The sequence below is a fragment of the Emys orbicularis genome, chromosome 7, assembly GCF_028017835.1.
Source record: "Emys orbicularis isolate rEmyOrb1 chromosome 7, rEmyOrb1.hap1, whole genome shotgun sequence".
Lineage (NCBI taxonomy): Eukaryota > Metazoa > Chordata > Testudines > Emydidae > Emys > Emys orbicularis.
In genome coordinates, this window is record NC_088689.1 from 112,157,284 (window position 1) to 112,445,641 (window position 288,358).

The window sequence follows — 288,358 nt, forward strand, 5'->3', positions numbered from 1 at the left end:
TGCCAGAAGCCATTTGCATTGTATAACAAGTCTGATTAGTTCTACAAGATTCAGGATCTATGCTACATATTCCTGAGTGCCATCTACTGGCACCTTATCTATTAACTATTTACCTATATATCATTATAGAGCACTCCTGTAACATCCATCCAGTTCATCTTAAAGTAGCCAGAACTACTGGCAGTCTAGACCCTGCTGCTATACACGTGACTTCTAGATAGGATTTCTCCTTGATCTTCCTGATCAGGAGACATGTATCTGATGACCTCAGCAGCAGCAGTTTTGTTTGAATAGGGTTTCCTCCTTGGGAAACGGGAAACTAGATAGGACAAATCATTAGAGAATGTACTGTAATAATTTTTCATTGGTTTCTGTGAGATTGGGATGGATGACCTAATGAACAAATTTATTCTAATTCTAATTTCTCTGGGGCAAATTCTGAGATGCTTTGCTCAGTTTTAACTCAGTTCTTAAATCCCACTGGCTTCAAGATGTGGCTTGAAGATTGTTTCTGAGTAAAACAAAGAATGCAAATCAACAGCATCAACCCGCATATTAGAAGCAATTGCAGCAAGGGTAGGAATTTCAGAAAAACACTCCAGTCATGTCTCTGAAAATCCAATAAGCCAAATATACCTTTTATCTAATAACAATGTTTACTTATGCATGTGTTTTAAGAAACAGAAACTTGGTTGCAGAAATTGGGGAGATCTTACTTGTGAGCAAAACATTATTTTGTTGATTGGAGTTATCAGTGTATTCTGAGTTCGTAATTCATATGACTTTTGATTAAAAATGGGGCACCAAAGGCTATGGGATAAGGAGCCTTTCCGTTCTAGGCTGTTGGGTCAAATCCAGTCCAGGATGGTTGTGAGGTAAAGTTGTCACCATTTGTTGGCTATTCAGTGGCCCAGGTTGGGGTCTCAAGTCCAGTAGCAGTGGGCAGATATGTCTACATCACAGGCATGATGACCACCACCACACCTCGCACAGATTGACCACCTGATTGGCAGTCACCAGGGAGCAGTGGGGAGAATGGGCACAGATGCTCTCCTACCCTCTCCCTCATTGAGGTGGCTCCTCCATTACAGAAATGAGACATCTTGCCAGGGCTATATAGCAACTTGCACTAATGCTCTCCATGCTGAACCTGTTCCAGGGAGGAACAGGGCATCTGTAAATCTCTGGCTTGTGTTCCTGACATGTCCACATACTGGCGTGAATGATGTATCTGCTGTTCATTAACAGACTAGATCCCCCATCCTTGAGTCACTTTATTCTGGTGCTTACCTAGATGACCAGCGTAGTTAAACGCAAACCTAGAGAGTGCAAGAAACTGACATTTCACCTCAGAAGACTGCAGTGTGTGTGATACCCTGTAGAAAACTTCCCAAATCACATAGCTTGCCACAAATTGTATCAAAGAGACCTAACGCTTTGTAGCCCACTTAGGCCATTAACACTAATATAGAAAAAGTCTTGGTGAATCCAAAAAGTTGCAGGACAATATTTGACAATTTTAATATTGCAGCCCTGCAGTTTCGCTTCTGAATATCTTTGAGTTTGGTGGGAATCCCAATAGAAAGATGATTTTAATCAGGATGGTTTTCTTGGCTCTGATTAAGGTGTTTCAAAACAATGCTTTTAGCATTCTAAAAATCATCACCAAAAAATTGCATTTGGTAAAACTTCTTTTGTTACAAAATGTTGCAAGTGTCCATGAAATGCTAGAGGTGCAGGGTATTACAAAACTGCAGTTCATTGCTTACTTGCTGGGCAGTTCCACAAGGGAAGGCAGCTTTAAGCTGTGGTGCTAGGAAAAGGAATCAGTGCAACTGCTAGTCACACTGGCCATGAACCCTGGCATGGTCAATGGCACCCATTTGGGGGCTCTGATACCCAAATTCAGAGCCCCACCCCCCAAAAAAAGACTGGAAGTTGCAGATACCCTGAACCGCTCCAAACCCTCTCTGAATAAACTTTCTGTCACCAGGGATACATGGGCATATGCTGGGATGAATACAGCCTAACAATAGGCTTTTAAAGTACCAATAGGACCTTAGTACTGTACACATTTCCCCCCCACTCCCCCCAGATATGGAACTGGTAAATTAAATTGTTTGAGAAAGGTGATTGGATAGCTCATATGAATGGTGATGAGATATTGAGCCAGTGAGATATTCAACCTCACTGCTTCATGCCTTGCCCAGGTCATCTGATGGCTATTCTGTGGCCTGTGTGACCTGAACTGAGGGTCTCAGTCTAGTTTGTAATGGATGAGTCTCGACATCACAAAACTCACCACAAATTGGCATTCAATGGCTCTCTTGTTGGCAGTATACCACCTGAGGGCTGAATGTACATGGATAATTAAATACCACCTCACCCTATAGGTGGGTGGCCAGCAAGCCCAGGTTGACATACTGGCGTCAATATTGGTGGGCTGGAAAAAACTTGCAGTGTCCTATGCTCTTCTGCAGCTAAAACATAGTCTTCAGTTTCCAGGGCCATCCATGTTCAACTTTTATGAGCACCAAAATGTACTTTAAATAAAAGAGAATTGCTTACCAAGGGGGCTTGTCATTTACATTGTTGTTGTGTCTTCTGAACAGTGAAGCAACTGAAGAAGTTATACATGTTGAAAACTGAACTGAAGTTGACACCAATTACCTCTCCTCATTTTAGGGTACAAGGATTTCATTCAGTGTGTTGTAGCTCAGCTACATAATTAATGTAAAGACTTAACCAACCCTTCAGAAATTCTTTCGCCCTGGGTGAATACATTAGTTGACCAGCAAGTAACATATCATTCAGTTTTTCATTATCAGTCACCATAGTAAAGGTGGAAGAATAGATTTTGTGCTTTGGACTGGTAAACATTCATGTCAGTTTTACAAGTCTGAATTAACATTTAAATTGCTGGCAGAACAAACTGAGTGTGGATTTGTTTTGCAGTCTACAATACAGATAAAAGCATTGCTACAAATTGCTTGCACTGCATTTTTATGGATTAAAACTAGAACTGGTCAAAATGTTTCTGTTGAAAGACTGTTTTATGATGGAACTGGGTGTTCCAATAAAGATTTGTAAGTGTCTTCTTTCCACTGAAACTTTTGATTTTTAATTGAAAATCTGAACATCAAAAAACTGAAAACATTTGGTCAAAACCCCAACATTTCATTTTGGAAATATTGAAACATTGTTTCTACATTTCTGATTGAAATGAAAAATGTTGACATTCCTGTATTGATAGGTTTCTGTTTGGCTCAGTCTGATATTAAACTGTGTCCTCCTGAGTGGCCGCAGTGCTTCATGGGAGTTGTAGTCAGTGCTTCCTGCCACCATTTTCCTCTATGGACCAGCTGCACTACAATTCTAGTCAAAATTACTATAAACAAATAAAGTTAATTGGGGTGGATTCTCTGGTGGCTTCACTGCCACTATGTTTCTATTAAACCAGTGAATAGATATTTGTTGAAACCAGGATGGCAAACTGCTAACATGGCTTTTCTTTGTTTCTTTTCCAGACTTCACAAAACCACCACTAGCACCAAAACCAAAGATTATCAGTCATCTTTCTTCCGTGGCTGTCTCCAAATTTCCGCCTTCATTGTCAAGGCCTGATATTCTTCATAATCCAAACTCTATGTCTAGGGGTCCAAAACCACCCATTGCTCCCAAGCCAAAACTCTCAGCTGACACTGAGGGGAGGTCCAGTGTTTATACCAACAATAACTTAAATAAATTCACAAATGGAAAACTGATATGTCCCGATGGAGAGCTGTATGAAGGAAATCAATGCAACATTGAGTGCTCGGAATCTGAGGCTGGTGATGAATATATCGTAGTTCCTGAAGCTCAGCTGACTGATGACTTTGAACATGCGCATGACGAGTGTTTAGAGTCATCTGCAGAGAATGAGGTCTTAGAAACTCCAGAAGCATCAGGGGAGGAAGAGGATCATAGCATAGCTAATGACGAGGAGATTTGTAATCCAGAAATAACTGAAGCCGAGGACAATGACTCTTCAGATGCTGTGGAACCTGTGGAACCAGACTCAGATGGAGCAACGGAAATGAGAGGCTGTGACAGGTCTGAAGCACTTAGTCAAGTGTCTTCAGGAGCCCTTGAAGTAGAAGATGTTGCTTCTAAGAATATGGATGAAGAAGTGGACTGTGTAGATGACCCCCAAAACTACTTCAAAGGTGAGGCTGAGGAAACATTTAATAACCTCGATCTGGTAAAGGACAATAATGAGTATAACCTGGAAAACTGTAAGATTTTGAATGGAGATGAGGACTTGAAGGGCAATATCTGTGAAGACATTATTCTAACACATTTACCTGTAGATGATGAGCTAATACCAGAAGAGAATGATGAACTGCCCCAAACTTTAGAAGATGAGCTATCAAACAATGACACAGAAGTGAGTCCAGCAAACAATGGTGACCTGGATGATAATGCAGAGTTTGTACTGAGTACAGAAACGGAATTAGTAAATTATGGTTGTGCAAATCCTGATATAATTCCTGATGATGTTGATGAAGAAGAAACAGACATTGGGTTAGGACTGAAAGAAAATGAACCTGACGCAGAAGAGGATTTGGGAGGTTCTATCAATGAAGCTGCAGCTGAAGAAGAGGAAGTAAGTCCAGATAACGACAAAGAAACAAATGTGGAAAGGGAAGACTATATAGATGATGGGTACCAAACCATTGAGATGAAGAGTGAGGAGGAAACATCAAAGACAACATGTGAGGCTAGAGAAGACTCTGAAAAAGAGGAAGAAGTGGTGAAGGCAGAGAATATAGATGATAGTTGTCAAATTGTTCCGTTTGAGAGCGATTGCAATGAAGATGTCATTGACTCACCCCAAGAAAACTTAGATGATAATTTGCAACCGGAAAGGACTTTTTTGAGTAATGATAGCCAGCTCTCTAGTCCTCAAACTGTTAGTGAGCCAGAGCTGGAAGTGGAATCTAAACCAAATGTGTTTGTTGAAGATTGTGGTGACAATGAATGTGTCTTGGAAGAATCTGAATCAGATGAGCAAGTTCTTGAAGGCAACAAGGTCAGTCATAGTAGCTTTGAAGAAAGCTCCCCAAATCCACCTGAACAAGCATCAGTTGAGGATAAATACCATACAGCAGAAGAATTAGCTAGATGTGATCAAAGCAAATATAAAGCAGACTGTGCTAGTGAACATGAGTCTAGTGAGTATTTAGCAGTCCCTGAAGTGGTTGTTGTACCTGAGGAAGGAGAAACAACCAGTGATTCTCTAGATGATCCTTATGTGATGCCCTCAAAGAATGCAACCCCTCATGTTAGAGAAGTGGTGCAGACCGAATTAGAAGATATTCCATGTGATTACAGCATAAGAGAAGAACTAATTGTAGACACTGAAAACAACCTGCTATCCATTGATCGAAAAAGTATGGTCACTAGAACAAGGTCACTCTCTGGGAAAGTGCCTGGCTATGTGCCAGAAACTGTTCCAGAAGAAACTGGACCAGAAACGGATGTACAGTCCTCAAATGATGACTCTCTGACTGAATATTTAACCAATAACTTACCGCTATTGGAAGGAAAACCAATAGAAGTCAATAGGGCCTTACCAGCCACGTCAAGACGCTTTATTTTATACCCACGGTCTTACTCGGTAGAAGGGAGAGATATGCCAGTCTCTGTTTACAGAGAAACTGATGGCTCTACATTGGATGACAATAGAATAAAGAGGACAGAAGACAACCTCTTTTTGCCCTGTGTAATTGGTTCTTCAGGTAGCTTTTCACAGAGGAATCACCTTTCATCAAGTGGTGTGTCCACCCCATCCTCAGTTGTTGACATACCACCTCCTTTTGAACTAGCCTGTATCACCAAAAAGCCAATCACTAAAAGTTCCCCCTCACTTTTAATAGAGAATGAATCTCCTGATAAGTACACTAAGAAAAAGAAATCATCTTTTAAGAGGTTTCTCACCCTAAAATTTAAGAAGAAGACAGAAAATAAGGTCCATGTGGATGTTAATGTTTCCTCTTCAAGGTCCTCTTCAGAGTCTAGCTATCACGGGACTTCTAGGATTATGGAACTGGACAGAAGGAGCTTGAGTAGTTCACCTCAGCTAAAGTCCCATACTGGGAAGCTGCGAGCTTCTGAGTCTCCCTCTACTGTTCTTTTCTACAAGGATGGTAAAAGAAAGGGGATACCCAAAACCTTTAGCAGGAGTGTGTCGAGAGTGGAGTCCTTTGAGGATCGATCCAGACCTCCTTTCATGCCACTCCCCTTAACTAAACCTAGGTCTATTTCGTTCCCTAATGCTGATACTTCTGACTATGAAAACATTCCAGCTGTGAGCTCCGATTATGAAAATATACAAATTCCTCCTCGAAGACCAACCAGAGCAGGAACTTTTACAGAATTTTTTGAAGATCCCAGTAGGGCATTATCTGCTGCTAATGAGAATGACGGCTATGTGGATATGAGCAGCTTCACAGCCTTTGAGAACAAGCAGCAAACCACAGACCAGGAAACAGAAAGGTACTGTAGTAAATTATTATGTAAGACCTGCTAGCCTTGACCAATCAAGACTTCCTCTGTTAGGTGTCATAGGCAGATCCTCCGTTTTGCTTGGCTTATTCTCCTTGTTCAGGCAATGCTTTCAATAAAGAGTTTGGAAGAATACAAGATAAACCATTATCAGTGAAAAGAGACTAAATTAAGATGTATTGAAACTCTTTTTGTAAACACATACCTAACAAACCCAGTGGAATTGGATGATCATATCTGGGTAGAGAACATAAGTCAAACAAAGTTCATTTAAAAATAATCATTTTACTCTGGTGGATCTATTTTTTTATGAGCAATATTTCTGAGTTCTTGTTTGAATGGAATTTATTACAGATACAAACTGTCTTACTGGGTCCTGGAATCTCTGCTTTCATTTCATCATTCTTGCCAATTTCCATATGCAACATTGTGTACTTAATTTATCCTTCAAAGTACAGCAATTAAATATGGACCAAAAAATGCCAAGCAAATCAGGACCTAATCTGAACAGTCTATTAATTTATTAAATTGCTTTATAATCTTTCATTATGGAGTTTTGGCAGCTTCTGACTTCTGAATGAATTACATAAATGGTTTGTCTGAAACTGCATGTGTTGCATTTTGTGATTTTTCAGCTTCGCTTTAACTATTTGTTCTGGTGCAACTCTATTTGGGACCATCTGTCTTCTCCTTGATATTCCACCATAACTTCCCTATTATCATTTTATAATCATATTAGAGCTTGAAGCCAATGGGGTGAGACTAGCATAAAGGAGAAGAGAATTTAACCCACTGGCTCCAGTTAGAACAGGTAACAGAGAAAACAAAGGAAAAGCAATTGAATGAAAAATCTGGGGTGAATGAAATGAAAGTCTTCCAACCGCGTTTTAAATGTACCTTTTATTCTTCCCCCCCCCCCCCCGAGCTGTTTCACACTCATGTTTCACTTTTTCATGAAGTGTGTATTTTCAAATCTCCTCCTCCCACACATTTTGCATGGGGCAGGAAATCAAAATATTAACTGCATGGGGAAGCTCACGTTAGTCAGATCTCACTAATGATCCGCTAGTCATTTTCCTTTCAGCAGCTCCATTTCCATTGAGAAAACTGACATTTGCTTTGAAACTGGGCCATTTGTTTGTATCAGAGACATACCACCCATTTTGGGTTATTCTTTAAGGTAAAAATATTGAACTACGTAAATTGCTATGACTTAGACATATTTGTTGCCAGGGGAAAAGCCAATCAGAACTGGTTCAAGGAAGTCTCAAGGTCAAGGCTTGAACATGATATTTCATATTGTTTTTTGTGTATGCTGTTTCTGCTGCTAGCGGAGAAATGAAAATTGGGCATTCCTAAATAGCCCCTTTCTCAGTAGAAGGCCGTTTGGGAAGCAGAGATGTGCATGTTGCTAACAAGTTTTTATTGAGCCTCATTCATGTATTCAGTGCTGTACAAAATGGAAAAAGACCATGCCCAAAATGGATTATCAAAATGGATAAACAATATAGTTCAGTTACATAATGCCCTGGATTAGAACAGAATAGTCTAATCTCAAAACAGGGTAATTATACATATTGTGTGTGTGTGTGTGTGTGTGTATATATATATATATATATATATATATATATATATATATATAGTTAGTATATTTATTGTTAAAATGTTGCTTCTTAAAATGGACTTCAAGGGACCTAAACCTTAGAATATGGAATCATATGAGAAGTAACCCTGCCACAGAAAACCTCATGATGCTATTAATTTAGAATTCCTGGCCTACTTTTATTATGATGCTTATTTCACTCATCTTAGACCCTGACTTCTTTGACATAGCACATATGTAACACATGTGGCACTTCCTGTCCTCACTATATTCACCTACATGGTGTTGGTAGCTAGCATCTGTCGGTATATTGGTGAAGGGCTACGTATTTGATGAATGAATCAGTGCAAATCTTCATTAAAGTTTCAATTAACAGAATTTGAAGAGGATATAGAATTATAATGATCCAGAAACCACCACGTTCTGAATGTTTGTGATTGGGTGGGGGGCATTGAAACTGACAGATGAGAAGATTCACTTTTTAATTTTAATACGTAAAAGAAAAACCATATGGAATAGATTTAAACCAATAATTTTTAATTAAATGCAATCAAATTTCTAGAAAGAGCTCAATAATGCAAGTCTGCTAGAAATACATCTTATCTTACAATTACCATTGCGAGGCGAGTGTTTACAATATTGTCCCCTGATGGGCAGTTACTGTAGATCCCCCAAATTTCGCTATGTGGTATTAATAATTAAAATCCGATTCAGAAATGCAACAATACAGATGGTCATTAGCACGCTGCGCTGTGGGGAAAAGAGTTAGCCGTATGTGGAACCAGCCTTTAGGCCCCTCAAACCCCCTTACCCATGAACCCTTCCTGATTTGGGCAGCCAAGAAATGTAAATTTCAGCTTTCACTTCGTTTTTAGAAAGGAAGAGTCTCTCCCTTTTCTTTTGCAGAGATGGCCTTGAAAATGTAAACGGATGTAAAACGACAGCTAGCGTTGAAAGGAAAATACAGCTGGGCTCCGCATCTGCAGTAGGAAACTGCTCTTGCCACCTACACACACAGTTTGGGCTAGATCACTGGTGCTAATGGAGCTATGCCTATTTACAACTAGCTAAAGATATGGCCTGTTAAGGAAAACGAATGAATTACCTTTGGGGTGTATCCCAAAGAACCATTTCATTTGCCCTCCCCAGAACCCTTAGTCCGCCTGTACCATGTGATGTGATAATGGTCGAAAAGAAGCTGCTATTTTGGGGAAGGGAAACTGGCACAGCAAACACTTGTTTCATAGGAACAGAGGGTCCTGTGGCACCCTTGCATCTGAAGAAGTGAGGTTCTTACCCACGAAAGCTTATGCTCCCAATACTTCTGTTAGTCTTAAAGGTGCCACAGGACCCTCTGTTGCTTTTTACAGATTCAGACTAACACGGCTACCCCTCTGATACTTGTTTCATAGGCTGTCTCTAGTCACAAAACTTCAGGAGAAACAGAAGGGTGCCTTTGCCACAGTTCTGAGAGTGATGGCAGGGAAATGGTGCAGTTAAGCATCTGCCAGAACTGCATTTCCATCATAACCTTCCGGTTACCTTGGCGCCAAGAAATTTGCTAGGCCCAAATAGTCCCTTCTGCTTCTGCTTCTCTGCTCAAACAGTTAGAGGGAAGCAAAAGGAAGATATCAGCAGCCCCACACAGTGTGCTCTCACCTGGGAGTTCAGACTTCCTGGGAGGGGATGAGCTGGGAAGATGCTGCTGTCCCTCCTGGGCATTGTTCACCCAAAAGTCCACAGGGTTCCCATCCACAATGGCGATCCATTCTGCACACAGTGAGCCATAGTCAGAGGACTGGGGGTAGCCAGCAGCAGGGACTATATGGGACAGCAGTCCTGAAGTTGTGGTGCTAAGTGGTCCGAGGAGTGGTGTGGAGACCCTGTGTCTCTGTGCAGACGGCCCAAGACCCATGGCATTTCCCAGTAGGTCTCACGATATATGAGGGTTTAGAAGGCCAAGCACCAATCCTCTGATGGGACAGAAAAGGGAACTGGAACAGGTACAGAGAAGGGCTACTAGGATGATCCGAGGAATGGAAAACCTGCCTTATGAAAGGAGACTCAAAGAGCTTGGCTTGTTTAGCCTAACCAAAAGAAGGCTGAGGGGAGATATGATTGCTATTTATAAATATATCAGAGGGATAAATATCAGGGAGGGAGAGGAATTATTTAAGCTTAATACCAATGTGGACACAAGAACAAATGGATATAAACTGGACATTAGGAAGTTTAGACTTGAAATTAGACAAAGGTTTCTAACCATTAGAGGAGTGAAGTTCTGGAACAGCCTCCCAAGGGGAGCAGTGGGGGCAAAAGACATATCTGGCTTGAAAACTAAGCTTGATAATTTTATGGAGGGGATGGTATGATGGGATAGCAATTATTTGATCTTTCATTATTAGCAGGTAAATATGCCCAATGGTCTGTGATGGGATGTTAGATGGGGTGGGATCTGAGTTACTACAGATAATTCTTTCCGGGGTGCTGGCTGGTGAGTCTTGCCCACATGCTCAGGGTTTAAGTGATCGCCATATTTGGAGTCGGGAAGGAATTTTCCTCCAGGGCAGATTGGCAGAGGCCCTAGAGGTTTTTTGCCTTCCTCTGCAGCGTGGGGCCTGGGTCACTTGCTGGAGGATTCGCTGCACCTTGAGGTCTTTAAACCACGATTTGAGGACTTTAATAACTCAGACATTAGTTAGGGGTTTGTTACAGGAGTGGATGGGTGAGATTCTGTGGCCTGCGTTGTGCAGGAGGTCACACTAGATGATCATAATAGTCCTTTCCGACCTTAAAGTCTATAAGTCTATGAGACAGTTTGGAACAAAGTCCAGGTTCCTTTCCACAGATGTCTTTATGGAAGGGGACAATCTGGTCATCCATTTGCTCAGCTAGTGGCACATTCCTCTCTCAGTGAACACATGCATCCCTCTCACATACATGGTGTGGGGAGCCCACAGAGTTTGAGCCTGGGAGTAAATCTATCTACAGGTCTTTAGGAGAAAGATGGGGCCACAGGAGGGCATACATGAATAAGGCAAGCGGGATTTGGCCTTTGATTTGCCCGATCCAGACTGGGCATTTGCTCAGTGATCAGCGAGCAACGTGGCTCAGCTAAAATCTAAAACATTTAAACTGGATATGATATTTAACGTTGCAAAGCACCAACAGCCCACGTGCAGTCACTGCTCGGTAAAGAAATGTCACATGGATTTTCCCCACAAATACTGACTGCACATACATGCTGTACTTGTGCCACAATAAGTACATACGCAAGGGCTCTGTCAGCTCAAATAGATCCAAAAATCTAAAATTTATAAAGTGCCAGATTCCAGAGTTCCATGCTAGGTAGGGCTGTTATGGTCTACCCAGCACTTAAATTACATTTAAAATAAACCAGATCTTACGTTACATTTGAACAATTGGTTTTAACAGCTAAAAAGAACATGTCATTTTTAATTTCTTCAATACTTGTTCATTTCCATGGGAGATTCCCCCCCCACACACACACACACACACTTTTTTTTTTTTAATTATACAGTGGATTTAGTGACAGGTACAGGACTGATAGCCCTACAGAGAGAAGTCCTCTAGCAAGAGACATGGGGCACACGGGCAGTGGAAATGCACACTTGCCCCACTCCACCAAGATAGGAATAGGGATCAACAATGGGGTGAGAAGGTACTTTAATCTCCAGAATATGTTTATTCCTCTGCCTCCAGGATGAATCTACTGACAGAGGGTCTAACCAATTAATGCCACTGGTGATGGTGGCTTTGTGGTACAGACACTTGCCGCTAGGAAGTGGACTGAAACCATCATCTCCATTTCACGTAGGTCACCAAACAGCTATCAAATGGTACAAACGGTTAGTCACTGCTGTCTGGGGGCAGATTCAAATCTGCAAACTAGGGGTGATAGGCTCCAGATCTCATTGATGAGGCCCCAAACCATCCTATCACTTTTTCCCCCCTTTCCCTTTTGTGAGGAACACTAAAAAGGCTCACAGAAAAGTCACACAAAAATATACTTAGAAGGTGAAATTCACTCCATTGAAGAGGGCCTGGTTAACAGCCTGTGCACCTTAAAATGCATTTAAAAGAGGGGAGATTAATCTAAACCACGGTGGTGAATTTCACCCAACTAGCATTCAGAACCTAGTTTTGACCAATAATAAGGAAGCTGTATCCTCAGCTCTCCGTGTTGTTCCTTGAAATTGCCAGCACATATGTTATATGAAATAAAATCACTCTCACTTCGGAGACTGAGTCCAAGTGCAGTATGCTAAGGCTAAAGTGCAGGTAGAGAGATAATACATGCAATGGATAGTCCAGTATAAGTGATGTACATTTTGAAACAGCCAAACCAAGGAAAGGATGATCAGTGTTTGTGTATTGAAGTGGAGCAAGAAACATACTGGAATTCTATAGATCATTTGCCTAATAATAAATACAGTGAATCACTATTGTTGATATAGCAGAGAGGTGCACAATATGTTAATGTATGTAACTAGGGTGACCAGACAGCAAATGTGAAAAATCGGGACGGGGGTGGGGGGGTAATAGGAGCCTATATAAGAAAAAGGCCCAAAAATCGGGACTGTCCCTATAATATCGGGACATCTGGTCACCCTATATGTAACACACTAGCTAGCTTGTAAACAGAATGTTCTTAGAAAACATTTCAAAGGGACACTGTTGAGACTACCAGGCCAAAAATGTGCCATGCCAAATACTAGAGAGATGAGGACAGATGTGCAGATTATGGGAGGTAGGGTGACCAGACAGCAAGTGTGAAAAATCGGGACAGGGGGTAGGGGGTAATAGGAGGCTATATAAGAAACGGACCCAAAAATTGGGACCGTCCCTATAATATCGGGACATCTGGTCACCCTAATGGGAGGCAGCCATGAAAGTAACTGAAATGGACATCTCAATGCTTTTATTCACACTTTTACCATCAGCTCTTTATCTGATACATAGCCAGACCTCCAATTCAGCTCTACTCTCTGCAATTATTGTTAATCAAATTTATTACGGCAGTGCCTCAGGGCTAGCCAAGAATGAGGCTCCATTGAGCTAGGCACTGTACATAAGAACGGCCATACTGGGTCAGACCAAAGGTCCATCTAGCCCAGTATCTTGTCTACTGACAGTGGCCAATGGCAGGTGCCCCAGAGGGAATGAACAGAACAGGTAATCATCAAGTGATCCATCCCCTGTTGCCCATTCCCAGCTTCTGGCAAACAGAGGCTAGGGACACCATCCCTGTCCATTCTGACTAATAGCCATTGATGATCCTATCCTACATGAACTTATCTATTTCTTTTTTAAAACCTGTTATAGTCTTGGCCTTCACAACAGCCTTTGGCAAGGTTGACTGTGTGTTGTGTGAACAAACACTTCCTTTTGTTTGTTTTAAACCTGCTGCCTTTTAATTTCAGTTGGTGACCCCCAGTTCTTGTGTTATGTACAACCACAGTAGACAGTCCCTGCCCCCAAAGAGCTTGTAACATAAATAGACAAGTCAGACACAGGCAGGGGGGAAAGGTAGAACTCACAAGCAGCGTGAACAATGTGATAGCAGCAAATGTCATGTTAGTTCCACGGGGTTGTGGGGATTGGATGGGTTACTTATGAAGATTTCAGCTAAAAGGGAAGGGAAGGGAAGGGAAGGGAAGGGAGGGGAGCGGGGCAGATGTGGAATGAACTCTCAACTCAGACTAGTCAGATACTAAAAGTTAGACAAGTATATTGCCTAACTGGAGCCTCAGTAAAGTCCAAGTACGGATGAGAATTTTGCCTGGTGATCAGAGCAGGAGGGTCCCGCAAGAGGAAACGTTCAATGTATACCAGTACATATGCCCCCTGTGAATGTGCAGCACCATGCTTTGGTTTGTTACTGTAGGGTTGTTGAAATCCAGCAAAGAGTAGGCCACTTGCGTAAAGTGAGTAAAATGGAGCTAGACCCAGGGTCACTCTCTGGATTTTTTTTTTAATTAATCAAATAAACCAGATTTACAGCTGTAATTTTGTTACTTTCTTCTCTTTCTTTTTTCATTAGCAACACATTTGAAACAAATTCATTTAACTTTTAAAATAGATCAGAACCCCTTAACACAGATTTAATCCCCAAGCATGATAGACTGATGCTTTTGAACACGTGCACTACGTCTATAATATGCATGCTCTTTCCTCATTACTAGCATCTGAAATTTTGTCTATTTGGCAGCCTAATGTTTGTACATTCAGGCGGTCAGTCAAGTAAATGTAGCTCCAACAGTGGCCCATAAACAGCTTTCTTCCCTAGGAAAAGGGATGATAGCTGTTTACAGGAGTGAGGTCTGTTTTACTGCTTTTGTGAACAGACACAGTTCAGTTGAACTTCTTCCAAGAATATAACAGAACTGGAAGACAACTCCCACCTGTTCATGCTCTCTGTATGTGTGTATATATATCTCCTCAATATATGTTTCACTCTATATGCATCCGAAGAAGTGGGTTGTAGCCCACGAAAGCTTATGCTCTAATAAATTTGTTAGTCTCTAAGGTGCCACAAGTACTCCTGTTATTTTTGAGAACTGGAAAAGGTTTCCATGGAGTGTATTTTGGAAATGTTAGAAATCTCCTCTTTATAATTTGTAGGTTAAAGATCCCTCAGATTTAAACATTGTGGGGAAAATTCTGATCTTAGTATAAATCCACTCAAACAGCATTGATTTCAATGGAGTTTACATCAGCATCACAGAGCTCAGAATCTGTCCCTGTTTCTTCAGAAAGAGGCTCTCTCTTCTGATTATAAACAAAAGCACATTTTTTTACTTTAAAAATATAATTGCATTTTATTCTTTAAAAAGTTTTGTCTTTCAATAACATTTTAAGAACATAGGACTTCCCTCCACTCCTGTGCTTTCTGGCCAACCTCCTCCCCTGCTGCATTTGTTTTAACTGATTGGATCTGTCGTGGCAGGTGGATGGGTTTGTAAAAGCTGGCATAAGCAAGTGGGGCGGGAAGCAGAGTGGTTACACACTGCAACGCAGCAGATATTCCGTCTGGTGTGGGTTTAGCTGAGTTGCTCCCCAGACTTACTGGCTGCACTATGTAGCCTTAGAGGTCACTGACTTCAAAGGTGAGGGCTCTAAGCAAGTTGTTGTTATTAAAGGTGAATGTGGAGAGGAAGTCAAAGGCCCAAAGGGGCTCTACTACAGAGACAATTCATTGTTAATAATTGAGGCAGGTTGTTTATCATGGGGAAAAGAGAGGGGGGAATGGCTTGCAACCACAGATTTGTTGTCTTAAAAGCTTAATTATGCTGATCCTTCCTTGAGCATACAGGGTAAAGATATTAATCAAATGGGTTAGGGGGGATTTTTGCCCATGGTTCAGTTCCAGGAGCAGAGGTTATCTGTTAGCATTAAGTGAGCGTATCTTGGTTTCTCCTTACTGTTGCCCTGAGCATGAATATCCCACATCCACACGGTCTTTCTTTTCTTATTACAAGATGCAAACACAGAGTCCAAGGCCACACACAGCCGGTCCATGGCCCAGCTGGGACTTGAACCCCAGCCTCTGTATTTTAAAATGGAATTAGTGCTGGTGACAGGTGCAGGATTGGTAGCCCTGGAGAATGAAGCCCTGAGCTATAGAACAAGGGAACTTAACCTAGCTACTAGACCACGCTGCCTCCTCTCAGGTATGCATTTGCCAGATACTGCTATTGTCTTGGATGTAGTGCACAAATTAATTTTAAGGACAAAATTCTGGATCCCAGCACCAAGCCACGTGTCTGGGCTATTTCATAGGGGAGCTCCGCAGGGGTGGGAAGGAGAAAAGCCTTTCCCCACTATGACAGCAGCACAGCTGATATCCAGCCACCACTACTGCCAGATGATCCCACACCAAGGGAAGAATAGCTAGTGGATCTATATAGCTGTGTATTCAGTGGCACCAGCCACCCTTACCCCCACTGCAACCCTGTGTGGTGTGGTGTGGTGCAAGAATTCTCCAGGGAAGAGAGCTCTGTGGTACACAAAAGGTGTGGACTACCTAAGGCTAGCCCGGCTCCTGTCGCCAGTTTTCTGCAACAGTTTCACCGAGCAAGGGCTCTCTGTGGCTGTGGACGAGGGGCAGGATCTGGCCAAACAGAAATGATCACTAGTTGGTAATGTATTGCTGACCACAGAGGATCAAGCCAGGGTAGGCTCCTCAGTAAATTAGTAGCAGATGGACTAAGCAGGTAATGCAATCGTCTACCATTTGAAGGAGGCTTGTATGTGATTAGCAGAAGGAGAAAGTCCCATCAGCCACAGGTGGCTCAAAGGATTAATTCTGACTGAACAAAAGGGCTGTGGCTGTGCAACATGCTGCTGTTTCCTGCCTCATACTTAGATTATTTGTTCTGTAGTTGTACAGCACCTTGCACAGTGTGGTCCTGGGTCCATGACTAGGAGTCCTAGGTGCTAGAGCAATACAAATAACCACTACTACTATTACTACACAGGAGAACTGAGCTGGAGCATCCCTTGGGGCTTCTATTCCCTGGACTAGCAGAGAACAAGCAATCAGTGTGGGTGGAACATGATCTCTGTCACTGAAGGTGCAAACTGCCCAGCGTGGACTGGGCAGATAATGGAAGAGCAGAAACTCTGATCTTAAAGGAAACCACCTGCCTTTTTTGTTACTATGGTTCACAAATCTGGTGAGAGCAAAGAGGGCAGTAGTGGCAAATGAGAGGGGTAATATCAGAGCTCCATAGGGAGAAGTCAAAGTTCCAGCACAAAGGGCTGGGCCTGCTACACACTCAGGAGCCCAGGGCCAACCTTCCAGCAAAGAGAGAACTAGAGCTTGGGATTTGTGTTTATGAGTCACTTCCCCAGGAAGAGTCAACTCAGATAGAGCAGCTGGTTTCCAGGGTGGTCTCAGGTTTTCCAGCTGCTCAGGCTGAAACACAAGGGAGCCAAGTGACTTGCTAAAGTTACATAAGGAAACAGTGAGCCCAGCTAGAGCTTAAAGAAGGTTTGGTTGGTTTTTCCCTTCCTTATTTTCCTCTGGGCATTCTTTTCTGATTTGGGGAGGGGGGGCTGGACACATGATGCACCCTCAGCTCATGCTCACCCCATCTCCTCCCTTCACCACCATTTAAAATGTGAACAGAGAAATTAAGCAGCCATTTTTGGAGAAAAGTCTCCCATATTGTCCTCCCTTCTTTCTCGGGAGCAGCATTACCAGTAGGAAATTCTACCTATAAATAAGTATAAGCTAAGCCTATTTCTCTGCCTCTAGTCATCTGCTGTACCATCAAGCTAGCTACTGTGTGTCCATGAAGTGCTGAGAGAGAGCTTCCCAAGATGGAGGATGATTTTTTATAGGGTAAGCCCTGCCCATGGGTAGGGACTATGTTAATTAGGGAGTGGATTGCCTCTGAGAGGAATGGAGCTGGGATGCCCTAAGGAAGTTCCAGCCCTTAAATCAAAGTAGCTCATGTCAGGCTCTGCAGAAGGTTAAGCGAGGGAGAAGCAAGGCATATTAGGTTGCTCTAAGCTGTTTTTAAAAATATATATATATATGGAGCTTTTCCTGCATTCTTTCTTTCTGTGATTTTTATAGCATGCTGCACCTGTAGCACTGTGCTGTGGATATTCCAGTACCACACAGCCCAATGGGCTATTTTACGTTTGTCCAGCAGAGAAACCACCACCTCCAACAGGCTACAGGAAGACATTTTTAGGAGGTACTTTGTGGGGTGGCTGTGCAGCTCCTCAGTGGGTCAGCCAGGCTGTCCTTGTGCTGATCTTGGGACCATAGTTGTGCTCAAATCTCCCCCATTCTGTGCTCCATTGAGACTTCTCCAGGGACAGTGCTCACATTGCCTTCTGGGATGCCTTGGAGCAGGATGCTCCATACGGACAAGAGCACAAGGGCTGGTCATGTATAATGCAGGACATGCAAGGATCAATTTGGTGAACAGAAGGATAGTTAGAAGGGCAGGGTGCTACTCTAGGAGTTAGGAGACTTTGGTTTAATCCCTACCATATTACTGGCTCCCTCTGTGACCTTAGGCAAGTTTCTTACTCTCTCTGTGCTGCACTTCCCAGCTGTAAAATGGCGATAATGTTTCCGTAGCTCTCAGGGGTGTTGTCAGGCTAAATAAATTACAGTTTGGGAGGTGCCCAGATGCTAGGGTAATAGAAGACTAGTATCCTAGACAGACTTATTTCAGGTGCGATGTGGATAGTCTTATAGTTCAATTTCTGCCTCAACTCCAAACTTCCTATGTGACCTTAGACAAGTCATGAGATCTCTCTGTGCCTCAATTTCCCTTCTGTAAAACCTCCATTAAGATGGTGGGGATGGGACAAGTTCATTAGTGTTTGAAGTGCTCCGATACAGGGCCGGCTCCAGCATTTCTGCCACCCCAAGCAAAAAAAAAAAAGCCGCGATCGGCGGCGGCAGTTCAGCGGCAGGTCCTTCGCTCCTAGAGGGAGTGAGGGACCTGCCGCCCCCGAATTGCCGCAGGTGCCGCCCCTCTCCCTTGGCCGCCCCAAGCACCTGCTTGTTAAGCTGGTGCCTGGAGCCGGCCCTGCTCCGATACTAAGCTGATAGGGGTGCTATAAATACCTAGATAGATGCAAGGGTGATTCCTACTGAAGACACTTTTGTGCCATTTATATGTGATCCTTGCTATTTTGGAGCCCCAAGTAATAGAAAATATGGACAGGAAAACCAGCCTGGACCTTGCAAACCTGTTAGGACCCCAGGATGCAAATATCACCGAAGTTGGGCCTGTTGGGGGTCTGGGAATGGAAGAAAGCTCTGTAAACAGAGACTGTAGTTTATTGTACTTCAAGGAAGGGAAGCAGGGTTTGGGGTTAGGTCCAGAGTGGGGTGGAGAAAGAGACCGATTTCCATTTGGAATCAGTGGAGGGAGAGGACACAAAACAATGCAAGAAGGAGACCTCAGAAGACTTAGATCAGCTGCTAAACTTTTGGGGGTTCATCCAAACCAAACTTTTTGAGGTTCACCCATTGCAAATTAGAACCCAGGTTCCCAGTGCTTTACGCTGACCATCAGACCACACACAGCCTCCTATTTAAACCCCTGACAATAGATTTGGTCAGCTCAGAGATGAGTCACATTTTTCCTTCTGTTTACTTTAAAGTTGTTTGAAATGCCACTGGGAGTTAGAAGGTGATGGCATTAACACAGGATTTCCCGCTGCTCGACGTGGAGAGCAGTCTACAAGGAGAGAGAATCCTTCCATACTCCGAGATGGGCAGAAATTGTGCCTCTGCCTTGTCTTGGATGTAAAAAATTAGAGGGAACATTGCTATGTAGTGTAGCTATAGCCATAAACTTTGCAAATACAAACTATGTATGGGACTGTCGGTGAAATTTGTACCTACCCAATGTGATGGAGTGTCTTTGATTAATGTCATCAAAAAGCACCCCTTTCAGGGTGTTACTTCTCAAAACATGATGCCCTTTAAGATGTTATAAATTATTCTTTGCATAGGCCAGGAGACCACAAGTGGGAAATGCAAAACCCAGAGCCAGGTGAATTTGAAGCAACTATTTGGATGCAATAGCAGGTGAGCTTTGCAGATGAAATGCAAAACTGGCATATTGCATTGTTGTAATGCTTTAAAGGTGTAAAATCCAGCACAAGTCCCACACCCCACTTAAGTCTTCATTTGAGCCCTTAAGTGCTCATTAGCCCTTCAGAGAGCACCTTGAGCTTATCTATAAATGTACAATTTAATAGAAGGCACATTGGATTTATGTAAGCTGATTTCTTAGTGAGTGAAGCTTTGTTGTTTGGTACTTCTGCTCGTGGGTAACCCTGGTTCCTCATCCCTCACAGTACATCCTCCCAGCAATCTGATAAGTTGTAACACATTCTAATTTGATATCATTTTTCTTATAAATTGGACATGTTTCAGAGAGTGACTTTGTAATCAAAATCAGAGTACTGAAGGGTGTCTACCACATACTTGGGGCTCTTCATTTGGGGGGGTTTATTTTAATTTTTCCCTGGGATTTATCAGGGTTTATTACTCCAACAACAAAAACAGGTGAAAATTAGTGGAAAAAACTATTAATATTTTTTCTGGGTAAATATTGAGGTTTATTTTTTTGGATGGCAGGACAAGGGGGAAAACTATTCAGTAGATTCAGGCTTTGATGAATGGAATTCAGTGTGGTTTGTTGCAGACTTAAAACAGAACTCAAAACACAATGTCACCTCTAATCCCCAAATAAAACTTTTCATTTGAAAAGTTTACTGTTGTTGACTTAGAACTATTAGTCTGTAAATATTTACATTTAATAATTGGGCCATACCATTTGCAGAGCATACTCTCAACTTCATCCTTTTCTCCTGTTTTGGATTTTTTAAAAACTTTTGAATACTTCCTTGTGTTCTGAAACGTATTCTGCTAGAGATTTTCGTTTTCTTCCTGTAATGGGGTTCGCTCACCACTGTGGTGCCTCGTGCTGGCTGTCTTGAGAATTAGCTCTGCATGTGAGTGCGCCCTCTTTGGGTGGTGCCTCACCACCATCACTCCTGCTCTAGGACCCACGTGTCTCCAAGGACTGCGGCATCCTCTTCAGCGACACAGTCCTCCAGCCATACCACACATTGTGCTCCCCCCTTCCGGGGGACCTGCAGTCCGCTGTTCAACCACTTCCTTTAGTGGCAACTGCAGCAAATTGTCAGCCACTTCCTCCTGGCCCCTGCATCCTCTTTGCCCTCATCTCAGGGCCTCAGCCTGCAAACCCAAGCAGCCAGCCAGGAGCTGTCTCTCACTCCCCTGGTCCCTGCTAGCAGCACTGCTGTGTCCAGCATGCTGGCAGTTCTCTCAGCCCTCCAGAGACACAGCCCTTCCTCCCTGGGATCCCAGCAGAGAACTACCCTCCTCTGCCCTACAGCTCCCTTTTTATATGGGCCTGCTTGGCCCTGACTGGCTGCTCCCCTCAGCCCTTCTCTGATTGGCTGCCTCCTGCACAGCCTCCCTAGAGCTCTATTAATCCCTTAGAGCCCAGTGTGGGGCAGGCGCCCCATCACACTTCCCATTTTAGTGTGTCAGATCTTTAAACTGTTATCTACTAACAGCTTGAAATGTGTACCTGGTGGGTGTGAGATTCATCAGTACATTCAGATGCGCACGCATTTCAGAATTTGCATGCATGCCTGTTTGTTTATTGTGTGTATCTTCTAGACTAATACATAGTCTTACTTCAACAGGCAGTTTTGCACCTACGCACAGACTAATGTATTATCGTAATACATATATCTCATGCAATGTATTATATTTTCCTAATAAAACAAGTTATCGTTTATATATTTGAATGATACAAAAGTAGGGTGAAAATCAGGAAAAAAATGAATAATTCTTTTTGTAAAACCTAGGACTTGTTTGATAAAAGTTGGTTTAAACTGAAAACGAAGGGGCTTGCACATGCTGTATCGCCTGAAGCATGGATGTAAGAACCCATATGCCATTTATTCCACAAGGTACAATTCTTAATTTCCTGGAAGTAATGTTTCTGATTACGGTGACCGGCAGGGTTGAGTTTACAATTACTCCTTTATTTGGCACATGCCAGATTTCCTTGAACTAATCTGTTCACGATCATATGGGACAAAAGTCAACCCTCCATCAATTTCAAGGAGTTAAACCAGGGTTGAACTGGGCCTCTTGTCCATAGCAACAGATTTCCCTTGGATGGTGATTATAGGACATAGGAGGAAGTCAGTGAGACGTAATGGTACTCAACACCATGTGGAAGAAGCTCAGCTCCAAATAGAGGCAGGGAGATGAGATTTTAGAGACTGGCCAGTGCATGTACAGATTTCAAATGACCAGGTCCATCCTTATGGCAGAGTATCCCAGGCATGTGTTATCTCCCACACACACCCTGGTTGAGACTTATATTTATATTTGAGATTTATAGAGTGAGAGATTGGTATCACAATTCTGAGGCCATTCCAGAATCCTCTTTCCTTCACTGCTAAATAATACAGTGTATATATACCAGAGCATTAAAAATGCAATTGCTTTTTTGTTGTTGTTACAAATCTAATCCAATAGTTTATGGTTTGTTTTTCACTCCGACAAAGTTATTTATAGCTGATAGTACACTTTTAATTATCCTGCAAGAACTCTGCTTTCATGGGACCCATGGGGGTTTAATGTAAAGCGGCCTTAATATTGGCTTTTCAGTGGCACACAACAATTAATTTTATCTTAATGGACCAATTAGAGTTAATGGATGGGAGAACGTATTTAAGAGGCACTGTCTGTTTTGCCAGGACCCCCCTTTAAAGAGCTAATAAAAGGACCCTTTCACTTGGGTAATTGGTTGGCTTAATTAGATGGTATCTCTTCAAAGGCCTAAAGTAAGCAGATTGAGACCTATCAGCAGTGAACACCTTTCTGTGCTCTGTCATGCATATGCTAAACCTACTTCACCTTTGGTTTATGGGTAGCACCCAGGGGTTCTTCTGGCTTATCCTTTGTCTCAAAGGGAGCATAATTAGGCTACCAGTACCTGCCAGGCTGTTAATTTTTAGATCCTTATTTCTCTGGCAGTCTTCATCCATCTGCTCAACCATTCCTTCTTAGCCCTCTGATAATAAAGGCTTCTTCATTTATTCTTCATCAGCTAGCCAGTTTGGGACAGCAAATCATGTCTTAGCCCGCTGCATCTTCCTTGCCAACTTCACCTTGACTGACTGACTGACCTTCTGACCTCCCCACCCAGACTATCATTCCAGCTTCTGGAATGGAACTTGAATTCCATGAAATTAAAGCAAAGCTCTGGGTCAGAAGAGGACAGAAATTTCTTCCTCCTCAGTTAATTTTACTTTAGAAGCAATGGGTTGTAAATAGTATGACACCTCCTAAGGGCCAGATCTTGTAGTCCTTACATGGGTAAAACTCCGATTGAAACCAACAGGAATTATGCCTGAGTAAGTACTGTAGGATTGGCCACTATAAAATCTTTCCTATAAACTTGAACCCCAAATGCTTCACAGACTTAAATAATACAAGACAGTATATGGCAGTGATGTAAAGAAATTACAGGGTGAATAAACTCAGGCCAGTGACTGAAAATGAGATAGACGCATAATGAGACAAGGGAAGAAAAAGACATTTTAAGCTGACACTAAAAAGGGGGCTGGAGGACTGATGAGGTGAAGTGTTAGCAACGCTAGCCTGGGATTTCTGTGAATATTACGTAAGGTTGGGAGACTTAGGAAATGCGTATAGTGCCTTCAGAACTGACTGTGCAATCACTTTACTGTCCAGATTTCTTGCTTTCAGACATTACGGCAGATAATTGGAGGCCCAATTTCCTACACCACACACGTTAGCAAATCTGACTTCCAGAGACTGGGGGTTTAAGGGAAAGATGAGGGGATGGGAGGAAGTGTTCAGAGTCACACAGCTTCTTGGAGAGTCCCAGATGTTAAGCATTCATTTTGCTTCTCTGCTTTGGAGAATTTTTCAGCTCCTCCACTATTTCAGAGAAGGTTACTGCAATACAGGGAAATTAATGTTACTACATGTTGCCCCCTAGTCTTTGGGAGATATAAGCCAGAGAGTAAGGCCGCAATTATCTGCATTCATGTACTTGCAGAACAGACCAGTGAGCAGCTTCAACATTCCAGAAGCTCAATTTATTTTCACGGTAGCTGAGTCATTAAGTCTTAAATCTGCCATGTGCTTTCATATCCAAAGGGAATCCCTGCCAGAAGGACATCCATGAAGATAACAGCTTTCTGACTAGGGCCAGCAGTTTACTCCATTCCAATGTCCTCTCCTCCCTTTGAAGCTTGATAGGAAAGGCTGCCCCACCTTCCCCTTCTTCTGATATGTACGCACTCACATCACATGCAGGTAAAGTGGCCTAATAACACTGAAGCATAGGAGCCATGTCATGTTTTCCGTTTTTGGAGGAGCTAGTTGCAGACGGGTGCAAGGGAAATGGATGGCAATCTCATGAAAATCTCTACATTTTCTTGAGCTCATTTTCCCACCATGATGGAGTTCAGAAACCACTGTTATATATGGATGTCAGAATAAGACACTTAATAAACAATGAAAACATTCTCCTGCCTCATGCCCAAATATCAGGGCAACAACATGCTGGGCTGAGAACGACCTTGGGACTCACATTTGCTTGTGCTGCCCTGCAATCTAAACCTTCTAAGGTACCCTCTTGGTACCAAAAGGACATTGCCATTCAGTGGCCTAACTGCTCCCATTGAAATCAACGGTAAAACTCCCCATTAATTTCAATGGGAGCAGAGTTAGGCCTTGCTGAATGCTTACAAAAGCACCACTCACAAAGCATAGTAGACTTTCAGTCAAGAACAAGCAATATTGTGTAACCTGTACAGATCTTTTTTCATTGACAATGCAAACAGCTGGAAGGTTCATGCTGTGGGCTATGATAGATGCACTGCTTAATCTCTCACTCCAGTCACAAACTTTTTTTTTGTGTGTTTTTTTTTTTAACCAGGGGAAATACTTTTGTGATCTTTACAGGTTTCCATGTGAGCCCACCACAGTACATTTTCCTCTCCCTGTTCCGCCTGTTCCCAAGCTGGCTGCACAGAGTTAATAAAGTAGCTGTTAAGTCCATACTGCTCCGGGGAATGACAGTTCCTCTTCCATCTTAGAGTCCTCCAGAGCAGAATGGAGCTGATTATGTTGAACTTGTGGTGAGTGTTTTTCATGGAAAGTATGGAATAGAAAACTGGCAATAAAACCAAAATAAAATGTTAAGAGTCTTGTTCCAAGTTCTAGTTACTAAGTTATGGTGCCAAAAGTAAACAAAGGAAGATTAATCGTTTGGCTAAAAAAGGAAAGAAAGGGAGGAAAAGAATAATCAGGGCCATGCTCACAGTCCCAGATCTACAATATGTGCCATGTTATCAGTGAATTACTTTGTGTGATATGTTCTGTCTTCTTCCTAGTGAATCTAGAGCACAGAGTCAGAAAAACAGGGAGAAGCCTTTGTTATAGTCAGAAAAGGGACCACACAAATGAATCCAGATGAAAAAAGAATGGGCTAGATGCTCATTCCAAGTAAAGTAAATTGGTGTTGCATTATTGACTTAAATAGAGCTATGCCATTTTATACCACCTGAAGATCTGACCTGATATTTCTAATTGTCAGCTGTGCTAATTCAGTGTAGAACCTGCAAACTAAAGCTGGTCTGAACAGTTCTGACTATATGAAATTTTGACAATAGTAAATGTTGCTCAGAGTCAGATTGGTTTCGATATGTGATTCTCAGATGCTATAGCCTGGTGGTTGGTGCACTAGCCTGGTTCAAGTACCTGTTCTACTATGTCAGAGTGACCTGGGATGAAAAACTTTGCTCTAAATCAGACAGAGCAGAGCCTGGGTCTCTCATATCCCAGGGCAGTGCCCTAGCCGCCAAGCTATACACACACTCCTTCCCAAATCAAGAAGCTTAGGTTTCAGTCCAAACATGGCCATTTTGACACAATACCGTTTTCATGGAAACATTAAGGTTTTGGACATAACCAAATTTTGAAACCTTGAAAGTTCCTGCAAAATGGAATTGCCATCCTCTGGCCAGCTCTACTGAACACCACACTGGGTTCTTTCTGCCACTTATATGATCACTAGTAACAAAGATTCTGCAATCATAGTTTACCATTCTGCTGGTTATGCAAGAAGCAGAATAGAATGCAGCTTCCTCTCCCGTCACAGCATTGATTCTGCAGTGCTTACGGAAGTTAAATCTTACGCTGTCAACAAAGCAGGTATGTGACTGCGTACACATGGGGTTGCAGATCTGTTGAGTGAGAAAGTACATTTCTTAGACACTAACTTGAATGACCGAGGCCCTGGAGTTTTTGATTGTTGGCGGCGTGCAGGAGCTAAGACAGAGCTTGAAATGATTCTGTTAAAACAATTATCCTTCTCTTTTTTTTCCTGTTAATCTCTTCATGTGAATTTAAGGTGATATGGGGACTTCTTTTTACCCAGAGAAAAGCATGGGCACCAGGAGTATAAGTATCCCCAATTCAGCCCCAACAATAAGCCTCAACTCAGACATAAGAGGACACAGCTAGGTGTTAGAGGGTAGTTCCATCTCCATGGCCTCTTGGCCTCTTTACTAAGGCCTGGTTTACCCCTAAAATTTAGGTTGGCCTAGCTGTGTCACTCAGGGGTGTGGAAAATTCACACCATGTGAGACATAGTAAAACTGACCAAAACCCTGGTGTAAACACCGCTAGTCGGCAGAAGAATTTTTCCATTGACCTAGCTACTGCTTCTCGAAGGAGTGGATTTACCGCAGAGAAGAAATAAAAACCTTCCATCGCTGTAGCAAAAGTCTACACTACAGTGGTATAGCTGTCGTGCTTGTAGTATAGACATACCCTGAGATTGCCAACAAGGGGACCAATTAGACCCAACTGTGCTGATGGCTTTTGTGGTATAAACACTGAATCACTAGGAACTATACTGAGGAGCCACCAGTTCCTTTAACATAGGTAACAAGCACCCATCAAATAATAGTAACTCGCAGTCAGTTTTCCTTTTTGTAGGGTTTCCTCCCCTCTCTTCCAAGATTTTACAGGATCCACGCCATCATTGCCAGGTGACATTTTGTCAGTGACAACAATGTCACATCAGGCCACAAGCTGCAGCAGTACCTCTCAAGGCATGACACTTAATTGTGGGATACCTCATTGCCCCATTGTAACATGTTACAGAGGGTCCCATCTCATAGGGGAGCTACTCAGAGAAATAAGAGAATATCCAGGCTCGGCATGAGATGAAATGTCTCTGATGAAAAGTCAAGAGAATGGGATGATAACCCTCCACCTAGTGTGCTACAGGACTAAAGAGAAACAACAGGATGTTTGAGGGAGAGTCTGGAATGCATCTTCCACAGATGACGGTGGTATCACCTGAGCCATGGCAAAGACGTGTGGGTGGATTCTTTTGGAGGAGGGACTGAAGGAGAGTAGAAAAGAGAGTAGAAAAGAGGAAGCTTGTTAGGTAAGGAGTGATTTACTGGGAATTCGTTGAGTGGTCCCAGAAGAAAGATGCCTCTATTTGCGGTGTGTTTCATTTCAACAAATGATTAAACAGATTGTTTCTGATCTCCCACGATTTTGCTTCCCAGCTTCACCTCATGCGATCTGGTATGGAGCTGGGACAAGCTCTTTCTCTTGCTAGCTGGAGCTACCCCTTTGTCTGTTTGTAGCCTTTCTGCCAGTGTCTTCAGCATTGTGGTTTGTACCTGACTACATATACACAAAGATATTCTTGAATTGGGCAGCATTTTTCTTTTTTCAGGCATCTACTTTATATGTAGGACTAATTGGTATCTGTGAAGAGCAGAGATGGCTGAACTACTGATTATACTGGTATGCTTCCATCCCTGGAGAAAGAGAAAACAAAAAATTCACTATAATGCTCCCATAGGGTTTAGGGATAACTGTTATCAATCAGTGTAGAGTATTGCTGTAGAGAATCACAAAACAGAATTATAGCAGAGTATACTTGGACACTTTCCGAACCTGTGATGAGATTAGACAGCTTCAGTGCCTTTATCCAGGCTCTCACAGATTGCATATTCCAGGGCAAAATTCACCTTTCTGATTCACCCTATGGATCTGAGCTGAGGATGCCACACTTGTCAGTTTGCAGAGCTCTCAGTAAAGTCAGTGGACGTACCACTCACAAAATGATGGCAGAATACATTGCAGAGGCAGGTACGGTCACTCAAAGATGAGAATTTTGCCCCCGGCAGGTAAAACAATAAATACTGAGTTAAACCAAAATTAATCTGCATCCAGAGCATTTTGTTAAATAAGCAGAATCAAGTTTAAGAAATAGAAGAACCCCTGGCTCTTGCTAGCTCTTGTCTTTTGTTTTCCTGCCTAAAGTGGTTATAACTGGGCCATGGCTTCTGGCCATGTAACTACACAGGCTCCATGAACTGACACTTCTGATGCTGCTTGTATTGCTGGATCAGTTGTTTGTGGGTTGGAAGGATGATATGTGGTGTGGTAGAGCACTGCTGATCTCTTTCTTGGAGTTACTGTATTCAAAATTCTCCTTAGATTTGTTTCTCTGTCCCAGTAGCACTTCTTATTGCAGCAGGTTCTGTTTTATACCTCTGCTCATTTCCCCTCTGATCTTGTTCCTTTATAATGCAAGTATTTTTGTCTTTGAAACCTGTTGCTGTAAGCCCTTGGAAGGCTGCCACAAATCATCTATCTGTCTATCTATCTAGGCATTTATTCTAGCTCATCACTATATCATATACATCTGATGAGGGCTTTGGTCTCCATCGTAAGAAATGACCAGGCAGATTCCTGGTATTTCATCCTAACATAAATATGTCCATTAAGTTCTGTCTGTGTCTCCCGTTCTTCTCTCCTTCAACACTTTATGTCAACATTCCAGTTCTGGATCTGGGCAATAAAGATACAGATCAATGATGATGTATATGAGCAGCATCTCATGTATTAGAACTGCCCATCATCTGGATGTCATGAAAAGTTCTCAGTTCCATATCCCTACAGCAGCTGATGATATCAAACAATCACCTAAAATTAAGCAGTTAGCATTTTCCAGAAGTGCCCACTCTGCTTTAAGTGTTTTTAAGTGTCCTTATTTGTTGCATGGGAACCACAGAATCCTGGCCTTTGTAACTAAGTGGAGGGGACACTGAATTTAAATATTCCATCTTCAAATGTCACATGTAGATCTGGGCCTGAACCAAAACCCTGGATTTGAACCCCATGATACAGGGGTTGAAATCAGCATCTGAATGTTGCAGCTTATGTCTATCTCTAATAGCTACAGAGTTTTAAAACCAGTATTTGGGGTCTGCTAATAATTTGGGACCTTAAACACTTTGTTTAGTTGGGTTCTCTGAAGCCCATGGAAGCCCATGTGAGTTTTACTGTTGGTTTCAATGGAAGCAGAAGGGGGTTCCCTTCACACTCACACAAAGCCTGGGTGGTAGCTACCTATTCCTAGATTTCCTTCCTGCAGCATTCTTGTTGCTTTCGCCTTTAGGTCCAATTTGACTCTTCATCAGAGTCACATTCCTCTTGAACACCTCACCCGAATTTCACTTCTCCCTCGCGGTTCTGGAGGTGATTGTTTCCCATTCTCCAAAACATACTGGAAGTCATTGGTTTCTGCCTGGTTACTAGAAGGTTAACCCTTTGATGACTGGAATTGGATCTTCCAGATGTAATGCAACAATATGAAATGCACTGTGGGAGATCCCCACAAGCTAACTCCAAAGCTTAATAATTTTGAGAGGCACTCTCCACCTTCTCTCCCTTAGGGATAGCCCTTGGACCTTAGACATTGATGTTGTTACTGCAGTGAAGAAAATACCTTAACTAGCCTAACAGAGAGGTTGTCTCCACTCTAGAAGTGGTAAAAAACAGACTATGGATTTCTCCATATATGTAGTATTGCTTTTGAAATTCCAAATTCTGTTCTCCATTGTCTTTCCCTCTCTGCACATATCCAGCTGTTGACCTATTTTATGCATGGATGAAAGTGAACTGAAATCAATAATGCTGTAAATGTTTAGAGGTCATTCTCTGATTTGGGCTTAGTTACATGCAGGTTGTTTGTAATGCCAGTTCTAAGCAGGTTGATTCTTTTGAGGAATCTTCATATTCACTTGCGCTTGTTGACTCAGCCTTTGTGAAAATTCTGGCAGTGCATCATTTTCCCTTGATATACCCGGCAACCTTTCCTGATTTGAAAAAGATCATTCCTAGGTTACAGAACTCTTGAAAAAAGATGAAATATGGAAATTCATCATCTGCTATGGAAAGATCTCTGGCTCTATTATCATAAACACTTTAGGAGCACTAAATTTTATCCTCTCTCCTGGCATTATTCCCAACAGTTGTAGAAATTCAAGACCTTATCTCACTGTAAAATTGTGCCCTCCTTCTTCAGCCAACTCTGTTACCATCTCAGGCCTGTTGAGTTAGATGCCAAACATTTAGGGCTGTCTATTAATAAAGAGATTATTAAAAATGTTGGCTACAGCAAGCGGTGCTTGAATCTGGTACAGTGAGTTGTTTGCATCCCATTGAGTCCGTTTCTAAGGTGGCATCTTTCTTTTTTAGATTTCACTCTTCTTAACTCTAGGGGAATTGTGCCAAATGGTGTTTTCTGTGAGGACTATAATGTGTTGCCTTGCTCCATTCCCCTGTTTAATGATCAGATTTGCCTAATCTGTTAAACTGAGTTCCTCATATCAAACTCCAGAGTAGATGAATCAATGCAGGGCATATCAAGGCCTAGAGTTTTAGAATTGCATGTGCAAAGATACATGTGCAACTGCCATATTGTTTACACCGAAAGCCACCCAGAGAACAGAGTTTTGGAAAGTAACAGTTGATCCATGTATCTCTCACAAGGCTAAATTCTCTTTCCAACCCACAGGGCATTGGTGCATTGTACATTCTTTGAGAGTTAATTGCATGCATGGAGCAAGACAGCAGAATATCCGACTCAAGATCTATTGTGTGGATTTACTCTCCAAGCACTGAGCAGTTCATGCAAACTCCACTGTATGCCATTATTATGTCTCCACTCTGTCTAGCCTCATAGCCTTGTGAAACTTCCTCAGGATGACATGATTTTAATGTGCTCTGAGATGCTTTACTGCATTTTTCTTTAACTTGCAATTCTATGGGCAACAGCGGTAGATAAATCTTCCGTTGTTTGGCGCTCTTGTCCTCCGTGCGTATTTGTACAGAAAGCATCATGCCAACTGTCTGCTCGAAAGGAACTCAGAGCGCCCATAACTCAAGACAACCCCCAGCAAGAAATGACGAGATTAGCAAACACACATGCTAAATACTTCCAGATACATTTCTGCATCCCTGACTGACTACTGGAATGTTATCGTTAATCCACAAAACATTGAAATAAACATGGCTCTGCCACATCAGGATAGGGCCATGGGGGATGAATCCTTCTTACCCTGGAATAAATGGCAGTTTTGTTACTGGCTTCACTGGAGCAGGACTCTGCCCCCAAGGAGAGTGCCCCCAAGTTAAACAGCCAGTACAGTTCTGTAAGAGGGCCGGACTCACCCCTGCGGCGCCTCCTGCTGGTCGTCCAGGGAATTAGCTCACCAGCCTCTGGAGCGCCCTCTGCAGGCCGGTGATCCGCCTGTCCTCTTCTGGCGCCCGTGTCCCTCCCAGGACCCGGTGCCCCTATTACTGGGATGCTGCCCCCTGGCAGTACCCCACAGATCTGGGTCTCCCCTCCCTGGGGAACCCCCACCCACTATCCCCACCTTGCCTCAGCACTCGGCCACTGCCAGTCACCAACTAGCTCCCACTCCCTGGGGCAGACTGCAGTATAGGCCACTCATCACTGGCAAGGGGGGTTTGGACCTGCTGCCTTGGACTAGCCCTGGGCTGCCCTCTGCAACCCCCAGTACCTCTTGGCCTTCTCCTAGGCCGCAGCCTGGGGCTTTCCAGGCTGGCGCTCCCCAGCTCCTCAGCCTTTCCCCAGCCCTGCTCCACTACAGGTACCCTGTGTCTAGCTCCCTGCAGCCAGGCCCTTCTCTCCCTGAATGCAGAGAGAGACTCTTGGGCTAGGTCTACACTACCGGGGGGGGAGGGGGAGGGAGTGTCGACCTAAGATACGCAACTTCAGCTACGTGAATAGCGTAGCTGAAGTTGCGTATTTTAGGTCGACTTACCTGGCTGTGAGGACGGCGGCGAGTCGACCGCTGCCACGCCGCCGTCAACTCCGCTTCCGCCTCTTGCCGCAGTGGATTTCCGGAGTCGACGGCAGAGCCATCGGGGATCGATTTTATCGCGTCTTCACTAGACGCGATAAGTCGATCCCCAATAGATCGATTGCTACCCGCCGATCCGGCAGGTAGTGAAGACGTGCCCTTGGGCTCCTGGCTCCCAGCCTCTTTATACAGGCCATCTGAGTCTGTTTGGGGTGTGGCCCCAGCTGCAGCCACTTCCCCCAATCAGCCAGGGTTTTACCTTGCCCAGCCCCAGCCATCTGCAGGGCTTTTCCAACCCCTCAGGGCAGGAGCGGGTATCCACCCCGCTACAAGTTCTATGTTAGATACTGTAGTAGCTGAGCACTTCACAACACCCCTGTGAAGCAGGGCATTGCTATTATCCCCACGGGGAACTGAGGCAAAGAGGGGCTAAGTACCTTGCCCAAGGTCACACAGGATTTTGGTGGTGGAACAGGGACTTGAACCCAAGTCCTTGGCTAGTACCCTAACCATTGGGCCTTCCTTCCTCTCAAACATAAATATCCACCGAATGACAGGATGATGGCCAGATCTCCCAAAGGTGTAAATAACCCTTTTCTTTTTTCATGTAATATTATGCACTACTTTCTTTGCTGGGTAGCACTGTCAGGGTTTATGGGAGAAATGATTGGCAGAAGGATATGACCGGAGACAGAGGGGACCATATTCTGCTCTCAATTCACTAGTGTAAAGACCATAGAGTTACTCCAGATTTACATCAGTGTATCAGAGACCAGAATATGACCCAGAGTGGTCATCTGACACAGAAGAAAGGGAAGAAAATGCCATATGATTTCATTGTTGGTGGCAGTTTGTACTTGAGTTGAAGGTACAGGATCCATTCAGGCATGTCCTTCTGAATAGTGGGCATTTTCCCTATTTTCCTCTAGCTCTCTCTAGATGAGATAAGAGGAATATTCAGACATGATGCAGATAAATGGCCCATACTGTCTGAAGAAGGCAGAGGGGTTTCACATTAACAAAATGGAGATTCCTATTGTTACTAGCTTGTAAGATCTTCATTTTACTTACGCTACCTAAGACTTCCGAGTGGTACCGGGGGGCTTGTGCCTCAGCATTGTTCATGGTTAAATACTGGAGCTGTTCAAGTGTGAGACCCATCCACAAAGAAGGGGAGGAGAGAAAAGAGAAAACTGACAAAGTATAAATAGTTGTGTTGATCCCTTAGAAGAGGCTTTGCCAACTGTGTCCCTTGTTATTTTCTTTTGATAGAAAAAGCTCTTTATATGGAAAGCTAACAATTTAATGAAAGTAAAAGCTCTGCAATTGCTAACACTCAATGTAAATAATGCATGCTGAGGAGTCTATAAAGGGCACAGCAGATTTTAATAACCTATTATGTATTATCAGCCTCCCATTGTACCTTCTGGCACAGCAGGGCTTTGGGTGTGGTGCATCCTAACGTCAGCCATTGCTAGTTCATTGCCAGGTCATCTCTAGGGAGGAAGTGTTCCCTGTTTACAGGAAATGCAGGACAAGGGCCTGTGAGCCAGGCTGAGCTGTAGGCAGAGGTCTGAGGCGGCTGAAAGCCTTGTCAAAGTGCGTGGTGGAACCGTGGGTGTGTGCAGCTTGTCAGAATCCCAAGGACGCTGTGTATGTTTTCCAAAATTCCCTAAATTTCACTGGTGCTTTTGTTTTTCTCAGAAGCTTTAGGTTTCCCCTCCTTAACTAGGGGAGTGGGGGGGGGGGTCTCTTTTTAAATCAAGATCCAGATCATGTGCCAAGCCCAATAAATAGGTTTAGTACAGGGGTTCCTTCTGAAAACAGGCTTCTTCTCACAGGCCTCTGCAGCCATTGGAGCCTCAGGGCTACAGTAACTTTAGCAGCTGGTGTGCACCCCCTTCCTGTTACGTGTGGGGCTCTGGCTGGTGAATTCACACAGTCAGAGATCCAACAACTATGCCTTTATCTCTCCTCTACCCCCGTATCCCCTACAGGCTGGAGTAGAAGCAACACACAAATATGGAATGCAGACCTCCCCTGAGTGCTCCTTGCATCCTGCCCTACCTCAGAGAGTGGGAAACTGCCCAGCTGGCAGCATGTACACCTGGGATGGGCATGGGGGCAGGGGAGGAGAAGGGAAAGATTTTACCTCAACGTAGGTCACATGGGAGCATAGGCTTTGCCATATCTGATCAGACAATTCATCTGTCAAATCTTGTATTGCTCCACATCAGGATTAAAAAAAAAACCAAACAAAAATGAAATGTACCTAACCAGCTGCACAATTTTGTGATCTGGGAGAAACAATTCCTTCCTGACCCCTGCAAGCACAGAGTTAATACCCTGAAGCATGAACTTTGATTGTCCTCTCGTTACCTTGGCTTCCACAGCTGCAGGTATTATTAGCAATCATAAAATTATTTTGGCATCTTTCAGAACCCAGCTGCAATATTTGTCCTGATGATCTGCCTTAGCAGTGGGTTGGCTGGTGGAATACATGCTACATTAATAAGTATTTCCTTTGGTTGGCCTTTAATGTCCTCAGATAATGAATCATTGGGTTTTTTTCCTAGAAAATGTTCCAAACTAATTTACAAATTGGGTCAAAAAGAGAAAAGAAATATGCAGTTTTTCTAAAACAAGGAAATTCCATGGCTATTAATTTCTGTCAATTATCACTGGTACATTAAGTTGGTATCTATTTAAGATATTACAAAAGGGGAAGTCACTGTCTGAAAAAGATGGAATCTGAGATATTAATTGCTGGTCACGGGCCTTTAAAAAGAAGGCAGTGGATCTGCATTTACAACAAGAGGTGAATTAGTCCTTGTTCTCTTTGAATTTGTTGATAAAGGGCTAACTGAAAATTTCCCACCAGCTTTAATGAGATCTGGGCTCAGAACGTTTTATTTGTGTTGGCCCATATAGGTATAGGTGAGGGAGCTGGAGTTTATTTTGATGCATTGTCAGCTACATTCTGACTGGAGAATCTTGTGATGGAGGATGTAAAAAGGGCACAGCTGGGTTCTCGGACCCCAAGGAGAGTTTGTAGCAATGGCAGCTAGAAAAACTGCCTTTTGACTAGTGAATCAAACACATTTGATTTTAAACCAATGCATCAGAGCCATTCTTGGTACAACTCCTTTGGCTTCAGTGAAGCTGCATCCAAAGCCACTAAATTTGGCCCACTGAAAAAGAGAATAAATAGTTGCATCTGACAAGATAATTTCTACAGTCACTGCTGTCCAATCCCAATTCTAATGTGGTCTCTACTGATCTCAATGGGAGGGCTTCATAATTTCATTTTAACAGAGACTTGGACTTCCACTATTTGTTCAGAGCCCTGGCTTCTCTAATGGGCAAACAAAACATATATTAGATGAGGAAACATTATATTCCCTGAAAGGGGCAGCTCTATGTTTTTTGCCGCCCCAAGCACGGCAGTCAGGCGGCCTTCGCTGGTCACGCGGATTCAGCGGCGTTTCTGTGGGTGATCTGCCAGTCCCGCCGCTGCCGCATTGCCACCGAAGCCGCGGGACCGGCGGACCTCCCGCAGGCATGCCGCCAAAGGCTGCCTGACTGCCGTCTCTCACGGCGACCGGCACGCCGCCCCCGGCGGCTTGCCGCCCCAGGCACACGCTTGCTGCGCTGGTGCCTGGAGCTGCCCCTGTTCCCTGATGACAGCAGAGAATATACAGTGGTAGCCATTAAAAATCAACATTTATCAAAAGATACCTCACACAGAGCACAGTTACTTCCTATTCTAAGTACAGTGGAAATGTGAGTATCATATGTATATTGATAACTGTTGGCCAATAGCGACTTTTTAAAGGCAATTGTACTGTAGAAATGGGTCCATGGATGTGCATGCTTGCTTTCTTTCCTTCTTTCTTACATAACCAGATTCTGCCCTGATTTACACTTCTCCAAGCCCCTTTGAAGCCAGTTGTAATGCAAAGGAAATAAATCAGTGGATTATTTGGCCCTTTAAGTATTTTGATGATGGTGGGAATAATTAAATTGCATCATCCACTCTGCAGTTTGCTGTGAATACAAAAAGTGGGGGGGAATGAGGGATGGGAGAGAGAATATCTCTTGAAAATGTTGTTTGTGGTCTTTTGGGGGTGGGGGTTGTTGTTGTTTTTTGGGTTTTTTTAAGCATTCCTGTTAATAAACAATTGAAGACATTTCTCTCTTTTTTTCTGTCCTGGAAATGCCAACTGACTTTGGGTTTTGTTTTGGGTTTTTTTGTAATTAATTGAATACTGCCACAATATTAAAAACCAAGCATACGTTTTAGATCATGTTTCTGGGAAAAGTTACAGGCGGTATCCTTTGGCTGACCTCTGAACGTTGTTAGCTAGTGGTGTCCTTTTCACTGTATATAGGTCATAACAACAAGTTTGGTCCCAGTGTGAATGAAACAGAGATTCCTTAAGTGCTACACCTTTTTATACCCATAAGAAGGCATTCTAATCCACCTTCCAAAAGAACTGATTCAGTTACAGGAAGCTAACTTAACTTAGCTGATGTTGCTGTGTAATGTTCCTACATGTTCTTTGATTAGGAATACGGCATCAACAATCCATATCTGTTTCTCCAGACACGGCATTTTATAATACTTGTAAGGCAACTTCCAAGGGTCCAAATTTTAGAAACAGAAAACCAGGGCCCATCTGTCTCTGTGAGGTAGGTGCAAGAATGAGGGAGGGGTTTGGCAGCTGGAATGTGAGCAGTTCGGCTGTCTTTTTGGACTTCATCCTCTGGCCATGCCACGCCCCTCTGGTCCTGCAGACTGGAGGCATGGGACCAGAATGTGTAGACTCTATGGATCTAGTACAACCACAGAATTGTCCCATTGTTTTGTTCCCCTCCGCAGGGTTCATGCAGGAAGGGGCCCCAAGGCCAAAATGACAAAATATATAGATCCTGCAGAAACGATCACTAGATCCACCTTACACAGCTTCCTGGAGGTGCCAAATCACCTCTATTCACCTCCGGAAGATACTGAATCAGTCCTTACCTCCCGCCTGGCCAGACAATTTCTTTCACAGCTAGACTATCAGTGTACATTCCGCCGCAAGAGATAAATGCCTTGTAAATGTCTTCTGGTGTTCTGAGGTCATGCGCCTATGCACAGCCTGTAGACATTATTTCTTATGAAACTGCGGTGTTGGAGTTTGCAGGTACATTCACTGCGCTGAGCATCCTTTAACAGCCAACATTTAGATAACATAGGCTAATAGGTCTTTTCCATCTTGGTAGCCAGCTGCCTTCCAGGCTTCTAAGGAGCCACCTGATGGAGAGATGCATGCTTCAAATGTATCATAAAGCATAACTGAGAGCCCAAGGGGGACATTAATGCAGACACCTTATCAGACAGGCATGTTACCCCAGGAGCATCTGAGGAGCAAGAACCATGAAGCGGAAGGCAAACAAGATGAACTCTCTTTCTATCTGATCAGACATGTCATTGCTGTAAAAACTCATTTAAAGCAAATCACAGTGTGCCAATCCTGAGAGGTGCTGAGCACCCTCAAATCCCCCTGACACCAATGGGAGCTGCACCCCTCAGGTTTTGGCCCTATGTTTCCTTTTCCATTTTATCTTTGAGACAGCTGGTGATTCCAGAGCAAGACATCCCCAATGTCATGCATGTACGTGGCTAGACAGGTGTGCAGTTAGCCATGTGTGTGTGCAGTTATGGATTTGCATGCACACTTCCAATGTGTGAACACAAATGTGTGGCCTCCTTGGGCACTGAAATGTGGGCCCCTCATTACTGAAGTCCTCTTTGATTCCCTTCTTCCCTCTCAAAGCCCCCAGTCAAATTCATATTTCTCTCTAGTGTTGGGTGAATTAAAAAAATAAGTTTAAAGAATGTATTTGCTCATTGATGGGGCGAAAGTCTGCAAGCAAGTTATTTGATGAACCATATTTGGCCATCCATAGAAATGCTTGAACAACAAAAATATTTCTTTGGGAATCGTTTATTTGGGGATAGTTTATTTTGTCTATTTGTGAATAGCATTCGACCAGCTCTTCCCTCTGCTGTGTATACCAGTGCTCACTGCATTTTCTGTCCACTTATTGCATGTGTTCAGACACCTTGGCCAACCTGCTGTACAGACACAGAGACACACTATGCAGAGTCCACACTTGGCCCCTTCTGGGGTTTCACTTAGTAACAAAATAATCAATAATGTAATGATCAGCTCAGACCTTCTCCTGCTCCTATAGTTCCCCTCTTGCTTGGGATTGCTGAGGCCACATATTACATCCTTTCTCTCCTGAGAGCTACTCCCCTCTCCCTTATATCTAATGAGCAAGTTACTTTAACCCTTGTCCAGCAGCATCAATAGCTGCTAATGGAGTAAGATGTTTCAGGCAAAGACTGCCAGCCTGTTACGCTGCAGGTGTACAAGTTCTCCTATCCTGGATGTATCGACTCTTCAGCTACTTATGATGTAAGTGCTGCTGAACAAAATGACTTTTGTTGCAAAGCCTCCTTTTGTACTGATTCAGTCAGTTTAAGGTTAGCCTGTCCCAGTAGGCCCATTGCTTCCTCTGTTGTACTGGCTAACTCTTGGAATGATTACAGGCAATTGCTGGAGGAGCAGCAGATAATGTGTCTGCAATCTGCTCTCATTCAGCCATATCATTGCTACAAGCAAGAGAATTAGTTGGGGATTACAGTCTCTGTTGAGATATTGTCAGCCATGGAACTTTTTGTCCACCCACTTTTATTAGCATCTTTTGCTGCATTCAAGTTGATTGCTTACATTAAGTTTTACTTTGCAGTGATTTTAATGATCTAAAGAAGAGTATCATTTAGCTGACTTAAGAAATGTACATCTCCTGTTACAGAGGCTTTGAACATTTATGACTCTATAATGGTTAATTTTATAGAAAATCTTAGCCTCATTGCAGGGATAGTTTACGATAATAACTTGGGGGGGGAGGCACATTTCACATGCTGAAAGCATGTGCTATTTAAGTTACCCTAAGTACCAGAGTCCATTTGAACGCAATGTGAGAAAGGTAACACAACTAGAGTAGCTGATGAACATTAGTATCTTAATAGATAGCAGTCTCATCATGCAAATTCCTGATGGCTTTAGAGGTGCTGGGGTTTGAGCTGAAATAACAGGGAAAGTGAAGATAAATTTCCTATTGTAGCATATTTTCCCCTCCAATCCCACTAAAGGGACATTTATTTTGCAGGAGGCTGGCAAACAAACACAAACCCCATTGCTGTTCTTTTTGTCTGCACTGCAGCACAACTAAAGAGCTGGTTGCTTTCTAGAAAGAGATCCAAGTTCACCCAGCTGTGTATGCCCCAATTGGGGTAATCTGATGCTGATCATCTGCAAGGGTCAGGAAGGATTTTTTCCCCACCACGTAGAACATTGGCCAAGTGCATTATGAGGGATTTTTGCCTCCCTCTGAAATACTGGCCTTTTTTAGAGATAAGATTCTGAACGTGATGGACTTAAGGGCTGATCTAGTGTGGCAAGCCCTATATCCCTATGCTGTGGGGTGTTAGGGAAGGAATCAAGATCTTTTCTTAACGAGGTCCAAGGGAACACCAGATGGCAGTTGAGATGAGAAATGCCCTAGCAAAGATAGTTCAAACTACAGCATTTTAGTTGCGGCAGCTGCTACTAGATCTGAATAGGCTGCTTGGCAAAAGAGTGTAGCTAATAACAAGTTGCTAATCAGCTGTTAGGCAGCGATACTGTCCGTCTTGATCAAGATTCAAGGCAAAAGACAAAAGAAATAGGAAGCTGCCAGGGATAATGTGTAACTATCGTGGTGCCCCACTTTACTGGGAGCTTCTTAATTCAAAGCACTGAGACTGGATAGTGAGGTGCATAACTATGAGCTTTATTGATCATGTCTGCACCACTTGGGTATTCACGCTGCACTTGACTCACCAAACTCCCAAAGTCCTGTCTAAGCATGTCCTGGGCTCACTGTGAAACCTGGTATGGATTCCCTGGCAGTGTGGGGGGAAGGGGATGGGGGGTCTCATCTTCGCTGGTTCAAAAGACCCAGTCAGGGTCTATTATCTACTATTATCTTTTCAAAATAATTTCTAAACAGATTTGATATTGAAATATCAAGAGTAGCACCAGTTCCCTTATCAGCAGAGATTCAAACCCCCTTGCAATAGAAAATAAAGGCCAGGTTGCTTTTAAAATCTTCAGAGTGCCTATTGAATACTCAGCCTTACCCTGTCTTCCTAATGACACTGACCTTTGCAGAAGACGTTTGGCCATGAAGATATTAAAAGGGAGCTATCTCATGGGACCCACTCAAGGGGTTCAGTGAGAGAATCTCACAGTAAACTCAGCATTGATGCTTTTCCAGCAGCCTTCACTGTTCACTGTTCCAAGGGTGGAAGCCAGTGGAAAGGCATAAGCACGCATGAGCCTAAATACCTTTGGAAATCTGGGCCAGAGCGCTTTATTAAAAAAAATTGGATGCACATTCCACATGAAAAATGCACGTGTGATTTCATGCCCAGGCCATGTGTGCAATTGCCAAGACTGTGTGTGAAAAGTAGGTGCATGTTAATCCTGACTGTTTGGGTACTCAGTTACCCCATTTGCACACATAATATAGGGTTAGTTGCATGCACAAATAGAGCATGTAATTGCTCCAACATTTTATATACACTGTTGCATGCCTCCTTGCTTTAATAAACTATTCAGGCCCATTGAATAAAATTGGGGTGGATGATCTGAGGCGCTGAGAACATTTGAAGTGTGTGGTTTTATGGGCTACGCTCCCTGACAGAGGAAAAGTCAGCTCACTAGATGGGTTCTCCTGAGGTCCCACAGTTCAAATGGAGCACATGGTACCAGAGAAACTCCCGCTGAAGTAAAAGGAATGATCAGTTCTCAGATTCAGCATCTCAAGGAATTCTTTCTTACGCTGCTTTGCAAAAATCTCACATAGCATGGAGGAATCCCATTTCTCTCGACCAGATGTGCAGAAGAGATTGTATGCAGGGATATAAAACACAAGCTGAGTGCATTCCAACCCAGGTCCATTTCTTAATAGTTTGAAGCAGGCCTATTGCAGATCCCAGCTTCCCAGATTTGTGGATATCAGAGAGAGTGAAGCCCTGTATTGTGGTGCAGAGAAACCAGCATGAGAACCAAAACAAAAGGACCACAGTGCGCAGCAACCCCCAGTATGTTCTCAGAGATGATAGAATAAACATGTGCTCTTTCCATGCAGTTATTTAGGGCCAACATGTGAGTGGACTGGAAAGAAAATAATCACTGGAGAGTAAATGTTAATCAGCTTTGATTCTGGACTGCAACGTTTCCAATGTTGCCAAAGGACAGTAACAAAACAAAACATGTAATTAAGAAAAGCGGAGAGCCATTTGTATCCCCCAAAAAGGAGTTTACTCCATGCCCAGGGTCAGCTGAGTAGTTGGATGGATTTAACTTGAGCAGCTGCAACAGCCAGCTAGTTCTGTGTGAGTCCCTCGGGTTCCAGAGGCAAAGAGAAAAGTTTAAGGATGAGTTTTTCAGTGTCATCTGAGGGAGTTGAAATTCAATGGGAGTTGGGTGCCCCAGGCACCTTTGAAAATCCCAGCCACAAATTGGACGTTACCCATGAAATTGAAATTAATGCAAATCTGGGCTGAAGCAGCATTGCAATCTACTGCTCATGGCTCTTTTTCCTATTTACCTGTAATGAAAACAACACTTTCTTGTAATTGAACAAACCATGAGACTTCCAAAGCATAGTATGGGGGGCTGATGTGAAAGTAAAAAGGCAGCCCCAAGTCAGTCAATGATGAGGTCATTAGTAGGACAGAATAGTGTAGGTCACCAATCCTGGCCTCTCCTCAACATGGTTATTCTCCTATTTGGCAACCAAGATGGTCTGTGCTCCTCATTACATAGTAATTCCTTACACTTGTACAGCACACGTCATCCTAGATCTCAAAGTTCCTTCTAAAGGTGGACAAGCGTTATTATCCCCATTTTTCTGAATGCCTAAGAGAGGTTAATTGAGTTGCCCAAGATCACACAGTGAGTCAGTGTCAGGGATGGGATTAGACTTTAGCTGTCAAATTCCCTGCTGGCTTAACTGCACTGAACTCAGTGGAGTTATGCCATGAGAGAATTCAGCCCTAGCTCTCTTGATTTTCATGCTCAGTTCACTAGCCCATCACTCCCCTTCATTCATTTCTTTCCTGGGTAATAATAGTGTCTTACCTGTAATTCTGGAGGATCTTAGAGTACTTTAGAAGCTCATATGCAAGAAACACACACACCAATCTCTGAAATGTAGCCACTTCTTTAATATGACAGTTGTTTTTTTTATCTCCAGTTTGCTTCACCCCTTTAGCGAGACCCAGTCCCCATCAGAGTTTGTTTGAGTTTTTGATGTGTGTGTGTGTGTGTGTGTGTGTGTGTGTATATATGTAATGATGATGTAAAGTGCTGATTGACAGTCCTGGACAATTAAGTCCTTCATTTAGCTATAGAACAGGTATAGCTTGGTCAGCTGCAGTGAAAACTTCCCCCACACACTTGACAGGACCATATACAAGTGAGAAGTGAGTTCAGTCTCCATGGTCCATTCCATCCTTGGCCTCTCTCCAGAGACTATCAGCAAGGGGCCAATTAGCACCAGTTGTGATATGTACACCTGCCCTTTAGGACATGGACTGAGATCCACTAACCCATTTCACACAGCTCAGTGTTTTTGTCCTGGGCTGGATTTGACTGACACTTTAGAGGTGAAAGGCTCAAGGAACCTTAATTTGTTAGGCTGCAGAGCTTTACCCTAGCTTACTGTTGGGGTCCCTGGAACAAATTCTAGTCATAGTTTGTCTATTGTCACCAATATTCTACACCAGAATCCTTAACCAACACCTGGAAATGAAAATGTCAACGGGCCCAATAGAAACCAAGTTCCCCAAAGAACTGCAGTAGATGAAGTTGGCTGTGATTGTTTTCCAAAGCCCTAGAATTAGAGATGAGATTGTGTGTCATGATCACTGGAAACATCTCATGAATACAGACTGACTCACTTGTCTTGATTGGGCATGCTTATTTTTCCATGCTCAAATATCCAGACTGAGAAGATTCCCATAGCGGCAGAAATTTAACAAAATTCAAGGCAACTTATATAGCAGCTTATCATGTGCCAAGTCATGGCCAGGTGATTGTCAAAAGATATACATGAGATAAATGACTGACTGACTGTTCACATCTAAAAGGTCTAAGCACTGAGGGGAAGGTTCTGCCCTGCAATAAAGCTACTCTGCACACTCCTTGACACAAAACTGCCTTACACCTGGTGGATCTGGCCCTAAAAAGGCTCCCTCTTTCACAGGGGGATCTTCACATGGTGGAGCTGCCACACTGGATCTTAAATCGCCCCTGCAGCTGACACAGGCAGCATGACCAGGGGAAAGGGTGTGTGGGTTGGGCATCCCTGCACCCTGGTGATTATCCACCAGCGAAACAGCCCCATGTGCTCTTAGTCAATCAGCACAATTTATAGCACCCCACAGGCTGCTCTAAGCAGCCCCAGGCAACTGGACCCAGTGCAGAGACACCAAGAATGAGGGAGTGGAAAGATGACAAAGACACATTTGCACAACACATCCCTTGCCTAGTGTTCTCTCAGCTGCAGCTCAGGATCCACGCATCAGGAGGGAGAAACGTTTAGCATAGCATAAGAACATGGGCAGGGGTGAAAGTAAGTCCAGTGACTTACCGATACGCTAGGGCCAGTTCTGGCCCCCGGAAGGGGCGTGGATGTGGGAGTCAGAGCCATCCCCAGCCCACCCTGTAAGGTAAGTGCCACCCCCACCGGGGTAGCAGCAGCAGCCCAGGGCTCCGGGGGCTATTTAAAGGGCCCGGGGCTCCCCTGCTTCTACCGTCCCGGCCCTGTAAATAGCCGCGGGAGCCCTGGGGAAGCGGCAGGGCTCCCACGGCTATTTAAAGGACCGGGGCGGCAGAGGCAGCTGGAGCCCCGGGCCCTTTAAGTAGCCCCTGGAGCCCCCCACTACTCCTGAGTTCCGGGGGCTATTTAAAGGGCCTGGGGCTCCCCTGCTTCTACCGCCCCGGCCCTGTAAATAGCCACCGGAGCCCTGGAGTAGTGGCAGTGGGGCTCCGGCGGCTATTTAAAGGGCTGGGGCGGTAGAAGCAGCGGGAGCCCCGGACTTTTTAAATAGCCCCTAGAGCCCTGCAGCCAGGGCCAGTTCCAGGCACCAACCTGGCAAGCAGGTGCTTGGGGCGGCCGCTCTGGAGAGGGGCGGCATGTCCAGCTATTCGGCGGCAATTCGGCGGACGGTCCCTCACTCCAGCTCGGAGCGAAGGACCTCCCGCCGAATTGCTGCCGCAGATCGCGATCGCGGCTTTTTTTTTTTTTTTTTTTTGCTGCTTGGGGCGGCCAAAACCCTGGAGCCGGCCCTGCCCGCAGCCCTACCCCAGGGCTCCAGCAGTGGGGCTCTGGTGGCAATTTAAAGGGCCTGGGGCTCCAGCCCCTGCTGGGAGCCCCAGGCCCTTTAAATTGCTCCCTGGGGAAGCTAGGCCACCTCGGTACAGCAAACTGGTTCTTGCCGGTACGCTGTACCGGGGCGTACCGGCTTACTTGCACCTCTGATGGAAGCATAACTAGGGATAATGGTATGTAGTTAAGCAAAGGAAAATGGATGCTGAATGTCAGGAAAGACTTTCTGACACTGAGATCTATTAGACTATGGAATAGTCTCCCTAAATTGATGGAAGCTGCCCCAGGACCTCAGTCATAGTGGTCAGGAGAAGGTGCTGGAGGGATTGTAAGGAACAATCCTGCATTGGTTCTGGAACTGGACAGGAGGACCTACTAATTTCATAACAGTGCAATCCACTATCATCCCTTTAAAAATAAACCAGTGCTGCTGGAATGAAGTGCTCCTGTAAATGAGGTCCCGTGCCACAGGAAGGCAATATTGCAAGGTTTGCTAGTGTACTAGCCTTTAATAGCCTCATTCATAATGATTACCACAGTAATATACTCAGGCATTCTTACCAAATTATAATGTGCTCTTACATGAGCATAATGTAGTCATTTATCTTTGGGAGAGAGCGGGAAACTTAATTCTGCGTCTGCTGGGACAAACAATTACAAATTGCAGAAAGGCAGTTTCAGAGAGGCGGGAGAGAGAAACAGGCTAAGCCGTTAATAAGCCTCCCAATCTATTCCTCTATCTGCTTCACTGGTGCTTTGGCTTGTGCTGAGCTAGCAGCTCAGATCCATGCCAGGCCACACCGCAGCCTCTTTGCCACTTCATAGCTCATCTCTTTTGTGAGTTTTTAATAAAGAAAGATACAGGACCACTTAAATATCATCTGCAAGTTAACAAGACAATCTACCATAGGTTGCTCTCTGGCTTCACAGCTGTCATCATGCTATTAGGTACCCTTCTTTGGGAGCAGGTAGAACTGTCCCCCTACACAGCCAAGTATTCTTGTAAGCTGTATTCTGTTTCAATCATTCACCTATGAGAGAAGGGGACCATGACCCTGGAATTTCGCTGTTGGGATGTAGGAGAGCTGGTCTAAAAAAAAATGCCAATTGTTTTTCACTGGAAATATCAAAATGTTTTCATTTTTTAAAAATGTTCCTGCAAATTGTTTTTTTTTGTTGCAAAACCATAACCAAGAATGTTTAGGTTTTCAAAAACTGATGTTCGCTAAAAAAGAGTTTTACTGAAAATTTTAAATTTTCACTTTATTTTGAGGTTTTCATTAAAACCCCAGAATATGTCAGCCATAAGGGACATTTTCCATAAACATTTTTATTTTGATGGAAAAGCCATTTCTCATCAGAAATGTTTCAAACAATCAGCTCTCCATTGAAGAAAGAGGACAAGGAGGCACCCCCATCTCTTTACAAGTGAAGCTAGGTGAAATAATAGACTCAAACATGCTCCAAATCTGTTGGTGAACTTTGGGAACTAATGAAATAGATGGGGTACATTTTTCTTCTCTGATCTGAACTTCTGATCTCCATACCTTTGATGGAGCTTCTGCCTTCTGTATGGACTAGAAAAGAGAATTTTGCCCCACCCATTTCAGAGGTAGACTTTCACCACCCCCTGGGTAGCCCCAGGAAGCAGTCTGCCTCACATATACCCACTGAGTCACTATTCCTTGCCCCTTTCCTTTGCTCCAGGTAGTGCTAATTTTCCTCTGGGCTATATCAGCAGAGAATTACAACATTCAAACAAGAAGGGGGGTGAGGCTAAGGTTCTACCCTTTCCCCCACTCTCTCCTGATCCACCTGTTCCAGGATGGGAGTAAGTGGGTGTGGCGCAACTGGTTACTCCAACATGGATGCAGCCGATAGCCTGCACGGGGGCATAAAGGGGTTTTACTCTCCGTTACTCCCTGCATGGACATGTGGGGCAAGTCTAAGTATCTATCCCTTAAAACACCGAACAGAACACTTCAGAACAATCCACCAATCCGCAATGTATTTTTAAATGCATCTCTAATGAGCATGGAAACCTCATTGCAGGCAAGTCTTCATTCCCTCTAATAGGAGTTTTTGCCTAAAGAAAGTTTCCAGGATCAGGCCCCCATATCTAGGGAGAGGGGCACAGAATGAAAAGGAAATTCTGTCAGCTTTAGCAGTTGAGATTGGCACTTTTGTTACTGAAACTGCATTTCAGTTGTGCCTTCCCTCTGAGGCTTCACAGATTGCTCTCCTTTCCCAACGGCTGTTCTGTTCTCCTCCGTTGGATTCTGCTGACTTCTGCTCTGTGTTCCAGTGTTTCCTCTGGATGCTCATTCTCTCCGCGCTGAGTGTTGATTCCTCATGCTTAGCCCAGAGTTTGGGGGATGGGGGAGAAGCCAACAAAGCTATAAGTGGAATGGTCTTGAGTTTGCAGCACTGCTTGCCTCCCAGGATGGCTATAAAAGCAATCGTTCTGCAGTTACTCTTGGAATGAAGCAGTTGCACAACCAGAGTAGCTGGCAGAGTCCTTGGGCAAGTTTGCAGTTGACATAGTTCTGTCTCCTTTAGCATAAAGAGAACTTTGCAGAGTTAACCAGGCTTTGCACATTGAGTCTGAGAATCAAAAGAGCCTACTGATACTCAAACATCTTCTGTCCTAGATAGGTAAAGCTAAAGTAATGAGCTACTTACAAGTGATAATAAATGGTCCATTTGGGATGAAAAAAATGAGACGGAATCAGAGTTCAAGGTTGTGCATGTTCCTTTGTAATTTGGACAGAGATTGAGACGTGATCTGCTCAGCTCCTGCTTGGCAGGGAACACCCTATATCAGCATCCTGTGGTTCTCTGCACATGGGACAAGAGCAGTGGGATGAGTTGTAGAGAACCACGTCCATCCTTCTTTGGTTGGAGCAAGTGTCATTGTTATGCAGGACCTGTGGAGCGGGAAGGCGTAGATAGCAAGGGTGTGCAGTCGAGGAGACCAGGTTTGGGTTTTGCATATTTGGGTTCCAAGTTATCTGAACCACCTACATTCAGGGGGAAGGAGGGGTGTTGCCAGGTGAAGGGTCCAGTTACGCCCAGTCTCTATAATGGTTTGGGTTTTTCAAAAGCAGAATGAAAATGAGGTGTGATTCCAACCTGGGCTTCTTTTTATCTGGATCATTGAAGTTCAAGGGGCTGAAGCAAAAAGTTCTAGTTTTACTCCCTCTAGTAAATGGGAGAAGAAAATGGAGGGACTCCAGAACGGCTCACGTCCCCCCGCACTATACAGTGGAAAGGAGAAAGTTTGAGTTCTGAGACTCTTGTAGTTAATATGAGGAAACGAGGGCTATAATACACATTCAATAAAAAGTGACAGGTACAGCTCCCAACAGGTACAACTCCAGGGCTTGGATTGCAAACTCGAAACCATAAGCAGTAAATAGGATTAAAACATGATTAGCTTTCCCCTCCACATGTTCAATGGATGGATTACCTAACAGGCTAAGAAAAATATCATCCATCATTATTTTAGGTCTAAATCCACAGATGTTTTGTCTGAATGAAGGAACAGTTAGTTTCTTTAGCTTCTTTCCCACACGAGCACATAATTCTATCAGTGGTAATAGACAGCAGTTAAGGGGACCTGGGCATGAAGCAGAATAAAAACATTTGCTACTAGAACTGTGTGTAAAGTTTATGGAAAAACTAGACATAGTCCTAAGTCTCAAAGTTTGAATTCAGATTTGAATCCAAACTTGTCTAAAGATCAAGAGGGTTCAGATTTTGGGGGTTGGTGTGGGGGGGCAGTTTGGATTGGTTTGTTATCCAAACAAAGGGCCAGCTGCTAAATTAATATCTAATCTGATTTCCCCCCAAGTTTGTGGGGTTCTGAGATGCGGGGTTGATTGAATACCTTAAACTAGCGGAAATATAGAGGGCAGTTGTTGCCAGTCCAAAACCCACTCTAAAATGTACCCAGATCTAGGAACCTTTCGGCAAACCTGGAGCGGAGTTTCAAGCAAATTTGGAGTCAAATTTCAGGTGACTCCTAAGGATTTGAGGTTTTGGGGGTAAATGGCAAGAAAGCTGATTTTTTGCCTGGTACAAACTTAAAATCAGGCAAACCTCTTTTGTCTGAGTTTATCTTTGGATCTTGCCGTCAAATGCATATGAAGCAAAACTGGGGAGACAATGTACACAAAATCTCTGTGAACCAAACGCGGCTGAGTTTCACACACTCTGGTCACCTCTGTCCCCAAACATATAGGACATCTGTGATTTTCCTAGGACCTATATCTTGCCAGCCTAGCACTCCGACAGCAGTCAGATAATCTGGAATATTACAGTTTAACATTGCAATGCAGCTCCTAAATGAGATGAGATTGCACCTTCACACTGTGACTCCATCAGTACTTGACACCTTTGTACATCACCATGAAGCGACGGGGGGCCAGGGGAGGGGGCACTCTGGTGTATTTCATCTTGATGATATAAACTTCATAAGAACTGCCACACTGGATTAGACCAATGGTCCATCTAGTCCACTATCCTGCTTCCACCAGCGGCCAATACCGGCTTACTCTAGAGTTAGGAAGATTCAAGAAACCCTGCAATTATGGGTTAGCAGTTGTTGGGATATCATGGCACAACAGCATCCTGAGCAATTTCCCCCCTGAGCAAATATGAATATAAGACAATCCTTGGTGTGTGTGAGATGTATTTTAATTTCTAGACTCAATGATCCAAGACATTACTATCATAACAAGTCATTGCTCTTTATTTTACCATCAAGACTCTGCCGTGGCATGTGAAGCAAGGTGGCTTTGCAAGTTTGTTTATTTCTTTTATGGTGCCCCCCCCCGAGCAGTATCCAAGATCTATTAGGTAAACAGATAAGCTTGTCAGAAAGAGAGAATTCCCGATATCTCAAACCCATATACTTTCTGATCTCTGACATGGGACTAAGGGGGATTTTAGAAGCACTTATTTCTTTATTACTGGCCTATCGCCCCCTAGTTCATATCCCTGAGCAGGCAAGAACACTTAGCCAAGCTCCTCTGCCTTCTTCCACTGCCCTTTCTGAGATTCTTTCTGCTTAAAATTCTTACACTATAGAGAATAATAGCTTCTGAGAAGGAGAACATATTGCCCACCATAAATAATCAGGGTCGAATATGAATGGTTGCAGAAGGGATACATTTGTAATTGTGCAGTTTGTGTGCCCTGAATATCTATGGCACCAAAACCCATCTCTCATTCATATTTCTTTCCAGCCCCATTCAGAAGATAATGCCACTAAATCACTTGTCATTTTAAAAATGAATGATGGAATTAATGAGATATTATTAATTGTTGTTATAATCCTTTGGGAAGACGCTTTAGGTTACCGGGTCTTTCCTCATCCCCAAGATCTTGGATAACATGTCATGGTGGATCCTAAATGAAATAATCTTTAATCTTTTAAACAGGCAAATTTCAAACCAAAACTGGCAGAAGGAGATGGAATTCAAGAGCCTTTTTGTTCTTTCTGTTGAACTCCTGGACGTTTATAATGAGAGATGAGTGAACCAGTGCAGATAAAATATGACCTTTCAGCCAAACTCAAATTGCACGTTTTTTGGGGGGGAAGGGAGGTAGAGGAAGAGAGAGGAGTTCTTTTAACTTTTCTTTTTATCACAATTCACCTTTGCCTGGCCTCAGAACTTTCTGCCCTCCCCCCCAGGATCAGAAGTTGAAGTGCCAAAATATCAATCATCATCATGCATTGTCAGGACAACCATCCCCATAGTACATCGATACAACTTGCACAGCTTAGTTTCTCATCAAAAATATTTCCCAAGTATATGGAACTAGCACCCCATGACCTTAGCTTGCCCTCAGTACTGTGATTGTAAAGGGAGGAGGAAAATTTGTCCATAGAGTAAGTGTTGTCAGGAGAAAGATCTGGCAGTTGGTGAAAAGCTTGGAGAAAGATGTGAATATTTCAATACTTTCTGTGTCACCAGCTTCAGGTAACTGACACTGCACTGTAGTGAGTGCAAACTTTTGACTAGCACTCTAGCATAATTATCATCCAAGTTTATCGATGGTGCATTACAGAGAAAAGTAAATCTAGACAGGTCAGGAAGTGAAGGATTCAGAATCTACAAAGATCTTGAAGGGAATCCTGCCTTACAGCATATTACATTCCAGTACCCAGTATTTTCCTTGACTCATGGAATCAGGGGTCCTGAAAGGCTGGAGGATCTAGCCAGAACAATACTGCATTTTCCAGGCATCTTCATTACACATCATAAATAAAATTATGGAGATATCCTATCTCCTAGAACTGGAAGGGACCTTGAAAGGTCATTGAGTCCAGCCCCCTACCTTCACTAGCAGGACCAAGTACTGATTTTGCCCCAGATCCCTAAGTGGTCCCCTCAAGGATTGAACTCACAATCCCTGGGTTTAGCAGGCCAATGCTCAAACCACTGAGCTATCCCTCCCCCCCAAGGGATGTCCCATCATAGGACAATGTTAATTATCTTTGACCTTTCCACAGCTAATGAGGCAAAGTAACTTTTAAGAGGCTCTAATGGCCAAACTTCCTTCTCCTCTCACTTACAATAGTTTTCTATTGATTGCAGCAGGGTTACTCCCTCTGTACGCTGGTGTGAGTGAGATCAGACTTAAGCAGGCTTTGGCTCGAGCCATTTCTGTGGGTGATTGTGGCATGTTTTTATTTCTTGTACTTAGTCTTCTGTCACTGTTCACCTGAGGACTGGCCAGCGGTGATGGCCCAGGATCAGAATGTGCGGCTCTATCAGAGGGCAGAGTCACCGAGCGGGCTAGAGAAGTGAGGGAATCCTTGTCTATTCACAAGGGTGGGAAGAGGAATTGACAAATAAAAGCCTCACTCTTTTCACTAGTGACTCATGTGCCAACAATTAACAGAGGTTTTCAGCTACCTTGTGCTGTGATATCACACAAAAAGCCCACGCAGTCATTAGAGCAGTTATCACTTAGCACAACTCATTCACCAACCAACATGCTCTCTGCTCTTGGTAGTGTGTCCTGAGAATAAATAGATGTCATTACACAACAAAGAAGTGGATACTCTATTCCCAAACTGTATGTTATTTCAGGCTCTTTGGCCAGCATGGCCAATTTTTTCTTCCCAATGGCCATAGTCAGTTCCTTGCCTAGTGTGCCCACCTCAGTAGGGTATATTTGTCCACTGCAAAGAAGGCTTCCGTACATGGTGGCTCCATGGTCCCCTTTCCCTGTCCTTTCCCTATTGCAGGCAGGGTTGCCAGGTGTCCGGTTTTCGACCAGAACGCTTGGTTGAAAAGGGACCCTGGCAGCTCCAGTCAGCACCGCCGACCAGGCCATTAAAAGTCCAGTCAACGATGTTGCGGGTCTAAGGCAGGCTGGTCCCTAGGTGTCCTGGCATCGCACTGCGCCCCGGAAGCAGCCAGCAGCTCCGGCTCCTAGGCGGGGGGAGGCACAGGGCTCCACGTGCTATCCCCACCCCGAGCACCGGCTCCGCACTCCCATTGGCTGGGAACCGTGGCCCCTGCCCCCCCCCCCCACCTAGGAACCGTACCTGCTGGCCACTTCCAGGGTGCAGCGTGGAGCAGGACAGGCAAGGAGCTGCCTTAGTCCCGCTGCGTCGTTGACCGGGAGCCACCTAAGGTAAGCCTACGCCCCAACCCCCTGCCCCAGCCCTGACCCCCAGAATCCCAGAGTCCCCTCCTGCACCCCAAACCCCTCATCCCCAGCCCCACCCCAGAGCCCACACCCCCTCTCACATCCCAACCCCCTGCCTCAACCCGCAGCCCCCTCCCACATTCCGAATCCCTCAGCCCCATCCCAGAGCCTGGACCCCCAGCTGGAGCCTTCACCCCCCACACACACACTCCAACTCCCTGCCCCAACCCAGAGCCCCCTCCTGCACTCTGAACCCCTCATTTCTGGCCCCACCCCGGAGCCCACACCCCCAGTTCCAGCCCTCACCTCATCCTGCACCCCAACCTCCTGCCCCAGCCCAGTGAAAGTGAGTGACTGTGGGAGAGAGCAAGCCACGGAGGGAGGGGAATGTAATGAGCAGGAGCAGGGCCTTGGGGAAGGGGCGGGGCTAGGGTGTTCAGTTTTGTGAGATTAGAAAGTTGGAAACCCTAATTGCAGGCCTTCAGACTCCTCATGTTGGTCAATTGTCATGCCTGCATTCTCCACCAAACGGGGTCTACTCACCACTGGGCCTCCCCCTTGTAGCTGCATCTGCGGATTGGCTCTGCCTGGGCTGAGGCCCCGTTCTGTCACTCGCTGGTGCTGCAGCCCCTCTTGCTGTCTAGGAGTCGCAGTGCTTCCTCTCCGAGGCCTGGCTTTCTGGCCAGGACACTATACAGTTTTCCCCTCCTGGAGTAACAAAGTCTCATCAGATCCGCTGTCTGGTACTATTCCACACAGTCTTCCCAATCAAGGCTGTGCCACTTCCACAATAGCTGGTAGGGAAACCTGGGCCTGCCCACTACTCTGTGTTCCATCCCAGGGACCTTACAATCAGCAGCCAAATTCTGCACCATCTCAACCCTTGCTGCCATTTCCATGGGCTTCTTTCTACTCTGCCCTCTGCTGGCTTTCTTCTCCAACACCCTTCTGGGTAACTCCTTACCACAATGTATGGATCCCCTGGCATCTGCTGTACCCCTGGGTTTCCTCCTTCACTCCTCCTGAGACCCAGAGAAAGACTGCAGACCTCCACTCTATCCCCTCTTCTGCTCTGACTTCCTGGCTTTATTCAAGCCTCCAGCTACTCCTGCCCAGATGGGCTACATCTTCAATTAGTGCTTGTCATCAAGCCTTAATCTCCCCCAAGGTGCAGCCTACCCAGCTAATTAGCCCTTCTGAGCCACCTTAACCCCTCCATTGTAGTGTGGGGTGAGCACCCCATCACAGAGGACTTATGGCCATTAGGAACAACTGGGCTTGCAGAAGGATTTTGAAGGAAAAGAGATAGGGCATGAGGTTTATATGGGGTTGGGAGGCTGAGGCATATGTAGGTGAGGGAGAAAGGAGTGGACAGAAAAGTCAAAGAGAGCAATGAGGAGAGAAGCTCGGGGGGAGTGTAGGGAGTAGGACAGGGTGTAGGATGAAATGAGGCAGAGCTGGTGGAGCAGAGTTAATATGTGAGAAGGAGACCCTTGTATTTAGGGCCTGATCCAAAGCCCGCTGAAGTCAATGGAAAGCGTGCCATTGATTTTAATGAGTTTTGGATCTGGGTATTAGGATGGAAGAAGAGTTTAAGACAATCAGAGATTCAAGAAGAGAGTTACGCCTCGAAGCCTAACTAAACCTGAGGACAGACCATAGGTAACAGAACCAGAGGAGGATGGGACAAAAGTAGAAATATATCCCCCTAACACTAATAGAGTGTGTCTAGACACCCCTTTAAAATGATATGCTTTGGGAGCATCTGCCCCTAGCGTTCTGCTGCCAATGCCACCCACATACATCACTTTTAAAATAGCAACCTGTGATTCCACATTGTCAGACTCCCTGATGGATGAGAGGGTTAGTGAAGATAAGCTGGCCTTAGAGTTGTATATATTTCAAGCACTGGGAGTGAGGAAAGTAAAGTAATAAAGCAATTACCATCAATAAAAGCTTGGAAGTGAGGGGTGGAGCTGATCCACAGAGGCTCCTTTGTTGTTGCAGCTAGGCAGGGTTTAGGAAGTGCAGTGATGCCGCCCACACTGAAAAACCACAGACACTAATAATAAACAAGGGAAGACAATGCTTAGGCACAGAAGAGGCTCAACCTCTACCTACCACCATCCTCTTGCGGCAGAGTATGCAGAGCAACTCCCTGAAGCCTCTCTCCCCTCTGAGCCATTGGAGCGATCTCCGCTGCACTCCGGCAATGAGGATCTTGGAGGAGCTGTGGCAGAGCTGTCTAACTGTTTATAAATGAATGTAAAAATCAAATAATTTCTCCTCAGCAGGGAGCTGCATTCCTGAATGAAAAATCAGGCCTGGTCCAAAGCCTATTGAGTCTCCTCAGTCATTCTCTTCAGCAGGTTTTGGATTGGGCCCTCAGAAAATAAGGACTAAGGGCTAGATTCATACTCTACCTTGGCAAAAAAACTTTTTCTGTGTCAGTGGGTGTCCAGTCACTGTAGTGCTGATTCATATTGAGGAGAGGCAGGTGATGTTTCCACCAGCAGCCATTCCTCGGGGGATTATACCTTGGTAGGACAGCTTTAGTTTCCACTGGGAAATGCATAAAGCCCCCACCATAGATACTCCCCAGGAGATCAGTGATTTCCCTGGCCATGGCTTCTCCATAGCTTGTGCTCACCACATTTGGGGTTGTGGAGGCCTCTTCTGCCCCATTCACCTTTACCCCAGTGCCAGTGAAATTGCAGCCTATATGTACTGTTATAAACTCCCTTCGTAGTGGACTTTCTAGGTGAAATCCAGGGCAAATCCAGCACTTAGTCACACTAACTCACCCACGGCCACCTTCATAGTACTCTGTGACTGGCATTCAGGCTCATGATTCATCCACATTGGCAAAATGATTTGAGTTCCTCAGGTGGAAGGTGCTATGAAATACAGAGATGAGCCAGAGCTGCAGAATCTGGATCTGGGTTCAGATTCCACTGAAACAATTCACAAATATTTAGATCTGAGGATTTGGTTTGAGCCCATTGCTAGCACTTTATCTATGGTTATTGGTGTTACTATTGTGCTGTTTTACTGATCTGAAGTATCCCTAGAGAACCCAGCATCACAGTATCTACGCTCTATTATTAATTATCATTGTTAGTCATTATTATTTTATTATATTCATTTTGGGGTGGTTGTATCTAGCAAAGGGCAAACCAGTTCGAACTGTGGCCCTAAAATATGAACCCGGTCAAACTTCTGCCCCAAGCTTGGACTGAACCAAAACACCAAACTTTTTGGGAGGTTTAAAGAGTTTCGTTAACTTTCCTCCTATTATGTTTCACATTCATGGCAGCCTCTGAACTTACTATCAAAAAGCAGGAAGCTCCAGGAATCCTGCTTCCCAAGTTTAACAGACCTACTGGGTTTACCTGCCACTAGCTGTGTCTGGGCTGCCTATGGAATACTTATGTCTGAGTAACAGTGACGAGGCGTGCATGGTGAGAATGTGATGGGCTGATCTGTTCCTTTTGCTTACAGTGCCTATACCGAGCCTTACAAGGTGTGCCCTGTCTCTGTGGTACCCGTGGAGGACGTCACATCAGACGAGGAACAGAAGAGTTCAGAAGATGAGGAGAGTAGCCAGGGGGATCCCAGCCTCGTCCATAAAGTAAGAGCTCTGGAACAGTCTGGGGAATATAGGAAACACTCAAGGGGGAAGGGAAGAAAAACAAGGATGAAAACATCCTTGACGCTTGGATATGTTTACACAGTCCATGGCAGCGAGCCTCCCAACCCAGGTCGACAGACACGGGGTTGCGGGGCTCACAGTAGCACTCTAGAAATAGCTGTGTAGACAGTGCTTTGAAATTGCTGCTCAGGCTGGAGGTCAGGCTCTGACACCCACTCCCTCTCTAGTCTTCAGAGCCCGAGCTCTAGCCCACGCCGCAATGTCTCCACAGCTATTTTTAGCATGGTAGTGCAAGCACCACAAGTCAGTCCACCTGGTCTGGGAGGCACACTGGCGTGGGCTGTATAGGTGTACCCTCAAGTAGCCATCTCCTCCCGCTCTGTGCTTACAGCTAGCCCAGGAATATCAGAGCTATGATCATTGCATTTCTTCAGAACTATGGTAAGGAGTTACTTCTGTTGCATATGGCAGAGCCCACAGACCTAAGAAGGGAAGCTGCAGCAACCAGCCAGCAGGCTCAGGTAGGTCCTGATCCAATGCCCACTAAGGTCAATGGGAGACTTTCTATTGACATGAGTGGTTACGGCACCAGATCCACAGATCTGGAGTCTCTTGGAGGTTGAGGGATGACCCGTGTGATTGTTGCAATGAGATCTGATCTGAAAAGTTGTGAGCCTCTTTCTTAGTCCTGCACTCTGGGGATTGGAGGCGGGGAGAAATTGCTGACAGATGGCCAGAGAAGAGTCCATGCCATAGAACTTAATCTGCAGAAGGAAGAGAGGGGTCACAGCACTGAGCCCTCCACTTACGACGGAGAATTCCACCCTCCAGAATTTCAGGATTATGGAATTCTGCCGGTGGCCCTGCATACCCAGCTTTCCAGACTCCCCACAAAAACCTTGGGCCATTATTGGCTCATTGTGATTGATGGTGAATAGAATAAATTCCAACCCTCTGTTGTCCTTCCCTCAGAAAGTGCTGGTATAGTTAAAGAATACTGACAGTGGATTGTATTTCCTACCCTCAGCACTCCCGCCTCCTTTTGTTGTCTTCTCACGCAAATCTTCTGGGTGCATTAGCTGCCCTGTCAAAACACAGCCTTGCAATGATGAAGGGCAGAAAAATTGTCCAACTACCCAATGAAGTGATGTCTTCTCCCTCTTGTAGCAAAATCTTCAGACAACACAGAGCGGTTGTAAAACATGAAAGAGTTCAGAAGCACTGTCGCTTGGGGAGAGTTGGCAGAGGTACACATGTCTGGATGCCAAAAATAGTACCACGAATTTGGAAATGAGCTAATCTTGCTAAAACAACTGTTTTGGGCTGGCCTAGCAGAGCTGAATTTGGATTAAAATAAAAACTCCAACAACTGGAGTTTGTTTTTTTGGTTTATGGTTTCCCCCTCCCGAGGGAAAATTAGCCTGAATAAAGGCATGAAATCACCTAGCTGATAAGATCTTCTTGCTGTGTCCAGAACACGTGATTCTGACTGGTGTCTAGCTGGGATATACTTACTTCACTCCGCTGAAATGTGGATTGTCAATCCCCAAGTATTATGATTTGCTTTGCTCGCTTGCTTTTTGCCTGTTCATTGGAGATTTCCAAGGCTTCCAGTTTGGGGGTTGGGGTGGGGGAGGTGTTGTTTTCTGTTGTTTCTTTTTTTAAGGCTCATTTTCTGAAGAAGAAAAAAAAAAGTCAGATTTGTACACAGGTTTCCTGGAATTGTTTGAACAGCTGGCCCCGTTTGAATCCCTGCTCTCCTGGGGATGAGCTCTGTGTGAATACGAAGGAACCTTTAGGACTTGCCGGCACCTCCATTCTGCAAACAATTTAAATGATGGACAAAATGATACGTTTGGGGTGTTTTGGTGTATCCGTTTTATAAAAAAACCTAGGGCTTTGATTTCCACTGGGTTGCATAATTTTTACAGCAGTCTAACTCCATTGGACCGTGCTGGAATTGGACTGGCATAAAAATGATGTAAAGAAGTAGAAAAGCAAGCCTGTCTTCTCCAAGTTTTGTTTTGGTCAGGGTTCTATAAGTGCACCCTCAATCCAGAAACCCTGGGTAACATCTCTTGGTGCTTTTGATTATTCAAGTTAAAGCTGATTTTGAGAATGTGCTCTTTTGGGTTAATTGTGCACTTGAATCCCCTTCTTTAAATCTCTGGCAGATGGTATCAGGTTAGAAAACTCCCAGATGAGGATGCTGTAGTTTTTTTAACCTCTGTGATTCTACTTGGTTAAAACCACCAAAAGGGGTGCACTTCTCTTACATAACTGAGGGAGATTCTTTTTCCGCCCCCTGCTTAGCTAATTTACAGGAGCTCTGGAGTCATCCCCAGTGTGCGTGCCTGCTGCATATGCTTATTTACTTACATCCACCCAACTGGTAGGAAGGTGACACTTGACTTTTCTGTCGCAGACTCCGAAGGATGAACAATGGATTTTGGAGTCTTCTTTGCCTGCATAGAGGAAAGCATCAGAATTAGGAATGGCAATTGGCAAATCTGGGTTCCAGTTAGGTATAGGCATGTACAGGTTCAAGTGAAATAAGGGATCCTTTCATCTCCAAACCTTCACTCAGTACTAGAAAAACATCCAAACCAAATCATCCCACCCTTTGAACTTGATCCAGACCTAAAATTGGTGCTGGGTCTTTGTGCTACAATGAGATGAACTAACTGCATAGCTGTGAACTTTAGGAGTGCTCAGATCTGGATATGAACTTGCAGTTCAGACCCCACTAGCCCGCAAACTCAAACTGCCCTCTCACTTTGCCTATGCTAATACTTTTTGCAGCTTTCTCTGAAATTCCTACTTCCAGCCAGGACCAGAAATAGAAACAAGAAGATGCCTCCAGAAGGGCTGCTATTGTGAGATAACCAGCCCAGTGTTGTTCTCTAGAGATTCAGAGAAGGTTTGGAGAAGCACAAGCCTTTGGGATTCTCCCATGCTAGCTGTGCTTTGAATGCCTCAGAGCATCCCAAAAAGCTTGAGGAGGATCTTGCACTTAGAAGGTCTGAACCACAACCCAGGTTTAAATTTAACTACTCTTCCAGAGATAAGGCCTCAGACTTTAGTGTCAGGACTCTGGGAGTCCAAGCGGGAGTATTCAGCCAGATCATCCCTCCTAGCTGCCTCTTAAGACAAGCTGCCCTCCCTGACTTGACCCCATTCCCAGCTACACCTTTATCTCCTCAGCAGTCTTCACACTGAAACTGAACTGACTCCAAGGACAATTCCTTTGCTAGGCCTGACACTTTGCCCATGAAGACAAGAGCCTCTGTGTGGTAGGGAGTCACTTCCACACTGGATCATGAAAAGAGCAAGTGAGAGGATGCTGTAGACCAGGGGTCACATTTTAAGCTTTAATAGCTGGTGGCGAATTGGAAGGGGTGGTGGGGCCAAATGTTGGGGTTCATTTGGGGAACTTTAAATCCTATGGAGTTTGCTGGATGGTTTCAGTTCCCCGGCCCCTGAAACACCGCCATCCTTCTTCTGCGTTGTAGTGCCAGCATGTTGAGAGCTCTGTCAAGGACAAAAAGCCCAGTAAAGAAGAAGCACTTTTCGGAGGGTTCAGTGGGGATGCACGCATCAATGTATGCACCTCCAACACACCCACAACAATGTGTGCGCTCTCACTGCATCCACAAAACTCCAATATCAAGCAATATAAGGCCGTGAAGCAAAGGTTGCGGGGTGTGAGCTTGTGGGGGATGTAGTGGAGATGCAGCCCCTGAACTGGGAGTTAACTTCTCCAGCCTCCTTTGTTGGGAAGCCAGGCCAAGGGAAATGTGACAGCTGCAAGGCATGAGGGTGCCTCAGGCTGTGTTTTGTGATGTCTGGCTGCCTGACCCAGCCTGGGTGTCACACACATCGAAAAGGGTGTTGGTCACAAGAAAAGGCAATGGGCTTAAAAATAGCCCTAGTAGTCAATGGAAGGCATTTAGACTCAGACTGACAAGTTGCACCATTGCTGATAAGGAGCCAACCTTCCTATACAATGGCGGCTTTGGAAGGGTACAGTAGTAATAGGGTAAATATCAGCTCACTAGGGAATATTGTATCAGCATCAGCTATTTCAGTGTTCCTGTTATACTCAAGGGTGGTATACAGTGAATCCTACATTAAACCCCCACTCAGAGAAGGAGGATCTGTTAATAAACATGGCTGGGTGTTTGACATGAAGAATTGAAGGGATTCCCAGGAAAGATTCAATTAGCCTAGTTTGATACTGCAATAATGTGATTGTTTATAAAGCATCAGGATATAAATACTTAAGTGCTTTTATTGTAATACAAATAATAAAGCCATATTTTAAATGCAGAGAGAGCCACTTGCATCCACAACATGGATCTGTCTGCCAATTAACCTCAATATAGGGAAAATAAAATAGTAAAGTTGATCACATTTAACTACTGCTTAGTGTTTCAGAATAAAAATGTAAAGTGATGCATGGAACTATGCACAGAGCAGCACACAAATGGTCTGGTCTTCCCCTCACACTGGGGAAAATCAAGAGGCACTCCACTGAAGCCACTAGCCCTACAGCTGTGTACAAATGGTGTAAATGAGAGTAGAATCAGGCTGTGCCTTATGGCCCTAGACGTCCCAAATCATTTTAGCTGCTCACCTAGGACAGGGTGTTGTTATATGTGGATCCAATGCTGGTCATGCTGGAGAAGTGGTCACCTAATACAGGTAACTTATCTTTGTGTAATGCTAGTGGATACCTTGGCGTAGTGGAGACTTAATAAAGGAGTTTGGTAAATTATTTGATCCTGAGGGCAGCGTTGGAGATAAACGACCATGATCCTCTCTGAGGTGCCAGGAATGTAAGGCAGCAGTGGGACAAGGAAGGCCGTGAACCATCACAGCACACAGAGGCGACCTGTGTTGTGTGTAATGAAGGAAATATCAGGCTAGAATACAAAGGTTTTGCAAAGAGCAAGGCAGCAACCATCTCACTATTACTGCATGTCAAATTGCTTTTGCTGTTCCTTATCTTTCCACTGGGTGGGGTCGGTTTCCAGGCTCCATTAATCACTCTGTTTTTCAAACCTTTAACTTTCATATACTGAAACACACACTCCCACAAAACCCAAACATAAGCTGTACTTGGGAGCAATGGATTGGTGCCCCGTAAGGAAGCGACAAATTTAGACAGCTCTTCATGGGCCATGTTTGCCTTTTGTAATTGAACAGATTCCCCAGGACAGGTTGCAATCAAGCCCCGAGAGCAAGCCATTGGAAGACGACTCTCCCGGGTTCCATCTTCAACTGTGTCACTAATTCATTATGCAGTCTCAAACAAGGCCCCTGCTATTTCGGTGCCTCTGTTTATCTATCTACAAAATTATTAATAAGAATAAACCTACATGACAGCGGTGTTGTGAGGTTATTTAATATTTATAAATCACTTTAAAGTCCTCTGATCATTATGACAGCAGCATTGTGCTAGGTGCTGTACAGACACACAGTCCCTGCCGCAAAGAGTTTATAATCTAAAGCAGTTAGACAGACAAATGGTAGGAGGGGAAGCAGAGGGACAAAGCGACTTGGCTAGAGAGACGCAGCCGGCCGGTGGCATAGTTAAGAATGAAACCTTGCTTTCCTGACTGCCAGTCCGGTGTCTTATGCACTACGCCACGCTGCCTCTGATGAACCACAAAGCATTCTTATTACTCCTCTGTTTCCTGGAGCACTGAGAACTAGTGAACAAAGTGCTAATACTTCAAGCTACTTGGATCTCCCTATTCTTGTGTCATGTATGAAATGTGTGATCAGCTGTCCACCTCCATGCTATGCAGTGGCACTTGGGCAAGTGACATGTTAAGCACGCGGATGAGTGGTAGGCAATGGGTATTGACTGGTCCAGTAGCTGTCTTAGGGTTGGTATTGCCCAGCACAGGTGCAGAGTACATAAATACAGTCAAATGTGATGCTCTGGAGGGACAACCCCGTTCCTGCCTCAGTGAGTTTACTGCTTTGTCTCTGCCATGCCACTGCTGTCTAACTGGAGCAGTGAAGCCTAACAGGATGCTTAAGTGCTGTATTAGCATGCTGAGAATGGTACCTCCCCCTCCCTTCTCCTCAGACATGCTCACACTCTGGTCACCCCAGTCTCACCATCACCCTTTTTTTAGCCTGAACCCTTGATATTAAGGAAGTAGATGCAGAAGGGACATGAGACCTAAGACCGCTCAGTGCAGAGCACTAAGCCTAGCACTTAACCTCAGCTGGGCTCACACGTGACTCATAGACTCATAGACTCATAGACTTTAAGGTCAGAAGGGACCATTATGATCATCTAGAATGACCTCCCGCATGATGCAGGCCACAAAAGCTGACCCACCCACTCCTGGAATAATTCTCTCCCTTGACTCAGCTGTTGAAGTCCTCAAATCATGATTTAAAGACTTCAAGTCGCAGAGAATCCTCCAGCAAGCGACCCCTGCCCCATGCTGTGGAGGAAGGTGAAAAACCTCCAGGGCCTCTGCCAATCTACCCTGGAGGAAAATTCCTTCCCGACCCCAAATATGGCGATCAGCAGAACCCCGAGCATGCGGGCAAGATTCTCCAGCCAGACCCTCATTGACCATTGATACTAATTACCAGCCATGGCACATTATTGACCTATTGACTAAAATCACCCCTGCGCACGAGTGCCACAGTCTTGCGCTCCCTGCTTGTGCACTCCATGTAGATCTAGACCTGAGTCTGCAAAAGTGGAAGAACTGATTGGCCACCATTGAGCTGATCTCTAGACCTTTTCCAAAACACTGGTCACCTTTGGTTTGGCCCATTCCTAGTTTGTCTGTCTTGTAAGCAGGCAGCTGAGAGTCTCCTAACAATAACTGTCTCCTCAGAAACAGGACTTTAATCATCCAGTCTAGTTTACGACTACCTGGAAAGAGGTTATCCTGCAGGAAAACAGGGAGTATGGTGACTGGAAAGCAAAGACCCTACCGCCCCTGCCCCCATCAAGAGTAACACAATGGGATGGGAGGATGGGATCAATGTGACATACGCATGTTAACACCCCGTGAAAGTGCAGCTCTGTTGTGAAGCATTCATGGGCTCCTGCTGTGAATGGGCTTTTGATAGCCTGCAATGCTGAGCATCAGCCCACTGGCCTTCGTTTCCTCATTATTCATCATGTTCTTCAGCTCCCTGGCAGACAATGAAATAATATCAATGGCGGGGGACGGGTCCCCCTGAAAATTGCTGGTTTTAGCCAGGCTGTCTGTGACTTTTCCTGTCTTGATCTGTGTGATGCCACCTGAGCACGCATTGTCTCAATCAAGCTAATTGCACTCTGAGAGCCACGAAAGGGAAAATAACGATGTGGAGAATGTCAGGAGAGGACACAGTTAGGGTTGCCAACTTTGGCTGGACGTATTCCTGGAGCTTTCATCACATGACATAATCTTTCATTAAAGATTAATCTTTAATTCCTGGGGGACTCCCAGACAATCCTGAAGGGTTGGCAACCCTCGTTGGAGTCTCCAGTCTCAGCAGGCAAGGTCTACCTCTCCAGCACTCTTGTCACCCTCCTTTTACTGGTCTACTGAAGGCCATTAGAGCTTTGATGTGGAGTTCTACAGAAATTGTGAATCATGCTGTTTGCTAGAGTTTGCTGAGAGACAGAAACTGACCCTGGGCAAGTCACATAGCATCTCTGTGCCTTAGTTTTCCCATCTATAAAGTGCTTAGCCACATCGTGGGGGGGATTGTAAGGCATAGTCCATTAATCTTTGTAAAAGCAGTTTGAGATCCTTGATGAAAGCAGCCTTGTATGTTATGTGTTGTTATTTTTATTTGAGGTAATAAATACAGTAATTGTGTTAGAGTATGTTCAAAAGCATTAACACTTGACAGTCAATTCCTGAAGAAATAAGTTGATTTTAGTTTTCTTAATATTGTAATGAATCAGGGTTTGCGTGTGTGTGGCCATGTGTGTGCACACACCACTGCCCTCTTCAGGATGAAATCAGAATTGCTGAACTGTGTGTCATAAAACCTGTACTGCTAACAGCTGAGAGGAGAGTTCCCATTGATTCAAGGCCTATGCTTTTGGAGCGGGATGGAATCTGAATTCTGTATATTTTGTTGCTGTGAAGTTCTGGGTGGCCACGATATATAGCATAGTGACAAATGTGTTGTTCTAGGTGGCCAGTGTTTTGTTATAGTACAATATCTATTTTTCTTTTCTTTTTCTTTCCCTTTCATTTAATCCTTTTTATTATTTCATTTTATCTTGTTCCCATTTCATATTGTGAGACCTTGATTCTCAGTCAGGAGGACATTCCTCTGGAGCTGCTTTGTGACCCAGATCAGGGCACTGGGGTGCCATGAATTGAAAAGGGGTCATGTGGAGAATATCCAGGTCATCATCATTCCCCTTTGACCAGACCATGCTGCTGTAATCCTTGAGAGCTTGGAGACTGAGATGAGAAATGCAAGGAGGTGGAGGAGTTCTTAGAACAAGGCACTGAAGCACTAACAGAGCAGGGAGATCTGATAGAGATACACCAGAGCTAGCTGCTTTCTGGGTCAAGTAGTCTTTTTCCTGTCCAGCAAGACCTTCAATCTTTAAGAAATAATCCACTGATGTGGCTTTATACTTTTCTAAATGAAGGACAATGACTAGGCTGAGCAAACTCAACATTCCCAAGTCTGGTACAGTGAGCTCTCAGTTACACAAAGCTCTGTGTCTTACTGAAGTCGGTGGGAGTTCTGTATGCAAAAGGCTTGCAAAATCAGGGCCATTCAAGTTTTAGGTTCCCATCCTGCTTCCATTGACTGCTCTGGCAGAAGACTGGGCCCTAAATTTCAGGTTGATATCCCACCATGCAGAGTGTGTAACCAATTAATCTGCTGATTCTTTATCCTAATACAGAGTCTGTGTGTGTTAATTAGATGCTTCTGGTCATTTGAGGCACCACATCTGCCCCTTCTGTCTATTACGCCATCTATGAACAGGAATAGGTTATGTCAAGTGACTTGCAATCAGCTGTTAGTATCCATATATGATAGTTAAAGCACAGTATTTGATATGCAAACTAGAGACTGCCATTGAATGAGGACTATTGTGGCCGACTACTTGGGTACAATTTTGGAAGAGTCACAAAAGCATATTCTTTGGGTAGGTGTTGGATATCAGTTTTGTCTAGGACAGGGGTAGGCAACCTATGGCACGCGAGCTGATTTTCAGTGGCACTCACACTGCCCGGGTCCTGGCCACCAGTCTGGAGGGCTCTGCATTTTAATTTAATTTTAAATGAAGCTTCTTAAATATTTTAAAAATCTTATTTACTTTACATACAACAATAGTTTAGTTATATATTATAGACTTATAGAAAGAGACCTTCTAAAAACATTAAAATGTATTACTGGCACGCGAAACCTTAAATTAGAGTGAATAAATGAAGACTCGGTACACCACTTTGGAAAGGTTGCCGATCCCTGGTCTAGGAAAATGTGCAAGACAGCTTGATGATTAGATTTCCTGCTTTGCATTCTCTCTCAAGAGATGGTTCAAATCCAGAGAGTCTGGTTTTCTTCCCATAGGCCAATGGGAGTTGGAAGCAGCATGGAAATCACATGCTTAACAAACAGGGCACTACTTGGCCCTCCCCAGACCAATAAGAGTTCATAGTATTTAGAGATGGAAAAGGCCTTTAGAGAAGTTTGTCTAGTCAGTGCTCCCCAGCATATTCTCCAGTGCTCTGTTCAGTCCAGTTTTAAATGACCTAGCAAAGAGGCTTCCACCACATCCCTCAAGAGACCATTACCCAAAGTCAGAGATCTCACTGTCAGGAAGTTCTACCTGATATCCTGATATAGGAGCAGCTTCATTATCAGATGAAAACTCCATTGACTGTTGAGGGCAGGCAATCTGAGGGACCATTTTGCTTGTATATAGCATATATTTTAGATTGTGGGGCAGATGAGGCTAATAAGGACAAGACTCAGTTAGGCACAGAGCCAGAATCCTCTGTCTAGATCCATCTCTTCCATCTGCTGAGTACAGACAAACAGCAGGAATTGGAGTACACAGCTACTGAAGCAGCAGCCTGGGGAGGAAGCGTACAAGAGTGCTTACTGCTGGGCTGAAGAGTACACAGTAAAGATCACTACAAATGTGGTAGCTCAGTCATGTTTTAATAATCACTTGGGCTTTGTTTTAGAAAGTTGATAGTTGAGGGACCCGCACCCCCTACCTCCCGCTATTCCCAGAAGTCCGTCTCCGGACACTGTCGTCAATCTCAGAGTTCATTTCCTGGTTAAGCAAACAGTAATTAAATAACACAAGACGGGCAACGCCTAGAGACACTGTCTCAAAACTCGCCCTAGACTGGTCATGTGACACCAGGGGTCCCAGTGTTTTGTCTCTCGACTAAGACATATTAATCACAAGTAGAATTACAGACCGCGACAATCTGTATACATAAAAGGCGAATGGGTCCACACCAATGGTGAAATATACTTCGCTTCTTGGTCAAGCCTGTCAATAGAGGACGTGCAAACTGGCCAGTATTAGGTTTGGTAATCCAGAAATAAAATTCCCATTCAATTGATTTATGTCTGCAAGTCAAAAGGGCAAGGAAGAAAAAGAGCCCAGAATATCCTGATGCTGACCAGCGACATGTGGTAGCTCCTGTGTGCTGACACTAGTGTATGCCATGTATCGTCATTGGTGACAAAAAGAGAGAAACAGGGTAACCCTTTAGGAATGATTGTAAAGTGTAAACACAAATATATAGTGTAGTACAAGGAGTATACTACAAATAGTGGAATGAAATTAACGAAGGGAAAAGATGACTTTCAGGAAAAAATGCTTATACTAGATCTGTTCAACTGTAGTAGAACAGTGTCCCAAAGAAAAATGGGAGAAGCACCACTCTTTGGACCATTTAAACAAGAATCAACAAAGCACTGGGTAACATACTGTAGGCAACAATCTTGTATTGGCAGAGAGATGGATTAGATGACTGAATCTAACGAATGATTAGATCACTAATTTCTTTGAGTCTCTAAATCTTCCATTTGGCTCCCCATCAGATTACAGTGAAACAGATTATAGATGGAAAAGACAGGTTATTTCCTTCTTTTCTGAAGTCTTATTCACCTCACACAGTGGTTCATATCCTTTTCTATATAGCAACTGGATCTGGTCATTATCTTCCCCATTCTGGGATCACCACCCCCAGGTTGAGAACCCATGACCTAACAGAATGGGGTTCCTGATTACTTTCCTGGTGGAAAGTCATTCCTTTCCTTCACTCATTTGTACAGTAAAAAGAGATTTATTTGCAGTGTGTTTTGAATAACCCTCTGCTGCTCTGTTATAGACAGTTTTAGGACTCATTTGTTGCTGCTGAACATTTTTATATTAAAGGGGCACTGACAATATAAAATGCACTACTTTTTAAAAAAAAATCCTTACTTGTGTAGGGAACAGCACCTTAAAACTGAAAGAATTTTTAAAATGTAACTTTGCTTTTCATTACTTATTCCGATTATTTTCTTTTTGTGATTTAGTAATGATGGGCATGGAAACAAGATTGGTTGGTTTCATTTCAGTCAATTTTGCATCTGGGTTTTCATGGTCCAGCTATCATGCTGCTGGATTTCAGTTTCCAGCACTTCCAGGGAATGCTTAAATCTTCCCTAAACTGTTTTCAACCTTTCTTATTTCCAGCCTGAGTGGAAGCAGGAAGGAGCAGAAACACTGGGTAAAAAAAACCTGATGTCACAAGTTTACTTGTCCAGAGATGCAAAAGGCTTGGGGAATTACTGTTCAGATTTCTGTTACTAGTGTTTAAACACTGGAGATGAACTGCCAAGCTTGAATGTGCTCTAAACTTTAGCAAAGGTTGATGGAGTTTGAATCTGGGATTTTGGTCCGGGGCCCTACAAATGCTCTTCATTGAGGGGCTGAATTAAATGATTTCACCATGATCCCTAACAACCCAAGCAATTCTCATCCAGAATTGGTGGTGATAAAGGACACCATAAGCAATGGATTAATGACACACCTGGTCCCTTTAAACAATACACTTGATGCTGCCTCCTGCTTGTTAAGAATAAACGGCATGTTGCATGGCCTCTTGTTCATTGACGGCTGCTTCCTTGCTTTATTATCGCTGCTGTATAAGTCAAACTTACTTTAGTATAAGATTTCTTTCTCAATAAAGGTTTCAACGCTTTGTCCATTTCTTACCTTGGTAAAGAGGCTCATTCTGTAATATGGTAACAACCTGTTAAATAGAGGGATCTGCTGATTATATCACTATATAATGTTTCTCTAAACAAAAGCTCATTCTTGTAATGATTAGCATTTTGTCTCTGATATTTATACGGCAATGATTTGTAAACCTGTTAAAAACATCCTAAATAAATAAATAGACTAAATAAGTAAATAGATTAAAAACAAATGATTCATGAAACCAGAGCAAAGCATCATAATTAGCCTCTTGAGCCTTGAAGAACCACTGCCATTGCTTCTTTGGCAGGTTTCTGTGTCCTCTGAGATCTCTGCTGATTTAAATGCATTCCACTGTGATCTCAAAATGATGTTATTTGCTTTCACATTGCACTGTTTGCTTTCAGGATATAGTTACCACAGTTTAATTTCATCAAATGTGCTTAGCACGCAAGAAAGCCCTTTGAACTTGTTTGCTTCTGTAGCTTGCACTGCAGTGGGAACAGTTTGGAATATAACTATTTAAAAAACAAAAAACTTTTCCTTGCCCATGAGTGGCCTGAACAAACTGGATCAGCTTTGCCTCCTGCAGTCATGAAATTACCCTTCTAGAGTTAGAATCTGTCGGCCTTTCTTTCTGATGAATTTTTGCCCTATTGAAATCAATGGGAATTTTCTCTCTGACTTCAGTAAGGTCAGGAGTCAGTCCATAGCCACCAAAACAACTTCTTGAATCTTGAGAGCATGACCCCATTTCAGGCTGTATATTTTGGATTTATTTATTTGTGTTGTAGCAGAGGTGCAGTTGTGGATCAGGACCCCATTCTGCTAGGCAGTGTACAAACTCTGAATAGAAAGCCTCAAGGGGGTTTGAGCATTGGCCTGCTAAACCCAGGGTTGTGAGTTCAATCCTTGAGGGGGCCATTTAGGGATCTGGGGCAAAAATCTGTCTGGGGATTAGTCCTGCTTTGAGCAGGGGGTTGGACTAGATGAGGTCCATTCCAACCCTAAGATTCTGTGATTCAGATTCAAGGATCATGTAGATTGAGGGCATTCTCCAGCCCTTTCTGTTTTAGGATGGGAGATTTCTTAACACCTGTGGTTTCCTTTTCAACAGAAAGAAGGACAGTCCAGAGCTTACCTCATCGCCCAGGAGCTGGTGTCTTCGGAGAAAGTGTGAGTTCTCTGTTAAAATCTGGCTGTTCTCTTGCAAATAAAGCTGCACATTCCACCCTGATTCATTCAGCGCTAGCTTGATGGCAATTAATATAATTCTGTCTCTTTCTGCAGATATGTGGAGATGCTCCGGCTGTTACATGTGGTACGTAAATCATTTTAATTGTTGAAACCTAATTGCCCTCTTACTTAGCTGTAATTTAGGAGACAGAAAAAGCATTGAAGAGACTGAGGTGAATTCTATTAGGAGTGGCTTACAGTGGGGAGGTGCTCGCTGAGGCATTGCAAAGAAATCTGTCTTCTGATAAACTACTCTTTCTGTGTGTGCCAAACGTCTGGAGTTTCTCATCCATAAGAAAGAACTATGGGCAACAAACCTCACCAGGCTTTTATTTGTGGAGAGTATTTTTCTTTAGAGAATAACATGGCATGGAAGAAGAGAGAAGGAGAGTGAGTCAGAGAAGGAGATTGTGATTGAGATAGAGAGATGAGAATTCTATCTTGGGGAAAGAAATGTAGGTGAAGAAGACTTAGGGTCCATGCAAACTAGCTTTTGGTTCTTGTTTGAGTGGATTCATTTTGCTCCCATTCAGTTGTGTTTTCTGTTTGGGGTACAGACAATCATGCCGTGGCCAGGGCTAGGCCCACACCAAGCCAAAGACAGCTAGTGGAGAGCAGGCAGGGTAGGCAGTGCTTGAGGTTTGCTCACAGAATCATAGAAATTAGGGACAGAAAAGACCTAATAAATCATCCTGTTCATCTCCTGGCCCATGCAGGCCTGTTTCCTAGGTCCTCTAATGTTTTGTCCATACTGGTTCTAAGTGTCCCAATCCACATTGCTGCCCTAGAGACTGTGCCACAGCTTACTAGATCTCATTCCAAAGTCTTGCATGGCTGTGTTTGGGAGGCAGGAGGGGATAGCAAATGAACAGAGTTTACCCGCCACTGCTGAGGAATAAACTCTGTGACAATGCAAAAGATAGCACTGGGGTGTCCTTGGAAAATTCCCCAATCCTTAACAGGGGGGAGCGTCTTTCACAAAGAACAAAATAAGGAAAATAGGAAGTCAACAGGGCATTTCTGCCTCCTCCTTGTGCCTCTCTCGGGCCAGTTGCCAAAGCTGAAAAGCCTGCCCAAGCTTGGGTAGCAGGACAGCGGTCTCCAGTATGATGAACACCTTGCAGACAATTGCTTTTTAGAAAACCAACTGGAGATTACTGAGCCTGCCAACTGGCAGCCAGTCATTAAAAGAGACTTCACCAGTTAGTGGAGTCTCTCATCCCTTGGACAAGTTGGTAAAAACAGCACCTGCTGCCAGTTTTGTCTACACGGGCGCTCGCAGCAGTACTAACCCCAGTTCAGCCAAACTGGTGGTAGCACATTTTTTTATAGAATTCCCTACCTAGACATGGCTAGTGGGTGTGTAGCCGCCGTGCTACTGCAGCTGGGACTTGCATGAGGAGCTTCATGATCTGGAGGGAACGATTCTGTGAGGTAAGCCAAAGGGGAGCTTCCCACTGGCTGGAGTCATGCTAAAGTTCACCTCAACTGAAAGCTAGATAGCACCAAATCTTACAGGGTGTTTGATTCTGGGGTGGTGTGCAAGTTATAAGAGCATTTACTGCCTGGGAAAACCATTTGGAAAGAACAGGAAATGTCTTTTTGCTCTCACTTCCAAGCTGACAGCTATATCCAGGAGATGGGGCTTTTGTTTTATGCCTCTGCTTAGAAGGTTTTAGCTTAGAAACATTCATGTGAGAGAGTGCGTACCGCTCCGTTCCAGCTGGAAAGAATCCTAAACTGCTGGTAATCCATAATAGAAAGAACTCCCATAAAAATTACAGCTCGTAGGCTAGTTACGGGAAAACTCAGCTTTGACACTAATTTTATCTACTTAGCGCCACAAAGTTGGCTTGAATGTACAAGTGAATGAAAACAAAGAGGGCTTTCCTGGTCTGACCCCAAAATGTAAACCACTCACTGCTATCCCTTGGGGGAAGTAGTATAGTTTCCACACAGCCAATGTGTATTGCAGAAACTGGGTAGCATTAGCTGTAGGTTTGTTAGCCAATATTGAAATGCTGTTTTAAGACAGGAGGGAAATCAGCCCAGTTTTCATGATGATTAAAACATATGGCTTAGATCAGCCAGTTAGCCTCATTAGAGCAGGGAAAGGATACCTGTGATAGCTATGTTACTATGCTGGGTGATTTTCTGTGTTCTTGTTAGTCATCAATTTCATGCGGAACAGTTGGTGTTTTGCTTTCGGTGTAAGTGTTTGGGTCTGTAACTCAATGTTTCACTAAATTTAAATTTATGGAGATATCCTATTTCATAGAACTGGAAGGGACTTTGAAAGGTCATTGAGTCCAGCCCCCTGCCTTCACTAGCAGGACCAAATACTGATTTTGCCCCAGATTCCTAAGTGGCCCCCTCAAGGATTGAACTCACAGCCCTGGGTTTAGCAGGCCAATGCTCAAACCACTGAGCTATTCCTCCCCCCTAAATGAGCTTCAGCTAGGGATTTCATTCTCTTCCTTGCCATTCCTTCATTCACTCCTGGAGGAAGCAGCATAGTTGTTTCCCTTTGCGCTTTATTATATTAATTTTTTTAAATTTAGGGAAATAAAGGAAGAATTTTAAATGTAAAAGGAGAGTTGGAGCCATGCCAGTCCCTTGCATTTGAACACCTCAAACTCTGAAGGACTCCAGATCCATATTTCACAGCTCTTTCTCCCTGCACCCTTTCCATTTCCTTGATGAGCCAAACGTCAGGAGCCAAACAACCTCAAACTTTGGTCTTGAACCTTGCAGCTGGGGTTCATCTGTGGGGTGCTCAGAAGTTTCTGCTTCAAGTGGGTTTATTTTGTTCGCCGTATTTCATTTTAATATTATTACACACACAAAACCAATGTTACTCATGTTGAAAGAACGTTAAGGTTGCAAAGCCAGGCACTCAAAAGTACCACAATGAATATTGGCTGTGCACTCCTCTCCTAACCAGTCACAGTGTCTACACTTCCAGGTTCTTCATCCCAGTCAGACGCCATTTTTAAGATAAGGTTCCGCCTGTACAACTTTAGTTAGGTCATGTTTCCGTGCTGGAAATATGCCCCTCCATCGTCCCAAAAATACACAGTTGCTGAAAGAGCACAAAGACTCTGGATGACTGTTGTCCATAGAAATGATCAGCAAGTTTGTTTTTTTTTCAGATTAATCTTGATTGTTTCTATTCGTTAACTATCCCACTTGTTGTGAAGAGACAAGGTGTAAATGGTTCCTTGGAAATAACATCATGAGGAGGATGAATTCATCAGAAAACTGGAGAGGGGAGATTCTTTCACCTCTTGGTCACTGGTTCAAATCCACCTGAGGTTAGCAGGGATGGAAATCCTTGTGAAATGAGTTTGGTGGTCTCATTCACATCCTTAGTGCACAGGTGCCTACATCACAAGCAAACTTCATCACACGTGGCAGCAACTGGCACCCTTGCTGGCTACCGCAGCACAGTGGCACTCAAAAATAGCCAGGCAGTTGATATGCTGTGACTGCTGCTTGTTATACTAAACGTGATCATGTCATTATTACTGTGTCTTCTCCCACTGCCATTCATTTGTTGTATCCAATTATTGCCTCTCATCATATGCTGAAATTGTAAGCTCTTTGGAGATGGGACTGTCTTTTTTATTGCATGTGTGTGCTGTCCTCAGACCAATAGGTCCTTGACCCCAGATTGGAGCTTTGAGATGCTATTGTAATACAAATAAATAATAATAATTAATAAAGAGGTCGCTTTGTGCATTTGCGTAGTATTGGGGATGCCACTACACATACAAAATATTACTCCTCTTTGCACCCCGGGTTGGTGTAAGTAAGACATTGCATAACTGAAGCTGGCACAAATACCCCATTGTGCACCCCCAGACTCACACAAATGTCCCAAGAAAAGCAGTCACTCCTTATCCACAACAAAAGTGGCATTGAGGGTGCCCCTGAGGAAAACTGAGCTTGGACAAACAATTATTTTTGTTTTATTATCCTCTCTCTCAACAAAACCTTTTGAAAGTGCTATTTTTAATGTCTCGTCTTCTTTTACAAATCCACATCTCAATAATGAAGACTGAAAACTAAACCACACCCTGACTGGTTTGGGGGGGGGCGAGGAATTCTTTTCTTAAGACTGCAGCAGGAGCTGCATTTTCCATCTCATTTGCAGCCTCGTCCGGAGCAGCTATTTGTTCAGCATAACAGAATCTGTTTGGCCTTTCAGCAGAGACTTTAATAGTTTGATTGATTGCCAAAATGATGACATTTCCATACACCCACTCTGCTATTGAGCCGAAAGAGTGGAAACATTGTGTTAACTCAGAAACTCTGTATCAGTTGGCATGGTAGTTGTGATAATAATCTGGAGGGTTAGATGTTATTTGCCCTACTCTAAGGTAATGCAGTTCTCTGGGGTATGTTCTTTACAGGACTCAGACCAGGTGAACAAATCAGGCAGTCTGGACCTTGCATTACAAAGATTCCCCCAAACTCTTGGTAATGGGGCTGTCTTTCCCAGCATCTGATTTGGCTTCCTCACCCATTCCAGGGTTGCTTCTCCTGCATTTTTCATTTTTTAAAATTTAGGCCATAATTAGCCTCACTCCATTCTTCGCTCCAATGTGTGTGCGTAATTCCCGTTGAAATTATGATCACTTATGTTGTCAAGTCAAGGAGTGAATGAAATTATCCCAAGAGATTGGTCTGCACTGAAAAACTGACACCCTAAATTCCCCAAAGTTTAAGGAGATCTGATCTTCTATTCTGGTTCAGGTTCTTTTCATAAAGATGGGCCAGAACTTCTACACTCATATTAAGATACAAATATGAGTTTCATCAACATTCAAGGTGGTTTGGGTCTTCTGTTGCAGTGTGGCCTCACCTCTAATTTTAACATGTGGCCAAGGTTTGCTAAAGGCATCCCTCCAGCTTACACAAAGAATTTCTCCCTGGGTAGCAAAGAGTTGCACAGAATGGAGCAGATTGCACAAAGGGCAGTGTACTAATAGATGCAAAATATGCCAGGCTCTGCACAAGCTGGGAACCCAGACTTGGGCTGGACTCCATAGCTTCTCCAAGGCTAGTAATAGAGAAGTAACACTGAGGAAACAACTGAGCGCAAAAATATATCAATATGCTCTAGCTGTTTACTTGAAAATGTAGCAAACCTGAGTTTTCAAGGTCTAAATATGGCTTACCTTCAAAGTTTGTCTTGCTGATTGAGTTTAATTTCCAGAACTCCTCTGAGGTAGCACTATCTCACCAACATTCTTTCATGCACAAGAAAATAAGCAGCTCCTGATTTAATTTCTTGATACAAACAGAGCTGTGACTATACATTATCAAATATAGTGTGCAGTGCACTATATCTATTCAGTACTATTTAGCTGGACATCATGTAAAGACCTAGACAGGCATGCTAGATAACATAGCATGCAATCTTCTCTCTACTCTCAGCACACTTCTATGTTGGGACCAACTTTTACAGAAAAGTAACATTTTTGGCCCTAAAGCCTTGATAGACCAATGATAACTTAATCACTACTTAAATGGAAAAGGTTGGAAGAGATCACCTGGTGAGTGATTGGCTGAGGCATATTTTTGTTTCTGCTGTGGATTCCTTGGATACTGTTCAAAGTTTGGTTGGAGCAATCAAGTGATTATTTTCCTAATGAAATGCTTTAGTGAATGGGGAAGCCTGGCTAAAGGAAGAGCTTGTTTGGCTGTTACACTGTCTGAAATGCTTGACAAAAGCCTAAAGACAAATTGTGTCAGAGAACAATAGCCCATCCTCAATTTCATTAGGCTGAACTTATTTTCCTTATTTATTTATTCATTGTTCTCTTCATCTGCAGTGGGAAAATAACTTTGCATGGGCTAGAAGGATTTTACAGTGGGAACCCTGAGCCAAAATGGCTGTCAGACCATTTTGTACATCTCTTAAAAGGAAAAAAAATCACGCTTGGCGTCGGGTCAAGTTCCTTGTAACAAGCCCTATTGATACAGTATTCAAAACGTGCACACTACAGTTTGCCAGTTCTTAAACTCATTTGCAGTGTTTTGGATTTGTTTGTGTGTGTGTGTGCACGCTGAGGTCAGGGTCCCTGACCTAGATTGTACCCAGCAATAGCAGGATAAGAGACTAATTGTGTCTGCCGCGATAGTTAGAATTTCCTGCCGTTCATCTGGCATTGTTTCTGCTGGGCTCAGTAATGAGAAATTTGGGAAGATCACTGTTCAGTGTAGTGCGTGGGCCACTCACTCTGCCACCGTAGAGGTGCCACTTTTTAATTAGAGGTGCCACTTCCCCTTTCAAGACCAGGAGAGAGGTTGAAGGTGATAATGAGGAGGCCCCAAAGAGCAACACGCAAGGCAAACATGGCTCACAAAATATTAAAAGGCAGCCCATGGCTGCGTTCAGCTTTAATATGGAGGTGCAGAAATCAAAGACTACAGGTCCCCCTAGCATATAATGCTGGGACAGTCAAAGAAGACTGGAATATTGCATCCTGGGACATGTAGTCTCTACGGGCCACTCCACCATATTAGAGGAGAGGGTGGCTCTAGAAGTCTGCTCCATTTTATGCAAATTGTTATGTTCAATTAAGACTTTGATTGTACAAAGATTAGGGCTCCCCTATAATTATACTCCCCCACCATCCCTCATACCTCCCCAATGGGCTGACACTACTGGCCTCCCAGTATTGGTATACATCATATAGATTATCAGTTTGGTTTTTTAGACAATGAAAACTCTACATAGACACACAAGGCAATTTCCATTAATATGTAGGTCTTTATTGACTGAAAAGTGTAGAAGTCTGAGAACTGGACAGGAGTTTTGCTGGGATCAGGATAAACACTCTGTGTACAGACACGATTTCTCCAGCTGAAATATTAATGTCTCCACCTGGGAACAGAGTCCTGAAAAACAGCAGAGGTTTTTCATTAACATATCCGGTCAGTTCATTCCCACCCCCCAGTTTCTCTGTTATTGTTATTTTTCAAAAATTTCCTTCTTTATTTGAAAGCTCACAAATCTCATCCTAAACCAAAATAGTCCTTGAGACTTATTGAAATGCTCTAGGTGAAATTCTACTGGGCTTTCTTCCCTTAAAGTGTTTCTAGTCAACTCACTGAATCTACACGTCAACTAGGAATATAGGAGGAGGGAAGAGATATTGACCTGGCCATTATGGCTTACAGGGTCAGATCTTCACCCTAAGGGGATCTGCCGTGGCGAAGGTGCCCCTCAACAAGGCAGACAAGATCATCCAGAAACTGGTGAAGAAGTGGCTGTTCCTTCCCCAGAGAGCCAGCAGCGAGTTGGTCTACATCGCCCACAGGCACGGCGGCGCCAACGTCCCCCGCATGGGTGACCTGTGCGACGTCGCGGTGATCACCCACGCCTTCTGCCTGCTGACATGTCCCGACGCCACAGTGAGGAACATTGCGGCGAACGCCCTGCGTGATGCGACAGAGAAGTGGATCGGCAGAGCCCCCTCCAACCAAGACATCGCCACCTTTCTGAGCGGCTCCCTGGATGGGGAATTCGGACGGGACGGGCGCGACATCGCTTCACTGTGGTCCCGCACTCGCAACGCCACGCGCCGCCTGGGGAAGCACATCGGATGCCGCTGGGAGTGGTGCGAGGAGCGCCAGGAGCTGGGAGTCCGGGTGCCGCAGATCAGGTCCGACGACAACACCATCGTCACCCCGACGGCCAGGGGCTTGCTGGAGAGGACTCTGAAGGCCGCCATCCGCTCGCTGGACGTGGAAACCCTGAAGCGTAAACCGGACCAGGGTAAAGCCTTTGAGTTGACCAGCAAGTGGGACGCCAGCAACCACTTCCTCGCCGGGGGAGGCTTCACCCATTTCGCCGACTGGCGGTTCATCCACCGTGCCCGGCTCAACTGCGTCCCGCTCAACGGAGCCGTCCGCCACGGGAACCGAGACAAGCGTTGCAGGAAGTGTGGCTACTCCAACGAGACCCTGCCCCACGTCCTGTGCAGCTGCAAACCCCACTCCAGAGCCTGGCAGCTGCGCCACAACGCCATCCAGAACCGCCTGGTGAAAGCCATCGCGCCACACCTGGGGGAGATCGCTGTGAACTGCACCATCCCCGGTACCGACAGCCAGCTACGACCTGACGTGGTCGTCACCGACGAGGCCCAGAAAAAGATCATCCTCGTCGACGTCACAGTCTCCTTTGAGAACAGGACTCCGGCATTTCGCGAAGCCCAAGCTCGTAAGCTGGAAAAGTACGCCCCCTGGCTGACACCCTGAGAGCGAAGGGCTATGAGGTGCAGATGGATCCCCTGATTGTCGGAGCCCTGGGCGCCTGGGACCCCTGCAACGAGCCTGTGCTGTGGACCTGCGGGATCGGTCGACGCTACGCACGTCTCATGCGGCGCCTCATGGTCTCAGACGCCATCCGATGGTCCAGGGACATCTACATCGAGCACCTCACCGGCCACCGACAGTACCAGGAGGCGTGAGCCAGAGTGACATCGTTCTCCCACTATGAGAAAGGGACCAAGTGACCTTCTCCGTTGGATCATATGAACTGGAACCATAAACTCCCTAAACATTAAATCTCACCAAATGAGGGTCAGTCCATCCTCATCATCATATCCACTCATTATACTCCACACCGGAACACAACCACTCTATGAACTTCATACCCTCATACTTCAATGTCTGTACTTTGACCCATCAACCTTTTACCCCAATCGGGGATATTGCAGATTATGTATTCCTCATGCCACCTGACTTTAACCCAGACTTTGCACCCTCGATAATCTGTATGTTATTCCCTGATAACCAGAAACTTCTATGCTCAAACTCTGTTAACTATTTTTTTAACATGATCTTAATAAAATTTTTAAATCAGCATAGCTTCATTTTAATAGATATTACTAAAACTGTGTCTGTTTACACCAGCTAAGGATCTGGTGTGATCTGATTCATGTAGTTCCCTTGAAGTAAATGGGGTTACACTGATTTACCTCAACTGAGGGAGGATTTTAAGCCAAGATGTGTCATTACTTAAAGTGCTGTTCTACTCTGAAAAGTAACTCCGAAAAGTGGCATTGTGGCCACGTTTATTTTCTCTCAATACCTCCACATCAGATATGCTCTGTAGATAAGTAAGAAGATGTGTTTTTCCTCATAGCCAGCACCACAAACACATTCTGCGATCTGAAAGTCAAGTTGTTGTTTTTTCCTGGTTTGTGCATTACCACCAATAATAAGATTCCACAGGCCAAATTCTACCTTCAGTTACACTCATTATGGCAAGGATCACAACTTCCATTATGACTGAATAGTACTTTGACCATTGTGGGCTCTGCCAGAAGAAATAAATAATAATAATATGATGATGCATTAACTGATTGCTTATAGTTATCATCTATTTAGGAAGGATCAAGTGGGCAAAAGGGGAGGGGGAGTGGCACTCTGTCAGGCTAGGACGGCAAAGAAAAAAATTCTTCCGATCTTTAATGGTTTCACTATATTGGGCATAAAAAAGCCATGTGGCCAGGATAAAGAAAGGGCCTCTAGAAGGTACCAGAATCACAGCTCCTACTACTAACACTAATAATGCATTGCATATCTAGACTGCCTTTTCATCTGCAGAGCTCAGAAGGCTTTGTATATAAAGAGAGTCAACTTTTGATACTCTTCCTCTTCCTGAGTTGTACCTTTTCTCCCAAATCATCCCACTGAAGTCAATGGGACTACTCAAGGTGTAAAGTGCTACTCAGTGTGAGTAAGGATGTAAGAAACAGGCTCCAACTACTTAAGCTTCACAACAGATTTGTTGGCAAGGTAAAGAACACAGAGAACACCTCTCCTGCCACTGAAATGCAGCTTCCTTTAGGGTGGAACACATAGCATTTGTTCACAGGGCACAGAAACACTACACAATGGTCTGACAGGTTGTGAAGGAGAATAGAATATCCCTTTGAAAATGCAAGGGGAATTCAGGGAGGCAGAATAGAATTACCTGAGTACGAACATAGCCAGCACATGAGGGTTAACTATTCTGATGGAAAGAGCCATGGAATCTGTAATGGCCACAGGTGGTCAGGACCTCATTTTCAAGCCTCATCTGCCACATGCCACCCCTTGCAGAGTGTCCCTTAACATTGTGCTGGGTATTGGTTCAAAGTAAAGAGGGGACTCAAACCTGAACACCAGATCTGAACACCCCAGATTGTTAGGGTGTTTGAAATCCAAACACACTTCTGGCTCTGGATCAGAATTTTAACTAGAGCCGGTATTCACTTCAATGCTTACTCAGAGAGAAGAGTGCCACCTACTCAGATACCAGCACCACTTACTATGAACATTCATCTCACTGTCTATGTCTACACAGCAATTAAACACCTGCGGCTGGCCTGTGTCAGCTGACTTGGGCTCGCCGGGCTTAGGCTGTGGGGCTGTAAAATTGTAGTGTAGATGTTTGGGCTCGGGCTGGAGTCCAAGCTCTGGGACCCAGCAAGTGGGCAGGGTCCCAAAGCCCAGGCTCCACCCTGAGCCCAACAGTCTACATGGCAATTTTACAGCCCCGCAACCCGAGCCCTGTGAGCCCATGTCAGCTGACACAGGCCAGCCGCAGGTGTTTCATTGCTATGTAGACGTAGCTTTAGTCTCTCTGTGCTCCATGACTTTCGCAAGATCTCAGTTATACAAAGTGTAAGTTTCCAGTGGTGATTGAGGCTCAGAGATGCTGTTGGGTGCTTTCCCTAGGCAAATATATCATGAAAAGTAGCTGTGTGCACAAATGAAAAAGCAAAACATTTTCTTTGCTTTAATGATAGTTGTGAACATCTTTGTGCCTCCTTTGCCTCAACTTCCAAATCTATACAACTTAGTTTTCTAGGGCTTCCAGCTGTGTAGTATCTGAGCAATGCTGGGGGTAATAACACTAGAGCAGATTTTACAATGTAGTGTAGTACTGTGCGCCCACGTATCAGAGTGCAAGATTGAGTCCTTTTGGAGATCGGTTGCTATGAGCAGAGCCTGAAATGGATTGGTTTGGGTTCATGCCTCTATTTTAAGGAAATTTTGATCCAGCAGGAAATTATATGGACTCAATGTTTGGTACCTTCTGTGTTTGGCTGGGTTGTTCAGATGATGAATTTGGAGACCTTCAGGTGCCATAATGGATTGGAGTTGGACTGCACAAGCACTTTACCTTTGATTAATGGCTTCCCAGGAACTCAGCACTTTCAGCAATGGCATAATTTTTTGGAAATGGATGTTTATAGCTATTACTATTATATTTCAAGCTTTGGTACTAATCATTGTAAGGCTGGCTATCTGGGCAATTGGAATTCAATAATTTCTCAGAGAGTTAATTATAATCACAAGTCTGGGCAATTAATGATTAATTAAATTTGCTGAGATTGAGTGGAAAAGAGGTGCTAGGTTTTTTTCATTCCTTTATGGTATAAAATGGGGAGTTATTTGTTCTGTGGATGTTCATTTGGAATGGGCGGCAACTCCGTAACAGTTAGTTAAACAGATTTGGGATATGCTTGCTACAGCTGCTAAGCTTCTCTTTTCTAAACGCTGAATTAATTGCAATGACTGAGGAGCTTCAAAATGATTAGTAGATTCATTTCAATTAGGAGAGGCACCTAGAAGGGGGATTGGTTGCTACAAAGGATGGGAAAAAAGAATATGAAAGTCTTCCACCTCTGTATGAACAGTTTCAATCCATCTGGGGTCTTTAGTGTCTGAAATTGTAACCAGCGGGGCATGTTTAAACGAGGAAAACTTGGACCTGTAATGGGATAACAATGATAGAAGCATCGGTGGTGGAGTGATATAGATGTGGCACAGTCTTGACAACTAGAACTGGACAATTTTTGAAATTTTGATGGAAAAATGCAATGAAATTCTTTATGAACATTTTCATGAGACTTGCATCCTGCTCGGGGCCAGCCACAGAGTTGGTCAAAACATTTCAAAATTCAAAAATATGGGTGGAAATGTTCATGATTTTTGGTCCTCCTTTTTTACCAGCTGTAGTGACACAGTGGTAAAAACACCTGCCCCCGTCTATACTACAGCTTCTACTGTTCGTCCACCAGTGGAGAATTACAGATCCAAATGTTCCCAGTGTAGATACAGCTTCTGAGCACTGTTTGGTGGTTTAAATGAAATGAGTCCCATTCTGGTTCCCAGTGAACTAGCATGTTCACCACACCTGGCACTAATTGGCTGTTGCAAAAGAGAAGCCAAAGAATGAATGGACCATATTCACTCTTACCCATAGTCAGTTCTTCCAGGTAAGGTGGAGGATTACATTAGGACATAGGACTGGAAAGGACCTCCTGGATCATTGAATTCAGTCCCCCGCTATCACAGGCAACCCCATCATATAATTCTGTTCATAAGCTTATCAAGCTGCATCTTAAAACTAGTTAGGTTGTTTGCCCCCACTGCTCCTATTCGGAGGCTGTTCCAGAACCTCACTCCTCAGAGGGTTAGAAACCTTCAACTAATCTCCAGCCTAAATTTATTCATGGCCACTTTATACCCATTTCTTCTTGTGCCAGTGTTGTCCTTTTGCTCAGAATAGCTTTTTCCCCCAGTTCTGTCGCTGTCCGGGCTGTGCCTGTTCTGCAGAGAGAGAGCAGTTCAGACCCCGGTACTGTTAACCTAGCACCTTTCATCAGCACTAAAATCACACCTACATAGCCCTCAGCTGCGGTAAATCCAGATAGCACACTGAAGTCAATGGAGCTACCGTGATTTACATGAGCTGAAGGGCTGGCCTTCATAATTATTGGAGATGGGGCCCAAAGTAAAATTTGGATCCACATTAGAACAGCCTCAGAATTTGTGGGTGTCTGTACCTGGAGGTTACCAGGTTTCATGGAGGTTTGTACTTCCAATGGAAAGGGAATGAAAAAAAAAAAGGTAACTTTTCAATCCCTAAAAGTTTGACATGTTGGAAGGCTACTAGATCATGTCTACTAGATCTAGTGGGAAAAGATTCTTAGCTTCTCCAAACTGATTTACTCATCCTTGTTCAGGGCTGGATGGAAGAAGCAGTGCATCGTTGAATGAGATATATGACCTTAGCGGTTTCTTTTTATTGAGCCCTTGCTTCCTTTCTCAGCACATTCAACCACACTACATACAGTGCGGCAGGAGGCCAGGAAATTGTCTCTGAGTGGAAAAAACTTGCTGCCATTTCTATTAACTCACCCAGCAGAATCACCTTCCCATGGAGTGTTAAAACAGCTGCATTTTTTTTTCATCTGATGAATGAGCTTATTTGGGCAGACAGTGTATGTTTTTAATATATATATTTTTTTTAAAAGTGGAATGTTGTTTTTAATAATAACTTGCGGTTTGCACAGTAGCGTGTGAAGAAATACATTCACAGCATGGGTTCACCCAGACCATTAGGATACTGAATCTGGCTGTCTCAAGCCAGATTGTTCAGACTAAAGCAGAATTCAGCTTGTTTGAACCTGCTGGAAGAGTGACTCCTGATACTCTTTGGTCTTTTGGCTAAAGCCCTGGATTAGGAGAACGCTGATACCTATTCTGTAGACATCGAGTTTCAGTGACTGGGGCAACCAATCTGGTGTCTCATGATTCTAAGCCTCCCTTGGATCTCTCACACTGCAGTATTTCCTTGTGTGTTATATGCATGTTAAATTATGTGAAATAGACCTCCCCCCCCCCAACCTCACCTGGTAGGTGACAGCACATCATCACGGCCTACATAGACACATACACACAGAGAGTAAAATATTTCTACAAATGAAAACAATGCTGGAATGGGTGCAGGAGAGAAGGTGTAGATCATGAGAATCGTAATGAAAGAAACAGGCTATCCTGTGGTTAACTGCATTTTTTTCCAGGATCTGCTTATGTGACTGACCAGGCTATGTCCTTCCTGGTGCTGTCTTCAGACTCATGCAAGGATCTTTACCTTTAGCAAGAGTTAATGGAGCGCCCCCTTGCTTTATGGTTTCTCAGATAAGGACAGATCATCTTTTTATGAAACAGGAAGTTTTATAATCTCTACATCTGCCACTGCTGCTCTGTAAGTAGTCATTGGGAGCTTTCAAACCCTACAATTAATGGGCCTCGCTTTCAAACTGGCTTTGCAATTAATTGCGCTCCCTCTCTCTTTCTTTCCCTTTCTCTCTCTTCCCACCCACTTCTGCAATAAAACTCCAGACACTTCCTGGTTTATTGGGATGCAAAGGAAGCATTGGGAAAAGTTCTGTATGACTTTTTAAGTGATTCCGTATGGCTCTCCAGCGCCTGCCCTCATCACGAGCTGGAATGTGCTTCCAGTTTCCCAAATGCTCATTTATTTTCGTAGACAATGTGGGATCCAGTTATTTCACCTATAAAGCTCCGATTGGCAGAAAACAGGAAATTTGACCACAGGAGCCCTACCTGGTCCAGACTAAGGAACACCCAGCTGCCTGGCTCAGACTCATCTCCTAACATCCATTTCAGGGGAATAAAAAGGAGAATTTGTATCCATTAACAGTTCTGCTCTCCAGGCATATTTCTGGATTGGCTAATATCCTCTCTGTTCAGTCCAATAATGCTTTGTTGTTGTAGTGATACTGAAGAATTAGGTGATGGAGTGTTATGTGTCACAGCAATACCTCTAGTTTTGTTCTTTAGAATTTTCTTGAGCTTGGATTGCTACTCTCTAATAACACTGCTCTACAGCCAAAATGCTTCTGAAATAAATGTAGTCAAACTTTACTAATTCTGGGTCACTGAGAACGAAAATGATGCTTAAAATTGTTGATTGGCTCTAGTTTTCAAGATATGCTATTGGGTCAGTATATACGACCCTTGACTTGGGAATGGCGGAGGATAAGTGAGTTATAAAGGGAAGGGATCTCAATTTAAACCAGAAATGACTAAAATACATCTTTGACTGGATCTATGAATAAATCTATGACTGGGTTTGGACAGTACTTGCTTTTTAGGCAAAACAATGAATGATGCAATCTGAAGCTGGTATTGCATCATACATGATAGGAATTGCATCATGTTATTCCTAGAAGTCATGGATGATGCAATCATAACGAAGCTTACATCACTCTGCTGAACAAATTGCCCTATATCAGCTCTAGAAATCATACAGTGTCGTGCTCTCTTATTTGTCAGTGTTTGATTTTGCAAAGGGACACATTTCTGTTTAGCCAAAGTGAGCAGAGATGCCTCGTACTTGTGTGAACAGTGCAGATAACTTCTGCTATGTTTGTGGTGAAGTGACTTTTGCATCACAAAAGCACAGTAGAACCACTATGGTTAAGAAAGCCTATCACCTTTATTTTGGCTGCAAAATTGGAGATCAGGACAAGAGGTGGGCCCCACACATATGCTGCAACACTTGTGCAACAAATCTTCGCCAGTGGTTGAACAGGAAAAGGAAATCTATGCCTTTTGCAGTGCCAATGATTTGGAGAGAGCCAACAGATCATACCAGCAATTGTTACTTCTGCATGGTGCCTCCAGTTGGGAAAGGTGTATCAAAGAAGAAAAAGTGGACTGTGCATTATCCAAACATTCCATCAGCTATACGTCCAGTACCCCACGGAGAAGGACTGCCAGTTCCTGATGCACCAGAATCATTCTCACTTGAGTCAGACGAGGAAGAGGAAGAGGATGAAACTTCTGGTCCTGAACCATCAATGTCACAGGACCCACATTTTCTCCCATCCTCCTCCTCTGAACCACACCTCATAACACAAGGTGAACTCAATGACCTTGTCAGGGATTTGGAACTACCCAAGAGTAAGGCAGAGCTGTTGGGCTCCAGACTACAGCAGTGGAATCTCCTGGCAGGTGATGTTAGGGTTTCCATGTTCCGTGACCGTCAAAAGGATCTTGTCCCATTCTTCTTCATGGAAGTTGATCTTGTAGCCTGCAACAACATCGATGGTGTGATGGCAGCCCTCAACATCGTTCACGATCCAGATGAGTGGAGACTGTTCATTGATTCATCGAAGACGAGTCTTAAAACTGTTTTACTGCAGAATGGCAATGTTTTGCCATCAATTCCAGTTGGTCATGCAGTCCATATGAAGGAAACCTATGACAACATGAAACAACTTTTGAGGTGCATAAACTATGACCAACATCAATGGTAGCTTTGTGGCGATTTGAAGGTTGTTGCTCTCTTGCTTGGTCTGCAGACTGGATACACAAAGTACTGCTGTTTTCTCTGCGAATGGGATAGTCGTGCAAGAGATTCCCACTACATCAAGAAAGATTGGCCACTCCGACAGTCATTGGAGCCTGGGAGGAAAAGTGTTCAGTATCCACCACTTGTTGAATCAAGGAAGATTTTGTTACCACCCTTACACATCAAGCTGGGTCTGATGAAGAACTTTGTCAAGGCCATTGACAAAACACAAGCAGCTTTCAAGTACCTCCGTGGAAAATTTCCAAGGTTAAGTGAAGCTAAGATAAAGGAAGGTGTCTTTGTTGGTCCTCAGATTCGTGAACTTCTTCGAGATGATGCATTTGACCATGCACTGCGTGGCAAGGAAAAGACGGCATGGAAAGCCTTCCAGTTAGTGGCAATAAATTTTCTCGGAAACAACAAGGCAGACAACTACAGGTTGTTGGTGGAAAACCTCCTCAAGGCATACAAAAGCCTTGGTTGCAACATGTCACTAAAGATACATTTTTTGCGCTCTCATCTAGATTTTTTTCCACCGAACTGCGGAGCAGTGAGCGACGAGCACGGCGAGCGATTTCACCAGGACATTGCAACAATGGAGAAACGCTATCAGGGCAAATGGAGCCCATCAATGCTTGCAGACTATTGCTGGACAGTGACAAGAGATGCTCCATTTAATGAATACAAGAGACAAGCCAAGAAGCGCCGAGTAGACACTGAATAGGACTAAACTATGTACAGAATAGTTTTTTGCCTTTTGTTTCATAATCAATTTTATTTATATAACCCTTTGGCTGATTTTTAAAGTGTTACATAAACAGGACAGGTGAAATATTATCATGTAAAGCAACCATAAACACATGAAAAGACCTAGGTTTACAATTTATGATTAAAACTCTATCTACACAATATCCATAGACATAAAATGTAAAAACTTAAATATCTTAGAAACAGTAGCCAATCAGTTGTTTTAATTGTCATATTTGAATTCAGCACATCAAAATACATAATAAATAGCACACTTTAACTCTGAAGCAGACGACTTCTCAAAAATTGTAGACCAGTGTAATCTGTGCTACTGTGTAGGAGACCTGACGTCTAACCCCTGAGCTGGCAAGACACAACAGTAGCACTAGTTTAGGGTGAAGATTCACCCCACTCAACAACAAACTATTAACCTTTCTACTACAGAACATGATTTTGCTTCTGTGCATTCTTATAAGGACACACTGTTCCAATGGAATATCAGCATTTTAGTTCAGAAAGCTCATAACTGGATAGATTATCAGCTCTGAAGCCATTAAGATGGCTTCTGAAGGGAGTTCCATACAGTTGACCTTGAGCAAAAGAGATAATACGCTACATTTTTCCCTGATGTTCCTCGTTTCCACTGAGTCTAGTGGATGCCTTTAATCCAATACAACCACCTTTCATTTATATAGTACTTTGCATAACAATGTACTTCCAAAACTATATGCATTCACAATGGAATTACTTTCCCACAATGGAAAGGCAGTTACCTCTGATGTTGCGCACCACCCAGCAAAACAACCTTCAGGAGAGGTAGTGTAGAATATTATGTTTGTGAGACTTCAGGCTGAAAAAAAGGGTGGCTTCAAAGTGATATTAAAGTAAAGAAAAATTGGGGAAAGCATTAGGGATCTTTAATGGTCCCATGAGAAAATTAGTCACTTCATTAAAGCCTTGCCCCAAATGTACCCCTTGTGTAATTACATCATTCTACAGTTACAGTAGAATGATTTTGGACTATTATATTTTCTTTGATTTCCCATACCTTGTTTAGCAGGGCTTCATAAAATAATGATGTTTAGGTGCTTTACCTGCATTTTCAGCAGTTTTGGTGATTTACCTCCTATTTTTAGTCTCACGTAAATTCTCTAGAAATGGACCCTCTGATTATGCCCAATGCATTGCCCTGATATATGTGCAGTTAGATTCTTTGGGAATGCAAAAGAGATGAATAGATATCAACAAATTTCTGAATTAAAGAAGAAAGTAAAGAACATTGGGAATTTGATTTACAATACCAACAAAGAGATAAGAATTACTGTGTCCAAGACCTTTTCGAAGTTCTCCCTGGAAAACTCCCTAGTAAAGGGTTTTATTCTATTTTCTCATCCCACTTAAAATCCTGCTACCCATATGTTACATGTCCTGATGAGTTGCATGTAAATTGTATTTTTGTGAATGTAACATATGGAATCCCCCACCTTTCTTGAAAAATAAGAGCTCCCAGTACAATATGTTTCTTTCATCTAATTCATTCTTTTATCTCTTTTCATGTCATGACGGTATTTCAGGAATATATGTATTTTCTATCATGACGTTTGTATTAACTAGAATATGATCAAGCACCCTGATGTCAGTGTTAATTGGGAAGAGTGGGATGCCATAATGATACTGTAGTAATAGGTACCATTGTGATGCTGTAGTATTATATTTTCTTCATTTTCTAAACAGACTCTGACCTGGACATATTTTCAAGTCAATTTTTGCATGAAGGTAGTTCTAACTGATTCTGTGCCATATTTTGCAAGAATATAAGTTTGTTAGCACCACTGTTTTGACCATCTTCTAATCTGAACACCTACTGTAAATTCCCCCTGCCATTTTAGTTGGATGTGTGATTCTTCACTTCCAGTGCTAAACTATTGGATGATTTTGCAGTATGCTGTTAAACAGCTGTCACATACCACACTAGAATGGCTGCTTTTGACTTCTGGAGAAATTATTCCTATGTGTATATAGTATTTAAACCACATCGAGATTAAAGGTATTTTCCAAATATATTATCATTATTAATTATTATTATTGAAAAGTGGGTCTCAGTTATAGTGGATAAAGTGGATTTCATATAAGAAATGATTGGTTCTGTAGCTTAATTTATATCTCCGCCATCCTTCCCGCAGTAAATTAGGAATTGGATTCAGTGTTGCCAATTCTTGGAATTTTTATGACAAGCCTTGCAATATTTGATGTTTTCCATGAAGCCCCAGCTGCTGGACTCATGGGATTATGCAAGACTCACATCTTTTTTTTTTTTTCCTTTTTCTTTTAAAAAAAGGAAGTTTCTAGCTGAAAAATGCTTGAAAATGCGACCCCATTGCAACCTAAAGGCTCAAAACCCAGAAAGCAAAAAGTACCCAAATTTATTTTTTTAAATAATCTGATGGGATTGGGGGGAGGCAGAGCTAGCTTTTTTTTATTATTTTAAATATTTTGGGTAATCAATATGTGGACTTTAACCTGAAATTTACAGTAACCATGAAACTAAAGGGTGAAAGAAAATACATCCTATGTTCTCCTTCCTCTTTTGCCCATGATATGCTAGTATTTATGGTGTATCTTGTAATTCCCATAAAGTTTCCTGACTGTTTGTAAATGAATTTTGGAATTTAAAGGAAAAATAGTAATGGTTTAAGTGCCATAAAGAACCTCTGATCTGTTGCCTTAGCTGCTGTGTAACAGGTGATGTATTCACAGGATTTCCATGAAGCGGTCTTGAAAGTGCTGGGGGATGAGGATGAAAATGAGAGGGAGGAGGTGAAGCTCAAGCAGGGCTTGAGTGAGATCCCTGAAATCTACAGACTACACCAGGAGATACTGGGAGAACTGGAGGAAAGAGTCCTCAATTGGTAAGTGACAACTTAATGGCCTCATCTCATCCTCAATATATTCCTTTATTCCAAGAACCACTGGCAACAGGATTAAGATTCCAACAGAAGAAAGAAAAGATGCTAAACATCTTTAACAGGGTTTGTCCATAGGTTGCGGGAGGTAAATTTACAGGGACACCTTAAGGTTGGGAGACTGAATTTTCTTGCCTATGCCATGTTTCTATATTGTTATTTTTACCTCCCAAAAATTACAAATGTCTCAGTGCTCCTGCGCTACCCTAGAATGATAAACCATTGTATACAGCCCCATAAATCAGTGTGTGTGCAGCCCATCTCACGTGAACTGTCATTTGCTATCTGTTTGTACAGTGCCTAGCCCATTGGGGACCCAATCTGGTTGAGTCCCTTAGGTGATTGTCACAAAGCAGTCTAATGTGTATGAACCATGAGTCATAGACTCAAATACCAGGAAGGGGGAACAGGCAGAAAAAACCCCTCAGAGGCATTAAGAAATATAGGAAAATGTCTTTTTTAAAATTTTAGATCTCATAGAAATTGAAATAAATTAGAACAATTCCCATGGCAACTTCCTAATATTATAGCTCCCAGTCAAAGGAAACCCTCTCAGAGTTTGAACAAGCCTTTGCTGGGCTGAGTTTTCAGGCTAAACACAATCTTTCAGGGCTGCTGAGGGTCTCTGCCTAAACAAAACTAAATCTTACGTCTCTGTCTTGCCTAGACAAAGTCTATCAGTGCTAGAGGAAATCTTTTAAGCTGGATAGGCCCCTGTCTGAGCCACACTTCCAAACTAAAATGCATCAACTAGCTGGGACAAGCCTCTGACTAAGTCAGGCTAGCTTCAGTCCCAAACTGACTAAATCTATGAAATCCACAGAAGACATCTGTCTAAGCCAAACTCTCAGGCTAATCTGACTCTTTCAGAAGCTGGGGCAAGCTTTATAGCTCCTTAACTCCACCCCCACTGAACTCCAGCCAATCAGCAGTCACTTTCAGTGACAGACCACTCTATCCCAGGGCTTCCACAAAATAGATTATAAATAAATAACAGTAACAAGACTGTATGCACAGTGCAGGCAGCACTCCTGAACAGCTTTACAATAACAAATCAGAGTGCACAACAGAGGAAAAGTTAAGGGGATATTATATGTGGGTTTCCATCTTCCAAGGGAATTGTTGTAAACAACAGTGAGGTTGAAAACAATTCTGTAAATGGTTATGCTAAGTATGCTATTAAGAAATGTGGGTTCCCGATTCTTCTAGCTGCTGTAGATGTTCCAGGAACCTAAAATAAATGTGCAGTGAAAATCTGAAAATGTGCACTGGCTTTAGACTTTGAATACTAAACAGGCCCTTGAATCCCCAGTACCCCTCCCCACATCTGGCAGTGCATCCTCTGTTACTCCCAGGGCTGCTGGCCAGTCCCTCTGCTGTATTCTTGATCATTCTGTGATCATTCTTGATCATAAGTGATTGGGCAACAAAATGGCAAATGAAATGTAATGTGGATAAATGTAAAGTAATGCACATTGGAAAAAATAACCCCAACTATACATACAACATGATGGGGGCTAATTTAGCTACAACAAGTCAGGAAAAAGATCTTGGAGTCATCGTGGATAGTTCTCTGAAGGTGTCCGCGCAGTGTGCAGAGGCGGTCAAAAAAGCAAACAGGATGTTAGGGATCATTAAAAAGGGGATAGAGAATAAGACTGAGAATATATTATTGCCCTTATATAAATTGATGGTACGCCCACATCTTGAATACTGTGTACAGATGTGGTCTCCTCATCTAAAAAAAGATATACTGGCACTAGAAAAGGTTCAGAAAAGGGCAACTAAAATGATTAGGGGTTTGGAACGGGTCCCATATGAGGAGAGATTAAAGAGGCTAGGACTCTTCAGCTTGGAAAAGAGGAGACTAAGGGGGGATATGATAAAGGTATATAAAATCATGAGTGATGTGGAGAAAGTGGATAAGGAAAAGTTATTTACTTATTCCCATAATACAAGAACTAGGGGTCACCAAATGAAATTAATAGGCAGCAGGTTTAAAACAAATACAAGGAAGTTCTTCTTCACGCAGTGCACAGTCAACTTGTGGAACTCCTTACCTGAGGAGGTTGTGAAGGCTAGGACTATAACAGCATTTAAAAGAGAACTGGATAAATTCATGGTGGTTAAGTCCATTAATGGCTATTAGCCAGGATGGGTAAGGAATGGTGTCCCTAGCCTCTGTTTGTCAGAGGATGGAGATGGATGGCAGGAGAGAGATCACTTGATCATTGTCTGTTGGTCCACTCCCTCTGGAGCACCTGGCATTGGCCACTGTCGGTAGACAGGATACTGGGCTAGATGGTCTGACCCGGTACGGCCGTTCTTATGTTCTTATTCTGAAATTAACGAGGCTGCTGTTTAAAACCACAATCTCTGTTACCCTGACGTCTCCTTGGCTACTGCTCATTAGCAGCCCTGTATCCTCTGTTACTGCCCTTTTTGGCTGGCTCTCTCTCCTGTAGATAATTCACCTTCGGTAAATAATTAAATTGTGTGCCCAGATGAGGAACTGTAACATGGGTAAGAAGAGGGAGCTGTGAGTGAAGGGGATCTGAGGATGGAGTTATTCTCCCACTAACACCAGCACTCAGAGCAAAGGTTCTTGTTCACCCTGGTGGATTTGGAAAGCTTGCTTGGAGAAATGTGAGCTATGTGAGCCCATAAAGAGGACATTCTGCCCAGCATGTACATATATAGCTGTGGTAGGTAGGGTTACAGAAAGGGGACTGGCCCCAGACAAGGCCAATTCTTCCACAGCCCGTTCCATTGCCCAGCACTTCGGTGCAGTGTTGTCCACTTCCTGACAGTTAAACCCAGGCCTTAACTGAGATCTCCTAATGGCATTAGCAGGTATGGAGCTGATGAATAGAATTTGTGTAACCAGAATGAAGTGGGACATTTTTTGTTACTTATTGGCTTGTTCTTCTCTTTCTGTGGCTTTAGGGAGGAACACCAGAAAGTGGCCGATGTTTTTCTCTCAAGAGAATCAAGGTTCAATCACCACACAGCATATATTATGCAGTTTGATAGGAATTTGGCTTTGCTAGATGAAACCTGCCTTAAATCTTCCCAGCTGGCCACTGTCATCCGGGAGTTTGAGGTGAGGCCCCTCTCACTTCTCTACTTGCATTAATTTATGGTTGCACTGCATTGCTGTCTCAAAGATATTCCTGTCTGCAACTTCACCAGCCTTCAGACAGGGTGTGGAGGAAGAATCTTAATGATCACTTGCAGAACACACTCTGGAGAGACACATGGAGTGAAGAGAGAGAGAGAGAGAGAGAGAGAGAGAGAGAGAGAGAGAGTGTGTGTGTGTATATATGTGAGTATGTTTGCTCATGTGTGTATTGGGGGAATCCATCTCAGCCCTCTTTTTCTCTCCCCTTTCATTAATTAGCATATTTAAAGCCCTTTGAAGCTGTATAAATGTTATAATATATAATTGTATAATAAGATGTACATTATTATCATCATCATCATCATCATCCCTTCTCTTCTGTGCCCCTCCATCTCTCTTCTCCTTCTTCTCTTTAAAGCTGCATTTCATTACATTTTAAAAAGCCTCTTACTGCTCCTTCTGCTGCTACCCCTACTTATCTGTCTGTCCTGCTACCCTATGAAGCCAGCATGCCTCCATAATAACCAATAGGGCATGCTATGGTAGGGACGCAATAATAGGAAAAAAGGCATGCAAAAAATCCACTGACAAGACCAGAGAAATGTGGGAGTCAGAACTTCTAGGCTCTCTTCCCATCGCTTCCACCAACTCACTGTGTGGTCTTCGGTGAGTCAAGTAACCTCTCCTGGCCTTGTCCTGGTGGGCAAAAAGTGTGTTTTTCAATTATGTTTAGCTCATCTGGCTTCACACAATTAACATACTGTGATGATAATCGTGGTATAAGAACCTATACAGAACAGATTGAAAAGACCACCAAGACGCAGGCTAGTGCCTTTGAAGCCATAATGGCTGGCCCCCAGTTTAGACTAGCTACAACATAGCCAGCTGATGTGTTAGCCTGTGTGTTGATGGGGCTTTTCAATCAAGTTAAGCTAACCTGACTAAGTTAATACAATTGAAAAGGATGCCCTTTTTTGCCCATCAATATAAGGCCTCTCTCTCTCTCATTTTCGCCATCTGTAAAAAAGGGAATAAACAACATTTAGGTGACAGGGAGGCTGTGAAGATAAATAGGCTCTGATACTTTAAAGGTTATTTAGAATGTCAGTTCCATGAGGTATGGATCATGTCTTCCTCTGCAGCATGTCTGACATTTGAAAGTCAACATTTGCCAACAGATACCTTATGGTCACTGATGTAATTTCCTGTTCTAAGCAGAGGGGAGGGCTGGAATCTCACACTCCACTGGGCAGAAACTTGGCAAATGCAGGCTTTTTATTGACAACCACTGTGCTCCTTATATGCTCAGCCAACCTACCCTGCACCTTCTTGTCTTCCTGATACAAACTGAGGGCCAAATCCTACTTACAAAGAAGCCAGTGGGGCTGCTCCTATGAGTAAGATAAGCAGGATTTGAACAGAAGGCTCATCCAAGAAAAGGGGTAACATTCAGACCCTTCTCATCTCATTCTTAGAAATGGGAGCACCTAAGATTTATTACCCTTCTAGTCCATCAACTCAGAGCTTAGGGCCCCATGTTGATTCTGCTGCGGGCTTGGCTCCCCTTGACTTTAATGCTCGGGGTTGAGTGTGCTACACATCAACCAGGAGTTGGTCAGCACTTTGCAGGATTGGGCCCTTAATCCTCTTCATGTTGTCTAGGGCAGTGGTTCTCAAACTTTTATTTTCGTGGACCACTTGAAAATTGCAGACGGTCTCGGTGGACCACTTAATGATCTTTCCAAATGCTGTTTGTACTGTTAGCTAACTATTGTAAAGTGCTTTGGATAAAAGCGCTATATAAAAAAAACGTAATAAATGGTTTTTTTTCTAGAAATAAAAGCACACAACTCATGTTTTAATATCAGTAGTCTTACATTTCTAATGCCATGGATATGCCCTCTCTCCCTGCCACGGCAGTCCCCGAGCTGGGGCTGGAAAGGAGGGCCCATCTCTCCCTGGCAGCCACAGCTCTGGAGCTGGGGAAAGTCACCTCTTTCTCTGGCTGCCACAGCCCTGCACATCCCAAATTCCCCCCACCCCCTCTTCTCAGCCCACTGCCTCCTCCAACCTACCCCCCGTTCCCACCAAGGCCACCACCTCACCTTACATCTGCGTCTTCTCCAGGGTCCAGGCACCTAATTAGGGGAGCTACGCCTGCACAGCTCCACTAATTAGGTGGATGGCCCTTCATTCTCTCGTGTGTGGCCACCCAAGCACGCACCTTAGAGGGAGCTATCCGCGGACCACCTGAATGGTGCTCACGGACCACTGGTGGTCCACAGACCACAGTTTGAGAACCTCTGGTCTAAGGCATTAATCAGTTCAATTGTTTTCTTCTCAAACTGCCTTTGGAGTTTTCCAAATGATTCTGACTGTCCCCTTTGTCATCCACTCAATGCCCCTGGAGGCAGAGGCAGAGCAATCATAGAGGTGCACCTTGTACACAACAAAGGTTGTTGTACACAACAAAGGATAAGGGCTCTGGTGTTAATGCTTTTCATCAGGGTGTTGCTTTGAAGTTCAGCTACAATCAGAGTTAATAGGATTTTGATTTGAGTCATAAATCCAAGCTCAGGAGCTGTGCTTTTGCTATCCTGGGGCTTCTGTTCACTCACAACTGTGTAAAGAGAGGAATAAATAATCATAAAATCAATTGTGCATTTAAAAAAGAAAGGAAGAAAGGTGAGGGGGGTTTTCCCCCCTGATTTTTAAGCTGGCACAGCTGTTTGTAGTTTTCACTGCTTTAGGTGCTAAAGGACCAATTTTTCAAAAAACAGGATTGGGGTGGCAATTGCAAAATAGGTGCAGAAATATTTGCACCTCTGTGGTGGGTTTTAAGAGTGAAATTACATGGCAGGGACGGGGTGATCTTATTTCTGTAGTTCTAACCAGAACCAAGGCAGCCTAAGTTATCCCAAGCCATTAAACAGTCCTTCAATGCCAGATGATCCTTGTGAACCTTTAGAGTTGGCCTAGATACATCAGTGAACTTGACTAGGTTTCCTTGGTTGAAAGATTGCTGGGCCATTAATGTTGATTTTCAATAAGTCTTGGAGCACTGGGGAAGTTCCAGAAGACTGTGAAAAAGCTAATGTTGTGCCAATTTTTAAAAAGGGTAAATGGAATAACCTGGGTAATTATGAGCCTGGCAGTCTGACATAGATCTCAAGCAAGATGATGGAGCAGCTGATATGTAACTCAATTAATAAAGAATTAAAGGAGGGTAATGTAATTAATGCAAATCAACATGGATTTACAGAAAATAGATCCTGTCAAAGTAACTTGTTATCTTTGATGAGATTACAAGTTTGGTGGATAAAGGTAATAGTGTTGACGTAATAGACTTCTGTAAAGCATTTGATTCGGTAGCACGCAACATTTTGATTAAAATAACTAGAACAATATAAAATGAGCATGGCACACATTAAGTGGATTAAAAGCTGGCTAACTGATTGGTCTCAAAATGTAACTGTAAAAGGGGAATCATCATCGAGCGGGTGTGTTTCCAGTGGGGTCCCTCAGAGATCGGTTCTTGGTCCTATGCTTTTTAACATTTTTATCAATGACCTGGAAGAAAACATAAAATCCTCACTGATAAAGTTTGCAGATGATACAAAAATTAGGAGGAGTAGTAAATAATGAAGAGGACAGGTCACAGATTCAGAGGATAAACTGGGCATAAGCAAACAATGTGTGTTTTAATACAACTAAATGTAAACGTATTCAACTAAAAACAAAGAATGCAGACCATATTTACAGAATGGGGGACTCTAGCCTGGGAAGCAGTGACTCTGAGAAAGATTTGGGGGCATGGTGAGTAATTGGCTTTAATATGAGCTCCCAGTGGCCAAAAGAGCTAATGCAATCCTAGGAAGCATAAACAGGGGAATCTCAAGTTGGAGCACAGAGGTTATTTTACCTCTATTTGGCACTGGTGCAACTGCTGCTGGAATACTTTGTCCAGTTCTGGTGCCCACAATTCAAGCAGCATGCTGATAAATTGGAGAGGGTTCAGAGAAGAGCCACAAGAATGACTAAAGGATTAGAAAACATATTTTACAGTGATAGACTCAAAGAGCTCAATCTGTTTAGTTTAACAAAGAGAAGGTTAAGGGATGACTTGATTACAGTCTGTAAGTATCTACATGGGGAACAAATATTTAATAATGGGCTCTTCAATCTAACAGAGAAAGGTACAATGTGATTCAATAGCTGGAAGTAGAAGTTAGACTAATTCAGACTGGAAATAAGGTGAAATTTTTTGACAATGAGTGTAATTAGCAGTTGGAACAATTTACCAAGGGTCGTGGAGGTTTTTCCATCACGGACCATTTTAAAAGCAAGATTGGATAGTTTTCCTAAAAGATCTGCTCTAGGAATTCTTTTGGGAAAGTTCTAGGGCCTGTGTTATATAGGAGGGCAGACTAGATGATCACAGTGGTCCCTTCTAGCCTTGGAATCTATGAATCTGTGACATTTATTGCTCAATTTATATACTCCTCAGCTAAATCAGTCTGTATTTGTCCATCTCATTCACTGTCTTGGTGTAATTAGCCACTGGTTATTTTCACAGCTGCCATTATTTCAGTGAACAACATGCTCCCCTTTTGCTGATAGATGGAATGATTCTTAATTGCAGACAAAAATCATATCTTAAAGGTTGATTGCCTTCTGGGTGACCAATCCTATGTGCTGATCCTTTCCCATGTCTCCCCACAGTTAAGGGAAGGAAGGGTTGATCCCACATCTGTACAGGTCCATTCATCTAACTTGCTATAGCATGGGATGGTGGGCAGAGCTAGTGGACTGAACACAGCACTAGGTGCCAAGAACACAAAAGAGTTCTCATCCTGTCTTTCCCACTGGGTCAGCATGTAACCTTGGACAAGTCATGTATTAACCTGATTGCATTTCAGTTTCTGAAGATGCTAATAATTACCTCCTTCAGAGAGGTGTTGTGAGGGTCTGATAAGTTACTGTTTACACAGCATTTTGAATATATAAGACTGTCAGAAAGTGCCCACCATCTGCGGCACCCTCTGGCATCAGGCAGCAGCACAACCAGTGTGCCAGCCTCAGTTTCCTCTTGAATGGTCCCAGAAATAGTCCAAGCTGTCTTTGAGTATAAATAGCCCTTGCTGGGTTAATTTATTACAAAAGAAAGCCCCATGCATATAAGCTATAACAAGCCACGTCCCCAACAATCCACCAACATATGGCCCTGGTATTTCTCACCATGCTCAGGCTCTCTGCAGCTTCAGCATCTCTCACCACAAAGTCAGAGCCCTCACCCCAGCCTCCAGCCCTCTCTGATCCTCCAGATTCAGCTGTCTGGCTCACACAGCTAGCAGGCATCTCCCTCTGCTGCTCTCTGCCTTCAGTCCCCTCCAGCCTTCTCTGGCGAGAGCGCTCTGACTCAGGAAGGCCAGCAGGCAACTCTCTCTGCTAGCTACCTGGCAATTCTTTCCTCTTTCCAGTGAGGGCCTACGGAGATTTCTGATTGCTGTAGGTTTCCCCAAGCAACTCTCTACTGCTCCTTCTGTCTATCCTCTGTGCTCAGGGAGTTCTCACCTGCCCCTTCCTATCTTCCTTCAGGCACCTCCTCCCTCTAGAGCCCAGCTGCCCTCTTTTAAGCCTATCTGGGGGGTCAGGTGCACTGGCCTCTTAAAGGGCCAGTGTCACCCTGTGATGACAAAGACATTAAAGTGTCATATCTCTCTCTCCATCTACACTCCCATATTTCCAGAGTGCTCATCGCTAGCAGCTAAATATAGCAATAACAAAGCATCATTGCTGTCTGAAACTGTACCTTCTTCTGTCTGCCTTCTTTGATTAGATCATATTCCTATCACTATTAACATTGTCCCCCTTCCTCTCTTTCCACGTCACTGCTAGAGCTGTGCAAATATTGAACAATGAAAGCTGAAGCCATATGCAACTCAGCTAGTTTGGGGAGTTGGACATGGAAATCAAACCAACTGAGGGATTGTTGGGTTTGGTTTGGTTTGGTTTTTTGTTGGAGGACCTTGGCAAGGTGTTTGGAGGTTCCACTTCCCTAATTTAGTCTCATTGGGGTATTTTGCTGTATTTGGCCCACACAAGCCTGATTCTTAAAGTGAAACCCAATGGACATAAAATCTGAAAAATGGCAAAAAGGCCTATGGGAACCCAGCAAGCTGCATGCTGATTTGATTGCTTTGGCTCCTTGGATATCATTCTAAAATCTCTCTTCTGACCTTAGCTTCTGATTGGTTCTCTGCCTCTCTTTTTCTTATTTCCTCCACCTCGGCCTGAACTATTTTGTGATACTGAATATGAATGGTGCTATCAAATGCTAAATTTTCCTGTATTGGTTCTTTATAGAGATGAAGATTCAGCTCTAAGCTCTGAAATATATGCAGCTAGGCGGATAAATGGGAAACAGCTCAGTAGCACTTGTGTATGTAGTCACCATGGCAGATTCTCCAGGGGGTGCATTAGGCATGTGAGGTCATAATCCAGGACTCAGACTACAGAGCACTGACTGTTGTGTTTTTCCCCTTCTCTTGAGGACAGCAGGATCCTGGCGGCAGCCCCCTGAATGTGAAACACCAGTTTTTGAAAGTGGTGCAGCGCATATTCCAGTACCGCGTGCTACTCACAGGTCAGCAAGAAGAAAGCACTTCTAAACTTGCTATAACAGAGCCCCATCTTTCCTGCACCGTGCCAGGGCCAGATGTAGATGGCAGGCCAGGTTTGGGGAGGACAGAATGCGGTCAGAACAACGGGCTGGAATCCCCAGGGAGCAACGATCTGTTTAATATATAATAGAGAAATTATCATGTATTAATAGAGATAGGCCTGAGCTACAAATGTGTGATCTAGCTCTGGCGAATGATTGAATTGCACACTGGACAGGCCACTGGGGGTTAATGACAGCTATGGGCATAGTGAAGGGAGAAAGACCCCTGTTTAGTGAGATCATGCTGAAGTATAACTATAGGATTGGAGTGTGCAAAGTCAGACACTTGTAAGCCTCATTTTCCTGGACTTACCCATATTGGTATCCATGGGTAGGGAAGGAAGAGTGCCCAGACACTTGTTGTCAGCACATATGTTTGATTTTACTTATGATGCCATTTATAGTTTAGCCCATACCTGGGTCACTTAAAGCTAGAGATGATCCTGAACCAAAATCCTGGAGCCAACACCTCTGAACTCTGGAAAAACTCCCGTCTAAACTTTGCCACACCACAAAATCTCTCTTTATGCTCCCCCCTATCCCTGACATGTGTCACACTCTGTAGAATGCTCTTTTTCTCCTCAAGAATGTCCCCTGAAGTTCTGGCTCCTTGTGGCTGGTCCTCCTCATCCTGCCCACTGCTAATCCACTCCAGCCAAAGCTGCAGTTTGTGGGAGGAGCAGCCGTTCCAACAGGGATAGGACCCAGTATCATGTCATGAACACTCAGTGCACTGGTTTAGGATATTGAGGCTCCCTACAAGGGAACAGCAGGGAATTGGTTGGGGAGGGAAGTGGTGAAATGTAACAGCACAGCACAGCAGATGTGGTGGCAGGTCAGTGCATCAGATGGAATCACAGGAAACCAGAGATCATTAGATGTAAAGATAAAGAACCATATTGGGTGTATGTGTGTGGGTGGGTGGGGAAAGATGGGAGATAACCTAAGTGTGGGACAGTGAGAAGGAAGCAGTAAACCCCTCCCATACTCAACAGCTGATAAAAGGAAGAGCATATTAGAGGGGACTCCTATAAATGCAGCAGAACAAAGGGATTGTCTGAAATGTTATTCACAGCACAGATTAGCAGCAGTTTCATCTTGCTCCAAACACATTGATCAAGGATGCAACTCATTTTTCACAGCTGTTTCTGCTTTTTTAGTAACAGTGACTCAAGTGAGCACTACATACCAGTAGGAGGATATTTTGGACTGACTTGCTTCCCTCTCTGGGTATATCTACACTAGGCGATGGAGCCTTTCAAGGAACAGCAGTTGCATGTGACATTTAGCTGTCTTGCTTTGTCCTTATAGAGGTTACGTGCATCCATACAGCAACACTGTTCTGATAGAATGGATTTGGTGTGTCCACACACACAGTGCCCCTTATCACCACAGTATATTCTGGGACTTCAGGTGCACTTGATCCTATGGGAGCCAGCACTATTGCTGAGAGTTTTAGGGCGGTTACCAAACACGAGGAACTTCATTGTCAGACAAAGTTAGGAGAAGCAGTGCAGCTGCAATGCTTGTGGATTCCCATTCACACTCAGGAGAAACTATTGTAGATAGTATTGTAGATATCTATTGTAAATAGCACTGGTACACCCAGACATGAGATAGTCTTTGTTCTGGGCATTGCAGCCAACTGGTATAACCAATGCTTGTAAATCACCTAGGACAGCTGTTGCATGCAGATACAAGGTATTATATAGGCATTGCAAGACATTCTAAACTATGGGTGGCTGCAACAGTTCATCTAGGTTTAGAGAAGTCCATGGATGCTACCAGATGCCCTCAGATGATAGGACAGGCAGGGTTTGTTAAGGTACAGTCATTCAATTTCTCTGCACAGTGTGAAAAATAAAATACACCGGCTCTTATGTTCACAACTAGCTGTTTCTACCCAGATAAGGAAAGGTATTTAATCTCAACACTGGTTGCCAATTACTGTGCTACAGCCAAAAGGAGTTGCCCACATTAGTTAAATGTCTCTAGCCAAGTGCAGAGAATGCAGCTGGGAAAGGGAAACCTAAATACGGCATGCCAACACAGCACATTACCTCCCTGCCAGACTAGGCATTGAAAGGCACAATAGCAGACTCCTCTTAACCTTCCAGAATCCAGATGAGAGACCAGTACAGTTAAGAGGTGTGGGAGGGCCTGGAAGAAGTGAACTCACATGAGAGCGGGAGACTGAGGACGGGGGGTTCCATGATCCATGTTGCACTTTGGGATATAGACCTGATTCTCAGATGTGAAATTTGGGGGCTTGCATTAATCAAAGAGCTAATTTAAAAGAGTAAATATTTTCAGGATTGGGATTTAATAAATAAAAGCACCCAGATACTACAGTGATGAGGGTCACATAAGGAACTAGAGAGAGAGAAAAATACCCTGACTCACACGAGTAGCCCTCCCGAAGCCAATGGAACTGTTTGAGTGAGTAAAGGTTTGCAAGATTTAGCTCCTGTGATCATTACTGAAATTCTCTATGTCCAAAACACTGGAACACTGAGAAATATTGAATTATACTACTATGTCCATTTTCCTATAGGAAATCAGTAATTATATCTAGTACCATGCATTCAAATGGGAAAATAGAAAACGTTCATCAGAAGACCATTTATTAATCAAACTGTGTCACACTCAGCAGCTTCTCTTGTCTGAGAAACAGGGAAACATTTTAGTTAGTTCCAGTTAGTGAGGTTTTACACCAGACATTCTTTGCTTTGAATCTCAGATTTGAATGAGCCCAAAATATCAAAACAAAACTCATTTTTTTAAAAAAAAGCCAGGTTTAATTTTAGAAGGAAATTAAATCTGTCCAGACCTCCCTTTGTTTCCCATATAGGTGATTTTAAAAAGAGTAAAGGGTTATGGGTTATTACGGTTGTGTGTTTCAACTAGTCAAACCAAACTCTTTAATTATCTGGGAATTTACTGGATGTTCTATATCTGATTGTTTCCTGCAGATTACTTGAATAACCTTTGTCCTGATTCTGCAGAGTATGAAGACACACAAGGTAATTTCAAATGGGTAGAAGAGAAACTTTTATTTAGTATTATAAATAACTAGCAGTGCGATCTGTCCCAGGAATGTGTGAATGAAGCCCAGACTGCGATGGCATAGGTCTGATCTGAGGTCTCACTGCTAATTTAGGGGAGTTTGCCTCTCCAGTATAAACTCTTTGAGCAGAGACTGTACATTTTTAGGTTTGTACAGGGCCAAGTATATTAATTATTAATACAACAACTTATGGCATGACCTTCAACTCCCAATGGTATCAGAGCAGGCTGTGTCTGACCAGTCATACATTCAGAATGACCAAATCTGCTAAAAAAATCTGAAACTTCTGGATAAAAAATTAAGCGGTCTGATTTTTCTAATAGGAGAAAATATTGACCAGAGTGATGCTGTGTTCATTAGTATAGAGTGATCTCAGGTTGCATGGGTCTGACTGTTCTCTTACACAAGTGTAAATCCGGAGTAACTCCACTGGAGTGAATGGAGTTTGGAGCAGTGTATAAATGGTGTAAGTAAGATCAGACTCAGGCACAATGAGTGTGAAAGGCACAATGTAAAGCTGCATTCTGTCCTGTTTCCGTATTTCATGTGGAATGGCCTGAGGCAGGGTCTTCTCACTGAAATGGAAGTTCAAATTCAAATTCAGCTGCCGGTCGGTCGTTTCTGCTCAGCATCAGAGGCCTATGGTCACATTAACTTGGAAACTTGACCCACCTCCTAATACTGTGAGGAAGAAGGAGGAGGCAACCTTTCAAAGTAGGTTCGAGGTCATGTGCAGGGCAAGTAAGAGGGAAGTCAGACTGCTGTTGTCTGCCTCCTACCTTGCCTTCTCAGCCTGTGAATAAATAAAGGCAAGCATGAGCCACAGAACTGGGATCCAATCCCAGATTTCAAAAACTGATGAAGTTCTGAATTGTTTGGGCTCAGCACATTGGGCTAGCCAGAGAATTTTAATCCCGATCTGGATTTGGTTGATTAAGGATTGGTTCATATCCAGTTCTAGAACGGAGAGCAGAGCAAAGTCTCTGACAGTCCCTTGCTATTTCACAAGCACATGCAGTAAAGATCTGGAGGTTAAGATTTGGGGAATTCCTATAGCTCCGGCATGCAGAGCCGACAGAAAGAGAACTGAGTGCACTCACAAGCATAGCTCAAACTTTTTGGTTCATTCCCAGAGCTCAGCCACCAGCTAAATCCTAATCCAGTCTTGGCATACCCATGCTGGGTATGATACTTCTGAAGCAAAGTGGGATGGCCTGATGTGTTTATTGGCATGCCATTACCCAGAATGAACTTGCAGCTCACCATTGTTTTACACTGGTGCTGATGCTGCAGAGGTCTGGAATCAGCAAGAAGGCTTGGTCTACACTTGTTCCTTGAGCTCTGACCAGCACACATACACTTGAGAGACAACATATCAAAATCAGCTTGTTCAAAATAAAGAACTAATGAGGTGCTCAGCACCTATCAGGATAGGGCCTTTTAGTTGCCTTGGAATAATCTTTGTGGGTTACTCCCATTGAAGTCAGTATGAGGTCACAGGGGGATCAAGGCTAATGTTATATTAATCAAGCAAATACTGTTCTCGGCACATCCAATGTGAACCTGGAGTAACTCAGTTGAAATGAATTGGGTTACTCCTGATGACCCTATATATAACTGAAAGCAGAACTTGGCCCACCATTTAAAGCACTAGCCATAAGCTAAAGATAAACTGTCATGCTTACAAAAAACTGCTACTGGAAGATATGTCACAAGATGATTTGGTGAAATTCCTAAGCACCTAAAGATAGTCCCATGATCTTTCTTGTTTGGGGCAAGCTTGACTCATGGTATTATAGCAAGAGGGAGACAAAGGGAAGGAAAGAGGGGACCAGATGTGGAAAGCAAGTAGGACTGTTTGGGATCCTAGTTATTAAGGGCAGCTTGCCCCTGAAGGTGCCAATGCAGCTTAGCCAATGCATTTCTTTAAAAGATGTATTTATTAAAAGGTGGGATATAGGTTGCTTTTTCTAACCTCTCATGTGCTTTGTGCCTTTCTGTGTTGCTTCACCCATCAGCTGCCTTACTCATGGTCTCTGAAATTACGGACCGAGCCAACGACAGCATGCAGCAAGGGGTGAGTTGTGATTTGATGATTGGTACTGTCTTCTCTGTGAGTTTGCTGAGGAGTATGAGTCTACTATACTATCCCACTGTACTATCCCAGAAACCCAGATCCTTTAGCCTATGCAGCTGGCTCTCTAATGCCACCCCTCCCCCATTTCCTCCACTGGAGGGCACAGCAGAGAATCTGGGCCATAGTTTGCACAGCATTTGGAGATTCTTTGGGCTTTATAGAAGTGGTGGACTGTATAATTTTTGCTGATTAAGAGTTTATTTCAGAACCATTTCCTCTAAACTTCCATATTGACTTTTGCACTTTATTTTTATCATATTATTATCACAATAATAATATCATATTATTAAAGCAGTGACATGGAAGAGATTAAACACAATTTCCTCCTTCCCCAACCTCTGTAAATGCACTTTGTTTTCTTGAGGGGCAGGTTTCATGAGAGTCAAATTGCTGGTCTTGGAAGCTGTATTCCTGCTATCATAACCCATTCATATACAAGCGCACACAAATCCGCAGCTCCTTCTTCTCTTATTCATAAATTATCAATGCAAAGCAGTTAACAGCTGACTCTAATTACGGAACAGACTCAGAGTCATTCAGAATACAGTATTAATAACTCGACATGTACCTGGATGAATTCCTAGACTATAATTTAGACTTGGGATAGGAGGGAGAGTCCTGTAGCACCCTTACTAACACATCATACTACACTTCCAAATCTGACAGGAGCATTGAATTACAGCCTATGTTTTCTATGGAACACCAAGAATTAATTTATTAGCATTTTCTTTAATGGTAACAATACTCTAGCACAGTGCTTCTCAAAGTGGTGGTCCGCGGACCGGTGCCGGTCCGCGAGCCATCGGCTGCCGGTCCGCGGCGAGTTTCCTCATAAGAGCGTCGAATAGGATAATAATATGGCACCGGTCCCTGGCACATTGGGGGGGAAAATTGCCGGTCCCCCACATCAGATAGCTTGAGAAGCACTAGCACCTTTTCCCCTAGCAGCTTTTATCCCAGAATTTCAAAACATTTTACAAATATTAATTACCTCACATGAGTGCTGTGGGGCTAAGAAAATATTTGCATTTTACACATGCACAAGCAGAAGCTCAAAGTAGTATTAGAGGAACCTATTGCTCTAAGAAGCATTCACTACTCTGAGCTAAGAAAGGGCTGTATTACCCTTTAAACCTCTACAGTTTATTACAGGCAGCACAGTCCTAATTTTTAGATACCTGCCCTCAATGTATCCCAGTGAGGTCCCATTGCCACTGTTGGGCAGCTTCTTTTGGTCTCCTACTGCAATAGTAATCAGAAGAAATCCTAACTAAATCGCCTGAGCTTGTCATCCAGATCCCTTGGTATCCAAGATTTCAACAGTACCATCTGCCAAATAAAAAGGGACTGGGGAGGATGGAGTGTCACCCTATAGCAGAGAGGAAACCTGAGATGCTGATAGAGACTCTTTACCAAAGTTGTCAAAGTAATGACAATAATTAAAACCTCTTCCCTTCCCCCAGTATAAATAGGTGCCTTCTGATTGATACCGTTCCTTTAATGGGAGCATTGGTTTGGTTAGATTCATTTTACATACCATGCTGGGTGCTAAGTTGATACAACTTGCGGCACTCATGTATTGTGCCTGTGCCACTCAGGCCAGGTAAGCAGTTAACAGTATCAGACTTTGGTAATGAGCTTCCTGATCTTTGCAAGGCTTTTGAAAGGAAGAACTGTGCTCGCTAGTTAACCTTTCAGACCCCTGGTACAAATCTATTAATCCTGAATGTAAAACCCCAGATAATCCTAGCAATGGTTCTAAAGTGCTTTCAATTACCCGTGTCACCTCAGCAAGAGCAGCTATTTGGTAAAAGGAGACAGCAATGTGTGGGCCCTTAGGGGGTGTATTTACGGGGGAGGGGAGCAGCATACTTTGCCTCCAGCTCCTCGCTTCCTGGATCCTGGAGGAAGAATGTCACTACAGAGCCTAATATATCTATGTATCTATGGACTATAAGGTGGATAGAAAGCTGGCTAGATTGCTGGGCTCAACGGGTAGTGATCAATGGCTTGATGTCTAGTTGGCAGCCAGTATCAAGCAGAGTGCCCCAGGGGTCGGTCCTGGGGCTGGTTTTGTTCAACATCTTCATTAATTATCTGGATGATGGGATGGATTGCACCCTCAGCAAGTTCGCAGATGACACTAAGCTGGGGAGAGAGGTAGATACACTGGAGGTTAGGGATAGGGTCCAGAGTGACCTAGACAAATTGGAGGATTGAGCCAAAAGAAATCTGATGAGGTTCAACAAGGACAAGTGCAGAGTCCTGCACTTAGGAAGGAAGATTCCCATGCACTGCTAGAGGTTGGGGACTGACTGGCTAAGCGGCAGTTCTGCAGAAAAGGACCTGGGGATTACAGTGGACGAGAAGCTGGACATGAGTCAACAGTGTGCCCTTGCTGCCAAGAAGGCAAACGGCATATTGGGCTGCATTAGTAGGAGCATTGCCAGCAGTTTGAGGGAAGTGATTATTCCCCTCTATTTGGCACTGGTGAGGCCACATCTGGAGTATTGTGTCCAGTTTTGGGCCCCCCACTACAGAAAGGATGTGGGCAAATTGGAGACAGTCCAGCAGAGGGCAACAAAAATGATTAGGGGGTTGGGGTACATGACTTATGAGGAGAGGCTGAGGGTTTAGTCTGCAGAAGAGAATAGTGAGAAGGGATTTGATAGCAGCCTTTAGCTACCTGAAGGGGGGTTCCAAAGAGGATGGAGCTAGGCTGTTCTCAGTGGTGGCAGATGACAGAACAAGGAGCAATGGTCTCAAGTTGCAGTGGGGGAGGTCTAGGTTGGATATTAGGAAAAACTATTTCACTAGGAGGGTAGTGAAGCACTGGAATGGGTTACCTAGGGAAGTGGTGGACTCTCCATTCTTAGAGGTTTTTAAGGCCCAGCTTGACAAAGCCCTGGCTGGGATGATTTAGTTGGGGTTGATCCTGCTTTGAGCAGGGGGTTGGACTATATGACCTCCTGATCTTCTATGATCAGTAATGGGCACTGTGTGGGGATAGGAAGCAGCAAGTGGGAGTGTCATGGACAGACAGACGTATGGCAACCCAACCACAGGTGGGGAAGCAGCTCGATAAAGCCCCACAAAACTGTTAGGCCCCAGAAGGTCAATCTGGTCCTAAAATACCATTTGGCCCAACCTTGTCTGGGTGTCTCTGCTTTGACTCCAAACTGCTTAATGTCAATGTTATCTCTTGGTGGGGAGTGAGGGGAGGGTACGTCTGCTTGTCTAAAGAACAATCACCATCCCACCTCCTAAACTCTCTTTCTCTCCCTCAGGAAAACTTGCAGAAGCTGGTACACATTGAGCACAGTGTCAGGGGGCAAAGCAACCTCCTCCAGCCAGGAAGGGTGAGTGCTGCAGTCGGACCTCCTCTGATAAGGACATTGTTTTCCACCAGCTTTATTTCTGTCTGTGTGGATGGCGAGATTTCAGACCTCATGTCTACAGGTGTTGTTTACTGGGCCATTCCGATAAGAGTTGAAGCCCTGGTTTATGTAAAAGGCCTTCACTCTGCCAGCACTAAGACAGACATGCCAAGTGTCTCTTGTTAGGAGTGACAGAGCAGCCCCTATTTTCTAAGCAGAGTAGCAATCAGTTTCCCACTGTAGCTGTCCCCAAAGCTCACCGGTACAGTGTATTTCATTAGAGTCGCTATCGTTTTCCCCATAATGTCCATGTTTAAAGTTCTCAAGTGCTGGCAAGTACAGACTGTCGGCCTCAGAGCTTTGCAGTTGTATTTGGCTGGGTGAAGAGCTTGGAATGAGGGGAAATTACTTGTTTTCATTATTGTTATTCTTCTCATTCCCCAGAGGTATTTTTCATGTAATATATAATTTATAAGTGATACAGAAATAGAAGTGTCTGTATCACATACAGACAGACAGACACACACACACACAGTACCTAAATATCTCTTCACTAGTTTTGCCTTGTCTTCCACATCAGATTTAAGTTGCTTGTCCTCACTTTCAAGCCCGCACAGTTCAGCTCCCCTCCCCCCATCCCTCGGCTTAATCTTCATTTCTTGAGCCCTACAAACATGAAACTTCCCTTCAGTATCACAACATCTTAAAACAAAAACTTTATGTAACTCTCAAAATGTTCACACTACTAACCTAAGGAACCGCAGAATCTCACCATTGCAACCCTCATCTACCATGCTAGGTAATGTTTTAACTTGGGGCCTGATTTTACCATCCCTAACGCATGATATTTGCAGGATTGGGCCCTTCAATTGTAAATTATTCTGGAAGGGAACACTAGGTCAGATTCTGATCTCATTTGCAGCAGTGTAAATCTATATTAATTCCATTGACTTCAACGGAGTTACTCTAGATCTACTCTCGAGTTACTGAGATCAAAATCTAGTCCATTGTCTTGACCGATGTGAGAAGGGCCATATGTATCTGTGGTGCTGTATAAATAATAATAATTATATAAGGAGAGAGATAGACTATATGTCTATGTGTGTGTGCATATATGCTGTGATTCTAATACTCTTGCAACCCATGCTCACCTGGTGTTTGTTGGTTCATTCTCATTGTAGGTGATATTTAAAAGTTGAATGTCCTTTTCTCGGAGTCCGTTAAATGTTGACTCCACTACCCTTGACAGAGTCATTTCTGTATGAACACAGCTGATAGTGGGGAAGCGAAGTAAGCAAGAAACTGCCCTGTCCCTGACAAATGTATAGGACTGGTATGAAAGTAAATGGTAAAAAGGAGCAACACTGACATTTGGCTGACCGAGGACAGATAGGACTGATCTGAATAATGAATAGACCTTATTGTCCTGAGGAGGATCAGGCTAGCAGAGACAGGAGTGTTAGAATCTCCTCCAGGAAAGGCAAAAGCATTGAATGCCCTCCGTTCACTTTGTGGGGTGTTTCGGTGTTCACAATAATGATACTGATGCCCCTGTTTCCTCCCTCAGGAGTTTCTGAAAGAGGGAACACTGATGAAAGTGTCTGGGAAAAACAGGCATCCTCGGCATTTGTTCTTGGTAAGGATATTTCATTGGTTTGTTGCCTTTCTCATATCATATCATGGGTTTCCATGACTACAAAGGAGACTGAATATGGCCCTGAACTACAGCTGAGCTTGTGTACATTGGGGCTGCCAGGTAATTTAAATAGCACTGGTGACATAACATATTGGCATGTGTCAATGAGTGAGAGATGTTGACTTCTAGGATGTAATTTTCAGAAGGGTTCAGAACCTACAACTGGCACCAGAATTTCAGAAGATCTCAGCACAATGAAAGTGGCTCTGACTTTGGGCTAACAATTAATTCAGTTTCTCCTCAGGTTGAATCTCCCAACCTTCCAGCCTGGTTTGGTTGCTCCAGTGACTTGACCTTCCAGCTAAGTCATTAAAGAAAAAAGTTCACCCCTTTCAGGTTATCCAAGTCCAAAACACACACACAAAAGTCTTCCACCCCCAGTCCCAATCTGGGCACAGCCCCTCCTGCCTGAGGGTCACTCTGTCTTCACTCTGGGGAACTTCAGACACTCTTCAACCTACTCTTTGGGCTTTGCTGTCACCCCTCAGGCCCTCCTGGGCTCCTCTGAGACCCTCTCTGCTCTCTACCAAGCAGTGACTCTCAGGCCTTCCTACTTAGAGTCTCCCTTTTCTCCACAAGTTTCTGTCTTATCTCCACACCAGAAGGCCGGACTTAGGTACATGATCTGTCTGCCCCATGACTGCTCATTTTCTCCACCAAGGAAGGTGAGCTAAGGGTGTCATAGGTGGAGCTGGACCCATCTCCCCTTAAAGGGCTAATCACCCTGTGACAGGCTGGGTGCTGAAAACCAGACTCTAATTGGGGGAATGGAGAACTTGAAAATCTGCCCCTGAGCTCTTTTGAAAATTTGGTCCCTAGTGTCTGACCAACAGAGAGGATAAGGAAGCCACTACTAGCAAGAGCTTAAAAAAAAAAATTATTTTGGCTCAAGAAGTAGAGCCTTGTTTCTGGAGCTCAAGGATGTGAGTTCTAGTCCCAGTTCCCCATTTGTGCATGAGTGTATGGTATCTAGTTATTATATTTGTTGCCTGTGGCACATTCTTTCTTCTGGAAACATAGCATCTCTTCGCATTTGGCTAGAGGAATTGCTGCCCCAACGTCTTTTCTAATGTGTTTTTTGTTGTGGTGGTTTTTTTAACATTCATGATTTTCTTTTGTATTAGACAGTATTGGCTAATGGCTAGAGCAGAGATCTGGGGATCAAGACTTCTGGGTTCCATTCTCAGCTCTGCAGCTAGTTCACTCCATAACTATAGGCAAATAATTTTGCCTTTCTGCATCTGATTTACCCCCTCTATACCCTGGGGATAATGATACTTACTTGCTTTCTAAGGGATTGTGATGCTTAATTTATTGATGACTGAAAAGTTCTTTGAGATCCTCAAAGGAAATGTGCCATAGAAATACTGAGTAGTGTTATTACAATACTGTGTTGCAAAATTTAATTTAAAGTCATGGGATAAATGCTTAGAATACTGTATTTTCTGCAGATTTTCTAAATCTTGAACAGGGAAATTTACACGGGGGCAAATATGAAAATGAGAGAATACTTATACCAAAGTCACATACTTTGCCATGGATTCTTCATATTTCCTCTTCTGATTATTATTTCATAGTTATGTGAAAAAGCTTCCTTGCTCATTGCTCAGCTTCTCTGCCTGCTTCATCATGAGAGGCTTGATTGATTTTGTGTGGGACACCATGCTGCCCATATGCTTCTTTGATGGCCTCATTGATTTCTGCAAAACTCAAACTTTGATGTATTGGAAGTAATGGGTCTAGCCAAAATCTTCATGATGTGATATCACTGCAATGCTCTTTTATTGAATCTTCCTGGACAATCTGAAACAATAGCTCTACTGCTCAAACCATAACCAGTTTTAAGCCTGTGGCAAAATTGCCATTGATTTGAACTGGACCAAGATTTGACCTTAAGAGAGTGACCCATCTAGCGCTATGGTGGTTAACTCTGAAACCTACTGATGCCAGTGTGAATGTTGATATTGTTAATTGTTTTACTGCTGATTATTTTAGCAGAAATAGCCAACTGTTTTGGTGCTGTGGGTGGATTTTGGAATTGTGGACAGAATTTGAGCAGAATGCCATGATGTTCATATGGTCATAATTCCACCATAGGGACATCAGAATCTGTGGCCATTACTATTACGGCTGAACTAAAGGACCAAACAGGAGGAGCAGGAATCAGATAGAGAGAAAATCTAGTTTAAGTAATAAACAGGGATAGGAGAATAATTTAAACTTGGGGGGAAAAGGTAAACTGAGCCAAGTTTCAAATAAGATATACTTGAAAGCTTATCCTCAGCTTGAAAGTCACAGAGGCAGAAAATACTACCAAAATGAACGAAGCACTGAAATAAGTGTAAATTTATTATTAGGGGGCTTTGTGGTGGCAACTACCAGTTGAGGAACAACATCACGCTTCACCTAAAGATTCTGCTGCTCAAAGCTGGGTGTCAGCTGCAGGGAGTGAAATAATCCCTTGGCAGATGGAGATATTACATTAAGTGTAGCCCAGTGGTTCTCAACCTGTGGCCCATGGGCCACTGGCAGCCCAGTCAGCACATAGCTGCGGCCCATGTGACATCCTCAGGGCCATACAGGTAGTATATATACACCGTGTGATTGCAGCCCATATAACACATAGAGAGCTGCATATGCAGCCCACGATGGTAAATAGGTTGAGAACCACTGTTGTAGCCCATGAAAAAGAGAGAAATGATTGCAAAATAAAATAACTCTCATGTTAAACTCTGAATGTGTTTGCATTATCTCCCTGTCCCCAGTAATACTGCAGAATCGGTCATGCTACAGTCACTCAGGGGGTGTGCTTACTGGACTATTTGTCCTGTTAAACCAGCAAGGAAACTGCTGCACAGCTCTGGCACTTATCTCATTCTTGATATATAGCACACCTCCTATGAGCCCTGAACCCGTACCGTACATCTCTGCCAATGCAAGCAATCCTGGCCTGCAGCATCCCATCCAACCACCAGCACTGGACGTGTATCCATATTACACTTGGCTCTGCCAATGCACTTCATCCTTGACCTGCAGGACCCTGCAATACCAGTCCTGAGGCCCTGGCTCAGGGGTCCATCTCAATTCTGACCTCCAGTAGCCCCTGCTATTCTAGCTTTGGAATCCTCTGGATTTGACTTCTAACTGTACTAGAAAAAATAACTTAATACTCTCCCAAAGGAGGGGAAAGCCTAGATTTTAAAATCATCATTCATTCAAAACCCTGACAAATATTCTAAGGGTGATATCCTAATCCTATTGAAGTCGCTGGCAAAACTCCAGGGGGACCAGGATTTCGCCTGCCATGTTTTGCAAAACGTAATTTTCAGATCCTTTGTGGATTTTTTATGGTCCCTAATGTGTCAATTGCTATGCCAAAAAAGTGCATTCAAATGGGATACGTGTGACTGGGTTTTGCTTCGGTTTTGTTTGGATGAAATAAGTAAATGTGCCTGAATAGACCCTAAAAAAAAAAAAAAATCTGAAGAAAGGATTGGATTTCAGAAGTGCTCAGGAGAAGCCTAATTCTGCTCCCATTGACATCAAGTTAGGCCAAAACTGAGTGCTTTGGAGAACCTCGCCCAGAAAGCACATGCTTGAGCAAAAGCCTGAGAAGGGATTTGATCCCCCAATTTACCCTAGAAATAAATCAAACTCAAGCTGTGGTTAGAACATGCTGTTAAATGGTGTGTGTGTATGTGTGCTATGCCTCATGTGTTTGCAACCACGCTTTGTGTAAGTCTTGGTGTTGCGTGCATTTGTGTTCACATGTGGGGCATAGGTCTGTAATGTGCGGTTCTGTGTGTGTGTGTATAAGCACGTGTGTGGCATGTACATGCATGTATTTTATGTAGGTGTGTAAACCTGCGTAAGTTGATGAATATCTGTTGTGTGTATTGCAAGGCTACTGAGCTGGCTGTCTTGTGTAGGCCGATGGTATTGTTGAATCTGGTGTTTCCTGGCAGGATGTTTGGTGTGTTTTGCTGGGCGCCTGTTTCCTGAGTCCAGTCTCTGTTTACACGGATGTTGGAGCCTCTTTGCAGAGAGCACAGAATGGGCTGCTGAAGCTGGCAGGCCTCCTAATCGCCCCTCCCCCCCCCCCCCCCCCCCCCACTACAGGACTCTTCGACTCAGACACTATCTCTTATCTCACACTTCCAAGAATTTCTCTACAAAAGCTGCTTGTGTTGGACGTGAGGCGGGGGAAGCTGCCATTGACTGGGAGATTTTGTTCAACACTCCAGACAACCAGGCTGGAGTTTAGCAGGATTCTGAGAAGTGCAATACCATCCCAACTTCAGGCTCAATCCTGCACTCTTGACGTTAATAGGAGTTTTATCATTGACTTAATTGGGAGCAGTATAGGGCTCTTAGAGAACAAATTTAGGACAATCAAATGTGTGGCAGAAGTTTCTGGAGAATAAATGCACTGGATGTAGTTAGTATTAGGGGTGGGTGAACTTTTTTGGCCTAATTTTGAATCCACTTGAACATCATAGGTTTGCAAATTCAATGTGAACTCTAATGTTATTGGGTTCACATCACACTTAGAAGGGACTGTGATGAAAGGAACCGAGGGAGAAGAGTTAGAGCAGGGAATGTATTCATGGAGTGTGTATATGTATTGAGGGGCACAGAATAGAAATACTGGGTCCATCAATATCTCCTGTGCAGTTCAAGAACCCCAGACATTTAAATCCCTCAGTGATCTCTGGCACTGACTCTCCTTAATCTCACACCCCTACAATACAGTATGTATTGCCATGCAAACCTCCATGACAGTTGCATTCACTGTGGACTTCCTGATCCCAAACTGGTGCCCAACTGACTAGTAACTATCCAAGGCAGCCAATTTGCACAGGACTCTTTTTTTTCTGGAAGTTTTTGTCCTTGTGGTCTGGCACTGCAGTATTGAGGCTAGCTCTCCTTCAGTTTATATAGTTACTTCTGTTCATCCCTAGTCTTGAGAACAACTTATTCCACCAATATGCAGTTGTCGTCAGGACCCAAAAGTAGTGCTCCACCTGGTGACTATCACCCTCACGTACTGCATGAAGTTGGCTATGCTGGGGCACATGGTGCCTCACTATTATAACAAAAACTCCATCAGCTGCTAGTCTTGGTCTCTGGCTCTTCACAGGCACTGCCAGAAGGGCCTCCACCTCCTTGCCTCAGACGCCCAACAACTGTTTTTCAAAATTTCAGTAGAAATCAAGTCAATAGGAGTTTTACCAGTCACGTAAGTGGAAACAATATAGGGCCCATAGAGGAAAAATACTGTAAAATCCTTAGGACAATCAAACATGTGGCTGGAGTTTCTGGAAACCAAGCAAGGAGTGAGAGCTGAGCACATTCATTCTGGCCTACATTTCGAGAAAAGGCCTAGGAAATGGGGTCAGCAGCCAGGATTTTCCAAGGGATTGGAGCAGTTTGATCTCCTCTACCACAATTCCCCTGGGATTCCTGAAGGCTGCCAGAAGGTCTTTCATTACCTTTCAGAAGCCACTACTTCGAGAAGCTGTGCAGGGATAGGTACCCAATGGGCAGTGCAACTGCAATGGTGCAGAAGAACACAAATCTGGAACAAAAGGCAATGCTACAACTGAAATACCCCGGCTACTATGGACCACTGGACTGCTGGTACTAAGACTAGTATTAGCCAACCAATTCATTTACCCGCAATTCAATTCTCTAGTGTAGACAGCCAGGGAAAGCAGCAGGCAGGGCAGCGCCTCTGTGCCTCTTTTACATAGCATCCCTCTCCTGGCAAACAATGAAATATTCATCCTAATTTCATTGCAAGGAGTCATTGCTAGTGGGACCTTATAAGAGATTGGAGACACATTTCTCCTCTGTAGGCAGCATGGCAAAACAGAAGGAAAAACAAACTCCACCTCCAGTGGGCAATTACAAAACAAAGCCATCATCAATGATTAATAAAATCTTGAGATACTAATCAGAGCTGCCATGGCAACAGTATGCACTTGGGTTGTTTTTTTTAAATATTTTTTTATAAATAAAATAAACAGGGTTTGCAGCCAATGAGGCACAGCAGTGCATGCTAGGAAGATCCTATGTTTTTTATGAGATTTTTGTGTTTGTGTGATTTAGTCCCCTTCATTCGCTGCCTTTTCTGTGGTTTGGAATGACCCCGAAGTATGTGGCACTGTTAACTGGCAAAGGAGGGGACTGCTTTCTTCTGTAATCCAGTAACCTTTGAAAATTCAAGGGACGCTTTCACCCCCAACTCTCTGGCAGAATCTCCAGGTGGAGGTGAAAGTAAATAGAAGAGAATGGAGGTCATTTTCAGATGATAATAAAAAAAACAAGTCTCTCTTTCTTTTTTTTTTAGCAATTGCTGCCATCCCAGCTGATACTAACTTCAGTTAAAAAGCTCATCCCTCCAGTGAGATCAAGCAAACAATAGTTTATTCCAGCTGCTTTTCAATGAACAGTTTATGATAGGTTTACCTCCCTTAACCACTCTGATCCCCAATTTCCAATAGGCTGTGATGAATTCCTCTCTGTAGCTAGCACAGCCCTGGTTAAACTGAGAATTATAATATGATCAGTACAGTGCAGGTGTCACTGCGCTGATTAGATTAATGTTAGCACAGATGGTAATTTATGAAGCAATAAGTAAATGGTATAAAAACTCCATGACAAGCCATTTGTCACCCAGTTCTATGGAAATTCTATTGTTATGCCATTAGAGGAGTAAACACTTCACTTCAGAATAGAGAGACTACAGCTTGAGACTTTTCTTCCTTCTCAGAGTTATAGTTTCAATGTAATAATAATACTTTTTGTCTGAGGATCTCAAAGAGCTTTACAAATACTAATGAATTAAGCCTAACCACTGGGAAGTAGGCACCCCCATTTTAAAGATGGGTAACTGAGGCACAGACTTGCCCGAAGTCAGACAGTGGCAGCACCAAGAACAGAACCCACAGGTGAACTCCTGACTCCTTTGAAGTCAATGGGAGCTTTGCCATTGACTTCAGTGTAGCCAGCATTTCACCCTGCGAGTCCTAACTCCAAGTCTCCCTTCTCTAGCCACTAGAAACTGTTCCGTCTCTGCAAGAAAGCTGAACCACGACCTTCTAAGAAAACATTCAGAGGGTCCCAAAGGTTCCATTTTTTCAGGCAAGGGCATTGGTGGAAGCAGAGGAGGACAGAAAAACATTTAGGGCCCAGCAAAGGAAATGACCAGGTGACAACTCAACTTCTCGTGATGTCCAGTGCCAGTGACATCCTCGTGATCAGGAAGGGGGTCAGCAGGGTTCAAATCTAGATCCATTGAGCCCAGCAGAGTTACACCAGGGATGAATTTGTCCCTTTCTGTATGAAGCTATTTTATAAACAAACAAGTTACAGGCAGGAAGATGGGACTTTAAGTAGCAGATGGATTTTTCTCATAAATGGAAAAGAGCTCTCTCAGCCCTTTGGTGTATATCAGATGCAGCACAAGCACTCAGTGATATGGTGGTCTGTTGAAGATAATGCTTGTAGGGTTAAGTCAGACCACACTAGGGCCTTGGAAAATATCACAGTAGGGTTCCTGGCACCTTCCCCAAGATCATTGCAACTTATACCCACATTTCACTCTGTTTTCACTGAAGGGACGCAGAGAATGGAAGACCATCTGATTGTGTGGGGTCTGTACATGCCAAGGCCCAGCCTTAATCACATTTCATTGGCATTTTCATTGGGGAGATAATGCAAGGTTGTTCACAGCTCAGTGTGAAGGATAACATTTTCAATACTAGGGGATGGCATCTCCATTGTCTTTCCCAAGCCTAGGGCGACCAGATGTCCCGATTTTATAGGGACAGTCCTGATTTTGGGGTTTTTTTCTTATATAGGCACCTATTACCCCTCCCCGTCTCCCCCTCCCCGTCTCCCCCCCCCCGTCCCAATTTTTCACACTTGCTGTCTGATCACCCTACCCGAGCCTCTTGCACCCAGTCTCTCAAGATTTCTCTGATGGTGGATGCCAAAATTTCTCCAAGTTCTGAGTACTAATGTGTATGTGCAATGGCAAGAGCTCCAGAGCCGCAGGTTCGAAAGGGGTTAGCCGGGATGTGTATGTGCTGAGATGGTGCATTCAGACCATCTGTAGCCTTTCCCTTAACACAAACAGCCATTCCACCTACACTGAGCACTTAGTAATTAACAACAGTCGAAATGTGCCTGAACCAAAATCCAATCACTCCTGAGCTTTGTAGAAGTTTGGATCTGGATCTGAACTTCGTGGCTCACGCCTGTCTTTAGTAACAATTCATGCAATTCTTAAGTCACTGCTGGCTCTGGGCATCCCTCCCACCCAAGAATAATGGTTAAGCTTGCAAGACATATTGCAAATTATTGATTTTGTCTTTCTCTTCACATAGATGAATGATATTCTGCTGTACACGTATCCCCAGAAGGATGGCAAATACCGACTGAAGAACACCTTGGCTGTGTCCGGCATGAGGGTAATGCTTAGTTCAGACGACAACCTGGCATTAAAGTTTATTTGGGGCTTATTGGCTGCCTTGTTAATGCTTTGCCAGTTTATGTCTCCTTTCCAGTTGACTGAAAGGAAAAAGGGCATTTTATCTAATGAGTCCCTTGCCTATTCCAGGAATTAAAGAGGAAAATATAAAGTACACAAATAAAAGAATATGTAAAAGGTTGCAGATTAGCATGACTGCCTCATTTGGGCTGGTGATGAATAAAGCAAACCAAACTCAAAGTTACTAACCGATCATGACTTTTCACAGAAGCTAAAGAGGGAAAAGACATCCCATCTAGTCCTTTTCCCTCTCCCTGTTCCCAACCAATGATTGTTCCCTACAATATACTAACCAGGGTTTTAGCACCTCCTAAACATTCACACTCATGTCATTCCCTTCTCTGGGAGCTTTCACGTCCATCCCCTTCAGCTGATGGGACAGACCACCCTGCTACACCAAGGCTGAAATGTTTAGTTAGAGATTCCCTCTGTTTTCTGTATTCCACCTGGCATGTTGGAGGCCGAGTTTGGAATCACGCTGGAGAGCTGGGGGTTGGGTGTGGGTTCTGTACTTGAGATGGAATGAGATCAGGATGTTCATCTAGGGAAACAGTTGTGAGAAGGTGCCACAGCTGAGAGGAAAGAAGGCCCAGACTGGGGACCTGTCAGGGGTAACAGGACACCAGACCTGAACACCCCCTAAGTTTGGGTTTTTTTAAATCTAAATCTGAACACAAATTTTGTCCCCTATCTTTATAATGGGCCAAACACAAACTCTGGCTATACCTGTCTCTATATCCAAGAGATCACCATAGTATCTATACATGGAACACACCCCAAATTGGCAATAATATTGACCAAAAATCCCACCAGGATCAGCCCAACTGACCCTGCACCCCACTGTCACATTGTGCTGAGGCTAGTGGGGACACTACCTTGTCCCCACTAGCCTCTTAGCAACTGAGAACATCATGAGTACTAGACTTTGATGGTTAACACTCCAACTATTGGAGTTTCACAGATCCCTGTGCATCAAGAGTTTTACCATGTGCGGACCATAGATGGTTTAAATCACTACGTCCTTCATTTATGCGTCATTTGTTTCTAGGTCAGCCGCCCAGTGACAGAAAAAGCCCAAAACGTCCTGAAGATTGAATACGCTGAACACTGCCTGACCCTGTCAGCAAGGTATTGTCTCATACCAGCCATGGCAGAGGATGTTTATTTTAGCTATATCTCTAGACCAGTCCAACCACTGTCCAAGACTTAATTGGTGTCCCACTGTTTTTAAACTCCATTTCAATCTATGCAATTGTGACAGATAATGGCCAAGTGCTTGATTATAAAGAGGGCATTCATTTCAATGTAAGGCTCATAAGACACAACTAATTCAACACTTATAATGAGTAAAAAGCTAGGACTCAGCACTTGATAAGATTTTGAGCAGAGTAGAAAATCCATTTCTAATAAGCCTGAGCCTTCTTCCTTGATCTTTTACAACTTTTTCCCTGTCACACTGAGAATCCAGCTTTGTCTACCTCCCCTTTATAATTTTACTTGTCAGCTCACATCACTGGGGTTACCCGAGGGCTAATGAAAAATAGTAATTAGCTAATTCCACGCCATAGATTTAAAGGCATTTAAAGGTACTTAAATGACAGTTAAAACAGAAATTAAACTTTACCGACGATGTAATGAGGTCTTTTTGTTAAAAGGAATTTTCCTAACGAGTTTGGACAAAGTTGGTACGGATCACAGTCAGGGAGGGCATTCTCTGTCTTGTGATCACATGCTGACAGCAGCAAGAATTTGTACATTAATTTCTGAGCAGGAGGAGAGAGTATACCGTGTTCTTCTTGGTTTTAATTCCAAAGGTGTCTTGCAAATTTGGTGCAGAGAGACAACAAAAAAGGGGCAGTGTGTGATTTTCAGATACATTGTTTAAAATTAAAATAATTTAGTCTCGGTGACAGTTGATCACACTGATGCGGTTATCAACGTTTTGAGAACTGAAGTTCCCATCTCAAGTCTCCACCTACAGTGTGGCTGGAAGCACAGCAGGCTTCCCTGAATGGCATGCACCCTGGAACCAACCTAATAGACTGGGAGGGTGATTTCTTTTCAACACACTTTGAAACCTAAATCCTCTTATAAGGAACATATGTCATCTGTGCCCAATGCGCAGAACCCTGCCAAAGCCCTTTTCACACTACGTAATAAGATGTCTGGTACTTTTATTATCAGTGTTGGATGCCCATCCAGTGCCCCCAAGGGTCCAAAGTGTGCATCTGCGCTACCCACTGTCAGTTAAAGAAAAGCAGGAGGTATATGGATTTGTGTTGGCTGGGACGGTAAATAACTAGACACCTACTGCCTTAGTGTAGAGAAGTTCTAGTGCAGATGAAGCCCACGTGTCAAGGCAGAAATTTACTTTGGAGCATACTGGGAGCTGTGCCTCGAATTAGGGTTGCCAGGTGTTCGGTTTTCGACTGGAACGTCCAGTCAAAAAGGGACCCTGGTGGCTCCTGTCAGCACTGCTGACCAGGCCGTTAAAAGTCCAGTCGGTGGCACAGCAGGGCTAAGGCAGGCTCCCTGCCTGCTGTGGCTCTGCGCAGTTCCCAGAAGCAGCAGCATGTCCCCACTCCAGCTGCCTGGCTGCACCTCCACGTAGCTCAGAGCATCCTCCTACGCCCCAACCCCTCATCCCCAGCCCCACCCCAGAGCCTGCACCCCCAGCCAGAGCCCTCACCCCAACCCCGCATCCCAACCCACTGCCTGAGCCCAGAGCCCCCTCCCATTCTCTGAACCCCTCAGCCCCAGCCCGGAGCCCCCTCCTGAACCCCAAGCCCCTCATCCCTGGCCCCACCATGGATGGGGGACATGTCGCTGCTTTCAGGAACTGCCTCAGATAAGCGCTGCCCAGATCCTGCACCCCTGACCTCCTCCCATGCCTCAACCCCCTGCCCCAGCCCTGATCCCCCTCCCGCCCTCTGAACCCCTCGGTCCCAGTCCAGAGTATCCTCCTACACCCCAAACCCCCAGAGCCTGCACCCCCAGCCTGGAGCCCTCACACCCCCACACCCCAACCTCCTGCCCCAGCCCTGATTCCCTCCCACCTTCTGAACCCCTCATCCCCAGCCCCACCCCAGAACCTGCACCCCCAGCCGGAGCTCTCACCTCCTCCTGCATCCCAACCCACTGCCTCAGCCCAGAGCCCCCTTCCGCACACTGAACCCCTCATTTCTGGCCCCACCCCAGAGCCTCCACCCCCTCCCACATCCCAACCCCCTGAGCCAGCCTGGGGAAAATGAGCGAGTGAGTGAGGGTGGGGAGAGTGAGTGACAGAGGGAGGGGGGATGGAGTGAGTGGGGGCGGGTCCTCGGAGAACGGGTGGGGCCTCGGAGAATGGGTGGGGCAAGGGTATTTGGTTTTGTGTGAGTAGAAAGTTGGCAACCCTAGCCTGGATTCTCCATTGTTCTTTTTGTGCTGACATGCAGTTGGTGCTCTTTTAAAGGCTGAGCCAGTGACTCCAGTGAGAGTCATGTGTGAAATTAGGGCTTGAAGCAGAGAGGCTGCCCTTTGGGTACTAGAGGTAGATAGTGCTCTTTCACAGGGGTCAGTCACAAGTACAAGGAGCCTCTCCCTCCTTGTGCTGTTCATTCAAGGGCCAACCACAAGTGAAGTCCCTGCTAACACACCCTAGGGCAGAGGTGGGCAAACTACGGCCCGTGGACCACATCCGGCCCGCAGGACCGTTCTGCCCGGCCCCTGAGCTCCTGGCCCGGGAGGCTCACCCCCGGCCCCTCCCCTGCTGTTCCCCCTCCTCCGCAACCTCAGTTCGCTTGCTCCGCCGCCGACGCAATGCTCTGGGCAGTGGGGCTGCGAGCTCCTGGGGTAGCGCAGCTGCAGAGCCCAGCCTGACCCGGTGCTCTGTGCTGCACGGCTGCCTGTCCTGGTACAGCCAGCCCGCCAGCCACCGGTGCTCCAGGCAGCGCTGTAAGGGGGCAGGGGATGGTGGAGGGGGGTTGGATAGAGGACAGGGGGTGGTCAGGGGCCGGGAGTGTGGATAGGGGTGGGGGCAGTCAGGGGCGGGGGTTCCGGGGGCAGTCAGGGGACAGGGCGAAGGGGTGGTTGGATGGGGCAGGAGTCCCGGGGGGGGGCAGTCAGGAAGGAGGGGGGGTTGGATGGGGCGGCGGGGGCAGTTAGGGGCGGGGGTTCAGGGGCGGTCAGGGGACAGACAGCAGGGGGAGTGGATGGGGCTGGGGTCCCGGGGGGCCGTCAGGGGCGGGTCAGATAGGGGACGGGGGCTGGGCCACGCCTGGCTGTTTGGGGAGGCACAGCCTCCCCTAACTGGCCCTCTATACAATTTCTGAAACCCAATGTGGCCCTCAGGCCAAAAAGTTTGCTCACCCCTGCCCTAGGGCACAAGTCACCTCTAGGGGGCAGAGAGGAGGCCTGGCTGTTGCCCCACTTCCTCTCTACTCTGGCTGGCAGAACTGACCAGTCACAGATGGGAGAACATGCTACACTCTCCTAAGAGATGGCACCATGGGTGCACTCCACAGGGCACTAGGGAATGCCAGGAGGCTTTGGGCCTTCCCCTGAGGTAACATGGCTTCGTAAGCAGGTGGTACCCATATGAAACCTAAATAAGGTTATGTCTACACTGCCGTTTCGGGGGAAGGAATTACAGCACATGTGGACATATCCATGCTAGCTTTAATCTAGCTAGCTCATGTACTGATAGCAATGAAGCAGCTGTACAAGCTCACCCAGGAACCTGGGTACTCATTTAGGCAGCTAGCCTGTGCGGTCACGGCTTCACAACTATTGGCACTCATGAATACTGCAATCACACTTCCAATTGCAGTGTAGACATACCCTAAGAAAGCCAAGTGAGAATGCAGTCAATCAGTATGATGATACAGAAAGGCTGCAGTGGCATTACAATCAGTGACAGAATCCTATTCCAGACCAAGTCAAGTTTTTATTAATAGTGACTTAGCCATATACAGAAAACAAAAGTATATTCAAATAAAACTGACAATTAAATCCATAATTATAAAATACAAAAATACATGTAAATACATATTTAAAAATACATAAACCAATAAACCATACATAATCATTGTGCCATTTTCCTTATTTTAGCGGCTGACCATGCAAATAGGGCAACCTCTTGGATCACAGGTACTATGTCTGTTCCTAATAAATACTCTATTTTCTGAGAGATCATAGAAAAAGGCATCTGGGGTAAAAACACAAAAAGCCCTTTTGACCTCAAGTGGCAACACAAATTATAATGTAATAAATAGTGGGGTAGGTCGTTCACCTGCCCTGAGCCACATGGACAAAGGCAGTGGCTTTCTCAATGCCAGCATATCAACCTTCTAGGAAAACTGTCTGCACGGATTGAAAATGGAGAGCGGCAAAGGCCCTCCTTAACATTTTATTACAACAAACTATCTAAATATCTGGCATACTCTTTTTAACAAGGGGAATGAAGGGGATGTTTTTGACATAGAAACAATTTCTCGATTTAATTACACATTAATTTCACATTTTTAAATTTATATCAAATCATTTCCAAATCTGAGAAACCTAAAAAATGCAAACAATATTGAATAGACTATAATCAAGGAAATTACATGAGAAAGCCCTACTGAGCTGTTTCTCTAAGCATAACCTTGACAAACACTGTGGATGCATGCTGAATGCAAAGCCAAAAGTTAATATTACTGTACTGCACTTTGGACAGACTAGAATTCATGCCTGTCCTGCTCTAAGAAGAGCAACTGGAGTATTATTTGAAAGACCAAGAATCTTCATGAAAAATTAGTTTTGAATCACTTCCAATCCCATGGGATCATTCCAGCCCCATATTTTCATACCAAACAAATTTGAATGCATACCTTGTCTATTCCAGGCCAGTTTCTCTGCTGCACAGATATCCCCTGCAGCCAGTAACAGTGTAGTGACATTTGACCTTCTGTTTTCTGTTAGACTAAGTTTACTGTAAGAGTAAATGATGTGTCACCTTGGCTAGACCCCAAAAATCTTTTCCGATGCCTAGTGTGACAATACTGAAGTTTGTGGGTTGTGCACTCTGAGCTGTTCTCAGCCTCCAAAACTTCAGCAAACATCCCTTTGATCCTTCATACAACCAGTGAGCTAGTTAATTGGGATCAGGTCAGTGCCAATTGACATAATTCATTTTACAAGCCAGCAGCCATGTGTTATCCTCACACTAAACACTCTAACAGTCTGTGATTATTGCCTAGAGATGTTTAATGGAGTGAAGAGTAGGTGGTAAGGGCCTGTTGGAGATTAGGCTTTTATTGACAGATCATCCCTGATCAGGTGTCCTTGCCAAAATGACTTTAATTCACACCATTAAGTCAGCCATGCTTTTATTATTTTTAAAGCCAGGTCTTGAACCTCAAATGGTTAGAATTTTGTGGCAAATGAGAGGTTGATAGAGCTGGGGGGAAATTTTCATCCTCAACACTTTTTGATGAAGAATGCATTTTAAGCAACCTCAAAATGTTTTGCAAATTTGTGTCAGTTTCACCAAATTGATTGTTTAAAAAATTGAAATGTTTTGATTTTTTTGTGCTTTGAAATGACTTTTTGTTTTTAAATTTCCTTTCATTTTATTTTTTTAAATGCAAACACTTCACAAATTGGTCAAATTGAAACAAAATGTTTTAATGTTGTTGAAATAAAACGTTTTGTTTGACCCAACACAAATGTTTTAGGGACTTTTCAAAATTGCCAAGGAACTGACAAATCCATTATTTACCCAGCTCAGGAGGTTAAACCTACGTTGGTGCCACTTCCACTAACCTTTTGGAGACTGGGGACATAACTAAAGCCTTGTGAGTCTTGGCTAGTACAGTCGTTCTCAAATTTGTTTGATTGTGTCACCCTTCTTTGTGTCTGTCGTCGTTTATGCCCCTTCCTCCCCCCGCTACACAAGTACATATAGCATTGTCCCACTCTGAAGGCAGGGCCGGCTCCAGGCACCAGGCAACCAAGCTGGTGCTTGGGGCGGCACCTGGAGGGGGGCGGCGCGGCGCTCGGGCCGCCGGGGAGAGCGGGGCCACAGCCGGGCTCGCCGCCCTCCCCCCGGCGCTCTGGCCGCCCTCCCCCCGCGCCCTCCCCCCGGCTGCCGGGGGGAGAGCCGTGCCCCACCCGGGGCTCGCCGCCCTGCCCCCGGCGCTCTGGCCGCTGGGGAGAGAGCCGAGCCCCAGCCGGGGCTCGCCGCCCTCTCGCCGCCCTGCCCCCGGCGCTCTGGCCGCTGGGGAGAGAGCCGAGCCCCAGCCGGGGCTCGCCGCCCTGCCCCCGGCGCTCTGGCCGCCGGGGGGAGAGCGGAGCCCCCGCCGGGGCTCGCCACCCTCCCCCCCGGCCGCCGGGGGGAGAGCGGAGCCCCCGCCGGGGCTCGCCACCCTCCCCCCGGGGCTCCAGCCGCCCTCCCCCCCGGTGCGACAGTGGAGCCCCCGCCGGGGCTTGCCGCCCTCCCCCCGGGGCTCCAGCCGCCCTCCCCCCCCGGTGCCCTCCCCCCGGCCGCCGGGGGGAGAGCAGAGCCCCCGCCGGGGCTTGCCACCCTCCCCCCGGGGCTCCAGCCGCCCTCCCCCGGTGCGACAGTGGAGCCCCCGCCGGGGCTTGCCGCCCTCCCCCCGGGGCTCCAGCCGCCCTCCCCCCCGGTGCCCTCCCCCCCGGGGCTCCGGCCGCCCTCCCCCCCCCCCCCCCCACGGGGGGGGGGGCGCGGCCAGAGGCTTTTTTGCCTGGGGCGGAAAAAAAGCCAGAGCCGGCCCTGTCTGAAGGCAGAGCCCAGAGCAACGGCTGCTGGCCAGGTGCAGAAGCAAACAAAGGTGGCAATGTGAAAAGTATCAGGGGGTAGCCGTGTTAGTCTGTATCTACAAAAACAACAAGGAGTCCGGTGGCACCTTAAAGACTAACAGATTTATTTGGGCATAAGCTTTCGTGGGTAAAAACCTCACTTCTTCGGATGCATAGAGTGAAAGTTACAGATGCAGGCATTATATACTGACACATGGAGAGCAGGGAGTTACTTCGCAAGTGGAGAACCAGTGTTGACAGGGCCAATTCAATCAGGGTGGATGTAGTCCACTCCCAATAATGGATGAGGAGGTGTCAATTCCAGGAGAGGCAAAGCTGCTTTTGTAATGAGCCAGCCACTCCCAGTCCCTATTCAAGCCCAGATTAATGGTGTTAAATTTGCAAATGAATTTTAGTTCTGCTGTTTCTCTTTGAAGTCTGTTTCTGAAGTTTTTTTGTTCAATGATAGTGACTTTTAAATCTGTAATAGAATGACCAGGGAGATTGAAGTGTTCACTTACTGGCTTATGTATGTTACCATTCCTGATGTCCGAAATTGTGAAAGGTGAATGAGCCCTTGATGGTCCCCATATCTACTCTGGCGACACCATCAGAGGACCCAACCACATCAGCCACACCATCAAGGGCTCATTCACCTGCACATCCACTAATGTTATATATGCCATCATGTGCCAGCAATGCCCCTCTGGCATGTACATTGGCCAAACCAGACAGTCCCTCCGCAAAAGAATAAATGGACACAAATCGGACATCAGGAATGGTAACATACATAAGCCAGTAAGTGAACACTTCAATCTCCCTGGTCATTCTATTACAGATTTAAAAGTCACTATCATTGAACAAAAAAACTTCAGAAACAGACTTCAAAGAGAAACAGCAGAACTAAAATTCATTTGCAAATTTAACACCATTAATCTGGGCTTGAATAGGGACTGGGAGTGGCTGGCTCATTACAAAAGCAGCTTTGCCTCTCCTGGCATTGACACCTCCTCATCCATTATTGGGAGTGGACTACATCCACCCTGATTGAATTGGCCCTGTCAACACTGGTTCTCCACTTGCGAAGTAACTCCCTGCTCTCCATGTGTCAGTATATAATGCCTGCATCTGTAACTTTCACTCTATGCATCCGAAGAAGTGAGGTTTTTACCCACGAAAGCTTATGCCCAAATAAATCTGTTAGTCTTTAAGGTGCCACCAGACTCCTTGTTGTTAATGTGAAAAGTGGTATTTGTCAATATCACTTTTCACAGCAGACTCAAGGCCCCATTGCCACCTTTGCTTCTGGGCTGAGAACCGAAACCCTACCACCACTTCCAGGTGAGAGACTGGGAGAGGGGAGGAAGGAGAGCCTCAGCCCAGGCTGCCTCCCGGTGAAGGATTGGGCGGGGGGAAGACAGCCCAAACTCAGGTAGCAGGGCTCCAGCTGTCCCCTTTATCCTCTCCCTCCACCTCCTGGGTGTGCATGGCCCTTCTCCCCAAGCCCCAGCCACTGGGGGCTGACAGCTGGAGCTCTTTTAAAAAAAGGCACACAGCTCATGCCTCCCTTGACACATTTCCGCGCCTCCATAGTTTGAGAACTGCTGGGCTAGTAGGTTGGGAATTATAGGCATCTTAGGCGTAATATGCTTTCCATTCAAACCAGTCATATTTCCCATAAAAACTGCACTGGCAGTGGAATTTGGGGGGGAAGGGAGCAGAGTTGGCTTTCGCTAGTGGAAGGGACTGAATAGTCCTGTAAGTCTAGGCAATGAGGAGATGTACATTATTGCAATTCTTTGTCATGCAACAACTAATTCAAGACCAGTGTGTATTATACACCTGTCCCGGACCCTCTTTGTTCCAATAGGGTCGTTAAGTTTTACAGAGGCTGGTGTTTTTCACAGATGAGTGCTTGCTCACGGGGTGCAGGGACGCTAAACCAGGGGTCATTGATCAACTCATGTGCTTCCATGTTTGGTTTTTTTTTAAGATTATAAAAGACAAATTGTTCTCAGATGTCTTGTTTGTTGGCCTTCTTGTGCACGGTCAAAGGAAATCACAGCTCAGCAGCAGCTGGCATTAATGCCACTACTAAATTTACAGGGAGCCCCAGTGGGAAGAGCGCTTAGCTTTAGTGTAAATGCCTGGTACAGCTTGTGGAGGACAGACTGCTCTGACCCAAGTTCACAGTTGGAATTTACACCTGGCGTAACTGGAACGTGGCACCATTTACAATGGAGAATGAAGTACAGCATTCCCTTGCCTGAACCTGCATGGAAATGTTGGCCTCCCTGTTGGCTTTTGGAAATTAATTTGATGTTTATAGAATTTAGAAAGAGTGGTCCAATCCAAACTGGGAAGTCATAGTACAGATAGGATTCAGGGAGGGGTCCGCACACAGCTGCTACATAGCCTGGCACAGTGGTATTCTTCCCTGCACACACTGGTATACTGGTGCACCTCAGTCAAGTCGCTACGCCTATCTCAGCCTGAGACGGTGAGCAATTTTGAGTCCCTGCAGGAAAACTAACTGACACAGGGAAAGTGGCTAAATGGGGATTTTGTGTATGCAAGACAACACACATTAAGCTCCAAGTTTCATTTCTGGAATCAGCAGAATCTCTGAACCTTAACATGCAGTCACTGACTCTCCTCCTATAAGAGCACCGTTCCTACAACCTGGTCTACCCACTCCCTATGTTAAGGGCAATGTGGGCATATGCTCTCTTCTGGTGCTGTTCAACAAGGGCCTGCTCCACTCCCTGCAGGGCTGAAGTACCAGGCCACAGGGATCTAAATGTAATCCACAGAATCTCAGTTCAGGACCTGGGAGATTGGCAGGAGAGCTGGAGTGGCGGATAAATGCACTACCAGCTAGTTTTGATGGTGCAAGGGTGACATCTAGTGGCCACTTTAAAGAATCACAGGATTGCATTCTTGTAGCTTCTCCAATCATGGGGAATGCAAAATTTCTCTAACAAAATGTCACATTGGCATCTTGCCAGTATCTTGAGGGCAGTATCTAATTTGCCTGAAATGGAATAAACTGAAACCAGTCTCATTTTTAATATATATATGTCCCAGCATGCAATTCTCCCTCTTCACCTAAGCAGCTAACACAGAGGTGACAAGTATCAACGTGAAATACTTTACCTTGATCTGAGCAACCCAAGCAGAGGTTACATGCGCTGGAATGCAGTTCTCTTGCTTTCTGAGTGGCAAACACAGAGATGAAAGAAGCAGCATTGAATGCTGCCACATGTGGTTTAGGTTGGAATCTCCATATTACAGTAAGAGTGGCCTTGAGCCACATTGGAAAATCCGTGGGCCAGATATGGCCAGACTGCATTTTGGCCATCCCAGTCATGTTCACAATGTCTCAAGCATCCTAGGTATCAATCCAATCGGAAATATCAGAAGTCCAACATTTAATTTTGTTCTTGGCCAAAGAATTAATAATTCAACATGTTGATCGGAGAAGCAAAATTTCAGTAGATTGGAGCCTTCTTCCTTGAGCCAGAAGCTTTTTGATTCAGTCACTGCAGTTCATGGCACTGATTGTGTTGCTGTATTTCATTCCACAGTTCATGCTCTGAAAGGGACGAGTGGTATAGCTGCATCAGCAGAACCATTCCAGATGACTACAAAGCGCACAATGCATCTATCTTTCACAACAGTATTGAGGTACGAATGAGTCCTGGTATTGCCTAAGAGGATGCAAAGCCATCTAAAGAGTTAAAAAAAGGAAAAGGAAAAAGTTCCTACTGGCAGAGTACTCTGATTATTTTTATATAAATCACCGTGCTAGGGGCTACATGACAAAGGTCACCACAGCACTTGTGTTTAATATTCAGCCTGCTGTGGCTGCTACTGGAATTTTAAACGTTGCAATTCCAGTTCATACTGTGGGTTTCATTTAAGTCAATGGGAGTTTTGCTGGAGTAACACTAACAGATTTAGCCCTGTATGGCTACCATCCTAGATGCTATCAAAAAATAAGTGTATGCCTTGCAGATGACTGTAAGCAAGCAATACTAGCCATCAGTAATGCTTTTGTCACAATTATATCACAAAGGATCATCAACTCACCACCACTAAAGCCCTCAGCAAAAGGGCCTGATTGAGACCTAACAATCAGTTTATACTGGTGCAACTCCATTGACTTCAATAGAGTAATTCCTGTCTATACCAGCATGAGAGGAGAATCAGATCCAAAAGAGTTTTGCTAAGGCTGAATTCTCTTTTCCTTCTTTCTGCATGAGTCTAATTCTCTCCATACCAAACCTACCTGGGTGGGGTAACAGACTTGTGCAAATATGGATAAACAGCAAAGGAGTTTGAGTGCCGAACGGTGATAAAAAATGTGGGCCAGATTTGGATCCCATTCATTCAGAGTAACTCCACTGTCTTCTGTGGAGATCTGGGTCCAAATCATGCTCTGAGTTACAAGTGAAAGGAGTTTGGTGACTTCTAAACAGTCCCTTCCACTGGTCATAAAACCATCCCAAAAGATAGTGGCCTGCACAATAGTCAACGTAGCCTTCTTCATTCTGAGGTTGATATATTGCGTGCCAGGCAGCTTATGGTGGGGATGAGGGATTTTTTGATTGAGACCTAAAAACCATCTGCTCTTCCTGGATATTAAACTGTCCATGAGTCTTGTAATAAGAATATGAGTGTGCCTAGGTGGTCTCAGCCAAAATTGCACATAGATGCTAGATGCTCAACTAGTGTAAACCAGTACAACTCCATTGACTTCAGTGGATCTGAACCAATTTATACCAGCTGCAGATGGAGGCTCTACTGTTATATCACATGCTGTGTACTAGTTGCGATCACCTTCCACCACAGAATTGGCTGCATCTCAGTGCTGCTGTGTGTAGTTTGTGGAACACTTTGGGATCCTTCAGAATGAAAGAGGAGCCCAGGACTGGAATAATAGGGATTGTGTGCCAAGAATGAGGTGAATTGGCAGAAATGGGGGTGGGGAAAGGCGAGAGCAGTTCAGCAGATGTTGCTGCAGGTAAGGTGGGAGTTGCATTAGCAGAACTGGGTGTGCTTTGGAAGTCTGGGTATTTCTTCACTTTTTGTTTTAAGCTAAGGGAAAGGCTGGGAATATCCTTGGGTGAGAGGCCTCCAACCTTGGTACCTGTGTCCCACGTCATGATGTGCATGAACTGCGGCTCTGATTTTACCCTCACTCTGAGACGCCATCATTGCCATGCATGTGGGAAGGTAAGTGTCACATAAATTCAGCTTCACTCAGACTCATCAACAGTAGGGAAAGCCTCTGGGACAAGTTCTCCTCTTCATTACACTAGCTGCAACTGCACTGACTTCAGCACAGTTGCACCTGCGTACAGAGAAGAGAATCTGACTCCTCGCAAAGACTGCCAGTAGATCTTTGCAAATGAGAATTAAGCATTCAGATTGTTAGTGACTTTGGTTGGAACAATATTAAGATTCTGCTGAGTGGCAAACTAATTCCTAAAGACTGGGTACTCAACCAAATGAAAGGGTCATGGGACATACATTGCTGAGCAGAGCTTTCAAATGGGACATGCGGGTAGCACTGGGGCAATGCAGCAATCAGACTACCAGTTTTCCAGTTGCTGAGTTACATTTTAGATATGGAAAGCTCCAAAGCTTTGGGAATGTAGATGCACAAAGCTCCTAGTCTCTATGGCCATTGTTCTTAAATCACTTCACAAGTGAGTGATGCATAGGAATTGCCAGACTGGATCAGACCAGTGGTCCATCTAATCCAGTATCCCATCTCTGACAGTGGCCAGCACCAGCTACTTCAGAGGAAAGTACAAGAAACTCTGCAGTGGCTCTTATTTGATAATCTGCCCCCAGAGATCATTTCCTCCTAACCCCCATTAGTTAGTGGTTGGTTGATGCCCTGAAACATGCGGGTTTATATCCCTTTCAGTGTTCTTGGTTCTTGTGTTAATTCTTTCTGTTATAATTCTGGATAGCCACATAGAGCCTCCAATCCTATTCTGAATCCAGTTTAGCTCTTAGCCTCAGTGATGGTTTCTGGCATTGAGCTTCACAGGCTACTTATGGCTTGTGTGAAAAAGCATTTCTTTTTATCAGTTTTAAATTTGCCACCTTTCAATTTCAGTTAATGTTCCACTATGTCAGTTTTAATCTGGATTTTAATTTTAAATTCCTGTCCCACTAAAAGTCTAATCCTAGTTCAATGATACTTCAGTTTCACAAACAAAATACTTCTCTGCCTCTGCCAGCAGAATGGTAGTATGACATGCCAATCCACTTCTGAAAATGATACTATTAACAGCATGATCAACTCCAGTTTAATGGTACCATGGCCAGCATTAATTTTTATATCAGGGAATGTATAATCCCCATGGAGACAACCATAAGGCTATTGTACAATTATGCTTATTAATTTTTATATTATTGTAGCAGCTAGGACACCCAGTCATGGACTAGGTCCCCATTGTGCTAAGCGCCGTGTAAACATAGAACAAAAAGACAGTCCCTGTCCCAAAGAACTTACACTCTAAGTATAAGACAAGGCACAACAGATGAATACTGACAAACCGGCAGGGGGTATATATTGGTCAGCATGATAGACAGTGGTCTTGCCACACCAGCAGCCTAACCATTGTCAAGTTTTTTGTAGACATCATGCTAAAGGAGAATTTTAAGGTGAGAACTGAAGGAGAATAATGAAGTGGCAATTAAATGTATTGGGCTAAATTTTGCTCTGAGTTACAATGATAGAAATCTAGAGTAATTATGATTAAGTCAGGGGAGTAATCCTTATTTATACTGGTCTAGCCAAGAGCCAAATTTGGCCCATTCTGCCTCTTCCCCTGCCAACCAGCCCAGAGAATCTGTTTGGTAATGTACACTGGTATGAGGAAATGTACATATATACATAGCTATTCTTTCTGTGGCAGATTGTATGTCGAAATTGTTCAAGAAATAAGCATCCCCTGACGTACCTCAAAGACCGACTAGCAAAAGTCTGTGACGGCTGCTACTCAGAACTGAGAAAAAGAGGTGAGTCCTCTTCATTCCTTGATGAGTTGAATGAAAATGCTACCTGCATATGAAGAGAGAAGGTTCTGCTTCTTTACAGGGAATTTCTCCTTCAGACATAGATATGAGCTGTATTAAGACTGATACAAATGCAAGCTCTGGGGAAATAGCAGGCTGCATGGTGGCTGAGAAGCTTTTAGTGAGCTGGAACCTCAAATTCTTCCTGTGACTTCTTGATACACTAGAATAATAAGCAATAATACTTGGTACTATCTTGCTGTTTACAGCTAACAGCGCTTCCCTGTAATTTCCGGTGAAGTGCTAATGAAAGCATTGGCTTAAAAATAAAGAAGCTATCGACAACTATCTGCCTCAGTGCAAGGAGTTAGCATTTCCCATTGTGCTCGGCTAAGGTCAAATGTATGGACAACTTATAGGCAAGAGCTTTTTTGTTAAGGGCTTAGGCACAGGTGCAATTTAGTTTTTTCTTCTTGGTTAAAGAGATCCACACATCAGTTTTAACAGCATAGCAGACATGCACTGTTATTGCTTAGTGAAGGAAGACGTGCACTGACTGTCAGAGTGGTCTGAGCCACGTGACAACTCAAGGCTGTACTGACTCAGGGCTGTGCTCCATTCAGATTTTCCAGGTGACATGTATTGACACAGGTGAGACTCAGAAGGATTGTAACTCAGGTGATGGCACTGACTGGTACAATAGTGTCTTCGTTGATAGGGCTATAGGGTTTCTTGATAGGGTATGTCCCAGAGATGGAATAAATAAATAATATACCTGTCCTCAGAACACAGCGGAGAGACGTTCAGGCTTGAAAGAACATCACCAAAATGAAGCTATTGGTGGCCCAGGAAGCAATCAGAATAAGTAGAGTGCACAGATGGCAGAGACACATGGTCAATGCTCTTGAAAGGTCATTAAGTGTGAGAACACAACATAAAACAATTATTTTCCTGGTCATCTTCCATACAAGCTGTACGTATTTGTAGAGGATGCTTCCACCATGCAATGCCATAAAGTTCATTGAACAGTAATTCTGCTAACCAGACTTAACCTGGGAGTTTGATAGAAAATAGCTAAAGGAAGATTAAGCAACTATAGGTTAGGCATTGCATTTTCTTACCCCTATTTGCAGTGTTTCCCAAACTTGGGACGCTGCTTGTGTAGGGAAAGCCCCTGGCGGGCCGGGCCGGTTTGTTTACCTGCCGCGTCCGCAGGTCCGGCCGATCGCGGCTCCCAGTGGCCGCGGTTCACTGCTCCAGGCCAATGGGACCTGCTGGAAGCGGCGGCCAGTACGTCCCTCGGCCCACGCCACTTCCAGCAGGTCCCATTGGCCTGGAGCAGTGAACCGCAGCCACTGGGAGCCGCGATCGGCCGGACCTGCGGACGCGGCAGGTAAACAAACCGGCCCGGCCCGCCAGGGGCTTTCCCTACACAAGCAGCGTCCCAAGTTTGGGAAACACCGCCTATTTGCATTAGCCTGGAGTTTAACACCTACTGTTGTAGACTTAACCTAAGGGTTTGCACCAGTTAATCCATTCTTTCCCACTTCCTATTTCTCCTAATATTGTAGAGCGGCCAGTAAGTGTGAGCTTCCCTCCAACTTCATCCAGGTTTTCAGGCAGTGCCTTCTCTTCCGTCTTCCACAATATTCACTACTCATCCTTCAAGAAACAAAAGAAGATCCCTTCTGCTCTTATGGAGGTAGGACCAACGCTGCCTGAGAAAAGGCAAGGAAACTAGCCTGAGAGGACTGTGTGTTGGCACTACAGTAGCTTTCAATCTCATTGTTTATAATTTGTTCTATATGCTGCAGGATCAGCCCACTGTCTAGATCCTCTGTATCATGAGATTACATTTTACTCAGTGTAATAGGGCAAAATACAAAACACTTCAAGATCGGATGCTATCACTATGGTTTCTGCAGCCTATTAAGACCAAGTCAGCTGAGCATTTAACCTTTATTTTCCCAAGAATTTAAATTAGATCTTAACATCTGCATCAACCCCAGAAGCTTTTTAAAGGTGTAATAACAAGCTCAGGGGAAGCATCAGAATGATGGGTTACAGAAGTCACTAGTTTGAATACAGGAGTTTAGTATTGACCAGAAGTCACTGCCATCCAGCGGTTGTTCTGTGGCCTTACTACAATCCTTATTTCCAATGTGGCCCCATGGATTTCAATCGAACTAACTACGTTTGAATCCAGTCAGTGTGAGTTGTGGGCGGGGGAGGTAAAAGCTAGCCCTTTCAAAGCAATTGGTGAATGCAACTGTTTAATTGTGTTGCCTGTAGCTCTCCCTAGCCTATCTGAAATAAATGGATGAAATCCTGATCCTACTGAAGTCAATGGGAAAGCTCCCATTAACTTCAGTGGGGCCCTGATTTCACCCAAATATATTGTTTTCCCTTCTGGAACTAAGCATCAGATTCAAAATCTGACTTCATTAATATCCTCTGACTATCCATGCTGTCTACCCACCTAAACATGTAGGGCCCTATCCTGGGAATTTAACTTCAGTTAACTGATTTCAGTGAGATCATGATCTGGACCTTGTGCTGTTCATGTAGTTACCTTCCATGAAAGGAAGGTACTCTCACAGGATTCTCTTAACTTTGTTTGTGATGAATTGAAACACGGATAAATGTACAAACATAATATGTAAAACATTCATGGAAGATACTGCATAAACCAACATGACTATCAGGGTTAACCAAGTTAGAGAAGTAACATTTCAGCTCCATTTATTTATGAAAAATAGGATTGCCTCTTTCACCACAAGGTGGCGGCACACATTTATTAAAATGAAGCTTTCTATAACAATCTTGATCCCAAAGCCATTCCCAGTTGACTTACAGTGTCTGGTGGACTTTCTCATGCGCCAACCTGCTACAGAACAATATTATAAATACAGTTAATTCCTCTATTGTGTCTTTGTTATCAAAGGCTGATTTTCAAGTCCCTTCCCCCAGTTGACTTTTTGCTTTTATTCAGATATCAGCATTATTATTATAATTAATCATGTATACTGTGTTGCAGTTCTATAGCACCTTTCACCCACAGATCTCAAAAATCTTTACAAACACTAATGAATTAAGCTTCAACACTTCTTCCCTCCCTCCAGAGCGGCAATTATTTAATAATACTGAGGAAAGGAGTATTCACAGATGAAACTGAGTCATAGAGAGGTGGCCCACCCAAGTGCACACCACAAGTCCATTGTCAAGTCAACAGAACTCATATCCCTTCTGCTTTAGCCATAACACTATCCTTCCCCTCTTGAAACATGCACCCTTGAATATATAAAAACAAGGCAAGAAAAAGGGGACACATTCAATTTCTCAACGGCACCAGTATAAATAAAATGGCTTCAATGATTTGGCTTCCAGAATAACTTAATTGGCTTCTTTGGTGTCAGTGAGAACAATATTTGGCCTAAGATAAATACTGCAATGCTCTTATGCAGAATAGCATTCTTGTGTTTACATTACTCTCAGATTTATGCCATCTCACTGTTTTTGATTCACTCCTTGATTATGTTCTTAAGGAAACAGGAATATCTGTGTAGTTTTTTTTTTAAATGGGCCGTGTTTATGGCATGCTTGCTGCTTTGGAGGGGGAAAAGCATTTGATGTCATGGATCCCTTGATTATCCCCTATACAGGTGGCAGCTTCAGGAGAGGGCTCTTCTATCAGTGGCTATCTCAGCAGGTGTAAGAGAGGCAAAAGGCACTGGAAGAAGCTCTGGTTTGTTATCAAAGGCAAAGTCCTCTACACCTACACGGCAAGTGAGGTACTGCCTGTCCTGACGTGACAGAATTTCCCAGTCCTGTTGTCAAGTTTGTTTTCCCACTCCTTACATGTGAGAAATGCAATTTGAGGGGTGTACCTACTAGTTCTTGTGTAGTCGTTCTTTTTGGAAATAGTTTGTGCTGTTGCAGTGGCATATCACCTCAATATGTTATGGTGCCCCAGGCCTGGAATCCCAGCCCCACCCCTGGATGGCCTGCTTTCCAAATTCCTTAGCCTCAGTACATTAGTTACATTGCATGCTGATTATAAATGCACAGTTACAAGAGGCCTGGTTTAATCTGTCAGGAAGCTATTACAGATCAAAATATGACAGGTTTCAGAGTGGTAGCTGTGTTAGTCTGTATCAGCAAAAAGAACGAGGAGTCCTTGTGGCACCTTAGAGATTAACAAAAAAAAGCTTATGCCCAAATAAATTTGTTAGTCTCTAAGGTGCCACAAGTACTCCTATATCAAAATATAAAGACTTAAAATCCTCTTTGACTTTTCTCTGGTGCAGTACCTATATGTTGTGAGATAGTAGCTGAGAACTGACTGTTACATAAATAAGAGTTCTTTCTAAAGAAAGGAAGTCCCAAACTTTGCCCAAAGTTCAAAATGGCAGCTTTCCAGGAACTAGAGGACTGCCCCAATTTCACCGGGGTAGACTGGATATGCCCATGGGATAGATTGCAGCTATGAACTTCAATATGGAGGTGCAGCTGGTGAAGAATAGAGGGGGAAGCATGCCATGCTCCATATTGATCTGAGCAGCCTCTGCAGGCCCCTCCTCCCTGTGAAAAGGAAGGGTGGCCACCAGCTGCACCTCCATTGTAGAAAAAGAGGATGCCAGGGTGATCTGACTGGTGGGCTTCATAACTGAAAGCCCTGAAACAGAGCCACTTTTGTGGAATGAAAGGCACAGAATTCAGACCACCAAACAACTGTAATAATACTACTTGGCATTTTAAATCTTCAAAGCAATTTGCAAACATTAACTATTTAAACTTATCATCATACCTGAGAGGTAGGGAAGTATTATCATCACCTATAAATAGATGATGCTGAGACATGAAGAGGTTGTATTACTTGACCAACGTCACAAACCAAGTCAGGGCAGATCAAGGACTAGAACTATAGTAATGTTGACACCCATTCTTCTGTTTTATCTGTTGGCCTAGATTTCCTCTAGGGTTAAAATAAAACATCTTGGCCTGATTTTCAGAGCTGCAGGCAACCTATAACTCCCACTGACTTCAGTTGGAGCTGTCTCAGCTTAGCTCATCAGAAAAATCAGGCCTGGAGAACAAAGTCCTGCCTCTCATGGGGTGGACAACTCCACTAAACTTAAAGGGTTGCACGTGGTTTTAGCGATAACCCCTCTTGAGATGTGAAAGAGCAGTGGGTGCCTAACTGCATTGTATGCTTCACCTTGGCTATATATTAAACAGAGATAAACTAAATTAATCTAAAAAGACAAAGAACAAAACCCCAACATTACCTTAATAAAGGTATAGGGACCAAAATTGCAGCCATCAGTAACAGTTAAACTGCAATTCAATTAAGGCTTATTGTTTTTCTTTATTCCACTTGTACAGTGAACTCTCTGACAAGTGAAATTCATGGATGTTTCTTGGGAGTAAATTAACAATGAATTGCATTACCAGCTCATAAATTGTAAAGTGGTGTCATTAGAAGCAAGCATGCTGTGTGAGACAGTGAAAATGAGTCTGTTAAAAAACTGCTGGGGCTGTGGAGGGAGGGGGAAACCAGATGCCACCAAACACAGGTGACACTCAGTAAATAATGGCTTAGGGGACTGGTAATAAAATATAGGATCTTTCATCTCTATACCCTTGATACAAACCTAGCCAAAAGATAATAGTAACCAGATATTGTTCTCATCAGATCTTCAGTGGCCTATAGATTGGTGAACTAAGTCTGATCCACATAAGCCACTAGTACTAAATTGGAACCTCTTGTTAGTAGTCTAACGAGGGCTGAATGGATATGGAGAATTCCACCTCAGCGGGGGTTCTCTGAGTTCAGGGTTTTGGCAGAGCAATGTGTGAGAGACGCTTGCACTGCTGCTGCCAAGGCTGCACCTAGTAACTAGACAACGTAATTCTCTAGGATTTTCAATCCAGCACCAGATTATTCATTTTTAATACTATTATTGCAGAAGCTCCTGGAAGCCCTATCAAGAAGTGGGAGTCAGGCACTGTAGATACTGGGAAAACATCCCTTGCCCCAGGTAGACTGCAGCCCATTTTGAAGTGCTCCTTCTAAAGTGTGTTTCCCCCTCCACACTGATTTTAGGATAAAGTCGCCACAGAGAGTCTGCCTTTGCTGGGTTTCACAGTTGCCCCAGAAAAGGAGGAAGGAAGTACGGATGCAGTTTTCCATCTTTACCACAAGCAAACCTTGTTTTATAGCTTCCGCACGGAGGATAACAATTCAGCACAGAGGTACTGCGCGTGGAATTGCAATTACATACTAATCCATGAATGAGTATAAAGTGTAAGCAGCACTCTTCACTCTAACATGCCTCTTCCCATTTCCTTTCCTTTTGAATGCACCTCAGCTACAGATAAAACTGAAACATCTTTGGATATGCTAATTAGAGCCAATTATAATACAATTGCCTGGATGGCATTGTGACGTTGTGCAGTCTATATGGTTTTATAAAAACATAATAATAAGTGAATATAATGTAACTGGAATTTGCTTCATGCAAAAGGTCTCTTGTAAGGTATCATTACAAAGCTTATAATTTACTAAGTGTAATTATCCTATTTGTATAAATGTACCACTCTTGTATTTAAAACTAAAAATATGAAATATAACTCTAAGGGCCTATTGTAATTATGCAAAGTGCGGGCCATTAATGGTTGGGAATCTTAATGACTCCCATTGTCTGCAGATGGCTGTGTTTACCTGTGAGTCTTCCTATATGTGTGTGTGCTGGCAAGTGGGTAATGAAGTCTTGCAGTGACATGTGATCATGTCACCTGAACTGGAATCCATCTTTAACCTGGTGCTTTTCCAGTGAGGGGGGGGTGGAAACCCAGAGGGACAAAGGGTTCCCGCCTTATGCAAAAGATATATAAAGGGGTGAAAAAGAACAGAGAGGAAAAGGAGCCATCATGAAAAATCCCCTAGCTATCACCTGAGCTGGAACAAGAGCTGTACCAGGGGAAAGAATTGTGCCCAGGCCTGGAAGGTGTCCAGTCTGAAAAAAAACTTACTGAAGCATCTCTAAGGGTGAGATTATCTGTATTCAGTTTGATTAGACATAGATTTGCGCATTTTATTTTATTTTGCTTGGTGACTTACTTTGTTCTGTCTGTTACTACTTGGAACCACTTAAATCCTACTTTCTGTATTTAATAAAATCACTTTCTACTTAGTAATTAACTCAGAGTATGTATTAATACCTTGGGGAGCAAACAACTGTGCATCTATCAGTGTTATAGAGGGCGAACAATTTATAAGTTTACCCTGTATAAGCTTTATACAGGGTAAACCGGATTTATTTGGGTTTAGATGCCCAACTCCCAATGGGGTCTAAGTGCTATACACAAGCACACTTCTGTGAGCTGTTTTCAGGTAAACCTGCAGCTTTGGGGCACATAATTCAGACCTGGGTCTGTGTTGGAGCAGATGGAAGTGTCTGGTTCAGCAAGACAGGGTGCTGGAGTCCTGAGCTGGCAGGGAAAACAGGAGCAGGGGTAGTCTTGGTACATTAGGTGGCAGCTCCCAAGGGGGTTTCTGTGATCCAACCCGTCACAGGCATTAAAGCATCAGGTAGAAATTACTCCATCTTGGCAAGATGGAGATTTCGTTTCTTTGTATAGGTGCAACCGCAGAAGCTCAGATTCATAGATCCACATGTAGCAATCTGTCAGATGTGATTATAAGGATAGCCATATTAATCCATTGTATTTGACTCAAATTTGATCTTTAATGAACATTTTCTATACTTCACATGCTTTATTACTACTGCTGCACGATAAAATCATGGAACTAATGATAAAATTATGATGCCTTAAAATATACAGGCAGGAGAGTGGGTGGTTATGGAGGTTTGTTTCCCCTCCCCCAATTTCCATGGTCTCATCTCTCTCAACACCCACTCTCAGGCAGTCCATGTAATTTTCCCAAGATTACACAGCAGGTCAGTGGCAAAGCGGAGAATGAAATCTAGGAGTCCTGGCTCTCGGGACCCTGTTCTAATCACCAATCTAATATTCCTCTTTAGACAGAGCTATTATATGCAATACGGTCTTCTCTGAGCCCTGTGTTTTAATATATGCATTGGCTTGATCCACGAAATAAAATCTGGTTCCCCTACTTTTTTCTTTTTCAGGTGGATTGAAGCCATGGAAGAAGCAACCATATTATAGCAGTAATCAATCAAGAGGACTTGGAATAAACTCTCTGATTTCTCTACATTCCCATCAGCCCGTTTCTGTTTCAAGAAGCTGAGTAGTGTATTTCAAACCACCTGGCTATACACACTGGATATGAACTGTTTCCAGATTGCTATCTTTCTTTTGCTTCCTTCATTTTAAATCCACATTTTTTTGCAAGTTGAAAACTTTAAAATAGAGAATATTCATGGTCCTCTTTATGTCTGTGCGAGTTCAACCTGCTCTATAACTCATTCCCATAATCCCACAGTAAGTTAAGTTTTAACATCAAGACAAGAAATAGATACAAATTATTTCTGAACTCACATGGAAGTACTGGCTAACAGTAAGTAACAGGCTCAGTTTTACTTACCCTAGAGAACTATCAACTTTCATTTTGTTGGTTTTGGTGTCTACCATGAAATAAGAAATAATGCAGTAAACCACAGATTCTCATTTAAAGCACTTTATTGTTTTATTGTATTACAGCTTCATTTTTTTCAATGTTTCCAAGGAATTTTGTGGACTGATTTACCACCAGTCCATTAACAAGTGCCAGCATGAAGTCGTGCACTGCATACAATAAATTGCTTCCACAGACAATGAACAAATACATGCAATGCACTATGTATGATCTGCCAGTACTCCAATGGCTAGGATCCAGGGTGATTACTTACCAATTTATAATTTTACATAAATCACTGTATAATTTATTTAATAAGTTTCATTTCTTACCACTACAGTACTTTAAAATGCACTACGGTAGCTCTCCAAACCCACATGCTGAATACCGTTTTCCCCTGTAGATTGTATCTGACTGAAATCCAAAGGATATTTTAATTTATTGTAAGCCTTAAGACAGTTTTCATTTGACACCGGTCGACTTATTAGTGTTAGATTATTTAAATATCTGATAGAATCTTTTTATTTTAAAAAGCCATGTTGTTACTGCTTTGATGACTTCTGATAAAGGTCATCAAAAATTTAATTCCTGTTACCAGCATATAGTAATAGATATGCTGGCTGGCTGAAAAACACTTGTCCGAACATGGTCTGTCAAAGTGCTTTGGAATTCCTGTGGCTAAATGCTGCTGTGCGGATCCCCAGGTGCTGTACATCAGCACAGCTCCACTGAAGTCAATGGACCTATGCTGATTTTCACCAGCTGAGGATGTAGCCCTATAGGTTGAGTTTTGTTTTGGGTTTTTTTTTATATAAAGAGAAAAAAGCAATGTTATAAATATTGTAATAAAATGATTTAATGTCATACACTTCTCCTAATACTAGACTGAGGAATAGACTGGCAGTTATGTTAAAGTAGATCTTTGTATAGAATACAACAGTCAAAGATTTACTTACATTAAAATACGTTTTCAGGGGGAAATGTTTTTTTATTACTAGCATTTTTAATATTTTTCTTCCGTAATTTGCATCAAAACCTGAATTTCTGGTTCAAATGGTGACTGGTTAGAATTGTCCATATTTTTTTAAAAGTTTACAAAATGTATTCAGGTGAAACTAAATAGTCGTTCGGTTCACCATTTGAAAAAATAATTACAAGTTTAAAAAATCAAATATGGACCTAATCTAACAGTGAAATGCAGTTGTGTAGTTTTGTTGATACATCTCAGTCTCTGATACTCTGTTGCATAAAGCACAGTCATATGCAAAGAGGAATTAATTATAAAAAGAATAAAGCTTTTGTATTATCTTAAAAGTGGGTAAACTCCAATGTTAACTCTGTACATTTTGTGTTACAACTATGGCCTTGCTTCCATTAGACTGTAAATGTTTTCTTTTGTTTTTTAATTTTTTTCCCTTTAAAAATCATTTGTTGGATTTGCACTGACAAAAACAAAGAATGTTAAATACAAAGTATAACAGATTTAAATCACTAACCAAGGTTTCAAACAAAACTGTGCTACAAATAACAGTATTATGAACATTTAGGTGCTGACATTTAGGCCCAGATCCTCAAAAGGTATTTAGGCACCTAACTCTCCCACTGAAATCAATGGGAATTAGGCCCCTAACTACCTTAAACAATCTGGGTCTTGGTGACTTGTATGAAGTTTTCAGTAACTGACAGGAAATGAATACATGAAAATATTTTGTTGTAAAAAATAAATACAGTGCTATTAAACTTCTTGTTTTAAGTAATGTGGAAAAATTAAAAAGCAACATATAATTCCACTTTCACTGGTTTTTCCTTTACATTTTTATTAATTAGTACATTATTATTTTCTTCCTATTTCCACCTTAGCATTTCATACACTCCTGTGGTATTAACTAGCACTTACTTGAACCCAGTTCTCCCATGTCCTACTCCTAACTAACATCCTAACTATTGGACCCATCCTTCATTCTCTCCTTTTGAAAATTTGTGGTATTGGAGATTCCCATTTTTAGAATTTTGAAAAGGAGAGAATGAAGGATGAGTCCAATAGTTAGGATGTTAGTTAGGACTCGGGTGACCAGATGTCCCGATTTTATAGGGACAGTCCCGATAATTGGGGCTTTTTCTTATATAGAGGCCTATTACCCCCCACCCCCGTTCTGATTTTTTACACTTGCTATCTGGTCACCCTAGTTAGGACATGGGAGAACTGGGTTCAAGTCCCTGCTTTGCCATAGACTTCCTATGTGACCTTGGGCAAGTCACATTAGCCTCTGACTACATTTTCCATCTGTAAAATGAGGATTACAGCACTTCCCTACTTCACAGGTAGGGCGCTACCAAATCCATGGCTGTGACAAACGCGTCCTGGACCGTGAAATCAAATCTCCCCCATGAAAACTAGCTATTGTAGGGAAGTAGGAGGGGCAGGGTTTGGGTACCCCAGCCAGGGGCTCCTACCACGCACTGGGCTCTAATTACTAGTCCTAGTGGGTCTGGTGAGGGATGGGACTTTTTCTTTCCCTGCACAGCCACTCTAGGGGGGGGGGAAATCAGACCCACCTCTGGGTACCTTCCCTGGCTGCAGGAAGCTCCATGGCTGCTGCCTTCAAAGCCCAGCTCTGAAAGCAGCGCAGAAGTGAGGGTGGCAATCCCACAACCCTCCTACAATGGCCTTTTGGGTTGGGACCCCCACAGTTACAACACTGTGAAATTTCAGATGTAAACATCTGAAACTGACTATTTTTAAAATCCCATTATCATGAAATTGAGCAAAATGGACCGTGAATTTGGTAGGACCTTACTCATAGGAGTGTTGTGAGGATAAACACATTAAAGATTGTGAAGTGTTCTCATACTATCATAAGAGGGAGCCTATAAGTACCTATGATCGGATAGCTCAGCTCCAGGACAGTAGTGCTGCTAGGGAACTGGGAAAAGAGAGGCTACCAACAGAGCCTAATTTTCAAAAATGATAATGATTTTGGGTGCCTGAATGGAGACACCTTAATAGGTCCTACTTTTCAAAAGGCAGGTGGCTCCACACTTTCTAAAAGTAATCATCTTCAGAGCAGAGTGTTATTTCTAAGGTAGCCTGCATTCACTGCAGTCAGACCGGCTGCAAATTGTAAAGTTATCAGGGAATACATCCATCACTTTTAAAGCATTTGACTACTACTGACAAAATTATATGCATAGACAGAGTCATCAGAAGGCACATAGTATTTGTTTCTCTGATATGAGATCTTTCCTTTCCTGTAGATTACACAGTAAATTGCTCTTAAAATCTTATTTCATGAATGCTAAGTGATTTGGCTCAAACTCTGCACCTCAAACCTGGGCAATCCCTTCATTAGGAAGGGAAGAAATGGAATGGAAATATTCATCTTTGTGTTCCTTTGCCCAACACAAACGTAACAGAAGTGACAGTTCAGCCTACCAAGGATGGAGCATGGCCACATATTCACATGCCTACGTTGGAATATAATGCTTGAATAAGAGCAATGGGAAAACAAAACAAAACAAAAAGAAAGCAACAGCTCAAGTCTTAAAATCTGGGGCTTTTATACATTTTTGACAGCTAACTTCAAAGCAGTTTCAGAAAGAAACCAGCACACACCTTCAAGTACATTTCAAAATCATTCAATCTACAAGGCTGAATTTTTGCTCACAGAGTCAGATCCCTGAAGGATCCTGTGAAGGCACTTCCTTTAAAACTCCCAATGTCACCTGCATTCCAAAAAGACGTGGTTGTAGCAAACTAAGACAATGTAGCACCAGTGTTAGGGTGGAGAGGGGTACATCAAGTCTGAAGTTGGTAGGAGAGGCATTCAAGTAGAAAGAGATCTTGACATAATGCTGTAACCACGTTTCAGTCTATATTTCACAGAACTCTGTTCCCTCTAGAGAACCACCTCCCACCTATCACCAGCACTTTGGGCATGGATGTAAAAGACCGTTTTAGTACAGAGAGACAAAAAGGAAGGGGAAGATTTCATTCAATTTCAGTCCAACTCTTTATCCTACTGAACCAAGTCAAACACACACTTATACAGCAGGCAGAAACGACCTTAATTTGAGTTAAACCAGTAATCCAGACCGGGATTAGTGTTGGTAAATCCCTTTTACAAAAGATGCATCATCTCAGAACAGAGGCATTTAAAAACTTGGTTTGGCCTCTGCTGCCTCTATGCCCCTCTAAATTACATACATCTCAGTTATGTCCCTCCTGATTTCCTTGTGGATAATAACTGTCTCCACTTTGTTATAATCTCTATCACCAGTTATTCTCTTTTGTACCTTTTCAAATGTTGCTATTATAGTTCTTGTAATAAGGCACCCAAAACTGTGCCCAATACATCAGACACTTTGTCAGTGGCATAGTGATCTGATGTTATTCCAGTGATTTAGTCCAACGTTCTGTTTCCTTTGTTAACTGCTGAAAGACATTTTAACTGTTATAACAACCAGTCTTTTTACCTACATCTTGCAGTATATGCTCATTTAAAACATTTTTTAAGTCCTCTTCACAGTTTTTTCCATGCCAAATTATATAAGCCACTTGTGCATCTAGATCAGCACTTTTTCTTGTTGCTTTGGAGCCATTCTCCTTCCTCTTGGCACATTAACACTGTTGATATGTAAATATTTGTAAATATCTACACCTTCTCATAAATCCCTTCTCTTAGATCATTATTGCCTACCACTCCCCAGGACTCATGCTCTGCCATATATATTAACATTGGGCCAGATTCTGATAGCATTGCTTAAGGTGAACAGCACTACTCCACCAGCAGTCCCATTTACATCTCTATTTAAAAAGAGCCCAAATGAAGAACAAATTACAGAGCCACGTGAATTGTATCACAGGAATACCACTAGTGTAACTGATTAAGAACAAAATGGCCTTAAGCCACCTTTGTGGACTGCTCCAGGCATCAGTGCAGCCCTGGGACAAATTACAACAGCTTCAGAGGCTGTTTAACTTATGGCAGACTCCCCACAGCTTTGCAGTCCAATCCCCGATATGCCTGATCTGGTTCTGGCTTGCCTCTACGATGGGATGTATGGGTAGGGGTACAGTAGAGCCATGTAGGGGTACAGTAGAGCCACTACAGCCCCCACACCCAATTGGGGCAGCATATAAAGAGCTAGAATCTTGTCGGGTGAATTTCAGTGCTCATGAAAATGAAATGTCAGAGCACAGGGGGTTAAATCTGCCAGTGCAACTCGAGGTGCTTATCTGCAACACCAAGTTATTAGAATAACAGTCCTCTTTTTAGCCCACTTCCAAACTGCATGTGGAACAGGGAGGGTAAAGAATGAGGTAATGTGAACAATTGTCATCTGGACTTTATACTGAGACTACTAAAATCTTCTTTCACTTGTGACTACCTTGATAGAACCAAGGCTCTGTACTCAGCCCAGGATCTAAAGCCAGTAGATCCTGAACTTCCAAACTCTTTATGTATGTAACTATATTCACATATAAAAATCATAGAACTACTCACGTGAGTGAAGCTATTCTCATGTGTAAGTGCTGCAAGATCAAGCCCTTAATCTCAGCAACCTCTAGGAAACTACTGGGAATTTTTAAAAATACATATGAAACTGCAGGATGGGGTTCGTTTGGTGTGGCTGGGTGCTGGGGAGGGGAAGTAAGGGATTCTGTAATATTTGAGTTTATTTTAGTACTGCAGTCAAGTATGTGTTGGGTGTGATGTTTGGAAGAATAATTTTATTACAGACATCAAGCTTCTTTTCACCATGCATGCAGTTTACCTGAGCAGATTTTATGAGCTGCACCTCCTTCCTAAACAGTAACTGTCTAACAAGGTGTCTATTAATTCTCTGCTGTAACCCTTATGAAATCTGTATCTTGCACTGAAAAACTAAGCCAGTGTTAGTACTACCCTTTATGAAACTGATAAAATATTCCATATTATGTTAGGCATCACAATTCACACCAATTAGTATGACTTTTCAGTAGACCATAATTAGAAGGGGTGTAAGAGTGTATATGGCATATAGCCTATATTAGCATAAAGGACCATAAGAAAGCAAGAGATTAGAACTATACACAGAATGGTTCCTAAACCACTGGTGAAGAGGATACAATAAGCCCCATTGATTGGGCATCATGTGACCCTTCTATGTACTATAACTAATTCACAGTAGAGCTGGTCAGAACTTTTTTTAACAAAAGCCTATTTTGATGAAAAAGATGTTTTCTCAAAGCCAAAACATTTCATGGAGACAGTTTTTGACTAAGTTTTCAATGAGGTTTCTTAGGTCCAGGATGATGCTAGAGAGACCTGAATTTAAACCACCACCATCACAACCACCACCACCAAAAAAACCCCAACCCTGACTTCTGACACAATTCTGTTTCATAAAAACATTTAAGAAGTTTTGTTTCCATCCCACTAGAGAATGAAAACAAGTTTCAAGGCCTTAAAAGCTGTCACGAAAAGGAAGTGTTGTTTTCAAACCAGCTCTATTTCCCATATCACCACTTAACTATGTGTTTTGCAAATGAGACTTTTAAAAGCAGAGTTTGTAGCCCTGTTCATGTGTTGGTAAGTGAGTGTTGGAGCTATGCTCAGTGACAAAGATTTCTTTAGGACCTTTATTCATGGGATACATTTGTCCAGCGTTTTCCTTTCACCTTCATGTCCTTTTCTCCCTCTTGTTAACATGCACAGACCACGAAAATGAAAATCAATTTTAAAAGGATTTGTATGGACAGCTTAAATAAACTGATAACACTTTATATAGCCTTTTATTTACCAGTTGAAAAGGGGCCAGATCAATCAGAAAATGCACTATTGTTGTAGTCAAGTTGCTAGCAGACAGTGCCCTCATAATGAAAGAGCCACAGGAACTGGAAATAATTTGAACCCACACCGACACTCCCAACAGAATAAAAGTATTGCATCGTCTCAAATGAGTTTGTCATGCTGAGAGGTCATCTATGCAGGTGAGTGTTGGGGCACACTGAATAGACAGTGATTAAAAAGTTGCACTGCTGGTGCTTTTGATTTACCATTTCTGTAGACAAAGGAATTTAGTTTCTAGGGATGATAATAGATCCTTAACAAGCACTAAACGTATTACAAAAAAATCTTTCACGATACAAGAAATTACAACAAAAGGGAACAATTATTTCCACACTATTGCTTGTGGTATTTCACTTCAAAATGCAGCTCACTGCAACATACTGACAAAGAGCAAAGATTTGTTTGGAAAACAGATCTTATTTCTTAGAAATAAGAACCTCACTCCCATGACTAGCAAAGATAGTAACAAGATCTACTGCCTCATCCAAAGCCTACTGAAGCCAATGGAAAGACTCTTCGGGTAGGTCTACACTGGAATTTAAAAAAAACAAAAAAAAAACCCTGCATAGCATGACTGTGGCTTGCCCGGGTCAGCTAACTCGGGCTCACAGAGCTAAAAATTGCTGTGTAGACATTTGGTCTGCTTTTCTTCTTAAACTAGAGTGATAAAGATCCAGAAATTATGGGACTGAGACCGGAATTGCTGGGTGAAATTCTATCATCTGTTTTATGCAGGAAGTCAGACTAGATCAGGGGTTCTCAAACTGGGGGTCAGGACCCCTCAGGGGGTCATGAGGTTATTACATGGAGGGGTCTCAAGCTGTCAGCCTCCACCCCAAACCTCACTTTACCTCCAGCAATTATAATGGTGTTAAATATACAAAAAAGTGTTTAATTTATAAGGGGGGGTCACACTCAGAGGCTTGCTATGTGAAAGGGGTCACAAAAGTTTGATAACCCGTGGACTAGATGATTACAAAGGTGGCTTCTGTCCTTAATCTATAAATCTAGAAACCCCTTGTACTGTTTTGTTTATTTTTATTTTTTTTAATAGTGCCCACAAGTATAGTAGATGCATCACAGAAGACATACAAAGACGTGGTCTCTCCCCCAGAGGATCTATAATCTAAATACAAGGTGTGACACAATGCAATGACGACGGAAGGGATAGAATGAAGGGGAAAAGGCATATAACAATAGTCCCACAAACTTGATTTTTGCATATGCACACCTTGATAGTTCTTCGAAGTTTATATGTATACTGTGACAAAGTTCCTCCTCTACCTTGGTGGGTCCTGCGCTTATTGGCGGATTTGCTTGCTTCACAGATTCACCCTGTGGGTCAGGAAACAGTCCAGAGACCTTCCCCTCTGGTAGAAGCTATAGTCCAGGTCAATTCCTCCTGTGTTTGATCAGGAGTTGGGAGGAACCCGGGCCTGCCCTCTACTCCGGGTTCCAGCCCAGGGCCCTGTGGACTGCAGCTGTTTAGAGTGCCTCCTGGTACAGTTGCACGACACCTACAACTCCCTGGGCTACTTCCCCATGGCCTCCTCCCAACACCTTCTTTGTCCTCACCACCGGACCTTCCTCCTGATGTCTGATAACGCTTGTATTTCTCCGTCCTCCAGCAGTACGCCTACTCATTCTCCGCTTCTTGCACACCTCTTGCTCCCAGTTCCTCACCCACACTTCCTCTCCTCTGGCTCCCTAGCTTGACTGGAGTGAGCCCTTTTATAGCATCAGAGGGGCCTTAATTAGAGTCAGGTGCTTAACTGCCTCACCTGACTCTTAGCAGGTTAATTGGAGTCAGGTGGTCTATTAGCCTGGAGCAGCCCCTGCTCTGGTCACTCAGGGAACAGAAAACTACTTATCCAGTGGCCAGTATATCTCCCTTCTGCTACTCTGCTGTTACCAACTGGTCTGGGTCTGTCACAATACATACAGAGATATGTAAAGATTAACCAAAATAGCATTATTGGCTCACTTCTTGTGTTTCTGATGACCTGCTGTTCCACACTGAGAACTGCCCCTTTAGCAGTATGAATTGAACACACCTAGGTATATCACAGCATGTCAATCGGTCACATACTTTTTACTGTCAAAAACATTGTGATCACAGATCTACAGAAGATACACTCAGAGAAACTACAATCTTCTTCTCCTAGTAAACAAAGTTTGTTTTAAGGTGCTAGCAGACAATCAAGATCATAAATTAATTTGATCAAGTTGTCCCAGCAACTAAAATACAAATTAACTAGAGCAATCCATGCAAATTATAGACAATCTAAAAAAAAACCCCACAAGAATATCTTTTTTCAAGTCTACTCAAATAGTATTATTGGTGTAATGAAGAGGAAAAGCAATAAAGAAATCATTACTGAATAATTAGGATATTGGTATGTGTGTGTGTATATATACATATCTATATCTATATATCGAGAGAGAGAGAGAGAGAAACTAAAATTATACAATATTCCTGTATACACACACACAAAAATAGAAAATGATTGCCTTTCATGAATCTATGCAAACTGAGAATGCTAGAGAGTTCAATAAGAACATAAGCATTCCCCAATCATTTGCAGTATGTCAAGACAGGCTGATGCATTCAATTCTTACCCTCCCCATGAAATTTGTGAGCTCCATGTGCAGGGTGAAAAGTTTCTATTTAACACTAATACAAACACTTCAAGGAAAATTCCAGCACTGCATTTAAACACTCTTCTACACTGAGCATATCTACAACTGGTAAGACAGATCTCGTTTTGGATCTGTTAACACAGCAACAGGTGAAATATAGACTATAGATGGAACTGGCAGCAATGTGTATAGACAGGGTTGCCTAACACTTTTCATTATAACAGCCTGTTTTCAGTTACTTAGAGCTTTGCCCAACTTAAACCATTTAGGCTGAAATTTTCCATACTGAACATCTGCCTCATTCTAAAAACGTTTTTGTTTTTTGTATTTTAGAAAGTTTCACAAAAAAATGTTGAGCCCGTTCTGAGAAAGAGGCTAAGGAAAACTCTTATTTTGCCATGTTAAATAATCATTACAACCACTTAACTGAGGGGACATTTTGGTATCAGGTATGAGAAATGAAAGGAAGGAGACTTTTCTGTGTGTGCTCAATGTTCCTCCTGCAGGTGCCAAGGTAGTATGGTGGAAAAGAAAGCATCCTAACTCAAATGAAGAATGGTAAACACCATGAGCAGACAGTAGGGACAAGCTAAAAGGCAGGTAGGCTGGAAGAATGAGACAAATAGAGGGGAAAACAAGGAAGAAGGGGAAACAGGGACAAAAGGTCCTATAGCCACTAGAGTACATTCCCCTCCAGGCCTCAAACAGAATCCAGGATTGTTAAGTCACAAAATTCCTCTGCTTTAAACAAACATCTTTGAAACCCACTATCAAAATGTATGTGCCATCCACCTCTAGTGGCTTGCCCACATAAAAGATAATAGCCTACCCCCACCATCATCAGTTACTCTGTTATTTCAATTGGTAGAAGTCTGTGCTATGGCATTAAAGGTTCCAAATTTGCTGGTGACTCGTACAGAGATTTATATGGTTCCACATAATAGAATTAATTTTTGCTTAACTATCTTGTTTTTTCAAAAAGTAACATTAAAAAGACTACAGTAAAAGAATGTTATGGCTGCACAGTCAGGCACTCAGAAGTCAGGAACCACCCATGTCTAAGATTTCCAAAGGGGTCTGTACTTCCATTCAAAATTTTTTATGGGTCCACAAATGACAAAAAGGTTGAAAATCACTGAATTAGCACAATATATCCTGTGCACTGAATGAGAAAAAGGTCCTATGGAAGAAACATGGAACAAAAGACAATCAGTAATACATATGCACAAGGGGACCAAATTAAGTTTTCAGTGCTGTATATCCCTGACTCCTGTGACAACTACTGTTGTGTAGTCAACATACCAATTGGCCATTTTGAATTTTACAAAGAACTCCAAAAAACTTCCTACAAATATTGTTGACACACTAAGTGGTATGGCTAGTTTCAAAGCATTGTAATAGTTTATTGCAGATATCATTCATCACAAGTAACCAATTTTGGCTAAAAGTTGTTCCTGGTCATTGACTAACAGCCTGGAGATAATAATGGCTGTCACTTTACTTTTTACTTGAGATGTTATTGCAGCAGTACAGCAGGAGTAAGAAGAAACAATAGGCAATAATGGAACACTATCAATGAGATTTATAAAATATAAAACTTAGTACTGCATAGGACATTTGGCAGAAAGTCAGCATGTTCAGAGGACACAGATAATACAGATACTGCAGCTGTATGAGTGTCTATTTGATTCATCTTTCCTAATTACTGACAAATTCTGCAGGGATTTTTCATTAAACAATCTCTAGCTGTAAGCATTCTATTGTATGATGTGCCTATGATGTACCCTAAAGTAACTGAATTGTCAGACCATCTTTCTTCAACCACTAGGTCTTTAGAACTAGCTCAGCTCCTGCTATTATCACATTTCAATTACCTTTTTTTAAAAAAAAAAAAAAAATATGGCAACACAATTGTCTCAAGTAGCAAAAAGACAATGGAAGTAGTCTATAAAGTTTTTAATATCCCACTGTGTCCAACAGAGACAAAACTCGGCTTGTGTGAAATGTGCAATTCTACAGAAATAATAGGATCTCCATTAATTATTATTTATTTTATCTCCTAGAACTGGAAGGGATGTTGAAAGGTCATCGAGTCCAGCCCCCTGCCTTCACTAACAGGACCAAGTACTGATTTTGCCCCAGATCCCTAAGTGGCCCCCTCAAGGATTGAACTCACAACCCTGGGTTTAGGAGGCCAATGCTCAATCCACTGAGCTATCCCTCCCCCCCCTCCACTGAGGTATCTCCAATTTCACAAGTTCTATTTGTTCAAGAGATTTAGCTCCATTCTGACAGATATTGTATTGTAACCACTGCTAGAATATTTTGTGCAAGACAACATTAAATAGTTCCTATTCAGTTTTCTTTCAACTGAGTGTCCAGAACATATTCTTTATTACAACGTCTTCAGACTTGTTTAGTATGGCATATAATTTTCCACAATAAGTTTATTACATATTCATTTCCAGTACCAGTCTCATAATATTTATCTGATAAACAGAAATGGTTTAAAGATGTGTTTTGGTCTTCTGTGCCCTCAAACAATATTAATAGTTCATTCAATCATTTACAAAATTCAAAGCTACATGAGAATTTGCTTCAACACATTAGCCCATTAGTCCAAGTTCAATATCCTGCCTCTGATAATTGCCCTGACCTTCGGATTTAAAATTAAATAAAAAATAAATGAAATGCATGTATATTCAATTGTACAATGGAGTAAGATATAACCTTATGGCCACTGTATTAGTTTAAATCCTGTAACATGAGATTTGATTAAACGTTTTCCTACCAAATACAATTATTAATTTACTTACTACAGGTCATAAAAATATTCAACTTTTAGAAAAACATCTGCACTGTTTAAATATATGATCTCTGTTACCACAAGTGCACCTCTTAAACAGGCAGTGCACTCAGCCACATCTGCAGGGGGAACCAACCTATCATCAGTGGTGTGCAGATGCTCTATGGCAGTGGTTTTCAACCAGGGGTATGTGTACCCCTGGGGGTACGCAGAGGTCTAGGAAGTACATCAACTCATCTAGATATTTGCGTAGTTTTACAACAGGCTACATAAAAAGCACTATCAAAGTCAGTACAAAATAAAATTTCATGCAGATAATGATTGTTTATACTGCTCTATATACTACTATACGCTGAAATGGAAGTACAATGTTTATATTCCAATTGATTTTATAATTATAAGGTAAAAATGAAAAAGTAAGCAATTTTTCAGTAATCGTGTGCTGAGATACTTTAAAAACTACTTGCTTAGAAAATCAGACATAAAAATACAAAAGTGAGGTGAAACTTGGGGGTACGCAAGACAAATCAGACTCCTGAAAGGGGTACAGTAGTCTGGAAAGGTTGAGAGCCCCTGCAGTATAGTCACTACACTGTGTGCATCATCCATACCTAGCCCATAGTGATGTGACCCATTCAAGGCCATAGTGAGGTAAGTTTTCTATACTGATACAACTATTAATTTAGCTGAGTGACACCCTGTTCTCATACTATGGAAGTGGTGTTTTTGTTTTTTTTAAACGTGAACAAAAAGTTTCCATAATCCTTTTAAGTATCCTTAATGTACACTATTTAGCAAAGCATCTCCAACTGATCAATATGAATTAGCAAGATTCTATTGTTTCTTTTCATGTGATACTGACATTATCAAAGAATATTGTTCTTATACCTTAGTTACCAATTTTTAAAAAATTTTTTGAAGAGCAACAGAATTGTTTGTTTCTTGTAAAGACTGAGGAGACAATAACATTTGCTTAATATGTTGATTTTACAAATTTGTAAATAAAAAAGGAACGTCCCACTGTGACATATATCCCTTACTTATTACTTATGAGTTTATTAAGACTTTCACACACCTTAGAAGTTATTTAAGAAAGAATACAATGGTGGATAAAATTTTCAATACAGTAAATATCATGAGATGGCGGGTGCCCTGCCCGTGGACAAGAAAAAAAAAAAAGTCTAATAGCACAATATAATGTCTGCTAAACTGATCAGACCCCCAGCCGGTTAATAATTCAACAACAGAATATTAGAAATCCCATCCAACATTGATCTCCAATTTAATTGGTGGAGCAAATAACATATTTTTGTTAAATGCTTTGAAAAAAAGCAATCTTTGCAGCAAAAACTCTATCAATAGAATCTATAATTTATAGTTTGTAATTTTCATCACCTTGGAAACTTCCTCCAATTGAATAAAAGTCCTTACTTAGTTGAATGACAAATACTGGAATGAAACTTAACATCACAGACAAAACAATTTAACTCACTTTTACTTAAAGACAAAATGATTTGAGTCTTATTTTTCCTTCTTCTATTGTTAGATAACAATAGCTAATAAAAGGGTAGCCGAACATTTGAATTTGCCATGGTTTAATTACATGAAAAACAACAAGGTGTGTGGGGGTTTTAAGATACACTCAGAGTAAAGGCTACCCATTATACCTTCCATTGACTTAAGCGAGAGTTTTCCCCCCAAGTAAAAGCTACAGTTATGAGTCTGAGGTGCATGCCTTTGGTGCACTGTTAAGCATAAAAGAACAGGCAGAAGGCTTAAAGGCAGTCAATAAACAAGAATCTTGTGGTTTTGATATGTATGTTCTAGGGAGGCAACCTTCCTAACTATAAGGCCAAGGTGCTGACAATATAGTAAAGCAGAACACTATTATTGTTTCTATATTACTGTAGACCCCAGGACCTCTAGTCATAGAACAGGACTCCCTTGTGCTAGGCAATGCAAAAACAGGAAAGACGGGGGGGGGGGGGAGAGGAAGAGGGGGTAGGAGGGAGAAAGACACTCTCTGCACCAATTTAAGTATAAGCCAAGAGATAACATATTGATATATACAGACCAAGGGGGAAGTAACAAGGAAACAATGAGACAGTAGTAGACAGCAACACAGTACAATACAGTAAAAGAAATCAACTTGAGCTAAATCGATAAGACACTCAGACCAAAATAAGAATGTCCAACACAGGGGTTGCACCAATTTAACTTAATCAGTTTCTAAGCCAATGTATTAAAAATGTGTGTAATTCTCTCATGTGACAGGCCTTTAATAAAGCTTTTCCATCGTAACTAAAATACTTCATACAATGAAAAAACCCTCTCCCCTCATTAAACCCTCTCCACCCGCAAAAAAGAGAGACAACCCAACTTGAAGCAGTTACAAAACATTTATAAAAATGCATTAAATAAATACACATTGACTAGTTTTTGAAGACTTTACTTTTATGTGTGTATTCAGACTAGGTGTATACACAAGATGCCTTTCTGCTATGACATCCAAGATTTGGTAAAGGGAGGAAAGAACTGGGTGAATAGAAATAGAGTAAACTGTTAATCCAGGAGTCTTACCTAGACACATGGTTCTAATGTGTTTTGAGGAGGTTTTGGAAGAAATTGATAAACTAAACAGTAATAAGTCACCAGGACCAGATGGTTATTCACCCAAGAATTCTAAAGGAACTCAAATGTAAAATTGCAGGACTACTAACGGTCATCAGTAACCTATCATTTAAATCAGCTTCTGTACCAAATGACTGGAGGATAGCTAATATGATGCCAATTTTTAAAAAAGGCTCCAGAAGAGACCCCGGCAATTACAGGCCAGTAAGCTTGACTTCAGTACCGGGCAAACTGGTTGAGACTATAGTAAAGAACAAAATTGTCAGACACATAGATTAACATAATTTGTTGGGAAAGAGTCAACATGGTTTTTGTAAAAGGGAATCATGCCTCAGCAATCTACTGGAATTCTTTGAGGGGGTCAACAAGCATGTGGACAAAGGGGATCCAGTGGATATAGTGTACTTAGATTTTTAGAAAGCCTTTGACTAGGTCCCTCACCAAAGGCTTTTATGGAAATTAAGCGGTCATGGGATAAGAGGGAAGGTCCTCTCCTGGATTGGTAACTGGTTAAAAGATAGAAAACAAAGGGTAGGAATAAATGGTCAGTTTTCAGAATGGAGAGAAGTAAATAGTGGTATCCCCCAGGGGTCTGTACTGGGATCAGTCCTTTGCAACATATTCATAAATGATCTGGAAAAAGGGGTAAACAGTGAGGTGCCAAAATTTGCAGATGATACAAAACTACTCCAGATACTTAAGTCCCAGGCAGACTGCGAAGAGCTACAAATGGATCTCTCAAAACTGGGTGACTGGGCAACAAAATGGCAGATGAAATTCAATGTTGATAAATGCAAAGTAATGCACATTGGAAAACATAATCCCAAGTATACATATAAAATGATGGGGTCTAAATTAGCTGTTACCACTCAAGAAAGATCTTGGAGTGATTGTGGATAGTTCTCTGAAAACATCCACTCAATGTGCAGAGGCAGTCAAAAAAGTGACCAGAATGTTGGGAATCATTAAGAAAGGGATAGATAAGAAGACAGAAAATATATTGCCTCTATATAAATCAATGGTACACCCACGTCTTAAATACTGCGTGCAGATGTGGTCGCCCCATCTCAAAAAAGACATATTGGACTTGGAAAAGGTTCAGAAAAGGGAAACAAAAATGATTTGGGTTATGGAACAGCTGCCATACGAGGAGAAATTAACAAGACTGGGACTTTTCAGCTTAGAAAAGACACAACTAAGGGGGAATATGATAGAGGTTTATAAAGTAAATAAGGAAGTGTCATTTACTCCTCATAACACAAGAACTAAGGGCCCCAAATGAAATTAATAGGCAGCAAGTTTAAAACAAACAAAATAAAGTATTTCTTCACACAATGCACAGTCAACCTGTGGAACTCCTTGCCAGAGGATGTTGTGAAGACCAAGACTATAACAGGGTTCAAAAAAGAAATAGATAAATTCATGGAGAATAGGTCCATCAATGATTATTAGCCAGGATGGCAGGGATGGTGTCCCTAGCCTCTGTTTGCCAGAAGTTGGGAATGGGCGACAGGGGGATAAGATCACTTGATGATTACCTGTTCTGTTCATTCCCTCTGGAGCACCTGGCATTGGCCACTTTCAGAAGACAGGATACTGGGCTAGATGGACCTTTGGTCTGACCCAGTACGGCCATTCTTATGTTAATCAAGAGTATTAGCCTCTCTTCATTAAAGTAAAAAACTACATGTGCCTTGTCTCCACTAGGATTTTAAAGAGATATCTCACTGTAAAATACACCTTTTTCGGCTGTGAAGACATAGCCTTTGAAGTTTTCATGAGCAAACTCTATGCTGAGTAAAAGCACAGGGCATCTCCCTCTTCAACTGTTTTCACTAGTAAAAAAAAAGTGTATTTTCCAATATAGATCTCTCATTGTAAAAGGCACACCTTTTGACTGGTGAAGACACAGCATGGGAGTAGGTCTACACAGTTAACTCATACTCATTTAGACATATGCTAACTAGTTAATGTTGCCAGCAGGAGTACCAATAGCAGTGAAGCCATGACAGCACAGGCTTCAGTGCAGGCTAGCTGTTTCAGTAACTAGTACCAAGCATCCCTGGTAGGCTTACACTGTCTTCACTGAAGACTGTGCTGCTGCAGCTTCACTGCTATTGGTACGCCTGTTAGCACTGGTCTACGCATAAAACGCTGCTGTGCTTCAGTGAAGACACTACCTACATAGACAGGAGGAGTTCTCCCGTTGGCATAGGTAATTCACCTCCCCCCAGAGACAGTAGCTAGGTCGATGGAAGAATTTTCCCATCCATCTAGTGCTGTCTACACTGGCTGTTAGTTCAGTTTAACTGTCACTCACAGGTGTGGATTTCTCACACTCCTTACTGACAGTTATACTGACCTAATTTCCTAGTGTAGACCAGGTCCCTAGACTAAAGGTATCTTGAGTACGCCTACTCATACTGCAGTCACACCTCTGATTGCTATGTAGGCACCACAGGAAAGCTTTGGGACGCATCCACACTGGCCTTTACAAATACATAGCCCACCTTAAGTTAACAGGCAATCAGTTATCTCGAAGTAGAAGAGTACACACAAACCTTATGGGTCAGGAGGTAAACCATGACTGCACACAGTACCAGTCTGGGAATAAAGGGTTTCTCCTCACAGCAAGGTGATACGGGTTGGGGGAGAGTGATCTTCACGTCTAGGACGTGTCCTCAGATGCTCTCCCTGCCACAACAGTAACTGGGGGGAATGAATGCATCTGCTCACCCCACAACCAAACAACGAATGTGGAGGGGGACACACACAGCTTTCCACAGTGTGAGCCACCTCTCCAGCAGCACGTGTGCGGTGGAAGCACCGCATACCACACACTCCTTGCCGCTCCCTCCCCGTCTCCAGCAAGGCCGGGGAGAGGTGGTAGAAGGGGGGCGGGAAAGCGCCTATTCTGCCCCCGGGGCCGGCTGGAACGTTGGTGTCTGAGCGTTCCATCCAGGCGCTCAGGTAGCCCCTCCCCGCCGCTGCCGTCCCCCGGCCCCGCCCCGCGAGGAGGCTGGAGGAGGGGGCTGTGGCCGGCGTGGGGCTGGGAAGAGGAAGCGGGGAAACGCTCCCAGGCGGCAGCAGCGGCGGGCGGGGTCACGAACTCTGACCTTTCACAGGGGCACGGCACGAAACCAAAACAAACCCCCCGCTAACAAATACTACTAACCCGAGGCCCCCCCTCCCCTCCGCCCTCTCGGGCCCGTCGCCCAGCACCGCTGCCTAACAGGCCCGGTTGGACCCGGGTCACCGCCGGGGCACGTTTGGCGCCAAAGCCTGAGGTAAATTGTTTTTTTCTAAATCAAAATACCCCGCGCCGGCTGATCTTAACGGGGCCGGGCGGCGGGACTGGGGCCCGGCCAAGCCGCCCCTGGAGAAAAGAGCACGCTCGCTTTAAGCGGCTGGGGCCTGGCTTCGCGGGCACCCTTGTTCGGATTCCGGGTGTCGGTGGTAGCCGAGAGCCGGCCGTGCCTAGGTCTGGGTGGGCTCACGGGTGGCTCCCTGAAAGGGTCTCTGGGAGCAGCTGGGCCGATCGAGTCGGAGTCCGCTCCGGAGCCGCTCAGCGGAGTCGGGCCCGCCTAGGTTCCGAGCCGGTCTGGCGTTCGTGCGAGCGACTTGCTGTCAGGGCTGGTTGGGTGGCTGCGGGAGAAGGGGTCCGGCCACGCTGTAGAGAAACCCCGGCCACACACAGGGAAGATGGAGTCTGAGCGGGCGGAGGCGGCGGCTTGAACCCGACCCTTTTACCTTTGCCACCGGGAGGGCGGAGGGGAGGGGGCGGTGGGTACTTTGCATACGGGGCCGGGACCGCCGCCATCTTACCGGCCGCTCCCCCACAGCCGTGGCCGGGCCCTTCAAAGCTCGACAGAGCGCATACCGGAGGGGTGGGGGGGTCTAATGGCGGCGGCGCTGCCTGGGACTTGGCCGTCAGCCAGCACCGCCATCTTGTGTTTTTCCGCGTCCCTCGAGTGTTTTTCCTCGTAGGCGGGAGGCGGGCCAAGTGGTCTAATTGGCACACCCGTTAGCCAATCCGCTCTTTGGGGCTGGGCAGTTTTACCTTTAAAATGAGCCGATTGGTTGGGACAGGAGGCGGGAAAGGGAGGCGGGGTTTCCGCGCGCACAGGGCGAAGACGCGCTCTGGACGGCTTAAGTGAGGGGGCGTGGGAAGGGCTGGGAGCGCGGCGCCCAGCATTGGCCTATGGGGCGCGCGAGTGTAGCGACCAACGGGAAGAGAGCTGCGGTCTGGTCCTACCTTAGACATATGCCCCTTCCCTGGGTCCTGCACTGCCAGTTATTTCCTTCCTGCCCCAAGTAGTGAAGTAGCGGGCTCCTGGAGTAACAGTTCCACTACCAGAGGGGTAGCCCTGTTAGTCTGGATCTGTAAAAAGCAACAGAGAGTCCTGTGGCACCTTTAAGACTAACAGATGTATTGGAGCATAAGCTTTCGTGGGTGAATGCCCGCTTCGTCGGATGCATGTCATTCCACTACAGGCTTTCAGCCTTGACTCCCCAGTCTAACTGAGGAGATCCGTGATGGTCTGTCCTCCTGGATAGTTTGTGACCTGAGCATCAGGTTTGAAGCACTCCGATTTCTTGGGACCTACAAGTTCAGATCCCAGCACTGTTGGACTATGTGTCCTCCCTCCCTGAAATCACACAGCTTCACTTCCACCCAGTGGAATAAATGGAGTATTTCACCTCAGTGCTTGTAGTTTGAGTTTGTGACTGCTGTCTTCTGAGACTAAAGATTTGTTGCATTTTTGGTAAAACAAATTTTACACTAGGTTCTTGGCCAGCCCTATGTCCTTTGCTGCCTAATGAGGTGGCTCTTCTTCCACCTCTGTTGAGACTGCATTAGAGTGATGTACTTACGTATTTTGCAAAGCACATTTAGATCTGTCACAATGAAGGGTGTCACACAACTGTTGACTATGAAGATAGAAGGGGTAGGGGATGAGCTCCTATTTATTCAATATACACACTTCTTGATTACTTGTTTTATTTAGCTGTTAGAATGTTTATAAAATACAAAAGGCACCAGGAAACTCCACTATATGATTAAAAAAACTAATTTGGGGGGGGGGGGAGGGCGTGAGAGAGAGATCGCATCCCATGAAACACAAGCCCAGGGGGCCTTGAAGAATTTGTTACAGAGTAGTGTATCTATTTTGCTGAATAGGGTATCTGGTATTCAAGGTCTTCTTTGTTACAAAACTAAAAAAATGTGATGAGCACATATTAATGTCTGTTCCTCCTGAGCTAAAGATGTTAAATGTCCTGGTGGAAATGGTTTGTAAACTTATACGTACAAATTGAACAGCCTGGAAAAAAAATGGAGAACTAGAAGACAATTCTCAGAAATACAAATACTGTATGGTTTTAACAGAAAACCTGTCTTATTTTTGGCTTTGTTTTGTATGATGTCAAATATTCTGTCATATTAACATATGCAAAATCATTATTTGCATGTGCAACTTACCACATTATGATTCTTATTTTCTAAAACTAATGTATTTTGACATTTATGTCTTTCAACAATGACATTTATTAATTTGGTAGCATTTACTCCATAAGGATTTTTTTCTTTGTGTTGGATAAATGCATTTTTCTGATAGAGTTTTGATACAGGTGGTCACATTTTTGGTGTCAATGTGGAAATTATTTTAAATATGACTAACTGGTTCCCAGTAAAATAATACAGCACAATATAGGGAAATGAGGAATTGTTATCCCTATTTAGCAAATGCTGCTGATACAGTTCTCCAAGTATATTACGGAAATTTTAGTGCATGGTAGTAGAATCCACATGAGAATTTAGGGCATGGCAGGTTAGTGCACTGTAGATTTACACCTGTGCTTGCCATGCACAAGTCTTCGTGTAGACGGGTCCTAAGTGTGGGTTCCAGAATTGGACGAAATGATGTTAAATAATTTACCCAAGGTCACACAATGCCAATGCCAGAGCCAGGATTATGACTCAGGAATGCCTAGTGTTCGCATGCATGTTCAGTTTACTAGATAATGCTGCCTAGTTTAAAAATACAGTTTTCCAACTGCACATAATCTAGAGATGTTTTTTAAAGGAACGCTACAGCAAAATTGACATTCAAAAATCAATTATTTCTGAAAATCTGCAACTTTTGAATAACTAGGTAACCACACGTTCACGTATTCATGACTAGATGCAAGTACCATGCGTATAACTGTGTAAATACTTAGCTAGCTGTGTGTGTTCACAAGTCAGGCATTTGTACTCATGCATTTGATAGACAACAATTTGTATGCATGCATATGGCTATGTAAATAGTCACCGAGCCATGTGCATACATGAGTCTGGGATTTGTACTCATGTACTTGCTAGACACCCATTTATGTATATGCAAATGATCAAATACCTATAGGCAGTATAGTCTAGTGGTAGGTCTCTGAACTTGAACTCAGCAGATCTGGTTTCTATTCTTAGCTCTGCCCTTGGCCTTCAGGGTGACCTTGGGCAAGTCACTTCACCTCTTGCTCTGTGCCTCTGTTTCCCCATCTATGAAATGGGGATAATGATACCATCTTTACTTTGAGCTCACTGATAAAAAGCTAGATATTATTACTTATTTATTACTATTACTGAAACTCAGTGTCTGCCAGAAAATGACAACCTCTTCAGTGTGCTGGCAAATCTGGTGTATCTTAAATCCTATTTTTCTGTGATGTTTTCTCTAATGGAAAACCCTGTCCCATATATTTCTTTTCTTAACTTTTTTTTTTCTGACAAGCCTTTAAAATTTCTTTTATAAAAGAGTCTATGATGGATAGTTGTTCAAATTGATTGAAAAGGATCATAAGCTATGGTTAACCTAACACCATGAAACATTAATATATGTTCTGTTCAAGTCAGAAGATTTCCCTAAATTAATATTTTGAAAACAAATATCAGAACTAATGCCTTTCTATTACTTTTGTTTGAGTTAACTGTATCAAATGCTGCTGGACACTGTGCATATGTCCACAGCAGATTTTCAATGGAATATCAAGCGGTAACATGTATATCGTACCAACCTAGTGGAACATGTTTCCAGATGTACTTAATTGTACAGATTGGCCTGAAGCAAAACCTTGGATCTAAACTCTGTCTCCATAATTAACTACACACAATCCCAGATGCAAATCTGAATTTTTGGATTTGAAATCTGAATTAAAATTTCCCCTAGTTTTGGAATGTGCAGATTTAGTGTTCAGATTCTGTCCATTTTAGAGAAGGATTTGAGCTGCAAACTCCTAGCCAAATCTGGTGTTTAGATACAGGGTTTTGGGTTAAGCCTCTCTCTGCTTAATATTTGGTATGGAAGGAGTACATATAAACATGGATTTTAAATGTTCTTAGAAAAATCATATCATGTCCTTGCAAGTTAAGATAAAGATGAACAAAACTGCAGTCTTCAACTAACATATAGATCCAAAGTGGTCAAAATAAAGATTATAGGATAATAAACAAAAGCCTGCATAGAGATTGACTGTGTTTAACATTATTATTATTTATTAACAATTGCTTGAATTTTTCCATTTATTTATAGAAGTCAGTATCAGCAAGCACAATTTTTAAGTTTGAGCTCATTTAGTATTATCTAAGACCGTTTTCACAGTCAAACAATTTTATATACTATCCAATGGATTGTGTTGTCTTTCTAATTCAAAAGAAACCATAACCAGTGGTGTAGTTCACTTGTACATAAGTTGAGAAGTTAAGTTGCTCAGTGTTGAAAACTAATAAATCAGTGTAATCCACACTGCATTCAATGATTCCAAACATGTTTTAAGATGTTCTGTAGCTATTGTAATGAGATAATATTTTGATGCCTGTCCCATCTTTCTACTGATGACGATATGATAAGTGGAACAGGAAAAAGAGGTCAGGCTTCAGGAGGACTTAGTCTGGCATGACATCAGGTGTTCATGGATCCAAGTCAGGCCCAGGCTGATTGCACATAGAACTCCAGAGCTTCATTACATAACACTGGCCACTCATCATACTTAATAAAGTTCTCTTTTCTATAACTCTGCATGCATGCCTGCCAGCTGCATTGCCTATTGCTAATGAAACAATAACTGTATAAACATCTGAGAAAGTATAATATGCCAAGGAAGTGAAGAAGGATGGTACTGAAGGAGAAAATACGTTTGCCTTTTAACTTTATTTGCATTCAAAAGTTGTGGTTGCTGTCAAAACAGATTTTCCTTCTTTCTCCTTTCTGGAGAATGTGTGCTAACATTATGTCTGTAAATCAGCAAGGGTTTTAATCAGAGGGATCTAATTTGACTAGCTAGCCACTTATATTTCTTGGAGTAAGCACTTTCTCTTGCCAGTATTCATCTTCCCTAGTGTAATAGTTTCAGTGTAATAGTTGCTTCAGTTGCGGCCCCATTTTCTCTCCCTTGTTAGAAAGATAGTTTAGCCCTCTGGCTAAGCCAAAAGTACTTCACCCCTTCAGGATAATAAAAGTCCAAACCCTTCATCTAGACTCTTCCTTGGGTCAGAATCCTCCATGGATCTATCAGTCTTCTCTCCTCTCAAAGAATAACAACACCTCACCCAATCTTTCTCTGGGTCTGAGCCCTCCTTCAATGGATTATGTATATTCTCTTTCCAGGGTCTATCAGCAGTGCTGCCTATTTGGTCTCTCAAAGGGTTGCTCATGCTCTCCTTTTGCAAGCTCCAGCTTTGGGCCTAGATTGCCACAATTCCTTTATTCCCCTCTCAAGATATGGCTTACTTTTTGACTGTTTTGCCAAAGCAACACTCCCTCCTAAGGGTCCCTTACTTATGTGTCTGGCTGTCTTTATAGGTCTTTTATTGAGCATTGTCACCACTTTTTTCAAAAACCCATCCTACGCTTTCCCAGGTCCTTCAATTGGAGAGACTCACAGCTCTTGCCCATTTCCTAGTCTCTCTCTCCCTCTCTCAGAAGGGAGATTCACATTCTTTCCCTATTTGCTCCCTGTTCTGAGGAAAGGATTGCTTATACCTCATAACACTCCTTTCTGACATTCCTTGCTGCAAGGTCTACCACTGCTATCGGCCTTGGAAATCACATCCCTTCCTCCCTCCCCCAAAATTCCCCTGCTTGGGCTGAAACTGGGAACAGGGCCCAATTTTAAAAAAGGTCCAGAGGCAGACCTGGTAATTACAGGCCAGTAAGCCTAATTTCAGTGCCAGGCAAATTGGTTGAAACTGTAATAAAGAACAGAGTTATCAGATACATAGATGAACATAATTTATTGGGGAAGAGTCAACACAGCTTTTGTAAAGAGAAATCATGCATCACCAAACGTGGACAAGGGTTATCCAGTGGATATAGTATATTTGGACTTTCAGAAAGCCTTTGACAAGGTCCCTCATCAAAGACTCTTGATCAAAGTAAGCAGTCATGGGGTAAGAGGGAAGGTCTTCTCATGGATCCATAATTGGTTAAAGGATGGGAAACAAGGGTAGGAATAAATGGTTAGTTTCACAGTGGAGAGAGGTAAATAGCAGGGTTCCCCAAGGAGCTGTACTGGGATCAGTGTTGTTCAACATACTGATAAATTATCTGGAAAAATGGGTGAACAGTGAGGTGGTGAAATTTGCAGATGATATAAAATTACTCAAGATAGTTGAGTCCAAAGCTGAGTGTGAAGAGTTACAAAGGGATCTCACAAAACTGCATGACTGAACAAGAAAATTGCAGATGAAATTCAATGTTAAGTGCAAAGTAATGCACATTGGAAAACATAATCCTAACTATACATACAAAATGAGGGGGCCTAAATTAGCCATTACCACTGAAGAAAGAGGTCTTGGAGTCATCATAGATTGTTCTTTGAAAACATCTACTCAATGTGAAACAACAGGCAAAAAAAAGCAGAAACAGTATTAGAAAGGGATATTCAGTGGTTCTCAAACTTCTTTTTTCGCGGACCACTTGAAAATTGCTGAGGGTCTCGGTGGACCACTTAATGATCTTTCCAAATGTTGTTTGTACCGTTAGCTAACTATTGTAAAGCGCTTTGGATAAAAGCGCTATATAAAAAAACCTTACCATATATACTCGTTCATTAGCCCGTTCGTTTATAAGCCGACCCCCCAAGATGGTTAGGTAAACATAGCAAAAACTGTATGACCCTTTGTGACGCAGTAGGGAGCAGGGCGGATTGACCTGGGAATGTTGTCTAGTTTTACTGGGACTGTCTGCATGGGGGCTGGGATAGCAGTGGGTGACTTCACTTGAGGGACGATACCTGAGCCTGTAACCTGAGCCAGGAGCGGGGTTGGGCCAGGTGACACCCTTGCCTGGGAAACTGGACAAAGGCTGGAGGAGGAGCTGGGGGGAGGGGGAGTGAGACTGCTGGGGGGGGGTGTTCAGTCTTGGGCTGGCTGGGGAATCAGAGGGAACCCCAAGGTTGGGGTCTAAGCTCCCTACCCCCCAGAAGGACCTGACTAAGGGGTCCTGTTTATGCCTACAAGCTCTGGTTTGGACTGTGTTCCCGTCGTCTAATAAACCTTCTGTTCTACTGTCTGGCTGAGAGTCATGGTGAATTGCAGGAAGCCGAGGGTGCAGGGCCTTGTCTCCCCCAAACTCTGTGACACCCTATATTCCAGGGGTTGGCAAACTTTGGCTCCTGACCCATTAGGGTAAGACTCTAGCAGACCTGGACGTTTTGTTTACCTGGAGTGTTCACAGGCATGGAGCCCCTCAGCTCCCAGTGGCCGCAGTTTGCTGTTCCCAGCCAATGGGAGCTGTGGGAAGTGGCACACCTGCAGCTCCCATTGGCTGTGAATGGTGAACCGCAGCCACAGTGAGCTGAGCGGCTCGATGGCTGCAGACGCTCCAGGTAAACAAAACGACAATGTATTAGATATTCAATTCAATGATTCCATAGAGTTTAAAATAATCAAATTTTGGTGTAGCCCCATTTATAAGCCGACCCCCCCTCTTTGATGTGTCACTTTTTTACCAAAAATATTCGGCTTATGAATGAGTAAATACGCTAATAATAAATGTTTTTTTGTTCTACAAATAAAAGCACACAACTCATATTTTAATATCAGTAGTCTTACCTTTCTAATGCAATGGATGTGCCCTCTCTCCCCTGCCTTGGCAGCCTCCGAGCTGGGGCTGGGAAGGAGGGGGGTCTCTCCCTGTCTCCCCCACCTCAGCAGCCCTCAAGCTGGGGCTGGGAAGGTGGGGGGTCTCTCCCCCGCCACAGCGGCCACAGAGCTGGAGCTGGGGAAAGTCACCACTTTCTCTGGCCTCCGCAGCCCTGCACATCCCAAATTCCCCCCACCCCCTCTTCTCACCCCACTTCCCCCTCCCACCTACACCCTATTCCCCACAAGGCCACCACCTCACCTTACATGTGTGTCTTCTCCAGGGTACAGGCACCTAATTTGTGGAGCCATGCCTGCATACACCTTAGAGGGAACTATCTGCCGACCACCTGAATGGAGCTCGCGAACCACTGGTGGTCCACGGACCACAGTTTGAGAACCTCTGGGATAGATAATAAGATAGAAAATATCATAATGCCATTATATAAATCCACAGTACAACCATATCTTGAATACTGCATGCAGTTCCGGTCACCCCCTCTCAAAAAACGTATGTTAAAATTGAAAAGAGTACAGAGAAGGGCAACAAAAATGATTAGGGAGTATGGAACAGCTTCCGTATGAGGAGAGATTAAAAAGACTGGGACTGTTCAGCTTAGAAAAGAGATGACTAAAGCGGGATATAATAGAGGTCTGTTAAATCACAAATAGTGTGGAGAATGTGAGTTAGGAATAAGTGAATTCTAATATTTTTTTTGAGATGGGATGACCAGAACTGCATGCAGTATTCATGGTATGGGTGTACCATGGATTTATATAGTGGCATTATGATATTTATTGTACAGTGCATAGCATAATGGGGCCCAACCTGGCTTAGGCTTTTTTGCACTACTGCAATATAAATATTAAATAATAATATACAATACAGTGGGAGTGAATTCAAAAATCCACAGGAACAGGAGAAGGTGGATCCCAAATCCTAAAATGTAAAGAGATAATTCTTGATGAGCAGGTCTTCAGCTGTGCAGTTTCATTTAATGCTTAACAGGAGATGCACAGATAAAGCTCTGAACACTGAAATGACTATACTCCTACAAATCACTGGTAAAGAGAAGGAGACCATTTAAAGATGGCCCCATTGAAGTCGGTGGCAAAGCTCCCATAGACTTTAATAAGTCCATGATTCCACTTGGAATGTGTTTGAAAAGGACAAACTTTAGTCAGCTGTTTCAGCTAACCATTGATAGACACTGCTCACCAGTGTTTAACAATGGCTAGCCAAAATGGTGCTCAACATAATTTGTTCTTTTCTAAGCTTACTGCTGCACAATATTCAGCTGCTACTGTTGCAAACAACTGTCATCTATTTCATAGTATCAGCAGGTCCCAATGCCCTCATGCAATCAAATTTTCCTTTGGCTACTAGACTTTTGCATATACTGTAAATACAATATTAAAATAACCAGTTATAATTTGGTATGTTTAAGAGGTCTGTTTCTCTTTTCATCAGGAAGTTATTTAAATCCCTGCCCCAATCCCGCCATCTATTTACATCATAATATTGTATGCTTATCATATTAGCAAGCTCCACTGGTGTATAATTCAGCATTTTATTTAACAACCTAAATCATAATAATGCTACAATAAAATGATGCAACAACAATTTATAATTCATAATGTAAATACTGACATGCCGTTACAGTATGTTCTAGTGGTATCTTCGGTTGGGATAGTAATTGACTTGTCACCACTTTTCCACATAGAGTCTGGCATCTAGTTTGAGGAATTAAACTGATATAATAACCAGAAAGAGTCCACTGAAATTAAGGTCATGACTTTCTCTAAAAATGACTTAAGATGAAAAATCAGAAATGTTTATTTTCACATTCCTAGCTTCCATGCTCTACCAGGGATTTTTACTACTCCTAGTCAATTTCATGCTTGACTAAGATGTGCAGTGATTGTCTGTGAAGACATCATACAAAATATTACTGGAAAACTGGAACATTTTTCTTCCTCCTTAAATATCCATTTGCCATTCCTCCAATTTCTTCAAAATCGATGTGCAAAACTTAAAGCTCAAGGTGAATATTTTGACCTTTTGAGTGGTTATTTAGGTTAGGGTTTTCAACTATTTTAGTAACAAATTGGGACTAAAAATGATTACAGACAAGTAGAGAGTCTGTCTAATATGGCTATTGCAAGAAAGAGAGGAGTTGATTATCTTAGCATTATCAAGCACAACTTTTTGCCAGAACATTGGCCAATGGCCATCATTGGCTTTCGCTGGTACTTAACTTTCTAGGGCTGATCATGCAAAGTTTTTAATATAATCATTTTTAAATAGATTGTTTCAGCTGTTACGATTTCAGAGAGGGCACAAAAGACTTTTAATTTAAAATAGGAATGGAGAAACCAAACCATATTAAGGACCATAGTTTTACATTTTTCTGGACATGCTTGTCTTCTGGTCATTAATCACTTCTTTTTGTTTTACATCTTGTTTTTCTTTGTGGGTTTGTCAGAGAATTAACTTGCAGTTACATTCACCAGTCATAGGAAGTAACCCCTTTACAGAGTTTCCTTCTCACAGTTATAATGGTATCATAGTATCATTGTAAAATATAACATAGAAGTTAAAGATTGAAAAGATACATTAGATATTCTAGGCCATTTCCCTGCCAATGCAGGATTGTGACAAAAACACAGGTGATAATGGTAGTCTGGCAAAAGAGTTCAATAAGAATTTGCTTAAATACCTTCCTCTGGTAGCCACATCCTTGCCCAGCACAGCAAGACATAGAAGCTTTTCATTTAAGTGTATTTTTTTCCTCACCTCACAAACTAGGAATTAATTAAAGCTTTTTTAAGAACTGTGAATTCCACAAATTGGACCAATAGTTGAAGTTCAAATTTGTCCTATCTCATTTTCAAAACAGAGATCTCTTAATGGCCAGTTTTTAAATGGTGAAGTACAAATATTTTGTGGATTAATATTACAAGGTAAAATTATATTTTTTGCTTATAATTTTAGAAGATCTGTGTTTTGAAAACAGTATTCCCATATTTGCAGTGAATATGTGCACTGCTTTCTTATTTGTCAGATGTATTTGGCAGTGGTGTAAATTCATATAAAGCTGCACCAGAGATTTAATTTTAATTAATAACAGTGACAAAAAGTCTAATTTTCTTTGCCTGATGGAAGTTGCTGGCATCTTTCCAAACAGGTTCTCTAATGATCTTGCTTCACCATGGCAACCAATATGGAGGTGCTGGCTCAGCAGATAGTGGAGACACAGCAGGTGGCTGAGGTGAGTGGCAGATGATACTACAGTAGCTGGCACACTTGATTTTGAAAGGAAAAATATATCAGTGTTTTCCGTTGTTTACAACTGATCAGAAATGAAGCAGAAGGTAATTATAGAACAGTAATTATTTTACATGAGAACATGTAAGAAATGTAGCCAATATTTGTTTCAGTCACATTACTTCATTCTAGTGGATTCCATATTAGATGTGTAAAACAAGAAATTCACCTGTGACCTACATGGAAATTTGGTTCTTTTGCCTATTTTATAATTCTCATAATTTGAAATAAAAGATATGAGAAAACCAATGCGTTTGGGTGATATAGTTTAATAAATAAGGATTTCTACTCTTTAGTTGATATGCCATTTAAATCTTGAACCATGTTTCAAGTACCACCTGTACTACATAGTGAATACGGTGAACATGCAGTAGTGAGAATCTTGTGAATCATAGTTTGGATTTTTGTCCCAAGTATACATGTATAAAAGCACAAAAGCAGTTTTAAGGTAACATTAAATTAACGGTCTTACTTATGTTCACCATAACTTGGACAGTTGAAGGCTAAAATGTCTAAATCAGCTTCTCAGCACTGAAAATGCACTTTATTATGGAAATAGAAGATAACCTACATATTTCTTTTAGTTTGCTAATTTTAATCAGATCCTTAACTGTTTGTGGGTTTGTGGGTTTTTTGCTTGGCTTAATATTCTTGAGAGTTACCACAGCCTATCATATAATTACATAATTAAGGGATTTTGTAAATTATCTGTACTCAATAGTCTGTGACATCTCCATAATCAAGGCCATGTTAGAGATTTTAGTTCATAGATCTCTGACCCAGTGAACTGTAATTACACCTTGAAGATACTCAGTTTGGTGGGCTAATGTGAGAGCTGCATATCTGAGGTAAATCCACAGGCAAAAAAACTTTCAGAAAAGGATTTGCAAATACATTTTTATATCCAATAACTTCGTTGTACAAAGAAATATTAATTTGTTCATTTTAAAATATATTTTATGGCAACAGTGATTAAGTCACAATCTGGACTAAGGGCTGCAAAATACAGTAGAATCACTTTTAAGGACTGTTTAAAGAAAAAACTAAAATTTCACCTTAGAAACTGACAAATAGAATTTTTTGTTTTATTTTATTTTGCTCTTTCAGGTGTTTGTATAGCAAGTTTCAGGCCAAAATTAATGTTTACAAACTAGTCCTAGAAGAGCCTGAAAAAAAGAATTTGTAATGGAAAGACAGGCAAACCCTTAACTATTTTAGTATGAATGGTGATGCTATAATCACATCTAAGGCACATAAAATATGTGATATTTGTAATTCCTCGTGCAGGAAATGCACCGTGGTAACATAATGTGATGGTTGTATCTTGCCACTGGAGAGCTCGGTCCTTCCCAAGAGCATGTGAAGCTCTGTGATTTCTTCCTGGCCGGTGGGTAACTAGGGCTTCCTCTCTTTACACTATTCGATTCCTCCTTAAATTATATGCTTGTCTGATGCATAACACCATAATATTTTTGTTCATGGAAAAAATATTTATTAAAAAACAACGTGGTCACAACATCTGTTAATTCTTAAGGAGACAACGTTGCTTTTAAATCTTGAGCCATCTTTGTTATAAATGATTGGCTTACTGCTATGTGTCCTTCTAAGTCAGATATATTTTTTGTCCAGTTTAATAAATGACTAATCTTTTTGAAATATATTAGATCTGTGTATTTGTATTCATAATAGTTTCTTGGCAAGAAGGGAAATGATTAATTGGTTTGGGGTAGTGTAAAAATTTGGCATTGGCCTTAAAAAATGAGAGCTTTCTTCATAAGGCAGATATTTCATCAAGGAAAATTGAATTGGGCAAAGGGAAATATAGCCATTAATCATATACTGAATCCTAAGACATGAATTTTAAGTGGTCAGTTATGAACAAGATAATTTAATGCAAATACTGGCATGTTTAGTTATATATACAGTAATTCTTCAAACTGATTGCTGCCTATGTTGCACATGGGTTTACTGGGGACCAAGATGTCAAGCAGCAAACATTAGGTTGTCCTAAGTAAAGAATCAGCAGTGCTGTGTTTTTCTCTCCTGTGCAGTAATTTGTCAGGTTTTATTGTCTCTCTGAATTATTGCTCCAACATGGCCATTAATGACACTACACCCCAATACCGTTTGTATTTTGTGTACTCAGAATAAGTGAAAAACATGGAATCAGTTCTCATTTTAAGAATGATTTTCTAAAGCAGCTCCTGTGATGGTTTCATCTACTGAGTAGTTCAAAGTTTACTGCTTATCTTTTTTCTTTTCTTTCTTTAGAGCTTATTATTGCTTGTTCCATTTCTCCAACTTTCTGCTTCCAGCTGGATGAGATGGGATGACACTTTGTGTCATTACTTACACCTTAAGGTGTTATTCAGTTGGTTTTACTCAGAATTCATCAGCTTGGAGTACAGAGAACAGCTATGCCCAAGAAAGGAAATGTCAGCAGTTGTTTCACATTCTGAGCAGCTTTTGCAAATGTCATTTATATTTTATCCTTCGTGTATAAACTACTAACACTACTTTTCTCAAGGTTTTATCTTGTACTCTGAGTATGCTATACACTAGTAGGTTTCAGAGTAGCAGCCGTTTTAGTCTGTATCCGCAAAAAGAACAGGAGTACTTGTGGCACCTTAGAGACTAACAAATTTATTTGAGCATAAGCTTTCGTGGGCTACAGCCCACTTCTTCGGATGCATAGAATGGAACATATATTGAGGAGATATATATACATATGACAACTCCCACCTTTTCATGCTCTCTGTATGTGTATATATATCTCCTCAATATATGTTCCATTCTATGCATCCGAAGAAGTGGGCTGTAGCCCACGAAAGCTTATGCTCAAATAAATTTGTTAGTCTCCAAGGTGCCACAAATACTCCTGTTCTTTATACACTAGTAGTGTCCAATTTGTAGCTGAGGGACCACTTGAGGCTTCAACTTCAGGCCTTGAGAGCAAGTCTGTTAGGAAGAAAATTTGTATGGAAGTGTGGTTTCTGAACTGTGCCCTGCAATTTTTAAACTGAAATGTTTGAATCAGGCCTGACACTCTGGACTGGAGGTAGAGGGCAGTGCCTCCCACCTCTTTCCCTGAAGCCTCAGGACCAACTCTGATGTGAGCAAGGAGCACTATGAGTAGTTGCTGATATTGTCCCTTATCCTGTTCCAACTACTCACTAGCTGTCCTTCTGCATCACAGTAGAGGGAGGTCAGAGTAGCATTAGCTCCTCCTTTGCCTGCTTACCTGCCAAATTGTAAAATCTAAGATCTAATTTAAGAAGTAATGTTTTTGAATATAGAACTTTATAACTGTTCCAATTAAATATTTACTGTAAGCTGTAAATTTTGGGAGAGTAAGTTTGTAAAATATTTTAAATTCCTGTGGAACAGTTGGGTATATTTAGTCTGGGTTTGCTGTAATTATTTCCTACTTTAACTTTTATAAGAATCTCTTTTGCACTAACATTGCTCATACCTAGATTATGACAAATTGAGAGAGATTGATCACTGTATTTAAGAAATACAATTACTTTTGATATTTAGTGATGCTTATAAAGCAAATGCTCTTCTCCTTAAATCAGAAACACTAAATGGCATGAGCAAAAATATCTGTAGAGATTTCTGTGAAAAAGTATGATCTCAAAAATCCATTAACTATATTGACTATTGATTTATTCTTTCAACATATTTCTCAAATAATGTTCTCATAATCAATGTAGTTGTTTGCCTTTGCAATGACCTGACTGGTAATAAACTATTGAAAAAAAGGATTGAAGGTTCAGTGTATAAATATGTAGAGTTATAACTTTGGAAAATGAACCTTCATTCACAATTGCAAACTGAGATAAATATATATCTAAATATATCTCTATATGGATACATGTACATAAAATTATGGGCAACTCACATTGGTGAATTAACATATGAACTGTGCAACTATGAAGAAATCTTGTTACTTTCAAAGGATGTAACAGTCATGAAATGAGTTTGGACAATCTAGGTTTCTGTTTATGCAAATTTGAATACAAGTAACTAGTCCTTTTGTTGCTGACTGGTTTTCAAATATTTAAAGCGGTCAATTTTAGTTCCACATTCTAGTCATGATTACCTTATATGGAGGTTCCTAGTATGTAGTGGGGAGGGGACACGGAGAGAAAGATTAAAATCCTTTCTTTAGTATTTTACAGTGTGTATACTGCATGCAGATTTGGTCGTCCCATCTCAAAAAAGATACATTAAAATGGAAAAGGTACAGAGAAGGGCAGTAAAAATGATTAGGGGTATGGAACAGCTTCCGTATGAGGAGAGATGAAGAAGACTGGGACTTTTCAGCTTGGAAAAGAGATGACTAAGAGGGGATATGATAGAGATCTATAAAATCTTGACTGCTGTGGAGAAAGTGAATAAGGAAATATTATTTACTGCTTCACATAACACATGAATTAGGGGTTACCCAATGAAATTAATAGGCAGCAGGTTTACAACAAACAAAAGAAAATACTTCTTCACACAACGCACAGTCTACCTGTGGAACTTGTTGCCAGGGGATGTTGTGAAGGCCAAAACAATAACGGTTTAAAAAAGAACTAGATAAGTTCATGGAGGATAGGTTCATCAATGGCTATTAGCTAGGATGGGCAGGAATGGAACACCATGCTCTGAGTGTCCCTAGACTCTGTTTGCCAGAAGCTGGGAGTGGACGACAGGAGGATAGGTCACTCAATGATTGCCGGTTCTATTCATTCCTTCTGAAGCACCTGGCATCGGCCACTGTCGGAAGACAATATACTGGGCTAGATGGACCATTGGTCTGACCCAGTTTGGCCATTCTTATGTACCCAATGAATTCAGCTTATGGACTCAAACACTGAAATGGGGGCGGGGGGGGGGAGGTACATAATTTAGTCCATCATCAAACCAGTGTAGGATTATTCCTTATTTGTGCAGTCTAGATTTAAATGACAAAAGTGAATTGGTAAATTAAATAATACTGATTGTGAAACAGTAATCTTGGGTATTACATATGAAAAATTAAGGTAGATGTTTGAGGTATTCTAAACATCATTTATGTTTTGAACACATTTAATGCTTGTCTCTATTCAAACAAGTCCTGTATAATATATATATGTTTGTTGTGGATTGTAGGAGTATTTCTCATATTCCCAAACCATGCCACTTTAAATCTCATCCTTCTTTCATTTGTAAGGAAAGGAGGAATAATTGCCATACCCAGACATGTTTGTTATTTTGAGGCTGCATCTGCTGTTTATCTAAGTTCTCTCTACAGAGGCTAGAGCTGACATATTATCATGTCTTATAAAAATCATGCATGGCTTGCTATTGTAGCTGTATATCAAAAAGAAAACCAATATACTGATTAATTCTGCTTAGAAAAAATATTTCTAAGTTGTGCTCAATAAGCCTTTAATGTAGTAAATTACGTACTTTTGTCACTATAACCTTTCTATTGTATTTTTTAGGCACCTGTCAGCTAGGAATGCAAAAGACAAACATAGTTATGTAAAGAATTCACAGTTTCCAAGAAGTTTCAAGTTTTTTCTGTGTTAAGTTTATGAAGGAAGTTGTTGAGAGGGGAATGCAGGTTTATCAAAAAGATGGGACTACAATTGTGATCTGAATACAGTTAGACTTGGTTGCACAGCTGGCATCCTGCTTTGAGGGCACTTTGTCCCTGGTGCTGCATTTGACATTTCCGACTTTTTTACAAAGATCCAGAATGGTCTTTTCACGACAGTTATCTAAAGCTATGCCTCAGTGAGATGAGAAAAATATTTTTTATCTCTATGGAGCTGGGTTGGATTCCAACTGGTGACCTACAGTTGAAAGGCATCTGCCAGTCAGACATCATAAACCTATCTAAACAACACTTCCCTTAGCAAGGTAGACACGTTAAGGCCCAGTTCAACATGGTTTTTAAGTATGCATCAAACTTTAAGCACGTGTAGTACAATTGACTTCAAGAGGACTACTTGCATTCATAAATTTAGGCATGTATTTAAATACCTTTCTGAATCTGGACATAGATTTGTTGACTAAATATTGCTGTTGGATCTGTGTTGCAAATATGCACCTATAATGAGTAAGTTGCAGGGCCGGCTCCAGGCACCAGTACAGCAAGCAGGTGCTTGGGGCGGCCAACGCAAAGGGGCGGCACGTCCAGGTCTTCGGCGGCGGGTCCCTCGGTCCCTCTCGGAGGGAAGGACCCGCCGCCGAATTGCCGCCGAAGAATGAAGCAGCGGCGGTAGAGCTGCTGCCGAAGTGCCACCGATTGCGGCTTTTTTTTTTTTTTTTCCGCTGCTTGGGGTGGCAAAAACGCTGGAGCCGGCCCTGGTAAGGAGAAATTATTCTATAGATGTTGCCTAAAATTTTTAACCTTTCCAAATTAATAATGTTACACAGTACATAAATTGTATCTTCATTATTTCCTCACTGTTGTGAAAAAGGCCTAATTTTAACAGTGAGCTCATTTCAATACTCAGGAGTCCTTGAAGTTGAAATAAAGTATTAGTGTTACTTAAAGTCAGCTAAGTCATGTAGTTGTTACATAAGTTTGTGTAATGGAAATTCACTGAAATGAAATTCATTGTCATAAAACTTTTCAAACATTTCAGCTTTCCCCCCCCCCAAAGTGTAGTCGATATTATGAGGGCAAAAAAACATTCCTCCTTTACTGATACTTCAAAATGTTCTATTATTAATAGTGTGTTGTTGCATTAATTTTCCAGATTTCACTGTAGTCTGATCCAAATGTTTTGTCAGGGAATTAAAGTAATGAATCATAACTTTCTCACGTGCATCATGTATTTAATATATTAAGTCTAACATGTAACAAGACTGATTACATTACTACATGTGTGAGGGGCACATAGGAATTTAGAGAGGCCCATGTTCCTTTAAATACATTAGCTTAATGAACTGTAAAGATAAAGATGCTCCACAGGGAACATGGTGGTTTTCCTTTTCCATTTACTGATTTGAAAATAATTCAAGAGCAGGGCAAACTCTTTTCTCATAGAATTCTCTTTTGCTGCCTAATGGAGAGGTAGCAGGTTTGGGGACTGAGGAAGAGAAACAGGGGAGAAAGCTTTGTAACCTGGGTACATCTTCCCCCAGATGAAATTAATCGTATTATTAGACAAACTGCTTCAGCAGCTGGCAAAACAGCAGGAACACGTCGATTCTGCTTCCTTGGTTACAGGGAGTGATAGTACACTTGACCTTCAGAGGAGCAGGGTCACAGAGAGGGCATTTTTAAACAATTCTGTCTGGTTTCAGTGATTGGAATCTTCACTAATGGAACCTGGATGCAAATTCTGTGAATAGATTGTAATTGACCTCTGTATTCTTGTTGGATTGTTTTGGCCTGAGAGGTTTGCTGAGGAAAAATGTAAATAAAGCTGCAGGAAGGATTTGACACTGTAAGTACTAGAGTCTGTACAAAATATAGCTAGGGAGCGCCAGGAAGCAAACAATACAAAGGTTATTGAAGCACATTTTCTATCTTCTTTTGAACTATGTATATTCAATAATTTTGCTTAAAGAAATCTATTTTTGAAAAGGCCTTTTACTTAGCAAATGGATTAATTTCAGAGCAAATGTTAGTTAAAATATTTAGTGATTACTTTTAAATACTTATTGATTAAACATGTTTAAAATGTAGTATGTTGAAGTTTCTTACAACTTAAGGCCTGTTTTGTTTATTTTATCATCTACTGATAGACTTCTAAATAATTGTTAATTTTTCTTTAAAAATGACAAAAAAATAGAAGTCCTTGATTTTTTTAACTCATTTTCATTCTTTGCATAATAGATTATACCTACCTTACTTAAAGTTGGTGGATTAGATTTTTGCTTACAGTTTATACAGCTTCTATTGTGGCTGCTTTAAACATGTGGTACAAGTTCCACAGTGTGTGATGTCTTTTGCACTATAAATTTGAATAGTGAATGCTAGTTATGATCTCATATCTTAAAAATAAACTTAATATCAAGCAAAACTGTTATTTGTCTCAAATAAATATTCACAGACCTTTTTTGTTGAGAATATTTTTCTCATATAAGCTGAATTCTACTTACAGCCAAATACCGTAGAAAAAACATTCTTGTATAATAGCCCTATGAAGAGAAGCTGGACAGTTTCTGATAGTAACATTCCTTAAATCCATTCAAAAAAGTTATATATTTTTAGAGTTGTATTTTTTTCAATTAAATATTTAAAACTTGTATAGTTGTAGCTAATTGGTTAGGGTGGTAATACAGCATTTTAGTGTTATACATTCTAATTCTTTGTATGTGTGTGGTAATGGTTAGGGGAGAAACTAAGCTTTAATATAGGAAGCTGCTGGATCTTTTCTCAATCCTACAATTTGATTATTTCAGAAAAACTAACCTTTTGTGCTTCTGATTCTCTAGTACACATGCTGTTCTGCTGTCAACCATTAACATTTCATTGAAATCAGTGGAATGGTAAGAGGTGTCTGGTATATTCCGTAGCACAGCAAGTGTGTTCTGTAGATGCACCTGAAATGTTCAGCTATTGTGAGGTATATAAAATGATCATTATTTCATATGGCATCATATAGATGAGCCTAAAGAAGCTGTACATTAATAAGGACATAAAGAGAATCCTAAAATATAAGATAAACATTCAGACAGCAATTAAATAAACAAAATATGCAATATATCCTTTATTGATAAAGCATACATTTTTTCAACATAAGCTTTTGGGACCAAATAGTGTTTTGTTTTTCAGGTTAATCAATTTAGGTGCATAAATATTTTTCAGTTTCTGAAGAAAAATGAAAATGACACATCAATACATAACTTATGCAGTGGTTCTCAAAATGTGGTCCACCTGTGGTCTACAGAGCCCTTATAGGTGGACACCTGGCTGATCATATTGTACTAGCTTTCTCCTTGTTGCCATCTGTTGAATTTTCTTTAAAATAGTTAAAAATAATTCCCATAAATACTTACTAATGTTGCTTTTTCATATAAACAATCCCACAGGGAAATTATGTGATGATGCTGAATAGGTGAGATGGTCTGCTATGCGCTATACAATACAGAACACAAAGACTGACCCTGCCCCAAAGAGTTTACAGAGGAGTTAACTCTAGTTCCTGTTTGCATAGTGACATTATTTCATGCATACCTCTGCAAATCCCCATACATTAGGGCAAGAGTAGACTCCAGGTGCTTTTGTGGTCTAAGGTAATTAAAATACTTCAAAAAGGATTAGCCTTCCACAGGTGAGGATGAAACAGCTAAAATATCCTAACAGCTAAAAATTAGGTCTTTTAAAATGTGTGGATCTCAGTTAATGACTTGGCACGCAGGATAAGGAAATTACTGTTAAATTAGATCTTCCAGTAGCCTTCTGATACTAACAGTTAAATTTTTGTTGGTCAGACATCTTGTTTTCAGCTATAGGATATACTATATCTGCCAGTGATTGAGAGATTCTACTAATTGTATTCCCCTTCCTACAATTTTGTGCCATTGAAATAATTATATGAGATAATTATATGAGGTACTGTCTTGCTCTTTCATGATTTAGTTTATTGGATTTGACTTCCACACTACACAGTATTACCTAGCACTACAAGCACGAAAGAGTGAAACTGCATGATTCAGTTAATAGTAATGTTTATTTTAACAGGTTTGTCTCTGAGATATTATACAGTAATGTCTGACTTGTGCCTTAAGTTCTTTTCTTTTGTTTAAATCATAGAGTAGCTAAGCTAATTCTTTGTGTTAACCACAAAAGGTCACAGAAGGTTAGAACTTTCTATACAAACTTAGTTTATGACTAGGTGCCTAGTTAACTGTTCTCCAGCAATGCAAACTTTGATCAACAGGTACTTCTGGGATTGCTTGGTAAAATTTGTAAGCTTGATGTTTTTGGACCTGTCGTCATCACTTAAATTGAATAGATTCATATACTTCAATTTGGAAAATCAATGGTTTTATCTCCAAGTAAGATCATTCAGGGAGATAGTGAATCCAAGAACAAGTCCCAAAACTACAAAAATAGTGTTTAATTATTCTCTTGAGGATTTCCAGAAAAGACATTTCCACTCAGCATTGCTAATATGAAGCCGTTAGGGTCAGTCATGCACTGTAAATACAGCATTACAGACTCTTACATCAGGACAATATAAATGTGTGTTTAAAGACTGTTTAAGGGCTGGTCTACACTGGGGGGGGATCGATCCAAGATACGCAACTTCAGCTACGCGAATAGCGTAGCTGAAGTCGAAGTATCTTGGATCGAATTACCTGGGGTCCAGATGGCGCAGGATCGACGGCCGCGGCTCCCCCGTCGACTGCGCTACCGCCGCTCGCTCTGGTGGAGTTCCGGAGTCGACGGTGAGCACGTTTGGGGATCGATATATCGCGTCTTAACTAGACGCGATATATCGATCCCGGATAAATCGATTGCTACCCGCCGATACAGCGGGTAATGAAGACCCTAAGAAACCCCATAATTTATAGAATTTTATTAGAAGAAGGGATGGACTGACATATGATTCTGAGTTAATCAACAATTCAAAATCTATGTGATAATGTTTGTGACGGGTGTCATTTAATATCAGGATAGACTTAACTAAGAATCCCAAGCTTTTAATTAATTAAGATGAAAGAACAGCTATCAGAAGGGCAGAGTTGTGGCCAATTTGTGCCTCATTGGTTTAAAATAAATAGATATGGCAGAAACTGGATCTTCTGTAACCCTTACTATTTAAGTTAAGTATGAGGCACTTATTATGGTTGTCTATCTTGTCTATTTCTATGGCCCATATCACCTTAGTATCTGAGTTCCCTAACTGACTGTTTAATTTGTATATTAAAAGGGATTTTTTAAAATAAATTATCATTTTGTATCACCTGTAATAATAATCTACAGTATTAGTTATTCAAATTATGCCGTGTATATAAAATCTATTGTCAGTTTTTCTACAAAAAGATAAAATGAATCAATAACAATATTAATTTACTCTCAATAAAGCATGTGACTGAAAAAAGTAACCATGTTGCAGACTATTGATTTGACAGATTGTAATGACACCTCTGGAGCTACTACATTCTGTTGTGTAAATATTTATTAACTAATTAAAATTATATTAATTTATCCTGAGAAGTTGTTACAATCTTTAATATGAAAGCAGTGGCCTCACATCTATATAAAATCTATATGTTAACAATATTGTAAGATTTTTTTGTGGAAAATATTGTTGCACATTCATGATATGTGATTTTCTAATCAAATTATCACCATTGTTTTAAATTTTCTGATAATAGGCAAAGGCATTTGTCCACATCATGAATTATTGATCTGCAAAATTTAAATGTAAAATAGAGCCAATTTTAGCGAATGCAGCACAAATAAGTGTATGTAATGTTTGTACTAAAATTTTCTATAATTTGGAACTAGCTAAAGGAATTTTTGAAATTTTTTACTTAAAGTATTTTAACCTGAAATATTTTACACTAACTGTAAGCCAGGGGATTCAGTCCTGCAAGCCATCCAAGTGTAGAATTCCCATTGATTTCAGATGGCATCTTTTGTGTGGAAAGTTTGTAGGGCCAGGTCCTGAATTATATACAGTATATATAATGTTTACACAATGGCTGTTAACTTTATTTGGGCTTAAACACAAATAGGCTTGAAAATGTTTCTACAGCATCTTCCAAATAGTGAGGAATTATATTTAGATATAAATGAGCCAAGTAAGATTAAGTAAGGTGGTTTTTAAAAGGCCCGGGGGGGGGGGGGCCTAGAACTGAAGCAAATCTTAACAAAAACAGAGTGTTGGATGGCTCTGGGGATTAGTAATGGCATACAGCATCTTTTATCTGTAAGTTGATTGTGACTGAAAGTCATTACCATCAGATAGCCTCTTAAGTGGCCTTTGTGAAATCCATTTGGAGGCCTTAGTCTGTTTCCTTGTGGGAAGGTGTCTACCTCAAATAACCAACGATCAAAATCAGTACTAATTGTTTCCTCTTGTTGGCAGTTGCATCAACAAGGGTGAAGATTGAATAGGACATGGAGACTGAACTTTCGTGTTGTGATGGTTCCGCCGGGTTGGGGTTTAATCACAATTGACCGAGTTGTACATGTGCAAATTTGCATTGCCTGTGCTGTATCAGTTCTGTGGACTAATAGAAGTCTTCAAGATTGTCAAGCCAACATCTTTCATTCACTCTTACTTGAGTTAAAGCCCTCACCCTCAAAGTCTTCTATGGGACATTCTGCCACCAACATCCTAAATCCTACATATCCTTCTGAGGGTCACAAAATTCCTAGAGTCTGATTCCAGTTTATCCAGGGTCTTCCAGGGATGGAGACAGCTGCACTTCCTAAGCATCCATGGGGCATCCTTCAGCCTCAAACAACTGTATTTAAAATCAATTTCTGCTCTGAAAATTAACTGTAAAAATAGCACTTGTTATGAAACTGATCTGCTTCCTGCATGTATCCAGAGTCAGATCTGCTTTGTCACTAACGTGACAAAAATAGACTTATGCTGCATTTTACACCTGTTAGTCCTGCAGCAAGGCCAATGCAGACAGGTATTGTAGAGGGAGATGGTATCTGTTTGTTTTCACACACCAACAGAATTGTTAACTGAATTCCAATTGGAGGGTCAATTTTTACCCTCAGTTACATCTGTGAAACTCTCACTGAGGATAATAGTAATTAAACATGTAACTAAGGAGATAAATTTGCTGCCTAATATTAATTTCTGGTGATGATATGTAGGAAGGTAGGTCTAAGTCTACAGCACCGATAATTAGTAAAAAGCCAACTTTTTACACTTACATATTGAGCAAACAATAAAATTCAAACTTAACTAAGTCATTTTTATAGAGTTACATATCCAAACACTACTGTACTGTAAATAAATGTCTAAATAACACTCACTGCAGTTGAAAATTGCTCTCACAACAGCTTGGAAAATGAGGCTGCCACTTATTCCAAGGAGGCTACATAGTTTAACTAGATATTATGAGAGACTTTGGATTGACCACATAAGATCAGGGAAATAAAAGGGATAAATGCCAATTTGGGCAGATTCGAGGCATGTGGACTGCCCCAGAACATTCTCCTCCTCCTCTACCGCTAAATACCTTTTTATTTAGGTCCAGGCTAAGAGTCAAGACACCTCCTGGCTCCCAAGGATATTTTGGAGCTACATAACAAAAGGTAGGATGGAGGAATGGAATCTGAGACAGAAAGGTCTTTCTTCTCCATCTCCAACACTGGAGAGGGTGGCTTTAAAAGCATGGTCTAGTGCAGTGGTTCTCAAACTTGTACTGGTGACCCCTTTCACATAGCAAGCCTCTGAGTGCAACCCCCCCTTATAAATTAAAAACACTTTCAAATATATTTAACACCATTATAAATGCTGGATGCAAAGCAGGGTTTGGGGTGGAGGTTGACAGCTCGTGACCTCCCATGTAATAACTTCGTGACCCCCTGAGGGGTCCCGACCCCCAGTTTGAGAACCCCTGGACTAGTGGATAGAGCAGTGGTCTCAAAACTCTGCACTCTGCAGGTCACTAACCTCTGTATGCCCAGCTTTCACCATCTGTAAAATAAAAGTAACAATACTTGCCTATCTCCAAAGGGTTCTTGTAGGATCATAGCTAATACTTTCAGACTTGGTTGCCTAAAATTAAGCATCTAAATCCATATTCAGGCACCTAACTAAAAGCCTTAAATTTATTAGATACTGAGCACTCAGCCATTCCCACTGACATCAATGGGAGAGTCAGCCACTCGGGCCTCTGGAAAGTTAGGGGCCTGAGTATTGAGTAAGGTGTCTAATTTTTGGCAAACCAGGCTGAAAATTTTGGACTTCATTGTTCATAAAACATTTTAAGATCCTCAGATGAAAGGTGATATATTAGTACAAAATATCATTACTAATATGTTGAAAAGCTTTATTTTAAAAAGAAGCAAAAAAGATTTATTGAGTAAATAACTGGAAGTTGAAAAAAGATATGTTTTTTTCATTTCAGTAATAGTGACCACACTGTTTAAATTGTATTCCTCTTCTGAGAAGCATGATCAAGTAATATTATACCTAGACTTGGAAAGATTAGATTTTTACTGGTAACTGTCTGTAAACATCAATTTCACACCGTACACATACAAACCGATGAAAAAATATTTAAATTGATATTAATAGAAACTTACTGATAGACAAAGTAAGAAAAATGCTGCTTGACAACTTAATAGTTTGATTTAAGGGTATTATTTTACATTGTATATGTTGACATATGAAGTTGACAATTTCTGTTTTAGTGGTTATACAGCTTTAACTTTTTGACTCTCAGCGTCTATTGTCATTAAATAATTGTCTGACCTGCCCATAATTTCCTGCAACTGTGAAAATGTAAATAGATAAAAATTGAAAAAATGCTTACTATCCATAATTTTGCACAACTGTGAAAATTAAAGTAGATACAAATAGAAAAATACTTAAAAATAAACATTGATATTATCCGTCAAAATAATAAAAAATAAAAATTGAATTCTGCCAATTCTAATTATACAGTGATTGATCTGTAGTATAATAGATTCATTCTTGCCAACAAAAACGTACTCTGACAATTCAGTGGAAGCAGATACTAGTGTGTTTTAGCTACTGAAACCTTTTCTGATAAGTCTAGAATCCATGATGGAATTGTATAATGCTTAAGATAAAAAATGTCCACTATGTTATAACTACATGAAATGAAATTTCTATCTTGTTATTTACAGGTACAGACTGTTCAGACATCATTATCTGAATCTCCAGTGATGACCAGCCCCTCTCAACGCATCCAAATTATTTCTACAGACTCTTCTGTAGCTTCACCACAGCGCATTCAGGTAAAATCTTTAATTTAAATAACTCAGTCAATGGGGCCCTTATTATGAAAGCAAACCTCATTCAGTTATTGTCCAGTACATAGCCATGTACAATATGTTTGAAAACTATAGTGAGCTCTTGTTTTTAATGTACCAGATATCTTTCAGTGATTAGAATTCAAAATGACCTCTACAAAATGGAGAATTGGTATGCATTCAGCAAGATGAAATTCAATAAAGATCAAGTGCAAATTACTTCACTTAGGAAGGAAAAGTCAAATGCACAATTACAAAATGGGGAAGAACTAGGTATGTGATAATACTGATGAAACGGATCTGGAGGCTATAATGGATCACAAATTGAGTATAAGTCAACAATGTGATGCACTTGAGAAAAAGGCTAATATTCTGGGAAGTATTAACAAGAGTGTTGTATGTAAGACATGGGAGGTAATTGTCCTGTTCTACTCAGCACTGATGATGCCTCAGCTGGAGTAACATGTCCAATTCTAGCTGCCACGTTTTAGGAAAGATGTGGAGAAATTGGGGAGAGTCTAGAGGAGAGCGACAAAACTGATAAAAAGTTTAGAAAACCTGACCTGTTTAGAAACATTAAAAAAACTGGCAATTATTTAGTCTTGAGAAAAGAAGACTATGGAGGGACAGACTTCAAATATGTTAAAGGCTGTTATAAAGAGTACTGTGATCAATTGCTCTCCATGTCCACTGATGGAAGACAAGAAATAATGGGTTTTATCTGCAGCAAAGGATATGTAGGTTAGATATTAGGAAAAACTTTCCAAGTATAAGGGTAGTTAAGGTCTGAAATAGGCTTCCAAGAGAGGTTGTGGAATCCCCATCTTTGAGAGTTTTTCAGAACAGGTTGAACAAACACCTAGTCTAGGTCAGGGATAGTCTAGGTTTACTTGGTCCTGCCCCAGTGCAGAGGGTAGTACTTGATGACTTCTTAAGGTCCCTTCCAGCCCTACATTTCTAGAATCTGTGATTCTATGATTGTCATTTGTAGATAGGCACTGAGAGTTGTTCTGTGGTGTGTATATATATATTTTTTTTACCTGCAGTTTTTGCCTATATATTCCCTCTAAATCTAGGAAAGGAAAATTCAGACAATTTATGCCTCTTCACTGTCTTACTCTCTAGATTCTATCACTGTGGAAGGATTCTCCTTTGCAGACATATTTCTGGTTAAGTAACAATAGCAAAAAACCTTTTTTATCTAGCAGATCTACAATATCAGTATATATTTCACCACCTCATCATAAGATTTATATTTCCTCAACATGTATGACTGAAGAATACTAGGACATTCTGAAGTTCATAATGCAGATCCTCCCAGCATAACTTTAGTTTTGGCCCACGTGGGCAGAACAATTAATCTTGTTCCTCAGATCTCTACTACTTCTAAAAGAACTACCAGTCCATGCTGAGGGAGAATACTGGAATGGGAAAAGAACAATTCCCATCTCTGTAAATATGTACAGGCAACATCATAGAGGTATCAGTCTTGACCCCATAGACAAGATTTCAGTGTGACTTCATTCTACCAGCTAAGATTTTCAATATAAAACACTGTGATGGCCAGTAAGAGCTCTGTGGAGCAGCAAGATAGCCCAGAGATCTTTTGCCTAGTGAGCTCCTTAATTATCATAATTGGCTGTTCCATATGCTTAGATTTTTTTTAAATGATGATGATAATATGTTTATTTGATAAGGATTATGTTTTCTGAGCTACGAAACTTTATTCACACAAGTGGTCAGATTAGCATAGAAGCCTTAACTGTAAATTAACTACACACACACACACAAAATAGAAGAAATCTCAGCTATAGTCATGAGATGGAATGCTTTTAATTTTCTGTCTCTAGTATTGTGTGAACAACACCAAAAGACAAGCCTGAGAGCTTAAATTCATAACTCTGCTAGACACTAAAAATGATGGACTCAACAGAGACACTGGATTTATGGTTTATTACAACAATCTCTAGCCCACTAACCTCCTCTTTTTGTCCTATGACTGCAGAGTTGTTAATGGGCCACTCTACCTCTAATGGTCCCTTAGAAAATGTGCTAACTACTTATGCTAAACAATCTGTTCCACCTTGCATTTAGCTGTGACACTCAGAGTACTTTCCCAGACCCAAAGAAGTGTTGTGTTTGCTCGGAAACTTGTCTCTCTCACCAGCAAAAGTTGGTCCAATAAAAAGATGATACCTGACCCCCTTGCCTCTCTGTCTCTAGTATTGACCAGAAGAGGCTAGTTTCACAGTTTACTAATACGTTTCCCTTTTTCAGAATGGATGAGTTTGATCTCATATAGTTTTCCAAAGTATTTTTACTTTCACTTTTAATTCTTTAAGTGAGGAAACTTTATGATTATATCAGATTAGATTTTCTGTGTATGTGTACTGGATATGTGCTTGGTCATACATAGCCATGTACAATATATTACATATTTTTCACTTAGGTGAACATAAGAACCTTGGTCATTATACTTAATTGGTATTCATTTTATACTATTCGGATCACATAAGAACATAAGAATGGCCCTACTGGGTCAGACCAAAGGTCCATCTAGCCCAGTATCCTGTCTTCCGACAGAGGACAGTGCCAGGTGCCCCAGAGAGAATGAACAGAACAGGTAATCATCAAGTGATCCATCTCCTGTTGCTCATTCCCAGCTTCTGGCAAACAGAGGCCAGGGACACCATTCCTGCCCATCCTGGCTAATAGCCTTTGATGGACCTATCCTCCATGAATTTATCTAGTTCTTTTTTGAACCCTGTTATGGTCTTGGCCTTCACAACATCCTCTGGCAAGGAGTTCCACAGGTTGACTGTGCGTTGAGTGAAGAAATACTTCCTTTTATTTGTTTAAAACCTGCTGCCTATTAATTTAATTTGGTGACCCCTAGTTCTTGTGTTATGAGAAGTAGTAAACAACACTTCCTTATCTATTTTCTCTATACCAGTCATGATTTTATAGACCTCAATCAGATCTCCCCTTAGCCATCTCTTTTCCAAGCTGAAAAGTCCCAGTCTTATTAATCTCTCCTCATACGGAAGTCATTCCATACCCCTTATCTGAACCTTTTCCAAGTCCAATATATCTTTTTTGAGATGGGGTGACCACATCTGCACACAGTATTTATATGGATGGATTTATATGGAGGCAACACAATATTTTCTGTCCTATTATCTAACCCTTTCTTAATTATTCCCAGCATTCTGTTCGCTTTTTTGACTGCTGCTGCACATTAAGTGGATGTTTTCAGAGAACTATCCACAATGACTCCAAGATCTCTTTCTTGAGTGGTAACAGCTTATTTAGACCCCATCATTTTATATGTATAGTTGGGATTATGCTTTCCAATGTGCATTACTTTGCATTTATCAACATTAAATTTCATCTGCCATTTTGTTGCTCAGTCACCCACTTTTGAGAAATCCTTTTGTAGTTCTTCACAGTCTGCCTGGGTCTTAACTATCTTTAGTAATTTTGTATCATCTGCAAATTTTGCTTCCTCACTGTTTACATATTAGAGAGATTCCTTCTTGACCTGTTTAATGTGATTTACCATAGTCCAGCTACTTCCTCACCTTTCATATCACCAGTGCTTCCCATTCCACAAGTACCCTTCTCTGCAGAAGTACTATGTATACATAAAGGCCTGATTCCACTGCCTTGCACTTTGTGTCATCATTTACACTTATTTTGCACAAGTATAAATGACTATGTAAATTGCAAGGCAGTGAAGAGCCATTATCAGGTAATAAGATATAATTCTGAGATAGAACCAAAGATTTTAGAATGTTAAATCTTATATTATGCCTTATAAAATCCTTCAACATTTATTGCAGATTGTGACAGATCAGCAAACAGGACAGAAAATCCAGATAGTTACAGCAGTGGACTCATCAGTGTCTCCGAAGCAACAGTTTATCTTGGCCAGTCCAGATGGAACTGGAACAGGAAAGGTGATATTGGCAGCACCTGAAACATCTAATGCCAAGCAACTTATCTTTACCACCACTGACAACATTGTACCAGGCAGAATTCAGGTAAATACAATAATTAAAACAGGCTATCCTCCTTCGATTATTGATTTAAATAGATTTAATTGTATAATAGCTCTAAACCCCTAGAAGTTTTGATAGTTTTCTAAAAGCTAAACTTCCTGTGTACATATTTTTTAAGCCAAAAACCTTTTGTTTTGAATCATAATTTTATTTAGTGTCTGTGTTTAATGGGATGATTTGGGCATTAAAATACAGACAGACCCATAAAAGAAACAAAAATAATCATGTTATATTCAGCACAAAAACAGTGGAAACATTGTACCAAAATAAACAACAATTCCTAGGAGTTAACTTGAACTGTAAGTGAATATTTAAAGATGAGACCTTGTTTCTTTCCAGTACTACAATGGTCTGTAACATATTATAATACACTGATTCTATGCCCCAGTTAATAAAAGCCAATAAAACCAAGCACTGTGCTAGTATAACCTGAGTCCTGTATATGGTTGGAAGTTTAATTTTTTAAATTAATAAACATAATTAATTTAAAACTGTTTTTTAAAAGCTTTTTAAAAACTTTGTCAGTGAGATTAATTTTGTCAGGATTAACTTCTTTGTTGATACCATGAAAAAATTATGAGTTTATTGGATTATACTCCCCCACTTCCTTCCTTTCCTCTCTCTTCCCTTTTCTTCTCTTTTAGGTTTAATCCTGCCTCTGATTTATTGGTATGCAAAGGGTTAAGGATGGACTATTTTCATCCTGTATTTTGAACTGAACAGAATTTTATATTATTGCATTATTTAACTTCCTTTCATATAGCACTTTGTCTTGCCAAGCATTCTTGTTTGTATGTTCGCATAATTGAATGATATCCCCAAAGTTCTAAAACAGCAGTGGGCAACCTGTGGCCCATGGGCTGCACATGGCCCGTCGGGGTAATCCACTGGCAGGAGGTGAGACAGTTTGTTTACATTGACCGTCTGCAGGCATGGCTGCCCGCAGCTCCCAGTGGCCGCAGTTCACCGTTCTTGGCCAATGGGAGCTGCGAGAAGTGGCGCGAGCCGCAGGGACATGCTGGCTGCCGTTTTCCGCAGCTCCCATTGACCGGGAACGGCAAACCACGGCCACTGGGAGCTGCGGGCGGCCGTGCCTGCGGACAGTCAATGTAAACAAACTGTCTCACCTCCTGCCAGCGGATTACCCTGACGGGCCATGTGCGGGCTGCAGGTTGTCCACCACTGCTCTAAAAGGAGTGTGAATGAAATAGAGCTAATGTGAGGTGCACAAAACATTCTGGGCCAAGTCTTCAGCTGCTGTAAACCAGCATAGCTCCATTGAAGTCAATAAAGTAATGCTGATTTATGCCAACTGAGGATCTGGCCCTCTATTTTCATAGGAACTACAAAACTAGTGGATATACTTTGTTTATGGTGTCTAAAAAGAGGAGTAATAACTTTAAAAAAAACTAGACAGGCCTATATTTTCAGAAGGCTGTGTTCCCTTTTGTGAGCAAAATTTGTGTCCACAAAATTTGTACCTTCTGTTTTTTTGTACTTACACTTTATTGCAGGTATGAGTATTAGCAGTTAGATGTTTAGCTATCTGATTTACAACTCCAAGTGACCAGTTAACTATCCAAATGATAATATTTGCTCCTGCGGTGAAGTGCATTGTCACACAGTGATCTACCTATGTGAATGGCATCAGAGGCTCAAATTCAGTGAAAGGGGAGGAGCAGAAAAAAACTCACATATTATTTATAATATATAAATTCCTTTTTCTGATTTAGTTTAATCCACTTTGGAAGTTGATTAAGCTAAACTGGAAAAAGGCACTCTTATTCCAGAATAAAATTACCTATATGGGGAAGTTATTCCAGTATAGCTATTACACTTAAATTTCTTTATTTTGCAATAACTTCTCTATGTAGACAAGCCCCGAATCTTTGAAGGCTAATGCAGGTCTCTGCTTAAGATGAGCCCCAATCAGGAATAAATCTTTCAGTTCTGAATCAGGCCTCTGCCTAAGCTAAACTCCCAGACTGGACTCTATCTTTCCAAACTGCAACAGGGCTCTGCCTAAACCAGGCTTCCAGACTAAATTTAGGGGCAGATTTATAAAGGTATTTAGGTGCCTACTGGGATTTACAAAAGTGCCTAAGCAGGTTAGATGCCAAATTCTATTGCAAGTACTAACCTGCAAGAGTTAGCAATGCTAAGCCAATCAGTTGATCTGAATATGAAATCTCTTTAGAGCTTGATTTGATGTGATATATCAAAGCAACACCTTAACTGTTCTGGCATTTTGTTTTAGATTGTGACAGACTCTGCTTCAGTGGAACGTTTGTTGGGTAAAGCTGATGTCCAGCGACCACAAGTAGTAGAATATTGTGTTGTTTGTGGAGATAAAGCGTCAGGTAAGCAAATATACTCTTGTAACAGACATGTTACTAGTAAAGATGGAGTGACAATGTGTTTATGTATAGTGAGAATAGCAGTTGAGACTCGGTCAAAAGAGGATGAATTTACAGTACAGAAATGTGTTGGCTATCACCACCTATGGCTGGTATACTTGTGGTTTGAACACAATTGTGAACAAGTAAGTTAAATGACATGATACTTGACCACAATTATGGCAAGCTGTGCTTGTTATCAGACTAGTTAAACCCTCCTTGAACCAATACTAGTCTGAACTCCAATATTGGCAAGAAAACATTCACTTTTGACCAGCTAGCAACAACACAATGTGAGGGGTGTAAGTGTCAGGGAGCCAGCTGCAGCATGGTCAGTGTCCTAGCAACACACTGGACACAGCTGATCCTAGTGGGGCGGGGGAGTGGGGAAGCTGCATGATTGATTGCGCTTCTTGATTGGTGCAGGGGAGAAGCTACCTATTATTTAACACAGCAACAGAGCTCGCTGGGTGCTCGACGTGTTCCATGTCCACAGCTGAGCATGTTCCTGCTTCCTACCCAGCCTGCTCTTGTGACTGCTTCAGCCCCTGCCCTTCTCCATCCTGGGCACCCCTGGCTTCCTGACCATATCTCTGGCTCACCCATTGGCTCTAGCATTCGGCTTTTGATCCCTGTCACTGACCATCAGCTCTGCTCTTAACTACGGCCCCAGTGTATCCTATAATCCTGATCCTTGACTCCAGCTTGGCTCCACTCTAATCTTCAGGCCTGGCTACCTCCATGGCTCCAACCATTAGGCCTGACCACACACTCCTGTCCCTGAGAGTAAGTTTGGGGTCCAATGCTCTTTCATTTCCTGGGCAAGCTTGAGCTGAGAGTACAGTGCAGGGAGTTTGCTCAACTGGTCAGTGAGCACTTTCCATCCATTCAACGCACTAAATGAGGTGGGGTCCTGTGAAAAAAGTAGTATGTGATCATGTAATTAAAGGTAGTATCATAATGCATACGCAAAGGGGTCTGAATTAATGTTGCCTGGACAACCTTTATTCTGGAATTTCCTATGTTTTGAGTGATTGACTTGCAACTTTAATATTCTTTTAATGTCATTTTTGCATGTAATATCCTTTATATATTTTGTATCCATGCATGTGACTTCATTAGCAATTATGTAGCTACACTGATGGACTCCAAGAGGAACCATTAGTCCTGGGCTGAAGTGGGTGTTGCCATTATGCATACTCTTCAAGGATGGTGGGAAATGGGCTGATCCTGGAGGATCTCCTGAAAGAAACGCAAAACAAAACTATGACATCAGACTAGAATAGTGCTTTCACCATCAGTGCCTGCAGATATGAGGAATAACCAGGAATATAAAACAAATCAAGGTGTGATTTGTCAATAGGCTCTGCCTACTATAAATAAAATGTTGGTATTAAAAATATAAATCATTTCCTTGTGGTAACCGAGCTGCATATGCATTCCCTTTTCCTTTAGGTCGTCACTATGGCGCTGTCAGTTGCGAGGGATGCAAAGGTTTCTTTAAAAGGAGTGTAAGGAAGAATTTGACCTACAGTTGTCGTAGCAACCAGGACTGTATCATCAATAAACACCATCGGAATCGTTGCCAGTTTTGTAGGCTTAAGAAATGCCTAGAGATGGGCATGAAAATGGAATGTGAGTGTTCATTACCCAAACTGATACTTTGTCTACCAAGTAATAAATATGTAGATGATCAGTACAGTTAAATATATTTTCAGTTTTCTATCTTTGTCCATGTGAAACACCAAGTTCTAAGACATCTGCAATACTCTCTTGAATACAGATCAAGAAGTATCTTTGTTACAGAATTTTTGTCATCCCATTTTGCCTCACATTTTCTTCTCTAAACCTGTTCTTTGGTTCACTTTTGTAGAGGAAGTTCAAGCTACAGCGATCAATAACTTTGAAATCAATCTCTTATGTGTGATATTATATCACATCCCCTAAGAAGGGATATATAGAACCTCACTTTTAGTGCATTTTACAAGTACAGTGTTTGTAATGGAGAATGACACTCCTATTTTCTGCCTGTGGCACATGTTTGTGTGGTTTCCTGTGGGTTGTAATGCTTTGGTCTAGTTTTGGTTGTTGGGTTTAGTGTGTGGATGTTGGGTGGTGTTGGTGGCTTGTGATATACAGGAGGTCAGACAAGATAATGTATTGGTCCCTTCTGAAACTCTCTGGCCTCATTTTGGAATAACTTCTTGTGTATGGATAGATTTGTTTTGCTGTCAGATTTGGGGCTTATTTCTCCTGTTATAGAATAATGTACCATAAATCCCACTTGGTGCAGATTTCCCATTAAATAAGGCATGTTCTGTTCTGTGAGATGAAGTGCAATGTTCTCTACCTTTGTGGCATACTATTGCATAACACTGTACTTACCCCAAATTTGTTTTATTAAAAGAAAAGACATAAAGCTACGTTTTATATTCATTGCAAATATTATTCCAATACCTTCTTTACAAGTTTGGGATTATTTTATTGTGAATATTATTTAACTCTAAAGTACCTGGAGTCAAAGGCTGTCATCAAAGAGTATACAATGCAGCTTAAGAGGGAGGTGCAAATATGTCTTTAAGACATCTTTGTGTTCTCTTGGTCCTGGGCTAATTGTGTGCCAGTCTCCCCCGCCATGTAAATTAGAACTGTCTGAAAACTGCTCTGAATTTCTCTACCTGCCAGTGGGCCTAAAGGGCTGTTACACCATCTGGGATCTCTGAGGCACAGGGAAGCACCAGCCACTGCCTTATCACTGGCAATGCCCTCTATGCCAGACACGGGTGGCAGAGAAGCTATTATGCTAGCTATACACCATAACAGGATCCTTCTACCTTGGGATGGGCCTCCCATGGCCAGCTGTGCCAGCTGTAGGGCTCTTTTGAGCTGGCAGTTTACAATGTCCCAATGCCATTTTTAGTGGCAAACTGCAGATGCTGCTGCATTTCTAGAGGTTGATCCAGGGTCCACTGTGATCAGTTGAAAAGATTCCCATTGATTTCAGTGGACACTGGATCAGGCTTTTGGTTAATAAGTGTGAATTATTTGCACTGGCAATCATTGAACTTAATCCAATGTTAATAAACAATACAGCAAATCCTTTCTATACAAGGTACAGTATATATATCATGTTCATAACCTAGTTTCAAGGCCTTATGATTGCTAACAAACATTAGGATAATTTTCTCTCCATCCCCAGTCAGTGGGGAATTTTTTTTTATTTCTAAATTTTATTTTTGTTAAGGTGGGAAGGCTAGGTGGAAGAAAGTTAGATTCATGAGACCATGAAGAAGAACTGCTTTATAGCTGATTGCTGTGTGAATGTATGACTGGTACAATAATACTAGAGTAATGCTCTGAACTTATATAGTGCTTTATATTTTATATTGTGCACTATATGTATATATAGTGTTGTACAAACATTAAATAATTCTCACAACACCCTTGCGAAGAATATCAGTTTTAATATCCCAATTTTTGAGAAAATGTTTCAAGTGAGCACCATGTAGTTAAATGACTTGCCCAAAGCCACACTGCAAATTAGTGGCAGGAGTTCATGCCTGCCAGTCCCATGCATAGTCCACTCAACTATGATGACCCAATATTTCAGGGGAATAAATTTCATTTTCTTTAAAATCACAACATTAATGTTGTTTTCTGATTCTTTTGCTTGAGATACATCCATATCCCTTTTAGAACCTTGAACAATAAGCCTTTTTCCCTACACTTTAAAACTGGAGGTATTTTTAATCCTGGAGAGATTTTTTTTAGGAGCCCACTAGACCTTCTTAACTGGCTAGATGTGTGCATTACCTTTAAATCATTTACAGATCCACTGTGCCTAGACATTAAACGCTCTTCTGCCATATAGCAGTGCAAACATTTCCTCTTAGCCTGCCTGCCCTGCTATGAATTTTAGCATTGATTTTTTAAATAAAATGTTCAAGAAATATCATTGGTCTAAAATCTACATATTCCTTTCCTCAAAATCATAGTGTGAAAATGTGTCTTCCTGAATGCTTAACTTGGTTAAATGCAATGCAGTAGCAAGCTGTCACCTCAATCCCACTTAAGACTATGATTAGTCCCATTGATTTCTTATTTAATAAACATGTGATTAAGTGCATTGCAACACTGGGACCTATGTCTCTTCAGTTATCATACTGAATTTCTAATATTGCATTGAACTGAAATGAGCCAACACATTTCATGCAAACTGAAATCTTGCTTTAAGATTTTCCTTTACTTTAGTTTTTGGATGAATTATTTCCTTTCAAATCTGTATTTTTCTATTCTGATGAAGCGGTTCAGAGTGAAAGAAAGCCTTTTGATGTGCAACGGGAGAAACCAACCAACTGTGCAGCTTCAACTGAAAAAATCTATATCAGGAAAGACCTAAGAAGCCCTCTCATAGCAACTCCAACATTTGTAGCAGATAAAGATGGCGCCCGGTAAGTTTTTAGGTGTAAAATGGGTCTGTTTAAGATGCCTTCAGACTAGAGTCTTGTGGAGTCAGTTTTATAAACAATGAACTCCAGGGGGATGTAGGATCAGGCCCCAAAAGTATGGCCTCTTTTTAAATTCTAGAATGGAAGTTTCCTTCTTACATGATGGTGGTTATTCTTTGAGGGTTCAGATATTTCCAAACAAATGGGCATGGAAATACATTTGGATACAATAGTAATGAATACTATATATCCTAACATAGATAGAAAATAGCAATCTAGCTTAAAGGCCACATTTTCAAAAGTAGACACAATTGTATGCACAATTTTTTCTGGTACAAGTTTTGTGTGTTCTAGAGCACAATTAATATGTGCAGATAGTATTTGCAATAAGAATTGAGGCATTTAGGAGTCTGAATATCTGATGCACATATGCAATGACTTCAAATAAAAATGCCATAGCAGTTTGGAAGGCTGGACTGGAAACTCCTTTGAAAATTTGCTGCTAAATATTTGCATTTGTGTTATGTATGAAACTAAGTGTCTGATAAATACTGTGGTCAAACACATTTTGTTCTTTTATATTTTTTTCTGTTGCACATGCAAGATGTGTTCTCCTTCACAACCCTAATAACCACATTATAATCAATAAGTATTATTATTAATATCATGTATTTGTTATTTATATAGAACCATACATTTCCATGACATAACACAGTTGAATAATGCATGACAAGTTCCTGCCTCAGGGAGTTTACCATTTCAGTGCCAGGCCCTGAGATGATAAACTCCCTGAGGCCTGAATCTGTCATGCATTATTCATCTATATTGTGCCATGCAAACCTATCATGCTATATAAATAACAAATACATCATAATTATACTTATTGACTACAAAGCACTTCACAGATCAGGCCCTAAGTTATGTATGGAAAAGGGAGAAAGAACATTAGACAAGGGGCATGGTAAGAGCAGGACAAAGTTTGAAGTAAAATTGGGATATGTGGTTTTATGTAAACATTGTTCTTTCTTTATCTCACTTCTTCATCTGATGTGATCCTTGTCTTTGCCCTGTCTCACTTGGAATGCCATTTACTTGGGGCATGATCCTCTGTAAAGTGCCATGCAAATTTACATAGCTAATAATGGCTTACTGGTTGTAATGAAGAAGATGACACCTGCCAGCATGACAGAAGAAATCAAATCGAAAAGCTAATGAGAGGAAAATCAGGTTGAGAAATCACCAGCACTTTAGCAAAAGAAAGAAAGGCATTCATTTGCAGTGGCAAAATCACCAACCCTCCAGTTAAAGTGCAGTTTCTTCCAGGACACACATTATTTTTTGGAAATAGTTTTCAGCAGGACCAAATTCTGATGGATAAATTCTCAACATCACAAAATGGAAAGCCCAATAAGAGTAATCCTCATTATACTGCACTGAAATAGGTTCACTCTTAGATTCTTTACATGTCTGAACAGGTCAACGGGTCTTCTTGATCCAGGAATGCTTGTGAATATTCAGCAGCCATTGATACGGGATGATGGTACAGTCCTGCTAGCTACAGACTCCAAGGTAATATTCCTTTCATTTTATTACAAATCTTACATTTTATTTACTACATTATTTTGGGTATGTTTTTAAAAAGAAATCCTTCTGACCCCTTTGCAGTCACAAAAGGTCCTTACCTCAGCCAAACGGTTGCTGTTCCACTGCAAAGGGGTAGAGGGCATTAGAAATTGGAGAGACCACCACAGTGCCACAAGTGCAAAGGAGGGCAGGTCTAGTGTCTCTGTCTGTGGGGATTCACTCACTGATTATTGTCCCCTGAGGAGGAAGATGGAGTGGGGAGGCTGCTGCAGGCAGCCCTGAGGTTGTTGTTGCCTTTCTGTAACATGTAGCTTGAGATAATAATACCACCGTGCGCTGAAACAAATCCTATATTTTGGGAGAGATAGAATGGATGATCTAGAACAGTGGTTCCCAAACTAGGGCCGCCGCTTGTGTAGGGAAAGCCCCTGGCAGGCCGGGCCAGTTTGTTTACCTGCCACGTGCGCAGGTTCAGCCGATCGCGGCTCCCACTGGCCACAGTTCGCCGCTCCAGGCCAATGGGGGCTGTGGGAAGCGGCGCGGGCTGAGGGACATGCTGGCCGCCCTTCCTGCAGCCCCCATTGGCCTGGAGCGGCGAACCGCAGCCAGTGGGAGCCGCGATCAGCCGAACCTGCGGACGTGGCAGGTAAACAAACTGGCCTGGCCCGCCAGGGGCTTTCCCTGAACAAGCGGCGGCCCTAGTTTGAGAACCACTGATCTAGATGATCTTTTCCATTTTCAACATACCTGATTCAGGGAGACATACTTTTCCCCCCCAGATATAATTATGCATGAATTTAGGTTGATAACCCTGTAGTTGATCCATCACAAAAACCCCACCAGAAGTCAGGAGGGAAGGTTTTGGAGAATTTAATGATCACCCTTACCCAAATGTCAACCACTGTCCTTCACTGTCGATATTCAGGAGGAAGTGAAACCTATATGAGAACAGAAGAAGGAGATACAGAGGATTTAATAATTATGAAGTGATTACATTACATACAGCATTTCACCTAACTATATATAATTTTGATCCATTAATATGGTTTCTTTTTTTGTAGGCTGAGACAAGTCAGGGTGCTTTAGGAACACTGGCAAATGTTGTAACATCCCTTGCCAGCCTCACTGAGTCACTTAATAATGGAGATACTTCTGAAATCCAACAAGAGGATCAATCTGCAAGTGAGATCACTCGGTATGAATTTACTTTGGCAGTTTATTTGGAAGGCGAACCTATACATTATAGGTTCATGCCACACTAGTAATGACCTTTTTAACTCACTGTATAATTTCATTAATGGTCCATGTTTGGCTACTGCCATCGACCTGAACTTCTGCCACTCTGAAGAACTCTTTTCATTCATTTTACTGTTATAGATGCTCTCCCCTATTTAGTAACAAATGCAGTATAATAAAGCAGGGCTGTATTTCATATTTAATAAGTTACAGGAAAAGATAACTGGTTTGTGACACAAAAATATCTTTCCTTCAAAAATGCTGAAAATCAGTAACAGTTTTGTGTTATTTCAGTTTTTTACTTTGAGTGTGCATGTGTGTTTAGTGTTTGTGAAAGTAAGGAAATAATAGCTACAGTGCTGTGTCAAGTATAGTACAGGCAGATGGTGTGCAAGCTTCTCCCACACAATTGTCATGAACTTCAGTCCTGGCCTTTTTAATGTCTCCAGATTTACTCTTAAATTTTCCCTAAGACAAGGCTGACAATGTGGTTTGTAATGTGGAAAAAAATTGGGATTAGGTTGACATCAACAAGCCTTGTCTTTTATGGCAATCCAAGGCAGAATTTGAAGCTCAGCTCTCCAAAGTTATCATCTCAATCTCTTGTTTATTTCAAAATCAGGAAACAGGGAAGTAAAATCTTGCAGCTTCATTTTTTTAAATTGTTTTTTCCCTCAAAAGTGGTAATATGTAATGCTAATGTATGAAAACAGGAAAAAATTGGATTTTAAAGCAGTCCTATCCCACTTTTTCCATATAGGTTCCTAGGATAAGATTTTTAAAAACAGAAGCTATCTTTCGACTCCTAAATAAGCTAACTGATTTTTAAAAGTGCAGAGCACCTGGCTGCTTCTGCTGATACCAACTTTATACTTTTTAAATCTGGGTCCCAAGGAATAAATAGTTAACGTGTAAACAGATTGCTTGGAAAATAGTTGCATAACAGCATTATGAAATACCATAATGTGAATATGAGTATGAAATGGGCTCAATTCTCCTCAAAGTCTGAGCTCCGGGTCATTATGGAAGCGGAGTTGTGGGGTAACCTCAAGGAGCTGGTTGCATTTTCCTGATTTTGCAATCTTATCCTAGGAACCTATATGGAAATGTGGGGGCAGGATAGCTCAGTGGTTTGAGCATTGGCCTGCTAAACCCAGTGTTGTGAGTTCAATCCTTGAGGGGGCCATTTAGGGATATGGGGCAAAAATCTGTTGGATAATCTATTACCATTTTTGAGGGGAAAAAACAATTAAAAAAATGGAGCTGCAAGATTTTACTTCCCTGTTTCCTGATTTTGAAATAAACAAGAGATTGAGATGATAACTTTGGAGAGCTGGGCTTCAAATTCTGCCTTGGATTGCCATAAAAGACAAGGCTTGTTGATGTCAACCTAATCCCAATTTTAGTTAGAAAGAAGCCTAGGGACTGCTTAAATATATGCCATTCCCAAAACATCCCTAAGAGACCGTATGCCAGTGGAGGATCCTTGTAATGAAGCCTCAAGGTGAGAAAGAGGAAGGTGGGTGAGCAGTGCAGGAGCCGCCATTACTAGAATAAGAAAGAGCAGCTGGTGCAGGGCTTATGCCAGGGGAGAATTCCCCTCTGCAAGGGAATTTTCCATCAGACATATATGTCCAGAACCTGCCTGGCCCCTTCACACTGCCTGAGCAGAGCAAAAGAACAGAGTGTATTGGAGAATCTGGCCCAGAATCTGTGCGAAAAAAGTTTCTGGCTTATCTTCTAGATGGAAAAACTTGTAGTGTTTGATTTGCCCTCAACTCCAAATTTGTTAATGGTTATAAGGAAATAAACTTGTATTGTTTCTTCATTTATTTGCAGTGCATTTGATACTTTGGCTAAAGCACTTAATACCACAGATGGCACAGTAGCTCAGAACTTGGCAGATGGGATGGATCCTACAGGAGGAGGGAATATTCATGTAATCAGCAGAGATCAGTCAACACCAATAATTGAAGTGGAAGGACCCCTACTTACAGATACACATGTCACATTTAAGGTGAGTGCTTCCTCAACTATCTTTTTGGCAAAGACATAACTTGGAATGATTTTAGTATTGTGTTTTTCTTCTATCGTTGTATTTTGCCATAGTCAGTATTGTCTAGTATACTAGCTATTGTTGTTCAGGACATAATAAAATATTTCCACATTTCCCTTGCACTCTGTATCCTGGAGCACTGCATATGCACTCTCCTTGGGACCTGTCAATTGACAGTGGGATGATGTTTGTTTTAGATTTAGATCTTACATATAGTACTACTGTGAATCACTTGTAGTGTTAAATATAACAAATAATATCAAATGTGTAATTCATATACATTGTTACTAAAAAATATTTTGAACTCTTGACTTCGGCTGTTTGAAGCATCCTCACGTCAAGGATGTTGAAATTTGGGCCATTTTTTAAGGATTACAACTACGTTCTTGATGGTCATTATTTGGCGAACTGTTGTTATGGAATTGCAGAAGGGATTGCACTTTGAAGCAGCTGTATCTTCAAGTGAATTTGAGCAAGCACCTCTTTTAGATATATTGTATGGGAGTAACCAATAAGGATGTTCCTTCTTGCTGTCAAAGTGCATTTCCTTTAGCAGATAAAAATCATCAAGATAGTGAAATAAGCAATGTATAGGAAAGCTAATCTGTGTACTTCAAGTAAAATTGTGTTTTTTGCAAGTGTAGATTCATATGGCATGGCTTTGCCAGAATAATATAGATTTTAAATAAGTTGTAATTTTAAAGAATTGCACTTAGTTTAAGATCTGATTCTCATCAATTTTTTAGTAATTGTGAAGCTAATGATGCTGCACGCAGTAATGAAAATTCAGGGATAAGTGTTGTTGAATTAATACTAAAGTACTTTTACAGAACCATCCCATTTGGTTTCCCATATTATTCCTTTCACACCTCCCCATACCCAGCCTGTTCTTCTTACCACTACTACTGAGTTATGTGCTGAAGTTTTACTAATCTAACTCCATGATAAATGGCAGTTTTCAGCAAAAGTCTCTGAATGCAGATTGCATGTTTTTATTCAAGTTTATTTCGTTCATAATAAACATTGATTTATGTCTGACCTGTACAGACTATACTGTACTCTTATTTCCGTGCAGCTAACAATGCCTAGTCCAATGCCAGAGTACCTTAATGTACATTACATCTGTGAGTCAGCATCACGACTGCTTTTCCTCTCAATGCACTGGGCTAGATCCATCCCTGCTTTCCAAGCACTTGGGTGAGTGAATATTTTTCTGTTGAGTGATTATTTAAGTATTAAGCTGAACATTTTGCAACTGTGTTGATTTTTAAAAGATAAAGTTAATTAATTAGTTTATAATAAATTGTTTAAAATGTATAGAGACTATATAGCATTTTTCTACATTTTTGAAGAATATGAAAAACAAGATGACTGATGATGATAATACTTGGTATTATAGAGGGCCATGAGGCTGTATTGTGAAATTGAGTCAAAAGCAAGCGACTAATTTTTGGACATATAACTTGGCATAGATAATCTATGATCATTTCTCATAGCCAATGCATCCAGCCTCAAGCACTTTTGTTGCTGTTTTTTTAAAATTTCTGTTATTTGTCAATATCTGCCTGTTACTATAGTGACCAGAATACTATCGTTATAATATATAACCATAATTTTCCACATGTCAGACCTATAGGATAATGCCAACATGAGTTTAATACTTGCTAGAATTGTGTGTTTGATTTGTGTCTTTATAGACAGGACTGTAACACAAGCCTAGTTCGTGCCTGCTGGAATGAGCTGTTTACCTTAGGCCTAGCACAATGTGCACAGGTGATGAGTCTATCTACTATCCTAGCAGCTATCGTCAACCACCTGCAGAACAGCATACAGGAAGGTACGTGTTAGGTCATGCTAGGTATTAGGTACATGTTAGGCAGGTATGTGCTACTTTCAGCAGTAAAGAGTTAAAAACCTGTGTCTGTACATTTTTTTTCACAAAGTATATTCCAAGGGGGAACAGGTATTGTTCCCCCTGAGAAGGAAGGAACCCTCCACTATTCCTGCACAGGATGTAGGAGTCAGTCTCACCAACTTCACAAAGAGCTCTCCATAGTTCTAGGCTACATCTACACTACAGCCGGGATCCATGTTCTGAGATCGAGCCACAGGCGGTCGATTTAGTGAGTCTAGTGAAAACATGCCAAATTGACAGCAAATCACTCTCCAGTCGACCCCTGTATTCTACCCCCGACGAGAAGAGTAAGGTAAGTCGACGGGAGAGTTTCTCCTGTCGACCCCCTGCAGTGGAGACCCCGCGGTACCTCGACCTAAGATATGTCGACTCCAGCAACATTATTCATGTAGCTGGAGTTGCATAGCGTAGGTCGACTTACCGTGGTAGTGAAGACATAGCCCTAGAGATCAATGCATGGGGTGGGCCCCAGGCTAGAGGGGACACACACAGTATCTCTCCTTCCTCCCTTTCATCCATCTGAGAGTCTACAAAAAAAGCTGATGCATCTTGAAGCTACATTAACTTTTCTGTGAACTGCTCTTCTGGAGAGTTCCAAACGAAGCCCGCACTCGGGGTCCCTGGCAGTGCAGAGGCAGAACGGGAGTCCAGGAAGCTTAGAAGGGCACTGGAGTGTGCTGATACAGAGTTTTAGCATAGATGGTCTTCTGTGTCCAGCAGATTTCTCAAGATATGGTCTGAAATCCGGGCCACCCAACAGAAGAATTCAAAGAAGCACTGTAGAGTGCACACCATAGAGTTTTCCTCCCATCCTAGAATTTCATGTGGGTATTTTTCTTTGCTGGAGGTGATGAAACACACACACACACACACACACACACACACACCACAAGTTGTTTACAGTTACACTTTTGAAATAGTTGCTGACCATCACTGCACAATTATTACTGCAAGTATATCACACTACCAAAGTATAAATATTTAATAATTAATTAATGGCTATGTCACAAAGTTATATAAAAAAGCTCAAAACAAACTGCCTCTTGCGTCATTAAGAAGATAGGTATCTTTTTTGATTCGGTGTTAACCTGCTAATTTTTATCTCTAGAATGGAGGATGATCTGGTACAGTTGGCTTTTTTACAGGGAGGATTATGCAAATTAATATGATTGATGTGGGTAACTTTTTCTTTTTTTATAAATGGGGGAAATTATTTTGTCTGTAGATAAAAAAAAATCAATAGTGACAGCCTGAAGTCTGCAAATACAATTTATCTTTACTTACAGAAGTAGAAGAACCAGATGTATATGTAGCCAGAAAATTACAGAATACTACATATGTCATGAAACTAGCAAGGATTAGTACCAGGATGAAGGTACAAAGATAAATACATTTTTAAAATCTACATAAACTGAGTAAATACCAAACCATGAAAACAGTTTAAGTTTCAAAGTGACTGCAGAAAATAGTCACAGTTAAGGATAGGCAAACCTCAAATGATGTACCCTCATTAATAATCATAATTTTTATTGGAAGGATTCTTCCATGGTGTGGAGAGCCTTTAGATACAATGGAACTGATGTAATTCCACTGTTAATGTGAGGGCAACACACAAAGGGGTCAGGATTCTGTGTGCTCTATATTAGATCCCAGCACATCATGGGGTTTTGAGGGGATGATGGAGAAGCAAAACCAAAGGATCTATGACTATGTTCACTGGACATTTTTTTTCCCCTTCCCTCCCTCACATCAATGAGGAGGATACAGGAGCTGCAGAGGTCAACTGCAGTTGCAGCTCTGAGGTAGCTGCTGTAAATTAGAGCAGCTCCTGAGGCTGTTCTAATATATTCCAGGAGCCACTCTTGCCACCAGCCAGTTCAGAATGTAGGCAGTAAAAAACTGTATTAAAGCCACCTTTGCCACTCCTCTCCCTGGGCTGTGCCTTCCATGGGTGCCTCTTGGAAGCTGAGCACAGAATCTGTCACATGATTTTTAAATTCTGTCAATTTAATTTCTTAATAATAAAATGACAGCCATAGCTTACAAACTGTCTACAGCAGGGGAGGGCAAACTACGGCCCGCGGGCCAGATCCAGCCCATCAGGGTTTCAATCCAGCCCGCGGGATTGCCAGCCCCATGGCGCAGCGAGGCTAAGGCAAGCTCCCTGCCTGCCCTGGCCCCATGCCACTCTCAGAAGCATCCGGCACCACGTCCCTGCGGCCCCTGGGGGGGCAGAGGGCTCCGTGCGCTGCTCTCACCTGCAGGCACTGCCCCCTGGAGCTCCCATTGGTCGGGAACAGGGAACTGCGGCCAATGGGAGCTTCGGGGGTGGTACCCGCAGGTGAGGGCAGTGCGCGGCAGAGCCGTCTGCCCCACCCCCAGGAGCCACTGCCGGACATGCTGGCCACTTCCGGCAGAGGCTCAGGGCCAGGGCAGGCAGGGAACCTGCCTTAGTCCCGCTGCCACCCAGAGCCTCTTGAGGTAAGCGGTGCCGGGCCGGAGCCCCCACTCCAAACACCTCCCACATCCCAACCCCCTGCCCTGAGCCCCCTCCTGCACTCCGCACCCCCAAACCCCTCCCACACCCCAACCTCCTGCACCCCAACCCCTTGCCCTGAGCCCCTTCCTGCACACTGCACCCCCCCACACACCCCACACTCCCTCCCGCACCCCAACCCCCTGCACCAGCCCTACATTCATGGCCCTGCATACAATTTCCCCATCCAGATGTGGCCCTCGGGCCAAAAAGTTTGCCCACCCCGGTCTACAGGTGCAATATGTTATATATTTTTTAATTTCCCACACAATACATTTCAGTTATCAATAATGTGCATTTTTTTCATGAGTTTTTTTGCTTGGTTTGGGGAGAGGGGGGAGGTTTGTCTGGAAGGGGGAAATCAGCGATTACAGCACTTACTGATTTAAAATGTAATCCTTTCAAACCTAATAATCATAGGCAAATCCTACCCCCAAACCAGCCCCTCAAAACACAACAAAACAAAACAGAAAAAGGTGGTGCTCTACTGCAGTGGTTCTCAATCAGGGGTCCAGGGCCCCCTGGGGGGCCACGAGCAGTTTTCTGGGGGTCCTCCAAGCAGGGCCAGCATTAGACTCGCTGGGGCCCAGGGCAGAAAGCCTAAGCTCTACTGCATGGGGCTGAAGCCAAAGCCTGAGCAACTTAGCTTTGCCGGGGCCCTATGGCATGGGGCCCCATGGCATGGGGCCTCAGGCAATTGCCCTGCTTGCTACCCCACTACCGCCGGCCCTGGCTTTTATATGCAGAAAACCAGTTGTTGTGGCGCAGGTGGGCCGTGAAGTTTTTATATCATGTTGGGGGGGGCCTCAGAAAGAAAAAGGTTGAGAACCCCTGCTTTACTGCACAGAGAAAGGGGAATGATGTGAAGAGGCCATGGAGGTGGGCTTGAATACCCTGCATTCCCTGAAGAGTGTGCCCTTCAGGTTTTCTCTGCATCTGAGAGTGGAGGGGAGCTTGAAGATGAAGGATTAGGTTACTGCCCTGCAAGGGGTTGGAGATTATAGCAGCTGCAGGAGCCATAAGGTGGCATTACCATTCCATAGCCCGAGTGAAAAGAATTCCATCGTCAGCCCTGACCCTTCCAGACCTCCTCAGTACCTAGCCTTGTTACTTGGGATTTGCACTGCGAAGAGGATTTGGCTCTATATGAGGTCATGTTATGTCATTCCAAGGTACTGACATAAGGGTATCAAGTTAAGTTTTTTATTATTATTTTAAAATGGTGAAGACAAAACACTAGAAATTTATCTAGGAAGATTATGAGTATCGTAACCATTCTGGGAAAGTCTAGAATTCCAGCTGTTTTCCCTATGTGCTTTTGCACTATTGTTTCCCAGACATTAAAAAAATAAAAATGTGATAGCACCTGTATCACCCTGAATAATCACAATACAAGAATCAAAGTTTATCTATCTTAGAAATGTTATTATATTTTCATTCTTGTTTTCAAGGCATTATATAAAAATGTCTAGTTTTTTCTTTTCAATTTTTTATTGTGGTTGCATAAAATATATACAGTAATCCTAAATTACATCAAAAATCCAATTTAGGACACACAGGGCTAAGCAAATCTATGCAGCCATTAGCAGTACAGATGAAGGCAAAAATACTTAAGTTATAATGATATGAAATATAAGTATTAGAGGTCATACATGGAGTAAAGTTCTTTTAATTTGTACTTTTTCAGCTGAAAAGTTTGATATGTGGTAGGTTTCTTGATCTGACTTATCTTGATGAAGTTAATTAATGGAAATCATGTGTCCATATATCTGTCTTAATATAATCTCATGTTTCTATCTGTCATATTTCTTTGACTGGTCTACAAATATGCAGTCAGGGGAGGAGGAAAAGGAAAACTGTTTCTCATTTTCTTACCAAAGTAGGAGTCTTTTCTTCCCTTTTTAGCTAATGCTTCCTGAAACAAAGTGCCCCTCATATATCTCCTCTTAAGGCTCAACTAAAACTATGGAACTTAAGAAAATTCATAATTGGTGTAGCACTTTCCAACTAAACATTTTTAAACAGAAAAGAGATGAAGCCAACACAAAGGACATGGTAATATGAAAGGCTGAGGGATCAACCTGTGTGTAACAGAGTTAATTCTACTCCACAAGTGGGGAAAAGGGTACATATTACAGTGAACAAACAGTTTTTTCTAAAGGAACAGATTTGGAAAAAGTTGGCACAGTCATATTGCATTAGCCTTTCACTTCTGGACAGCCAGACTGACTCCTGATTGGGTCACAAGTTACAATAAGGTAATTCGATAGTTTGCACCTAATCTCTCACTTTTGTCCACCTCCCCAGAACCCCGGTTTAATGTATAGCACCATTCAGCACATTCTGCTTAGAAGAGGCCCATCACTGGAATAACATGGGTGTTGCTGGTTAGGGTTTAGATATATTGGCAGACCTTTGTGGAAAAATATTGCATTATGTTTGCCAGTACTGTGCCTGACTCCAGTTTATTAGGCCCTCAATCCTCACTTCCATGAGTATTAATTCATGCACAATATATTTTTATATGGTTTAAAAAAGTTTATAGTACAATTCAGAAGGTTTAAAATTTCATTTGATCTATTCCTATAAAGGGGATGGGTGTTGGTTTCGTTAATTTTTCAAATGTATTTGAACTCTCTTAAGAGAGTGTGTAATGTCTGTTTGTAGATAAGCTTTCCGGAGACAGAATAAAGCAAGTCATGGAACACATCTGGAAACTTCAGGAATTCTGTAACAGCATGGCCAAGCTTGATATTGATGGATATGAATATGCATACCTTAAAGCTATAGTCCTCTTTAGCCCTGGTAAGGCATTTGGCAACCATTATAATGACCTTCCCGTGTTTCTAACTGCAGTTCAGATGCTGAACTTACAAAATATTAATCTTTTGGCACCAGGAGATTTTAAAGAGAACCAAATATCCAGTGATGAAGAGACTGTTCTACTGAGTTGTTCATAAAATATCTCACAGCACCATAAGACTTCAGCATCAATAACCCCTTTTAAAAAATAACTTTTGGGGCACCAAATGTAATTGATTTAAGGCTCCAGAAATTCCACATATTTTATACATACTTACATATATTTAAAGGCCAGATTCTGAGTCCCTCAGCCCTTTCCCAAGCTGCTTTGTGATACTCTGACAGCACAAAGAAGCCTGAAAGCTGCTCTAATAGTGCAGCTGGGGATTATCTTGGTGTAAGGGGATCCCTGAGTGGCATAAAGCTGTGCTATCAATTTCCAACCCCTCCTCTGTGGATGGGACATGTCAGTAGGCATGTGTGACAGATGACTGTGAATTTGTCACATTTCGTTTAATATGGAATATAATTAATGATAAGAATGGTATGGGGAAATATATCCTCCGGCTATAATGTGAGTTGAAAGTCTACTATGGTTTAGATACATCCTCCAATAAACACAATATCCCTCCTCTCACCAATTTATTAATAAGGACAATGAGCATAAGAGCTGATAACTAAAAAATATACAATGGACATTGTGTATGAGATCTGAGGATTTCCTCAGAGAGGACACCTTTGTCAGGGGTATCCATAGGCATATCAAAGTACAAAGTGATGATCAGGCAGGGGACGGGGAGTTAAACATTCCCGGGACATTGAAAGGGTAGATAAGAAGTGCTGACAGGCTGAGTGAGAGGGAAGCTCTCTCTTAGAAATGTAGGGCATTTACTTTTATTTCCACTGTAACTAATTCTAACATTTCTACCTCACTGAGTTTTACAAAGTATTCAGAGTAGGGATGTCATGCAAGCCTTTTCTTTTGCTTTAATATTTTCTCTATCTACTTTTAATAAATCTTATTTTAATTAGATTAATTTAGGGTCTTGGACTGTTGCTTTGGGGAATTTCTCAGACTGTGCCTTGGGTTTTTCTGTAGTAATAGTAATACATAGCTCTTATCTATGAGCTTTTCATGAGCAGATCTCAAAGTTCTTTACAAGGAGGTAAGTTTCATTATCCCCATTTTACAGATGGGGAAATTGCACCACAGGCAAGTGAAGTGACTTGCCCAAGGTCACCCAACAGGCTGTTGGCAGAGCAGAAATAAAACCCAGATCTCCTGAGTCCTAGTTCAGTCTCTGTCCACTAGGCCACACTGTAGGAAATGCTTCTAGCTGATGTGGGAGGAGAAAGACTCCAAGCATAGGCCTGCTCTAGTCCTTTTTAAGAGAGAGCAAGAAGGAACATGACACTTGTGGCCCTATGAGCCTGTCGCTGAAGAAGTTTTTGCATAGCCACACATGGCATTTTCTGCCCTTCTGATTATTTGACTGCTCAGTGATGAGCTGAAAGCATCTGGAATTGTGACAACACAAACCGGTCAAGGTTTGGAAGTCAAAATCTTGAAAGCAAGAAATTGATTATTCTGCCTAGTGAGTTCAAACAACGGAGGGAAACCCATTTGAAATGAGAAGGAGCAGAAACAAATGATTATGCCCTCAAAAGCTGTCCACCCTGTAGCATGATTGGACCCACTGATAGCAGGTGTGCACTCAGAATTTATGTGCTCCCAGTTCTGTGGGCACAGCCAGCTGCAGAAGGAAACGTGAGTGCACTAATTCTAAAGCCAGGAATGAAATTTTAGCCAAATACACATATTACAGGACCAACAGTGAGCAGAAAGTACAATTACAACATCAGCCTATATATTAATGAGCAATGTCTGTTCATATTACACACAACTCATAACAAAATCATATTAGTTAAGCATGTGTACATAAATGATAACGTTATGCATTGTGTCTAATACATTAATTTGCAAATAATTCATTTAATAACATATATACTAATGTCTTTGAAAATAATATACATAATCTCAGAATGATTTATTGAGATTTAATGAGGTACTCCTTACTGCAACTATCATATCAACCATGGTACCCAAGAGGAAGAGTTGAATGAAATTAAGTAGAAGATTCTTTGTAAGTACTCATGTCTTATTTTATGGTGAAACCATAGACATTTGGAAATGTTTTATTTCTTTAGATCACCCTGGTCTGACGAGTTCAAGCCAAATAGAAAAATTCCAAGAGAAGGCACAGATGGAATTGCAAGACTATGTCCAAAAAACCTATCCAGAAGATACTTATAGGTATTTATTTTTGATACCCTGAATAATTTCCTGAGCAATGGTTGCAGCATAAAGACATAAGAATGTTGTTATATTTAGTTTTGTGGGGACTGCACATTTATAAAAGCAGACAGGTTTAGTTTAAACAGGGCAAGAAGCAGGATTGACTGCCTGCAATTTTTTTAATTTTATAGAGACTGGTGTAGGTATGTGGGAGGGAGTGTTGGAGGAGGTTCTTATTATTTTTAAGTTAGAAGAGCCAAATAGTCTGAGACCATAAAAAGGCTGAACCAATTCCTGTCCTTATAAAGTTTAACAGATTATGTATGGTAAGTTTCATGCATCTGCAAACTACCAACATATAAACCTTTGAAAACCAAGATTTAGATGGGGAATAGTAACTAAGCCCCTTAAGCTTGGAATTAGAAGAAATTCTACCTACCTGTGTTTTTGGTTTTTTCCTCCATTTTTTAATTCCCAAGGACATTTGTCTGAAATGTTGGTTGCACAGCATTTCCTTTGTTTCCTAATTCCTTTGGCTTTATCCCTGTGAAGTGAATTGCGCCACTGAAAAATAAAAATCTTCTCCCATGCAGTTATACTTCTTAATAAAGAATGAGGGAAGGGAAATTTATAAAGGGCCAAATTTCCCAAAGACTAGCCTCCATTTTTGTGAGTGCAGTTGGCACCCTCCTGTTCACTTGTGGGTGAATTCAGAATACCTGTCTCATAGAGCTGGAAGGGACCCTGAAAGGTCATCAAGTCCAGCCCCCTGCCTTCACTAGCAGGACCAAGTACTGATTTTGCCCCAGATCCCTAAGTGGCCCTCTCAAGGATTGAACTCACAACCCTGGGTTTAGTAGGCCAATGCTCAAACCACTGAGCTAGCTTGCACTTCTAAATAATTGATTACAGGCATAAATCAGGCAGAGGAAAGTATTCAAATTTATGGCTACAAAAAGGGATGCCAGACTTCAATCCCTTTACTAATGTACCTTCACATTTACAAGAGATGGTGTGTTAGCAGAATTGGTTCTACACAGAATGTTTTCCACAGCTAGCCATGAATCATCAATGGGTCTCTCGTTTTATTACTAGGGGGCTCTGCTGTTATATACTTTAAATAATTTCATCAAGAAACTCATTTATTTTGATTTTTTTTGTCATGTGATCCTGCTATTTAAACAAGGTAGATATGCTACAGAATTACTGTAAAGTAAAACTGCTTTTAAAATGTCAGTGGTGGTATAAGGTTAGCTTCTGTATATTTGTAAATTTTAGTCATTGTCTGTACACATTAACAAAACATGGGGTTTGGGACTAGCATAAGAGGGAGCAACAAACCCTTCAAAATTCCCCCTTTCTTTTCAGATATTTCTGCTTCCTTTTTTATACATACTCATGCCTCTCTTGCGATCTGGTTTTCCATTAAGAAGTTGCTAGGCAACTGAGAGTGATGCCGTATAGATTATTTAAACTAATTAAGCATTTTGCTCTTAAAAATGTGAAAATGTCCTCATTACTCAGTATGAGACATTGTCCTTAGCCATAAAACACTTGCAAAGCAAAGCTGGGAATTTCACAGACAGTAGACTTAAAGAACTGTGCATTTTTCATTTAATTTGCAAAGTGGAAGAATAAGCATAGACATTCTTTTCAGAATAGCTAAATTAACATAAATTGCCTTTCTTCTCACTCATGAGTTTCTTTAATAATAAAAGCAGGCCCAGCTCTTTAGCAGCACAGTAGTTTAGATTTAGGGCTGGTCTACACTTGGGGGGGGGAGGGGATTGATCTAAGATCGAATTACCTGGGGTCCACACGGCGCGGGATCGACGGCCGCGGCTCCCCCGTCGACTGCGCTACCGCCGCTCGCTCTGGTGGAGTTGCGGAGTCGACGGTGAGCGCGTTCGGGGATCAATATATCGCGTCTTAACGAGACGCGATATATCGATCCCGGTTAAATCGATTGCTACCCGCCGATACGGCGGGTAGTGAAGACGTACCCTTATTTGCATTATACCTTTTCATAATCTCCTGAACTTCTTTTCCAGGTTAGCCCGGATTCTAGTTCGCCTACCAGCACTTAGACTGATGAGCTCTAGTATTACAGAGGAACTTTTTTTTACTGGCCTCATAGGAAATGTTCCGATTGACAGCATAATCCCATACATCCTCAAAATGGAAACAGCAGAGTATAATGGTCAAATAACTGGCACGTCTGCATAGTCGGAACAATGCATCTTGATGGATCAAAGTAATTTTAGTAAAACAAGTAACTACACAATTAAGAGAAATAAGTTTTTTTTTTAAAAATGACATTTTGGTATGTACAAATATTTCCAACATGTTACCAGTTTCCTACCAGACTGCTCCTTGTCTATTTATTTCCAGTGACAAAGTATAAAAAGCTATTAAAACACCTCCAACTAGGACCCTTTTCTGCCACAAGGAGTGTTTTGATGCCTTTCATTCAAAAGGCTGTAGATTACTGAACATACTTTTAACATGCTTTGTATTTAGAAATTATCAATGGGCAAAAATAGAGTTTTATAATGTCAGAGATTAGTATTAAAAATTGCTAAAAGAAGAACAGTATGTATATATTTAAAATTTTCCTTGGAATTAATATCTAATAATTACCAGGGTATAATGATGATAGCACTTTCTAAGCACTTCTTGTCAAAGCGATAATGTCATCAACATTTTTGCTTATGAGCAGGGCAAATGGAAAATTGCATATGTTTTTGGTCAAAATGCTAGTAATTTCTGTGAAGGCTATAGGAGACAATCATTTATACTACAAAAAATTGCTATTAATAATGTTATGCATTTAATGGTAAAGTGGAAATTTAAAGCAAATTTCTACACTGTTAGCACTAAACTCTGCTAAATTAGTGAAAATGAGGTTTATTTGACATAAGCATAGTAACTATAGTATAATTAGCAGCATTAATAAATGCTACAGAAATTGCCCAAATTGGAAGGCAAAATACCAGTTTCTTGCCATAGTAATAATGAAAATTTCAGGAATCTGAAAGTTTCAATTCCAGCCTGGCATAGATGTTTACACAGTCATGATAGATGTTATTCCAACAGGACGACTTTTGGTTGTGGGGGAAATCAATCATGGGGGAAATCAGTCATTAACTGGCAGGGAAGCAATCCTTTCAAATAAAGTCATGCACTCCTAGGCTCTGTGTATACTTTTTATATTTCCAAATTCATTCCTTCTGTCTGCAGCCCTAAATGACCCTCACCATCCTAGGAGCCAAAGGGGATGATTGTGACTTCGTTAGAGCCCATAATGCTGCTGTCAGCTAAGGGATAAGTGCAGAACATGAGATTCTCTTCCTTTCCCAGGGACTGAGCATCCTGTCTTTGCAGTGCTCCCTACCCCATTCTGACCCAGTTCTAAATTGGAGTGTCAGCTGGGTTTTTTATATTCATTCATGTGCAGTTACAGTTAATGACGATTGTTTGGAGTTAGAATACTAACGATCTTTGTTTTTATCTTGGGTAGTAACCTATCAAGTTGTTTTATAGGATTCACCTGTTCCTGCTAATATTGCATTTATTTTATTATAATTTATTAATATTAACACTGAACATTTTAAACAATCAAAATTCATAAAAAAGCATTTTGTCAGAAGAGTTATAGCTGCATTAAGCTGATTCTTGCTTATTACATACATTCATTAATTACTTCAATGAATTTACATGGCAGTGTCATTTTCTACTTGCATACTTGTGTGTGACAAAAATATAAATAATGAATTCAGCACTTTTTTGTTTCTGGTATTGGCATTGATTTAGAAACATTCCAGCAGGGTAGGTTTTTGTCTCTAAAGGGTCTGAACTATAGCCAAAGGATTTTGAGCAACTCCTTGCTAATGTATTAGTAAGTCCTGTCTTGTTACAATTCACCCTTATTGTAAGGCTCTCATTTGTAACACTCATTCTGATAAATAAGGCTATGTAATTTTAGCTCCTAGGTACATTAAACTCAATTACAATCTCCATCTTTATAAAGTTCAGAAATCTTGGTTCTTAAGAAGAGAGGTATAGACAGAGTACAATGTAAAGGCAGACATCTGCAGTATTGCAACATCTTCTTCCTAAGCTTTTATTATAGTAAATTAAGTTGGTCATTTCATTAAAAGTGACAAGAGGCCCTATATTTTGAACATCCTTAGGCCAACTGGAATGCAGGCCTAAGCCTTAGCCGTTATATTATAGTGTCACTAGTTGTAGGGTTGTGTCAGCACTTCCAATATAAAACCCCTGTTTTAAGGGTTTACTACTTGGCCTTAGAAATTAGTTGTGGCCTAAATTTTAACATACAAGGTACTTGCCTTGGAAACAGAATTTCAAAGAAAAGTTGTGGCCATTTTTGTGCAAAAGTGAATGCTAGAGGTTTACTGTTTTGCTTGTTTGTTTAAAAATATAGAGTGCACATTGAACTGTTTTTTGTGGGGGGGGGGGGCTAATGGCAAAAAATTAGCAGGTGATATAATTTAATCACTTGTAATGTGTAGTAAAAATAATTAAAACCATCAGTAAGCATTTTTAGAGGAGCATGAAATAGTCATAAACAGAAAGTATAGTAAACTGCTGGAAATCAACGTTTTTCCAAATTTTATTATAAACTTGAGACCATTTTCATGAAAAATGTTGTTGGACATGTACATTTCTCAAGTAAAGGGTCTCATTTGCTGGTAAAGATGAGCCCAGATTTGAGTAAAAATGGCTTCTCTGTTGAAAATGTGCAAAAAATTGTTTGTTTGTTTTTTCATTGTGAAAATAGCCATTTTGAAAAAGGAAACCCACATAAAACTAAGCTGTGGAGCAAAATCACATGAAACTGCTAACATTTATGCATAAAATTTCATAAATCAAAAATGGTGATTTTTTTGCACAGCTCTGTTAACATGTATAGAATGCATCCTACAAACATAGGACTATACTGTTCGTACCTTATTCTGCAAGTACACCTCTACCCCGATATAACGCGACCCGATATAACACGAATTCGGATATAACGCAGTAAAGCAGTGCTCTGGGGGAGCGGTGCTGCGCACTCCAGCAGATCAAAGCAAGTTCGATATAACGCGGTTTCACCTATAATGCGGTAAGATTTTTTGGCTCCCGAGGACAGCGTTATATCGGGGTAGAGGTGTAGTTTCATGGACTTCAGGAAGACTTTATGTAGAGTAAAATGCTATTGAGTGTGAGTATGGGTATTGCAATCGAGCCCATATTTAGGATTTATTTTTTTAAAGTGTAAATGTACTTAATGGATGGAGTGAAGCAGTTCCATAATTACACTTTTATTTTAAAACCCTCAAATTACCACCTTTAAACTATGAAGACTCTGTTCGTGTAGCATTATTGGCATGGTTTGTCAGAGCCGAGCTAACGTAGCCCCCATGGGATTAATAAAAAAGAATGTTTTCTGTGATCATATGTTGTTTTGATTCTAACACAAACAGTTTAGATGGTAGAAATTTGGACAGCAGATGGTGGATCCCACAGCTTAGAAGATATTCAGGGTCTCAGCTATTTGAATACAAGTTACAGATAATAGGATAAGTGTGGATAATAAGCTTCATGGTTCTTTTTCACATGCTGCTCAAGAGCTACCATTAACACTGAGCCAATGAATTGGTATGCTGGAGAGAGAGATGCTGTAAAAGAGGCACTTAAAACATTATTGTCCTATTAAAAATTATGGGCCAAACTCCATTGTGGTGTGGCTTTTTTGCACCAAACCACTGAGGTAATCTAGGTGTGGAGCCATCTTAACTGGCTCCAGAAGGACCATCCTAATATAAGGCTGATCTACCAGAGGGATGGAGCTGATTTAGGGGTTCTTGTGCCATTCCAGCCACCTCTGGCTGGGATAGCAAGGGAAAAAGGCATGGCTGGGGAAAATGGAGCATGACCAAGTTGCTCCTGCATTATGCTAATCATTGGCCGTATTTTCAGTTCCTTGTGGCCATTGCAACTCACGTGCTATTTCAACATAGCACAGGGGGAATGGCCTGCACGCAGCAGCTCCCAAGATCATAGGAGTGCAAAGGTGAGCTTTCAGTCATCTTTGCACACCACTGACCAACACTCTTCACAGTTTGGCTGCCACATAGGACCTGATCCCATATGTTCAAATAGTAATTTCCTTGCCTATGTTACTAATAATGCATGTGATTCTTAAAACTGAAAGCCTATTGCAAGTGTAAATTATTTTCTGCCATTTATTGGCTTGTTTGTGTATTCTTTCCATTTCTTAAGGATTGGACAATGAGAATAGACTAGTCTGCGTCACTTTGGTTTCTAGTCAGTTTCGCTTTAAGTTTCTCCTCTCTAAGCACAAGACTGCACTTTTGTATTGTAAATATAGATTGGGAATATTTTTGTTTGTTTTTCTTTTGAAATAACAACAACAGAATTATTGGAAATATTTGTGTTGGTCTTAAACTTGGTAAAAACTTACTTTTACAAACCGAATTGTGAGGCCAGATTTGACCTGACAAAATTAGGAGCCAAAGTACCATAGCCTGATAGTGATTCTAGAAAACCTTGCATCCAAGTAAAGTTCCTGCTACTGCTTCAAAATTAACCCTTCTTCAAAACCTGCTAAAGTCTTATTGTGCTGCTTTTAAAAGTAAAGAGTATTTAACTCAGTAGAAGTGTCATGGTGAATCAAGCTTGACCATCCGTATATAGCAGTAAGATTTAGTTCATGCAAAAACTGAAGTTCTGTGTTGGCTGAAATTGTTTGGAATGCAATAAGTGATCATAACTCCCAAGTCTGTTGACCATCAGGGTATGCTGTGAGGCCTGTCTGTTTTCCCATTCTTTCGAGAAAGATGTGAGTTTGGAGTTCGTATCTGGGTATAAAGGAATGGTTATTGACAGTTATGAAGGGTTAATTTGGGTAAGCAACATTTGGGCTATTTTTATAAGATTTGTAATTGTTTTTACAGTATACGCACCTAAAACAAACAGGCATATTTTAAAAATCTAAATAAAAGTAATTCTCCTTAGTCACACTGACTTGTCAAACTGCAAGCAGGATTAAGATTAGATTATTTTCCTTTCATTTCCATTATTTGTAAATTAGAAATCACCCTTGGAAGCCAATGGTGTTACTCTGATATAAAACTAGTGGAAGGGAAAGGAGAATCAGATCCCAAATCTTTAGATGGGACACACAGACCCAGATTTTGACTCATCTAAAAACTGTTAGAATGTAGACAATGTTTAGATTATAAAGGCCCCATGCAGCAGAAAACTGACTGCTGGCCAATGGAAGTTTTGGCTGGCTGTTTAGTCACAGATGGCAAGACTCATCATTGACCTACAGCCCCCTTGCACTGTAATTCCTGACACAAATGGACTGTAGGGCAGGCATAAAGACCACTAATGAATAGCATTGGCTCAAGGGGGATTCTATGCCAGGAATCGAGCTGGGTTTGCTCTGCCCCCCCCCCCCCCCATAGAAGCCTTTGGCACAGGGTATGTTCTGGGGTATATTGGGGTAAGAGGAGGCTTGGCCAGAACACTCCTTTGCCCTGATTATTTCCCAATGTTGCAAAACCCATAAGGGTCCTAAGCTGCACAAGGGGCTAACCAATCTCTATCATGTCCTTCTTATGAGATGTTTTTTCTTTGGTAGAGGTTGTGTAATGCTGAAAACTGCACCCTATTCATTGTCATGTGTATCGAATGGGGTTGTTGAAATGACATTGGGAAACACTGAACATTTTCAGAATATTCTCCCACTTCAACCTCTATCTGGGAAGGAGTGGTAATTAGGATCTTTTCCTGACTGACTGACATTTTTAATCAGGGAAGAATTTTAAAAGCACTACCTAGTTTAAAGAACTAACTGACAATGCCCCTGTGAATGGATTTCAGCCAGGAAGAGGGGGGCCTGTCTGGCTAAAGAGTCACCTATAGCAAGTGGAGATCAGGAAAGCCCTTCTGCAATAGCAAAAGGGATGGGGCACCCAATCTGTATCAGACAATTCAGGAGTTAGCATTGGTATGTGTACACACACACTTCAAGCAAACCTTTTAACACACTAGATTCTCAGAACTGTGCTGACACCACTGCCATTCTCAATTACATGTAAGGCACCACTGACATAAACAAGAAATTAACAGATATCATAGTTCCAATCATGGCATCAGCTGCTCACTGCTGGTATTGTGGGATGTCTGCACATACACAGGGAGACAGCTAAATACATGCCATAACAATACTGCCCCAAAGCTTAAAATGCAGATTTATCAGCAAGTACTTGCAGGTTCAAATCTCCCTTTGGCAAAGGATTTTCTTTTTAATTTTGTTTTATTTTCCTTAATTTGATTTGACATTTCTCTTTTCTCTTTCAGTCCTTATCTGGAAAATAAAAAAAAAAGGTGTGTGGGTTTGTTTTTCCTTCCTCCTCTCTTACCCCTGAAAAAGCAGAGAGATGGAAAGAAAAGCAACAAGTAGCCTCAGGTACATCTCAGAATTTAGTTCCAGGAGTGCACCAGACCCGCCTGATAGCAGCAGCACTGCAGCTATCACAGTTGGCTCCCTGTGTAAGCATAGACTTTCTATGATAGTAGCAGAGAACATCTGCGGTCACAATACATCTTTGTACACAGATAGAGCCAGCAAAAGAAGCTATGTTGGCTTCTACTTCATACAAAATGGGGGAGGGGGAAGGTCAGAGTTACCAGATACAGAAAGATAAATTGAGTAATAACAGAAACGTTACTTTCAAATTTGCAAGAGGGCCTTATAAAGAGTGAGGAGTGAAAAATCAAAAACTATTTTTAAAATGTGTTTGACATTCCCCCTTTAATTCTGAAGTTGCTGTGTCAATTGAAAAGTGTCTTTTATAGGACTGTCAAGCCCTTTAGAAATAAGGCTATGCTTATTTTTTTACTAAGGGTGCCCTAATCCCCTTTTTAGCCTGTGTGATATAAACCCACCTTAATGGTTATCAGTATTAAATGTGAAATTATTTTGTAAACATTTAAAATGTTAGCCGTAATGAAGATGGAAGTTAAAATGAAATACACATACAAAATTTTTCAAAAGTCAAATATTGGAATTGGAAAGCACTATCGCCTATAATTTCCTTATTGTAGGGCTCTTTGTTTATTGTGAAATCTGTACTGTATTTATCATGGAAAATATCCATGTCGGTATATCACAGTGTTCCATATTTCCCAATGTCTAACTTATTATTTGGGTTATGTGAGGGCTTTGAAAATGGATTACTATGATCTTTAAATTCATGCTTTTCCTCCCCCATCTTTTTTTTTAATATAGTTTTTTTAAATATTTCTTTGTGCCTTCTACCATTGTATATTTCTGCATGTTTAGTAATAGAGCTCATTCGTGTAGCTAATGCATATGTACATAGTTGTATGTATGTGTGTTTGAATGTGTTCATAACTAGCTCTGTGTAATATATTATGTACAGTGTATATAAAGCGTGTATGTATATGTACATATATGTAGCCATGTATTCATACATTTTTATATGTTAAAAGAAAGTTTATGATTGGGTTGCTAATCAGGGCCTTCCTAATTTTCATTTCTTGGGCCAGACTCGGGCCTGTCTTAAGCAGGATCATCTCCCTTAACTTCAGTAGAGTTCTACCTGTTTCTAAACTAAGGCTGAATTTGACACTTTGTCCTTGGTGCTTTTTAAAAAAATCTAAGTCATTTGAGGTTTTCACGTTATTTTCTCAGCCTTTTCTCATGGCTGGTAGGAGCCATCCAATTGAGAGTTAGTAGAATCTACAATTCCCAAGGGAAAACATGAAATAAAAATAGACAGTAAATATTCCCCTATAGTCTTGATAGACACAGAGGGGCTTTTCCTAGCCTTCTGAAAGAGGTCTATTTGTAAAGTTTTAAAGTGATTTCTTTAAGTCTCCATTAGTGGCTAATTAGAAGAAAGGCTGCCATATATCTTTGAACTATACCCCACAGAATAAAGTAAAAGGCAGAATGCAGTGCATGGTGCAATAAATGTCATTTCTAAAATCTTCAACAACAAGACCATAACAGTCATGTCATAGAGTGTAAGGCCAGAAGGGATCACCAGATCATCTAGTCTGACCTCCTGTATATCATAGGCCAACAACATCACTCAGCACCCGCACACTAAATCCAACAAACGAAATTAGACCAAAGTATTACAGCCCCCAGGAAACTAAACTACCGTGTACCATAGGCAAAGAATAGGAGGGAGTAAGGTGCACAAGTGGCAGGGAAATGATTTAGTGAGATATACCCAGATAATCCTGGCAAACGATGTGCATCCTCATGCCACAGAAGGAGGCAAAGAAACCCAGAGGTCACTGCCAGTCTGTCCTGGGGGGGAAATTCCTTCCTGATCCCACATATGGCACTCAATTAGACTCCGAGCATGTGAGCAACAACCAGCCAGCCGAGCACGTGAGACAGAGAATGCTCAGTGCCACCTCAGAGCCCTGACCCACCCTGCCCAATGTCCCATCTCCAGCCATGGCCATCCCGGATGCTTCAAAGGAAAGACATTAGAAAAGCCATCCAGAATACATTGTGGGAGGGAATCCCCTCCTGACCTCTACAGGTGGGTAGCTGAAATCCTGAAGCATGAGATTTTAGGAACATGAGACATAAACTGGAAATGAGCTCCAGGGCTACTGAGTCCTGCCCCCTACCATCAGAAGCAATCCTGAAGCTGCACTCAACAATTTGTCCAGTTCTCTCTTAAAACTAATTAAGTTGTTTGCCCCCACAACTCCTATTGGAAGGATGTTCCAGAGCCTCACCCCACTGATGGTTAGAAACTTTCTTCTAATTTCCAGCCCAAATTTGTTCAGGGCCAGTTTATGTCCATTTTTTCTTGTGCCAACATTGTTCATGAGCTTAAATAGATTTTCACTGCCCGCCCCCTTCCCAGTATTAACTGCCTTAATGTATTTATGGGAAGTAATCATATCCTCTCTCAACATTATTTTTACTAGACTAAACAAGCCAAGCTTTTCCAGTCTTTTCTTGTAAGATAGGCCCTTCATTCCTCTGATCATCCTAGTAGCTCTTCTCTGCACCAGTTTGAAATTGTAATTAATCATTTTTGAACCTGGGTGACCAGAATTGTACACAATATTCCAAATATTGTGCCTTGTACAATAGCATTAATACTTCTCCATTTCTAGTGGAAATGCTTCGCCTGATACATCCTAGGATTGCATTTGCCTTTTGCACAGCAATATCACATTGGTGGCTCATAGTCATCTTGTGATCAGCCCACACACTTATGTCTCACACTTCCTCTGTCGCTTACAACTGGTGAGATCTTAGCTTGTTGCAGAAATTCTTATCATTAGTAGTCCCTAAGTGCATTACATTGCATTTTGTATTACTGAATTTCATCCCATTTCTGTCACTCCGGTCTTCCAGGTCATCCGGATCTTCCTGTACAATATTCCGATCCTCCTCTGCATTGACAATGCCTCCCACCTTTGTGGTGTAAAATGTCAGGTTTTTTAATAATCAGGATGCTAAACTATCCGATTATATGGAAATTTAAATTAGCGAAAGCCCCAGATTTAGACTACATTCCTCTACACTGTATTCCTTGTTTCTATCGCAGAAGGACTGAGAGAAGTGTGCTGAAACAGTCCCCTCACATGCTCTATTCCTATAAAAATAGAGATCAGTGGAAACTAGACTGAGGGAAATGATCAGTCAGAGATAGGTAAGGGAACAAAATTGTCCAGATGAGATTCAGTTTTTAATGTTGTTTTCTTCAATAGTTTAAAAAATAAAACAACTTCAGTTGTGCAATAACATCCAGTTATGGAAATTAAATGCTCAGAAAACTGAACAATTACATTATTAGTGATAAAGACATGAGAGGCACTGAGAACTCCTGTATCACAAAGAATTTCTGAAATTCATTTTGTTCTGAGGTTAATGTAATTATTTTTGCACAAGACTTTTTATGTAAGTCCAAGTTAGCTGAAAGGAAAATTAACACGATCTACAGACCTTTCAGTAACTTAAATGGTTAAAATATTCTCCCTTAGAATAATTTTGTACATATCCTGGGCCCAAATCTTTGAGCACTCCATGTGCTCAACTCCCATTGCAATCTGAAGTCAAGGGGAACACCTCACATGCGTAAGCTTTTGCAGGATCAGGGCCTTGGATGTAAAGTCTTTGCTGTGAAGAATACTAAGAATGTGTTCCTTTTTGCCATACTGTTTAATAAACATATGTAGACTTTGTTTCAAATATCGACTTTGTTAAACACCCATCTTTAACATTTCAAGCCCAATTTCTGAGGCCTTCTGCATGTAAAACGCCCATTTAAATCAATGGGAGCATTTCTAGCATAAGTTGGCCCTTCCTTTGGTGTCATGACAATCATACCGTTTGAATATTCTTGATTTTCTGTTGAAAATAGAATGGCAACCTTAATGTCTTTAAATGCTTTTTTACTTCAAGAAAAAATTTTAAGGTTAAGAAATGGATTGGGGTGTTGATCAGCATTGCAGCCATTTCAAAGAATAATAATTAAACTGTGAATTTAAAAAATAATGCCCATATTCTAAGACTGAAGGGCTATGGAACTCACAAGTTTGAATTTTTTCTCTTTTGAAAGACAAAATGTGCTTAAATATAAATTTGGATGAAATATGTTATGTACTATCTTGCAGGAACTACAGGATGTGAAATCAGCTTCCTGTAGTGATCAGAGACAGCCAAATTCTGAGACGCGCTGAGCAGCTTCAATTCCTCTGCACCTCTCAGTAATTGGCTCATTGCACATAAAAATCTGTTCCTAGAAACATATATTACTGCAAAGCAGGTACAGATCCATTTAAAGAGTTTGTTTTACAATTTAGATTTTGAAAAGGGGAATTAATAGATTTCAAGTTAGAGGTGGGGCTATGCTTTAGAAAAGTATGTTATTTATAGAGAAGATTTGTTTTTTTATCATCCATGGAATTAAGTTCAAGTTCTGGAATTTTTTCCTATAATCCACCTGTTCTTTCAAATATATTGTAAGCCAGTGTTCAGACACTTTTATAACTGAAAAACTGCACATTTTTCATTGTATAATTGTATGTATTTGGCGTACCTATGAGCTATGAGCTCTTGCAAAAATACCCCATCTGTTACAAAAGGAATTGTCTACTATAGTTCCTTGGGATATTTTTTGTAACCCCTCTCTTCTTCATTGTTTAGAAAACTGTTGTTTATGCCATTACATTAATTTCAGGTTTAAAACCTGTTAAAGCTGTTGCTTTCTCACAGCTTCTTTGTGAAATCAGCTTTGTATATGTGATGGCATTTAAAAATAATAGCATGAGTTTTTTAATCTGAATTTTATATCTAATCAGTGTCTTCAGTCATGAAGAGAAATTTTGCATTGTTGTGTTTGTATATAGAGTATTGCAGTGCATGAATTAGCTTATGCATTTTATTAAATGCTGTTTAAATGTGGCATTATATTGTTGTGGCTTAATACTACTACCTACATGAGGTTTATACTATTAAAGTGAATTACAAACCTAAATGTATCTTTGATTTTTATAAATGCTTTATTTTTTTCTTGAATCACAGGTGATCATTTCACATCCATGCCAAAATTTCAGTTTTACCTGCTTCCCTGTTGTCACGCTATCAGGAGTGGCTCACAACCGTGAGTGATAACCTTAGGGCAGACTGTTAAAAGCAGGGCAGACCCTCCAAACTGGTGGTATGTTTTATAATTAGATTTCACCAACCCAGTAACAAATGTGAGCTCCTAGATCACTGTAACAGTCTCTTACCATAAAAAGCAACAGAGTGTCCTGTGGCACCTTTAAGACTAACCACAGGACTGCCACAGGACTCTCTGTTGCTTTTTACAGATCCAGACTAACACGGCTACCCCTCTGATACTTGTCTTACCATAGAGTCACAGACAGTCCCCTTGGGCTCTCCAGTCTATCTTGCTCCTCAGTGGTCACTTACACCAAAAATCACAAAATATTCAGGTTGCTTCCAGTCCCAAGAGACCAGTCACTTATCCCAGTTCAATTTGTGCCTTACATCTCACACCAAAGACAATGCCTGTAACCACACCCTGCAATAAACTAACTAAAGGTTTATTAACTAGTTGAAAGAAATCAGAGAGTTATTTACAGGTTAAAGCAAGCCAGCATATATGCACAAATGAGTTTGTCTGTGATTTGAAAGCTGACAGAGATGTAGTAATCTGTCAGCATTGAATGTCTTTTTAGGACTTAATCCAGGTCAACCCTGGGAATCTCTCCTTTTTGTTTCTTAGCTCCAGCCCTTGTGAGAGTCCAAACAGCAAAGTGTTGAAAAACCTTCATGTTAGCTATTTTTCTTACCCACGAAAGCTTATGCTCCAATACTTCTGTTAGTCTTAAAGGTGCCACAGGACCCTCTGTTGCTTTTTACAGATTCAGACTAACACGGCTACCCCTCTGATACTTGTCCGTAATGGATTAGCTTAATAGCAAATTCAGTTGCTCATAACCACTATTGACATATAGAAAGGGATTTGACTTTATATAACATCTTTCATGCTAACATCTCAAAACACTTCAAAAAATAGCAGGACAGACATAGGCAGGTTGTGAGGTGCTTATGGTCTGTGGGGTAATCAATATGCAGAGGACCCTCAGCTCCTTGTCTGTTCCTTCATATGGCAATGGAGCTGTTTCTTTTCTCTTTTTCACTATCTGACAAAGATAGGGACATGGATAAAAGGCAGGTTTTTAGTTCAGGCTCAGTCTGTGAATTGCTGATTGACCTGGGGAAGTCAATAACCACTTCCTTAGTTGAAGGCATCTGCCCAGCCATTTATAAAATGGTTTCAATCTCAGGGATTCTTGCAGACTTTATTCTGTTTATACAAACCCAGATAGCAGCAGAAGCTAGAAACCCCATCATCTGTCTTATGCTGGCCAAGATATCGCTTCCTTTCTTCCAAGGTAGATCTAGCCACAGTCATCTGTATCTTTGTTATTCAATGCTGGACTGCTATGCTGAGGGCAACTCAGAAGCTTCAGCTTGTGAAAAATACTGCTACTGCTCACTTTATGTACAATCCTGCTTGTTTGTCCTACTCACAACTTCTGTGCTCAACTCTTCACTGACTAGCAATCCACACAGCGGACGCTCAAGGTGCTGGTCTCTTTATCCAAAGCCCTTGAGGGTCTAAGTTCTCGTAATTTCCCATGTTGAAGTGGAATTTTTCAGCTATCTGGCCCAAGTATAAAGTTAATGGGAGCAGAGGTCAGGGTGTTCTCACTATCATGCCCTTTCAGTTGGAGTTTGCTAGAAATAGGCTGTTGGCCACATTTAGCACATAATAAACTTGTTCATTTCAGTTTTCCCCTAATTGCAGGCTCTGGAATCTCTTGGCACTTTGCCTGATGGCAGGGTTTTCCCAGCTCTGTTTTCTAAGGTTAATGCTCAGTGGTGGGTAGAAGTAGGAAGTACATGCTCCTCAGTTGGGAAAATTACTGTTACTCTAAACCATGCAAAGGGAACACATACTGTAATGGCATGTAAATGCTTGTAATCATATCGGTAGCGCAGTCACTGCAGGCAAAGGTGGGAGCTTGTGTATTCGACAGTAGCCCACACCCAACTATGGAAATGCTCCTGGATCAGAGTATCAATCCTCAAGTTCATATTGTGTAAATAACATTGAATTAAACCCCTTTCCACACCAATTTTGACTGTTAAACTACTAGACATTAGTAATACTTCAAAATGGTTGGACAAAAAGTGCTACATAACTGCAAAGTGTGTTATGAACAAGTAGATCACAACCTCACAAGCTAAGCAAGTAGAGAAATGGGCACAGAGTAGCTGTGGTTTCAACAGTTCATACACCTAATTAGTAAGTAGCAGAGCGAGGAATTGAACCCAGAAGTCCTGACTACCAGTATCCTGCTCTAATCACAAATCACCTCCCCATAAACAAGTGTGTTAACTACATACATGCATAACCTGTAATTGATTTACGCTGTTGGCTTCTAAAACAAGGTCTTGATGTTTCAGTGATTTTCACTGATTATAGTCACCTTTCTTCAACCCACTGCTAGTAGTAATTACTGAACCCTAACAACTATACTAGTAAATCAGTATTGCCAAGTCCAGCTTTTCCAAAATCATGAGTCAAGCACACGCACACACACACACAAAATAGTCCTGCCAATAGTTCAAAAGTAACAAGATTTGTTTAAAATAGTAAATTTTAGGCTCTTTATTTGCCTTCTGATTTCTGAGCACTTAGATGCACAAACTTCATTTTCAAGCTTTTATTCACACCCAAGAGGGCTAAAAGCTTGCTTTAAAAAAAAGAGAAAAAACAAAAGGAAGAAACAAAGCTGAAGTCTCATGGAATCTCTTCACTCCAGCAGCTGGGAAACTCTGATGCCCATGTACCAGGCTGGATGATGCTTTCTTTTTCAGTATTTTTAAGGCCACCAACTCAATTTCCTCCTGGGGTTAATTCAATGGAGCCCCACCTGGTGACCTAAGCAATACTGATGAGAGGTGATGTGAATACGAACAGGCAGCTGAATCAATCCCACAACAAACAGTTAAGAAGCACTATCCGGTCACTACATTAAGCAAAACAGATGCATAGGAGAGCCAGGGAGGTGACTCAGACTGCAGCCGTCTCTTAGGGCTGCCCAGTCTCTACTCACCATCCCCCTAATTCTTTTCTTCTTCCTCCCTCCCGGTCCCCGCATTATTTCCTTTCACACACACCCCCTGTTCCTCTTCCCACCTGCAAATCCCCTAGCTACGCTTCCCTAGCCTGGGGCAGCGAAACTACGTCTCCCGTAGCGCTCTGCGGCAGGGGCGGAGAGCACGTGTTTCCTCTCCCTTCCTGCCGGGCCCTGCAGCCTAATTTCCCCCGTGCGTTGGGGGCTGAGCAGTCGGGCCCGCCGCGCGCGGGCTGTGCCCGAGGGAGCCCCCTGCCAGCTGCAGCCATGCCGATGAAGGGCCGGTTCCCCATCCGCAGGACCCTGCAGTACCTGACTCAGGGGGAGATCGTCCTCAAGAGCGCGGTGAAGGTGATGACTGTGAACTACAACACCACGGGGGAGCTGAGCGAGGGGGCCAGGTGAGTGCAGCGGCGGGGAGAGGAGGCTGCCGGGTAGCCCGCCGCCCGCCCTGGGGTGGGGACCAGGTGAGTGCAGCCTCGGGGAGGGGGCTTCAGAGCTAACCCCCCCCCCCTTCCCCAATCCCTGGGGTCCCGCGCTCTGGCTGTGAATTGCACTGTCTGTGCTGGGGGGTGGGGGCAGATGTTGCTGCCGGCCTCTGAAGGGCTGTGTGCGTTTCCACTGACCTGCTCGCTAAAAGAGCCTCTGGCTTTCTTTCCCCCCCTAGAAAATTTGTGTTTTTCAACATCCCTCAGATTCAGTACAAAAACCCCTGGGTCCAGATCATGATGTTTAAGAACATGACCCCTTCGCCATTTCTAAGGTTCTATTTAGGTAAGTGCCTTTATCTTGGAGTGCTGGGCACCCCTTCCCCCGCCCCCCAAATTAACGGAGCAGATTCTCCTCTCCCACAAGCTGCTGGGTGCCCTAGCCGCCTTATACCGACTGTGATTCTCAGGGGGTGTCAGACATCCAGGCACTGCCAAGGATGTCTTATGATAGGGTAACTGCAACCTCACCCTTTAAAAGGGCCTAGAGAGCAAAGACCTGAGGCACCTTGTACAACTAGTGGGTGCTCCAGACTTGCTGGCTCACCCGTTGTGCTGATATTTAAAAGAAGCTCTACAGCGTTCCCGGCTCACAGCACTTCAGTGTCACTACTTTAAGCTGTAGGGGTTTGTTCCTAACTGCAGAACAGTAACAGTCTACTACAAGGGTAATCTTAATAAGGACCTCACATCATACATACGCTGCATCTGTAAAGCCTTCCAGTGGCTCTCTTTTACTAGTCCATAGGAATATGTGGGGTTGATGGATTAGGTCTGTGGCTTCCCACATGGCTTTCTGGTCATGAGATCCATTTATAGGGAGGCAGTGTGGCCTAGTGGATAGTGCATTAGATTGGGACTTGGAAGACCTGGGCTCTGTTCCTAGCTCTGCCCTATCTGTAAAAAGGAATAATGTTTACAGGGAACTGAGTTTTACCTTCTAACACCCACCCCAAGACCCCTTTAGGAGTTTAGCTTGCATCCTTGAGAGCTGCATACAAAAGAGAGGTTACTGACCAAGGAACAGGTAGCACATTGTGCTGCTTGTGACTGTCTTGCTGGTGCGTTACACCTTCAAATATTTACTCTATCTAATGCGAAATGGTAGACACTTCTGGGTAGTCACCTGTTGATACCTATTCTGTACCTCTTTCCTCTACAGATAGTGGTGAGCAAGTCTTGGTTGATGTGGAAGATAAAAACAACAAAGAGATAGTGGAGCACATTAAAAAAATCTTGGGTAAAAGCGAGTAAGTAAACATACTTCACAACCTGAGGAGTCATTGTCTCGTCTCTGATAGAACTGTAATGTCACAGCACTGCCTGATGGGTTGAAAGTGGACAGGGCCTCTTAAACCAGGAGGTTTAGAACAGTGGTTCTCAACCTTTCCCGACTGCTGTGCCCCTTTCAAGAGTCTGGTTTGTCTTGTGTACCCCCAAGTTTCACCTCACTTAAACTTACAAAATCAGACATAAAAATACAAAAGTGTCACAGCACTGGAAAATTGCTTACTTTCTCATTTTTAACCATATAATTGTAAAATAAATCAATTGGAATATTAATATTGTACTTACATTTCAGTGTATGGTATACAGAGCAGTATAAACAAATCATTGTCTATGAAATTTGTTTGTACTCACTTCACTAGTGCTTTTTATGTAGCCTGTTGTAAAACTAGGCAAATATCTAGATGAGTTGATGTACCACTGGTTTAGAAGAAAGGGGACCTGATCTCCCCCCTGTGGCTGAGAGAAATGTGCCATTGACAAAGTAAAGCTGCTCCAAGCTAAGTGAATGGGAATTCTTTCTACAAGTCAGTCCTGGAAAGGCTGTTTGGCTGCTAGCAGCCATTACTGTGTGAGATGCTGCCCTTTGAAATCTTGGTGTATTAAAAAAAAATGCATCACCATTCTTTTTAGGCAGCGGGGGGCAGGCGAAAGAGAGGAAGAAATCCAGCCTTCTTAATAGCTAATTGTTTTTCCTCTTCCAGGGAAACGCTAAAAAAAGAGGAGCAAGAGAAAAAGCAGCTCTCTCATCCTGCAACCTTTGGACCCAAAAAATATCACCTGCGTGAATGTATGTGTGAAATTGAAGGCCAGATTCCCTGCCCTGGTCTAGTACCGCTGCCTAAAGAGATGACGGGCAAATATAAAGCTGCCATGAAAGACAAAGCCACATCCTGATTTAACAGATCAGGCAATTTGCTGACATTCAAGGTGCAGACAGACATAGGATACAAGGTGCTTCAGTAACTGAGGCAGACTTCATAGCCTCTCCTCACACCCCAAAAAACCTGGTCCATGTTATTAGATGAAAGTCCTTGATTCACAAGAGGTCTTTCCATAGATATGGTTGGACCCATTAATGTTGGTTACTCAGACAAGTGGAAGAAAATATTTTTAAATAAATCTTTTTAAAACTTCAGCTTGTTCTATTTTTTGGTAAGTTCTCCTGTCCAGCAAAGCTTCCTCTCAGCCTTGTATGCTGAGTTGCTTATATGTAAGAGGGAGCGCCCTGTCACAGGTTCATCTACCTTTAATCAAAGAACTATACTATGAGTATGCACTGTAACTTAAGGGTGACATGCCCCAATAGTTCTGCCTCAATTTCCCCAACTGTAAAATGAGACTATTACCAGGGACAAGTAGATGTTTGTAAGGTTACAGTTCCACAAAGAAGCCAGCTCCTCTAATTCACTTTTTTGAGGGGAGAAGTGAATTGAGGACATGAGAGGGAGCTTACATATAATGGGAGAAGGAGCACAGGATGCTGGCGAAAGAGGAGGTTCAGCATGTGGAAGACAGGAGACATTCCAGAAGACTGGAAAAGGGCAAATATAGTGCCCATCTATAAAAAAGTAAATAAGGACAACCCGGGGAATTACAGACCAGTCAGCTTAACTTCTATACCTGGAAAGATAATGGAGCAAATGATTAGGCAATCAATTTGCAAACACCTAGAAGATAAGGTGATAAATAACAGTATGGATTTGTCAAGAACAAATAATGTCAAACCAACCTGACAGCTTTCTTTGACTGGGTAACAAGCCTTGTGCTTGGGGGAGGGGGGGGGAAGTGGTAGATGTATCAAAAGCCTTACCACATCTTGCATGACCTTCTCATAAACAAACTAGAGAAATACAACCTAGATGGAGCTACTATAAGGTGGGTGCACATAACTGGTTGGAAAATCATTCCCAGAGAGTAGTTATCAGTGGTTCACAGTCATGCTGGAAAGGCATAACGAGTGGGGTCCTGCAGGGATCGGTTCTGTTCAATATCTTATTATTTGGATAATGACATAGAGAGTACACTTACAAAGTTTGTGGACGATACCAAGCTGGGAGGGGTTGCAAGTACTTTGGAGAATAGGATTAAAATTCAAAATGATCTGGACAAACTGGAGAAATGGTCTGAAGTAAATAAGATGAAATTTAATAAGGACAAATGCAAAGTACTCCACTTAGGGCTGGTCTACACTGGGGGGGATCGATCCAAGATACGCAACTTCAGCTACGCGAATAGCGTAGCTGAAGTCGAAGTATCTTGGATCGAATTACCTGGGGTCCACACGGTGCGGGATCGACGGCCGTGGCTCCCGTCGACTGCGCTACCGCCACTCACTCTGGTGGAGTTCCGGAGTTGACGGTGAGCGCGTTCGGGGATCAATATATCGCGTCTTAATGAGATGCGATATATTGATCCCAGATAAATCGATTGCTACCCGCCGATATGGCGGCTAGTGAAGACGTACCCTTAGGAAGGAACTATCAGTTCTTCTGCTCTATGCTGTGCTGATTAGGCCTCAACTGGAGTATTGGGTCCAGTTCTGGGCACCACATTTCAGGAAAGATGTGGACAAATTGGAGAAAGTCCAGAGAAGAGCAACAAAAATGATTAAAGATCTAGAAAGCATGACCTATAAGGGAAGATTGAAAAAAATGGGTTTAGTCTGGAGAAGAGAAGATGGGGGGAACATGAGAACAGTTTTCAAGTACATAAAAGGTTGTTACAAGGAGGAGGGAGAAAAATTATTGTTCTTAACCACTGAGTTTAGGATAAGAAGCAATGGGCTTAAATTGCAGCAAGGGCAGTTTAGGCTGGACATTAGGAAAAACTTCCTGTCAGGGTGGTTAAGCCCTGGAATAAATTGCCCTGGGAGGTGGTGGAATCTCCATCATTGGGGATTTTTAAGAGCAGGTTGGACAAACACCTGTCAGGGATGGTCTACTTAATACTTAGTCCTGCCTTGAGTGCAGGGGACTGGACTAGATGACCTCTTGAGGTCCCTTCCAGTTCTGTGATTCTATGTGAAAGGCAAGGAGCAGCAGACACAGATTTGAGACTATTGAAAGAAAACAAGTTACACTGCAGGTAACTAAATACAGAGGACCTTGCAAAATTATCATGCGCCTAACTGCCCAATCTACTTTTCCCTACTTCCAGGGTGAAACTAATGATATTTACTTACTAAAGTAAGTAGCCTTAGGATGGATTTTCAAACTTTAGTCAAGCAGGGTGGGTGGGGAAGGTGTATTTTAACCTTGTCCACCCAGATACCACCACTCTGGGTTGAGAAAATACAGTTCCCATATCAACTGATAGTTAAGATCCTACATGTATAAGGAAGAGGTACTCAGTAGCTATTGGTAGTACCCAGTATGTTAACAAACAAGTTGGATTTTTTTAAATGGGTCTAAGATGTGCTCTGGTATTGTCAGCAAGTGTTGCAAGAAATGAAATGCAGACTAATACAGGCCATTTTTAAAAGATTAAACCGATTCAGGGGTGAAAGTAATATTAAATTCTTACCAGTATGGGGCCGGCTCCAGCCCCTGGAAGTGGTCAGCCTCCCCCAGCCAGCCCATCCGCACTGCCTGGCTCCTGCCTCTCAGGGCTCCAGCGGTGATTTAAAAGGGTCTGGGGCTTTGGCCGCGGCAGCCCCGGGCCCTTTTATATCGCCAGCCCCGGGGGCAGTTGCCCCTTTTGCCTCCCTCCTCGGCGGCCCTGACAGTAGGGTCCCTACCGGCAGGGCCGCCGACATGGAAGGGGCAGCAACGTTAAAGCGCCGCCGCAGCGCTTTAATGTGGGCTGTATACAAGCCAGTACCGGCCCACTTTCACCCCTGAATCTATTCCCTAAAGTCTCCTACTTAAAACTAAAAGATTGAGCTATATGTAGACTCCACCAATCAGTTTTCACCAAACTTGTATCAACACCCATATCCTGCTGAATGTTGTCACATGACAGCATAACCCACAAGCAGTAATTTATTTTGGTTTGAATGTGCTGTGAAGTGGAAGAATCACTCAACATAAAATTAAAGTTAGTTTGACAAGTCAGGACATGAGAGGAAAGGGGGGATAAGTGTGAAGCTGCACATCTTAATTTAAAGCAGTTTGATATGCCCCCAAAAGAAAATTACTGTAATGGCACTATATTAAAGTTCCCCTGGTATTGCACACTTAACGTTGACCCCTGTCAGATCCTATTGGCCTCTAAACCCACATTTAAAAGCATTTGCCAACTACTGCGCACACACACACACACCAAAATAAACATGTTATTTTATTTCTTTACAAATTTTCAGTATAGAGTAGTGCATGCAAGTTTATTAACAAATGTCAATGCTAGTTATTTGACGATAGCATGTCTTCATTCTGCTTTATAATGTAATCTCCACAGCAGTCCACATACAGATATAAGGTTTTCACTTTGGAGATCACCTTTACTGTTAAGAGTTCTAGTCTATCACATTTAACATTGATTGAGCTCATGAGGTACACTAGCATCTTATCTGCTTGTAAAAATACATGGTTACATGTACAATACATATACTTTAGTGTATTAGACTGTAAAACACAAACAATGCAGGATATTTGCAACAAAGGAACACACTTTCTCCCCTCGCCTCCCAATGTAGAAAGCTGAAGCCACTGAACCATTTTTTATTCTTATATTGAGAGCAAAATAAATTTTGGATTGCAGCCGAGGAGCCAGTTCTGGTTTGGTACAGGAAACAGTTTTGCCTTAAATGAATAACTGCTAAATTGTTATGCTTTTAAAATGTAAACAGTTCCATGTCTTGACTAATCTCAGAGCTACAGGGACATGCATCTCACCTGCCTTAATTAATCTGGTGCTAGCACCCCTTGTAGTGCATTTTTCAAGAGGTGCCATGATACACTTCCCCACAACCTGAGGTTCCTGATATTTCTGCAAGACCATTAGTCCCGGTGGATTTTACCCAGTGGACAGCACAGGTAAAGGGCTCGATGAGCTCTGATTAGAGAGAGTCTTATGGCATTAATATTCAAGGATCTTCTTTTAAATAATACAACCAGTAAATGCTTAGTTTGCAGCAGCAAGCTCTGGGTGCTACTAGCCATTTAAAAAGGAAACAGGACCTTCCACGTGTGACTGCTTTAAATCACAATTGATTTATCTAATCAGTTACTATTTAAAGTCACTAAAGGAAATGTTATATATTTATGGGAAGGTATGCATTACTCCCTGTCCTTTTACTCAGAATGAAACGAAGCTTAAAGAGCCTACTTTTGACTTTCAGGCAGTAATGTTACTTATGCCTCTTGAGATTTAAAAAAGGCATAAGTAACTTATTTAGGCAAAACTACAGACATTGTTCTGTCACATAAGAGTTTGCATTTTCATATTCACTGATCAATAACATTTGCATGCTAGTGCTAGCATGGTCTGTTTTAACCATTTGCTCTATTTCATCTAAAATTATACACACTGTTAGGCCAAAACTTTCAAACATGGGTGCCTAAAGCTAAGCACCTAAATCTAGATTTAGAAAACAAGAGGGGCTTGATTTTTCAGAGATGCAGGCACATGCATCTCCCATTGAAGCAAATTCTGGTACCCAAATCAAGATTTAGGTGACCAACTTTGGGCACTCACACTTCAAAAGTGATGGCCTTCATTCATGTGGATCCTAACAAAGGCTCATACTTGGAACTTAAAACACATCCAACCTTATTTTATGTAAGGCAATCAAATTTGATTCATTGATGTAGATTCACGATCTTTTAAAGGAAGTGAATCAATTAGTAAAGTGAAGTACTGAAGGGCATTATACAGCCACAAACTTTGTCCTTCAACTTTTTCACAAAATTCCAGTTTAGTGGCTTTTCAGCTTTTCCATTGCAAACAAAATTTCTGTTCCCTAAGTGCTATGTAAACAGGGTTCCAGTCTCACAAATAACACACACATGATCATTCTGTCACCCAGAGTTTACAAAGGAATGTGCAGGTTCCAAAAAAGGAATTAGAAATTGGATGGTTTTCCCTAACATTTGATTTTGCAGTGGTACTGCCACTTTCTTCCTGGAAAGAGGGAGTTAGATGTTTATTTTTATAAAAACAATTCACCTCTGAACACAGCTCAGACCCCTCTACTTTTATTCTGCAATTTATGGCCAGTGCAATGGCGGCAGCTTAAAAAAAAAATGTATAGGGAAATGAACTGGCAGCATGCAAGGCTTTTTTATTACAAAAAATTCCCAAACACCTATGAGATCACAGTTATCAAATTTGTTTTAAAATCCCTTTACATATTTGCATTGCACAAATTGATCTGTAGCTTTTATATTCTGCAGCTCAAAGAATCATAGCAGCCTGCTTTTTAACAGCACTTTCTTGTAGCACAATAAGGCAGTTGAACTAGCCTATAACAACTTGCACTAAGTCATTTTCAGGGGAAACATCTGATGCACAAAAATTTTAGAAGATAATGTTGGTCACTTATTAATGGAATTCCAGTTTTAAAGGCTGACCTATAATATTGCAACAAAACCAAAGGAAGAAGGAAAGATGGCAGACTGATGTCTGCATCATCACAGATATTTTTGAATCATCTATTTCCCTATTAGCACTTTCCCATTTTGCCCAGAAATAAGCATGTGATGATAATCAACAATTTAAAAATGTTGTTGTGACAAAGTTCATATTATTTAAAGTTTGTATTATTAAACATGTTTGAGAATAATATAATAGTATTAGAATATTAAGTTTTATTCTCCAAATCCGAATAGTAGTGGAAACACCTAAATGAAAGTGCATAGCACAAAATTCAAGATTCTTCTCATCATTCCCTCTTGTAACCTGTGCTCCTTATTTTTAAATTCAATCTGCTCCATCCTCCAGCATTAACAGTGGACTATAAAGTTATTTTTATGTGGACATATTATTGCTTCAGCACTTGGATTTCTCTTTCTGCTTTGCTAATGTGCGCTTAAGTTCTTTTAAGTTCTCTGTCAGTACCTCCACCTCATCCATCCGTCCGCTGTGTTTGGCATCAAAAATATAAGCCTTGATATTATCAATCTGTTGGAGAAGGAGTTCTTCTTCTATAATGTCCTCTCCTGAGATTTTATTATCATCAACTTCAAAGGGATTGGTAGAAGACAACCCTTCAAATGGATTACCAGAATTCTGATCATTCACAGACTTTTGAAATGGATTTCCATTATCTTCAAAGGGATTTGGAGCATAAACAGTTGCCCCATTTGTTTGCTGATCTTCCTCATCATCTTCAAATGGATTATATTCTTTTTTATCGCTGTGCAGGGCTTTGGTGGGCAAAGAAACCACCTGAGAACGGTCTCTAGCCAATGTGTTAGCAGGGTCTTCTTCTACTTGACTAGTATCTGCCTCATCTTCAAAAGGGTTTAGTAATAGTGTCTGATTTTGATCTGTCTCCCTGATGTACTGTGGGCCTTCTCTGGGTTTGATTGGGAAGACTGAATTCTCTTTAGGTACCTGTTTCTGGACAGCATCTGGAGACGGTGTTTTAGAACTTGGGCTGCTTTTGATCTGAGTGGTATCTAAGTCCAAAGACTGTGCTATCTGGTTCAGGTTTTCTTTTCCAGATTCATGCTGCTGCTGCTTCACTTCTCTGAAGTCTAGAGAACGTGTCCTTGAGTGTTGAGACATTGCTTTGTGTTGCTCCCTTTCCCACTCCTTCTCACGAAGGACCTGAAGCTGCTCCCTCTGCATCTCTTCCTCCTCTGCCTGCCTTTTAGAAAGCTCAATAGCTTTCAGAGTCTGCTGCTGATCATATTCATCTTGAAGCTGTCGCAGGTTCTCTTGCAACATACGGACCTCATCTAACCGATTAGCTGCCTTTGCTTGCTTAATAAAGGATGTAATATTGTCAATCTGCTGAAGAAGTGGGTCGGCTATTTCCCTTTGGCGAGGTAAGCTGGATATAGGTAACCAACCTTCAGATTTCTTTACTGTGCCTCTTTTTGGATAAGGAACCTCACCATTGGGTGCAGCTGTGGATCGGGAAACCAAATCTTTCTGCTTTTCCTCCAGTCTTCTCTGCGTTTCAAGTGTTGCCTAGCAGAGACAAGATTTAAAAGGAGACCCATCAGCTTAAACTCCCATTTTTGCCTGAAATTTTTGTACCTATATGGTTCCAACACCTGAGAATATTATAACTGAAAAGAGTTAGTCACTTTTTTGGTTATTTTGTGCAGTTGACAGCATTTGTATCAAGTCAGTTTCCCCTTTGCTGAAAAAACTCAAACATCAAAGGAGCAAGAAAACCCTATTTTAAAAAATTCAGTGTGCACTATTCGAAGGTTGTTCCGTCAGAAATGAAATTTTTTTAAAGTAATTTTAAAAAGTTGACAGTGTCCATTTCAGAATTGGGCAATATGCACAAGTCTCTCAAAAAGGGAGGATTACTGCACTATTTTGTTTTGTGACTCAGATTATTTAGATTATAGGAGCAACATAACAGATTTTTTTACTCATTTCTACTACAACAGGAGGAATATATAGGGCTTAAATAAGATATTAATGTGAAGTGGCTTGTCTTGGTGTCACCCTTGTGTTCTGTGTTGATCAAACAAGACAAGACTCAGAGCCACAATTTAAAATCTACACATATTAATTTCCACCCAAAAACTAAGATCCGGTTGCTACAAACCTTCTGTCCTGTAGTTATGCCTGGGGCAGTATTTGTATTATGCAGAATACACTGTTCCTCAGTGACAGCCTGTTAGTACAGGGGGTTAAAATACCTCTTACTATCCTTAAAAACAACCCATAGTTCAGTTATATGAGGTATTTGCAATGAGTTCAGAAGGCCAATTACATGGAGATACTTCTGAATCATACAACGATGTGCCCACCCACACTCACAACATGAGTATATCCCAGAGAGAAGCAATCACCACACTTCAAAAGATGCCTGAGTTCCTAACAATAACTGGATGGTTTTTTCCTTGAGTTTATTAGTAGTTTCACAAATCAACTCAAATCCCACCAGAGCTGCCTACATAAACCCTCTCCTGCGCTACACTAGTAGTAGTGTTATATATAAATTATATAACTGTCATCCTCTTCACTGAAGATTGTGTGCACTTACTGAAAAACGTGCCTGATGAGACTGTGCAAAGAGCAATCCTAATTTGATTTGGGTATTAAACTGACCAAGCCTGTCTCTAACAGACACTCTTGTAATGGAATATCACACAGTATTAATTTAAAGGTTTCAGAGTAGCAGCCGTGTTAGTCTTTATCCGCAAAAAGAACAGGAGTACTTGTGGCAGTCTCTAAGGTGCCACAAGTACTCCTGTTCTTTTTATTAATTTAAAGAGGTCATAAATATAATGAAACCTACAGAAATCTTATAACAATATACATTAAATCTTAGAACAGACGGCAAATGTGTCCTCCCTCAGGGAAATGCACTGAATTGAAGAAAAGGATTCTCATTCCTCCCTCTACTCCTACCCCAAGACATACCCAACCCAGCCCTCTCTTTGCTAATGACTCCTTTCTCCTCACAAATTCCCTCCAGGGAATACCACAACCTCATTCCCCAGGGATCCATATAGAAATGGGCCAGTTCCTGTCAGGCTAAATGAGACACAAAGGCCAGTGCTGCAAACAGTTACTCACGTACATGGAGGCACAATGGAGTACTAAGTGAGTAACTACATACACGTGAGTGACTGCAGGAATAGGCCCTAACGCAGCTAAAGCTAGTTCCACATCCTCACCTGTCTTTCCATGTGCAGTTTTCTATCCATCTCTTGTTTTCTTTTCTCTTTCAGTTCTTCATACTTGTCTTTGGTTGGCAGGGACATCAGACCCAACAATTTTTCCTAGAGAAGAGTATAAATAGTAAAATAATACTGCTAACAAACGGCAGGATTTTAGCCTACTCAAAAACAGAAACTCAATTAAAAGGGTAAGGTGATCTAGTGCCTTACTGAGATCCAGTTTTTCAACTTTTCTATACCACAAACCAATGCTCAACAGAAAAAAAAAAAAAGTTTCCCTGCAGCAATTTAATGCTCAGGAAAATAATGAAAGCACATCTAGGTAGGAATATACACTATTCTGAAATAATCAGTCTCTGGAGCACACATTTTAGTCTAATATCTCCTCAGAATTAATGAAAGGTTTAGCTTATATAGAAAACTTTTTTTATTTTGTATTTGTACTTAAAATATTAATAAGCAACAATCGGTGAAACTAGATGTGCAAAATATGCTGTCATTTCAAGAAGGGCATTTAAACATGTTGCACAAGCGTACAGTACTAGGTCTCCAATACAAGTTATCTTCATGCCAAGGGAAAGCCTTAAAAGGCTCATCAGGTCAGACTGCAGGATATTCACCATTTAAATAGCCTGAAAAGTTATTCTTCTCCAATAAGTAATTTGAGTCTAGTCATGGTTCCAATTTTTGCTTTTGAAGAAAACACAGCAGAAGATTCACATATGTGCAACTCATGCTTTGTTTACCTGTACAAAAAGGGTAGCTGAGTATCTAATCATTCTCTGAAGTTGTAGAGTTTTGGGATGAGGTTGAGGCTCTTCATTCAAGCCTAGAGTCAAAATCTTCTTACTGAATCAGAATACGCATACAGTGAATTAGTACAAAAAATAAGGGCCCAGAGTAAGAAAAATTCAAAACAAGATCCAGGTGTTAGAGAGAGACACTGTCAATCTACATTCAGACAGAAGCATGATTTTTCTTAATACGCCTCTACCTCGATATAACGCTACCCAATATAACACGAATTCGGATATAACGCGGTAAAGCAGTGCTCCGGGGGGGCGGGGCTGTGCACTCCGGCGGATCAAAGCAAGTTCAATATAACGCGGTTTCACCTATAACCCGGTAAGATTTTTTGGCTCCCGAGGACAGCGGTATATCGAGGTAGAGGTGTATATTACTACTAGGGCTGTCAAGCAGTTAAAAAAATTAATCACACTGTTAAACAGTAATACAATAGCATTTATTTAAATATTTTAGGATTTTTCCCCTCACATTTTCAAATTTCACTTTATATTTATTTTTGATTACAAATATTTGTGCTATAAAAAACAAAGGAAATAGTATTTTTCAATTCATCTCATGCAAGTACTGCAATAGAATCTCTTTATCATGAAAGGTTTCAGAGTGGTAGCCGTGTTCGTCTGTATCAGCAAAAAGAACGAGGAGTACTTGTGGCACCATAGAGACTAAAAAATTTATTTGAGCATAAGCTTTCGTGGGCTAAAACCCACTTCATCAGATGCATGCAGTGGAAAATACAGTTATAGTTAATATGGCAACACCCATTTTTTCATGTCCTCTGTGTATATACATCTTCCTACTGTATTTTCCACTGCATGCATCCGATGAAGTGGGTTTTAGCCCACGAAAGCTTATGCTCAAATAAATTTTTTAGTCTCTAAGGTGCCACAAGTACTCCTCGTTCTTTTTATTATGAAAGTTGAACTTACAAATGTAGACTTATGTACAAAAAAATAACTGCATTCAAAAATAAAACAATGTAAAACTTTAGAGCCTACAAGTCCACTCAGTCCTACTTCTTGTTCAGTCACTCAGACAAACAAGTTCGTTTACATTTGCAGGAGATAACGCTGCCCACTTCTTGTTTACAATGTCACCTGAAAGTGAGAACAGGTGTTCACATGGGCACCGTTGTAGCTGGCGTCACAAGATATTTACATGCCAGATGCGCTAAAGATTCATATGTCCCTTCATGCTTCAACCACCATTCTAGAAGACATGCGTCCATGCTAATGAGGGGTTCTGCTCGATAACAATCCAAAGCAGTGAAGAACAACGCATGTTCACTTTCATCATCTGAGTCAGATGCCACCAGCAGAAGGTTGATTTTCTTTTTTGGTGCTTCAGGTTCTGTAGTTTCCACATCGGAGTGTTTCTCTTTTAAGACTTCTGAAAGCATGCTCCACACCTTGTCCCTCTCAGATTCTTGAAGGCACTTCAGATTCTTAAACCTTGGGTCGAGTGCTATAACTATCTTTAGAAATCTCACATTGGTACCTTCTTCGCGTTTTGTCAAATCTGCAGTGAAAGTGTTCTTAAAACGAACAACATGTGCTGGTCATCATCCGTGACTGCTATAACATGAAATATATGGCAGAATGCAGGTAAAACAGAAGGAGACATACTATTCTTCCCCAAGGAGTTCAGTCACAAATTTAACTAACACATTTTTTTAACGAGCATCAGCAGCATGGAAGCATGTCCTCTGGAATGGTGGCCGAAGCATGAAGGGGCATACGAATGTTTAGCATATCTAGCACATAAATACCTTGCAATGCAGGCTACAAAAGTGCCATATAAACGCCTGTACTCACTTTCAGGTGACGTGTATACAAAGCCAGCAGCATTATCTCCTGTAAATGTAAACAAACTTGTTTGTCTTAGTCATTGGCTGAACAAGTAGGACTGAGTGGACTTGTAGGCTCTAAAGTTTTACATTGTTTTGTTTTTGAGTGCAGTTATGTAACAACAACAAAATCTACATTTGTAAGTTGCACTTACACAGTAAAGAGATTGCATTACAGTATTGTACAAGGTGAATTGAAAAATATTTCTTTTATCATTTTTACAGTGCAAATATTTGTAATAAAAATAATATTAAGTGAGCACTGTACACTTTGTATTCTATGTTGTAATTGAAATCAATATATTTGAAAATGCAGAAAAACATCCACAAATATTCAATACATTTTAATTGGTATTCTAATGTTTAACAGTGCGATTAAAATTGCAATTACTTTTTTTTAAATCGCGATTAATTTTTTTTTAGTTAATCAGGCGAGTTAACTCCGATTGATCGACAGCCCTAATTACTACAAGTAATACCTAATATTACTGAAAAAGTTTACAGAAAAATATCGTTCAATTTGCTTAATTTGTGCCTTTGGCAGCACTTTATGTATAGTCACTTTCACTATAGTTTATTTCCCATGTGAGTGGATCTCACACAGTAAGAGGGGAAACAAATATTCTTACAAATTAGCAAGTGAGCCTGTAAAACTACAAAATATTGACAGGGAGGACAGGAATACTATCTATTTAAACTTGTTTTTAAAAATTGAGAATGAAGTTGACTATCCTTTTATGTAGACAGGGGTGCTGTGCGCATAGCGGATTCATGACCTAGCATGATTGCTTTTTTGGTTTGTTTTTTCATATTCTCACTCAAACTCTATTAGAAGAGGTGATTTTTCATTTTTCTATGTTTGATTAAATTAAGTACAGTACATTTCAATTTCAGACATTGTCTCTCTAGTTTAGCCCATCCACTAAATAGTTACAGAAATCTCTCTCTCAATGGTTTGTTCCTTACCTTAAAGCATCTATTAACTCATACACTTTCTGCACCTCCACCCTCAGGTCATTAGCATGTTCAAGATTGTAGGTTGTCTCCCCAGCGCTAAGAAAGAAAGAAAACACATCCACATTTACACTAAGTTATGTCCTGCCAGCAATCTATGCAATAGTAAAAATTAACAGGAGGCCTTTTAATATTTCTTATCTCTTCTGTCAGATAAAAAGTCTACTGCAGCCAATAAGATTTCAGGGTGAATGTTCTATGTTAAACTCATAAGTGAAAACAAATTTCTTATTTGCAAAAGGGAAGACAATGGTTAATTTGTGAATGCTAACGTTTCACAGAAGAGTTTACTATATGATTTTATGAACTCATGTATAGTACCTATATTTTAAATACAGCAGTTTTTCTTCTGCCTGTATCTTTATGCATAATGTCTTGTGAATTTATTGTTTCTGTGTGTGTGTGTACATGTACGTACAGTTAATGGCATATTTGTTTATTTTGTTAAACTGAAATAAAACAGTGATACCAAAGCTATCCTCTCCTTAAGTTGGTCAGAAATCAGGACAATTATCAATCAGCATGAAGAAACAACAAACATCAATACACTGTAGTTTTCTAGCATCTTGCTTTTTATATTTATTGAATAAAATATAATCAGTAAGGATTTGTAAGAATGAAGGGTCCCACCACCCATTTTCATATCTTGCACATTATGCAAAAAAAAAAAAAAAAAAGACTATACTATTCTGAATTAATTTTATATCAAATGATCCAACACAACACAAATCTCATAGACATTTCAAACAAGCATCTGAAAACCCACCAGAATCAAGGAAAGGATGAGCCCTGTCAATTCTGAGATATACTTTAGTAATTCAGGACATTTACATTTAGCTTCAGCAATTAAGCTGTGTACTTAACATTTTGCTGTAATGAAGTCTCAAATAACATACTGCCCATTTTCTTCCCTGTAGACCTTGTATTAAAAAAGCAAATAGCTTTTTGGAAAGATGCATGAAAATGCTAACATGCCTTTTTTAATAACTGAATCTCAAAATAACTGGCATTGCAACACATTTGACATTTCATTTAGTGATGGACACAGTACTACAGACTGTACTGTGGTATCATATCTCACTTCATTAATCCACAACCCTAAAAAATTCAGTCTCGCACCAATTTTCTGTACAGATGTAATAGCAAAGTGTGGTAGTGAGATCTCATTGCTGAAACTCATTTTTTAAAATTGGACTTAAATGTTTAATTTGTATATTAGTATAAATAATTAAATTTGTATCACTCTGTTTGGAAAGTGCCTACAATATTTTGGGTGCTATTGCCATATAATGTAATAATAAAGCATAACTATACTTGCCAAAATAAACAAACTGAGCACACATAGCGATGTGGTAGCCTTGATTTGTCAGAGAGTTTGTGAATTTATTCGCTAATTTGCAAAAATTCTAGGATCCGAAATGGGTCTCCCAGTCATTAGCACAAGTTAGTAAGGTCTTACCCTATACTTTACATTTAATATGTGCCACCAGAGAATACAAATATAGCCTTGTGAGGAGTCTAAGCATGAGAACAGATACACAAAATAAGTCAATCTGAATGAGAGAATATGTCCCAAGAGCAGCTCCTGGAAGTGCCTATTAGTATGATAAATTAATTCATTTGGCTTTTGGAATTTTATAGTAGTAAGTAGGGAGAGGGTATTATAATCACCACACTTTGTAGTTCTATACAGCCTTCCCCAGAGAATCTCAATGCTCTTCACAAAGATAAAGACAATGGAGTAAAAAAGATGACTTCCCATGTAGCAGCACTGTATCTGGGAGCAAAAACCTGACATGCTCACCCAGTTATCTGCACTAATGATCCTCCAAAGTCTTCAGAGCAGTTCAAGGGAACATACTAGACCAGATAACGTGAGTTCAAATAATTGAAAGGGGAACCCTACTTAATACCCCACTTTGCCCCTTCACTGGAATGGTCTCCCTGAATCCATTTGCCATGCAGCTTCCTTCTCCTCCTTCAGAACCCAACTTAAAATGTTTGTTTTCAGCTCAATTTCCAATGCTGACCCAATGCTTTGTAAATAAAAAAAATGCACTGTCATTCCCTGAAGCCTTTGTTACTCAGTGAAATAACTCATGTCCTACTACTGACCATACACTGTGTAGACCTCCTCTTACACAGTAGAGGATCTCTTCCTTTGCCACAGCTAGCCTAGAGTCGAAGCCTTTTGGGATAGAGTCTATTGTACTTGTCTGTAAAGTATTATGCCGACTTCTCAGATAAAATTCTGACCACTGACTTAAATAGGGCCAGAATTTCACTCATACTGCATAATAAACATTCACCGATTCAAATCCTCTACCTAACATCCTCCCCTCATTTCCACAAACGTAACAGTTTAAAACACTGTACATTGACGTGATATACCAAAGTATCTCTCCAGGCCACCTAGATGAGATATTTATATTTAGCTTCAGACATTTCAGACTGTCATCTGAAATCTTACCAGAATTAAGCCAAAGATGAAACCTGTCAACTCTAAAATATGCCTTAATAATTTAGGAGATTCACATTTACTAGCTTAGCTTCAGCCACTGAGCTGTGTCTAATATATGGCTATAGTGAAATCTCAGTGTCTAATATTTGGCTGTCCTCAAATCTCAATAGAGAACAGGTTGCCAGTTTTAATTACTATAGACTTTGTATTAAAAACAGCTTTTTAGGGGGAAAAACACATGCAAGAAAATCACATAGGCTTACTTTAATGATTCTGCCATCTTTATGTATTCCGGAGCCTTCTGGTCAACCTTCTCCATGCAAAGTCGGAGTTTCTTGTTTAATCAATCAATAAAATCAAGAGATTACAATGCAGTTCTCCTATATTAGCTATACACATACTCTCCTCACACACAAAAAATAGACATTTGTATGGCATAAATCTTTCATCTGGGGCATGTGCGCATGCATGTAAGAGTTTAGTGCTGATGAATGCTGTCAAATTGACTACCTAGGACAATGAGGTCCTCTATTTATCCACACAACAAATTCAGCATGTGCAGTAGCACAGCAAGCTTCCCTACACTGCCCCACCACTGAACCAAGTTCAGAGACCATTTCTAGGGCTGAGGGGGTATATCTGTCGTCATGACTTCTTCAGTCCTTGGCCTCTCTGCTGAGATTGTTGACAAGAGGACCAGTTAGTGCTAACTATGGTGTTCTGATATGTGATATTGACATCTAGCCACTGGGAACTGAACTAAAACCCATCAATCCATTTCACAGACACCACCAAAGAGCCATCAGATTATGACTTTCAGTCACTATTGGCTTGGATTGTATTTGAACCCATAACCTAGAAGTGAAAGGCTCCAGTTATAGCCTATTACTAATTTCCTGAGCCATCCTGTCCAACTGTCCTCCAGCCCCCATACAAGAAACGGTTAAAAGCAAAAGGCATAGATTGTGTACACTCCATTAATGTAGTGCAGATACACAAATATGCATATACATACTTCTTTTAAAATGCATTTTATGAGCAACCCAGCTGAGGAAGACCAGAATTTGGGAGTCACCTCAGAACTATTGTCTCCAGATGATTAGAGATAAAACAGGTCACAAAGTGAGATGCTTCTTCATCAGGCTAGGGAGAAGGAACCATTTATTACACAGCCCTACATACATTTATATCCCAGCTAGTGGACAGACAACGCCATCCTGTATTCCATTTTCCTGGAGTGGTGAACAATAAATGGTGCACAGATAAAGGAAGTCAGATGAGGGAGCTAAGGCAGGGACCAAGTGTGAGCATTGCCTACATATAGTTCCATGCCATCCTCCACACCCACCCTGAACAAGTAATAGGTTTTATTTTACCTCATAGAGTTTCACAATATCCGGTGTGTATTCTTTCTCATCAATCTGTTGCTCTCTTTTGAGTAGGGTGTCTTTACAGTGCCTACAGCAGCGGATTCTGTCATCGTCCTTCTCATCCAGAACTGAGCTCACGCTGCTTACGCTGCTAATGCTGCCACGACGGGAACCATGGATACTATTAGGTGAGGAGTTTGGACTGGTATGAGAGGCCAGGGCCTCTTTGCTGGCACTGGTCAGTTTGCCTGAAAACCACAAACACAAACAAATGATTCTTTAATACCCAGAAGGCCAGGGGTTCTCAAACTGGGGTCATGACCCCTCAGGGGGTCACAAGGTTATTATGTGGGGGGTCGCAAGCTGTCAGCCTTCACCCCAAACCCCGCTTCACCTCCAGCATTTATAATAGTGTTAAATATATTTTAAAAATGTTTTAAACGTATGGGGGGGGTCGCACTCAGAGGCTTGCTGTGTGAAAGGGGTCACCAGTACAAGTTTGAGAACCACTGCAGAAGGGAATGAATATTTCCAGTCTCTCATTGGGACTAAATAGACACACATGTTCTACAAATTTCAGAGAGGAAAACATCTTGTTAGGGAGGCAGGAACTAGCTATTGGGACATCCTACACCCCTTTGTAAGCAATTTATCAGATTAGCAAGCGGCTAATCAGATAGATGAGGACCTTATGTTGTAAGACTCGCATATACAATTAACAATTACCAAGATTATTTTTATATTAATAATTAGCCAGAGTTATGGGGCATCACAGCTCCTCTCTGGAACTATATGACATGTGCCTGAAGACAGAGGAGAATAAATTAAAATGACTGTATGATCAAGACCAATGTTAATCAAGTGATTTTGTGAACTAATCCCCATTTAATTCATAAAAGGGAGGATAGTATTTTTCTCACAGTACTGCTAGTGGGCTCATTACAGACTTGATAGCTGACCACTTCATAGCACTATCCATCTGTCTTCTTCCCACTGCTCTCTTAAATAGTCATTAGTGCTAGCAGACCAGCGTATAAGGGCTGCAGCAACAATTTGTCTTGTTTAGTCAAAGCTACCAGGTGCTACAGCTGCTAGGAGAAGGCATGGTGTAGCTGTCAGAGCACATCGCTAGGAACCAAGAGATCTGGATTCTAGTTCTGTTTACCTGGGTCTAATACTTATCTAGCCTGCAGTAAGGCTTAATTCATTAATGTTTATAAAGCACTTTGAGCTCCTTGAAAAGATGCTACAGAAATGAAAAATGCCAGTATTAAAGAAATTCAACTGCACCACACTGGGAAATCCTGGGAACTGGGTATACCAACTGGAGAATCATAGACAGGAACCTTTGATGAAAACAGACATAAGCAGCTCAGATGGAAAAAGCTGAACCCCTTTAGTTGGTGTTCTCAAAGAGAGGACGACAGGAGTAACTCACATCTGCCCACTGTACTCACTCGCCAACGGAAGGCTGACAAGCTCCATACACTTCTTGCACATGATAGACCCACAAAGGCGGCAGTGGTGACGTCTGTTCCGAATGCTGAACTTGTTGCCACAGTCTGGGCAGAATGGTACATCCTGATCATTGACCCAAGGCACAACAGACTTCTCTATAGCTATTCATGGGGAAACACACACAAAAAAACACCTCACCTTAGAACCACCATGAAATCCATTTATCAGCTGGTGTGAAACATCAGCAAAGTTAGTTTGATGTAAGCTTGTACCAACCTCTTATTTTAGCTGACTCTGTATTTGTTCTGTCAAATGACGTAAGCTGGCAAAGGACACATAGAGGAGTTAATCAGGTCAATTGCATGCTTCTCATAAGATAATATTTACAGGCCTCAAGAATGGCATTTTTAACAGCTTGGACCTCTCAGCCTTGACAGCATTCTCTTATGTACTGAAAAAGTAATCTGTCCTTTACAGCAACCTCCCTGTACTTTCCCAGTATTTCTACAACAACACTGGTGTAAACAGCACATGACACAGGTAAGCCAGGTGCCTGACCTGAGCTCATACTAACTTCGATGAATACAACAGATTGCTTACAATATCTTGCGTATTTTTCCTACAGCACCCATCAGCACTGTATCTACGAAAAGATACAAGTAAACTAGAGCTACGAGACAGGGTCCACAATAGAATATAAATAATAAAAGATTTGGTGCAAAAATATGAAGCAGACAGTATGAGGGAGAGGCTTAGCACTGCAAAACTAGAAGAAAATAGTAAAGGGATGGTGCTTGGCCCACTGAGAGGTAGAAGTTCTTCAAAGTATAAGGGGCAACATGGAATAGGGGCATTAACTCAAATTGAAAATGGAGCTCTTAAGTACAGGACCAGGCCAAGCACAGGACACACAAGAAAATGAGAGCCCAAAAGGAGAATGTATGGGAGACAAAATATTTATGGTTAAACCTCCAACATTTCTGAAACAACTTGGGCATTACACAAATTGTGCACATTACAGACTCAAACAAGATTTTACATCAAGTCTTCTATACATTCACAGGAATAATCAAGAAGTAACAAATTTACCTTCTCTAACCTGATTATTAATTTATTGACTTCAACAACATAATGATCAATCCTAGCTGCTCGGTGTTTCTTGAAATCAGAAAGATGGCTCCTCATGGCACCTGGTCAGAAAAGACAGATTAAGAAAGTCTCCAGATTCAAGTCACATGACCTTGTAAATGTCAGTTTAAAGGAAACTTTAATCTCTTTTCACTATTTGCTACTCAGGTTCAAATGGAAGTTTAAAGACCAATTGGAATCCTGTATTTTAACAGCACTGCTTTGAATACAATTGTAGATTAAACCTCTTATCTGCAGGCTGGCTTTAGTGATAAACAGAGCACATTATTTCTACCGCTAAAATTACAAGCATTATTTTAAGACAGCAAAAGCAACAACAACAAAAACCTCTTCCTATTACTCTCTTGATCCCTCAATTACCAGTCAACAACAGCTTACTAAATGTAAGAGTTACTTCCTTTTCATTTGCTGACTACCACTGGAATTGGGACTAAAGCTGTCAAACGGATATTAAAAATGCAACTGCAATTCCTCTTTCAGATTTCTAATTTCCTTTTTTTCTCTTCAAGGATTTTAAAATCTGACTGCCAAATACATAAGAGAAATCAAAACTGCTTAAGCACTTCAAGAAAAGTGCAATTCAACACTGCTCAAGATGTTTCTTCTGGTTCATATTTTATTCTCAGATATATGGAAATCATGAAGCAATGACTTTTTTTCCTGCAACACAATTGATGGAGCAAGAAATCAATGCTGAGGTTACACTACAAATATTTATTTATAAATATATAACAGCATTTGTCGCCTCACCTCCTCATACTAGTGCAAGCCAATAACCACATACAAAATATAGGTCTCTCTTGCTGCTGAAGAGTAAAACACTCAAAGCCTAACTGAACAATACAATACACCATGAAGCTCACCCACTTAGGCTTTGGCAGACCAAAGGGACTGAGTTCCAGAGGTGTAGGTCTGCCACCAGTCCTGTGGGATTTCATCCCAGGACCCAACAGCAAAAATGCCCCTGAAAACTGTAACCATAACAGGATACAGCGTAAGAGGCAATCTCCAATAATGATATTAGAAGTAGATAGTACAAACAAGACACCCTTGAACTTTAAAGAAGACTTGATATGGACCTGAACTTTGCCAAGCAGGCCTGTTTCTAACAACGCCCCCCCAACTCAAACCCAAGCAATACAGAAATATTGAGAAAATCAGAACCTGAATCCACACTTAGTGGCTCAGGGACATAAAGTAACACATCTATTTTCTAAAATGTTACCCAAGAGCCTGCGTATAGATAACAAAACAATACACAAGGCATCAGCTCTCTACACAGTGGACCAAATTCTATGTAGACTTACAATCTGTGCAACTCCACTGAAATCAATTGGATTGTACTGAGTGTAAGTTAACAGAAAATCTGTCCTACTACACATGGCTTTCCTGTTTTCTTACCCAGTTCTTGGGGCTCCCACATGTATGGATCTACTCCACCATAGCTGAAAGACTCGTATCGCTCCTGAGCCCCAGTATCAGTTCGGTCATCTCCTTCTCGTTTCAATAGCTTCTTCTTTGCTTTTTTGGCCTTTTGGACTAGATCTGAAAAACAAATCAAACACTAAGCAGTCAGTCCCTGAACACTTGTCATTTGAAGCCACTATCAACTTCATCTGCTCATTTAGCATAATCCAATTTCCTTTAAAACAATAATATTTTTCCTCCATAAAAATAAGCTGGCCTGGTGTATAGATCCAGAAAGCATCCCCATACATATGTCAGACAGTGGTGAGGCTGGACATAAGGAGATGTTTAGCATTCACATCTCCTGTTGACAAACTTGAGTTACAGGTGCTCAGCACCAGCATCAGTGTTTTATGACAGAAAATTATGCAAATAAATGAATCTAAAATAGTGAACCGTTGACTGACGCATTATTGCAGGGGTCCAATCCTGCAGGGTGGTGCACACCCTGCAAGTGCTGAGCACCTCTCAATTCCCAGTAATTTCTCTGGGAGCTGAGGTTACTCAGCACTTCACAGGATTGAGCTCCAAGAAAGGGAACCCTGTCCAAAGTCAATTTACCGACCCCACCCTAAGGAAAGCCACAAAACAATGATCAGCAAATGCCTTATCCTCTTCATTAAGCGTTATAAAGGCAGCTCCTTGAATGTACAACTATCTTTAGTGCAGTACCTTTGTTTTGAGGATTCTGCTTATAAATGGTAGTGCTTTGCAGTACTTAGTTACATTCTTTGTATTTCACACACACACGAAACAAGTAAAAAGAAGACATTTAGCAATGTTGTAATAGTGAACATATTTTAAATATGAATGCATTGTACCAGACTACCTCACATGAGAGGAGTGTTACTGAGAGAGGGGCATGGTCTAGTGGGCCAAACAAAGGACTGGGAGTCTGAAACTTCTGAGTCTTCATCCCTATTGCCACACTTGCCCCTGAGATATTGGCCGAGGCATTTTAGTATTCTGTTTCGGCTTCCCCCTCTGTAGAGATATGGGAATACTTAGCTACTGACTCACGGGGATGTTATGAGAATTAATCAGCTGAATGCAAAGAGCTCTGAAGTTGAAAAGCACTGTAAGTACTATGATAATATTAGTCAAATTCTCTTACTTGGCTCAACCTGGTGGGAATATTAATGTGCCAGTTAAACCATCTTCCCAATTATCAGCAGCTCACAGGAATACAGTGTACCCTTACAAAGACTTATTTTTCAAGCAATCTGTGAAATTAAAACACCGGACAAAGTACTAGATATGAGAACATTTTAAAAACATAACACAAGTCTGATTCATTTAGCAGCTATTAGAGGGCAGGTAAGCAGCCTGTTCTGAGGAAGTTACTGTTCACAAGCACCAGCTCACATCTGCAGTGAATTGGCTGCAGACCCTCCCACGTATACTGTTTTAAACAGAACAAATGTCACATTTATCCACCAGTTAACAATTATTTTTTGCTCTTCTAAAGCATCTTGCTTCCAACGATCTCAAAGCACTTTATACAAACATTACGACTCACAACAGCTGTGGGCTGAGGTCACAGGTATGATTAGCCCCATTTGACAGATGGTTAAATTGAGGCACAGAAGATGAGTTTCACATAGGTTCACAGAGTCAGTTGCAGAGTTAGGAACATAGCCCAGAAGTCCTGACACCCAAGACTTTCCTCTAGAAAAATCAGGGTGGCTGCTAGGGGTTTATACTGTTTTTATGACAACTCTTGATAGACAGGAGCCAACCTCAACTTTCCAACCACCACCTATGCTGTAGGAGGAACTACAGTCATTAGTCCAACCAATTAAATAAGAAAACAATTACTATGAGCATATTACAGATGTGAATTAGTAGCAATTCTATAATTAGGGTTATGTTGATACTTTCACTTAAAATTAGAGTAAAATCCCTGTTTCACATTTTATTGATGAGAGTCTCCAGTTTATCACAATTACTGTTCAGAAAACAAAATGAACTTTTCTAGGACATTTTCTGGATAGAATACTTGATAACTATGAAGTGAAAGAGAAAACTAAGAAAGTACAGTTTTGAATTTTAGCCCCAAGGGTTTTGTTGTTTTGTTTTTTAGCAGTTTTGGTTTTTGTTTTGTTTGCAGGGCACAGGGAGTAGCTCATTCTAACTGCACAACCACACATCTGCACTTCCACATCTAAGGCCTGGTCTACACTAACCCCCCAAATCGAACTAAGATACGCAACTTCAGCTACGTGAATAACGTAGCTGAAGTCGACGTACCTTAGTTCGAATTTACCGCGGTCCAGACGCAGCAGGCAGGCTCCCCCGTCGATGCCGCGTACTCCTCTCGCCAAGCTGGAGTACCGGCGTCGACGGCGAGCACTTCCGGGATCGATTTATCGCGTCTAGACAAGACGCGATAAATCGATCCCAGAAGATCGATTGCTTGCCGCCGAACCAGCGGCTAAGTGTAGACATACCCTTAGAGACAGGCCACTTTTGAAATTTAAAAATTATACAAAATAAAGATTATTTCCCTTGATTAAGTCATCCAGAATAATTTAAGCATCAGCCAGAGCCAACATGTGGCTAATATCAATGTTTATTAATTCTGTTTATAAAGACGTTTGAAACCCTCAGGTGAAAGGCTCTATAAGAAGTCCCAAGTTAATGGGGTAACCAGGGCTGTCTTAGCTTTGCTAGGGCCTAGGGCCGAAGCCTGAGCCCCACCACACAGGACAGAAGCTTAAGCGGGGCAAGGCTCAGGTTACAGGCCCCTTGCCTGGGGCTGAAGCTCTTGGGCTTTGACCCCCCTGCCCGGGGTGGTGGGGCTCAGTCTTTGTCTGCCCCCCCATGGTGCTTGGGTGGGCTCAGGCCCTCCTGGGGTCATGTAGTAATTTTTGTTGTCAAAGAGATTGCAGTGCAATGAAGTTTGAGAACCCCTGCCTTAGTGGATCACAGCTCTTTATGGGTCTTTTAAAACAACAATACACTAGGGGGCACTTTTTAAATGCTGGAAGCAGGTCAGTACCACTAAAGTGGATATTAAATTATTATTTTGTATTACCAAAGCCCTAGGAACTCTAGTCATGGACCAGGACAACATCATGATAGGTGCTGTACAATCACATTAGCATCTTAGTCTTTGCTATTCTGATATCTTCATAGAGAGACAACCCAAATCTGCATATGCAAACAGTGGGGAGGGAAATCTTTGAAGATTATTTTATTCAAGGAAATGGAGTCAAAGGATTAGAATATGATAATTCAACAGTGTTGGTTCTTTAATATATCTGCTAGCAAAAAGCATTCAACAGTTTCAACATGATCATAGACGGGCCTGAGTTAGCACCACCAGCAGCTCTTCTACGGACACTATTTATTTCTTTGTCTGCGAAGGGAGGGAAACTTAGTTTCTCTTTGGCCAGATTTAACCTGCAGGTCATAGGTTTGGTAGCTTCACCACTGGCATAACTGATTTACACCACCCTACAGAAACAGCCTTGATTTACACCACCTTACATAAATAGCCTTTGTTACATTTGTTTTACAAAACCTTTGTTAAAGGCTTTCCAGTCTCTTGTGCTGTGAATTTCCAGTAAAGTCCATGTTTAAAAATATCTATTTACTATCAAGCTAATATCTGGCAATTTCTAAAGAATATTGTAGGATACAAATCTGTCACACAAATAATATATAACAAGTAAAAAGTGAATAGTGACATTATAATGCACTTCAATAGTTGCCATACAGTATCTACTAAAGATAGTACCATGCAATCACATAATTTTTCTATAATTTGTCATAAAAAGTTTAACATGTATATTAATATGTCATGGGATACATGCAAATTGGAAACCTGCTGTACTTTTCCTCACTGTTATCAGTTACCCACATCATCTCAATTAAAATTTACTCAGTCAAAAGGGCTACCTGAGGAGTAAGGTACTACTCAATGCGAGTGAGGATATCAATCTGGTTTAGAGATTTTTCTCATGGACCACTTCTCCTTTTAGTCATAATGGCATCCATTTCCTACTGTGCAAACCATATCCCCTCTCATTCTTGATCTCATAGGTAAGGCAAAAAATTTCTCACAGAGGTCACAGAAGCCATGGAATCTGTGACTTCCCGAGACCTCTATGACTTCAGCACGTTGGCTGGGAGCTGCGGGGTACCCTGAGGACTTTGAGGGTGGGACAAAAACAAGAAAAAGTATGGGTTCCTCATGACTATCAGAGATAAGGCTCTTTCACACCCACTTCATCTCCCCTCACAATAAAAACAAATACAAGTTTAAATTTAAAAAAACATAGTACATTAACACAGGCCCATGTAAAAGCATATATAAATGATAGTCTTATCCACCCGCATTTAGGACACTTTGAACTCTGCAAGAAATCACTTAGAAATATTTCTGACGTGAAGTTTGAATACTACTCCCCCACTTAATATAAAAGCAATTTTGTTGTTTTCTATGCTAGGGTGAGTTTTATTGGATATGGCCTGACATGAATAACTATGACAAAGTTATAAAAGGCAGATAAAAACAACATCCTTAAAAATGCAAATTAAAGAAAATTTTGAAAAAGTGAGACTATTATATTTTCAATTAAAGGGACACTACTGACGTAGCAGAACCCAAAATGTAGGTGTTTCGTTTAAAAACAAAAAACAGTTAGGAAAAACCTAACACAAGTTCTCTTTTTCTTAAACCAATGAAAAGAATATTGTTGTTTTGGTTTAAATATTCCAGTGTGGTACTTGCAATTCCAATACTACAGCATTGTGCTAGTGCAGGAGAACCCCCAAGAGCGAAACTGACCAGTCTACTCTAATTGTCCAAAATGGGTGAATGGCTAAAAGCAAATGAGCAGCGGAAGTGGTGAAAAGTAAATTAGATTTATAAAACTGAATTTTAATAATTTAACGTGGTCTAAGAGTAACATAAGCAATGTTTTTAAATAAAAAAGATTGTTTGAATATATGGCTTTTAATCTCAAAGTGTCTTTTTAAGCAGCACTGTCAATTATAGTTAAAAATTATAAAAATTCAAAATTAAGGAAAAACAATTAAGCGACTTTCCAGAAAAACACTCAAAAGACTGTTTCTGCACATTTTACTCTACACATAAAATTAAAGTGTATATGAACAAAAAGCTAAGAACAATCTTTTATCATCACAAAAATGGAAAAGTATGATTATCTAAACAGCACAGAAATCTAGTATAAATATAGTCAAGGCACCCAGCAATTAAGGGGTGCAATTGACAAGATCAAGGCATCCACATCGTAGTCAGCTGACAAATCCCTGGGCATAATGTCAGAAATAGACTGTGGAAGTTACAAGGATAACTGCTATTAATTCTAATACTATAACTCGTCCAGCATTTTCTAAATTGGGTGTGTAAAATTAGGCATCTGAAAATCAAGCCACTTATTTAGGTGCCTAACGTTAGGCAACCAAGATAGAAAACATTGTTGAAGCTTTCTGTTGGAAATTGTACAGTAATTATTATTTGGCCTAAATCCATTTACACATAAACCAACCCCGCTCTTAACTCATTTTAATCAATATTTTAATGAAGTGAAACTTATAGATGAGACACTTTTAGGAGTCTGTAGTACAACAAACATTTTTCACTGTATGGTATTTTACAGAGCAGAAGTTAAAGCTGCTGTCATGACTCTTACTTCTGAGTTGTCCTTTGACATCTCTGTCCTCACTTGAGTGTTCTTCTTCATAGTGAGACTGAAGCTGATAGAAAGACTGCAGATCCTTCAGGCACAGTGGACACAGAAAACCCTCTCTCACTTCCACAGGGTCATCAAATGGAGGAGGGTAGTTTGATGCCATGGTGTTTTGTTCACTCGTGGGATACTGCTGTCCCGCGAGTCTTAGCAGCAGTGGAACAGCAATATGCTGTTCAGTAGCATTATGTCTGATGAAACAACTGAGCTAATGAAGAGAAAGTGCCATCGTCCCTTGTAGCTTGTGCAAAACAACACTCTGAAAGAGATCCACAGAGCAATTTTAAACAGGATGAACAGTTTAACTCAGTAACTCTCTCTGATCTTTTAATAATCCAGTTATAGCCTAGAACACTGCTCCACAGAGGACTGAAGGGACTAAATCAGTGGCTCTCAACCTTTCCAGACTACTATACCCCTTTCAGGACTCTGATTTGTCTTGCATACCCACAAGTTTCACCATGCTTAAAAACTACTTGCTTACAAACTCAGACATAAAAATACAAAAGTGTCACAACACACTATTAATGAAAAATTGCTGACTTTCTCGTGTTTACCATATAATTATAAAAAAATCAATTGGAATATAAATATTGTACTTACATTTCAGTGTATATATATAGAGCAGTATGAACAAGTCATTGTCTATATGAAATTTTAGTTTGTCCTGACTTCGCTAGTGCTTTTTATGTAGCTTATTGTAAAGCTAAGCAAATATCTAAATGAGTTGATGTACACCTGGAAGAGCTCTGCGTACCCCCAGGGGTACACATACTTCTGGTTGAGAACCACTGGACTAAATCACTACTTCACCTCTTCATATCACACAGTGCACAGGACCCTCAAGTATTTTGTGGGTGGAAAAAGTGGACCCTTCCTTCAGGCAATACTTTGGTGTAACACACAAGTTTCTCATACGCTCCTTCACTTGGGAAGAAAACTTCTATGAAGAATGACAAGGAATGCTAAAGGAAATAAAGTTATGTGAGCATGGCCAGTCTGACCCAGAATGTTTGGGATGCTGGAAGCATTCTGGTAAATATTTTTAGCAATACCAAATGTGACAGAGGGCAATTTCCTGGATAAACGGTAATGAATTAAGTTAAACCTTAATTAAGTTTAATATCTTTGGGATCCATTGTATTAAAAATGCAATTATTTATGTGTTATTGTATGATTGTATGTAAATTTTCTAGGAGAGTGACTAATGTAAAGAACCGTTTGGGACAATTGATGTGAAGTGGGTTTCCTAGGATGTACTTAGGAGGCTGTTCAGCGCTGAAATACTCCCTGAGAAGGGACAGAGACACGTGTCTCCACCCAAAAGGTGCGTCAGCCAGGGGTTTGGAGCCTGAGAGTGGGGTGCTTTTGCTGGATCACAGAAGGGAAATACAGCTGCTGTTGCCCTGAACTGTGACACCAAGCCAGACAATGTACTAAACAGCCGAGAAGGACAGTGAAGGATCTTTATTGGGGAGAAGAATAGTTCAGGAAGGTAGGTACACCTAAATGGGAGCCTGGTTGAGGATCTGCTCCCAGAAAGGAGGCAGATCTGGTCCACCATGTGTTTGTAGTATAACTTCCTGGCCTGCTTCATTGTGTTCAAGAAAGGGCTAATCTATTATTCTTTATCTGATTCTAACTCCTTCCTATTGTGTAATTTAGTTTCTGTTTATGTCCCCGCCTGTACATTACATTGCTTTGTCCCAGATATTGTTATGCCATTAGTTAGCTCCCAGCTGTTGGAATTTCTTCCTAATGCTCTCATCACCTCCTATCTTGGATATTCACATCTTGATACATGAGAAAGCTGCTTTAAAACTATCGTCTCACTTGTATACAACACCTTTCATTCCCGGAACAATGTACGCACCCAAACACCACAACAGGCTTAAAATGCAGCCACCTCTAGGGTGGAGCGGTCAACAGCACAGAGCAACACTGCCCCAGTTTGTGAAAGGAAGTGAGGAGTGCTACACCGAACTGGGTGTGTGATGGGAATTTAAAGTGGCCATGCAGCTACCCAAACTGGGGCAGCCTGACTGTCATGAAACGCGCCACGGGATCTCTGCCAGGAACAGGTGACCGCCTGCGAGACCTGCAGCCCCCGCCCTGGTTCAGCCCTGACTCACCGGGATCTGATTCACCGGCACCGGGGCGCTCCCCGCCGAGCATCGGCAACAACGTCAGCACCCCCCGGCACTGCCCCCAGCTCACCCCACTGCAACGGGGGGCTCCCCTCCTACCCCAATGCTCTGGGCCCGGCAGCCGTTACTCGGCCCCGCCCACTCCCGTGAGCGAGGAGGGGACGCCCCCCACCCTGCGGTACAAGGGGCGCAGGGCAGAGGCGCGCGCCCCAACCGGGGTGCGGACAGGGGCTCAGCCCCGCCTGACAGGGAGCCCAGCCCGGCGGGTGGGACCTGGGGGGACTCGGAGCCCACCCCGGGGCGGGTCTCACCTCGGCTCCCAGGCGGGGCAGCGGCAGCTGGCGGCTCCCGACCGCGTGGGACTGAAGGAGCCGCGGCCCAGCCGCGTCTGGCTACGCTAGGGGCCAAGGCCCGGGATCCGGGCAGGACGAGCGCCGAGCCAGCGATGAGGGAGGAAGGCGGGTTCATCCGGGATATCAGGGCGGGGCCCGGCCGAGGAGCCGCTGCCGAGCGTCGAGTCATGGATCGAGGAGGAGGGAGGCTTGCAGCAGACCAGAGCCAGGGCTGGAAGGGAGCGGGCGGGGAGTCCCCTGGGCTATGAGCAGGGGCAGGCTAAGGACAGAAGGGGAGCCTTGGGGCTGTGATCCTTGTGAAAGTGGCATTGTCAGCCCCCCATCTCCAGTATTGCCAGCCCCCCAACGATCATGAGAATTAACAGTGGGGAAGGGCAGGGGTGGTGGCTTTCTGGTTTCCAAGCCTTTAGGGTACACTCCAGTCACGTTTTCATGCTTTTCTCTGCAACCTTGAGGGCTGGGGACTTACTGTTCTCATTTAAATGAGAGCTGAGATTCTCTTGTAATCAATTGTCTTCACAAGTTGGGGCTGTAAGCAGAACATTGTATACCTCAAGGCTTGTGATAAAATTGTGAGAGTTGGCAACATAACTCCCGGAGCTGGGGTACTACGCAAAATACTACGTATCGCAAGAGTGGAGATAAAATTGCAAGTGTTGGTAGTACTGTGTCTTGCTCAGCCCCCTTCCCCCTTTGGAGTAGCTTTGATGGCCATGTATCAGAGGGGTAGCCGTGTTAGTCTGAATCTGTAAAAAGCAACAGAGGGTCCTGTGGCACCTTTAAGACTAACAGAAGTATTGGGAGCATAAGCTTTCGTGGGTAAGAACCTCACTTCTTCAGATGCAACATGGCTTTTGATGGCCATGGTGGTGAGGATGGGAGTGTGAGATAGAGATTCCCACCTGAAATATCCTATAGCCTACGTATAGTTGGCAGGAGATCATAAATTCTAGGCTTACCTCTTCCACTGACTGGGTAATAATTCTGCAATTCACAGCCTTATTACTGAGCATACTGGAAACAATCAAGGTTGCTAACATAACAGATCCAAGTCTCATTCTCTGAGCCATCCTGTCATTCAAAGAAAATATGTCAAAAGTGAAATGCTTGATTGTGCTGTCCACTAGACCACACTCTACTCCCAGAGCCAGTAGTAAAACCCAGGAGTCCCAGTACCAAATTTTCACCGCTGCCTCACAAATAGTTGTGTAAACCACCGGCAAGGTGTGTGTCATATCCCTTTTCTGATACTAGTTACCACCTTATCTCAAGTGGAAGTGGTCTGCTGTGGATCTGAAGTTCCTGGGTTTTAACGGCTAATATATGTGTGGAAAAATAGTACATGATCATGTAAACCTGTGTCTGTCTTGTATGTTTAAGTTGTAAACTCTTATCTTCAGGAACTGGCTGCTACTCTGTTTGTACAGTACCAAGTCTAATAGGGCCCCATTCATGGTTGGTCCTTAGGCACTACAGTAATAAACATGATTATTCTTCTGTCAACTTAGCTACTGCCTCTTGAGTGGGTGGATTTACTACAGCGAAGGAAAAGCCCCTTCTATTACTGTAGTAAGTGTCTATAGTACAGTGGCGTAGCTGCAGTGCTGGAGTTGTGCCACTGAACAGTGTCCCCCTCTACCACATGAATCCCTCACTGGGGATGGATTGTGGTAGTGGCCCTTAAGGACTACATAGCAGCATGGTTCCAAAGAGGTCCTTGCTGTGCGGATGATCAGGAGGGTCCTGGCCTCTGTCAGTATCCTAGTGTGCCAGAGCACTATCAGCAGCACCCTGACCACTGACCGTGCTGTAGCCTGAAAAAGGCTGCAGGCCCAGCTGGAGGCTATTATACACTTTCTGGTGGGGAATTGTGAGCACCTGGATGGTAATCAGTGGGTTAATGAGGTGATGAAAGGATATAAGTCGGAGGAACAGGAAGCAACTGGGGGCTCAGAGGGTGATGTTCTGAAGGTGGGATAGAGGAGTCTCCTTGCTGTAAGCCCACATTACAATGATATAAGTTGTAAGAAAAGAATAAATATGCACCTTGGTGAAAGGATAATTTGATGTGTGTTTGTAACCATGAGACTGTAGGAACTGGCCAGGGTGTGGGGATACATGTGGTAATGACAGATACCCTGTGACACACAGATCTCAAGCCATCTATAGGTTTAGGGGCTGAATGTATTGCCCTTCTGGTAAATACCATCTCACTATCTGGCTCTTTCCCAATGAATGTTTCACAGGAATTTGAAAAGGAAAGATGTGTGGAGTGCAGGGGCATTTTCAGTTATCCACATGGGGCCCAAAATCAGTGCAAATGGTAAGCAGCATCTTTTGTATCACTGAATTTAGCCCATTTTGCTGTTGGACAACTACAGTCTTACAAAAGCCTAAAGGGAAATTAAAGGCTCAGAACTGATCTGATTTAGCCACGGGAATAACTGAATGTTATAAATAACCAAACTAATTGAATTTTTAAATATCCACTTTCTTTCTTGTATCCATTACTCCCCCCTTTTCAAAACAATGCAATCTTGGTTCAATTACGTACAGAAAATCAAACAGCTATGAAAATGAATGCAGAATCCCAGTTACGATCACTTTCCTGTTTAGCATGGAAAGTGCAGGCTCAAAACCCATTTGCTCTGAAAAGCAGAGGAGAGATTTTTATGGTGCTGTAAAAGAAAGAATTGCCCCAGTCAGATACTGCTTCCCCCATGTTGTTAGCAAATTTTATTGTATATAATAAACTTTTAGCTGATTTTTAAAAGGGTGTTTGATTTTTTTAATGCTAAGAGGGCACACTGATCAAAAACTCTTAAGAACTTGAACAGTTTTTAAAAGACAATTTTACTGGTTTTATTTTAAAACATAAGAAAAAGCCTCAGCCCATATGGACTGGAAAGAGGGAAACAGTACAGTAAATTGCTGCACTGAAGCAAGACATGACAATTGACTTAAGTATAACAAATTTGGAGGACATCCAACTTCACTGCTTATCTGTTTTTCATCCTGTATAGCTGCTTATCTATTTATCTAAGCATTGTTAGGGTGCTCTTTACCCAGGTGTCTAGGGGCCATATGTAAGGGAAAGAAAGAAATTAAAAGAATGAGAATGAAAATGGGATCAATTTGGAGAACTCTTGAACTCTTTAACTAGCTTATTTGTCATGCTACTATCTGCGGATCCAGTTTCAGGATCAGGGCTAGATGAGTAAATATCTGATTTTATTACTGTGACCTTTTTCCCACCTCTCCCTTTCCCTGACAGTTGTGAGACAACAAGTGAGGTCAGTAAACATCTGTAGTTACCTCATTGTTTGCAGAGAAAGATGCTATGTTAGTCACCAGCCTGAGCATTTGCAGATTTGAGCTCTAAGGCCTCAGTCCTGTGACTTGTTCTACCTGGTAAGTGTCAGCCTGTACTGATCAATTTACAGGGTAGAGACATTAGATTGTAACCTGTCTGGGGCAGGAAGCATGCCTTTACTTGTTTCTGTAAGGCACTGTGATGGGGATGTCCACCACACACAGGCCAGAGCTTGTAAATTAGGGTAATTAACCTGATAGGCTGTCCCTGGGGAAGAGCCAGGGACTGATTGGAGATGGAACCCAGCTGGAGAGGAATAGGAGAGACTGGTATAAAGTCAGTAAGTTGACAGTAGAAAGGTGATTGCATTAAGAAAGTCTGTAGCCACCTTTCGTGCATTAGAGGGAATCCATGGTAAGAGTAAGACCCTGGGAGCCTACCCCTGGGGGAAGGGCATACCCACAGAGAAGGATGGAGAAGAAAGCCTATGGGAAGCAAGTGGGAAGCAGCCTGGGGGAGAGCAGCAAGGCTGGGGACTGAGCAGACCTTGACTGTGTGTTAGGGTCCCTGGGCTGGAATCTGGAGTGGTGGGTAGGCCTGGGTTCTCCTACTAGCCCCTGGTGGAGTGGTATTGTCTGGATAGCAGGTAGAGTGAGACTCTATACTCCAGAAGGGGAAATCACATAGTGACCTGACCACAGCTCCTGGAGCGAGAGTGGGACTTCAGAGTGAGAGAGAGAGAAGACAACGGGGAAGAGACTGCAAGTGAAGGCGTCAAACCTGAAAGAGGTAATTCCCAGAACAGCCAGGAAGAGGTGCTACTGGTGGTGGGTGAGTACCCTGACAAGCACCTAACCCACTTTGGGGCACTCAAATAGTAATAGAAAACCCAAGAAGAGGTAGAATGATGGCCTTCCGACAGACCAGTGCCATGCTGGAATAAGCCAATGGTGGTATGCCTCTGCCAGAGATAATTTGACCTCACAAGTGGCATCTCAGTCTGGTAAATCCTAGCTTCCTAACTACATGTTAGATATTCCAGTGAAGTAGACAAAGTGGATTTGATTATCACACCCCCAGGGGAGAGATCTTGGTATTATCTAAAATTATACTAGGCGGCACAAGGCATTTATGCAGACAGTATGAGTCACTGGGTGAGGAAAATGACAGTCTGTTTAAATGCAGTCCTTTTTTCATTGTTACAACAGAAATTGTTTGTTCCCACAGTAATGGCTACAGGGCACAGACCTCACTTCAGTTAGCGTCACTCTCATTAAAGTCACCACGATACACTAACAATCATGTGAACAAGAGATGGGCTCAAGATGCAAGAATTTGGATCCAATTTTGGAATTAGATGTTTGGTGGGGTTTGGGTCTGGCGTGTTGGTTCTCATAACTGTATACTCAGACTGGATTTGCCATTGTCAAGGTCTTTGTGGGCAGGGACATACCAGCTGGGAATCTGACCCTCACTGTCCATTTTGGCTCCACTCTGGCTAGCTATGTCTGGGATGACGCTCAATTATGCTGAAGTGAATTTGAATTCCCACAGATGCCAGTTGCATCATTTAGACTTTTCATCTCCCATCCCCAGGGTACTTCATATTAATTGTGGAGCTGTTTTCTTTTTTCATGGTGTATGAAACAAAATTCCTTAATGGCTTGTGTCTTCTATGGCTATATTGAGGCTCAATTGGCTGTTTTAAAGATATTGGAATAAACTGTGTAGTGTATGTGCATGGCCACCCTCTACTGGATGGTAGCAGAACTGCTCAGCTGTGTGTTATAGGCCCTATATTTCCAACAGCTAATCTAATGGTATATAGCAATAGCTTTAGCATAAATGGTATGGGGCCTATATTTCTGGCACAGGAGGATCTGAATTCTGTCTGTATAACAGAAGTGATACAGCAGAACATGACCGCAATCCTGAAGTCCTAGGTGTCCATGAATTTGTTTGTCTGCTGTATTTATTCTATGGTATGAACATAAATAAATAAATTTAAATAAAAAATCAATGGAGATATCCTTGTCTCCTAGAACTGGAAAGGAAGGTCATCAAGTCCAGCCCCCTGCTTTCACTAGCAGGACCAAGTACTGATTTTTCTCCAGATCCCTAAGTGGCCACCTCAAGGATTGAACTCACAACCCTGGGTTTAGCAGGCCAATGCTCAAACCACTGAGCTATCCTTCGCCCGTAGACATTCCAGAATACTAGGAACTTGAACCTGAAGCTTGACTCAGGAGTGCTTGATACAAGTTCGAGGCAAAGAGGGTGGTGGTGGTGAAAAGTTTATTTTTAAGTCATCTTTATCTTCTGATTCTGGGCTGCTCTACCCTGGAGTTGGACTAGTCCCCAGGTACAAATTAAAGCAATGTGGAGGCTGATATAAGTAGTAGTGGCAGCTTGGGATCACCAGGATGCAGGGAGGGAATGGTGGCTCTATGCCATCCAAGTGTCCCCCTGTTCTGGGGGGTATCCTCCTTCGTCTGGGTTAGCTAGCTTTAGGACAGGCAGCTTTGTGCTGGTGGAGGGGTGTTAAGCTGCCTTGCTGCACAGGGAACTCTCAGGTGGAATCAAAGTGCTGATTCTCAGTTCTAACCCTGTTACCCCACTGTTTTGCTTGGCCAGGCCTGTGTTATACGTATGTCTGAGCCAGTGAAAGACTCATCTCTCATACAAAGAGGTGGCTCAAAATAACTGACCAAGGGAGGCTAGAATTTCAGGAAGAGCTTAAAGAGCTCTAGGGTGGCTCAAGAGCTGTGATCTGAACAACCTTTGAATGAAGTTTGGATGTGAAAAGAAAAGTAGAGAAGAGTGAAAGAACTTGGGAATGTGGGAGAGAAGGGAAAAGAGAAAATATTGGAGGGCAAAACTGGGGACGTTTTCTGTGGAATTAAAAGGCAAAGTAACCTATCAGGAGTAGAATTTTAAATTAACGCGGGTGTATGCATAGAAATAGGTGATGAAAATGCAGAGGCCGCCTATGATATGATTTGTAAATGCCACCAGATGGCAGAATAGGCACATCTAAAATAGCCTAATGCCTGGTGCACAACTACATAGAGAACATTTCACTGCATGTTGTTCTACTTAACTGTTAACGTTAGCTTTCATTATTTATGGAGCACATGAGATGACCTGGCTTGTCTAGTTAGAGCACCAGCTCAAAATCATCCTTGCAGTCTCGTCGTTTTACTATTAGATTTTCCAGGGGATGTGAAAATCAGCTAGAGAGCAGCAAATGGTTTGCTTTAACTCTATTCTTCTCCAGTACTTTACCAACAGGTAAATCAACTGCTGGCAACGTTAAATACTTTAAAAGGCTTGTTGTAAAAAGTAGCCAGGATGGTTAGAGATTAAAAAGATAATAGATTATTCATGGGATTGTCTAATATCTGCTATAAATGGGGTCGGGGACTAATTACACAGGTTGATGGTGGGCATGGTACAGATCAGAAACTAAATGCATTGACAAAGCAGTGTACGGAGTCCAGAAGTGGAATAGCTGGACTGTTGCTGACCAGGACTGCAGTACATACCCAGAGGTAACACTGCATGACAGCTATCTGCATTATCCCCAGCCTAAGCCTGTGTAATCAGTTCCCCGCTTCTGCAGGCAGCCAATTCACTGCAAACATTCAAACCAAACCCATCCTCTGGGAAGAAGCATGCCATGTCTCCCAGTCCGAAATCAAAGTTTTTTTCAAAGAACTGGTCTCTACTATGTATGGCTCACTGTCCAAAGCTCCAGTTTTTGTTTTCCACCACTATAACAGAGATTATGAGAGAACCTCTTAATAAATGAATCTGTTTGAATTAGAGATAAAAAGCCACAATGTGTCAGTCATGCTAGACAGAATTTTTTCTTTTCCTAGTAGTTTTAAAATGAAAGTCTGTTAGTGTGCATGTCATTGAACTTCTGTCCTGATTTTGGAGTCTTTCATCAAGTACCCAGACTCCTTTACATCAGTGATTCTCAATCAGGGGTACATGTACCCCTGGGGGTATGCAGAGGTCTTCCAGAGGGTACATCAACCCATCTACATATTTGCCTAGTTTTACAACAGGCTACATAAAAAGCACTAGCGAAGTCAGTAGAAACTAAAATTTCATGCAGACAATGACTTGTTCATTCTGCTCTATAAACGATATACTGATATGAAAGTATAATATTTATATTCTAATTGATTTATTTTATAATATTTGTAGATAATATTTTATAATTATATGGTAAGTATGCAATATTTCAGTAATAGTGTGCTATGACACTTGTATTTTTATGTCTGATTTTGTAAGCAAGTAGTTTTTAAGTGAGGTGAAACTTGGAGGTATGCAAGACAAATCAAACTCCTGAAAGGGGTACAATAGTCTGGAAAGGTTGAGAGCCACTACTTTACATGACTGTCTGTTGATACTGGTCCTGTAACTACAAAGATATATTATACTGAGAATTGTATATGTAACAGCTAGTATAAAATTGGTAGGCCAAATTCAGTTGTGATCTGTAAAGTGGTGTGTTAGACCCCCAAGTGTAAATTCTGGCTCTATTTACACTTGCGTAACTCTATTGCAGTCAGTGGAGATAGTTTGGTCTTAGACTGGTGTAAATGAGAATAGAATTTGACTGCCTTGCACTTGTTCAGACTCGCTAACACTCAGGGGTTTTGGTAGACCTAAAAGTGTAGGGCAGACCATGCCTGTGACTAAATTTTGCTGGCATAGGTATGTCAGGGTGTGTGTGTATTAAATACACCTCGCCTACATAGCTATGTCGGCAAAACCCCCAAGGTAAAAATTGTTTGTATGCTGCATCGCCATTAGGGGGCTTTGCGATACAGCTGTACCAGCAAAGGCTCTGTAGTTTAGAAAAGCCATGAGTTAGTATAAGGGAGCCTAAGTCGGGGCACCAATTAAATGGGGCTGAAGGGTGGGGGGCAATTCTACCCCAGTTTTTTGCACTTGCTCAAAGCAGGGGCATAGCTATACTTGGGTCAGGGTAGGCCACAGCCCATCCAATTAGTACCAATGCCCACCCAAATCTGAGCCTGTGTGATGCCCTTGAATGGGAGTGGCTCTGTGGTTTGTCCAGGTTATGTGACCCAGCAACTCTGCCCCACTGCGGTGTTTTCTCCCCCTCCCCACCAAGGCAGTGGCAGAAGGAGCTCTGTGGTCCCACCTCTAACACCAGTGGTGCCTAGGGTTACCACCTTTGAAATGCAAAAAAACTGGCACTCACCCCCCCTCCCCAAGGCAAGCCCACTGCAACCCCAAACACAAGGCAACTCCGTGACCCCCCACCCCAAACAGCCAATTGCAGTATCTAGAGAGAGAACTTCACAGGTCTCCTCACTTTGTGTGACTCAAATCCTCTCTCTGAAAACATGCCTGTTGGTGGGCAGACAGTTGCTCTATTTTCAAGTTTTGATCTGTTATCACTTAAACTGTGGAGGTGGGAACACTGCAGCATCTTTAGCTGGACACAGAAACTGTTCACGTTGGATATCCCAGTGTATTGTGGTGATCATGCAAATGTTTAGACCCACGTGGGAATAAAAAAGGCAAATTAAATTATTTTTCTGGCAACTGGAAAATCCATTTAAAAAAAACAAAACTGGCCAGGCTGGTCAAATACCGACCAGGTGGTAACCTTAGTGGTGCCTGACCCTCAGGCAGATAGTAGTGTAGGGAGCCCTGTCCCCATGCCAATGGGTTTGTGCCAACAGTCCCAGGCAGTGACATTGGGGGGTTGGCAGGAACCTCAAAACACCCCCCCGCAAGCTTGGCGGGTGCATGAGGTGTCCCCCCCCCTTCCTTGGGGTTCACTCTTCCCATTCTCCCAAAGCCACCCAAGATACTCATGGTGGGGGTGTCTGCACCAGTACCTGCTATGGCGGGGGTCTCTGGAAGGTCTCCCCATGTCCTCCCATCTCCCAGAGGGTGGAGGGATGTGTGCTGTGGGTGGGGTGGGGTCAAAGCCTGGTTAAGTTCTTTTTATTGTACATTTAAATCACAATCTGAAATCCCCCCCCCAAAATCTCTGAACTAGTCTAAGTTATACCATCTTACACACATTACAGTACAAGCAGATACTGACGGGAAATGTTGTCCTTGAAGACATTTTGGACCAAATTCACCCCTGGTATAATGCCACTGAAATCAATGGAGCTATTTCAAAGCTGAATGTAAATCAATAATGCTATACATTGGGTTGAAGACCAAAAATAACAAATGAACAAAAATCCAGTTTTCAGCAGCTAGTACTTCAGTTCTCAAAAAAGCTCAGAAGCTAAATGACCCTTAGGTATTTCAGTAAGAGTAATGCATGCATCTGAGAACTGGTCACATGTAACATTAATATGAAAGCTTCCCAGATTTCAAGTCCTTCAGTCTGGATTCTTTTAAAATGATCATGACGGAAATGGCAGGGAGAGCTGCAGCTCAGGACCAAGCATGGGGGAATGCTGTGAATTAGAATTTAGTTCTGGAATTGCAGTGGATCCTGCTGGTCAGGACTAACACGTTATCAGGACTGTGTGAGCCAAGGACTTTAATAGCAAGACTGAGGTACACAAGCAGAGGTACTGAGTGAGGGCCCAGGACTGGGATAACAGAGGCTACTACAGGGGCTGTGGCACCCACCCTTCCAGGTCGGGGGAGGGGGGGCGCTGCGGCCACGCCACCCGCTCTCCCGTTGCCCCTTCCACCTGGGGCCCCACCCTGCCGGAGCCCAGAGCCCCTCCCCTCCCATCACAGCCACCAGCACCTGTCCCAGGCTACTGCCCACAGCCCCGGAGCGACATGAGGGCAGATGGCACGTCGGGTTGCCAACTTTCTATGGCACAAAACTGAACACTCCTACCCCACCCCTTCTCCAAGGCCCCACCCCCACTCATTCCATCCCTCCTCCTTCTGTCACTCACTCTCCCCAACCTCACTCACTTTAACGGGGCTGGGGCAGGGGGTTGGGGTGCATCTGTGGGGGTGAGAGCTCCAGCTGGGGGTGCAGGCTCTGGGGTGGGGCCAGGGATGAGGGGTTTGGGGTATGGGAGAGGGCTCCAGGCTGGGGCAGAGGGTTGGGCTACAGGAGGGGGTAAGGAATCCAGCTGGGGGTTCAGACTGTGGGGCAGGGCCAGGGATGAGGGGGTTGGAGTGTGGGAGGGGGTTCAGGATCCCGGAGGCACTTACTGCAGCTCCCAGGAAGTGGCCACCAAGTCCCTGCAGCCCCCAGATGCATGGGTGGCCAGGGAGGTGCTGTGCCTGCAGGCACTGCCCCCGCAGCTCCCATTGGTTGTGGTTCCCGTAGCGTGCACGCCCCCCCCCCCCATACCCGGAGGGTGGGTGGTGCAGCCCAAGCCAGGGTGAACCCACAGGGAGACAGTGGAGCTGCACTGAGTGGGAAGTGGGGGAGAAATGAGGGCAGAGCATGGGCGGGGCCACACCTGGCTGTTTGGGGAGGCACAGTCTCCCCCAGCCTATGATACCCGGCGCTGCCTGTGGCTGAAGGTGCTGCAGCTTGTCAAAATTGAAGTGCACTGTGACAGAAGAGTGCAGAAATCTTGCCCAACTTCTGCCTGTTCTAAGCATAGTCAACCAGGACTGCAAGCTCCCTTTTTCTTCCCAAGAGCACTAAATTTATACATTATTAAAAGAAAATTGTGTGAAATTACACACACAGCACCTGGAAATGTCGTATTCTGTGGTCAACAGCAAAACACTTTTAGAAAGCTTACAGATGTGGAAAAGCCTGTTTTGTGGTCTCCTACTTCTCTCACTGGAGTGCAGGTATTCCACAGTCCCCTTTGCTGCTCTTCCAGATCCCTATCTAGCTCCATCTACTCTGCCACACGAATAGATAGTATGAAATATTTCCCACTTCAATCTCTTTCACCCAAGGATCTCAAAGCACTTTGCAAACATTAATCAGCATAGCATCCCAATGCCCTGGGGGCGGGGGCGGGTAAAGTATTAATTCATACATCAAATGGAGACATTAACATGGGAATGAAGTTAAGCAACTTTTGCCAAAAACATGCTAGCAGTTGGCACAGCTGGGAATAGAACCCAGGAGTTCTAACTCCCAATCCAACATTCTAAACACTAGACAATGCTCCCCTCTGCTATAAAAGTAGTCTTTGAAAATCTTGATGGCAGATTGTGGGTGAAATGTATACAGTTATTAGGAAACGACTCAGCTAAAGACTTTAGGATACAAATTATGAACACTCTATACGATCAGATCAGTGAAGGAAAGTTACTGTGTTCTGGGCTATTAGAATTTCCTGTCTGACTGAATAGTCTAATTTATACTGGGAGTAGTGCAATATTCATTGTACACTTATAATGCTCAAGTTCAATGGGGTGCGTGCAGGAAGGTGAAACATTGGCTTTCCAGATAAGAACACCCACACGCGTAGTTTTGCCCATTGTCTTTCAAGTATCAGCCTCCAGGATCTTGCATCCTGTCTCCAAGGCTGATGCAAGCTTGTTTTGCCAGGCTGAGAATCTGGCAATCAGGGGGCTATAAGCTGTCTAAATTCCTGTGATGGGGGTGAGTTGCCAGGAGCTGTCGAAGGTGGTGTCAATCAGCTCTGACAGGGAGACAAACTGACATAAGGAGAAACTTTCTCTAAGGTGCCACAAGTACTCCTGTTCTTTTTTCTGAAAGGGAATTAGTCATTGCAGTATCCCCATGTGGAAGATGGGTAGATACCTGGCAATCAGGTGTGCCAATAGACTGCTTTATTGTTTGTGATCTGTTTTCTCTGGAATACTTTTGTTCTAAATAACTAATACCGGGCTTCCAAGAGGCTGTTTGGTCAGTAATTATCACTGTCGTAACTTTCAGAGGGAACAGAATAGCAGTGTCTGCACATAAAATCCATAATCCCGGTTGATACACAGGGGACCTCAACCCAGGGCCCAGTCTGAGAGATGGAGAATCATGTGATCCCACCAAGAGACATGTGCCTGCTAGAGAGGATTGAAACTGAGGGGTCAGAGGTGCAGTTAGTTTGGTAATTGTGACACAAACACTAGAAATATATCCCACCTAGCTTTAGTCATGTTGTTTGCCTTGTTTTAATATTCTCTATGGCATTTAGGATGCTAAATTACACAGAATCTAATCCCATTAAAAGAGAGTTAAGATTTAAAGTGGAGATGCTCCTTGATGATGATCTGTGTAGCTTGCAAGTGCCTTTTAACACATGCTCAATAAACTGGAGCTGTTTATTGTAAACATTTTTATACAAAGCAAAATAGTTTGATTGCTCGGCGTGGGAAGGACTCCATAATTCTTCTGCTGTTTGAAGAGTCATCTGTCAAAAGTGACAGCATGATGGTTTGTAGGAGCTGCAACTAAAAACTTGTCAAATTTTGTTCGAATGATTTGCCCATTAACTGCTTCAGTGTTGTCTAACGTGGGGCAAAGTAACTTATCTGGCCTGCATCTTTGTGCGAGCTGACCCTTCCCGTGCTGCTAGAAGAATCGGGGGGTATGTCTACACTGCAGTAAAACACCCGCCACTGGCCTGTGTCCGCTGACTCTGGCTCACAGGGATTGGGCTTCAGGGCTATAAAATTGCAGTGTAGATGTTTGGGCTCGGGCTGGAGCCTGGGCTCTGGGACCCTCCCTACTCAGAGGGTTCCAGAGCTCACGTTTCAGCCTGAGCCCAAATAGCGACACTGCCATTTTTATAGCCCCACAGTCCGAACCCTGTGAGCCCAAGTCAGCTGACCCGGGCCTGCCACAGGTGTTTTATTGCAGTGTAGATGTACTCTGGCTCCCATCGCCCCCACTGCTGTACCAATGTTGCAGTGGAATGTTGGTACTTTAAAAGAGGCTGAGATGTATGTGAAGGAGGGGAGCAGAGGAAGATTCAGAATCCACAAATATTATCATTTGACTATATTTATCATTATATTTTATTGAAAGTAATAATTAGAGGGGCGACCAAGGCACAAAATTCAGTTCCAGCTCAGGACCCCTGTTCAAATGTCAAACAAACCTATATTTGGGAGTCTTGGGACTTGGGGTTTTGGTTCAGCTCTGTCTCCATTAGCCCTACTTGTCATCTTTTCCATACTGATTAGCGCAGCGACCAGCTCAAATGTTGAAAGCAACAAATCTAAAAACAATATGCAGATTGCACCTTGGTTATCAACTTACTGCCAGACAAAAAGAGCTACCTGCTTGACAGTGATCAATTTCTATTTCTCACAGACCGTTATTGCTGTCACTTTCAACACAATCCCCTCATCCAAAGAGTTTGTTCAAGTGATATGCTTACATTTTGCCTTGACTGCGCCTACTTTGAGAGCTTTCATAAAAGTATGATTATAACTTTCATTTCTCTTTGATCTTTCTCTTTCGTCTTCTTCCCTTCCTATAGTAGCTTCGGCAATTATCTCGCATATCAGCATCAGCTTCGTAAGTTAGTCAAATGGTTACTTGGTGTGTCCTATGTTGCTTTTTATGTTGTGGACAATGTCTTAAAATCAAGTTGCCTCCATCTCAACTCCCCAGTCCTAATCCCACACTGTCCCTGTAGCCCCCAAGTGCTGGGCTAACTGAACACACACAGCTAGGACAGCATTAGACAGATGAGAATAAACTAACTCCTTTTGATGTGATGGGTATGGATGCTGGCTTATGTCCACTCCGTTTTGTAGCAGTGCTCGCACTGAATGTAGGACTCTTCATTCATTAGGACCTAGGGTGACCAAATAGCAAGTGTGAAAAATCGGGACAGGAGGTGGAGGGTAATAGGTGCCTGTTATAAGACAAAGCTCTGAATATTAGGACTGTCCCTATAAAATCAGGACATCTCGTCACCCTATTAGGACCAAATCTCCACTCTTTCCTGAGAACCTTCATTGCTCCAATGCGCACAGGAAACTTTGCAGTTTGGTTTTGACCCTCTATGACACTTTGGCTTTGTGTATATGAGTGGGAGAAGGATGTCGCCCTCTAGAGGCAGGGCCTACAAAGAGGTTGAAGGACCTAACTAGCAGTTAAGGTCCCAGTTCAGCAATAGGTAATAGAACTGCTGAATCAGCATCTAAGGGAGGTCCTATTTAGCTCAAGTGAGAGAAGTCTGGGAGAGAAGTGGGAGTCTTGTCTCTTGTTGGTCAGCAGGAACGTGATTCACCTGTGTGTTTGCTGCCTCCTTCAATGTTGATGTTGCTCACAAATGTGTCCCCCACCCCCCCGCGCACACACACAAAAACACCTGAAGAAGAAAGAAACAACACAGTTATACAGCGCTGTTTGTTTAGTTGTTGTTAACTTGGGGCCAGAACCTCAGCTGATGTTAATCAGCATAGCTCCATTTGACTCAATGCACTGATTTATGTCAGCGGGAGGTCAGGCCCTTGGTTTTTTCAGAGGTCCAGCAAAACTCCAAAGACATGAGGGTTTGGTTGGTTTGGGGTTTCATTACAACCTCAGTTTTGTCAAGAGATCTGCTCTGGGTCACAAGCCTGGGCCCAGTTCTGAGTGAACATGGGGCTAGTATAGTGTTTAGTATCAAAGCCTTGAAAGAGGAGTTTCCCATACTTCTGATGCAAAACCAGGAGAGACTCCTCCATTTCCCCTGAATCTTGCTTTGGGATGCAAGGCCTAATTCTGATCTCACACCAGCATAAGTCAGGAGCAGCTCTACTCTGAGTCACCATTTGCTCCCCGTCCTGGTCCTGGGACAGCACAGCTACACGGTACGTGATACGCCTTACTTGAGCTAGACTGCAAGGTGCCAATCCAGGCCTCAGTGACTGAAATATGCTCTTGGCCTTCTGGTTAAGATCAATCAAACCGTTTAATATCTGACATGTCAGGGTGCTGTGTCTAGTCTACGCAGGCGGACAGAATCTATCCTCTAAGACATTTCCATTTCTACCGCTTCTGACCTTTTATGTTCCAAGTGAGCTGCCAGAGTGGGCCACCTGCTCAGCCACAAACGGGGATTCCGTCAGCAAGTTGTTTCTTCCTAGTTTTCTTCTTGAGATCTTTAGACAGCAATGGTTTTATCAAGAGAAACAGACCTGAATGGCTTTATGCAATCCAGAAATACCCACCCCCCAGTCTCAGTTACAGTGCAGCCCTGAGTACAGTACAGTACCCCCACCTTCTCAGAGACCTTTCCCCTTCCAACTCTTTTTTCATAGGGATTCCTTGTATTCCATTTGAGAGCTTGATGGAGCCTTCAGTCTCCAATCCTCCCTCATAACTCACTGCTGACATTGTCCCATGCAGAGTAAACTCCATCCACCTCTAGCCTGCCACATTTCTATTCCTTAAAAACAAGCTGACATTCTCTTTGCATTCTCTCTGTGCACTGTCACTGGTTATAGTAGAACTGATTCAGCCTCAGCACTTCTGGTGTGTGGTGTCTCCATTTGACTGCTCTGGAGCAGTGAGTTGTTCGTTAGCATGATCTAACTCAGTGGTCACCAACCGGTAGATCGCAATTGACTGGTCAATTGTGGAGCCTCTGACAGATGATCTCAGTCTCAGTCTAGGGTTGCCAACTCTCCTGCAGCCAAACCCGGAGATCAGCCACTAACAGTCCAGCGTCACAACGGGGCTAAGGCAGACTCCCTGCCTGCCATGACCCTGCGCTGCTGCCAGAAGCAGCCAACATGTACGGCAGTGGCTCCTGGGGTGGAAGGGGGTCTCTGTTCACTGCCCTCGCCTGCAGGCACCACCTCCACAGCTCCCATTGGCCAGGAATGGGGAACCACGGCCAATGGGAGCTGCAGGGACGGTGCCTGTGGACAGGGGCAGCAGACAGAGCCACCTGCCCCTCCCTCCCAGGAGCAGCTGCCAGACATGCCAGCTGCTTCCAGGAGTGGCGTGGGGCCAGGGGAGGCAGGGAGCCTGCCTTAGCCCTGCTGTGCCGCCGCCCGGGAGCTGCCTGAGTAAACAGTGCCTGGCGGGAGCCTGCACCCCTCCCACACTCCAACCCCCTGCCACAGCCCTGAACCTCCTCCTGCACCCCAACTTCTGGCCCCAGCCCTGAGCCCCCTCCCACACCCCCTCCTACACCCCAACCTCCTGCCCAGCCCTGAGCCCCCTCCTGTACCCAAACTCCCTCCCAGAGCCCACACCCTGAACACCCCCTGCACCCCAACCCTCTGCCCCAGGCTCAGCCCAGAGCCCCTCCCACACTCCAAACCCCTCAGCTCAGCCCCAGCCCAGAGCTCACCCCCCCTGCACCCCAACCCCCAGTCCCAGCCTGGTGAAAGCAAGTGAGAGTGGGGGAGAGTGAGCGACATAGGGAGGGGGGATGGAGGGAGCAGGGCGGGGCCTCAGAGAAGGGGTGTGGCAGGGCAGGGGGCATTTGGGTTTGTGTGATTACTGTTATTTCTACGTTTTCTTTTAGGTAGATCCTGGGTTGCACTTAAATTAAAAAAATGATCTTGTGCTTAAAAATGTTGGAGACCACTGGTGTAAGTATTACTTCAAAAGTGCAGTTGGCAATGTAATGTTAGCTGAGTGAGTCACTGGGTGAGCAATGACTTCTAGCTTGGTTGATGCTGTTTCATCAGCTCAAGGAGTTTGAGTGCCATTTAAAAAATAATAATAAAGGGTTTTGTTGGGACCGCATGTCCCTATGAAATGCTCAGCCCATGCTAATTATAATGATTTAAAATGGAGGTTGAGCATTTGTCACAGCATCATGTTCAGGAGGGTGGAGGGGCATGGCTTTAGTGATGAGAGAGGTTTAAAATGTGTTGAGAGGTATTAATTATGCAGCTTGTCTCCATCTCCCCCCAGCCAAAAACCAAACCCATGTTGGAGAAGTTTGTAAGGGATGCTGCTAGGGAATCAAACTCCTTTATGCTTCAGTAGTTGGTGATGATTCTGGAATGTGAAACTTTAGCGGAGTTGCTTAGCTCTGCAACTCTGACTTGTAAACGTTCCTGTTACAGCTGGACATATGACTTTGCATTATTGTGGTTCCAGCCAAGAGTCAGGGCACATATTCTGATCATGGACCTAATCCAATGCCCAGTGAAGGCAATGGAAAAATTCCCACTGACTTTGAGCATTGGAGTGAGCATTATAATAACGATTATTCCTAAAGTGCCACTGGTTTGTATGCAAATAAAAAACCCAGACACTGATTTAAGGTGCTGTCAAGGCTGAATCCCTACTCTGTCACTTCAAGTGCAGAAGGTGGGGGCCTGCAAGGATTCTAAAAATTAATACTTGCCACTCCAGGCTTGTATTAAACTCCCAAGGTTACAGCTTCTCTCTGACCTTGGCTTGGTAAACGCTGCCACCACCCAAATGCAAAAAAAACCCTTGAACCAAGGAGCACTTGGGGATTCCTCCCTGTGGGGTACCCTCAAGCCCTTTCACCCCCGGCCCCTGGGGAAGAGCTGAGAAAGAAAACGAAGGAAATTAGCTGTTGCCATCAGCTAATCAAACAGCATATGCACAAACCTATTAGGACACTAAAAATCCAATCCTGTTCTTAAAAAAGGTAAATTTTATTAAAAACAAAAAGGGGAAAAAATACATCTGGAACTTAGGCTTTTGCTAGATTTTAAAAGAGCAATTCCAAAAATTAAGCACCCAAAATAGCTTTCTTGGGGGTTCAGCTTAAAGGTTACAAGCAAACAAAAGCATCTGGGATTAGCACAGAGGAGATCTACATGCCAAAATAAAGAAATAAACATTCCCTATCCAAATGATTCCTTCTAGGTATGGAAGATAATTTTTCATACCTGGTTCAACCTTACACAGCATTCCTGCTTACAGCATTGCTGTTCCGTGTACCTGCAGCCCAGAGAGAACAGATAAAGGGAAAGTTTCTTTCCCAATTTTAAAAAGTTCTAGCCTTCCCATTAGCTCTTTTTGGTCAGGTGCCCACTTTTTTTTTTCTTTATCTGGGGGACATTTTAACCCTTTACAGGTAAAGCAAGTAGAGACCAGCTACCAAGAGGGATTTTACAGCTAACCGGCTGGCTGGGTGCCCATCAAAAGGGAGTTACCCCTTCTTCCCCCCCCCCCCCCCCCACACACTTTATTTATCACAGGTGCTTACAACTGAAAGTCCTGATCCTGCAAACACTTACCCAAATGAGTACTTCAAGATCTGTAGTTTCATGGGGAATGTCTATGCTGCAAAGAAAAACCCATGACTCTGTGTCTCAAAGCCCGGGTCAATTGACTCTGGCTTGTGGGGCTATGGGGCTAAAAGTAACAGTGTAAACATTAGGGCTCAGGCTGTAGCCTGGACTCTGAACCCCTGAGAGAGGGGAGGGTTAGAGTCTGATCCAAGGCTGGAGTCTGCAGATCCTAGTGCAGGGGTTGGCAAACTACGGCTCATGGGCCGCATCCAGCCCTTCAGACGTTTTAATCCGGCCCTCGAGCTCCAGCCGGGGAGCAGGGTTGGGGGCTTGCCCACCTCCTATGCATAGGGGCAGCCAGGGGGTGCCGCACACTGCCCCCGGAGCTCCCATTGGCCGGCAACTGTGGCCAATGGGAGCCGCAGGGGTGGTGCCTGCGGACGGGACAATGCGCAGAGCCCCCTGGCCACACCTCCGCGTAGGAGTCGGAGGGGGGACATGCTGCTGCTTCCGGGAGCTGCTTGAGGTAAGTGTCACCCGGAGCCTGCACCCCTGACCCCCTCCTGCGCCCCAGCTCTGATCCCGCTCTCCGAACCCCTTGGTCCCAGCCCGGCGCATCCTCCAGCACCCCCAACCCCTCATCCCAAGCCCCACCCCAGAACCTGCACCCCCAGATGAAGCCTTCACCCCACACACACACCCCAACCCCCAATTTTGTGAGCATTCATGGCCTGCCATATAATTTCCACATCCAGATGTGGCCCTTGGGCCAAAAAGTTTGCCCACCCCTGTCATAGTGCATGGAGTGCATATAGAGCATGACCCCAAATAACTAACAGGGTTCAATCCCCTTGCCGCCCATGGTGCCATCTTCCATGGGGGTTGCTTACATCAGCTAATTCGTGTTGTGCTCTTCCCAGTGGCTTTGCACCATTTGCTAAGTTCCTTTTTTATAGTCCAGAAAAAGACCATCCTGAGTGGATTTCTCTTCATTATCTCTTGCTTTAATTTAAGCAGAACAATCAAATATAGCTTTATTTTGCCTAGTGCCCTTCATGCAAATTGTATCCTCTGAACAGCTTTACAGAGTTTAATAATACCGCTGAAGTGAAATAAGAAATGACAGCAGATAAGCTGGTGCTTGGGGCGGCACCTGGAGGGGGGCGGCGCGGCGCTCCGGCCCGAGAGCGGGGCCGCGACTGGGCCGGAGCGCCTCTGGCCGCCGGGGAGAGCGGAGCCCCGGCCGAGCTCGCCGCCCTCCCCCCGGCGCTCTGGCCCCCGGGGAGAGCGGAGCCCCGGCGGGGCTCGCCGCCCTCCCCCCGGCGCTCCGCTCTCCCCAGCGGGGCTCGCCGCCCTCCCCTGCGGGGGGGGGGGGGGGCGCGCGGCGGGAGGCTTTTTTGCCTGGGGCGGCAAAAAAGCCAGAGCCGGCCCTGCCCCTGACAGGACCCCCAGAACTCCTGACCCATACAACCCCCCCGCTCCCTGCCTCCCCCATGCCCTCTCCACACCCCTGCCTCCTGACAGCCCCCCCCAGAACTCAAGACTCATCCAACCCCCCGCAGCTTCTTGTCCCCTGACCACCCCCTCCAGAGACCCCCCCACTAACTGCCCCCCCCAAGACCCTCCTTGCTCCCAGTCCCCTGACTGCCCTGACCCCATGCACCCCCCGCCCCCTGAGAGACCCCGGGACTCCCATGCCCCATCCAATCCCCCCTGCCCCCTGACTGCCCCCTCCAAAGAACCCCTGCCCCTAACCACCCCCCCCCATCCAACCCACCCTGTCCCCTGACTGCCTCCACCCCTTATCCAACCCCCCTGGCCCAGGACCCCTTACCATGAGATGAGGCTCCTAGCCTCCCCACGGAGCCAAACACTGCCCTGCGGGAGCGCGCAGCCCTGGCCCCCAGAGCACTGCACATGCGGCGGCATGGCTCATGGGGAGGGGGGAGCCCCGGCCCCCAGAGCTCTGCGCGCGGCGGCATGGCTCCAGGGGAGGGGGGGAGGGGCCGGTGGCTTGCTGCGTTCGGCCGGGCGCTCCGGACCGGGAGTGCGGACCCCGCGGCTTGCCGTGCCGGGGAGTGGAGCCATTTGCCCACCCGTGCATTAGGGTGTGCCTGGGCACACCCAGCACACCCCGTACGCATGCCTATGCTTGTTACATAACTGAAAAATACTATTTAGCAATTATACTGAAGTGCAGAGTTCGGATCTGGCTCCAGACCTCCCCCTTCCCAACAAAGTTTGTGGATTTTCAGATCCGGGGCTCTGATTCAGGCTCCTCTCTAATATTACCTCATGATTCATCATCCAACCTGCGCACTTCACAGCTGATATCGGATATTGGGAAGAGCATTTCAAATGGGACTGTACTACTATTACAGTTCCGGGTGAACTGCAGCTGTGATCTCTCTCCTTCAAGTTGGAGGTGTGAATTCCAGCCTCAGGAGAGGAGAGAGACCCACACTAGCTCTGATCGAGCTAGTGCACTAAAAATGCAGTGAAGGTGGAGTGGCGGGAGGGCTAGCCTTCCCTATACGTACTTATCCACCACACTAGGGAGGCTAGCCCTTCACGCTGCCACAGCTACACTCTGTGTTAAGCGCGCGCTAGCACGGGTCTGTCTCCCTGAACTGGAATGCACACCTCCAGCTCAAAGTGTAGACTGGGGTTCTCAAACTTCACTGCACCACAACCCCCTTCTGACAACAAAAATTACTATGGGACCCCAGGAGGGGGGACTGAAGTCTGAGCCCGCCACCCTGGAAGGGAGTGGAGGGCAAAGCCAAAGCCCCATTGCCACAGGCCAGGGGGTCATAGCCGAAGCCCAAGGGCTTCAGCCCCAGGCAGGGAGCCTGTAACCTTAGCCCTGCTCCCCAGGGCTAAAGCGCTCGGGCTTGGGCTTTGGCCATGAGCCCCAGCAAGTCTAAGCCAGCCCTGGCGGCCCCATTAAAATTGGGTTGCGACCCACTTTGGGGTCCTGACCCACCGTTTGAGAACCACTGGTGTAGACACGCTCAAACCATCTTGCCAGTGACGTGCACTTTCCTGAGTGGAATCCCGTGACTCACTCCAGTTTTGACTGGATTACCAGGTTAAAGCACCCCCAGTTTACCAGCAGGTTCAGCTGGGTTTAGTCTCTGCTTGAGAATCCCTTTTTTCAGGAGCTGTTCCAGAGCTTTTCAGGGGCCCGGCACTGGAGTAGATGGAGTGTGGTGGAAAGAGCTGGTCAAAAAAAAACGGAAACCTTTCCTATTGAAAAATGCTATTTCATGGCAGAGCAGGGACTTGGATGGGATCTTCCACATCTGTAAGTGCACTATAACAGGCTATCAACTATTCTGGGGTGTCTCAGTGTCTGTTTTTCATGACAAAATTCTAAAGGTTTTGTTTTTGTGCCACCATGGAACAGAATTTTTTTTTGAAACTTCAACATTAGTTTGCAAAATGGAATTGTTTTCCAGCCAGCCCTAGTTGTGGCTAATGATTGAGGTGTACTGGCAGAACTGTGTGAGGGAAGATTTCCTAACATCTCATTCTGCTTGCATTATGCCTGGCGTAGTTCAATGCTAGCAGCGCTTCATTACCAAATTCATGCCAATTATAAAAAATTGCTGTCACAAAAAAGATGTGCTAAACTTGATTTAATGTAAAACATTGTCAGCTCAGATTTGGCCTAAAATTTATATTCTCCCCCCCCCCCCCCCCCGCAAAACCCCAAGCTTTTACAAAATCTAATGCCGACAGAAATAATTCCTTTAAAAAGGAAATCTAACGGAGGTGGTGGTTTTCTTTAAACAAATAAGCATCCCCCTGATAGTGCTGAAATCCTGAAATAAAAACCAATCGTAGAAAAAAGTGAAACTGAATTGCGGATTTTTCATTCTCTCCTTTGAGAGAAAAGTGCAAAACCCACAATTATCCAGAATGAAGAGTAAATTGGATTTTTAAACTCTTTACCTTTTTTAATGATCTGCAGTGCTGTTAGTAATAGCGGTAAAGTATTTTTCATGATGTCTGACTTTCTGATTGGCCTCTTATCTTCATTCGCATTTAGCACCTTAGCTTGTAGCTGTGTATGAATAACTTTGACCAGCAGATGGAGAGTTTCCCTCAGGCCCCACACAGCTGCAGAACTATATCAGCCTATCTTATTTTTTTTCCCAAACCTTGGCTTTTTGCATGTTCTTCCTTCAGTGTTCTTGGAGTAGATTCACAAGGGTCCTCATCTTGTGGGACTCTGTTGTGTTTGCTTTGTTGTTATGGAATGTTTGTCTATTCCTGAAATTATGAAAAACATTCTAACCCCATTTCTTTATTTTGTACCTGTTAAGACACATGTTGGTGGTCACATGTCATATTGTTAGGGTTCTCCCTGTTTTAAAAAGCCTGATTAATCGGAAATGATGCATGGAATAATGCACAAGGAAATGTCTTTAAACGAATTCCTTTCTTCCATTACAAAACGAGAAATACCTGCTTTAAAAGGCATCTTATGCACAAAGTGTGCCAATGGCTGTTGAAGTGTACAAGATGTACCCATCTATCTGCTTTGAGGATTTACTCGCCAGTTGTTAATTAGAAAGCCATTGCCAGTAATTGATGCCTGCCAGTCATCACAGGCATATAACAGGACAAATTATCTCCAAAGATGCAAAGTGCTTGATTGACTACATTGCACGTGGGTCGCCTTGGAAACCTTTAACTTCAGTGAAACTTGCTAAGATTGTTAATTATTTCTCTCCAGGGTAACAAACCACCACCATGTCTAAGCAGTGAAGTTCTTCGGGGGGGAAAAGCTATATATTAGGAATCCTATGAAAAGGAACACTACGTTATAGGATGGAAGTTTTGTATTAAAATATTTTGATCAGATTAATCAAGTAGGATAAATCTGCTTTGAAAAACCAGATTATTTTTTTTAAAAAGCCATGGGCTATATTGACTATAGTGCTACTACTTCTAACATAGAAGATGACATCAACATCACTTGATAAATGTCAATTGATCAACAAAATCAGTGTCTCTAGAGGTAAGACCAGGAAATATGGAGTCAGCACTCCTAGTTCCTGTTCTTTGCTCTGCTGCTGATACACTGTGAAGTAGGTGAGTTGCACAGTGTCTGATTTTAATAATAGAAACTGAGGATGGTGTGCATTGCAGGCCAATTTGCATGTCACCACAATACACAACTATTTGTAGTTACATGTGCAAATGACTGCTTAGATATTTAATGTGAGATATGTGTGTTCAAATACACAATCTGTTCATGCAGTTGCAGTAACCAGGTCAGATTCCAATCTCAGTTACACCCGTGTAGCTGGTTACTAAGCACAGAGCATTAAGTGTTGTCCAAGCATTAAAGAACTGGTGAATTACTCCGTCTCTTGTCACTGGCATGAAAGGGTATCTTCTTATAGACACATACCCATGCTGCACAGATTGACCAAATTCAAAGTTCAATCTGTACATGTACCAAAGAAATAAAATTTCTTATGTTATGTAGAACCAGTCTGATTCAGAGTAAAACATCCTTTTGTGTACAAGTCTCAGACTCAAATAACCAAAGTTCATTGTGCAGCTGTGTAACAAGGATGCTTGTGGGTTTATTCCAGATGCATATCTTTATTATAATACACAAGTAGAAGGTTTCAAAAGGGACTCTACTATCTTTTGTACAAATCAGCCTTCCACTTCAATAGCAAAATAGTTCTATATACAAACATGTAGTAACCACCAGGACGCAAGATGTTGTTTCCTAGAAAAATATTTTTTCATATTAATTTAAACTCAGGAGGACTTGATATTTTTCACGTTATTGAATTGCATTTGCACAACCATAAAGGACACCCGAAGTTACGATGGGATTGACTATTGATATTTATTAATTGTTCATGCCAAATAAACACCTTGCAGAATCTGCAGACCACATAAAGTGAAAACATTTTTTATGGGGAGGGGGAGAAACTTAATTAGAAGAACAACAAAAATTCTCCTATGGAGAAAATGCCTTCTTGTTGCAATTTAAAATGTTGCTATCTAATAAAGAGAACGCATCGGTTTCAAATCAAATGACTGAAATGTAGATGTATTGATTAGAGGACCTTACTATGTAGTCACACACACGGCTCTTCTCAACTTGTTGAATTGTTACGACACATTAAATGTCCTTGTTCTGTAGTTTCCTAAATGAAATATTGTTTGGTTTTGAGTCAATTGTTTGAAGGCAAGGCGTAAAGCTAAACATCCAGTCTGTTACATTCGCGCATAGTCTCTCTCTCTGCCCACGAATTAATGTTTATTATCAGAATAGGCTGAAGTGCATAAGCGTACATATTTCACTAATGTAACATTTAAAAGTAAAACCCTGTTAAATTTCATTTTGAAATCACTTCATATGTTGTTTTTCTCTCCCGCTCTGTAAATTCACTTGTTTTCACTTGCATAAGAAGGGCCATGTAATTATTCTGCTTCATCATCTAGTATCCTGAATGCATATAACGCGGTCGTTCTAGTCCTTGGGATACAATTGGTGGGTGCACATAAAGGGATCATCTTAGAGCCTGATCCTGTAAGATACTGAGCACCCTCAATTTCCATGATGGTGGGAGTTGAAAGCACTCAGCACTTGGCAGGATTAGGCCCGTTGCCCCTGAGTCAGCAAAGTATTTAAGCACATCCTTAACTTTAAATGTGTGAGTAGTGCCATTGACTTCAGTGGGACCATGCACATGCCTAAGTACCTGGCTGAATCAGGGCTTTAATCCTCGAGGACTTTAGCTTTATTTCTAATGAGTTACTCATATGGCAGGTCAGCATCAGAGAGTCAGAGGGGGGATGAACAGAACTTTAAGTGGTCTGGCAGATCACTCTGAATCAAATGTAAATGATGGTCAATGCAATCACCCTTTCTCACTCCTCTGCCCCCACCTCACCTTCCCAAGCAAACCTCCTCCCAGGATGCTGCCGCTTCTCTTCTACTCTGCTCTTGTTGACATTATCTAGTAACTCGAGCAAGAAGCTGCCTTTGCTACAGTTGAAGGAATCCTGGAGGTCACAGGGGGCATCGTAATCTGGGCTTTCAGAATCCACGTATCTTCTTCCAGGGTGCTGGCGTTTCTCCATGTCTTGGTCGCCCAGATCCAGCTCGTCATCCCAGCTCCTCTTGCCAGGATGCTGACGCTTGTTGTAAATCAGAGACCTCTTGCCCGGGTGTTGCCTTTTGGATAGTTCATTCAGATAGGCCAGTTGGGTGCTAGGGATATCAACATACTGGTCCCACAGTGACCTCCTGCCAGGATGCTGTCTCTTCTGCAGCTCCATGTCACTGTCAAGGTCGTCGTCTTCCTCTCTTTTCCCTGGATGTTGTCTCTTCTGAGTTTCTCCATAAGACACTTCTTCCTCATCTTCCCTTTTCCCAGGGTGCTGCCTCTTCTCTAGGTCACTGGGGAATCTCTTCCCAGGGTGTTGTCTTTTGGAAAACCAGTCTGGCTGAAGAGCGCTTGGTTCTGTCCAAGGGAATGACCAATGTTAGTGAACTTTCGTGATTATCATTATTCATCTGGAAGCTGAACTGTGAGCTCCCTGGGGTATATTTATTATAGGTCTGGAGGGAGCATAGGGTTATATGCCACTCCCAGTCACACCATTGTAAACCTAGGGCAACTCTGTGGACTGCAATGGGGTTACTCTGGATGGGGTAGCCAAGTGCAGATTGGCATATGATCATTTCAGCAAGGACGGTTTGAAGGAAAAAAATCCAGTCTGGAAAAGAATTGGGAGGGAATCCAATGATAGGATCCAATATGCTATTCTAGAGCATTGCTCCATAGAAATTTGGGAAAGGGGGCAGCTGTAGAGTCAGGTCAGGGGCTGGAGGATACATGCACAGGGGCAGGGGGAGGAGCTGAGTTGCAGTGCCAGCAGAGGTGGGTACAGGGCAGGAGCTGCATGCCAGGGGAGATGATAGGGCTGAGTGGCAGGTAGAGGCAGGGGAGTAAAGGACATCTTGAAAGTTTGGGGACTCAGTGCAGCCAGTTCTTATGATTTTTATTGCATGTCTTGCAATATTTGTACCTTTTCTTAAAGGCCCAGCTCCTGGATTCATGTGACTACCTGAGAATCTCCGCTTACTTTTTTTTTTTTTTTTTAATGAAAGTTTCTAGGAAGGTGGGGGTGGGCTTTCTAGGGCCAGCTCCCTTCTCCCTTTGCTTCTGGCAACAAGATCTGCAGCTCCCTGCACCTTTTCTTCCACAAGCTTCCGATCAGGGCCAGCTTCAGCTGCTGTGGCTGCCGGGAGCAGAGGATTTGTGAGATGTTGCCAGAGGCAGCCTGGGCACTCCATGGAAATTTGACCCCTTGCTGTCCGACAGGGGGAGTGTGAGTGGTAAGGAGCATCTGTTAGCCAAGTGACAAGGAGGCTAGCAGGGAGTAGCTGAGAGTACGCGTGCCCTGTTCTAACTTTACAGCTGCCCCTGCAGGAACCTTCTCTACAGGCAGGTTATTTCATCATAGTGATTCTATCATCCCTTTTGAAGTATCTTCTACAGGATGTCAGACTAGGTGGAGCATTGGTCTGGTCTGGTGCAGCAGTTCCCAGGCTAGTAAAGCTCCCTAGGGAAGAAAACCTCTTTTCCTGATTTCTCGGTGTCACATCTGGCCTAACTCTTTCCCCCCTTTTATTTATTATTCCCAGGAAAGAAAAATAGACCCCAGGAACTAAGCACAATGAAATTAAAGATCTCCATCTAAGTAACGTGCTAACAGCACCAATGTCACGTCTACCTTTATTAGTCTCTTCCCCCTCTTCTGCTTTCTTGAGGATAGACCGAAGGATGATGCTTTCTGCCCTTTGCAGGATGTCATCCAAATGGCTTCTATCTCCATTCTCGTTTGCCTCTGGAATGGGCTGCCCCAGACTGACACAGACACTGGAGAGAGTCAGGGAGAGCAGCAGCAGCCGGATGGATGTCATTGTGGGAGAGGAGTTCCTGCAACTTTCATGGGAAAGTAAAGGACAGGGGAGGGCAATGGAACAAAACCAACAACAATTACAATGTACCCAGTAACTCAGGAAGAAGCCTGGGTAAGTACAAAGCACTCAAGCGCTCTGAGCTGCCACAGAGACTGGAGTTTCTCATGGAAATTATTTCCTGTCCCTTTTAATTTTTCTGACCGCTCCCTCACTTTGTTTTGAAGTGCTCCAAATAATTTGTAAATTCTTTGTAGGTAATGTTGAGGGCTAGTTCACTTTCTGTATAGAACAGCTATTTGGGTTTTAAATGTCATATACATTTAGCATTTTTAATATCTTTTGATCAGACTATTCTAGTCTTCCCTTTTGAAACTGTTAGCATATTGTTTCGTATTTTACACATGCATGTACACCTGCCCCAAGGACTGGTTTCATTAAATAACTCCCTCTCTTAAACTAAAGGACTGCTTTAAAATAATCCCAGGGTTTGCAGCACAATTTTGTTCTGCCTTTAGTGAGAAATCAACCTTAAATAAGCAACTGAGTTTTCCTTCTCGTGGGTACACACTCAAAATAGGGTGAGTGTGTGAGTGAGAGAGAGAGATACATATAATATATTTGTGCACTCTTAGGGACTATCTTCTGTGTTTGGAAAGCACCTACCACTTTTTGGTCAAGTCAAAGAATATCACATTTTACAACCCACATGCATAAAAATAGTATCTACATTTGTTCTGATCTGTCTCTGGAATTCCTGAAGCACCTAGCACATTTTCTCTAAGTTCTGATCATTTATTTACCAAGCAGTAAAGTTCATTTCTGAAACCTACGTTACTATACATTCCGTTTAGCTAAATAACATCCCTAGCAGACTTGTTCAGTGAAAGGAATACACACTCTACTAAAAGTTTTACAAGACAATACACCAGTTTCTAAACCAGAAAACAAGTGTTACCTCTCTTAATGGCAGGCTTCTATTACCTCTGACAAAATCCTTGAATCGTGGCTCTAACAGTGGCACGCTGAGGAATGCTATGCTGTCCAGTACAATCTTAAGAAGAAAAGTTAAAGTAGGCAACTTAAAAATTTATAAATTACCTGGATTGTGTTTTGTGGTTTTGGTTGATCTTTCTCCCAAGAGGATCTTCAGTTCATTCCTTCTTTAGACGTATTTGCACATCTGAGCTTCAGAGTTTTCCTTCTTTACTACAGACACTTGCAGTATCCAATAGAACGGGTGCGAAGTTCTCTTTGGATGGCTAGTGCCTCCCTACTTATATTGTGCCGCCTCTGGACCCATTATGCAAATAGCTTTGAGCTAATTTAGTTGAGGTAGCTTTTTTTTTTTTTTTCATTGATGTCAGCGATCTGAGTTTTGGACGCACTTTAAAACTGACAGTTGTTTGCCAACCCCCTTGTATTAGCCTCCAAATGCTGCTATTTTTCATCCCCTAAGGGGATTATCCTGGATCTTATGCAGCACAGAAAGGAGCTGCTTTATTTTTTTCTCCCCTGCTTAAACTGAGACGCTCCTATGCCTTATATTAAGCAAGCAGTGCAGAGTAAAGGCAAAGGGACAGGTAATTTACCATGCTAAGGAAACAAAACCATGGGGGTGGGGAAGGAGCACACAGGGCTAGATTTATACCAGCTGAGAATCTGACACAATATCCTGAGTGGCTACAAAAACTCTAACTTCTAATTCCATCTTTTCTTAGCGACGCTGTTCATAAACAATATGCTAGAATTTGTAAGGTGTAGCAATGGATATCAAATTCTACATAAAGCACTTATTATTTATTTTATTATTATAACTAGCAATAATTCCTCTCTCTGAAGAATCTATCTATTTTAAAATATTTCCACATAGCACTGGTCAACATATATACCAGATAGCCAAACTTGGAAAGTTAAAAATGGACTGTATTAAAAATTAAAGTACAAGAATATAAAGAAGTCTCAAAGAAAAATATAAATTAAAGCATCACTAGTAGAACCTGACTTTTTTTTGTAAAGAGGTCAGACAGAAAGGTATTTGGGGGGGGGGGGGATATATCTTTTTCTAAGGCTTTTAGTCCTGTCCCTACCACCAGCAAATA

General features: G+C 42.4%; 5 protein-coding genes across 5 annotated transcripts; 3 read left to right on the top strand and 2 right to left on the bottom strand.

Moving 5' to 3' along the window:
• The first annotated feature begins 3,520 nt into the window (after positions 1-3,520).
• FGD5 (FYVE, RhoGEF and PH domain containing 5) lies at positions 3,521-140,877 on the top strand. The gene is made up of 20 exons (XM_065408176.1): positions 3,521-6,537; positions 55,616-55,745; positions 69,098-69,156; positions 69,271-69,301; positions 88,898-89,049; positions 92,050-92,206; positions 98,783-98,870; positions 101,921-101,971; positions 104,034-104,092; positions 107,440-107,511; positions 109,097-109,165; positions 117,619-117,702; positions 118,831-118,910; positions 129,152-129,251; positions 130,665-130,802; positions 132,503-132,605; positions 134,174-134,330; positions 136,265-136,393; positions 138,709-138,857; positions 140,759-140,877. Exons 1-20 carry the CDS (start codon positions 3,647-3,649, stop codon positions 140,875-140,877), a joined length of 4,818 nt encoding a protein of 1,605 aa, XP_065264248.1. The 5' UTR covers positions 3,521-3,646.
• A 29,558-nt stretch (positions 140,878-170,435) lies between these two features.
• Positions 170,436-213,207, top strand: NR2C2 (nuclear receptor subfamily 2 group C member 2). The gene is made up of 14 exons (XM_065407610.1): positions 170,436-170,505; positions 185,356-185,466; positions 189,324-189,524; positions 191,800-191,902; positions 193,394-193,573; positions 196,242-196,389; positions 197,862-197,955; positions 199,032-199,165; positions 201,046-201,223; positions 202,338-202,459; positions 202,960-203,099; positions 208,381-208,518; positions 210,724-210,829; positions 212,863-213,207. The coding sequence occupies exons 1-14, from the start codon at positions 170,446-170,448 to the stop codon at positions 213,035-213,037; spliced, it is 1,890 nt and encodes a 629-aa protein (XP_065263682.1). The 5' UTR covers positions 170,436-170,445; the 3' UTR covers positions 213,038-213,207.
• A 14,520-nt stretch (positions 213,208-227,727) lies between these two features.
• On the top strand, positions 227,728-230,485 carry MRPS25 (mitochondrial ribosomal protein S25). The gene is made up of 4 exons (XM_065407979.1): positions 227,728-227,973; positions 228,240-228,346; positions 229,223-229,310; positions 230,052-230,485. The coding sequence occupies exons 1-4, from the start codon at positions 227,840-227,842 to the stop codon at positions 230,242-230,244; spliced, it is 522 nt and encodes a 173-aa protein (XP_065264051.1). The 5' UTR covers positions 227,728-227,839; the 3' UTR covers positions 230,245-230,485.
• Positions 230,486-236,277: 5,792 nt separating this feature from the next.
• On the bottom strand, positions 236,278-258,899 carry RBSN (rabenosyn, RAB effector). The gene is made up of 12 exons (XM_065408121.1): positions 258,850-258,899; positions 256,335-256,650; positions 250,606-250,749; positions 249,145-249,245; positions 248,332-248,377; positions 248,055-248,216; positions 246,604-246,845; positions 245,491-245,561; positions 242,719-242,805; positions 239,849-239,951; positions 239,100-239,204; positions 236,278-237,426 (listed from the first exon to the last, which is right to left on the bottom strand). Exons 2-12 carry the CDS (start codon positions 256,495-256,497, stop codon positions 236,278-236,280), a joined length of 2,373 nt encoding a protein of 790 aa, XP_065264193.1. The 5' UTR covers positions 256,498-256,650; positions 258,850-258,899.
• Positions 258,900-284,197: 25,298 nt separating this feature from the next.
• Positions 284,198-286,259, bottom strand: TRH (thyrotropin releasing hormone). Its single transcript, XM_065408542.1, has 2 exons — positions 286,070-286,259; positions 284,198-284,793 (listed from the first exon to the last, which is right to left on the bottom strand). Exons 1-2 carry the CDS (start codon positions 286,257-286,259, stop codon positions 284,198-284,200), a joined length of 786 nt encoding a protein of 261 aa, XP_065264614.1.
• Positions 286,260-288,358: the final 2,099 nt, after the last annotated feature.

Bases quoted from the DNA above. Each gene is read 5' to 3' on its own strand.
- FGD5 (XM_065408176.1), top strand. From the start codon at position 3,647: ATGTCTAGGGGTCCAAAACCACCCATTGCTCCCAAGCCAAAACTCTCA. The intron at 92,207-98,782 runs GTGAGGCCCCTC...TCTTGAGGACAG, and splicing joins CTGTCATCCGGGAGTTTGAG to CAGGATCCTGGCGGCAGCCC. The intron at 104,093-107,439 runs GTGAGTTGTGAT...TCTCTCCCTCAG, and splicing joins ACGACAGCATGCAGCAAGGG to GAAAACTTGCAGAAGCTGGT.
- NR2C2 (XM_065407610.1), top strand. From the start codon at position 170,446: ATGGCAACCAATATGGAGGTGCTGGCTCAGCAGATAGTGGAGACACAG. The intron at 170,506-185,355 runs GTGAGTGGCAGA...TGTTATTTACAG, and splicing joins AGACACAGCAGGTGGCTGAG to GTACAGACTGTTCAGACATC. The intron at 202,460-202,959 runs GTGAGTGAATAT...GTGTCTTTATAG, and splicing joins CCTGCTTTCCAAGCACTTGG to ACAGGACTGTAACACAAGCC.
- MRPS25 (XM_065407979.1), top strand. From the start codon at position 227,840: ATGCCGATGAAGGGCCGGTTCCCCATCCGCAGGACCCTGCAGTACCTG. The intron at 227,974-228,239 runs GTGAGTGCAGCG...TTCCCCCCCTAG, and splicing joins GAGCTGAGCGAGGGGGCCAG to AAAATTTGTGTTTTTCAACA. The intron at 228,347-229,222 runs GTAAGTGCCTTT...TTTCCTCTACAG, and splicing joins ATTTCTAAGGTTCTATTTAG to ATAGTGGTGAGCAAGTCTTG.
- RBSN (XM_065408121.1), bottom strand. From the start codon at position 256,497: ATGGCATCAAACTACCCTCCTCCATTTGATGACCCTGTGGAAGTGAGA. The intron at 249,246-250,605 runs GTAAGAAAACAG...TTTTCTGACCAG, and splicing joins GTGGGAGCCCCAAGAACTGG to GTGCCATGAGGAGCCATCTT. The intron at 245,562-246,603 runs GTAAAATAAAAC...TGATTAAACAAG, and splicing joins ATATTGTGAAACTCTATGAG to AAACTCCGACTTTGCATGGA.
- TRH (XM_065408542.1), bottom strand. From the start codon at position 286,259: ATGACATCCATCCGGCTGCTGCTGCTCTCCCTGACTCTCTCCAGTGTC. The intron at 284,794-286,069 runs GTAGACGTGACA...TCCCTTGGACAG, and splicing joins GGGGGAAGAGACTAATAAAG to AACCAAGCGCTCTTCAGCCA.